General features: G+C 49.0%; 5 protein-coding genes, 2 long non-coding RNA genes and 2 other non-coding genes across 16 annotated transcripts; 3 read left to right on the forward strand and 6 right to left on the reverse strand.

The window, feature by feature from the left end:
* The first annotated feature begins 3,147 nt into the window (after positions 1 to 3,147).
* LOC131815220 (uncharacterized) lies at positions 3,148 to 8,076 on the forward strand. Its single transcript, XR_009347609.1, has 2 exons — positions 3,148 to 3,784; positions 4,526 to 8,076. It is a non-coding gene; the product is annotated as an uncharacterized LOC131815220 (long non-coding RNA).
* Positions 5,566 to 37,248, reverse strand: DAP3 (death associated protein 3). Of its 4 annotated transcripts, none has more exons than XM_059146912.1 (14): positions 37,092 to 37,213; positions 20,011 to 20,119; positions 19,776 to 19,907; positions 16,394 to 16,516; positions 15,062 to 15,163; positions 12,717 to 12,825; positions 12,505 to 12,597; positions 11,569 to 11,699; positions 10,602 to 10,682; positions 10,359 to 10,517; positions 9,798 to 9,857; positions 9,193 to 9,282; positions 6,605 to 6,722; positions 5,566 to 5,864 (listed from the first exon to the last, which is right to left on the reverse strand). In XM_059146912.1, the coding sequence occupies exons 3-14, from the start codon at positions 19,815 to 19,817 to the stop codon at positions 5,779 to 5,781; spliced, it is 1,194 nt and encodes a 397-aa protein (XP_059002895.1). In that variant the 5' UTR covers positions 19,818 to 19,907; positions 20,011 to 20,119; positions 37,092 to 37,213; the 3' UTR covers positions 5,566 to 5,778. The 4 variants fall into 4 exon arrangements, with proteins under 4 accessions (XP_059002895.1, XP_059002893.1, XP_059002892.1 ...); XM_059146910.1 differs by having other exon boundaries at positions 20,011 to 20,146; XM_059146909.1 differs by lacking the exon at positions 20,011 to 20,119 and having other exon boundaries at positions 37,092 to 37,248.
* Positions 37,088 to 39,190, reverse strand: LOC131814488 (basic proline-rich protein-like). Its single transcript, XM_059145413.1, has one exon. The coding sequence runs from the start codon at positions 39,188 to 39,190 to the stop codon at positions 37,088 to 37,090; it is 2,103 nt and encodes a 700-aa protein (XP_059001396.1).
* A 6,020-nt stretch (positions 39,191 to 45,210) lies between these two features.
* LOC131815221 (uncharacterized) lies at positions 45,211 to 48,098 on the reverse strand. The gene is made up of 3 exons (XR_009347610.1): positions 47,464 to 48,098; positions 45,886 to 46,066; positions 45,211 to 45,374 (listed from the first exon to the last, which is right to left on the reverse strand). It is a non-coding gene; the product is annotated as an uncharacterized LOC131815221 (long non-coding RNA).
* Positions 48,099 to 50,026: 1,928 nt separating this feature from the next.
* ASH1L (ASH1 like histone lysine methyltransferase) lies at positions 50,027 to 218,710 on the forward strand. Its single transcript, XM_059146914.1, has 28 exons — positions 50,027 to 51,162; positions 67,031 to 67,554; positions 105,262 to 109,831; positions 124,553 to 124,654; positions 131,677 to 132,415; positions 143,267 to 143,446; positions 163,570 to 163,664; positions 183,386 to 183,459; positions 184,994 to 185,039; positions 185,156 to 185,264; positions 191,592 to 191,798; positions 191,927 to 192,073; positions 199,039 to 199,147; positions 199,547 to 199,711; positions 199,882 to 199,976; positions 202,075 to 202,232; positions 203,385 to 203,537; positions 206,865 to 206,919; positions 207,001 to 207,133; positions 208,820 to 209,068; positions 209,658 to 209,744; positions 210,525 to 210,615; positions 211,605 to 211,743; positions 211,851 to 212,023; positions 212,954 to 213,120; positions 214,834 to 214,874; positions 215,698 to 215,975; positions 216,330 to 218,710. The coding sequence occupies exons 2-28, from the start codon at positions 67,132 to 67,134 to the stop codon at positions 216,419 to 216,421; spliced, it is 8,877 nt and encodes a 2,958-aa protein (XP_059002897.1). The 5' UTR covers positions 50,027 to 51,162; positions 67,031 to 67,131; the 3' UTR covers positions 216,422 to 218,710.
* On the forward strand, positions 85,556 to 85,662 carry LOC131815376 (U6 spliceosomal RNA). Its single transcript, XR_009347692.1, has one exon. It is a non-coding gene; the product is annotated as a U6 spliceosomal RNA (small nuclear RNA).
* Positions 194,031 to 194,137, reverse strand: LOC131815445 (U6 spliceosomal RNA). The gene has a single exon (XR_009347747.1). It is a non-coding gene; the product is annotated as a U6 spliceosomal RNA (small nuclear RNA).
* Positions 218,711 to 223,759: 5,049 nt separating the features above from the next.
* On the reverse strand, positions 223,760 to 231,307 carry RUSC1 (RUN and SH3 domain containing 1). Of its 2 annotated transcripts, XM_059145593.1 has the most exons (11): positions 231,183 to 231,307; positions 229,109 to 230,528; positions 228,486 to 228,884; positions 227,707 to 227,805; positions 227,490 to 227,566; positions 227,222 to 227,396; positions 227,026 to 227,131; positions 226,816 to 226,862; positions 225,786 to 226,335; positions 225,379 to 225,507; positions 223,760 to 224,457 (listed from the first exon to the last, which is right to left on the reverse strand). In XM_059145593.1, the coding sequence occupies exons 2-11, from the start codon at positions 230,442 to 230,444 to the stop codon at positions 224,289 to 224,291; spliced, it is 3,087 nt and encodes a 1,028-aa protein (XP_059001576.1). In that variant the 5' UTR covers positions 230,445 to 230,528; positions 231,183 to 231,307; the 3' UTR covers positions 223,760 to 224,288. The 2 variants fall into 2 exon arrangements, with proteins under 2 accessions (XP_059001576.1, XP_059001577.1); XM_059145594.1 differs by lacking the exon at positions 228,486 to 228,884.
* A 191-nt stretch (positions 231,308 to 231,498) lies between these two features.
* On the reverse strand, positions 231,499 to 239,502 carry FDPS (farnesyl diphosphate synthase). Of its 4 annotated transcripts, XM_059145596.1 has the most exons (11): positions 239,366 to 239,467; positions 238,398 to 238,720; positions 238,155 to 238,317; positions 236,578 to 236,718; positions 233,709 to 233,789; positions 233,491 to 233,613; positions 233,193 to 233,281; positions 233,040 to 233,112; positions 232,373 to 232,450; positions 232,155 to 232,289; positions 231,499 to 231,763 (listed from the first exon to the last, which is right to left on the reverse strand). In XM_059145596.1, the coding sequence occupies exons 2-11, from the start codon at positions 238,577 to 238,579 to the stop codon at positions 231,563 to 231,565; spliced, it is 1,266 nt and encodes a 421-aa protein (XP_059001579.1). In that variant the 5' UTR covers positions 238,580 to 238,720; positions 239,366 to 239,467; the 3' UTR covers positions 231,499 to 231,562. The 4 variants fall into 4 exon arrangements, with proteins under 4 accessions (XP_059001579.1, XP_059001582.1, XP_059001578.1 ...); XM_059145599.1 differs by lacking the exon at positions 238,398 to 238,720 and having other exon boundaries at positions 239,366 to 239,502; XM_059145595.1 differs by lacking the exon at positions 239,366 to 239,467 and having other exon boundaries at positions 238,398 to 239,356.
* Positions 239,503 to 243,613: the final 4,111 nt, after the last annotated feature.

Below are 243,613 nucleotides of genomic sequence, written 5' to 3' on the forward strand. Positions count from 1 at the left end.
TTTGATTTTTTTTCTTTAAATATTGTATTTACTTGAGAGAATGAGAGCGAGAGAGAGAGTGCACAAGGTGGGTAAGGGGTAGAGGGAGAAGCAGACGACTCACTGAGCACGGAGTCTGATACGGAGTTTGGTCTTGGGACTCTGGGATCAGGACCTGAGCTGAAGGCAGACACTTAATCAACTGAGCCACCCAGGAGCCACCATAGTTTGATTTTGCATACAATCTTTTCTTGTATTCCTGGAATAAACCTTGACTCATTTGACTTCAAATGTTGGATGGATCTGATTTGAGATTTTTGTATCCATATTTATGAATGAGATTGGCTTATGACTCTCCTTTTCTGTAATATTTTTGTCAGGTTTTAATATCAGCATAATATTGGCCTCAAAAACCAAGCTTTTTTGAGGCCAATACTAAAAAGAAGTGACCTGTCAAATAAATAAATTAAATCTTTAAAAAGTACCTTTCTTTTTTGTTTTCCTCTAGAGTTTGTATGAGATTGGCATTATTTCTTCTTTATGTGTTTGGTAGAATTTACTGGTGGAGTCATATGGGCCTGAGTTCTTTTTAAGGAAGTTTTCGACTATGGATTCTGTAGTAGTTCTCTCTTGCGCCACAGTCGGTAAGTTGTATTTTTCTTTATCTTTATTTTTTTTTTTTTAAGATTTTATTTATTTGACAGAAATCACAAGTAGGCAGAGAGGCAGGCAGAGAGAGAGAGGAGGAAGCAGGCTCCCTGCGGAGCGGAGAGCCCGATGCGGGGCTCGATCCCAGGACCCTGAGATCATGACCTGAGCCGAAGGCAGAGGCTTTAACCCACTGAGCCACCCAGGCGCTCCCCTCTTTATTTTTTTAAAGATTTATTTATTTATTTGACGGGGGCCGGGGGGGACAAAAGTTGGGGAGTGGGAGAAGGAGAAGCAGGCTTCCTGCCGAGCAGGGAGCCTGATTTGGGGCTCGATTCCAGGTCCCTGGGACCATGACCTGAGCCAAAGGCAGGCGCTTCAGTGACGGAGCCTCCCAGGCGCCCCTAATTTTAATATTTTCGGAGAACTAGATTTTTAAGTTTTGTGTTCAGTATTTTCTTAATCATTTAGTTTGAATTACCTTCTCATTTCCATTTTGATTTTTTTCTCAGAAGAGTCTTTTTTTTTTTTTTAAGATTTTATTTATTAATTTGACAGAGAGATCACAAGTAGGCGGAGAGGCAGGCAGAGAGAGGGGGGGAAGCAGGCTCCCTGCTGAGCAGAGAGCCCGATGCGGGACTCGATCCCAGGACCCTGATACCATGACCTAAGCTGAAGGCAGAGGCTTAACCCACTGAGCCCCCCAGACGCCCCTCAGAAGAGTACCTTAATTTCCAAAGAAGGGGTTTTCTGTGCTTGTGTTTGGTATTCAGTTTTCACTTAAGCCGCACTGGGGTCAGAGAACGCCATTCATATGACTTAAGTTCTTTGAAATCTGTTGATACGGCCCAGTGGTTGTGAACTTCTGAACAGGCGTAGGTGTGCTTAAAAGGAATGTGTATCCGGAAATGTCTTGGTTTAATTTTAAAAAACCTTTCACGAGACAGGTTTCTTAATTATGCTACTTGATTATGCGTTCTCGGCGACCCTTGGCTATCAGTGACTGAGGTATGTTAATTCTCCACCACAGGCTGTCTTTCCTTCTGTTTCATCGGCTTTTATTTTCTGAGGTTGTATAGTCAGGGCATACTATTTTATTTTTTTATCTTTCTCTTTTTGTTATTAACATGCAGGGTGTTGTCCGAGGCGTACGGGTCTGGGAATCAGGCTGACACACTTCACAGGCCTCACGCAGCACACGGCCTCCCCAGTGCCCGTCACCCCACGGCCCAGCCTTCCCACCCCCGCCCCCGGCAACCCTCCGTTCTTTTCCTGAGACTAAAGGTCTCTTAGGGTTTGGTTCCCTCTCTGGTTTCGTAGGACGTACCATTTCGGGATAGTTTTATCTTTCTGATGAGTGGAACCTTCTTCCATTTTAAAACGCCCGTCTTCCTCTAAAAACGCTGTTTTATCTCGATGTCTGCTTTGCTTGGTACTGAGACAGATGAACCAGCTTCCTTTGGTGTTTTTTGACTTTTTACTTGCAGGTAGGATTTGTCTCTTGAAGACCACACACCGACACCCGTGCGAGCGCCTCCTCGGGGAAATGCCTGCGAGGGCCACCGCGAGGGCCCCGGGGCCCTGGGGGCGCTGGGCGGGGGACTGGGGGCGAGGAGGAAGCGGGAGGCGGCGCCCGCAGACCTTCCCATCCTCCGGGTCTCCGGCGGGGCTGCGGCCCATCCCCTTCCTGCCGCTGCGGCAACCGCCCACCTGCCCCTCCGGGATGGACTCCGGCTCTCTGGTGGGATGCGTTCTGCGGGGGGTCTCTTGTGCCGGGGTCTGAGGGGGCTGGAGGCACCCGGGCGGCAGCGTCTGTCTGGGTGACCCGCTCGGGTGATTGCGGAGCTGCACCCGCGGGAGGTGCCCGGGGCCAGAACCGGCCCCTGCTGCTCCTGCTCTAAGGTTTTGAGAAACCAGGAATCTCTTTCCTAAAGTGGACACGAGTTAGAAATTTTGTATTTCTGTCGTTTATTTCCACTGGCAAAGTGTGAGGGTTCCTGTCTCCCCACGCCCTCCCCAACTTGCGCTTTGGCCGCCCCGGGGCTGGGCCGTGGCCTCTCACCCCGCTTGGGATCTCGTGGTCCCCAACGTGGGGGACGCAGAGCTGCGCGCAGACTGTCCGAAACGTCCACTCAGTTCGTTCACCGACTTGTACACTCTGTTCTCTCACCGACGAGGGATAGTTGTTTATTCTGATAGATGAATTACAGATCTATTCTCCCAGCCTGTAGCATTTTCTCATTTTCTCAAGAATATCTTTTGAAGAATAAAAATTTTAGATTTTGATTGCTCTATCACATTTTCTTGTATGGACCACCTCTTTGACATTACATAGAAGAAATTTTTGTCTAATGAAATGTCATGAAGATTTTGTAGTCATTTATAATCTGTTTCTTTCTTTTTTTAAATGTACGCTGTGCACCCAAGGTGGGGCTCAAACTCATGACCCTGAGATCAAGAGTTCAAGGCCATACTGAGCCAGGCAAGTACCCCAATTTTGTTTTTAGGAATTTACTGATTTGAGAGAGCGCGAGCAAGTGGTGTGTGTGAGCAGGGGGAGTACCAGAGGTGGGGGGGAGCATCTCAAGCAGAATCCTTGCTGGGTGCAGAGTCCGAAGCAGGGCTCGATCTTATGAACCTGAAGTCATGACTGAGTTGAAACCGAGTCAGTCGCGTAACCAGCTGAGCCCCCCAGACACCCCTTTTGTTCTTCTAAATGTTTTATAGTTCGTACGCTTGGCTCCATGCTCCGTTTTGAGTGTCTGATGTGAAGCAGTGGCCCAAATTCATCTTTTCGGGTGTCCATTATTACCAACTGTCTTAGCATGGTTTGTTGAGGATTTTTTCCCCAATAAATTGTCCTGACATCTTGGTTGGAAAGCAGCCGACCTTAAATACACGGTTCGTATCTGGATTCACCATGTGGTTTCACAGACTGACCTCACGCGTCCCCGTATGCCAGTACCACCCTGTCTTGGTCACTGTAGCTTTGTATGATACTTTGTAAAAAGGGAGAGTAAGTCTTCCCAGTTTGCTTATTTAAAAATCATTTGAACTATTCTAGGTTTTGTTTGTTTCTGGATGAACTTCAGGGTCAGTTGCCAATTTTTGCAAAGCGGTTGGCTGCAGTCGTGACTCCGATTGAATGGTCTGTAAGGTCCGTCTGGGGTCAATGGACATCGTGCACTACTGTCAGATTCTCTTCCTGTGGATTTAGAACCTCTTTAATTTCCCTTAGTAGTGTTTTATCGGTTTTGGTGTGTAATTTTGGAGTTCTTCCATTAAAACAGCTACATACTTTATTTCCTGCTATTTTGAATAGAATTACTTCCATGACTTCCATTTTGCCTATTTCACTGCTAGAATGAGAAATGAGGTTGGCTTTTGTGTTGTTGTGACCTTGACGACCTTAGTTCTAGCTCTGGGAGATGTTTTTGATACTTCTTAAGTTTTTCTTTTCTTTCTTTTTTTTTTTTTTTTGAAGATTTTATTTATTTGACAGAGATCACAAATAGGCAGGGAGACAGGCAGAGAGAGAGAGAGATGAGGAGAAGCAGGCTCCCTGCTGAGCAGAGAGCCCGATGTGGGACTCGATCCCAGGACTCAGATCATGACCTGAGCCGAAGGCAGTGGCTTAACCCACTGAGCCACCCAGGCGCCCCTGTATTTTCCTTTTTTAAAAGATTTTGGGGCGCCTGGGTGGCTCAGTGGGTTGAGCCTCTGCCTTCGGCTCAGGTCAGGATCTCAGGGTCCTGGGATCGAGCCCCGCGTCGGGTTCTCTACTCAGTGGGGAGCCTGCGTCCCCCCCCTCTCTGCCTGCCTCTCTGCCTACTTGTGATCTCTCTCTCTGTCCAATGAATAGGTGAAATCTTATTTATGTGTGGACTTTCCTCTCTAGATTTTGGTAACGGAAGTTGCTTCTAGAAGAGGAGGAGGAAGGAAAGGAGGCGATGCCCATGACACGCGCTTCTCTGTGGTCTGAACGTGGCTGAGCGGCAGGAACGAAGGCGCAGGGAAGCCGCCCAGCGAGCAGCTGCAGGCAGCTCGGGTCAGTGGCCCTGTGCAGGGGGTCGAGGGGGGAGGCAGGGGTGTGGGTAGGCAGGAGACGGGCAAATGCAGGGAGGAGCTCGAACCCGAGGTGGTGGGTGTGACGGCAGCCTGTGAGGACAGAGAGAATGAAGGGACTTGACCTTGGGACCATGAAGCTGAAGACCCGACCGGTCACGGTTGGCGAGGTTGGGGGGGTGGGGCGTGTCGTGGTTCGGAATGAGCCTCCCGCCTTCCGGGGCCGAGGGTGACCAGCCGACCTCACGGAGGACTGGGTCAGGGCAAGGGTCGGGTTCTGAGGGAGCCGTGCGGGCGGCCTCGCGTGGGGGAAGCGCACTGTGCGGGGCACGTGCTGATGCACGTCCACGGACCATCCCCGTCGTGGCCGCTCCCCAGCTAAAGCGCTACAGCATCAGGTCCTGCGGGGTAGCGGCCGCCCACACGTGAGGCGCTTTACACCCACCATGGGGGTCAGTGCTCACCAAGGCCCGGACCTTCCAGGGCAGAGGACACCAGCGGGCTGGGGGCTGCGGGGCCTGGAGGCGGCCGGTGAGCGGACGTAGGGGCGCGGACGCGAGTCCTCCCACGGGGCTGGGTCCGGGAACGCAGGGCCACAGCTGACCGGAGTCACCGTTGCCTCAAATCCCCGCCGGCCGGCGCACACGAGCGTGGGCAGGACGGCATCCCTCCTGCCCTCCGTCTGCGCGGCGCCAGGTCCTTGGAGGGAGAATGTCAGGGCGGATCTCAGTCTCCTGACCTGTCGGTCTGGAAGGTAGAACTAGTGGACGTTTCTGCAGTCCGGCCGCTGCGGACCCCTCACAAGCAGAACACTGGAGAGACTCGATTTGGCCGACTGAAGGCTCTTTCCGCCTTACAAATCTCACACGACACTTTAAGAAAGACACTTTATTGAACGGAAAGACCGTAATTACTTACAATCTGAGAACCCCACCTAATAAACTGGTTTCAGGAACAAGAGGACACTGCAGGGCACTAATGTCCGGCTTCACTGGAGGCCGGAGCGGACTCGTCCCAGCAGCGTCGGGTCTGGCGGCGTCGGGGACGGGCAGCATCCCCCGTCCTCCGTGCGGGCTGGGACGCGGCTTAAAGGTAGGCGCAGAGCCGCTCCAGCTGCCCGGGGTTGGCGTCACTCAGGAACAGCAGCTCCTTTTTCCCTTCTTCTGTATGAGCTAGAGCGGGGGAGACAGCGGGGGAGACACCCAGCTGGCAGTGCTGTCGGCAGCGCCGTGCGCCCCGGAAGATTCTGTGCGCAGAGGCTACGTGCTCCAGACGGTGCTGGTATGTGACGACCGCTCCCGGAGACCCCGCTTCTAGATCCTTTCTCTCAGCAAGTGACTATTCTGTCCGTCTCTGTTCCTCTGCACTCCAGCACGTCTCCCTCTGCTCCAAGAACCTCACCCGGCCTTTCAGACTTTGTCGCACGCCGACCCCCTCAGAAATCTCCGCGCCGCGGCCCCCGGCCCACCGATGCTGCAGCTGCCCTTCCCTCCAGTCCCTGGTGATGTCCTCCACGGCTGCTGGCTCGCTCTCGCCCAGGGACAGGACCACCACGGCCTCTGCTCCGCTTGCCTGTGCCTGGGCCGGGGTCAAGGCTGCGGTGTGCGGCCGAAGGCGCCGTGTCCACAGAGCGGGATGGGCGGAGCGTGGGTCTGGCCTGGCGCCGGCGGGCCTGGCTCACATCCAGGGCTGGGCTTCGAGCCCGAGCCTCTTATTCTAGACCCATGTGAGGTGGTGGGAAGAAATGCACCGTCTAGTAACGGCCCCCCCCCCCCCCACCGCCACCTTTCTTGCCGTCTGATAGGCCAGAGAGAAGTCGAGAAAAAGGGAGAAAGACCACGCAGGCCGCTGCCGTGGGAAGACATCAAGGCTCTGACTTGAGGGCTCCGTGAGCAGAAACTCGAGAACCAACCTTTCTCATGCTGCAGCCAGCTGTTCTCCAGGTAGTACTGAATGCAGCGCTCAAACTCCTCTGGGCTGTAGTTGGAGACCAGGACGGGAACAAAGGGGTCCAAGGCATCAAATCCTTCCTGGAGAAGGAAGAACCGTTCAGTGACGAGTCATCAGAGTGACCTGACCTTAGCGCGACCAAGGTGCCCGCTTTCCTTCTCTGCTCCTTGCTCTCGGGCCACCCCGTGGCACACAGGCGCCACGCACGGCAGCTGGCCGCTGTCGCCCGTGGCCTCCTGCATGGTCCTTGTGCCAGGGTGATGATGCCCACGGGGGAGCTGCCACCTGCTGTGCAGACATAGTGACAACTCCTTTGTTTACAGTTCTGCCTTCAGTAGTCAAGCCACTTAGTTCACAAACAAAACAAGGGCAGTGATAAGCCACTAAACGGCCCCCACTGAAACCAGTCCGGCCCCCACTGAAACCAGTCCGTCACCAAACCGCAGTGCAGCTTGCAAACACAACAACGAAGGGACCAGGGACCGAGCTCACTCCTGAGCAGAGCACCTGGACCAACGACCCCGCCCAGGACGACAAAAGCCCGGAGCTCGGGCTGCGCCCCACGGCCAGGCCGAAACCAGAGAGGTGATGGCCGAGCCGGGACGCGGCTCACGCACGCAGAATGGGGCAGAGGGGAGGCTGCGCTGTGGGTGGTATCACCCGAACTCAAGGGTGTTTCACAGGAATCAGGGAATGTAGAGACGTGTGTGGGTGTGCATGTGAGGACGCGTGCCTAGAGCATGCGCGTGCGTGTGTGAAGGCGGGAATCCTGTGTCCTGGGTTCTCACACTGCCCTGGGGGCCTCGAGGAGGGGACAGCCCAGACGTAGGAAGCACACAGCACTCGGGTCTTGGAGTCTAAATCCAGCCCATGCTCAAGACAGTGGGGGGGAATTCAGTTCTACCTCCTGAAGAAGGCAGCCTATTTTATTTTTTCTAAGACTTAACTTATTTGATAGAGAAAAAGATCACAAGCAGGCAGGTGGGGGGGGGGGGAAGCAGGCTCCCTGCCGATGTGGGGCTCGATCCCAGGACCCCGAAATCATGACCTGAGCCGAAGACCTTAACCCACTAAGCAACCCAGGTGCCCTAAAGGGGCCCTATTTTAAACATTTTGTTTTAAAGTATGATATCGGGCTCCCTGCTCAGCAGAGAGCCCGCTTCCCCCTCTCCCTGCTGCTCTGCCTACTTTTGCTCTGTATCTCTCTGTCAAATAAATAAAATCTTTTCAAAAATATAAAAAATAAAAGTAGCCTCCAGGGGTGCCTGGGTGGTTCAGTCGGTGAAGCGTCTACCTTTGGCTCAAGTCATGATCCCGGGGTCCCTGCTGGCCACAGTCCGCCTGATGGGCCCCGCCCTCCTAGTCTGTGCGTGCTCTGTCAATTAAATACATAAAATCTTTAAATAAATTAAATAAATGAATAAAGGTTCAATACCCAAGGTGTTCTAGGAGTTTGACCTCATGACCCTGAGATCAAGAGTCGCCTGTTCTGCCCCCCAGCACCCCCGGCCCCGGGACCTGGTGTCCACATACCGCTGTCCTCTACAACGAACCAGGGCTGCCTGAGCAGTGGCTGGTTCTGGGCCTGGGTGTGGAAAGTACCGGGTGAGTGTGGAACGCCCACGCTCCTCGCCCACAAGTAAAGCCAGGGGTCGAGAAGGATGGGGGTGTGGGAAAAGCACACTGAAGCCAGTCCGAAGGGGTGTCTGCTGGCCAAATCTGCCGTCGCTTAAGCGCCAGAACGGAGAACAACAGTGGAAGAGGCGTCTGCGTGGCCACGTCTGAGACAAGTAAGCGTGGGAAGGTCAGGAAAGTTCTTACAGGTAATGGAAAGCCAACCCACGTGTGGGAGAAACGTGGGAGCTGGGAACTATCTGCCAGCACCACCGCTGGGTTTCGGACGGACGGACGTCCAAGCTGTCAGGAGTGCAAGGGGTAGCCAGGGAGCAAGATGGCAACCACAGCGTCTTCACCGAGGACAAAGCAGGACAAAGCAGATGCGCGGCCCCGAACCAAGTGTTCAGGGTTCACTGTGGCGGCTGCTGAGAGACGCCATCCGGGGTCAGCGGTGGACGAGCCACAGAATCCCCTGGGACTGGCAGGTGCTGTCCCAGATTGAGAGAGACCAACAGACCAGGACAGTCGAGGGGACGCATGGACCACGACTGTTTCTGTGTGTGACACTGGGGGAACGGGCAAGACCACAGGACGTCCTAAAGACCAGGTGCCGGAACTTATCGGTGCCAGATCCGTGATTTTAATCATTGTGCCGTAGATTCTAGATCTGGAATGTCTGATTTCAGGCAATCATTAGAAGCTTGCAGCATGTCTCAGGTCAGTGTCACAGAACTCGGGGAGAAAAGCAGATGGAGGAGAATAAAGCCAACATGGAAAAGCGTTACCACTTCAGGAATCTGGGCGAAGTCAGAAACGAATACGGTTTTTCTCCAAGTCTATAATTACGTTTAAAAAAAAAACCAACCCCCCAAAACAAAAGGCTCATCAGACAGACCGACTATCTAGGGGAACCTGATGTTCTGGTGACCGGACCTTGCCCAGCAGCTCCTGTGGGAGATAGGCCATCCGCGGCGTGAAGAGAGACCCGGTCTGGCTCAGCGCCAACACCACGGCGCCTCCGTGCTGCAAGAGAGGCCGAGAGGCCGGGGGAGAAGAAGGGGGCGAACAGGAAAATGCGTTGTCGTCATCTGGATTTTTAGGACAGGCAAATGGCAACTGAGCAGGTCCCTGGTTCTGGGCCCGGCTCTGAGCACGTGCGGCCGTGCGAGCTCCCGGGGAGCGGCGAGCTTCCCAGGGCCGGGCAGGTGCGGAGGTGCTCTCCGATACACACAAACAAGGCCCGTTCCCAAGCCAGTGGGGAGATTGCCAACCAAATACACAGAGTTAATTTATTTTTAAAGATTTTATTTACTTATTTGAGAAAAAGAGGTACCACGAGAGGGGGAAGCAGACTCCCCGCCGAGCAGGGAGCCCAATGCAGGGCTCGATCCCAGGACCCTGAGATCATGACCTGACCCAAAGGCAGATCCTTAAGGACTGAGCCCCCCCAGGCGCCCCTAAACACAGAGACTTTAAATGAGGAACTGTCTGTCCCCGAACTCAGAGACTGACAAGCAGCAGGTGGCCTGGACACTCACCCAGTCGTTTCGCACCATCTTCCTCAGGCTGTGCACAAGCGCCAGCTCCTCGGGGGCCATCTGCATGCCGCCAGCAGGCGGGGAGGGGACAGAGGTCAGGCCAAGCTTTGCAAACGACTGGCCACAACTAGAGCTTCCCGCACAGCTACATAAGCTCAGTGGCTGGTGGCTGCCAGCCTCGGCCCCCCGCACCCCCTGCCCGGTTTCTGATGAAAACCAGCCACGGGGGGAGAGCACCGCCCCTTCCCCACGCCGCTGCTGTCGCGTGCTCCGAGGCTAGGTGCTCCGGCCGCCACGCTATGGAAACCGAGTCACTTAGCCTCGTTCTGAAAGCACAGCGCCAAGAGCAATGGCCAAAACCCAGCTCCCGGGGCGGGGGTTCATTTGCAACCACCCCCCGTCCCTGAGTTTGCACGCCCCCCGCCCCCCGGTGCCATTTTCATGCCGTGTTTTAATTCACATGCTCCCAAGGCGAGCAAACGTGCACGGGCTACAAGGCCTCGCCCCGGCGCACGCACGGCGGCACCCGCGGTCAGTGACAGAGAAATGCTGGTGTCCTACCAGGCTCTTATCTTCTCTCTTCAGCGTGGTCTTTCCCCAGAGAGCATTGACTCCATCCACCGCCACCAGGAGACGGAAAGCACCCGAGCAGCTCTGACTCTTGAGTTCTTTGAGAACGATGCCAACGGCATCCGTGGCATTCTTCACCCGCGTCAGGCCCTACAGGGGAGAGAGGCGGGGGCTTGGGGCCCAGGAGAGGCCTCCGCCAGGACGACACGGGACCCACCCCTGTCTACTCTGTACCTGCTCAACCACTTCTCCCAGAGGCCGGCCTTTCTCGGTGCTTTCTCGCTTATTCCACATGTATGTCTCCTGAATTTTTATCTAAAAACAACATGAAAACCAGAGAAAGGCTATTTAGCCGAAGATAAGCCCATCCGTAGCGCGTAGGTAGGAGGGTCAGGCTGTAAGGAGTGAGTTTTAATCTGTTTTTCTTTTTTTTTTTTTTAAAGATTTTATTTATTTATTTGACAGAGAGAAATCACAAGTACATTGAGAGGCAGGCAGAGAGAGAGAGAAGGAAGCAGGCTCCCCGCTGAGCAGAGAGCCCGATGCGGGACTCGATCCCAGGACCCTGAGATCATGACCCGAGCCGAAGGCAGCGGCTTAACCCACTGAGCCACCCAGGCGCCCCTTAATCTGTTTTTCAAGCCCCGTGAGCAACTCCGGGAGAGAGGTGACCGCTTTCTAGGTGACCTTTTCTACCTAGAGCGTTAAGAACGGAAGTCACTGGGCTCCTGACTACAGACGCCGGGACGAGGCCTTGGCAGCCTGACACCGGCACAAGCTCCCAGGTGACCCTGACTTGTGTCCAGAGTCGAAACTCGCAGCCTAGAGACTGTATCGAAGAATCACCAGAGCAGAGAATGATGCCACCAGTACATTTCTGGTTCCAAAGAAGACCTTGATCAGAAGAAAACGCTGTGGCTGGAAATGGGCTTTAGAGGGTCTGCGGCGGTAGCCTGGGACAAGTCGGGGAATCTGTGTGGCCTTGACTTTGCCTGGGGGGAAAAGCTCTCACTTTCTCGGGGACGGCGTGTCCGGTCCCACGGACGCGACGCCAGCTTGTGCCTCCACGCCGAACGCGGCGGGGACAGGCGGACCTGGCGGTCCCACCACAGCACCCGCTCTCCAGGGCCACCCGAGCTCAAGGCACCAGGATCACGTCTACGTGCGCAGCGGCCACGCCGGGCTTCTGGAGGCTCCTCACCTGACTCAGGAAACGCTCGTTGGCCGTTTTGAAGCTCTTCAGCCAGCTGGACGCCTCCACGGGCTGGTCGAAGCGCTGCCTGTTGTAGGCCGACCGCAGGAGGCCCCGGCAGCTCTTCACCCACAGGTGAGCTGCGGAGACAGACGCACAGACGCGGGAGGAAGCCAGGCAGTGACCGATCCGCTCTGGACGCCCCCGCCTCGCGTCCTGGAGACGCCGGGCCCCCTCGCGCGGCCGCCCCCACCCCCGCGCTAGAGAGGCCGCCGGGGACCTCGGACCCTGGCACGGACTACGACAACCTCCCGCGGGCTGGGGCCTTCCTGCGAGCCGGGCCGGCGGGCGAGGGGAAGCGCTGGGACCGGAGGACGAGAGGGAAGGGAAGACCCACTCGCGGCGTCACTGTGCGACGCTGTGCAAGGGGACGGGCAAGTGTACATCGTGCGTCCGGGCGTCAGCCGTGTGTTCCTTAACGCCCTCTGGCCTCAGAGGCCATGCTGGTCCCGCTGAGGTCACCAGCACTGCAGTCTGTGCCCGAGGCACGCCACAGGGTGACAGATCACCAGATTCCCAGCAGTTTTTATTTTTACTTTAACAGAGAGAGAGAGCGAGCGAGCACGGCCAGGGGGAGCGGGAGAGGGAAAAAGCAAACTTCCTGCTGAGCAGGGAGCCCGATGCGGGGCTCGATCCCAGAGCCCTGAGACCACGACTGGGGCCATAACCAAGACCGGGACACTCAGCCGACGGAGCCACCCAGGTGGCCCCCAAACACTCCATTCTTATTGTCAAGCGGCTCTCGGGAGGTGTTCGCCACACTTCTCTTGCCACATGCAACCGGCCTGGGCTGACCGCGACGTCAGGCTGGGCGAGCTCCACCGGCCGCTCCCCGAGCCGCAGCCCAGCGCCCGCCCCCCAGCAGGGAGGAGAGAGCCTCCTTACCGTCGGGAACGTGCACAACCAGCCAGTCCCGTTTTGCACAGAAATGAATCACATGGCAGAGACTGAGGGTTTTTCCTGTCCCCTTCTCCCCATCTAAAGCACCTGCGGTCAAGGAAAACCTCACCACAAGGTCTCCGGCCTGTCAGCAGAGGGCCGCTGCCCGCCCCTCTCCCGTCATCAGTGAGGACACTCCGGCAGGCGGCAAAGGATACAGAGCACGTACCGCACGGCCGGGTGAGCGAAATTGGTGCCGTCCAGGTACCGCAGGAGCTCCAGGGCCGGCCTCCTCACCATCAGGCAGGCTTCGTGGAAGGTCTTCACCTGGCAGACCCGGGAAGCAGGGCGGGCTGGGGCGAGGGGCGCGGAGCAGACCCGGCAGCCAGAGGGCGCTGCTGCACGCCCAGCCCCTGTCCTTCAGCGAGGCTGGGCCACGGGGTCCAAGGTGCACCCCAGGCTCCAGCTGACCTGCTGACACAGCAGTCCCCGTCTGCAGATTTGTTAACGACATGGAAATCTACAGGCGACCGCGGGCACCTTGTCACACGCTCCGCAAACCACCCAGGACTAACTCACTGAAAGAAGGTAAAACGCTTCACGAGGTATCTGACACATGCTAAGTGCTGAATGAATGTTAATTCGTTTAAATCTATTTTTAGCTAATTCTTAGGAGTATTTGGACTTTTCTCTAGAAACACATATGTGACAGCTCAGGAGCAGGTGTGACCAGGGACCCCACAAGCCACCCTGGATGCCAGAGAACGGACACAAAAGTTTCAGTCCCTTTTTGTCACCAGGAATACTCTGGCGGAAAAATCTGGGACGTGCTGATGCATGTGACGGTAACTGGCAGATAAAGGATTTCATGATGTTTCTTTTTTTCTTTCTCTTTTTTTTTTTTTTTTAAAGATTTTATTTATTTATTTGACAGACAGAGATCACAAGTAGGCAGAAAGGCAGGCAGAGAAAAAGGGGGAAGCAGGCTCCCGCTGAGCAGAGAGCCCGATGCGGGGCTTGATCCGAAGACCCGGAGAGCATGACCTGAGCCGAAGGCAGAGGCTTAACCCACTGAGCCACGTTCATGATGAAGGCGCCCCTTCATGATGTTTCTTAGTAAGATCAAATACCTAACAAGCACTATCTACAAGTAAATAAGGATTAAGCTTGTGTTGCTATCTTCTTTTTTTAACGATTTACTTGACAGAGCGAGCAGGCGCAAGTTGGGGACGGGCAGAGGGAGAAGCAGACTCTCCGCTGAGCGCTGAGCCCAGCATGGGGGCTCGATCCCACGACCCTGAGATCATGACCTGAGCCAAAACCAAGAGTCGAAGCCACCAGGCGCCCCAATAGTGTTGATATTTTTAAAGAAATCCTAACCGTACAGCTGAATTGAAGGACTTGACAGGCAAATTCAAACTTAATTGAAAGTGAAACCTCCGTAAATGTGACAGAGATATTAAAACAGAAATGCCATATTAGGCAACATGACAGCGCTAAAATACACAAACAGTGGGGAGGGAGCTGGCCTTCATGTAAAAGGAAATTATGGAAGGAATGTATGAGTAATTCCCTCCACAGCCCTGGTGGTCAGGCCAGCCGGGAAGCGACTGGAGACGGTCACGGGGCCAGAGCAGGACGGGGGCCGCCAGCATCCACGGCTGAAGCGCCCCGACACCGGATTCTCCCGGCTGTGTCCCGTTTCCAAATTCCAGGCCCTCCGCCCCAGTTCTGCGGTGCTGACAAGGCTCCTCGTGGTCTGCGCCCCCTTGCTGGTGTCTCACCGAATTTTTGAACTAAAGGACGCGGACGGGATGGCGCCCTCTGCCTCTGAAGCCGAAGTCACACGCGCGATCCAGTCTGCCCTTTCGCTGAGAAGGGGGTCTCCGAGGCTGAGAGCAGAGCAGCAGGAGGGGTCAGAAGCCAACTGGGCCAACAAACCAGGCTGGCAGGGCGCCTGGGGGGTTAAGGCCTTAACCTGCCTTCGGCTCAGGTCACGATCCCGGGGTCCTGGGGTTGAGCCCCACATCGGACTCCCTGTTCTGCCTTCTCCGTCTCCCACTCCCCCTGCTGGTCTTCCCTCTCTCCCTGACTGTCAAATGAGTGAAAGAAAAATCTTAAAAAAACACCCAAGAAAACGACAGCAAAACAGCCCCAGGCCTGCAGTTCATCAGGCATTTCCAGCGGCTACAAAGCAACCCAAGAGTACGTGTTTGGGTGGAAGTTTCCTGAAAATCCAGGACAATAAAGGACATTAAAGCCTCTAATCCAGATCCCACTTCTGTCTGGCTCAGGAGAGATGATGATTTCGTGCCCCACAGCTCACTTTCTGATGACGTTTTGCTAAGGCCAGCCTGAGACCCACCTGTGAACGATTATTTGAGCAACAAACGTCCTGGAAAGCTGCGGGTGGGTAACACGGGGACCGAGCAGGGTTCTGGCCATGGGCCAATACTCCACCCGCCCCGCGCCGCCAGGGATCGCCCCACGCGCAGACTCCGGCTCCTCCAGTCCGCACGGCCCCGGCCCTCGCCTCCCCCCCGCGCTCCCCACCGGCGAGCACCTGCAGGCCGAAGCGACGGGGCAGGCCGTGGGGGAAGACGGTCGGCAGGTCCTGCAGGGGGATGCGGTAGTGGCGGCCCTCGCGCTGCTCGCCGGCCCCAGCCTGGGAAACAAGAGACGCCACAGCTGCTACGGGCCGCGCCTGCGACACGTCACAGCGGTGGGAAGGGCCCACGACCGCATCGAGGACACTTCACACCTCAGGGCGGGAAAAGAGGTCGTCTGCTCGTCAGGCCGGGCCCGGAGGGGCTGGCGGTCGGCCGCCCTGAGACACCGGCTGCTCGGCAGCGTGAGCCCCGCGTGCGGGAGTGGGCATGGTGGCACGCGGCAGGGACACGACTCCCGCCATCTGGGATCTTCTGTGCGGGGCGTGGAGAGGCTCCGGGCACACGACAGATCCGCAGTCGACAGATCTGCAGGCCGCTGTGTCCATGGACACCTGAGGAACCCGCCACAGGGGGGCTCCCCTGCCACGGGAAGCTGAGCGGTGCCTCAGTGACTTCCCTGTTCAACTCAGAGAAGCTTCTGGAAGCAGGGGGTGCCGTGCCGCCATCCTGGCTCCAGAGGCCCGCTCCCCTCCCGTGGCCCTGTGCGGGATGAGGGGGCCCGGGCCCCGCGTCCCCCGCCCCTTCACACGTTCACCCCGACCCACGGCCCCGTGAGGGCGGCCTTCGTGGAGCCCGGGAAGGCGAAACCGCGACCCCGGGCCCCGCAGAGCCTGGCCGCGGACAGACCCCCGACACGGCCCCTCCGGACAGCGGGAGGCGCTGCCAGGGCAGCGGGCAGCGGGCGGACAGGCCAGCGGCAGGACCGGGCCCTCTGGCGCCAGCCCTGCGACCCGGGCGCACGGACTCCCCGCGATCGACGCCGGTGGCCCCGTTTCTGTGGCTTCCCTCTGTCTTGCGTCTTCACTTACTGTTCCGCTTACACTTATTACAGATTCTACTTACTGTTCCACTTATACTCACTTACAGATTCTTATTTTGTAAAGCCCCCGCCGCCTGCTTGTGGCAGTAAAGCAGCTTTGCTCCTGTCGGGTCACTCAGGGGCCACGTCCGGCCACACCGCACTGGGAGACCAGAAACTCCCCCGCGGAGCTCCAAAGGGCTGGGCGCGCCCCCTGCCCGACAGAACCCAGCAACACGGGGGCCTGCAGCGGCAGGGGGTCAATCCCGTGTGGACTGGCCTGCCCGAGGGGCCCATCCGGACTCCCCATCTGTCCTGGGGGCGCAGACCGCAGGCAGACCTGGCTGCTGGGTCTCCTGATACATAAAATGACGGCAACGCGACCTGCAAGACCGGAAATAAATCCGCATGCTCACGAGCGACTCACCGGGTCGTCCTCGCTGGGGCGGGAACCGGCTCTGGGGGTCTCATCCGGAACCCGGTCATCCAGGTGAACCGCAAGGCCTTGGGGGCCCTGGGGTCCCCCGTGCAAAAAACGTCCAGGGTCCAACTATAAAAGAAACCATGGTAATGTTTCGGAATTAGCAGGCTTTTTTCTTCTTTTTTTTTAAAGACGTATTTACTTATTTGAGATGAGCATGACGAGTGTAGGGAAGATGCGGAGGGGGAGGCAGAAGCAGGCTCCCAGCCAAGCAGGGAGGCCGACGCGGGACTTGATCCCAGGACCCCGAGATCATGACCTGATCCAAAGGTAGAGGCTTAACGCACTGAGCCACCCAGGTGCCCTGGGATTTGCAGGCTTTTTATGCTACCAAAGGGAGGTTTCGAGCCCCATCTGCGACAGGGAAATCCACTAATGCACAGTTTAGCGTTACGTGCAAGGAACCTTTATTCGTCCAATTCTCTACATACAATCACGTGGTCCACCCTCTGAATCTGCTGTGTTGCTGGGGCTGGGCTCCGTCCCCCACGGACGCAAAGCCATCTGCTAGAGAAGGCTCCGGAGCCAGGCACGGCTGCTGGCAGCCTGGAACAGGTGGCACGCTCCTGCACTCTGGCTCACGGCGCCCGGCGGCCGGGCAGTGATCGCGGCCACCTCTGTTCTCACGGGGCCCATGCGGGGCTCCCACGAAACAGGTATCAGGACACGCTCGCAGTCCTTGTCCTGCTGGTGGGGCCTGGAATAAAGACTCTGACTGAGGACGCCTCCAGCTAAGTGGGAGGAAGCCGCCCCTGAACCACTGGTTGGGCTATGGATTTCGGGCTGAGAAACCACTGCCCGGAGAACCCCCAAATTGAGCTGAAGGATAACGGGCCTCAGGCAGAAGGAGACGCCAGGTCTGTATGGCTGGGAACCCGAGTTTACACACAACCCGAAAGGCAGGTGAGGTCGGCACCGTGGCCTTGGTTCTCATGCCGAGTCTGAGACCTGACAGCGGCAGGGATGAGCCATGCTTTCTTTTTCTTTTTATGTTCCTTTATTTTAGGTCATCTCTACAGCCCAAACGTGGGGCTCGAACCCCCGACCCTGAGATCAAGAGTCACATACTCTCCCAACCGACTGGCCAGGCGCCCCTTGGCCGTGCTGTCTGATTAGCTGGCGGGTAAACATGTTATTAGGGAGGATAAATCTCTGGGACTAGGAAAGACGAAGAGTCAAGATTTAGAGGAGAAAATACCGGTTAGAAAGTTGTTAAAGAACTTAAATGAGTGTAATTTTTCTGAGCAAAAGAATCGTTTAAACCTTAGCATCAATGTGCTGACTCGGCACCCCACCTGCATCCCAAACCATCTCGGAAACGCGGCAAGAGCAAGAGCGACACTGAGTGTCTGCGACATCCGGGCCGCCGGGGCGCTCGCTGGGCGAAGCGTCTGCCTTCGGCTCAGGTCATGGTCCCAGGGCCCTGGAATCGAGCCCGCATCAGGCTCCCTGCTCGGTGAGGAGTCTGCGGCCCCCTCTGCCTGCTATTCTCTCTCTGATGAATAAATAAAAATCTTAAAAAAAGAAAACAGACAAAAAAAACCCCAAGCCAGAACAGCCGCAGCAGCCGCAGCAGCCGCAGCAGCCGCAGCAGCCGCAGCACCCGCGGCCACCCTGGCTGTGCAGAGCTGATGAGTGCCCAGGGCATGGGAACGGGGGTCTGACCGCCACGCCCCGAGCGGCTGCACCCCGGTGGGCTCCCTGCTACAGGAGACAAAACCCCAGGGCTTTGTAAAAAAAAATAAAAGTAACAGAAAATTACAGATATTCAAGGGCCACAAGGTGGTGGTATTTCTACACAAATCCTCTGATTTTTCTTTTAGTTAAATGCTTTTTGCAGCAAATTACACCCTAGCAAAATGGATACCTTACTCCTTACAATGTTACATATGGCCTCGCCCAGACAGTCTTGCGTCTCCGGGGAGACCGCCCGCGTGCCATTGCCTCCGCACAGCTCCGGAACGAAAACCAGACAGTTCCCGAAAGAGCGGCACCCGCGACCTCGGCAAGGTGACTTTAAATCAATCTACGAAAAGCACAAAATTCTCAGCCTGCCGGCTGCCGCGGACTCAGGTTGTTCTCGTCTGCCATCAGGAACAGATTTTAGCCTTTCAGTGCCAATAGTCGGAGGCCCGAATTTATCGCTGATCCTTGTTTGTTTTTCTATTTCCTAATAATGGGTTATTTCACATCTACAAGCTTTATCACGAACCCCTGGGAAAAAGAGTTCTATGGAGGGAAGGGCCCATCCTCTAGACGGTCTCACGGGTGGCAAAGGCCGAGACAGAAGGGATGGAGCCCTCCTGGGGCTCTCACCCTTTGGGACGCGAGTTTTGGGGTGCTCTCTGCAGGCCCCACAAACTCGGGGAACCCTGACTCTGTCTCTGGCTTCTGATATCCAGGAGAACCGTGACCATAAAAGGGCCAGAAGGACAGCGCTTGAGGCCACAGGCCTTGTGATGAAAGCCTGGGCTCCACAGCGCTCCCGGGATGTCGCTGCGGGCGGTTGGCCCAGCCTGGCTACTGCTCACTTTCTGTCTCTGTGTAACGAAGATGTTTCCTGCTGGCCCCTGCCCCGTCACGGAGACGCAACGAGACGAAGCACTTAGCACTGTGCCGGGCACGTACCACGGCCCAGCGAATCGCACCCGCGGATGCGCAATGAGCTGTCTGAGTCCCGAAGGTACTGAGGAAACAGCTGCTCAGTGAACGAAGCAGAGCAATGCAAGGGCAGTTTTTATATGGGATTTTACTATTTTATTCAGCTGTCAGATGCCAAAAGTCTAAGGAAGCAACTTATTTTTCTTTCAAATACTTCATTAAGGGGGATAATCATCAATCCAATGAGATGTTAACAACAGTTAATAAAGGTAACTGCAGTCGAGCTTATTCAGCTATTCCTTTTTTTTTTTTTAAGATTTTATTTACTTATTTGACAGACAGAGATCACAAGTAGGCGGAGAGGCAGGCAGAGAGAGAGGAAGAGAAGTAGGCCTCCCACTGAGTGGAGAGCCTGATGGAGGGCTTGATCCCAGGAGCCTGGGATCATGACCTGAACCGAAGGCAGAGGCTTTATTAACCTACTGAGCTACCCAGGCGCCCCTCAGCTGTTTCTTTTTTAAGTGTCAATTCTCCAACGAGGCTATTTACAAGGCCAGACTCCGGGAGCAGAGGCTCGGAGTGGCCCCTCGAGAGCAGAAGTCAACGGAAGGCCTAGGCAGCAGCCACCCTCCAGAGCACGTCACTCTGGACTGGGAGAATCCATCTAGAATCTACAGTTCCACCTAGAGACAATGTGCACGGAGCAGCGAGGTCAGCCGGGACTCACCTGCCGGGCCCTGGGGACAAGCCTTGTCACCCTGTTCAGCATCGTGGCTGCGAGCTCAGGCAAACTGAAGTGGTGGGCCGCACCTGGGCAGCAGACGGCGCACGGATGTCGCCCAGAGCACACACGGAGCGCCTGAAGACAGACCAAGAAAGGAGCAGAAAACACAAGTGAGACATTTCACAGAACCTGAAACAAATGGCTAGTAAACCCATGAAAAGATTTTCATTCTCATTACAAGTCAGGGAATGATGAGACACCACTCAGACACAGTGCTGGGGAAAGCGGCCAAGACAACAGGAACCGTGCCAGAAGCTGTGCAGCACGGCGGGGGCACCGATGGGACACTGTTGGGGGGTGGGGGCACAATCATCCTAGAAAACACATCTGGTGTTACCTTATAAAGTTGAAAATGTACAGGTCTATGACCCATGTGTTCTTCTCCTGGGTACTGACTCCAGAAGAACACGTACGCGTGCACTGGGAACTACGTGTAACGCTGGTCACCGTACAGAGCCCAAGCACCCGCGGACAGGAGCGGATTAACAGAAGCGGCCACGGTGAGACCCCACACGGCAGTGAGAGTCGCGACCGCGGTTACACGCGGCACACTGAGGCATCTTGGAAAACCGGCTGTGTGAGCGCACGCGTCTACACGTCCTGTCACGGCGTACCGTTGGGAACCGCACGCCCTCATTCATCGCCTGGGCACATGCGCGACGGAGCGAGACCCAAGGACAGAGGTGAAGGACAGCCCGGGCAGAGCAGAGGCGGCGGAGGCGAGGCTGGGCGTGCAGTTCCAGCGCTGGGTTCCGGGTACGGGAGCTTATCGTACTAACTTTATTTTATTATTCATTTATTTATTTATTTCCCCATCCACAACCGCTACCTGCCACGCCCATCCTAACCCTCCACATCGGCGGCTCGCTAGCCCCGAGCCCTTCACTCAGCCTCCACTTTCTCGACTCCAAACTTAGGACCCCAGTGTGACTCCAGCAACGTCTGGCCCGCCCAACCCTGCTGCCCCAGTGCACCCCAGTACAGACAGCTGTGGGCAGTAGCTTTGACGGGGGCATGGGTCCCGGAGAGAAAAGAGCAGATGACATGGTCCTAAGGTCCACTCTTCCCACAGGTGCCCCTGTGGCCGCTGGGGTCATGACCCTGGCCGGCTTTTAGACAGTATGAGAAATGCTGGTCAGGAAAATGGCATCAGCTCCACCCCTGGACACTAGCCCCTGTGCCCACACGGCGGAGTCGGTCTGCGGGCGCCCAGCCGTGAGCTTCTCCGATCCATTCTTTCCACCGAAGTCTTGCTTCGGATCCTTCAGTAGCTCCCACTGCTTTCTAAAGGGAAAGGACATGCACGCGCACACACACGCGCGCACACACGCGCGCACACAGGTAACAGAAGTTACTTCAGGGGCGCCTGGTGGCTCCGCGGCCAAGCACCTGACTCGGTTTGGGCTCAGGTCGTGACCCGCGGTGCCGACGCCGACCCCGTGTCTGCGGAGGGGTCTCTCGTCCTGTCCCTCTGCCCCGCCTGCGTGCGCACATGTTCGTGCCCTCTGTCTCTCAGATACAAAAATACGGAAAGAATGAATGGAAGTTTCTCTAAAAGCAAGGGGGGAAGGTGGAGAGTTTTCAGAGGCTGATCTCCCAGCAAACAACCTGCGCGAAACCATGTTTTCCTTGTCTTTCAGAAGACGCGTTCGCAGAGCGGCTCCTACAGCCGCGGGGAAGCAGAGGCGGCCTGGCCGGGCCCGCTTCCGGGCACGTCCAGGTCAGGGCAGCGCGGGGCAGAGGCTCCCGGCGCCACTGCTCGAACACTCCGGGGATTGAGTGTCCTTTCAGGTCTCCAGGGTCGCTCGCAGGTGCGCAGGGCAGGCGCGCGGCTCACCACTGGCCGCTGGGGCTGGGCCCGAGCCCGGGCCCCGAGGGGAACAGACCGGTGTGCGAGACAATTCTGGGGACGGATGGTGGTGCCGGTCGCACGGGAAGGCGGGTGTGACCTCGTGGACCCGCACGCTGGAAATGACGGTAAATCTGACGTTCTGCATATTGCACCACAAACGCCACAAAGGAGTGATGGAAAAATCCAAGCTAAATTGCCCAGTTCTCTTCCAAGACAGAAGAGTCCTCTGTCTGACCCCAGGCGTTGCTTTAAATGCGGGACACAGAGACCCCGGAGACGAGTCACTTTTTGAGTCCGAAGCCTTTCCCAGGGTGCCGGGCAGGGGTCGCCGCTCCCCACCGTATGTCAGGTTTTGCTGCTGCCCTGATGAAAGACGCGCTGATGCCCCCTCTCTCTCGGGTGCAAGTCCCCTCACAGGAAGCTCCGATGCACGCGGACAGGGACTCGGGAAGGGCCCGAACCCGGAGCCCTCTGCTGACTCGGACGTCAGCGGTCGCAGAAATCAGTCTGTTTTGCAAACTGAACTTGTTCTGTTGAGGTCACTGTAGAGCCGCCTGCAGCTGAAGGTCGCCCGAAGAGCTCGTGTGCGGGACGTTTCCTCCCATTATCGCCTCTGAGTCCCCCCCCACCGGACCCCTGACCACTAGTCAGTCCCCTGCTCTCCACTCCTGGGACCGCGTCACTTCGGAGACATCCTATGAAGGACACATACGGGACGCTGCCTTTGATACCGGCTTTTTTCACTCATCCTGACTTCCCAGGCACCCCCAGGCTGTGTGTCGTAGGCACCAAGAGTTGTTCCTTCGACCCTGTGCCATGGTAAGGAGGCGTCTAACCAGTCATCCAGTGAAGACCTGGGGGCTGTCACTCGCCTCTGCCGTGAGGGCAAAACTCCTATGGAGCGGCCTTCGTGGAGAGAGAAGCCGAGAGTCTACAGGTTACGACGATTTAGCTCAGGAACTGGACTCTTCAGAACTAGTGCAGAACTGAATTAGTGCTACCTTGATTTTAACAATAATCACTATTTTTTTTTAAAGATTTATTTATTTGACAGAGAGACAGCGAGAGAGGGAACACAAGCAGGGGGAGCCGGAGAGAGAGAAGCAGGCTACTCGTGGAGCAGGGAGCCCGATGTGGGGCTCGATCCCAGGACCCTGGGATCATGACCTGAGCCGAAGGCGGATGCGTAACGACTGAGCCTCCCAGGCGCCCCTAATCACTATTTTCTAGAAGTAAGTTCTATACTGAGCCATGTACAGGCATTATGTCCCAACAACTATCAGGGAGACATTATTATACCCAGGCGAGAAGGGGGATGGAGCGCCCTGGTCACCTGCTAAGAGCGGCAGCTTGTCCCGTCAGTTACTGTGTGTCCTGCCGTGTCCGTCATTGAGCACCTGAACACGTCCGGGGAACTCGAAGGCAGGCTACAGAGTTTTCAGACAGCTTTTCTGGAAAATTCTTTCACAATCTGAGCTGAAATGTCTCAGCAGCTTCCATTCACTGTCCCAGTCCTTCTCTTAGGTTTTACAAGCCACTTCCCACATGATGAACTGAGTGTAGTTCTGTGCTGTTTTTTCTTTTCTTGGCTAAAGAAAAGTTTTTAGTTTTTTAAAGCAATTATTACCCAGTACAAGTTCCTTCCCCACTTATCAATGCTCTTTTGGTATGACCTATCGTTTTATTTATTTATTTATTATTTTTTTAAAAAGATTTTATTTATTTATTTGACAGTCAGAGATCACAAGTAAGCAGAGAGACAAGCAGAGAGAGAGGAGGAAGCAGGCTCCCCGCCGAGCAGAGAGCCTGATGCGGGGCTCGATCCCAGGACCCTGGGACCATGTCCTGAGCCGAAAGCAGAGGCTTTAACCGACTGAGCCACCCAGGCGCCCCTGACCTATTGTTTTTAGATTTTATATTTTAAGAGTGACTTTTTTGTTAAAATTTTATTTACTTGACAGAGACACTGAGAGAGCGAGACAGAGCACAGTAGGGGAGGAGCAGAGACAGCAGGAGAAACAGACTCCCCAGCAGAGCAGGGAGCCCGATGAGGGGCTCAATCCCAGGACACTGAGATCATGACCTGAGCCAAAGGCACATGTTTAATGGACTAAGCCACCCAGGCACCCCAAGAGTGACTTTTTTTTTTTTTTTTTAATTTATTTGACAGACAGAGATCACAAGCAGGCAGAGAGAGAGGGGGAAGGCAGGTTCCCTGCTGAGCAGAGAGCCCGACGCGGGGCCCGATCCCAGGACCCTGAGATCATGACCTGAGCTGATGGCAGAGGCTTTAACCCATTGAGCCACCGAGGTGCCCCTCAGTTCTCTTTTTTATAAAAAATACCATTACTTATCAAAATCCCAGCAACATTTTTTATGGCAATTGTCAAGCTGATCTCAAAATTCAAATGGAAATGCAATGGACCCATAAAAGCATAAATAACCTTGAAAAAAAAGGGAACAAAGTTGGAGGGCTCCCGTTTCCTGATTTCAAAACTTACTACAAAGCCACAGTAACGAAGAGAGTGTGCCATCAGCTTATGTCGACAGATGACATGTGTCTGACCCACCACATCCATGAGTTAGTGGGGTGTAGCTGTGAGCTCAGGAAGAGTCTTACATCACAATCAGCTGATTCTCAACACATACGCCAAGACGACTCAATGGGGGAAAGAAGAATGTTTTCAACAAACGGTGCTAAGACGGCCAGACATCCAGAGGCAAAATAATTATACTGAAGTGGGTATTTACCCAAAGAATATAAAAACACTACTTCAAAAAGATACATGCTTCCTTATGTTTCCTGCTGTATTACTTACAGTGGCCAAGTTAAGGAAGCAGCCCACATGCCCAGTGATGGAGGGGGTGTGTGTGTGTGTGCGTGTGCACGCACGTGTGTGTGTTTGTGCGTGCGAGAGATGGGCTATTACTCATTCATAAAAAAGGATGAGGGCGGGTCATCTGCAACCATATGGACGGACCTAGAGTGTATTACACTAACTGAGTATGTCAGAGAAGAACAAATATCATATGATTTACTTATATGTGGAATCTTAAAAACAAAATAAACGAATGAACAAACAAGCAGAAATGAACCGATGGAGAACAAACTGATGATTGCTGGAGAGGGGTCAAGGGATGAGCAAAACAGGTAAAGGGGAGGGAGAGAAGCAGGCTTCCGGTTATGGGATAAGTCAGTCACAGGACTAAAACGTACAGCGCAGAGAGATATAGTCAGTGACAGTAATAGCGTTGTGTGGTAACAGATGGTAACTACACTGTGGTGAGCCCAGAGCAATGTATAAACTTGTTGGGATCGGCTCAGTCAGTCAAGTATCCGACTCGAGATTTCAGCTCAGGTCATGACCTCAGCGTGGTGGGACGGAGCCTGGCCCGGGCTCCGCACTCAGCGTGGAGTCTGCTGGAGAGTCTCTCTCTCCACCCGCTTGTGCTCACTCGCCCTCTCTCTCTAAAATGAATTAAATCTCAAAAACAAACAAAAAACCCCCTTGTTGAAATATTATGTTGTACATTATGTTGTACACCCGAAACTAAAGCAACTGTGTCAACTATATTTCAACTTAAAAGAAAGAAAGAAAGAAAAATCAGTTAAGGACAAAACTAAAAACCAAAGCCTGATTCTCTCTAAGGATTTTATCTTTCAGAGAATCAGTATTATTCGTTTTCTGAATGAGCCAGGAATCAAACAGTCACTTTTGAAACCCTCCTTTTCCTTTGACTTAAAAACAAATTAAACTGGACCCCTACCTCACATCATACACAGAAAGTAATGCAAAGAGAATACAGACCTGAATGGAAGTGCCAAAATAATAAAACTCTTTAAAAGAATACATAAGAGTAAATCTTACGTATTAAATACAAGTGACCTTGTATCAGACAAGGGTTTTGTAGTGATACCAAAACTCAAGTGAGAAAAACAGATACTTGGGACTTTATCAAAATTAAGAATTTCTGTTTCAAAGGATACCATGAAGAAAGTGAAAGACTAGAATGGGAGAAAATACGCACAAATCATATCTGATAAAGGACTTGTACTCATAATACATAAAGAACTCTTTACAGCTCAACAATAAAAAGGCAACCAACTCAAAAATGGGCCTAGAATTTAAAAAAGACATTTCTCCAAATAGGACATATAAAGGCCAGGGATGTGTGGGTGGCTCAGTTGGTTGGACAACTGCTTTCGGCTCGGGTCATGATCCCAGAGTCCTGGGATGGAGTCCTGCATCGGGCTCCCAGCTCCGCGGGGAGTCTGCTTCTCCCTCTGATCTTCTCGCTCATGCTCTCTCTCACTGCCTCTCTCTCAAATAAATAAAATCTTAAAAAAAAAAAAAAAGATACATAATGGCCAATAAGCACAAGAAAAGATGTTCAGTGCCATAAGTCATTAGGAAAATGCAAATCAAAATCATAACATGAAGGGTGCCTGGGTGGCTCAGTGGATTAAAGCCTCTGCCTTCGGCTCGGGTCATGGTCCCAGGGTCCTGGGATCGAGCCCCGCTTCCCCCCCTCTCACTCTGCCTTCTTGTGATCTCTGTCAAATAAATAAATAAAATCTTAAAAAAAAAAAAAAGAAATAAAAACTAACATTATATCCTTATGCTCACAAGGATAGCTAAAACCAAAAGAACTTACAGTAACAAGTGCTGGGGAGAATGAGGAAAAACTGGAATCTTCATACACTGCTGCTGGGGCCGTAAAATGTGCAGTTACTTTGGAAAACAGGTTCGCAGTTCCTCAAAAGATTAAACACATAGTTTCCAAATGACCCAGCAATTCTACTATAGATCCGTTCATATACCCAAAGAAATGAAAAACCGTGTGCCCACAAAAACTTGTTCACAGATGCTCACAGCAGCAATATTCCCAAGAGCCACAATGTGGAAAGAACGCTAACGTCCATCGCCGATGAATGGACAGAGCAGGTCGGTGCAGCCGTACCACGGGGCATTATCTAGTCCTAACGCCAGGCGAAGCTCTGATACATGCTGCAACATGGGTGAATCTTCACATGAAGAAAAAGGCTGTCAGAAAAGACCACCTATAGGAGAATTCTAATGATCCGAAATGTGCACCATAGGTAAATCTGTCAAGACAATAAATTAGATTAGTGGTTGGGAGAGGGGAGAATGGATTTCTCTTTGGGGTCACTAGAATGTTCTAACATTAGGTAGCGATAGTGATTATGCAGCTCTGTGAATGTACTAAAAACCCACTGAATTATATACTTCAAAAATACTGAATTTTATGGTTTGTGAATCTTAATAAAGCCATTAGTAAAAAATGTGCCATGTAGCCATATTAAAACAACAGTGACAGCAGAGACTGCCATGATGAGTTTGGTCCTGATTACTATACGAGCTGTAGACATCACATGCTTTGGGTCATCTTCTCATCACAGCGTTGTCTGGAAGCACTGTGCCAGCTGTCGCTGTGAAACAGGCCACCCCAAAACTCAGCAGCTTCAAACAATATCTTGTTGTTAGTGCTCACGAGTCTGCAGCTCCGGGCTGGTTAGTTCTGTTCTGGATCAGGTCGGGCTGTCTCATGTTGGCAAGGTCAGCCTTAGCCGGTAGGACAGACTCGACTCCACACGGTCTCTCATCCCGTGGCAGCGTGGCCTGACATGTCACAGCGGAGGCAAAGGTCCTGGAGAGCTAAAGCACTGAAGACCTCGTCAAACCTGGCTAAGATCCAGCAGGGGTTACGTCCCACTGCAGCCCATTAGCCCATCATAGTGTCAGGGGTGGGGAAGAAGCCGACTTGACCTCTCTATGGAAGGAGCTAGAAAATAAAAAATTTTCTGACCCATGGAAACCACTGTGACTGCTGTGCATAAACATGGTCGTTGAACTCGAGAGCCTACAGCCTTATGATACTCTGTCCTTCGTCACTGATCTGTGCGGCTATTTGTGATGCTGACCGTAACAAAGTGTTAAAATCCATTTTATTAATGTTGAACCTTACTTTAGTTTGTAGGTGTCTTCTTTCACGTAATGAAAGTGTTTGTAAGTACACAGTTTTTAACATTTAGTTATACAGTTAACCAGTGAGAACTAGAAGTTGTTTTGATAAAATTCTAAATCAGAAATTACGGAACATTTGGGGCGCCTGGGTGGCTCAGTGGGTTAAGCCTCTGCCTTCGGCTCAGGTCATGATCTCAGGGTCCTGGGATCGAGTCCCGCATCTGGCTCTCTGCTCAGTGGGAAAGCCTGCTTCCCCCTCTCTCTCTGCCTGCCTCTCTGCCTACTGGTGATCTCTGTCAAATAAATAAATAAAATCTTAAAAAAAAAGAATTATGGAACATTTTCTCACATCATACACAAAAAATAAACTCAAAATGGATTAAAGACCTAAATGTGACACCTGAAACCTAGAAATTCTAGAAGGAAGCACAGGCGGTAAGGTCTCTGACTTGGGCCATAGCAACATATTTCTAGATTTGTCTCCTAAGGCAAGAAAAACAAAAGCAAAAATAAACTGTTGGGACGATACCCAAATAAACAGCTTCTGCCCAGCAGAGGAAACAATCAACAAAACTAAAAGACAACCTACTAAATTGAAGATATTTGCAAATAACATATCCAATAAAAGATTGGAAAGATTCAGATTTCGGGATCTGAAATATATAAGGTTCTATAGCTGAACACAAACAAAAAACCCAATCTATCAAAAATAGGCAGAAGACACGAACAGACATTTCTCTAGAGAAGACCTCCAGGTGGCCAACAGACACATGAAAACACGCTCAGCATCGCTCCGCATCCGGGAAACGCAAATCAGAACCACAAGGACCGGCCACCTCACACCTGCCGGCATGGCCAAAACCAAAACCAAAACCAAAACCGCACGGACCAGCGACCAGCAAGCGCTGGCGAGGCCGCGGGCAGAGGGAGCCCCGTGCACTGCCGCTGGGAAGGCCGGCGAGCGCAGCTACACGAATAAAAATGCGGAGCGCGGGAAGGGAACTCAGCCCTCAGAACGACCAAAGCTTGCCATTTGCAATGACTTGGATGGATCTAGAAAGTATGATGCTAAGGGAAATAAATCAGAGAAAGACAAAGACCACATGATCTCATTCGTATGTGGAATTTAAGAAACAAACAAACGAACAAAGAAAAGGAAGAGACAAATGAAAAAAACTGACTCTTCACTCCAGGGAACACACTGCGGGTCACGAGGGGATGCGGGGACACACGCGGAGGGGACGGAGAGTCCGCTCACGTGACGAGCACTGACGACCTTACGGAAGTTAACTCTGCTAGAGTCCGAAAACAACTATGACACCTAGTTGCAGTTTCTTAACAGTTTCAGCATCGAATGAAATTTAGCTTTTACTTTGTGCACACAATATTACAAATCTTGAGCCACACAAATAGTTGCAAGTGGTAACCTTCTGTAGCACTTTTAATTTCTTTTTTTTTTTTTTTTTAATGATTTTTTTTTTTTTTTTTTTAAAGATTTTATTTATTTATTTGTCAGAGAGAGAGAGGGAGAGAGAGCGAGTACAGGCGGACAGAATGGTAGGCAGAGGGAGAAGCAGGCTCCCTGCTGAGCAAGGAGCCCGATGCGGGACTCGATCCCAGGACGCTGGGATCATGACCTGAGCCGAAGGCAGCTGCTTAACCAACTGAGCCACCCAGGCGTCCCGCACTTTTAATTTCTATCTTAAAAAGACTTCAGTAGACCAGCAGGAGGACTGCAAAGGTGCCCCGGCTGTGAGCAACCGTGTGTGGACCGGGGTCTTTGTTCCGGGCAGGTCTCGGCAGTGGAGCTCAGACATTCTGTCCACCCTGCCGGGGACAGGTGTGTGGCCCTCCGGGCTCTGCAGAGCCGTTTCTCGAGCCCCGGCGGCGTGGAGTCCGCGTCATCCCGCAGGGCCCTGGGATTCCAGGAGCGGCCCCCGAGCGTCGGCTTCTGCTCACCGCCCCTAACGACACAGGCACCCTGTCCTTGGGAGCCCGCAGCCAGGCCCTGCCCTCTCCTCTCCAGCTGCGGGAGTCCTGGCTGCGCCCCCTTTCCGGGGAAGGCTGCTTCGTCCCCACGGAAAATCTGTTGGACAGTGTGGCACCTTCAGGAACTCTCTGAGCTCCGCCTTCCAGAGCACCTGCTGCTTCACCGGCCACTTCTGGGTCACGGACATGGCTTCTTTCCCGACACTGTGCTGAACCCACCCCTGCCTGCTCCAGACCAGACTTTGTCTGAAAGGGACATGGTGGCCACCAGGACACTCGGCCCAGACCCCTCCAACTCAGGACTGGACTTCGACCAAAGGGGACGTGGTGACCATTGGGACGTTCGGCCTGGACTGCTTGGACCCTGGACTGGACTTTGGCCGAAGGGGACACGGTGGCCTCGGAGACACTCAGCCCGGACCGCTCCGACGTCCCCCGCACCAGCGACGTCCAGCCAGCTTTCTCCTCGCCCCGGGCGCTCACTGGAACCGCACGCGCCGTTCCCTCCAACGGCTTCTCCTTCGCGTTCACAGCTCGGCTGACCCCTGGCGCCCGAGGCCCAGGCTCTTGGGGTGTCGGGTCTGGACACGCCTGCCTCGCCGAGCTTCACCCCTGCTCACTTCTGACTTCCAGCGTCGGACGCACAACTCTTCCTTTCGTCCGAGCACGTCGAGGCTGTCGTCAGGTTATGAACTGGCCTCGTGTCCACACCACGGCGTCTCTGGGACGAGGGAGGCCCGCGGGGAGGGAGATGGAGGAACGGCCGTGGGCGGAGCCGTCCCACGCGCGGCCGTAGGTCTGCCAGCGCGTGGGGGCAGCCTGCGGGGCCCCAGGGACGCCGGTGCCATCCACGACCGCTCGGCACAGATCCCCACGAAAATCAAACAATGAACGATTTTAGATCCTGTGAGAGTCACAGGAGCGTGACAGAGACAGGAAGAGCAGCTGCTGTCGGAACACGGGCGCCGACACACGGGGGCCCAGAACCTTCCATTTGTGAAAACCCAACAGCGGCCGCGCGCCCCGCGGCCAGCACCGCGAGGCGAGGTCCGCCCATAATTAAAACGTTTGATGCCCAGACTATTTCTCAGACTGATTAAATCACAGTCTCTTGCAGGGAGACTTAAGACACTGGCAGTTTTCAAAGTCCTCCAGCTGATTCCCATGTGCAGCTAAGAATGAGAACTTGTGCGCGATGTTGACGGTAAAGGGAATTTCAACTGAATTAACATGGAGTCTTTGGTATGATTATTCAAACAATTAAACGTTCAGGACCTACTTCCCCAAAAGGCCATAAGGAGACTATCAAATGCTTTACTTTCCTGAAGGCGCGATGAATGTCATGTCGTTATTTTGATTTACCATTCAAGGAATTCAGACAAAAAGGATGTATCAGTCTGCCGTGACTTACTCTCTACTGAAGCAAGGCTGATGTCCTGGTGATCAGCAATTCTTTTCCTTTTAAGATTTTATTTACTTACTTGAGAGTGAGAGCCAGAGCAACAGAGACAGCGGGAGAACACAAGTGGGGAGGAGAGGCAGAAGCAGGACTTGAGCCCAGGCTCCTGGATCATGACCTGAGCTGGGGGCAGACGCGGACTGACTGAACCCCCCAGGCGCCCCAGCAATTCTTTTTCCACAGCAGTCATTCTCAACTGGGGCAATTTTGCCCCCTTGGAGGACATTTAGAAATTTCTGGACATGGTTTTGGTTGTCAGACTTGGGGGAGTGGTGGTGGCGTCCAGTGAGTGGAGGCCAGAGACTGTGCTGACCGTCCCGTCATGCACACAAGAGTCTCCCACAACAAGTCGCCCAGCCTCCAACGTCAACAGTGAGTACTGAGGCTGAGAAAGAGATTGTTCTAGGAAAAACTTGATTCATGGAAACTACTCTCCTTGCTTTCATAATCTTGGTTCAAAAAACCAGAATTTGTTATGCTGCTTTCTGTAATCCTCATTATATCTACTTCCCCACGTCTGGGCTCTCGAAGTAAAGGCGTCTCCTTGAAACACACTGATGACGACACCTTGGAGCGAGCACAAACTAGGTGTCTCTGCTGCAAACCACCTGCACTCACTGTCCCAGGGCAAGGGAGTGAGTGCCGGTGCGATGGGCCGACTCTCCTAATGGAGCAGGCAGAGGGAGGGGACAGGGAGGACCCAGGATTGCGTCTGAGGCTGGGGGGACCCTAGATCCTCATCAACAAACTGAACCTGCGAAATTCCCGGACGCGAGACCAGTGAAACATCGCAGAGGCTTCTGAAGGCTTTGCAGAAGGCACGTTACATGAACACGCAGGCCCAGCCGTAACACCCCCCAGCTTCAGGGCCGGGGACACAGCTAGGTTGAGCTCAACCCAAAGGTGCATTTAGATTAGTGTTCTGAAGTGCGGATGCGTGAAAGGGATGGACAGAAAATAATCTGGTCTATGGTGGTGCTCATGTTGCTGGTAACTTTTTTTTTGACTTTGATTTGTAATGTTATTAACAATAATTACTAATATTAATATTGTTCATGTAATAAAAACATCCACACTTCAGTAAGGTGTCCATGTTAAAGTTTTTTTTTTTTTAATGAGACCTAACCAAAACCTCTTTTACAGTGACATAATGAAAACAGAGATTGTCATGAATGTCAGATTAGTCCCTGCAACATTGTTTCTGACCTTAAGATGGAAAGAATCTAAGTATCTGTCACCAGTGGGCAAGCAGCACAGCCCTATGATGCTACACCACAGCCACACCACTGCTTAACAACACAGCCTGGGAGCCCTCTGCACCTGAAGAAGGAAAACCTCCATATGCATTAGGTAGGGGAGAGACAGCACGGAACACTGTGTACAGTTAGCTATCACTCATGTAAGGGGGGGGAGGATATATATATATATAGGGGCGCCTGGGTGGCTCAGTAGGTTAAAGCCTCTGCCTTCGGCTCAGGTCGTGATCCCAGGGTCCTGGGATGGAGCCCCGAGTCGGGCTCTCTGCTCAGCAGGGATCCAGCTTCCTCCTCTCTCTCTGCCTACTTGTGATCTCTGTCAAATAAATAAATAAAATCTTAAAAAAAAAATTTTATATATATATACACACACACAACCTGTTTGTAAAAAGGTCCATATTTTGAAGGATATACAAAAACTGAGAATACTGGTTGCTTTCAGGGGAGGGAATGGGTTCCACTGGGGGCAGGAACAGGGAGGGAGGTGTGCTTTGTACTTTTTGAATCTGGATCAGGCTGCTATCGCCCAAAGAGTAAATTTTACAAACTCAAGTCAACAGACCCTTAGTGAGATCCTTTAAGCTAACACGTAATTTTCTGCAGGAATTACACTTCTGAGGATAGAAAACCCTGCTGCATCAAACTGTTAGAGATTGATGATAAGTAACTAAAAGCAGTGGGTCCTCACCCCAACGCCGCATCTAAACCCACGTCAGGACGGATGAGCCCTTTACACTGCAAGGCAAGTACCCTGCACATAGCATTTCCTACAGGAAAAGACACTGATTTTAGCTCGTACAAGTCTTTTTTTCCTTCTCTCTCAGGCCAAGTTTCCTACCTATAAAACAAGGACACTCCAGCAGGTTTTCCAGATGTTTCCCTCCTCTGGTCATCTAACTTTTACGAAGCTGAGAGCAGTGACAGCACTGACGTATAAAAGAAAGAAAAGGGCGGCGCTGGTCCACACAGAGGAAGGGCATCCGCGTTGATGTTTTCTTTCTTCCAGCGACTCAAGTGCACCGAAGAACAGCTTTGGGCTCCAACGACAGCAACAGCTAACACACCCCCAACACCTTCTGTAAGTCGGGGGCCTCTAAGTACTTTATGTGAATTAACTCACTTTACCTTTACGACAATCCTGTGATGTAGGTAACATCATTTACAGACACAACAAACAGCGGAAGTATGGCAGAACGGTCAGAAGCGCGGACTCTCCAATCCACGCGCTGAAATCCTACTTAATAGCTGTGTGATCTCGAGCCTGCTACTTCAGCTCCATGGGGCTGTTTCCTCATTTCTAAAATGGAGATAACTGTGGCACCTAAATCTACTATGTGCCACCGCCACTGAGGCTCTACCCAACTTTTCACAGCTCGGCTTCGTACCTGCGCAGTCCGGGTGTCCATTCGTGCTTCTGCAACAGGCAATCCATCACCCGAAGCGGTGGTTTAAAATCTTGGTAGGACACACACCTCCAAAATTTCGGAGTTCTTCCTTTGTTACATAGAAAATTTAGACTATTGTGCTTAGATAGCATTTCTTCACAACCTATCACATGTAAAGTCAATCATGATGATATTCTAGTTGAATTTTATCTTTAAAAATTTCTTTTAACATTTGAAGCTTTATTTTGGAGTTTGCAGGGAAGACGTTCTCCTGCACCCTGTACTGCACTGAGACAGCACCCTAGCAAGGAAGCACCATGAAAAGCGTGTCTAAGTGCTCCTGTTGGAGCAGCCGAGTCTGAAGGCAGCTTAGCTAAGACTGCTGCGGTACGGCAGGACCATGGAGCCCAGCTGTCTATTTACACCTTGAGGCCTGACGCCAGAGGCAGAGCTGCAGGAAAACGCTGGAAATCCAGGCAGCTCTAGGAACGCGGATCACTTTTCTCAGGGCAAACTTTCAGCTGAACCACAGCCTCATTTGGATCAAAGCACAGAGGCACCTGGGTGGCGCAGTTAAGTGTCATGATTTCGGCTCAGCTTGTGATCCCAGGGTTCCAGGATGAAGTCCCACATCTGGCTCCCTGGCTCTCGTGCTCAGCACGGAGCCTGCTTATCCCTCTCCCTCTACTCCACCCCACCTTGTGCTCTCTCAAATCAATCAAATCTTTTTTTTTTCTTTAAGATTTTATTTATTTATTTGAAGGAGAGAGAGACCACAAGTAGGCAGAGAGGCAGGCAGAAAGGGGGAAGCAGGCTCCCTGATGAGCAGAGAGCCTGATGCCGGGGCTCCATCCCAGAACCCTGGGACCAACCTGAGCCGAAGGCAGAGGCTTTAACCCACGGAGCCACCCAGTTGCCCCTCAAATCAATCAAATCTTAAAAACAAAACAAACTCTTGAATTAAAGCACAAAACCACAATCCAAGCCAGGTATTCTGGAGCCTACTTAGGCCTTCGCTTCCCTTTCCACAGAGTTTCCAGCGGCTGCGACAAATTACTAGAAACTTGTGGTATAAAACCACCCAGATCTGTCGCTGGCAGCTCTGTGGTTTAGAAGTCCCTCAGTAAAGTGTACACGCGCAGTCGCGTTCTTTCTGGATGCTCCACCAGAGAACCTGGTTTTCTGACTTCTGCAGATTTAGAGGCTGCTCTTTCATCTTCAAAGCCGGCAACATCCAGTCGTGACTCTTCTGCCCCATCTTCCATCTTTCCACAGTTCCTGTACCTACAGTGGGCCTACCACATAATCCAGGATAATCTCCCTATTTTAAGGTTAGCTGATTAGCAAACTTAATTCCATCTGCGTTCTCAGTTCCCTTTTGCCATGTAATACACACACAGGATCCAGGGGCTGGGCCACAGCCATCTTTGGGAGACTATGATTCTGCCTTCCATACCTTCCTTGGATCAAGGAATTCAGGTTTCATTCATTCAATGAAGTCATTTTGCTGAGTACTTAATATAGCTTGGGAGGCACTGGGGCTTATACAAAAGAACAGGGTATGATCTTGTGTATACTCAGCGGGCGAGTCCTGAAAGCAAGATGAAGGCTGAGAAAGCAACTTTCTACACAGGTGCAGGGGAATTCATTAAGTGTTTTTTCTCGTAGCACATGTACTTATGCTGGTGATGACAAATTTTTACTGTGAAGATGATGTGGGAAAGTGAAAAAGGTTTGTAGGACAAAGTAAAATCTTTTTTTTTTTTTTTACGATTTCATTTTTTTGAGAGAAAGCACACACAGAAGCGTGAGTGGGTCAGAGAGAGAGGAACGAGCAGACTCAATCCCAGGACCCTGAGATCAAGACCTGAGCCAACAGTCAGACGCTTAAAGGACTGAGCCACCCAAGCACCACACCCAACGTGAAATCTCAAGTTCCTGGACTTCTGGGAGCCTCAGGCTTCTCATCTGTAAACCGTGGATTAGGATGATCTATGCTAAAGCGTTAGTTAAGCAGGAACACGTGCTCTCCCCATGCAGCATTCCTCAAATGCTAATTCTCTTTCCCTTCTCAGATTTTAAGTACCTAAGGTTCTTTTAATATTTTCACTACGGCTATAAAAGAATATTCAAGGAGTGCTAGACCTGGTCCCTATCATCAAATTAAATATGTTGGTAGGGGGCGCCTTAGTGGCTCAGTGGGTTAAAGCCTCTCCCTTCTGCTCAGGTCATGATCCAGGGTTCTGGGATCCAGCCCGGCTTCTTCAGGGATCCAGCCGGGATCAAGCTCTCTGCTCAGCGGGGAGCCTGCTTCCCTCTCTGTCTCTGCCTTTCTGTCTACTTGTGATCTGTCTATAATAAATAAGATCTTTAAGGAAAATTAAAATGTTGATAAGGTAACACATTTGCATACAGGATACAATTAAAGAAAGATTAAAGTAAACTTAGATGGGGCCCATGTAAGAGCTGAGACTTAACACATGGTTAGGAAAACCAAATATATATGGGATCATTAAAGCTAAGTTTCTCTTTACCTTCAAAAATACAAACTACGCAAACACAACCTGACCCATGCATGGAAATGTGGAAAGGGGGTATGTCTACTTGAACTTTAGAGCTTCAGCGGGGCTTTGAGGTCAGTCTAGGACAGGGATTCTCAAGCCGCTCCTTGGATCCCTGCAAGTGCACAGAAGTGAAGGAAATGGAAACCCAAGGAGACAGATCCCTCCGGGAGCTTGACCCTTTGGGGGAAACTGAAACTGCGAGATTAGGCAGACCCTGGGCTCGGACAGCCCGGAGACCCCCGCACGGCCCCACCAAGAGAAAGTGCGCGTCGGCAGCCGCCGCGGTCGGCCAGGCCTCGGGCCGCGCGACCGTCCGGAGGGCCCGCGGCACCGCACAGCCGCGCTGCCCAGACTGCGAGCGGGAACGCGCTCCGCTCCGCGGAGCGGATCTCACCGACGCGGAGGACCCATTCGCACGTGCCCGAGTTTTACGTCCACTTTTCGGTTCCTTTTTGACACAGAACGAAGCAAGACAAGGTTCGGAAGGACGCGCCGGGCACGGAAGACCGAGGCCGGCGCGGAGCCGGGAACACGCGGCCTCCGGCCCCGGTGCCCCGAGCCGCGGGTCCCGCCGGGAGGCACGCGGGAGCGCTCCAGCGCAGCGGGCGGGCGCCCGGCCGTGAGCCCCGAGCCCCCGGGCTGGGCTGCACCGCGCAAAGCCAGAAGCGCGACCGGCGCGCGGGCTCCCGGCGGGTCCGAGTCCGCCCCGCGGGGCCCGGGAGGAAGCCCCCCCGGACAGCCGCCGGCCGCACGGCCCCGCTCCCTACCTGGTGGGCGCTCGGATCCCGCTCCCCGCCCGCGAGCGCCGGACCTTCCCCCGCGACGGTCCCGGGGCCGCGAGCCGCACGCGCCGCCGAGGGCCGGCCGCTCCCGGCGCTGCCCGCAGACGCCCGGCGAGCTCGGCCCGCTCAGCAGGAAGCGGCTCAGCGCGCAGCCGCCGCGGCGTCCACCCGCCAGCCGGGGGCGGGGGGAGCCGGGCCGCCCTCGACGCGCCCTCCGCGGCCCGGCGGCCGAGCGCGGAAGCCAGCGTCGGGGGCGCGGCGCGGCGGCCGCGGCGGTGAGTCGTCCCGGGCCCCCGCCCGCCCCTCGCCCGGGCTGCAGCCCTCACGGCGGCCCCGCCGCGGCGCCGGGCCTCCCCCGTCCCGCTCCCGCGGCGGCCGGAATGGAACGGTCCGGCGGGGGGGATTGTGGGAGGCGCACGCGCAAGGGGCGGAGGGCATGTGGGGGGGGCGGCGGCGGCGGCGGCGGCGGCCGTGGCGGCGGTTGGTGGCCGTGGGGGCGGGGAAGGGGGGGAGGCGAGAAGAGGCGGAGGCGGAGGCGGAGGAGGAGGCCGGGGCCCGCGCCGCCGAAGGTACGCGTGAGGGCCCGCGCCCGGCCGTCCTGACAGGGGCCGAGGGGGGGCGGAGGGCCGCGCGGGCGGGCGCCCCCGAGCGAGCGCCGACGGGCCGGCGGGCGCGCCGGGCGGCCGAAGGCGGGGGTCGGGGGCGAGCGAGCGGCGAGCCCGGAGCCCGTCGGGCGCGTGCGGGCGGGCGTGCGCGCTGCGCGGCCCGAGTCGGGGGCGGGGGGGCGCCGCGGGCCGGGCCTGGCGCGAGGTGGGGGGCGGCGGCGCCCTGCGCTCGCGCCCGCCCTCCCTCCCGAGCCGCCGCCGCCGCCGCCGCCGCCGCCGCCGCTCCCGCCGCCATTTTGGGTCCGCTGTGCGGAGGGGCGGCCGATCCCCGCCCGGCGTGCGGGACCGCCTCCCCTCGGTGGCCCTGCGCGGCCGCACGCCCGGCCCTGCTCCCCGCTCGCGGCTCCGCCCGTCCGCGCCCCCGCGGGCCGCCTCCTGACGAGCGGCAGGGAGCCGCCGCCGACCCGGGGCCGCCGAGGAGCCTGCCTGGCGGCCGCCCCCCTTCCCCACTTCCCTGCACTCCCCGCTCGCGCGGCCTCGGCCTCTGACACGGTGAGCAGAGCCGCCCGCGGAGGCTTCGGGCCTAAGTGCTCCGCGCGCGAGGCGAGCCCGGGCGGCCCGGGCGCCCCTGTCACCTCCCGGACCCGGACCTCCGGGAGCGCGGCGGCGAGGTGGGGGAGGGGAGCGAGGCGCGGGGATCCTGGGCGGCCCGGGAAGTCCCTCCCGGCGGGGCGGGGGGGGGAAGGGGTGTCCCTGGCGGGCGGGCTCCGGGCTGGGGGAGGGGCGGGAACGTCGGCGGGCGGAGGCGGAGCCGCCCGGGCCCCTGACAGGTTCGCTGGCGCGCGGCGGCGGCGCGGCGGGAGCATCCCCCGGCCCCGGGGGCAGCGGCGGGGTGGGGGGCGCGGGGGGGGGTCCGGGTCCGGCGCGCGCGGTGCGGCCCGGGGTGCGAGGGGAGCGGGTGTCCTGGGGAGTTCGGACGGGGACGGCGCGTGTGGCCGTGAGCTGTCGCGGTGCGGGTGCGGGCGCGCGGGCCCGGGAAGTGCTCCGGGAGAGTTGGCGGGGCTCCGAGCAAGTGTGCGGGAGTTCCCCGCGCGCCGCGCCGCGTCCCGGAGCCGGCCGCCCGCTCCGCCCCGCCGGCCGTGCCCGCGCCCTGCGCCGCCTGGGAGCGCCCGCTGCTGCCGGCGCGGGGGAGCCATGGCGGTGGCGCGGTCGGCGCGGGTCTGTGCGCGGCCGGGGACGGGGCGCTCGTCCCGGCCGGTCGTGCGGGTGGGAGCCGTCCTCGGGCGGCGGCCGGTCGGGCCAGCGCGAGCCCCGACGGGCGGGGAGGCACGGGCGGCCTTCCTGCGGCCGGGTCGGGGCCGGCGCCAGGCCGGGAGGCTGCTCGCGACGGCGCCGCTGCGGGGTGGTCCTGCGCCCGTGCGCGCGGTGCGGGGCCCGACTTCCCCCGGCGCGGAGCGGGGAGTGAAGGCCGAACGACATCCTTTCCCCAAGGTCACGCCGAGTGGGTGGCCACGCTGAGGCTGTGCCCGAGTGCGGTGCCTCCTTGTCCGGCGGTGAGTTCTCCGCACGCCCGGGCCCCGCAGGGTGTCCCGCACCGTCGGGCTTCCCGGGGAGCCGGGGGCGCGGGCGCCTGGCCGGCGCGGCTGCCGGGGCTGAGCCGTGTCGCACGTGTGCACGACCCTGGGCCGGCCCTGCAGGGTGGCCTGGAGGAAACGCGTCCACACCGGGTTAGTGTTGCTGCGGGAGGAGTCGGGCCCTGACGCTCCGCGCGTGTGGTCGCGTGTGGTGCGGGGAGCAGGTCTGCCCGGCTCCGGCCGGCCCTGCGGCCGCTGGAGGACTGCTGGCCGCCTCTCTCGGAGTCTGTGGGCGGGAGGATCTTCTCCCCTTCGTCCCACAGATGGATTTACGGAGTTTACGGAGCAGGTACTCAGCGAGTGGTCCCTGCCGTGGGGGGAGAATAATCGAAGTGACCCTGTGGACACAACCTGGGTGCCTCTGAGGGGACTTGCCGTGGCCGTGGTAGGTTAAGGCCAGCCACCAGGACGAGTCAGTGTTGGGATTGAAACTAAAACTTTCCTAAAAAGTCTGTTGAGTGTGGAGGGAATTTACTCTCCGGGGCAGGTTTACACGGAAGCATGCAAGTCTGTTTGTCCCTGGGAAAGCAGGCAGGTCTGGGGCACACGGCGCCTCCTCCTGCATCTTCTGTTGACATTTATGACTATACTGTTTTGGGGATCTGGTCATTGTTGCTGGACATTCCTGTGGATATTGGAACTTTTTGGCCGGGCTGAAGGAGTTCTCTAAAGACTGATTTTGCAGTAAGGATCCCGTCAGTGACTATGAGGGGGAAATGCTTGAAGGAAGACCGCATAACGGTGCATCTCTGGAAAACTGAGTAGTTTTGATATGCTAGATTAGTAGTTCTTAAAGTTTTTTGGGGTCACTTATCCTTCTGAGACTCTGATGACAGGTCCTCACTGATAAACGAGCTTTAACACAGTCACACAAATGATGCAGACGGTTTCAGGAACTGAAATTGGATGAAGTAGAACCTTTTCATATTTAGGTCTCATTTGAAAGCCTTTTAAAATACATGGAGCTTTGTTTGGAGATGAAGATGTTGGTATGAGTTTTAGGTGAAAAAGATTCTGTGACAGTTTTTGGTGTGCTGAGAGTGAGGAGAACTTTAAGGTCGTGTCTTTTACTCTTTTTATAAACTCGATTTTGCAACGTTAGTACAGGATTCTGAGTTAGGTGGTAAGAAAACATATTGCTCAGATATTTATGGCTTTATTCTTTTTCCTTTTTATTCTTAAACTCCTCTTTTTGGTTTTGCATTGGGATTCAAGCTTCCGAAGCTCATTTACTGGATTTGTGTTATGTGTAACAAACTTTATCGATTGAATTCTGTGCAGGAGACACACAGATGAGTAATATATGGGCTCTGTCCTTGGACAGATTCTAATCCACTTGAAGCTGAGGATTCTGTGATGGGGTTGGTTTTCAGAAGGGCAAGAAGGAGGGAAGAATATTCCTAGAAGTTGAGGTTTCATGACTTAACTGCAGAGTTTTTGCGGTTATTAATTCTTAGGAAGCTATGAAGTCTTCCCACTCTGTATGCAACTTTGTAACTATGAAATGTGTTTTGGTGTCATCTGGTGTTTTTGAAAAGGAGGCATACTTTGGTTGCCTTCCTTGTCTTGTTCTCAGTGTATTTATGTAGTGAGTTTGTAATGAAAGTTTTAATGTCTTTTTTTGGTTGAGGGGTGGTGTGCATGCATCCAAGAAACTCTTCTGGGGTAAAATGCAGCAGCTATTTGATAGACTACCCATCCATTAAGTACTGGGTATTTAAAATACTTACTGCGTTTTTGAAAGAACCAGAAATTCGGAAAGGTGTTTTGATAGCACAGATTACAGGATTCGTTAAGATAATGGAAAGATTTGAAGAAAAAATGGTGCAATTTTCTCTACTCTTTATTGTCATGGCCTCTGTGTAAGAATGTCATGGAAATTTGTGAAAAGTTTAATGTTTTCTCTAATTTTTAACTTGGATAGTAAATTTGTGGGTTTTTAACCCACTGAGCCACCCAGATGCCCCTAAATTGGTGGGTTTTTAAAATAATATGTTTTTCATATGCATGTAGTGTGTATCTGTGCATATAGATACATATTTATATAGTCTTGGTTGTATGAGATACTTGATAATTAAAAAATAATGCTTATAATAATTATAAGAAATTATTCAGAATCTAAGGATCACGGAACAAAAGCAATTTTCTTGTCATATTTTTGAGTTGTGTTCTAAAATATGGAGCATAGGAGTGCCTGGGTGGCTCACTCTTTAGATTTCTGCCTTTGGCTCAGATCATGATCCCCGGGGTCCTGGGATCGAGCCCCAGCTAGGGCTCCCTGCTCAGTGGGAAGCCTGCTTCTCTCTCTCCCGTTTTAGCTTCCCCTGCTTGTGTTCCCTCTCTCGTTATCTCTGTCAAATAAAAATAAAATCTTTAAAAAATAAAGTATGGAGCATAACTTTATTCCCCTCTATCTTGCTAGGCATTGTGTCTTTATGGCATTAGCAGTACCACTTGAGGTTTTTTTTTTGTTTTTTTTAAACATTTTTTTTTTAAAAGGTTTTATTTATTTGACAGACTGAGATCACAAGTAGGCAGAGAGGCAGGCAGAGAGATAGGAGGAAGCAGGCTCCCGGTTGAGCAGAGAGCCCGATGCGGGGCTCGATCCCAGGACCCTGGGATCATGACCTGAGCCGAAAGCAGAGGCTTTAACCCACTGAGCCACCCAGGCGCCCCACCACTTGAGGTTTTATCCTAAGTCTTCCAGGACTTACAAATAGAGAAGTGGCCACATTTAGTCCTGCCAGAATGACTGCCTGTACACAGTGGAGAAGTTTTACCATATCTGTAGGTGATGCATCTGTAGTTAAGAATTTCATATTGCTATTTGAGTCATGTGTGTTGGTCTGAGTTGTTTAAAGGTAATACATAATCTTCCTGATGTCTGCTCTGAAGTCTGCTTTGTGGTAGCCTTTCTAGAAGCCTGACCTGTCTTAAACCTGGTTGCCATAAAAGAGGGGAAGTGATAGTAATTTTTGTTTTATTTTGAGTTATTTTGCTATTTTTAAAAGTTATTATTTCTTTATTTATTTGACAGAGATCACAAGTAGGCAGAGAGGCAGGCAGAGAGAGAGAGGAGGAAGCAGGCTCCCCACTGAGCAGGGAACCCGATGCTGGGCTTGATCCCAGGACCCCAAGATCATGACTTGAGCTGAAGGCAGAGGCTTAACACACTGAGCCACCCAAGTGCCCCTAAAATTATTTTTTCTTTAAATTACCTGTAATTTTTTTGGTTTTGTTTATATTCTTTTGTACTGAGTTGTTAGATTTTCAAACTTAGGATTTGTCTTCTTAGTAAATGATAACTGTCAAGCTTACATTTCATGTTTTAGAGGTTAGTATTTTAGTGACTGCCTCCTTGGTGGTAGTCAATGGCAGCGTGATGTTGACACAACATAATAAATTACAGATTTTTTTTTAAAGATTTTATTTATTTATTTGACAGAGATCACAAGTAGGCAGAGAGGCAGGCAGAGAGAGAGGAAGGGAAGCAGGCCCCCTGCTGAGCAGAGAGCCCGATGTGGGGCTTGATCCCAGGACCCTGAGATCATGACCTGAGCCGAAGGCAGAGGCTTAAACCACTGAGCCACCCAGGTGCCCCAAAATAAATTATAGATTTAAGTGATGACAGAAATGTAATAACCTTGTTATTTTAAGAGTTTTGTTGCCTTTGTTGGACAGCTAACTTTTGTATATTTGAAGAATCTAAAATTTATTTTAGCATTGATTGGTTTTGCTTTTCATAGCTTTTCATCCTTTGCTCTCAGACATACTCAAGTCGATGACAGGATTGTGTACTTTTTCCATTTCATTTTGTTCATTTTTTAAACATGGTAAATTTCAAACATACAGAAATGAAGAGACCAGTGTAGTGAGTTCTGGATTCAGCCCCTGGCCTCAGCAGTCAGTGTCACCGGTTGCTACCCTGAGTCCCTACCTGCTGGCCTCGCGGCCACCTCGCCTCCCCTGCTTTTGCTTATTTTGAAGCAAATCTTTCAGATATTATATAATTTCATTCATAAATACTTCAGTGTATGCATTCTTTTTACACTTTAATGGAGAAATATTTCTCCATAGTTAGAGCTCTATAACTTTTTAAATTAAAGTGATGATAAGCGGAATGAAACTACTTCTAATCCATTTTACGTGTAAGGATTGCCTCTGCAAACTATAAGAAATGAACGGAATAGAATTCACCTCACTGCCTTTTAGATGTTTGCATTGAAAAATGCAAACAGTTCCTGTGTTTGCCAGAAAAGCTTATCAGCTTTTTTCTAATGTACAAGTGAGAAATAATGTGTCTCTTATAGTCTTTTTTTTTTTTAAGTGCTAGTAACAAGATGCTGAAAACATTTTTGAGTTCTTCTTGTTCTTGATTTTCTAACTGAATCTAATTACCACAGAGAAATCAGATAATACTGGAGATGTTGAACCAGAGCTGAAATTGGTTTAAATTCATCTTGGATGGTATGAAATAACATTGTTTTGAATTTTGAAAGTTTAATTGTAGACAATTGAAAGTCCGTACCATTGCGTCAGTTGTTAACTACAAACCATTCGCAATTATGATGAGGATAGAAACATTGTAGAAAAAGAAAGTACATTTCCTGTTGTTACAAAGATAAATCAAACATAGAGATTTGAAGTGATTACTAATAAAGTAGAATTTAGTCTTCTATAAAAAGATGACAGTTAAAATTATGAGTGTGAGTTCTGTCACTAGTGAAACTTTGATTAACTTATCTTTTGTTATATCTTATAGTCCCACAGTAAATAAATCATGAGTTTTTGACTTGTTTTACATTTTATGTCTTCCACACTTGGTACCAAATCACTCTTCTCTTTCTGTCCTAATTTCCTAAAACCCCAGGTGGACAGTGTCAGATTAGAAAGTAACTATATTGTTGGCTTCTTGTTACAAGGGACATTATTTAGAATATGGAGATGATATTCCTTATGATATGGTTTCTTAAATTGAGCATTGCTGAAAATGGAAGCACCAGAATTTAAATGTTTACTAATATAAGAAGCCTAATAGTGCTTAATGGAGAGAATTTAAAAGATTGTCTTTGAATGAAGAAACTGTTAACTCTGACATTTGAGGATATGGGGGACTGAATCAGTCATTTATGATAATTCCAGGGTACATATTTTATGGAATATAAAGGTCTTCAAAGAAGATTGGAGGATGTACATCTTAAGTGCAGATTACACCAAGTGAAGTGACAGCACTTGAGGAAGTTAAAGTTTAGATGCAGAAACATATCAAAGAAAAAAGAGTAATCACCTTGAAACTACAAGGAGAGATTTAATTTAACTTTGTGTGTGGAAAGAAAAAATGTTATATAAATGTAGATAAAGTCACAGTTAAATTCTGTTCAGCAAGTGTTCTTTCTGTGGCACCCAGGTGACTCGGTCTGTCGAGCATTGGACTCGCGATCTCAGCTCAGGTCTTGATCTCCATCTTGTGCCTGGAGCCTACTTTAAAAAAGACAAATAGAGGCGCCTGGGTGGCTCAATGGCTAAAGCCTCCGCCTTCGGCTCAGGTCATGATCCCCGCGTCAGGCACTCAGCTCAGCGGGGAGCCGGCTTCCCCCTCTCTCTCTGCCTGCCTCTCTGCCTGCTTGTGATCTCTCTCTGTCAAATAAATTTTTTAAAAAATCTTGAAAAATGAAAAAAGACAAATAAAAAGTATTTTTTCTATTCATCTCTCATTCAGCCGGCTGACATTTTTCTGATGCTCATCTCATTTCTATTTCTGTACTTAGGTGTTAGGAAAAGAGAAGGTTTTTTTTTTTTCCTGCCTCAGAAAGTAGTGAATCTAGTAAGAAGATCATCATGTTAACAAACGCTACAATACATAGTATAGTACATTTCTCCCAGGTAGAGAAGGGAGAAATTTATTAACTCTGTGGAGAGAACGAAAAGGTTAAGTATAGCTTCCTGCAAGGGGGAGAGCCAGGTCTTCAAGGATAAATACGAGTTACTCAGTAAGGCTTAGAGGAGACGTTCTTGATAGCAGAAGACACCTGGGAAGGCATAAAAATGAGAATGACATAGCAGGATGAGTTAGGAGCTGCAGTTCGGATCTGCACTTTCTGCCTGTTTTCCTAGGATTTCCTGTGTCCTCAGTACCATGTAAGGTTGGGTTTTGTACTTAAGAGATCCACAGAACAACAGTGGAGCTGTGTTCCACACACTCTGCCTAGACAACATCATAATACGCTGTTACTGTTAAATAAAGGTTATTTCTCACAAAGATTAAAGTCAAGAAAATAATTGTTATGTTTTAGTTATTCAAAAAACTTCTACTAGAACACTCCACCCCTTCCCCATCCTCATCGGGGCGTCATCCATTAGCATTATATGCGTCCAGCCAGTGAAGACTTGGTAGGATTGCTTTTCTGAGGAGTGAGCAGATCTCCCAGCCCACACATTGGTGCATTTCCCCCTCAGTTTGTTGAAAATCTGAAATAGTGATTAAGATCATGGACTCAGAAATCAGATTGACTAGGCTCAGGCCCCAGTTTTGCTACTTACGGTGTAATCTTCAGGCAAATACTTAAGGTCTTTGGTTTTCTTGACTGTAAGATGATGGTAATACAGCACAGGGTTGTTGAGAGATTGTACCAGGTAATATATGAGAAGTGCTTAGGTAGCGTCATGTGTGTCATGTAGCAAGTACATAATACAGATTTGCTATGACTAGTTCTCTTATTTCCTAGAAAGAGAAATTTTTTAAAGGAAAATAAATGATCTAGCATGCATATGATGCTTATAGGAAGTAAGAACATGTAAAATACATTTTAAAAGTATGTATAAACAACTTTGTTACATATATATGTATTTTTTCTAATTCTCAATTTATGTTCTCTTACTTTCCCTCACCTGTGAATTCTACTTTTGTGTTCTCTCACTTAACTCTAGACTAGGCTTTTTTTGTTTTTTAAGATTTTATGTTTAAGTAATCTCTGTGTAGACCCAACATGGAACTCGAATTTACAACCCCAAGATCAAGAATCACATGCTTTAATCAACTGAGCCAGGAGCCCTGAGACTGGGCTTTTATGTTTGGCTGCTGCTTTTTACCAAATCAAGTACTTGTCTTTAAAGTGAACAGGAATATATCTTTCAGTTTGAAGTTTTTAGGGCAGAGAACTTTGTCTTTGAACTGAATTGGGTTTAGTTAGGATGGTTTTCAATATATGTATGTATGTATTTATTTATTATTATTTTTTAAGATTCCATTCATTCACTTGACAGAGAGAGAGAGAGATCACAAGCAGGCAGAGAGGGGTGGGGAGGTAGCAGGCTCCCTACCGAGCAGAGAGCCCGACGCGGGGACCCCGAGACCACGACCTGAGCCGAAGGCAGAGGCCCAACCCACCGAGCCACCCAAGCGCCCCTGTAGTTATTTATTTTTAAAGGTTTTATTTCTTTGAGAGAGAGCACACATGCGCATGGTAGAGGGAGCGGGAGAAGCAGAGTCCCCGCTGAGCAGGAGCCCGAAGCAGGGCTCAGTCCCAGCACCCTGAAACCATGACCTGAGCTGACGACAGACGGTTTACTGACAGAATCTCCCAGGCACTCCAGCATAGTTCTGTTTTTAAATCTGATCATCTCTTTGGTTTTTAGAAGCCTGGTGTATCCTTCCAAAGCAGAACCTGTTGCTTTCACTAAACCACCTGCGTTTATTGAGTGTTTAGTATGTGCTAGACTTTAGGATACAGTAAAGAATGAACCAGACAAGGTCCTTGAGCATTTTCATTTTACTCTTCCAGAACAAGATGTTTTAGTACTGCTGCAGTGTGCTACCATCATCTACATGTGGTTCAAGCAAGGTATTGTAAAACTTTCTGAAAGAATGTCTTGGAATATGATTATTTTATACCAGAGCAAGTCAGTTCTAGGACAAAACCCTCTTCCTCTTGAGGCCCTCCATTATCTGCCTATGTTTTATCCAGGCGATCTACCGTGCAGTTCGTCCTTTGGGACATCAGTAGATTAACTCCTCTGTTCAGAGTCAAATAAAAATTAAAACTAACATTCTGTCTCCTATGCCTTCTAACAGAAGGAACATGTAGACTTTCATTCAGTAAATATTAATTGTATACTTACGTTACACCAGGTACTGTTCTAAGCCCAGGGGGTACAGCAGTGAAAAAAAAAAAACAGTCAAAAATCATTGCTTTCAGGGGCATCCGGCCGGCTCAGCTGCTAGAGCGTGCACCTCTTGATCTCGGAGTCTTCAGTTCAAGCCCCACCTTCGGTGTAGAGATTACTTAGAAAAAAATCATTGGAGCTCACTTTGAGTAAGATATTAAATAAATGGATATAATGTCATAGCATCTCTACAGCAGGTGCTGTGAAGCACATGTAAGTGAAGTGGAGCGGGGTCAGTGGTTAGGGAGGTCCTTTGAGGCAGTGGTACTGCAGTGGAGACCGGAATGCTGCCAGGCAGCGTCTGGGGCGACAGCACAGGCCCTCAGGCAGTAGTATGTTTGTGTTTAAGAAATGAGAAAGGGCTAGAACAGAGGAAACGAGGTGGGGATGAATGATAGGAGATAGGTAAAGAGGTTAGCCTGGGCTATGTAACGGAGAGACCTAGAAGACTTGACTCAGTAACTAGATCTTATTCTAGATTATTCTAGATTTGATAGGAACCTGTTGGGAGGTTTGAGCAGGGAAGTGATGTACCCTTTGAAAGGCAAGAATGAGGCAACCAGAGTGGCCAGGTAGGCCATTGTGACACTTGAGGCAAGAGAGGGTTGTGAGGAGCACTTAGGGTGGTGTCAGGGAGACCGGGTCGCCATCTGTTCTTAACGGTGGGGGGATGAGAACTTGGATTGGCTGTGGGGTGTGAGTAAAATGATGGTTTCACATTGGGTTTTGCTGAACATTTGCTGAAATTTGGAACACCGGGAGGGGCAGGTTGCAAGAGTGCAAAAATTAAGAATTTGTTTTGGATGTGTACTGACTTTCCTATTATTTCTGTTACTTCTATTTCTAATTCTATTCTGGTTGAGGTATTGAGTAGGAAGTTTGATCTATAAAATCAGGATTGGGGCAGATAGAAATTTGGTAGTTGATCAGGGTAGCGTGATCAGGTAGAGGGATTTAGAGCCATGGGACTTGATGAGATCACCAGGAGAGTGAGTGTAGACAGGAGATGAAGTTCTTGGAATGAATTGTGGAGTATTCTTTGGCATTTAGAGGTATTTAATCCGTACTGCCTCGGCTGAAAGAATAGTGTGATAATTTCACAAATAATACTTTCTTAAGAAAAGCTGGCAAGTACTAGTAAAGACAGAGACAAAAAAAAGTGGTTGAAGAGCAGATTTATTTTCTGTCAAATAGCTTTTTGATTGTTCCGAGATCAGAACACTCATTTTATGTGAAACTAAAACACAGTGCCTATTTTTACTAGATTACCCTGAAAAGATGGCCAGAATGGTCATTACCTTCCTAGATATCCATTGTGGAAGGCAACATAAACTAAAATAAAGAAATAGAAATTTATAAAATAATGAAGTTTTGGGGGGCCTGGCTGGCTCAGTTGGAGGAGCATATAACTTTTGATCCCAGGGTGGTGAGTTTGAGCCCAATGTTGGATGTAGAGATGACTTAAATAAAATGTAAAAACTAGTAATAAAATAAGGAAGTATCAGAAGACCTGAAGCTTCTTATCCATTTGCATGATAACCATTCCTGGCTTGGACAAGTTAGAGTGAGGTCAGGCTGTGTCCTGTTTTCTTCTCTGGTCTGTCACTGGGCATTGTTAAACCTTCCTTTAATGAAGCTGGTTTTTCATCTGTAGACTTGCTGAATCAACACATTAACATCTGAGAATACATTTGTAAGATCCAATTTGTGAAGGTATTAGGGACTTAATATTGTTTAGGTTTACTTGCTGCATATTTGGGGACATCTGGGCTTGGGTAGGAATTTTTTTTTTAATGTATTTGTGGTGTCCAAAATGGAAAGGAATAGAAATTACAGCCCAGATCACAGCATATAGGTTATTTTGTGGGGTTGATTTAAACCCTACCAGAAGTCCTCTTAGCTACCGCATGAAGCAGATCCTGTCTCGCTTGAGTGCATGACTTCCCGCTGGCCGGTCCCCCTCAGCCATTAGGAACGTGCAGGGCCCATCTGTTGAATTGCACTGTGCCTGAAAGGCTAGTAGTTTTGGGCTTTGTCAGTCCAGGAAGAGAAATTAATTCCATAACATTGAAGGGAAACATTTCTAATAACAACATACTCCCCCAGGGTTTACCTGACATCTTGTTGCAATTTTATAGAAATCACTGAAGAATTAAGGGTCCGTCGTGTACGAGTTCTCTTTCCCAAGTCAAAGTCCGAATCATCAGGTGTGTGCATTAGAGAGCCGTTTCTCTTCCGGGTAAATGGTGTCCTTAAGAAAACACTGCCCCAAATTTCCAGATAGTTTAGAGATGATCTTCTTAAGTAGAAACCGAGATGTGTAAGAGGGTAATATGATTTGGGATTCAGATAAGCTTCTAAAAATACTTCTAGATGAATCTATTTCACAAAAATCTGGAAACTGTTCACAGAGACTTAGATGGCTCAAAAGGGGCATCTTCTAGTTTCCTGGGTATCCATTCTGTGCCTTACCTTAGCAGCTGGCCTCAAAAACAGAGGATGATGATGATGGTAGTAGTAGTAGTGTTAGTAGTAGTAGTAATAGTACTAGTAGTAGTAATAATAGTAGCAGTAGTAGCAACAGCAGCAGCAGTTGTGATGGGCCCCATTAAGAATACAGTGAATCTTTTTATACGCTTTCCCCAAAAGCGCATATATACACATAGAAGTTCTGCTGTATGATTTTGGGGAGTTTATAGGCAATTTTTGTTGTAGGCCAACACCCCTTGTTTCTTAGTCCTCTCAGTTACGAATGCTACAGAATGGCGGCTGTGTTCTTTACCTGATGTTCAACGTGATTGCTCTTAAAAGCGGAGGCGAGGGGCGCCTGGGTGGCTCAGTCAGTTAGGCGCCTGCCTTTGGCTTATATCGTGATCCCGGGGTCCTGGGATCAAGCCCCACGTCGGACTCCCTGCTCAGCGGGGAGCCTGCTTCTCCCTCCCCCTCTGCCGTTCCCTCGCTTGTGTGCTCTTTCTCTCTCTCTCTGTCAAATAAATAAATAAAATCTTAAAAAAAAAAGCGGAGGTGAACTCACGTAAGGGCAGTGGTGGTTGTGGAGAATGGTTTGAGTAAATCTTTGCTGGACTCATCTGTCCACTACTCCCCCCCCCCCCCCCCTTCACCATTTCGGTAGTACAGTAACTTCTGGAGGATCAGTAGTTACAGCAGCACACCGGTGCTAGAGATGACGGGCTGGATGTAAGAAAAGCAGTTCTCTTCACGCCGGGTAAGATGGCAGCAAAGTGAGCATTGCTCTCTGTGCCCCACCCTGACTGGCTTCCCTAGCTACATCCCACACCCCTTTCTGAATGTGACTTCTGAATCCGAATCCCAGCGTGTCTCTTGGCATAACAGACTGCTGAGCTCCTCCTTCAGGATCCTGTCGGCCCCTTCAGCGGCGTCTCCCTGGGTCTCTTGCCCTTGTGCTGCAGCTGTTTGGAGCCGTCATCTTTCCCAAACACAGTTCGTTTATATCTCCATGACTTTCATGTTCCTCCCAGTGCCTGGCTGCCTAGAGAACACCTTCCCATCTTCTGAGACAAGGTTCAAGTTGCTGCTGTGAAGCCTTACCTGGCCATCTCCCCTCTTTTGGTGACCAGTGCGCACTCATTTCTCTTTGGCACATGCCTGGGAGTGGAGTTGCTGGGCCACAGGGTAAGCATATTTTTATGTTGAGTAAATACTGTCACACAGTTTTCCAAACTGATTGTATGACTTTGTAACTGTGCAGGAATGCATGGGGTTGCGTTTGCCACATCTGCACCAACACTTGTCATTCTCTTTCGTTTGAGCCGTTTTAGTGCGAAGTAGTATTACATTGTGGTACTGACTCGCATTTCCCTGATTATTGGTAAGGTCGAGCATCTTTCAGTGCTTGTTGCATATTTGAGTATCTTTTTTGGTAAAGTACCTGCTCTTAATACGTATTCTGAACGCATTCCTTTTCTGCAGTATGTGCCTTGCACGTGACATTATCCAATGTGTGGCCTTTTTAATCTCATGGTGGTTTCTTTTGATGAATAGAAGTTTGTATTTTTATGAAGTCCAATTAATTTTTTCCCCTGTAGAAAGGGGGAGGTGGTGCTCTAGTTTGATGAGATAGGTAGTTAGTGGGGGAAATGTAGAATTCCTTACCAGCAGGTGTGAAGTTTCAGTCAAGCAGGATGAGTAAGTGGGAGGTATGCTGGACGACGATGTACCTGTGGTCAACAGTACTGAATTGCACACGTAAAAATTTGTAAAGAGGGTAAATCTCACGGCAAATCTTCTTACCACAATAAAATAATAATAATTTTTTTAAAAAAGTGTGTAATGCGCAGCTGTCTATTGAATGGAAAAGAACAGGAGAGGAATGTTTTAAGGAAGTAGCTAGTCAGTGGCAGAATATTGGAGTTAGAAAGTGGTCCACTGTTAATTGTGTTACTTTGCTCAATTTCATGTAGATGTGAACACAACAGTAAGACTTCGAGAGGTACGGACATGGTAGCTCTGTGTATCTTAGATCTTATAAAAATGTGTTTTTATTGAATTTTGGCCTAATTATGGAACTAATACAAATTCTGTAATATGTCAAGAAAAATACACATAATTTTATTTCCAAACCTTTACCCCTAAAATAACCAGTGCTTTTAGCTGGTGTGTGTATAATCATTTGTACTTAATTCCATATGCATATAAATACACGTGGTTGGTTTTCTTCCTATTCCCTGCACGTGTAACATGACGCTTGCTCTTTTCCTGAAAAAAGGTAGACGTGGTTCTGTATTTGTGTGCGTGTGAATATATATGTGTGTGTGTGTGTGTGTGTGTATATATTTAAATTTTTTCTGTGGCCACATTATGCAGTGCTGTAATAAGCATTTATTGGTGCTTTTGTTTTTCTATGATAAGAGTATTTAAAGTTGCTATTGAAGTCTAGAGTATGAAAAATTGTCCTAGATGCTGTAAGAATTGCTTTCCAGAACACATGTGGAGGCCGCTAGTATTTATTTTCCTGTATACTTTGCTGTTTTTGCTTGTATCAGTGTTTTAAACTTCTACCAAACTGATGAGTGAAAACTGTCTTGTTGTAGCTCATACCTCCCTCACTACTAACGATGTGGCGCTTCTTTCTGTGTTTCTGTTTATTTCCATTTCTTCTGTGACATCTCTGTGCACATCTCTCGTATTACATAATTTCTTATCAGTTTATAAAATGACTCTTAACCATACTGATTTACTTTTTAAAAAAGATTTTATTTATTTATTTATTTACTTACTTATTTATTAATATATTTAAAAATTTTTATTTATTTATTTGACATATCACAAGTAGGCAGAGGCAGGCAGAGAGGGAGGAGGAAGCAGGCTCCCTGCTGAGCAGAGAGCCTGAGTGAGGAACTTGATCCCAGGACCCTGGGATGATGACCTGAGCAGAAGGCAGAGGCTTAACCCTCTGAGCCACCCAGGCGCCCCAAAGATTTTATTTATTTATCTGACAGTGAGAGAAGGAATACAACAGGGGGAGTGGGAGAGGGAAAGGCGGACTCCCCACCGAGCAGGTGCCTGACATGGGGCGATCCCAGGACCCCGGGATTGTGACCTGAGCTGAGGGCAGATGCTTAACGACTGAGCCACCCAGGCGCCCCTGTAATGTTTTTATATAATCAAATCTCTCAGTATTCTCCTGTATGGCTTCTAGTTTCTTGATTTGATTAGGAAGGTTTCTATACAGTAGGCTATAGAAATAGTGACAAAAATCCTTCAGATACTTTCATTTTTGCATCTAGCTCTTAAATCCATGAGGAAGTTACTTTTGAGTATAACGGAAAGAATGGATCTAACTTTGTTTTCTCTAAGTGAACAGCCAGTTAGGGAATATGTAGCAGCGTATGTCAAATAAGTCATCTTGTTGCCATGTTGAAAGCTATTAACTGAAAAAGTTTTTACAAGATTATCATTAGCCCCTATTTTGTTTTTATGCAAGGGAGAGAACCCTTTCCACAAGGTACCTTGTGTTGATCTGTCAGAAATTTTTAAATGGCTTCATTGAGATTTGTTTTGTGTCCTCTATAATTTACTGATTTAAAGTGTACAATTCTGGGCGCTTGGGTGGCTCAGTTGGTGGGGCTACTGCCTTCGGCTCAGGTCATGATCCTGGAGTCCTGGGATCAAGTTCCGCATCGGGCTCCCTGCTTGGCAGGGAGTCTGCTTCTCCCTCTGACCCTCACCCTTCTCAAACTCTCTCTCTCTCAAATAAATAAATAAAGTGTACAATTTAGTGTTCTTGGTATAGTCACATAGTTATACAACCATCCCCACTACCTAATACTAGAACATCCGATCGTGTAGTAGCTAGGACTCACTCCATTCTCCTTTTCCCCTATGCCTAGATAACCATGAATCTACTTTCTTTCTCTGTGGATTTTCCTTTTATGGACATATGATTTGTTGTTATATAATCTGTTGTATTTTGGAATAGGCATTTTTATTTAGCATAATGTTTAGGGTACATCTGCACTGTCGTATGTACCAGTACTCCATCCTTCCTCTCTCCCTCCCTCCTGCCAAGATTTATTTACTTGGGGGGAAGGGCAGAGGGAGAGAGTCTCAATCAGACTCCACTCTGAGGGCAAACCCCAGCACAGGCTCCATCTCAGGAGTCTGAGATCATGACGTGAGCTGAAGTCCAGAGGTAGACACCTAACCCACTGAGCCACCTGGTGGGCCTGGATGTCATTCTTCTTTACTGATGATTGACATTCCATTGTATGGATAATGTTGCTGTGAACATTTGTGTGCAAGTTTTTGGGATCCACATGTTTCCATTTTCCTGGGTATGTACCTAGCAGTGAACTTGCTGGGCTCTCTGGTGGCTCTGTTTAACCTTTTGAGGAGCTGCTAAACTGTTTTCCAAAGTGTCTGCACCATTTTACATTCCTATCCATTTCTCTACATAAAATCTTTATAAAAAACAAGTGTAAGATATTTACAGTGTGAATGGTGCCCTTTTGAAGTGGCTCTTCTGTTTAATATGAAACTACGTGCGTTGGCCTGGAGTCACAGCCTCTAACCCTTGTCAGAATGCAGTAACTCATTTATGGGGAAAATGTGATCTAACTTTTACTTCCCTCTTGTTGCCATTTTAGAATTCCCTGGGGATGGAAGTCGGCATCTCTCTTCCTTGCAACAGCAGCAGCCCATCCCCCCCCCCCTTTTTAATTTAAATAAAAACAGTTAAGTCTCTACATCTGAGCTTTGTTAACTTTACTTCTCAGGAAGAGCCCCGTAAGGTTTGATTAGATTATCCATGAGACAGTGAGTGTGACTTTTCCCGAGGGCTTAGCTTCGGGAATGCTTTCTGTCTGCCTTTCCCCCATGGCTCCCTTGTGGCAATACCGTCTCCTCCTATGCTTTCTTGTTTTGACTTTCAGAATTAGTTTGTTGGTATAATATAGTATTTCCTTGGTCTTGAGACACATTCTTTTCTCTCAGTTTTATGTTTCTGAAATTAGGAAATCACACAATTGATAATGTATTTAATATGGTAAAATTTTAATATTTAATGTGGTAAAATTTTTTTCTCCTGAAAATGTGGTCAGTGATCCATGAAGCCTTTTTATTTATTTATTTTTTAAAAAAGATTTTATTTATTTGTTTGAAAGAGCAAGAGCCACAAGCAGGCAGAGCAGCAGAGGGAGAGGGAGAAGTAGGCTCCCCACCAAGCAGGGAGCCCGATGTAGAGCTCCATCCCAGGACCCTGGGGTCACCACCTGGGCGGAGGACAGTTGCTTAACCCACTGAGCCACCCAGACACACCATCATGAAGACTTTTCTTTAAAAATCACTGGCAGGGCACCTGGGTGGCTCAATGGATTATGCCTCTGCCTTCGGCTTGGGTCCTGATCTCAGGGTCCCGGGATCAAGTCCCATATCAGGCTCTCCTTTCAGCAGGGAGCCTGCTTCCTCCTCTTTCTCCACCTGCCTCTCTGCCTACTTATGATCTCACTCTGTCAAAGAAATAAATAAAATCTTAAAAAAAAATCAGTGGCGTCTTGGAATTTAAGAAATATATACTATACGCAGGTATGAAAATAGCTAGATTGACTGGTGATTAGTAGTTTGAAAGTTAGGAGTTATTGGTGGTTGTCACTCTCTTTTTTTTTTTTTTTTTAAGATTTTATTTATTTCTTTGACAAAGATCACAAGTAGGTAGAGAGGCAGGCAGAGAGAGAGACGAGGAAGCATGCTCCCCGCTGAGCAGAGAGCCCAATGCGGGACTCCATTTCAGGACCCTGGGATCATGACCCGAGCTGAAGGCAGAGGCTTAACCCACTGAGCCACCCAGGTGCCCTGTCATTCTCTTTTTTAAATGAAATGATGTTCTCTAGTTGAGTCAAAAAGCTTTGTCCAGGGCACCTGGGGGGCTCAGTTGAGTGTCCAGCTCTTGATTTCAGCTCAGGTCATGATCTCAGGGTTGTGAGATTGAGCCCCACTTTGGGCTCTGTGCTCAGCGGGGAGTCTGCTTGAGATGCTCTCTCCCCTCCCGGTGGTCACCCGCCCACTCCTTCTCTCTCTCAAATGAGTAAATCTTTAAAAAAAAAAAAAGCAGCTTTGTCCAACTCTGTAAGTATAGTTTATGTTATATAAATTATTTAGAAACATGGGTCAAGTTTTCTTGTTATCTTTATGAATATATTCTAGCTTTTTCTGATTTCAGTGAGTAGTAGATCAGTGGCACAATATAAAACATCTTCAGGTTTAGCAGACTGCTTACCCTTTTACTTTTGAAGAGCAAATTACATGGTGATATATACATAGTGCCTATTTTTTTAAAAATTGTAATAGTATAAGATATGATATTTAAAGAAAAATGTCAATCCTTTAATATTTTTATTTTCATTGTATTCTCTTAGTTTTTGTCTACATATGTAATTTAAAATACAGCAGTGTATGTTTGCTAATTCAGCTAGTAGATATTTATCGAATACCTTTTATGTTCGGGGACTTTGCTAAGGAGATTGCAGTGAATAAGGCAATGAGGATTCTTATTCTCATGGAACAAATGCTGTAGTGGAAAATATGAGTGTTAAGCGTATAATTTACCCAGAAAAAGCATATAACTTACTAGGATGATGAGCGTTAAGAGACTTACAGAATGCTGCATGAGCACTTAACAGGAAGATGTCCCTTGGTCGAGCAGGGAAATGACACAGATTATTTAAAAATCATATTTCTAGCTGCATCTCAGAGCAGGGACTGGAGGAGAACAAGGTGGATATGCAGAGTTAGAAAGCTGCTATATTCTGTTAAGATCTGTTGTTGTTTCGGATAGAATGGCAGTGGACTTATAACTCAGTGTAAATAGAAATTATGTGGAATTCACAAGTTTTGGTGTTAGGGTCACGTTGGGAACGGGGTGGGGGTGAGAGAGGACGCAAGGGTGGCTGCCAGGTTTCCGACTTGAGCAAGTGGCAGTACTGCGTTCACTTGGCTAGTGTGATGGGTCCCAGGAAACGCGATGTAGGACTGGACAGTGTAAAAGCTGCGGTAAACTAATGTGCTGTGATTTTTTAAAAGATCTTACACAGTTAATTTGTATGTTTTTTACTGTTGAGAAATAGAACAATGATTACCGTCTCTGACGATGTTTGATAAAGACCACAGAGAAGACCAAAATTTATCACAGATGAGACAAGCTAGACTTATTTTAAGCTAAAAATCTGCTGACATTGTTTAGTCTGTAATGTGATAATTCAGGTAAGTGTACTTATCCAGAAAGAGAGAAAAGTTGTTCTTGCATAGTAAAGAGAGTTCAGATAAATTATCTTTCTTACCAAGTTGGAAAACCATTCTAAGACTCTGTTATATATTCATATGTTGTCGTCATACTGCCTCCCTGTGTGGGTGTCTTGTGCGTGTGCTCCCTGCTGCCAGCTTGACCTTGTACTTAATGTTTCACGGCCGTCTAAGATTTAACGTTCAGCTGAACTCTCAGTCTCCTCTCCTGTCTGTCTCATCTGAGCAGACAGCTTTTATAGTGTCAGCCCCATGAGGGCGGGGACTTTCCTGTTTTTGCGCTGCTTTGTCCCCAGTTGCTGTCATGCAATGGGCATCGGTAAGTACTTTGTTGTCGGGATGTCTGAGTGGTACCACCGAACCGTTCACCAGTTGCTTAAGTCTTTGCTTCTCTTCCTCCTTTCTGTATCTTGCTGACAAATCAAATCTGTTATTCCTTAGAAGTATCTCTTAATTCATCCGTTTTTTAAATTTTCAGTACTACTTTGCTAATCTGTGAATTTTATAACTAGTATTCCAGAATCAGCTTTGCTTTTTTTTTTTTTTTTTTTAAAGACTTCATAATTTTGGACATGGAGAGTTCGAGTAGGGGAAGGGGACAACAGGAGAGGGAGACAGAATCTCAAGCAGACTCCCTGCTGAGTCTAGGTACATGGGGCTTGATCTCATGACCCTGAGATCATGACTTGAGCTGCCGTTTAACCAACTGAGACACCCATGTGCTGCCCCAAGTTTTGCTGTCTTTCTAATCATTCTTCCACAGCAGCCAGGGAGGTTTTTTAAAGTATAAGCTGTTGGGGCTCCTGGGTGGCTCAGTCTGTTAAGCTGCTGCCTTTGGCTCAGGTCATGATCCCAGGGTCCTGAGATCCAGTCGGGCTCCATGCTCAGTGGAGCCTGCTTCTCTCTCCACCCCTGTCTGCCACTCTGCCTGCATGTGAGCGTGCTCGCTCACGCTCTCTGACAAATAAATAAATAAAAATTTAAAAAAAAAACAAAAACAAAAAACACAACAACCCATAAGTTGTATCTTACTACTCTTCTGCTCAGAACTAATTTTGGATTCCAAATCCTTAAGGTAGCCCAACAGGCTCTTAATCTATTTTTTTTGTTTTTAAGATTCAGTTTATTTGTCAGAGAGTGTGTAAGCACAAGCAGGGGGAGCAACCCACAGAGGGAGAAGCAGGCTCCCCACTGAGCCAGGAGCCCAATGTGGGACTCTGTCCTGGGACCCTGGTATCATGTCCCAAGCCAAAGGCAGACACCTAACTGACCCAGCCACCCAGCTGTCCTGAAAGCTCTTTTCATATAGCTTTCCAGTTTTGTTTTGTGTTGTCCCCACTTTGGTGAATCTACTGTTAATCTTTACAGTTTCAGGGACTTTTTACACATACTATTCTCTGTTTGGGGAACATACTTAACTCGACATTTTGCCTGGCTATTTCCTACTTAGACTGCGTCTCAGCTTAAAGTTAACTGTTTTTCCAAGGTATATTCCCTGTTCCTCCAAATTTCCTTGATATACAACTTCATATATTCAATACCTTCACATTTATTATGTTCTAACCACATTTTTAAATAGTCATTTATCTGCCTCCCTATCTCAAATATACAGTTTGTAAGACCTGGGACCATATTGTATTATTTACAACCATTTGTACAGTGGTTCTCAAGACATATTTGAGGCTCTCAAAATGTCCACTGAATGAAGGAATAGATTAAGGATGATGAATGCATAAAGGAAATGATATAATGGTTGCAGAAGACAAGCAAGTGTCATCACAGAAGACAAGCATGAGTTCCAAACAGCAGGTCTGCGAGGTGTCCTGCGAGGTGTCACAGAGGGGAGGACTGAGACCAGGAATAAACATGTTTGGGAGGCAGTGGAACACCGTATTCGAGAAGAGCCAGACAGACCTGGGCTCAAGCATTTTTTTGGTTATTAGCTTATTTTTTCATCTCTGAAAATGGAATCGTAATAGTAACTGAGATCATCTGTGTAATACTAGCATAGAGCTTTGCACATATTAAGAACTCAGCAAATTTTTAGGTTTTTGTTGTTGTTTTGTTTGGTTTTTGTTTTTGTTTTTACTTAACTAATGCATCTCCTGGAAGGACTCAGTTTTGTAGTATTTAATGAATACAGAGTTGATTTTATATTGCTTTGCTAAGTAGTGTTTTATCAAAGTATGCCTATTCCCTTCCAACCTCCAGTGATAGACTAGGTGTCTATACAGAATGGTCTCCAGACTTAGTTGAATTGTTTTCCATAATGGTTTGGTATCTCACAGAACAGAGCCTGTGTTAACTCTGAATTTGTCTATTTTTATCCGATGCATTGTTTGTTACTTGAATGTGAGATTCGTATGGGAGAGGCGGGTGGGCACTAGTCATCACTTTGGAGAGGGCGTAGGGCATGAAGGCAAAAACAAATCTGAGCGATTCCTGATCAAGAATTTGGTATTTGTCTTGGTTTGCCCAGGTTTTGTCACGTTGCAGTTCACGGCGGGCCAGCAGTAGGGCATTCATAGATCACTATGAAATGTGATTTACTTGTCTATTTGTAGGTAGTATCTAATATGCTGTTAGATTATCATGCTTTGGGGTTCCTGGGTGGCTCAGTTGGCTAAGCGTCTGCCTTCGGCTCAGGTCATGACCCAGGGTCCTGGGATCCAGTTCTGCATCGGCTCCCTGCTCAGCAGGAAGTTGGCTTCTCCCTCTGCCACTGCCTGCTGCTGCCCCTGCTCATGCTCTCTTCCTCCCCACCATGAATAAATAGAATCTTTAAAAAAAAAAAAAGGTAATCATGCCTTGTGTTGATATAATGTATATATCCTATTAATACAATTAGTAACTTTCTTTATTTTTAAGATCTCATTTGTTTATTTGAAAGATGGAGACATCTTGCGCATGCACACAGGAGTTGGTGGGGGAGGGGCAAGAGGGAGAGGGACAAGCAGACTCCCCGCTGAGTGCGGACCCACTCAGGCGCCTCGGTGCTGAGTAATTTTCTAAACAGTTTGTTCACAGCTAAAATGATCTCAGTGAAAGGGCTTCAGGCTATAGATTTAGTATCAGTTTCCTTTGGATTTGGACTAGACTGTTCTGGATGATTTCAGTGATTTGAGGACATCCTATAAATCCCAAAGTTGCGAGTGAGATGAATGTCGAATTTGTTGCTTAGAGCAAAGAGATTCTAGCAGTCTTAGTTCTGTGTTTCTCCTTGGAACTGTATTCTGACGTGGATATCGTCGTAGGAGCCAGATCACGTTGTGTGGCAGCACGTGTCCTTGCCCCTGGGTGGAAGAGCTAGTGTGCAGATGGAAGAGTGTCATTCACCGAGAACGCTGCTTTCAGGTTCAGAATCAGCATTCTGGCAGCTGGTGTAGGGACTGGTTTACAAGCAGTTTAAATTTAGCAGATAAAAAGCATTCTTTGTTGTGAAGTATCTTCAGAATTTGGGTTTATCTTTACTAGAAACACTTGAATTTGGTATGTACGGTTTGCCAGTCATGCTTTTCCAGTCTCACTGCCTAGATGGATTCACAAAATAGGCCCCTAGGCTCACTATCCTTTCTCCTCTTTGATGAAGTTAGGGAGACATAGAATTTCTCTATTCTTACCTATGTTTCTGGGGTAGTGATCAGTGTTTTCAAATTAGTTCTTTTTTAGTTTATTGATATTCTACTATTTGTATAATAATTTGTGTCACTCAGATTCAGTTTTTCCATTTTAAAATGAAGAGAATCATGCTCTCCAAACCCTTCTTTGGAATGTGTTAAAAGTGAGTAAGTGCTGGTAAAAATGCTTTTGAGTTCTTTGGAGGAAATACTGAAATTCTGGTTCACATTTATACATATATATGCTAATGCGTTCTGGAATTCCTTCATTATGAAAAGAATTGTAGGGAAATTTAAAAATGTATGTACTTGTGAGTACTGGATATAAAAGCGATTGTTTCTGTGTAAATTATTTGTTTTTGTTCTAGAACAGGTTTGTTTTCATGAGCGACCGGAAGGGTATACGCAGGTATGTCAGTGCACTAGTCACTTGAAACCCAGGATGGGCATCAAAAATTAAGGAACATGCAGCGCCTGGGTGGCTCAGTTGATTGTGTCCAATTGTTTGTTTTTTTTTTTTTTTAAATTTAAGATTTATTCAGTTATTTTAGAGAGAGAGAGGCAGAGAACAGGGAGGGGGCAGAGAAAGGGAGAGAATGTATAGCCGCTGAGCCTGGAACTAGACTTGAGGCTCAATCTCATGGCGCTGAGATCCTGACCTGAGCTGAAATCACGAGTTGGAGGCTTAACATACCAAGCCACTGGGTGTTCCAAGAGTCCAACTCTTGGTCTCAGCTCATGTTTTGATCTCAGGGTCGTGAGTTCAAGACCTATGCTGGAGTCTACCCTGGGCGTGGAGCCTATTTTAAAATAGGTAAATAAATAAGAAAGGAGGGGCGCCTGGGTGGCTCAGTGGGTTAAACCTCTGCCTTTGGCTCAGGTCATGGTCTCAGGTTCCTGGATCAAGCCCTCCATCAGGCTCTCTGCTCTGCGAGGAGCCTGCTTCCCTGCTCTATGCCTGCCTCTCTGCCTACTTGTGATCTCTTTCTCTGTCAAATAAAGAAATAGAATCTTAAAAAAAAAAAAAAAAATTACAAAATAAAAAGAAGAAACATGGGAGAAAAGAAATAGAAAAGGAACAAAATAAAGCCAGTAAGATATGTCCCACAAAAAAACATGCAATTAATTCAAATAATTATTGAACACCTGCTATATGCCAGGTGTAGTTTTAGGTGCTAGGATGTTACATTGAACTAAACTGACAAAAAACCCAGCTCCTGGAGGCACTTTTATATCCCAGTGGGAAGGTATCAACAGTAAATAAATGCGTCGTTCGCCAGATTGTGAGAAGCGCCATGGAGGAAAAGAAAACAGGATCGAGTGTTGGAAGAAGATGGTGACATGAGTAGTTTAAAGTTTTATAAAGGATTGTCAGGGATTGCCTGTTCCAGGAGGTTACATTTAGGCAAAGGTGAAGGACATGAAAGAGCAAATCATGCAATTATCTGAGGAAAGAATGTTCTAGTCAGAATAATAATTGCAAAGGTCCTGTGGTAGGAGTATTTTACTTTGATGAAGAGGAGACGGCTTCTGACCCCCTTCTGGGAAGTAAGTGGGGAGTTTGGTAGGAGACGGAGGAGAAGCAGAGGGGACTGTAGGGCAGAGTAAATAAAGCCTTTAGACCCTCGGAAGGACTTTGACTCCCACTTGGAGTGGGATGGGAAAGGGTGGACAGGGTGTGGAGCAGAGCAAGGACACGATCGACAAGCTCTAAGGGTCACCTGGCTGCTGAGTTGAGGAGATTAAGGAGATACGGAGGGCCCAAGCTGCGGCCGAAGCTGCGGGCGGGCGGCCAGTGGAGGGACGACTCCTGGGTGGTCCAGGTGCTGGACGAGCACGTGGCTCTGAGCGGCAGCTGTCAGGTGAGCGAGAGCCGCAGGGTGCGCTGCTCCGAAGGCAGAGCCGTCGGCTGACAATGGGCGTGTGAGTCACGGGGGAGAAAGGAGTTCAAGGAGCTTAGGAAGTTTCAGCCCAACTATTTCCAGCAGGAGTTGCATTCATACGCGGAGATGAGGAAGCCCGTGGGAAGAACGGACCGGGACGGGGACGGGGTAGAAGAGGACTTGATTTGAAGCAGACGAAGCGTGTGGTGTCTAACCAGTAGACATCTAGGCAGTGTGTTGGGCAGGCAGTTCGATACAGGGTTCTGGGGTTCTAGGAAGAGGTCCCAGCTGGCCTCTATCTAGTGATAGAAACTTGTAAATCAACAATGTTGGGTGGAATTTGTACAAGGCCGAAAGATTGGATTCGTTCATTTAGCAATAAGCGTAGATGGGGAAGGAAGAGTGTGCCCTCGGGTGCTCCGGTGTTTGATGTGGGGGGAAGGGGAGCCTGGTAAAGGAGACTGAGGGTGACTAGACAGTAAGGCAGAAGAATCCAGAATGGACGCCTAGAAGTCAGTGTGGAGATGATGGGGCTGTTCCGCTGTGTCATGTTCTGTGACAAGGTCCGGTAGAGGACTGAGAACTGACCGGTGTGCTTAGTAGTATAGAGTATGTCAGTGTCCTTGGCCAGCATTTTATTTGGAGAGGTGGTGGTGAAACTATGATTGGTGCGTTTCAAAGAAAAAAGGTGAGGATTTAGCGATGGCAAGAGTGGACTGCTCTTTGAAGAAGCTTTGTTTTGAGAGGGGGCAGAGAAATGTGAAGCTGGTAGAAGATAGAGGGTCAAGAGGAGTTTTCTTAGATGAGAAATACTGTAGTATGTTTTCATGCTGACTGGTATTATCCAGAGGAAAAAGGAGAAGCGGATGGTGCAAGGGAGATAGGATAGTTGTCCTAGTAAAGCTCTTGAGAAGGCAAGGAGAGGGTAGGCCTAGTGCTTGAGGGGAGGGGTTAGAAGTATATGTATTTTTAAATTATTGTTATCTTCTTTTTTTTTTAAGCTTTTATTTATTTATTTGATAGGCAGAGATCACAAGTAGGCAGAGAGGCAGGCAGAGAGAGAGGACGAAGCAAGCTCCCTGCCGAGCAGAGAGCCCGATGCGGGGCTCGATCCCAGGACCCTGAGATCATGACCTGAGCTAAAGGCAGAGGCTTAACCCACTGAGCCACCCAGGTGTCCCTATTGTTATCTTCTTAAGTAGGCTCCAAGCTGGGCCTGGACTCCCAACGTGAGATCCCAGCCTGAGCTCAAAACCTGAGCCGAGACGGAGAGTGGGATGCTTAAGGGGCTGAGCCGCCCAGGCGGGCCAGTATTTGAGGACCACAGGGAAGGCAGAATCTGCAGGAACACACACAGCAGGTGGGTAGGTGTCAATATGGTGGAGCCTGTGGCAGTTTCCTTTTGATTGTTCCTGCTGCCGTCGTCAGGTTGGAAGCAGAGTCAGTGAGGCTGGAGATGACTTCAAGTTGTTGTGTAGGAGAGTGATTGAGACAGGTTTTAGCACGAAGGGTCCAGTCGGGGTTAGCGTTCAGGAATGTAAAATGAGTTCAGTGAACATGATTGTTTTTCTTAGACCAGCTTTGACGGTACAGAGACAGGAAGGAGGAGGTATAAGATACAATTTTGAAGCTGTTGCTAGGGGGATTAAGATACCGTAGTAGGCTTACAGAAAACGCCTCTGTGAAAGACATACAGTGAACATTTGAGATAAAACTTGTGCATGGGACTCTTACAGCGCAGGGTGACGTCACATGAGAAAGGAGAGGAGAACCATTTCTGCACGCCAGACGCTACGTTAGAAGCCATCGGGGCCTTAAAATTCATTCATTCAGCTATTGAGTGGGCACTACTGTATGTGCTGTTCACTGTTCTGGGTGCTGGGAAATAGCTGTGAACAAACCAGAAGAGGTCCCTACCCCAATGAAGCTTAACACTGTCATTATAGCCTTTGGGGGGGGGGGGGATAGTTACAGTCTTCTTTTGAGATGTAGATGACAAATATGGAAGAAGGGGAAAAAAGCTGATTACTCAAATTGTAGTCCTGTATGGATAAAGGTACTCAGGGAAGGATCAGGTCAGTGCAAGCTTAAATGTAAGTATTAAGACATAAGTCCACAAAGCACTATGCAAAAGTTTGGGTTTTGCTTTTAGAAAGATAGTGTAGGTTGGGTTACTTCCACCCAAGCTGGTGGTGGTTAGAGCAGAGCTCTTTCATCAAGCACAGCAATATTTTTGCATTGAAATGTAGGACTGTTTTCAAAAACTTGTAATTAAGACCAAAACGGATCCCAATCAGGTCTGTCACTCAGGTTTTGTCACTAGTGAGTAATGAAAAAGCTTGTGGTTCTCAGTGTTTTAAATTCCAGGATTGTGAACCCATTGCGGACAAAGTAGGACTTTGTACTTTTATTTTTAATTTATTTTTAAATTTTACTTTTTTTTTTTAAAGATTTTATTTATTTGACAGAGATTACAAGTAGGCAGAGAGGCAGTCAGAGAGAGGAGGAAGCAGGCTCCCTTCCCAGCAGAGAGCCTGATGTCGGGCTTGATCCCAGGACCCTGGGATCATGACCTGAGCCAAAGGCAGAGGCTTTAACCCACTGAGCCACCCAGGTGCCCCTACTTTTAATTTTTTAAAATTAATTTATTAGATACAGAGTGAGAAAGAAAGCGGCGGGGCAGGGAAGTGGGCGGGGCGGCAGAGGGAGAGGAAGAAGCAGACTCCCCGCAGAGGAGGGAGCCTGACAGGGTTCTTGATCCCAGGATCCCAGGGTCATGACCTACCCCAGAAGGCAGTCACTTAACCAACTGAGCCACCCAGGTGCCCCCAGACTTTGTACTTTGAGAGGGAAAGAGAACACATGGCACAGAAGCAGAAATGAACGTGATTTGTCAGGGACAGTAAGGAGACCGAATTGGCGACGGTATAGGGGATGTGTGTTGGGAAGTAAGGACAAGCAAGTTTGCATACTTTCCAGCCGAATTATGAACAGCCTCGAAAATTTCTATGCAGCGTTAGCAAGAATTATCAGAGTGAGCTGATGGAAAGGTTACCCCCGCGACTGTTCTTGTGGATGAACAGAGTGCGAACAGACTTGGGAGCTTAGTCAGTCAGCCGGCATTTACTGAACACTTAATGTGCTGCTGCTATCGTTAGTTATGATAATTGATCATTGGTGCTTTCTCTTAAAGCCTTACTGTGTTGCCAGGTGTTGGACTATGTATTTTACTTACATTCCTATACAAGGTGTGAAGTAGCTATATGATCTTTGTCCTTGAGAATCTTACAGTCTCGTTGGAAAGAAGTCTTAAGGCACAGAGTTTAAACTATGAAATTCTCTGCTTCATAAAGGGAATGTTCTAAGGAATAGGATGGTCTTTTTTCAGATACTTGTCCTGGATCTTTATTGGATATATGCTTAGAGTAAAGGCTAGTCTGTCAGTCTTCAAGAGTAGTGAATTATTTTGGTTCTGTATTCGTTCGTCAGTCAGCCTTGTGATTATCTGGTAATCTGGTTTCCTGAAGGTCTTTCTCTGTGACAAGGGAGGTTGCCCGGGTACTTTATTTATATTTGCAAGTTAGGTACACATCTCATAATAATTTGCTTGTTTATATTTTATGAATTTGGAAAAATATTTATGGATTTGGTGGATTAAAGCATGCCAACTGACTACTTACTATTAGGAAAACTTGTAAAATTTCTGGTTTTCAAAGATTTTATAACAAGTGTTATAAATCATTTATCTAACAATTTTTTAATGTTTGTTTTTCTTACTAGAGTATAAGTTTCGTAAATTTAGGAACTGGGTCTATTTTGTTGAGTACTGTGTTTTCAGGTTATTGCACAATACCCGGCATATGATAGGAGATCGGAAATATTTTTGAATGAATGAATGAGTGAATGAATTCAGAATTTAATTGTACACCAGGAGTGGAGATGATTCCATCCTGAGTCCTGGCCTGAAAAGCTCAAAACCTCTTATAAAAGGTGGAGCACTAACAGTCCATAACATGTATTACTACAACTTGTTTATGATATCTGTAGAATAAGCTTATTCTAAAATTTTAAATTTATTTATAACTAAATTAATTTAAATTCATTTTGTACTGTATTTCGGTTCATTTTAACTGGGATTTGGGGTTCTTCCTGACCTCCTTGTCCCTCTCCCTTTGTGCCCATTTTTTCATATTAATCAATAGTTGCTTTCTGTTCTCATGAGTTTTGTTATGGTTTATTCTGCAGAGAAAGAGATGCTGGATGCAAGTTTTGAAGATCCCTGCTTTTTATGGAACGCAGTTCTGTAAAATTTTCGTAAGCTTCTTCGGCAATAACAGATACTTGTGATGGACCCTAGGAGTACTGCTATGTTAGGATTGGGTTCTGACTCCGAAGGGTTTTCAAGGAGGAGTCCCTCTGCCGCCGGCGCCGGCACAGCGGGGAGCGCGAGAGAAGCGGAGCTCCAGAGCCCCGGCGGCCGAGGCGAGGAGGACCTCCGCCAGTGGCCCCGGGCACGGGGCGGCGAGGCCGGCCCGGAGGACGGTTTGAGCGGCGCACAGCAGCAGTTTTCAGTGAAAGAAACAAACTTCTCAGAAGGAAACTTAAAGTTGAAAATTGGCCTTCAGGCTAAGAGAACTAAAAAGCCTCCAAAGAACTTGGAGAACTATGTGTGTCGGCCTGCCATAAAAACAAGCAGCAAGCACCCGAGGAAAGCACTTAAGAGCGGGAAGATGACGGGCGAGAAGAGCGAGCGCTGCCCTTCCAAACGGGTGAGTCGGGGGAGTCGGCCTGCTGGCCGGCGGCGCGGGCTGCGGCCCGCAGTGCCCTGTCTGCTGCCCGCTCTCCTCCCGGGCAGTCCGGTCGCGAGCTCCGTGTTCCGAGTCTGTGTGTGACACGGCGGGAGGCTGCGAGGCTGGCCGGGCACGGGCAGGGCAGCGAGGGCGCTTGTGTTCGTGGGGCGGGTGTGCGAGGCGGGGACCGGCTCGTGCGGGCTGCGTGTGCAGGGCAAGCCGCCCGTCTCCTCCCGTGGTGGGCAGTCGGACGGGGAAGAAATTGAGGCTCAAAGATGTTGAACGGTCATGAAACCGCTTACCTTTGAAGGTGGCGGTAAGGATCCAGTTCGCTACCATGTTGAAAGCTTTTGTGGGTTTTTGGGTTTGGTTTGGTTTGGTTTTTGGTTCTGGTCTTGTTTTGTTTTGTTTTGTTTTGTTTTTAGGAGAAGGAGGGAGAGAGTGTGAGGGGTAGGGGAGAGGCAGAGGGTGAGGGAGAGAGAGAATCTTAAGCGGGGCTTGATCTCACAACCCTGAGGTCATCACCTGAACCGAAATGAAGAGTCACACACTTAACTAACTGAGCCACCCAGGCGCCGCATATGTTGAAAGCTTTTGTAAAATGAATTGTTTAATACAAGGATTAATTCCTGTCACTCAAAGCAAGTTGATACATTAAAAATTGTCCCCTCTTTTTTTCTCTGATTTATTTCTTTTTATTTTTTATTTTTTTGTTCCCTCTTTCTCATAGGCTATCCAAATACAGGAACTAATTTTTCAGGGTGCCTGCATGGCTCAGTCGGTTCAGCTGACTGTGTTTGGCTCGGGTCGTGATCCTGGGATCCTGCGATTGAATCCTGCGTTGGGCTCTCTGCTCAGCGGGGAACGTGCTTCTCTCCCTCTGCTGCTCACCATGTTTGTACTCCCACTGTCTCTCTCTCTCTTTCTCTCAAATAAATAAATAAATCTTCAAAAAAAATACACTAATTTTTCTTAACCCTATTTATTCTCTGCTGTAAAGATTCTAGATTTGTTTTAGGTTATGTGTTGATCACAAGTTTTAGTCTTTTTTCTTTCTTTTTTTTTTTTTTAGGTTTTTTGTATTAATTAGAGATCGTGAGAGCGAGCCCAAGCAGGGAGTGGGGTGGGGAGAAAAGCGAGAAGCAGGCTCTGAGCTGAGTAAGGAGCCTGACACGGGGCTCAGTCCCATGACCCTGGGATCATGACCTGACCCGAAGTCAGCTAGATGCTTAACCAACTGAGCCACCCAGGCTCCTCTAGCCATTTCATACAATATTTAATTTTAGGCGATGGGCACCATATGTGCCCACTTGCATATTTAAATTATTTGTAAATATAAGTAAAACAATGAATCGAGGTAGAAACACTTGGCTTTACATTTTGGCTAAAATTTTGAAATATTGCTACATAAAATCACTCGATTTTTACTGATTACTTAACATCAAATTCATGTGCTTTCTTCATGTTAGCAGAAACCATAATGATGCAGGCTTTTTGTTCTTCAAATTGCTGTGGCATCCAGAAATTTTTAATAGTTGCTATTCTTCAAAGATCATAGGCATATAAAGTAGCTTGGGGTGTTTTGTTGATAAAATGAACTGTGAGTGAGTTAGATGAGAAGCCAGGGAAGAAATGGGTGTTCTACCAATATTTGCAAAAATGAACTCAATGAATCTTCGCTAACCTGGGTAACCTCCCCTGAGCCTTATTTTCCTCATGAACTCAAGGATTTCCTGCTGAACTCAAGGATTTTCATAAGGTTGATTGAAAAAGATTTTTATCTGGCTTTTTTCCTTGAAACAATGTTAGAGCTTATCTTCTACAGCTGGTTTGTAAAAGTCTCCAGTATGATGGTCTTTTGTAATGTTTCTGCAGTCGTGTTTTTTTTTTTTTTTAAATAGTTCACACTGATGACGAGGTCTTGTACTCAGTGGATTTTACCTGCAGCACACACTCACTCTCGGCATGGGGTGGTTGCGATCGTGTATCTTGTTACGAGTAGTCCCAGTAGTCCGTGGTTTCCGAGGCCGGTAACAGAACTGCTAGTCATAAGGTGATGTTTATTTTTCAGGCAGCTACTTTAGCACAGGATGTTGGGTGTGTTAGTAAACTTTGCATTAGTGCTTCAGGAGTGGAAAGGGCATGCACGGGCTATGCAGTCAGAACCCAGTTGAAATCCTGGCTTAACAACCACACATAAGCAGCTTGCTTTCTCTCACTCACACGTGGTCTTCTCATTCATAGTGCGGGAGTAGGGATGCCCTTCCTCAGTGGCTGTATGCAGAATTAGATTTATATGAAGCGTCTGGCATGCGATAGGTTCCTGTGAATGTTTTCTTTCCCTTGTTACAGCCTGAGGTAGGGCTTTATGTAACGTGCGGTCCCTGCGCTGTCTTTGCGACGGGGCGGTCCGCTCCGGATCCAGGTTTGTGTTTTTGCGTAGCTCTGACCAGCTTCTCAGAGGAGTTCATGACTCGAAAAAGACTAAGCATCTTTGGCTAAGGAAGGAAAGAGGGACTATTACGAGGCATGTTGTAGTCTCTAAAACAGGCCTTTACCAAATGCACCTGGAACATTTACCCCCAATTCTTTAAAAGCAGTTGGGTTTTTGTCAGTGTTGCTTTTAAAGCAGATCTTACACAGTGCCTGTGTGGCTCAGTCAGTTGTGTCCAACTCTTGGTTTCAGCTCAGATCGTGGTCTCTGGGTTGTGAGATCGAGCCCCGTGTTTGGCTCTGTGCTGAGCATGGAGCCTGCTTAGGATTTTCTGTCTCCTTCTCTCCTTCCCTAAAAAAATAAAATAAAAAATAAAGCAAATATTAGGCCTTACATTTCTATTTTTTTTTTTTTTAAAGATTTTATGTATTTATTTGACAGAGAGAGATCACAAGTAGGCAGAGAGGCAGGCAGAGAGAGAAGAGGAAGCAGGCTCCCTGCTGAGCAGAGAGCCCGATGTGGGGCTTGATCCCAGGACCCTGAGATCATGACCTGAGCCGAAGGCAGAGGCTTAACCCACTGAGCCACCCAGGCGCCCCAGGCCTTACATTTCTAATGAAAACATAGATCATATATTTTATCTCTCCATTTATTTTCTGTTTTGGCAGTATTCAGAAAGCAAACACAAGACCCTCTAGAAAAAAATAAAGTATTTGCTGTTATGATTAGTATTGAATGATTGGTAACTGTATATGTAATTTTTTAAACTGTTTATGTAATTTTAAAAAGCAAAACCCAAGTTTAGTTCCATGAGTGAAATTTTTCCTTTTCTTGAATTATGTGACATACTGTTAAATTTATAGTAGTTTACTCATTAGCTCTGTGATTTTTTTTCAAGATTTTATTTATTTATTTGATAGAGATCACAAGCAGGCAGAGAGAGAGGGGAAAGCAGGCTCCCCAATGAGCAGAGAGCCCGATGCGGACTCGATCCCAGGACCCTGAGATCATGACCTGAGCTGAAGGCAGAGGCTTAACCCACTGAGTCACCCAGGCGCCTCTGAACTCTGTTATTTAGAGGGATTCAGATACATCAACTAATTTACGAAAAATTTCAATTCATTGTTTAGGATCTGGCACATTAATAATTGGAGTTTGAAGTTTAGTTCATTCTTTTGATAAAATATTAGAGGATGATGCTCTTAATGTCTTTTATTTAAAGTTATATTAAAGATTTTAAGGGTCCTAATTCTGTTTTTATTTAAAGTATTTGTAATGTATTTTTTAGTATGTTTTTTAACTTGTTTTTATAGATAAAACGGACTTACGCTGTGTACTCGGCGTGAAGGTATGGTTGGTTTATGTTTCAGTAATTTTGAGGCTTTTCTGTATTTAAGTTTTGGCAAAACTGAAAATTTTCATATTAATGATAATAATAATAATAATAATAATAATAATAATTGAGTGTTGGCAGGAATCTGGGGAAACAAGCCCTCTCGTCCACAGCCGGTGTTGAGTAAATTGGTATGGAACTTTTTGAATTGTGCTGTTTTTTATTGGTGAGTTTTCAGGGTTCTTTATACACTCTGCGTGCAGGACTTGCTAATGTGAACTCCCCCGTGAGGGTTGTCTTCTCACCCTCTTGACCGTGTGCTCTGATGCACGAGCACTTTCAGTGTTGATGAACTCCTGCTTATCTGTCTTTTCTTCTGTTGCCTGTGCTTCTGGAGTCCTATCTGAGAAATCACTGTCAAATCCCGTTTATTGAAGATTTTTCTTTATGTTTTTTTCAGGGTTTTATCATTCTTGCTCTGTGAATTCAGGAACTAATTCAGACTGCAAGAGATACTTCGGACGTGGGAAGCTATTATTAAAAACAATGTCATGTGTAGAGGCGCCTGGGTGAGTCCGTGAATTAAGCCTCGGACTCTTGATTTTAGCTCAGGTCATGGTCTGTGGGTGGAGAGACTGACCCTGACCGCCCCCCCCCCCATCAAGCTTCATACTGTGTGTGGAGCCTGCTTACAGTTCTCCGTCTCCTTTTCCTTCTGTGCCTCTCCCACGACAAATAAAATCATGTGTAAGAGTATGGATATTGGACCAGAAGATGCTATTTGATTAGGTAATAAACTCCTATGATTCAGAATTTAAGAGATAAAAAAGGAAAAAACGAAATACTGTTACCGTTGTTACCCTTCTCCTCGCTGAGTAAATCTATTTTGGAATCGCCTTTTAGACAATCTCATGATAACCCCTAACCAACTGTGATAACGATTAAGCAGAACAACCATTTCTCAATCAAAATGAGAAAACTGATGTGTATACTGAATGCATTTTCAGGTTTACATTTACATTTGGAAAATAATACTTCATTAAGAATTAGTTGTGTATGGGGCGCCTGGGTGGCTCAGTGGGTTAAAGCCTCTGCTTTCGGCTCAGGTCATGATCCCAGGGTCCTGGGATCGAGCCCTGCATCGGGCTCTCTGCTCAGCAGGAAGCCTGTTTCCTCCTCTCTCTCTGCCTGCCTCTCTGCCTACTTGTGATCTCTGTCTGTCAAATAAATAAATAAAATATTAAAAAAAAAAATTAGTTGTGTATTTTAAGTTTTTAAAATTTTATTTATTTTTTAAAAGATGTTATCTATTCAACAGAGAGAGACAGAGAAGGAACACAAGCAGAGGCGTGGGAGGAGAAGCAGGCCCCCCACTGAGCAGGGAGCCGGGTGCATCAGGGCTCGATCCCAGCACCCTGGGATCCTGATGTGAGCTGAAGGCAGACAGCTAATGACGAGGCACCCAGGCACCCCTGTTTGTTTCTTTTTAGAGATTTTATTTATTTATTGGACAGAGAGCACAAGCCAGGGGAGAGGCAGGCAGAAGGAGAGGAAGAAGCCACCCGGGTGCCCCAAGAACTAGTTGTTTTGGAGCCAAAATTGGTGCAAAGAATCTTCCAGGAAAATCACTCCCAACATTTGAGTCTGTAACGTCTCCCACAAAGACATTAGGTATATACAGGTCAATGCGTGTGTCTCCCTCCTCCTGCAGTAACAGTTGGGGCGCCTCCATGCCTCAGTCGGCTCAGCGTCCAAGTCTGCTCCGGCTCAGGTCATGGTTCCGAGTTCCTGAGATTGAGCCTCACACTGAGCTCTCTGGGGAGTCAGCTACTCCCCTTCCCTGAACCCCTTCCCCCACCGTGCGGGTGCGTGCTCGCTTGCTTGCACGCGCGTTCTCTTTCTCTCTGTCTCAGGTAAAGAAATAAATACAGTCTTTTTAAAAAACATTTCCTGTAAGGGGCGCCTGGGCGGCTCAGTCAGCTCAGTGGCTGCCTTCAGCTCAGGTCGCGATCTCAGGGTCCTGGGATCTTTGAGTCCTGCATCAGGCTCCCTGCTCAGCGGGGAGCCTGCTCCCCCCCACCCCACCCCATCTCTCGTTCCCCCTGCTCATGCTTGGTCTCTGTCTTTGTCAAATAAACAAATAAAATCTTTGAAAAACAACTTTTTGGGATGCCTGGGTGGCTCAGTTGGTTAAGCGGCTGCCTTCGGCTCAGGTCATGATCCCAGCATCCTGGGATCGAGTCCCACATTGGGCTCCTTGCTCAGCAGGGAGCCTGCTTCTCCCTCTGCCTCTGCCTGCCTCTCTATCTGCCTGTGCTCGCGCTCTCTGACAAATAAATAAATAAAATCTTAAAAAAATAATAAAAATAAAAAAACAACTTCTTGTGCAAATTGGGTTTTGTTGTCTTGCCACTTCATGTGGTGTCTTTCGTTTCGGAAGTTGTCCGAGTGGTCTCTCCACTCTTCTGCAGCAGCATTTCAGCAAGCGAGGATAGAGGTGGAAGCCCTAGTATCTCCTACATGCCTTATGCCCAAACGTAGACGGAGGCGGTGCTGGTGCCTTCCTCTCTGGCGTGTAAGCAGCAGTGCAGTGTCACAGTCGCGCAGCATCTGTACTTAACGTGTCACCCTGGTTTGCTCAGGCGACTCTGCCCAAACAGGCACTTTCGAGACAGATGAAGAGTAACCAAAATGTGTTTTCCTGCGGCCGGTGATTAAAACTGAAACTTGTTTGAGGTTAATGGGATTGGGGTCTGTTTCAGTGCCAGTGTACCCTGATAACAGTTTAGGTCACAGAGTGTTGAGCCTCTAGTGCTGTGCTGACTGACATTTTGCCAGTGAATAGTTTCTTTGGTGTCATTTTAGCCTAGTTGAGTGGCTTTAATGAGCACAATGGATTATAAATAAAATTTACAGCGCTAATTATAATTTTCCTCCAAAAGATAGTTTTCTGTTTGGGAAAGAAATGTCTGCACTGACGTAATAGATTCTTTAGGAAACAGCTCATTGAAGAGGTAATTTTGAATTTGAGTCAAGTGATTTTTATGGAGAGGTATTAAAACCCACATGAATCCAAGTATTCTATAATTAAGCCCTTTCGGTCTGAGATTTTATTTAATTACAGAACTGATGGATTAATGTTTCTTTAATAAGAAAACATACGGATAATAATAATAGTATCTCAGCCCTTGCTTAGTACAGCTCATTTGCCGAGCAGTTTTTAAATTGCTGCACACAAATCCCAATTGTTTCGAAATGAAATGTTGAGGGAAAAAATGGGTTAGATACTATCTAGGTTTTGGCTTTTCTTTCTTTCCTACTTTTTTCCTCCCCAGAGAGAGAGAGAAAGAGTGCACATGAGCCAGGGTCAGAGGTGTGGGGCAGAGGGAGAGGAGGGGAAGAGAGACTCGTAAGCAGGCTCCATGCCCGGTGCAGAGTGTGATGTGGGCCTGGATCTCATGACCTACGCCGAAATCAAGAGTCTGAGGCTTAGCTGGCTGAGCCACCCAGGCGCCCGTGTCTGTTACACTTCAGCTAACTGGTCAGGGGATTAATCGTTTACTTGTATTACTTAAATTTACTGGTATGACTTCTGTTATTAATGATTGTACTTTTCACAACGGAAGGTCAGGATTTGGGTCACTTAATTTTAAACAATCTCTAGCCTCACAGTATTCTTTGATTTATCTGTTTCTCCATAAAATACTGAAGTGCCATCCTGGGCAGTACACAGGTTGTTACTGTGTGGTAGCTTCCATAATAAAAACACATGCAGAGTGTTGAGGAGTTCACAGTGTCATTGGGAGGAGGTGGGTGGAGTGTATGCTGGGCAGATTTGCAGAGGGGTTCGTGTTCAGAATTCGGTATTGGCATCTTGGCTAGAACTGCTAGAAAGAAAGAGGCTTTGGGGGCCAAAGTAAATATAAGGGCGCAGAGGCACAGCTAGCGTGTTGCACAGACATTTATCAGTTGTGATGACAGGACAAGAATTTGAAGCCCTTTAGTGTAGGCGAGTGCTGAGAAAATACACTGTGGAGGACTAGTTGGGGGGGCTTACATGTTCTGCTTTCTTGTGTCATACTCAGAACTTAGGGAAACTGCATTTTTTGTCTACATTTTCTTCTTAAGAAATCTTGGGTGAAAGTTTCTTCTCTGTTTTGACTTAAAAAGTTTTTAAATTTTTGAACCATGTAGTGTTGCTTCTAACATAAAATTTTTAAAAAATTGTATGACCATTCCCATTTGTTTTTTTTTTTTTTTTTAAGGTTTTATTTATTTATTTGACCGAGAGAGAGATCACAAATAGGCAGAGAGACAGACAGAGAGATGAGGAGAAGCAGGCTCCCTGCTGAGCAGAGAGCCCTATGCGGGACTCCATCCCAGGCCCCTGGGATCATGACCTGAGCCAAAGGCAGAGGCTTAACCCACTGAGCCACCCAGGCGCCCCTCCCATTTGTTTTTAAGGATTTTTTTCCTTTGTTTTTAAAGTTCTGACATTTTGTGGCTGTACTTTATATTAGAAAGAGGAAACATTGAAGTTAAAATTGATTTTTTGGAAAGTTTTTTTTTCTTTTTTTAGAGAAATTTGGAATTATTTTTAGTTGTAGTTAGTAGGAGCCGTGTCCTTTTTAGCTGAAATGTTAAATCTTACCGAGCTACAGTACCCGCATCTTACTTTGATCTGTTAGTACTGAAGGGCCTCTGGGCGGGCTGGTGCTGCTTGTGGAGCGCACAGAGCTGCACCAGCAGGTGGCGATGGAGAGCCGGGTCAAGCATGGGTTGCAGGGATTTAACTCTAAAAGGGGAAAGGGAATTGAGGTGTATTAGGGGTTTAGGATACAGCTGGCGAAGCTCAATGTGACTGTTCGTGGTGTTGGTTTGTTTAAAGATTTAAAAAAAAAAAAAAACTTTATTTGACAGAGAGATCACAAGCAGGCAGAGAGAGAGAGAGAGAGACAGAGGGAAGCATGCTCCCTGCAGAGCAGAGAGCCCGATGCGGGGCTTGATTCCAGGACCCTGGGATCATGACCTGAGCTGAAGGCAGAGGCTTTACCCACTGAGCCACCCAGGTGCCCCTAAAGCCAATCTTAATGTAGTTCTGTTTCATAGAATTAAGAATTCTTTTTCCAGAAGAAAAGGAAACTTGTTGTATGTTTAATTCCCCCTTCTGCCCTTACAACTAAAAGGTGGGAAAATATGAGGACATAATCCAAGATCTGAATAATGACCTCATCTTTTTGTTAAAGATGAGGACACTTGGTCCCAGCGAGTACCTAATGTCAGGAGTTAAACAGAAGTATGTAGGACTGGAGGGAGACCTCCCAATGAAGGGAGTGGGTCATTGTTTGCGTGTTAACTGTGATGTCCTTGGGACCCTTTTTATAGATATGGGTCTTCGAACTGGATGTATGGTGTTCCTAAGGCTTTTGTTTATCTGGAGTCTATTATCTAAATTGCGATTATACAGATTAGCAAAAAAAAAAAAAAAATCATACGAGCAAAGATGGCAGAAATGGCAGTGTTGGTAAAGTGAGATAGTAACCACTACTCACGCTTCAAACAAAATAGGTTCTGAGCTATTAAATTTGGTCTTTTTCTACCTTCATGTTGTAACAGTCAAGTTTTTGTCTACTGTGTGTATATTACCATTAGTTTTAGAAAACATCTCAACGTCAAAACACGTTAGTAGTAAAGAGTTCTGCTACTGTGTTAGGAAGTCAGAGTTTAGGAGATGGGCAAAGGCATTCTGACACAGACGCACAGATGGTAGATAGGTACACTAGAATATTTTAGGTATTTTTTTTTTTTTAAAGATTTTATTTAAAATAAAAGAGCAAGCGAGAGCGAGCACAGGCAGACAGAGTAGAAGGCAGAGTCAGAGGGAGAAGCAGGCTCCCCGCAGAGCAAGGAGCCTGATGTGGGACTCGATCCCAGGACGCTGGGATCATGACCTGAGCCGAAGGCAGCTGCTTAACCAACTGAGCCACCCAGGCGTCCCTATTTTAGGTATTTTTAGCCAAGCTACATGGGATTAGTAACACCTCAGAATATATGTGAAAGGAGAAAGATGATCCTAACACTTGCAGAATTCAGTGGTAACTTTCACAGTAACAACAATGAAGTAAGGTAGACCCTGCTTCTGAACCCCACCTTTTTATTTTGCACCGAAATTGCTGAGTGTGATTATCCCGTAGTTCCTTGTCTAGTCCCTCATTGCACGGGTAGGAACTACAAAGACTGCTGAGGAAGTCACAGACAGATGCTGATGGCTAGAAGCCAGAGCAAAAGGATGCTTGGTCACTTTTTGTTAAGCTGCTTATTGATTGTGACGCTAGGAATTATCAGACAACTGGAAATTGTCCTGCACGCACTTGATGACACATTTTTCTGTTGCAATCTCAAGAAGTAAATTAGCTAATATCAAAATGAAAAATTAGAAAGATGAATTTGTTACTAAGTTCTTAAATAAAAAGCAAAGAGAAAAAAGTTTCATTTGAAATAGAGAAAGGAGGGCCGATGGGACAGTAGAAAGCCTCAGCCCGCCTGTCGCCCAGTGCTGGGGAAGGGCCCCTGAGCTGTAACCTCGCCGCTTCCACTGCGCATGGTTCCATTGTCTAACATGTCACCTTGTAGTGCAGTTCGTGGTTTTTCTTTTGTTTACTAGTGAATGAATGCTCCTTGAATGTTAGGGCAATCATTTTAGTTTTTGCATTTAAGGATCAAAACTCTACTTAAAAAATAGGTCATTAAGGGCTCCTGGGGGGCTCAGATGGTTAAGGGTCTGCCTTTGGCTCAGGTCAGGATCCCGGGGTGCTGGGATCAGCCCCGCAGCATTGGGCTCCCTGCTCAGCGGGAAGCCTGCTTCTGCCTCTCCCTTGCCCCTGCTTGCATTCCCTTCCTCACTGTCTCTCTTTCTCTGTTAAATAAATAAATAAAATCTTAACAAAAATAGGTCATTGAGATTATGGACTGTGTGTCAAGATCTGCAGGCATTAAAAACAGCAACAGCACAAACAAAACCAGCCCCAGCACCAGAACTACGCACCTTAACATTCATCTAGCTCAAGAACAGAGGATTGGTTTCTGTAGCCCTGAGATGGTGCTTTTGCGTAAATTTCCCCAACTGAAATACTCATATTTTCTCCTTTCAGTTACTAAAAGTGTGTATTAAAACTTTTAGGTCTATTTAAAACAATCTATAGTTTGCTGCTTTTAAGAAATTAGCGTTATTATCTGTGGCTGTTTCATGAATTTCCTGGTGAATCACAACTTTGACAACCCTTAGAAAAGCCGTTTATCTTGCAGTAGGTCAGACGAAGCCAGATGTGTGGGTCTCCACATCGCGGAGAGATAAACCAAGCTGTCTGCAGTGTCTCCATTCGGAAACAGCCCCGCATTAGGTTCTTAGTTTAGGAAAACATTTTTGGATGTCAGGTACCTTTTCAAAGCATTTAACACATCTTAGTGACTCAATCACTAACAGAAGATACAAATGAGCCCTAGTGACACTTTTATCATCACTGCTGTTGATGCTGTTTATCCCAGGGCCTTTTTTTCCATTTTTGACCAGTTTTTTTTGTGTTTAGGCTCCTTAGCTCTATCCAGGAAGTAAGGGGTCCCATTCTCTCATCTAACCGCACCTTGTGAGTTGTGTCCTCTGTGGGAGCAGTCTTCCTTGTACCGGCTTAGGAGCAGGTCCAGAATAGAAGACTGCATCATCCGCTGCTGCTTTTCCGCTCCCGGGTTCTTGTTGGCAAAAGTTACTGGAGCTGGAAGACCTGATGGTGTACAGGTCCTGCTTTCAGTAGGCTTCTGTTGTCTTCCCTTCATACGGACTGTTTGTTTTGGAAGCTGCTTGCGCTGCTTACTTTGTAGTGGAAAAGAGGAGAGAGGTTGGCTTGGGGCCCAGCTTCTGCACGGCAGCGGCTGTTATGCAAATTATGGTGGATCTCACATTTCTGTAAAGGCTTCTTTTCTTCCTTTACATACACAAACAGCTAAGGGGTCTTAAGCCTTGGAGACAAAACAAGATGCCACTCTTCCCAAAATACCTTTCATTATGGCAGCTTCTGCTGCCGTAAATGGAGGGGAAAGCAGATCTCTTCTGCTGCACTGTGAACACGGCTATAAATGTACCAGGAAGAGTCAAACTCTCATAGTCAGTTCCAGCAGGTTCATCCTCATTTCTTGCATTTTGTAATAGAATCTTCTCTAATTAGTGCTGCATTTGGCTGATAGGGCAGTTCACTTTCTCTTAAAGTGTTGGATGTTAATGATATCTGCTTGAGTCTGTATCATGGTTTGTTTGAATGGTGTACAAAATGAGGTACAGCAAATGTGAATATTTCTCATTTATTTGTTGATCTTGCTAATGGAAAAAGTCATTATTGAACCACATTGAAAGACGGCATAGCTTTCTTTAAGTCCCAGGGAATTAAGCCTGAACATAATCACAGTGACTTGCTAATTCACATGCTGCTTTTTATTGTTGCCTATTCATATCTTTTATTTCATTTTAATGACCTTAAATCACTACAGAGATGCTCACATACAGACTGCTCTGTAAGTGCACATTGCTAATTAATTTTGAGATATAGCTGCACAGAAGCAAATGAAAACTTTTGGGGAGACATCAGAATTAAAGGCCTTACATGATGAGATAACAAAACCTAGGGATTTTATGAAACTGACTGAGCCAGCCCCTGTGTTTCTAATTTCTAACATAGTTTTATGAGTAACTTAATGTTTCTTACTATTTGGGGAAAATTTTGTCCATAAACCTTTTCCTTTACATTTTTTAGTGGTTGTACTAGAGTTGGCAATACACAGTTACACCTAAGCCAAGTTCACTTTCAGATAACACTATCATTTCAAGGGTACATTGTAATAACAAAATCACCCAAATTCCTCCCTACCCTCCTTTGTATCATCACCATTGTTCATTTCACTTATATATAAGGATATCGGGCCTTTTCATACATTGTTGCTATTATTTTAAACAGACTTACCTGTTATATCAACTAATAATAAGAAAAATAAAAGCTTCTATGTCACCTTCAGTTTTTCCTTCCTCAGTGGTATTCCTTTCTTTTTCTAGATCCGAGTTTCTGAACCATCATTTTCCTTCTCTCTAAAGAACTTTGAACATCTTAAAAAGCAGGTCTGCTGGATTAGAGTCCCTCAATTTTTGTCAGTGAAAGTCTTTATTTCTTCTTCATTTTCATTTTTATTTATTTTTTTAAGATTTTATTTATTTGACAGAGAGATCACAAGTAGGCAGAGAGAGAGGGGGAAGCAGGCTCCCTGCCAAGCAAAGAGCTCGATGTGGGGCTCAATCGCAGGACCCTGGGATCATGACCTAAGCTGAAGGCAGAGGCTTAACCCACTGAGCCCCCCAGACTTCCCTCTTCTTCATTTTTAAAGGGTAGTTTCACAGAATACTGAATTTCAGGTTGGTGATTTTTTTTTTTTTTTTTTTTTTTACACTTAAATTTCAGTCTGCTGTTCTTGCTTGCATGGTTCCAAGAAGACGTTAGATATAATTCCTACCTTTGCTTTTCTGTAGGAAAGGTGTTTTTCCCATCTTCTTTCAGGGTTTTTTCCCCCCTTTTTTCTTTCTTTTTAAAAAAGTTTTGTTTGTTTGAAGAGAACAAGGGCAAGCGGCAGAGGGGCAGAGAGAAGCCTGATGTCCTGCTCTGGCCGAGGACCTGGCATCATGACCAGAGCACAAGGCAGACACTTAACCGACTGAGCCACCCAGGCGCCCCTTTATCTATGACTTCTGTGGTTTGAAAGTGATGTGTGTAGGTTTGTTTTGTTTGCATTTTTCCTGCTTATTGTTCGTTGAGCTTTCCGGACTTTCGGGCTCCCTTGCCGTGTTCCCGTGGCGCCGGCGCCGTGCCGTTGCCGGTTCTTCATCTCCTGGCCTGTCTTTTCCTAGTCTTTTTTTCTGCTCAGTTTTGGAGGTTTCTATCGAGACAGCCTTCAACTCGGAGATTCCTTCTTTCCTGAGCCGTGCTGAGTCCGCTAAGGAGCGCGTGCGGGCCGTTCGGCGTTTCTCAGTGTTCCCGTTCCCGCCGGTGTGCCCGGCCCGGCGGCGCGTCCGCCGCGCTCTTCCTAGTCGCTGCGCCTGCCTCTGCGGTCGCGCTCCAGCCCGATTTCGGAGTTGGCGGTGCTGGAGCACGTGCGGGGACGCACCGTCGGACAGCCCCGAGCCGCGGCCGCGCGGGGAGCGGGAGCCGCAGCCGCGGGGCCACCCGCCGAGCCGCGGGGCCGCTTTCCCCGGCGGCCGCGGCGCTCGTCGCCCGTCCCGCGGCTCCCGGGGTGGCGCGCCGCTGCCCCCGGACTTCGAGCGCCGCGGGGCGGGCTCGGCTCCCGCGCTCAGCCTCGGTGGCGGGAGCGCGATCCGCCGGCCGCACGGGCGCTTCTCGGTCCGCCGCGGGAGCGCGCGTTTCCTCCCGCGGAGCGTGTGGGCTCGACCCGCCGCGACAGGCCGGGCCGTGCTGAGGAGCGTCGCCGGAGGCCTCCGACGTACCCCGCGGGGTCCCTTCCCGTCCCCCGGCGGTGCTCCTCCCTGTGAGGACCCGGGGCGGACGCCGGGCTGGAAGCCGGCTCCGGCCCCGGCCGTCGTGCTGCGGCGTCGGGCGCCCAGCCTGTCCCGGGCCGCCGGTCAGCGTCCGGCGCGTCCCCGCACCCAGGCGGCCGCGGGAGTCTGCCCTGCCCCGGCCTCCCGTCCGCCGCGGCCCCGGGAGCGCGCTGGCTGCGGCGTGTGCAGCCGCGTTCCCCGCGTCCGACTTCCCGGCGGCGCCGCGCCTGCGCACGCGGTCGCCGAGGCTGCGGGGCCGCTGACTGGGCCGCGCGTCTGCGTTTCCGGCCGCGTCCGCGCGCGCGCCGGGGCGTCCCAGCTTCCGTGTGGCCGCGGACGGCGGCGGCCGCGCGCGCTCCCGCCCGGGGCCCGCGTGCCACACGCGCGCGCGGCCGTCCGGGAGTCCCGGTGCACGGCGGGGAGCGCTCCGCACCTCCGCGGCCGTCGGGCGGTGAGTTCCGGGGTCTCGGGCGCAGCCGCTGCTGGACCGCGGCTCCGGTTCTGCGGACGTGGCCCTGGAGCACGTGCCCAGAACACCGCTCTCCAACGGCGTTGCTTATTCATTGCCCCGCGACACCGCCCGCGCGGGCCGAGGGGCCGAGCTGCGGAGCCGGATGCAGGGCTCGATCCGGGGCTCCGGGGTCGCGACCTCGCCCGGAGTCCGGCGCGTCTGTTCCGCTGTCCGCATTCACGAAACGACCAGGAACCGTCAATCTGTCCGCGACTGTCCGTCCTGCACGTCCGTTTGGCCCGGCGCGCGCCGTGGGGCAGCCGGAGCTGCCGCTGTCGGGCGGCGGACGCGGGGCGGCGCTGACCTCGGGCTGCGGGGCGCTCGGGCGGCGGCGTGTGCGGCGCGGGGCGCGAGCTGGCCCGGGCTGGCCGCGGTGGCGCGCAGGGGGTGTAGGAGCGCTGCTCGGGGGCGTGTGGGCAGAGCGCAAGGAGCGCTGCGGCCGCTGGGCCGTGGTCACTCGGCGGCGCGAGACGTGTTTCTGTGCGGAGGGCCCCGCTGTTGCACGCGTGTCCGTGTGCTCTGACGGCCCCGACTGCTTAGAGACTTTTCTCTAGGCCTGGAGCAGAGGCGGGGGGCGAGCTCGCTCTGCGGCTGCTCGCGGGAACCTTTGAGCCGCGTGGAAACGCTGTGATTTCGTGTGCGCGAACCATGAAGGAGTGCCCAAGAGCGATTTCTCTTGAAAGCTCCAAGGATGAGAGTAAGACGTTTCACCTAAAAGTCACTGTTACGTGTTCCTTCGCCCAGTGCAGGAAGATGCTAGGAAGGCGAGGATGACGGTAAGAACGGGAGTCTGTGGCCCGGTCTTTTATGATTCCTTACATTCCATCAGCGTCCGGACTTAACCTGTTTGCGTCGACTTAGATGACCTGTTTATACTGTCAGTCCCCTCGTTTGACTGTTTGGTAGTCGTTGAGACAGAGAGAGAACATGACAAGGAAGAAGGTCAGAGGGAGACGCACACTGACTCCCCACCGCGTGGGGAGCCCGATGGGGGCTCGATCCCGGCGCTCCAGGATCGTGGCCCGAGCCGAAGGGTGTTGCGGAACCAGCTGAGCCCCAGGCGCGCTGTGTGATGGTTCTTTTAGCAACTAACAGCTTTTGTGATTATATATATTTCAGCATTTCGGTTTTACAATAATACATGTACCTCTGCTTATTTAACGTTAACACATGATGCCCATAAGGAAGTTCTTCATGTTTCAGATAGAATTCGTTAAAGTGAATATTCGGGGCGCCTGGGAAGCTCAGTGGGCTAGAGCCTCTGCCTTCGGCTCAGGGTCCTGGGATCGAGCCCCGAGTTGGGTTCTCTGCTCGGCAGGGAGCCTGCTTCCCCCCCTGCCTGCCTGCCTCTCTGCCTGCTTGTGATCTCTCTGTCACATAAATAAATAAAATCTTAGAAAAATAAATAAAGTGAATATTCAAATAATACCACAGATCCAAGTGTGATGCCTTATTTGTATTACTGACAGAGTTAGAAAAATTGGTAGTAATCTGTTATGTTGATTACTTCTAAGTTTTGAATACCAAAAATAACATGAATGTAAGCATTTAGTTGTTTGGCTTTCTTGCTTTCTTTCTTTCTTTCTTTCTTTTTTTCTTTTTAAGACTTTATTTATTTATTTGTCAGAGGGAGAGAGAGAGCACGCACATGGGCGCACACAAGCAGACAGAGTGGCAGGCAGAGGCGGAGAGGGAAGCAGGCCCCCCGCCAAGCAAGGAGCCCGATATGGGACTCCATCCCGGGACCCTGGGATCATGACCTGAGCCAAAGGCAGTGGCTTAACCCACTGAACCACCCAGGAGTCCCAGTTGTTTGGCTTTCTTGAGACTGAAGCCAAACTTGGTAAAAATCTGCCTTGAAGTATAAATTGATAATATCTTTTAGAAGGAGATATTTTAAAATATTTCTGTAATTTTTACTATTCTCCTATCTTCCTCCTATAACTTGCCCTTTCTTTAGATTCTGTGACTGTGTTTCACAAGGTCTCATTTTCTTTATTCTCCTTCACTTTTTTGGTAGTCACTCATAGTAATGACAAAATATAAAAGCCCTATCTTGTAGCATTTATTTCTTCCATTATTCTGTTGAGTTTGAACATGTTTTCTTGTTCTGCTATGTAATTCTTTGCTTTGTTCATATCTTTGTTCTTTTTAAAATACAGTTTCTCGGGCACCTGGGTGGCTCAGTGGGTGAAGCCGCTGCCTTCGGCTCAGGTCATGATCTCAGGGTCCTGGGATCGAGCCCCGTATCGGGCTCTCTGCTCAGCGGGGAGCCTGCTTCCTCCTCTCTCTCTGCCTGCCTCTCTGCCTGCTTGTGATCTCTCTCTCTGTCAAACGAATAAATAAAATATTTTTTAAAAAATTTTTAAATACAGTTTCTCATTGTTGTTATTTTTTAAAAAGCTGTATCCCAGTGGGGAGCCAGGGTGGCTCAGTTGGGTTAAGTGTCTGACTCTTGGATTCAGCTCGGGTCATGATATTGGGGTCTTGAGATAGAGTCCTGCGCTGGGGTACCTGCTGAGCAGAGTCTGCTTCTTTTCCTTCCCCCTCAGCCTGCCCAGCCTCTGCTTGTGCTTGCTCGTGCTCTTTCTTCCAAATAAATAAATAAATCTTTAAAAAAAAAGGTAATATCTCAGTGGTTTCCTTTACATATATTTTTGTTACCTTCCTCCCAGAAAAATATACTCCTGTCTAGAGAAGAATTTAAAATTAACCGGGAAGGAAAAAATGAAACAAGATGGGATCAGGAGGGAGACAAACCATAAAAGACTCTTAATCTCACAAAACAAATTGAGTATTGCTGGGGGGAGGCGAGGAGGGAGAAGGTGGTGGGATTATGGATATTGAGGAGGGTATCTGCTGTGGTGAATGCTGTGAAGTGTGTAAGCCTGACAATTCACAGACCTGTACCCCTGGGACAAATAATACATTATATCTTAATAAAAATAATTAATAAATAGCATGCACACACACACACACACACACATAATTGGGGGCGGGGAGATGAAGGTAACCAGGCAGATTTTCAAAAGAAGCCAATGAAATATATTTTCTGGATATGAACAGTTTATTTTTATGATGAAAAAAGTAGAGTCATTTACATTTAAAGACTCAGTCGTACTTGTTTTGACAGTACATGTGCTAAAATTAGAATGATACAGGGAAGATTAGCATGGCCCCTGGGCTAGGAAGACAGACAAATTTTTGAAGGTTCCTAAAGAAATAAATAAAGGCTCAGTGAATAATAGTTTAGCTTTCAATTTAGACACTGCTGTGGATAGAATAGTTAACTGGAAAACAGTATTGAGAAAATTACCTGGAAAACAGTATTGAGAAAATTACCTAGAATGTAGCACAGCCAGAGATGTCAAATAGGGTAAAAAGAATTACAGTAGATAAAGGATGATTGTGAGTCTAATATGTCCCAGTTGGAGTCCTGAAGAATAATTGAGGAAACCTAATTGAAGGGTAATAGTCCCAAATTGAATATTCATGATGGACACGTTCTAAGAAGGGCCGATAAAGCTATGTCTATATTAAGGCACATTAAGTGAATTTCTAGACTATCGAAGACAAAAATATATATAAAACAATGAGAATTAGAGGAGCAACAGTTAAATATCCGCCTCCAACCATCAATTAAAGAAAGGTTAGGGAACAAAAGAGTTATGTCTTTGAATGCTGAGAATAAATAATTGTCGGTTCTGAACAGGGCTTCCCCTGCTGACAAGTTTTAGCAGACTGGATTGCAGATGTAGCAAGGATATTGTTTCCAAATACTTTGCTGGGAATTGTAAAAAAAACAGTCACTTTTGTAAAAACAATGAAGGATAAAACGGTTTCAAGAACACAGGAGACATATGAGGCATTTGAAGGCGTACAAAGACAAATAGAAGAAAAAAATTATAGAAAAGTGCAGTTAGAAGCAGCACATGTGAAAACAGTGGGGAAGAAGGAACAAGATGGAAATGAACAAAGTTCAAAAGGATGGGCAATGTGTGATAGAATGGGAAGAGGGAAGAAGTAAAAGTATGCGTGATTGGCATCTTCAAATAGAAAGGCCGAACTTTTTATTAGCTGAATGTAAAGACATTGTTAAAATGATAAAAAATTTCTGGGTCCCTGGGTGGCTCAGTTGTTTAGACATCTGCCTTTGGCTCAGGTCATGATCCCAGAGTCCTGGGATGGAGCCTCACATCAGGCTCTCTGCTCGATGGGGAGTTTGCTTCTCCCCTCTCTCTCGGCCCCTTCCTCCTGCGCCTGCTTGTGTCTGTCTTACACTTGTGTGTTCTCTCTCTCTCTCTCTCAAATAAAGAAAATCTTTTTAAAAGATAAAAATAAATTTAAAAATAATAGAAAATTTCAATAAATAGATTGAGAGGGCTTGTTAGATCTCATTTAATATTGTTATAGATTATGTGTCATGGAAACAACTGCAGTGTTAGACTTGATCAGTGAACCTTATAATCTCCTTTGTGATCCAGGTCAAAGGATCAAGTTACCTCTGGGAGGATAAACTTCAGCGTGTTCTTGTCAAAATTCAGAACCAAAATAGCAATTTTCTTAATGCCCTCAAGTCGGACAGCTCATCTGTATTAAAAGGACCAACTTTTTTGAACACTTGAATTTGGAGTATATTATGTTCATTCTTCAGCAAACTGTGGAAGACAACCTTCATTCTTTCTGTTAGCCAACCAGGAGAAGAATGGGAAGGCTAAAGCAAATATTATAGTAAGGGTTGGAAAATGTCATTTAAAGGTGATACAGTGGATAAAGATGTAATACAGTGAAAACAGTCAGCAGTCCTATAAGTGAGTGATGAGGCAAGAGCAGGGAGAGTGTGCTAATCTAATCGCTACTGATAGAAAGCAAGTATCGAAAACTACGTGATCGGTTTTTGAATTTCGAGAAGTATACATTTTCTAGAATTTTAAATTTAACTGATAAAATAAGTATATTCCACACAGTGTAAAAAAAAAGTTTAGGCTATGAAAAGTCCCAAGTGAAACAAAAATGTTCCTGTGTGTCAGGCTACTAGGGTTGCCGTAACAACAAATCATAGACCAGATGGGTTAAAAACCATCTCTGTTCTGGAGTTTAGAAGTCCAAGATCATTTTGTTGTCAGGGTGGGTTTCTGGTGAAGACTCTCTTCCTGGCTTAGACATAGTCATTTTCTTGATGTGTCCTCTTGTGACCTCTTCTCTGTGAATGCAGAAGAAGGAGAGCTCTGGGCTCTCTTCCTCTGACAGGGACCCCATTTTCCTAGATTTGGGCCTCACCTTTCTAACTTCCTTTATGCTGAAGTAGAGGTCTCCTTCAAGGGCCTGTCTCCAGACTCAACCACGTTTAGGGGGTGAGGGTTAGGGCTTTAGCATTCGAATTTTGGGGCACATACTTCAGTCCGTAACAGATGGAGTTTCACAAAAATGGAACTTGCAGTAAACTACCATAAAGAATAAAAACAAACCGTATTCTCTGGTCAGGATGGAGAAAGACTAGAAATTAATAAAAGCAGACAACAAAAAGACCTAATGGTTTGGAAATGAAACGGAAGGTTTTATGTAGCAAGTGTAGCCCGGAAGCAGACAGAAGGGAGGGAAGACAGATAAATAGAATAAGTAGTGCTAAAGGACAGATCATTCCAAATACAGGAGAAGTTAAAAGAAAGTTGGAATAATTCGGTTTTTTGCTTAATTATATGCAAATAAGGGGCTCCTGTCTGGCTCAATTAGTGGAGCTTAGGGCAGTTAGTTCAAACCCCCTCACATTGGGTGTGGAGATTACTTAAAAATAAAATCTTAATAAATGTGAAAACATGGGTAAGCATAATTTTTTTTTTTTTTTTAAAGTTAATTTACTGGGACGCCTGGGTGGCTCAGTAGGTTAAGCCTCTGCCTTTGGCTCAGGTCATGATCTCAGGGTCCTGGGATCTAGCCCCGGGCTCTCTGCTCAGCGGGGAGCCTGTTTCCCCCTCGCTGCCTGCCTCTCTGCCTGCTTGTGATCTCTATCTCTGTCAAATAAATAAATAAAATCTTTTAAAAAATAAAAATAAAAAGATAAAGATAATTTACTAAATCTGATTCCAGAAATCACAGAAAATTTTAGCTTTATGATCATTGAAAATTAATAATAGAGAATTCTCTCGAAGTTAATACTATTGCCCAGAAATCCTGTTCCTGGCTCTGGTTTCATTCTGTAAATCCTTGAGGAAACCAATAATTCCAAAATTATTGAGACATTTGCGGAGCCTAAGAATGAGAAGAAAGCAAGCATAGTATTCTGAAGCCTTACAAAGATACACAGAAAGGGAGACAACACGATAATCTTCCCTGAGCTCGTGCTCAGCTGCTTCTGAGTATGGGCAAGTTTTGCTTCAGCTTACTTTTGAATATGTGCACAAAGAGGACTACACACACTCCTGTTAGGTTTGTTGAATTCAAGGTATATTACTGTGTTATTTCCACTGTTCAAGAATGAAAATCTGTAATTTTTAATGATTAAAATGTATCCTTTGTAATAAATAGCCATATAGTTCTGTAAGGGCTTCATTTTAGTTTCAGGGTTACAAGTCAGTCCTTGAAAGTATTGAGTCTTTAAATGTCAAAGCAAAGGTTGTTTATTTTTTGTTTTTTGTTTTTTTACCTATTTTGACAAAAATATGCTTATTTCAACGTAATTTGGCAAGATAGAAATAGATTTGCTTTATATTTCATGGAAACAAGTTTATAGGTATCTTTTATTTTTATAGAATGGTGTGGTAGCCCTGTGCTTAAGGCATTTATGGCATTAACAATTGGTAGCCAAGGCTGGCAGTCTTTAACTGCAGTTACAATTTTCTTAGTTAAAAAATATGAAGCTGTGCGGTATAAGGGGACAGCACAGTGATCCTTTCGGTGATGGGAGCATTCTGTATCTTGACTGTAGTGGTAATACATGCACCTGCACAGGTGATAAAATGCTATAGAAGTGAACACATATACATACACACACACACACACACACACACACACACACACGAATACATGTAGAACTGGGAAAATCTGAATAAGGTCAGTGGATTATGTTAATATCAATATCCTGGTTGTGGTAACTATACTTTGGAAAGGTGTTATTGGGGGGACTTGGGTAAAGGGTATACCGGATCTCTGTTATTTCTCACAACTGCAGGTGAACCTACAATTATCTCAAAATGTTTATTTAAAGGAGGGACGCCTAGGTGGCTCAGTTAAGCATTTGCCTTCAGCTCAGGTCGTGGTCCTGGGGTCTTGGGACTGAGCCCAGTGTCAGGCTGCCTGCTCAGTGGGGAGTCTGCTTTTCCCTCTCCCTGTGCCCCTAGCCCCGACTCATGATCGTGCCCACGTACACAAACACACACACACACTCTTTCTCTCTTTCTCTCTCAAATAAATAAAATCTTTTTCAAAAGTTGTTTATTTAAAGGAAAAAAGGCACTATGTATGGTTGGTTGTTTTTTCCTAGAAATGTGAGGGAGTATAATAACATCAGTAGCTAAAAAAACAGAAAAACTGATACTCCCTCGATGAGTAAAGTGAGTATGTAGAAGTGTGGAATACGTGTAGACGTGTAAATGAGCACATGGAGTTGTGTTTGCGCGTGTGCGGCTAGATAAGGAGCAGCCAGAGCGCTCTCGCTGCGGTGGAGATGAAGCAGGTGGGCTCTGTCGTGTGTTAATGTTACTGGGGGACATGAGGGAATAAACTTGGAAAGGAGAAACTAGAAGGATAAAAATAGGAAAAGTTATTAAGATTATTGTTATTTGTAAGTGATGCTGCATACATTGATCATCAGAATCAGTGAGAAGGCTTATCGGAGAGTTCAGTGAGGTGATTGCCAGTAGAGTAATAAATGAGAAGTGAGTAGCACCTAGAAAGAAGCAACGCGCGGGGCTTGACGTGTGTGAGGAAAGCTGCAACATGCCGCTGAGTCTTGAACCAGTGGAAGTGTGTTTGAGTAGGATCATCGTGAAGAGGTCAGTTCTCCCAGAATTCATCTGTGAGTTGTTAATATGGTAAAATATGCATAACGTCAGATTGACCTTTTAAACCAGTTTTGCATAAGCAGTTCTATGGCAGTAAGTACGTCCCATTGCCATGAAGCCTTCGTCACCGTCTATCTCCAGAACATTTTCGTCCCCCCCCCCCCGCCCCCCGCCGAGATTCTGTCCTCCATTAGTGAAAACCTTTCCCTGCGGCCCACGGCAACTGCTTTCTACTCTGGTCTCTAATTTTACTCCTCCAGGTGCTGCAGAAATGGAATCGTACAGTGTCTTTCTTTCTTTCTTTCTTTCTTTTTTTTTTTTTTAAAGATTTTATTTATTTATTTGACAGAGAGAGATCACAAGTAGGTAGAGAGGCAGGCAGAGAGAGAGAAAGGGAAACAGGCTCCCTGCTGAGCAGAGAGCCCGATGCGGGACTCGATCCCAGGACCCTGAGATCATGACCTGAGCCGAAGGCAGCGGCTTCACCCACTGAGCCACCCAGGCACCCCATACAGTGTCTTTCTGCGACTGGCTTATGATTTCCTTTGAGCTTAATGTCGTCATGGTTCATCCATGTTGTATAGCATATGTCAAAATTTCCTTCCATGTAAGGCTGAACAATTGTATGATACGCCACAATTTCTTTATCATTCACCTGCCAGTGGACATCGATGGAATGGCTGCCACCTTTTGGCTCTTTGTGTATAGTAGAGCTGTGAACATCAGTGTAGAAATATTTATCTGCACAAGCCCCTCCCTTTATTCCTTCGGGGTATTCGTAAATTCAACCGTGAAAATTAAAGTTTTTTACATATATGTGTATATATATGTTTTATATATATATATGCACACACATGTACTAGATAAGTTGCTTGTAACGTTTATGTGGCAAAATAAGAGTAGCAGTGACGTTTCTGAAAGGAACAGTAACAGCAATCAGTCTTCTTTTTTATTTTAAGATTTTTATTTATTTATTTGACAGAGAGAGATCACAAGTAGGCAGAGAGAGAGGAGGAAGCAGGCTTCCTGCTGAGCAGAGAGCCCAATGCGGGCCTCGATCCCAGGACCCTGAGATCATGACCCGAGCCAAAGGCAGAGGCTTAACCCACTGAGCCACCCAGGCGCCCCAAGCAATCAGTCTTATTAGAAAATAAAACAAAGTTAAAATTATTAGAGCATTATGGTAGTGGTGAATGTAGAGACAGAAATTCAGTGACACAGAACGAAAGCTCTAGCAACAGACCCGTGTATATACAAGAATTTAATGTATGAAAAATGTAGCATTTCTTGTCACAGGACAAATGACAAAATGATTCAGTAAATTCTTTTGGAACTGGGTAGTTGTCTAGGAGATTTTATACATACACAGGTACACATCTATATTAAACTTCAGGAGTGTGTGGTCTTTCATCTTTTTCTCACTGATACTTTACCTTTTTTATTTTTAAACTCTTTAGAGTTATTTATTTTTAATTATTTATTTTTTTAAAAAGATTATATTTATTTATTTGACAGAGAGAGATCACAAGTAGGCAGAGGCATGCAGAGAGAGAGGAGGAAGCATTCTCCCTGCTGAGCAGAGAGCCCGATGTGGGGCTTGATCCCAGGACCCTGGGATCATGACCTGAGCCGAAGGCAGAGGCTTTAACACACTGAGCCACCCAGGCGCCCTGTGTTTATTTCTTTTTGAGAGAGAGAGAGCACACAAGCACAAGCAGGCTCCCCTCTGAGCCAGGAGCCCGACGTCACACTCGATCTCAGGACCCCATGATCATGACCTGAGCTGAAGGAAGACGCTTAGCCAACTGAGCCACCCAGGGCCCCCTGAAGATTTATTTATTTGTATTTGAGAGAGAGAGTGGGGAAAGGGCAGCAGGAGAGGGAAGGAAGAGAATCCCAATCAGATTCCCCAATCAGTGAGGAACCCAACTCAGGACTCGATCTCCTGACCCTGAGATTATGACCTGAGCTAAAACCAGGAGTTGGATGCTTAATCGACTAAGATCCCCCTGAAATCCCTCTCTGCTGTATTTCCTTGGAGAATAGAAAGTTGTCGTTTTTAACATTTGAAAACAATAAAGCTTCTTTGATTCTACGTTGTCTTCTAGCTCTGACTCCCATTTCTCTCTTTCCCTGTGTTTCTTCACGTGGTCTTACATTTTTCTTCTTAGATTCTCTTGAGCTTTTAAGCCCATCCCAACGGGGTTTTTGCTCTCACTTTACAGAGTGCTGTTGCGGGGTTCCTGGCAACCTCCCCCCCCACCCCACCCCCCCGTGCCACCTCCCGCTGATCCACCCATGCCCTTGGTTCTGTTTGCTCGGTCAGCAGCGGTTGGCAGTTGGCTCTTACAAAGATGGGTTCCTCACCCCACGTCCCCGTTATTACCTTCTGGCTCCTTAGTCTTTGCTGGCTCTTCCTTATTTCATGATGTGGCCCTGCCCCCGTGTTTGTTGGAGTCCTCCTCTCTGCCTTTCCATCCCCCTCCCTCGGCTGTGTCAGCCAGCCTCAAGGCTTTAAATGTCTGTGTGCTGTTGTCTTTGAGATTTTGAAACTTCACGCTCACACTTCTCTGTTTGATGTTCAGAAGGCTTTTCAGTCACACCATGTCCAAAACAGAGCACAAGTTGGGCGTGGGGGTGGGGCAGAGAGAGAAGCAGACTTCTTGCTGAGCAGGGAGCCCAATATCTGGCTCTCTCCCAGGACCCCAGGATCATGGCCGGAGCCCAAGGCAGACACTTAACCGACAGAGCCAGCCAGGTATCCAGATCTGTGGTTTTCCTTATTGTCTTTTTCGTCTATTAAAATACAAGCCATGCAAAAGCAGGAATTTTTTTTTTTTAAGATTTTATTTATTTATTTATTTGTGAGAGAGAGCGAGCGAGCGGGCATGCAAGCGCACAAGCAGAGGTGGAGAGAGAAGCAGGCTCCCTGCCGAGCAAGGAGCCCACTGCGGTACTCGATCCCAGGACCCTGGAATCATGATCTGAGCCGAAGGCAGCGGCTTAACCACTGAGCCACCCAGGTGTCCCAAGCAGGAATTATTTTTATTAACATATAATGTATTATTTTCCCCAGGGGTACAGGTCTGTGGATCACCAGTCTTACACATTTCTCAGCACTCACCATAGCACACACCCTCCCCAATGTCCGTCACCCCGCATTCGCTCCCACCTCCCTCGTCTCCAGCAACCCTCAGTTGGTTTCCCGAGGTTAAGAGTCTCTTATGGTTTGTCTCCCTCCCAGGTCCCATCTTGGTTCATTTTCCCCCCCCTTCCCCTCCCTACCCCCCACAGCCCCCCACTCTGCCTTTCAGAGGAATTTTTGTGTTTATTCTTTGCTATATCTCCAATGCTGAGTAGGAACTCCATGTATATTTGTTGAAAGAAGAATCAGGTCACATACCTCTTTGCATAAGACCTTCCAATGGCTTCCCATCTTTTGGACTAACAAAAATGTGTCCAGTCTGCCTCTCTAGCTCCTGCCCGGCCTCACTTCCTTGATTACACCAGAGGAGGTCTTGCCTCGGGGCCTTTGCTCTCACTGTTTCTTCTTTGGGATAATATTCTTTTCTCAGGTGTCTGTACATTCCTCCTTCACCTCCTTTGCGTTGGGTTTCTGTGCCGATGTGGTCTTCTCAGTCAGGACGTCCCTAACAACCTTTGTTAACACTGTGAATGCGCTCCAGCCATAGTTTCTCCTCCTCTCCCACACTCTGCAGCTTGTGCGTAGCACATCTCGCTTTCGAGATGTGCAATAGTTGACTCACCTTTGTACTGTCTCTACCCTGTTGGCGTATTAGAGTGAATGCTCCATGGTAAAAGGGATTTTGTCACTGCTGTTGTTCTTTGTGCTTAAACAGTAGGTACTTACTACTTTCTGAAAAAATAAGTTCTTGATTAAGCAAGAATTCAAGACTGTAAAGTAAGTAAAATCAGTGTTCGTGACTATCATCAGTGTAGAGTTAGAAAATCTAACAGGGGCGCCTGGGTGGCTCAGTGGGTTAAAGCCTCTGCCTTCAGCTCAGGTCATGATCTCAGGGTCCTGGGATCAAGCCCCACATCGGGCTCTCTCCTCATTGGGGAGCCTGCTTCTCCTCTCTCTCTCTGCCTACCCGTCATCTTTGTCTGTCAAATAAATAAATAAAATCTTTAAAACAAAAAAGAAAGAAAAGAAAATCTAACAAAAAATTGATTCATGAGGGGCACCTGGGTGCCTCAGTGGGTTAAGCCTCTGCCTTTGGCTCAGGTCATGATCCCAGGGTCCTGGGATCAAGCCCCACATTGGGCTCTGCTCAGTGGGAAGCCTGCTTCCCCCCTCTCTCTGCTTACCTCTCTGCCTACTTGTGATCTGTCTCTGTGTCAAATAAATAAATAGATAAAATCTTAAAAAGAAAAAACAAACAAACCAAATTTATTCATGAAAGCAATGTTATTTGTGAAATATTTAGAACTAAACTTGAGAGCAACTGTTTGGGGTCTATTTTGAATAAAATTATAAATATCTGGTAACACCAGAAAATTTTACTAAATTAATTCGATTCATTATTATGGTATTAATGTTGGTGTTTAGATTTTTTTCCCCCTACTGTAATATACAAAATTAAAGTCATTTGGACATTCTTGAAATTTCAAATGCATCTCAAGACCACCTGGAAGTTTACCTAATGCAGAACTAATCAGGAGTCCTTATACAGATGTTCTAAAGGTAGTGGTTTGGGATATACAAGTCTGTGAATATACTAAAAACCATTGAATTTGTGCTTTAAAAGAGGAAATTTTAGGTATAACTGAATTATACCTCAATAATGTTATAAATAAAATAGCCAAGGAATTTCTGCAGGAGTACAAAGAAAAATCAGTCTTTCCAAGTATTAAAACTTGGTATGAAGTTATAGGATCAGTCTGTTGTATTAGTGGCTCAGTAGTAAACATAACTGTGAGTGACACAAAATGGAGAGCTTAAAGGAAGATTCAAATATGAGTAAATTAGATGCTGAATGTATTTCAAGTAAAGGAACATGAAGTGAGTAATGGAAAAACTCCTTTTGAGATAAAAAGCTGACCTACTCACAGATTATTTTCACAATCTAAAGTAGATCAATAATTTAAAAAGAAAAAAACAATTCATGGAAAATGTGGTGAAGATTGTTGTCTTCAGGAGGGTTTGACCTTTGCAGGCGCGCCGTGGGAGCAGCTGGAGAGCTGGAGAGACTGTTCTGTTGGCGGGAAGGGTTGAGAGCTCTGACCGGAGTGAGACTGGGTTTGAGCCCGTCAGTCGCCTACTGGCGGGGACCGTGGGCTGGCAGCGCCTCGACGTCTCAGTTAATCTAATATTATATCATGATTTGGAAGAAAAACCGAATTATCTATGTATGTCTTTGTTGTTTTTCTTCCTTTTTTTAAAGTTTATACAGCTTTTTTTTTTTTTTTTTTTTAGCATATAATGTTTGTTTCAGGGGTACAGGTCTGTGATTCATCAGTCTTATACAATACACAGCACTGACCATAGCACGTACCTTCCCCAGTTTCCACCACCCAGCCACTGCATCCCTCCCAGCGCCACCACTCCAGCAACCCTCAGTTTATTTCCTGAGATTCGGAGCCTCTTATGGTTTGTCTCCCTCTCTGGTTTCTCTTGTTTCGTTTTTCCCTCCCTGCCCCTGTGATCCTCTGCCTTGTTTCTCAGATTCCTCAAATCAGGGAGATCATATGATAATTGTCTTTCTCTGATTGACTTTTTCACTTAGCAGAATACCATCTAGTTCCATCCACGTCATTGCAAATGGCAAGATTTCTTTTCCTTTTTTTTTGTGGCTGCATAATATTCCATTATCTATATAATGGAATATTACATATATGTATATCACATCTTCATTATCCATTCATCTGTCAGTGGACGTCTGGACTCTTTCCGTAGTTTGGCTATTGTAGACATTGCTGCTATAAACATTGGGGGGTGCGGGTGCCCCTTCAGATCTCTACATTTGTATCTTTAGGGTAAATGCCCAGTACTGCAGTTGCTGGGTTGTATGGTGGCTCTATTTTTAACTTTTTGAGGAACCTCTGTCCTGTTTTCCAGAGTGGCTGCACCAGTTTGCATTCCCAGCATCAGTGTAGGAGGGTTCCCCTTTCTCCGCATCCTCGCCAACATTTGTCATTTCCCGACTTACTAATTTTAGCTATTCTGACTGATGTGAGGTGGTATCTCATTACAGTTTTGATTTGTATTTACCTAATGTCAAGGGATGTGGAGCGCTTTTTCATGTGTCTGTTGGCCATTTGGATGTCTTTGCGGAAATGTCTGTTCATGTCTTCTGCCCATTTCATGATTGGATTATTTTGTTTCTTGGGTGTTAAATTTGGTAAGTTCTCTTTAGATTTTGGATACTAGCACTTTATCTGGTATGTCATTGCTTCTCCCATTCTGCCAGTTGTCTTTTGGTTTTATTGACTGTTTCCTTTGCTGTGCAGAATCTTCGTATGTTGATCAAGTTCCAATAGTTCATTCTTCCCCTTGCTTCCCTTGCCTTTGGTGGTGTGTCTAAGAAGGTGGCTGTGGCTGAGGTCGAAGAGGTTATTGAGGCTGAGGTCAAAGAGGTTGCTGCCTGTGTTCTCACGGATTTTGATGGATTCCTGTCTCACATTGAGGTCTTTCATCATTTTGAGTCTGTGTTTGTATGTGGTGTAAGGAAATGCTCCAGTTTCATTCTTCTGCATGTGGCTGTCCAATTTTCAAAGAGACTGTCTTTTTTTTCCATTGGATAGTCTTTCCTGCTTTGTCAAAGATTAGCCGACCATAGAGTTGAGGGTCCATTTCTGAGTGCTCTGTTCTGTTTCATTGATCTATGTGTCTGTTTTTAGTACCATACTGTGTTCATAATTACAGCTTTGTAATAGAGCTCGAAGTCTATTGAATTGTGATGCCACCAGCTTTGCTTTTCTTTTTCAACATTCCTCTGGCTGTTCGGGGTCTTTACTGGTTCCATACAAATTCTGGGATTATTTGTTCCATTTCTGTGAAAAACATTGATGGTATTTTGATAGGAATTGCATTAAATGTGTAGGTTGCTTTAGGTAGCATAGACATCTTAGCAATATTTATTCCTGCAATCTGTGAGCATGAAATGTTTTTCCATTTCTTTATGTCTTCCTCAATTTCTTTCAAAGGTACTTTATAGTTTTCTTTATATATTTATATATAAATATACTTTATATATTTGCCTCTTTGGTTAGATTTATTCCTAGGTATCTTTTGGTTTTGGTTGCAATTTTAAGTGGAATTGACTCCTTAATTTCTCTTTATTCTGTCTTGTTGTTGGTGTATAGAAATGAAACTGATTTCTGAGCATTGATTTTATATCCTGAATTCCTGTTCTAGCAGTTTTGGCCTGGAGTCTTTTGGGTTTTCCACATAAAGTGTTAAATCATCTGCAAAGAGTGAAAGTTTGACTTCTTCTCTCCCAATTCTGATGTCTTTTATTTCTTTTTGTTTTCTGATTGCTGAGGCTAGGACTTCTAGTACTATGTTGAACAGCAGTGGTGATAATGGACATCCCTGCTGTGCTCCTGACCTTAGGGGGAAAGCTCTCAGTTGTTCCCCATTGAGAATGATATTTGCTGTGGGTTTTTCATAGATGGCTTTGATGATATTGAGGTATGTATCCTCTGTTCCTACACTCTGAAGAGTTTTTTGATCAAGAAAGGATGCTGTACTTTGTCAAATGCTTTTTCAGCATCTTTTGAGAGGATCATATGGTTCTTGTTCTTTCTTTTATTAGTGTATTGTATCACATTAATTGATTTGCAAGTGTTGAACCAACCTTGCAGCCCAGGAGTAAATCTACCCCTTATTCGTGGTGAATAATCCTTTTAATGTATTTTTGGATCCTATTGGCTAGATTTTGGTGAGTTTTTGCATCCATGTTCATCGGGGATATTGGTCTGTAATTCTCCTTTTTGATGGGGTCTTTGTCTACTTTGGGGATCAGGATAATGCTTGCCTCATAAAATGAGTTTGGGAGTTTTTCTTCCATTTCTATTTTTTGGAACAGTTTCAGAAGAATAGGTATTAATTCTTCCTTAAGTGTTTGGTAGAATTCCCCGGGAAAGCCGTCTGTCCCTGGGCTCTTGTTTGTTGGGAGTTTTTGTTTTTGTTTTTGTTTTTTGTTTTTTAAGATTTTTTAATTTATTGATTTGACAGAGAGAGATGACAAGCAGGCAGAGAGGCAGGCAGAGAGAGAGGAGGAAGCAGGCTCCCCGCTGAGCAGAGAGCCCGATACGGGGCTCGATCCCAAGACCCTGAGATCATGACCCGAGCCGAAGGCAGCGGCCCAACCCACTGAGCCACCCAGGCGCCCCTGTTGGGAGATTTTTGATGACGGCTTCAATTTCCTTGCTGGTTATGGGTCTGCTCACGATTTCTATTTCTTCCTGGTACAGTTTGGATAGTTTATACGTCTCAGAACCGCATCCATTTCTTCCAGATTGTCTTATTTGTTGACATATAGTTGCTCATAATCCTTTTTTTTTTTTGCTCATAATTCTTTCTTATAATTGTTTGCATTTTTTCAGTGGTGGATGTGATCTGCCCTTTTTCATTCATGATTTTATTTATTTGGGTCCTTTCTCTTTTCCTTTTGATAAGTCTGGCCAGGGGTTTATCATCTTATTAATTCTTTCAAAGAACCATCTCCTAGTTTTGTTGATCTGTTCTGTTGTTCTTTTGGTTTTTATTTCATTTATTTCTGCTCTGATCCTTATTATTTCTCTTCTGCTGGGTTTAGGCTTTATTTGCTATTCTTTCTCCAGCTCCTTTGGGTGTATGGTTAGGTTCTGTATTTGAGATCTTTCTTGTTTCTTGAGAAAGACTTGTATTCCTATATCCTTCCCTCCTAGGACCACCTTTGCTGCATCCCAGGGATTTTGAACAGTTGTGTTTTCATTTTCATTTGTTTCCATGAATTTTTAAATTCTTCTTTAATTTCCTGGTTGACCCATTCATTCTTTAGTAGGATGCTTTTTAGCCTTCATGTATTTGAATTCTTTTCCAACTTTCCTCTAGTGATCGAGTTCTAGCTACAGAGCTTTGTGGTTTGAAGATATTCAGGGAATGATTCCAGTCTTTTGGTACCGGTTGAGACCTGATTTGTGCCCAGGATGTGATCTATTCTGGAGAATGTTCCATGTGCACCAGAGAAGAATGTGTATTCTCTTGCTTGGGTGGAATGTTCTGAATATATCAGTGATGTCCATCTAGTCCAGTGTGTCATTTAATGCCCTTATTTCCTTGTTAATTTTTTTCCTTAGATGATCGGTCCAGGGGTGCCTGGGTGGCTCAGTCAGTGAAGCATCTACCTTCAGTTCAGATCATGATCCCAGAGTCCCGGGATCGAGGCCCATATTGGGCTCCCTGCTCAGCAAGGAGTCTGCTTCTCCCTCTACCCCTTCCCCTGCTCATGCTTTCTCTCTCTCTCTCTCAGATAACTAAATAAAATCTTAAAAAAGAAAAAAAGATGATTGGTTCATTTCAGTGAGGGGGTGTTCCGTCCCATGCTATTATTGTGCATGTGTTTCTTTGATTTTGTTATTAATTGGCTTATATAATTGGCTATTCCTATGTTAGGAGCATAAATATTTACTATTGTTAGGTCTTCTTGTTGGACAGACCCTTTAAGTATGATAGAGTGTCCTTCCTCATCTCTTATTGAGTCTTTGGTTTAAAATCCAATTTATCTGATACAAGGATTGGCACCCCACCTTTCTTTTGCATGTCCATTAGCATGGTAAATGATTTTCCACCCCTTCAGTTTAAATCTGGAGTTGTCTTTAGGTATGAAATGAGTCTCTTGCGGACAGCATTATCGATGAGTCTTGCTTTTTTTAAATCCAGTCTGATACCCTGTCTCTTTTGATTGGGACATTTAACCCATTTACATTCAGGGTAACTATTGGAAGATATTAATTTAGTGCCAATGTATTGCCTGTAAGGTGACTTTTTCTGTATATTGTCTCTGTTTCTTGCTGGTCTGTTTTGCTTTTGGACTCTCTCTTTACTTAAAGTATTCCTTTCAGTATTTCTTGTAGGGGTTTTGGTGATGGCAAATTCTTTTAGTTTGTTTGCCCTGAATTTATTCTTCTCTGTAATCATTGACCATTTACTGTGGCATCCTGCCTTAGGCTGATCTTCGTTAATTGGATATATATACACACACACACATACATTTATATATGGGTAGATATATATAGATATTTTAGATATACATAGATCTTATATATGTAAATACATATATATATTTTGGACAGAGATGAAAATCCAGCTTCAATTCCAGTCCTACAGCAGCTTATGGGAGCTGTATATATCTCTATTTTTAGGCAGAATTAAAAAAAACAAACAAACAAAAAAAAAAAACTTGTAAGTGGGGCACCTGGGTGGCTCAGTGGGTTAAGCCTCTGCCTTCAGCTCAGGTCATGATCCCAGGGTCCTGGGATTGAGCCCCGCATCGGGCTCTCTGCTCAGCAGGGAGCCTGCTTTCCCCTCTCTCTGCCTGCCTCTCTGCCTCCTTGTGATCTCTCTCTGTGAAGTGAATAAATAAAATCTTTTAAAAAAATTTATTGAAGTATAACTACATTTAATTCATAAGTGTGACAGCTCAGTGAATCTTCACAAACCCAGACACCCCATTTAGCCATTATTCAGGTTAAAAGAGAGTAACTGCCAGCACCCATTAAGCCCTCCTCATGCTCCTTCTCTTTTACTCCTAGGACATACCTTACTACCTCATACTGGGGGAGACCGTTTTCCTGACTTGTAATAGTGTAACTAGTGATGCTGTTTGTGAACCTGATTTGAGTGGGACTGTATAGTACATAGTGGCTTCCTTCCTTCACTACTGTTAATAAGCTTATCCATGTTATTGCACATAGTTTATACAAGACAGATTTAGGTCAGTTATAAAATTGGAAATGCTGCAGTTTTCAGATACAAATGTATTTTAAAATACTAAGAATAATGAAACCTCTTTATTTTTAAGTTTTGAAAAGTAACTGTGAAAGTACAGAATGAGTATATTGATTCTTAATAGAATGGGGGAAAAATGTAAGAGGCTTCTTTAATTACAAGTTTAACATAAGTTGTACAGGAGACTGTCAAAGAAGTCTGTTTCCTCTTGAGCAAAACTAGGAGTCTAATCCAAAACCAGTGATTACATTCCCTTAATTCTGATTTTATCAGCTGTTGGCGGTGGTATGTTCTGCCGTAGTTTCCACAATGTAAAGAGTATTGAGAAACAAACTCAGCCTTCAGGAAATGGCCAGAAGAGATGTGAGACTGCTCAGGGGCAGGTTGAATATGCTGACTGAGATCAGATGGGTGAAAAGCTTTGGGAACTAGAGCAGTTAGACTTACTGTATATAGTTTGGGAAGGAAAGACTCAGATCAGTGAATGCAAGTTACAGAAAAGCAGATCTTACTTTACTCTTAGGAAGACCCCTATTTTGTTCAAATGGCCTATAAACAGTGAAATTCCAGTAGCAGTGAACACCTCTAACACTCAAGACTGTGGTCTCTTTGTGCTATTTCCCATTAAAATGAACCAGAGTTCCTTGTGGAACAGAGTGTTTCCAAGTACCAGATCGGAAATGTACAAGGTGATCCCGGTGCTGGACGTGTATCTCTTCACTTGTACTAGCCACTCTACTTTTCTTTTTTCTTTTCTTTTTTTTTTTTTTTTTAAAGATTTTATTTATTTACTTGAGAGAGAGACAGTGAGAGCGAGCATGAGCGAGGAGAAGGTCAGAGAGAGAAGCAGACTCCCCATGGAGCCGGGAGCCCGATGCGGGACTCGATCCCGGGACTCCAGGATCATGACCTGAGCCAAAGGCAGTCGTCCAACCAACTGAGCCACCCAGGCGTCCCAACCACTCTACTTTTTAATTTGAAATCTACTGTAACGAAGTGCTTTTATAATCTCAGGGTTGTGGGATTGAACCTCGTGTGGGGCTCTGAGCTTAGTTAGTGAAAAGTCTACTTGTCTCTCTGTCCCGCTGCCCTTCCCTCTACTCATGCTTGTACACTCTTTCTCTTGTCTCTAAAATAAATACATAAATATTTTAAAAGGTAATTCAAAATAATTGCCTTCCATGTAGCTATGTGGTTAATTTGGTAGATGTATTTGTTTACGTTGTTTTTAATATTTAGAGATTTGGAATATTTTTCTATATGATATAATTTTGTTTCTTAAATATTTAAAACTAATTACTATAAGCAAATGCAGAGAGCTCTAACTTCTAGGTTTCTTTGCTCCCTCATACATCACCATTTTCATTCATCTTTGCTCTTTTTCTCCCATGTTTAATATAATCAGGCATATGTTCGGACTCCTCTATCCTGCTTTTCTTGTTTAACAATATATTCTTGAAGGGAATCACAGCACTGTGTTCCATCGTGCTCCGTTCTGCAGATACACTTTGGTTTATTCAGCCACTAGCCTGTAGATAATCATTTTAGGGATTTGCTATTAAAAGAGTGGTCGGGGCACCTGTCTGGCTCATTCAGAGGGAGCATGTGACTCTTGGTCTCAGGGTTGTGAGTTCAAGCCCCACATAGGATATAGAGATAGCATAAGTAAATAAACTAACTAACTAACTTTAAACAAAAAAACATTTTTCACAAACCACATTTTTAAGATAAAATCTTAAAACATAGTGTACATTTTATTACTTTCTGTATCCATTATATTTCTGCCTGTGTGTCTTGGAACAATAATCCCACAGTGGGATTCCAGAGATCTAGTTAATGTAGGTTGTAGTTTCCCAGTTCTTACCAATCTCCCTGCTATAGGAGTCATACCATGTTACATAGAGTTCGTGTCTGGGTACTTGAATTTGTGTTTTGTTGCTCTGCCCTGTTCCACTGGGTCTTCTGTCTTTTCATGTGTCAGTGCCATACTGGTTTCATGATAGAAGCTTTAAAAAGTACTTTAACAGGGGCGCCTGGGGGGCTCAGTGGGTTAAGCCTGTGCCGTCAGCATAGGTCATGATCTCAGGGTCCTGGGATGGAGCCCCGCATCGGGCTCTCTGCTCAACGGGGAGCCTGCTTCCTCCTCTCTCTCTGCCTGCCTCTCTGCCTACTTGTGATCTCTCTCTCTGTCAAATAAATAAAATCTTTAAAAAAAATACTTTAATATTTGGTATAGTTATCCCCTTGCTTTTCTTCTTTTCATGTTTGGGTTGGGGGGGCAGGGGGAGAGAGCGTCTTGAGTAGGCTACACGGATGCTGGGCTCTGTACCGCTCTGAAGTCACAATCTGAGCCGGTATCGAAGGGCAGACACTGAGCCAGCTCAGCCTCTCGGGCGCCCTCGCTTGGCTTCTTTTTAGATCTTGCTATTCCTGCTTGCCTATTTTTCCAACCAATGTGATCATTTTTCTTATTCCTGAAAGAAATCTTGGTATTATTCTTATTGGGATAGTATTAAATTTATAAATTTGTTGAGGGACAAATTGTCATCTATGTTGTCTTTTCATGAACGCAGTATGTTTCTCCATTTGCTCAAGTCTTTATTTGCTCTTTCATGGCTAAAAAGAACTCGTTCTGTCAATCATACTTCAGTTGTTTAAAAAAAAAACCTATTCTGAAGGAAAAAAGAGGAATTGGAAAGAAGATAACTTTTTTTTTTAAGATTTAATGTATTTATTTGACAGAGCAAGAGAAGGGGAGAGCATGAGTAGAGGAAGCAGTAGGCAGAGGGAGAGGGAGAAGCTGGCTCCCCCTGAACGAGGAGCCTGATGCAGGGTTCAGTCCCAGGTCATGGCTCCAGCGGAAGGCAGACCCTTAGCCAGCTGAGCCACCCAGGCGCCCCAGGAGACAATTCTTTAATTGTTATCCAAAAGTAAAACAGATGGGTGTGTGAAGTCATGAATTTGCCTCTAAAGTATACGGTGAGGATTCATGAACTGGATAGCAATTTATTTTAATGACTTAAAGTTATTTCTAGCCCTAAAATGTCATATAAAACTATATTCTAAAGAAAGTACAAATGTGGGGTGCCTGGGTGGCTCAGTGGGTTAAAGCCTCTGCCTTCAGCTCCCATCATGATCCCAGGGTCCTGGGATCGAGCCCCGCATCCGGCTCTCTGCTCAATGGGGAGCCTGCTTCCCCCTCTCTCTCTGCCTGCCTCTCTGCCTACTTGTGATCTCTGTCCAATAAATAAAATCTTAGAAAAAAAAAAAAGAAAGTACGAATGTATTTCATTGTCCTTTTTACTCCTTTCACTGAAGAGGGACCTGGAGTGACCATTCAGGACCGTGAGCGAGCGTGAGCTGAAGGAATGGCAGTGGGGGGGGGGGGGTGGTCATACGGCACTAGTTAGGGAACTTGGAAGACGATGAAGGAGGTAGGCTGTGAGCAATTATTTTAACAAAAGGAGCATGGGATATTGTGACCAACAGTACTTCTCTTTTCAAAAACAGTGCATTTGTAGGCTAATGTCTGTTTACTCAGTTTAAAGAAAAGTAAGAGTAGACTGGTAATCTGCCTTTTTAGAACAATGTCAGAAAATAATAGGGGTTTCTCTAAATGCTGAGTAATATATATAGGTTTGTATGGAAGGTTGGAATTCAGCAAAGATAGAACACTTTGCTGGCCTCTGACAGCAGCAGAGGAACTCTCTTCCTGTGGCACAGTGTAACACCCGCCAGGCTTTTTTCAAATAGCGCAATTGCCTACCTTTGATCTGATATGTGATCAGTCGGTTTGTTCACTTGTAATGCTGACCTGAAGTGATAGGTTTATTCTCTCTGAAACCTTTTTCTTGTTCAAATTTTAGGACCCTTCCAAGTTGTACAAGAAAACAGGTGATGTCGCAGCCATTGAATGCCAGTCTGAAGAGAGCGTGCGTCTTCATTCACAGGGAGCACACAGTCCTCTGTCCAAGAAGCTTTCTCCGGTGCACTCAGAAATGACAGATTACATTAACGCGGCATCCTCGACTCTTGTTGGTAGCCGGGATCCTGATTTAAAGGACAGAGCATTACTTAATGGAGGAACGAGTGTAACAGAGAAGTTGGCACAGCTCATTGCAACTTGTCCTCCCTCTAAGTCTTCCAAGACTAAACCGAAGAAGTTAGGAACTGGCACTGCTGCGGGCTTGGTTAGCAAGGATTTGATCAGGAAAGCAGGCGTTGGCTCTGTAGCGGGAATAATACATAAGGACTTAATAAAAAAACCAGCTATCAGCACAGCAGTTGGATTGGTAACTAAAGATCCTGGGAAAAAGCCGGTGTTGAACGCAGCGGTAGGATTGGTCAACAAGGACTCCGTGAGAAGACTCGGGGCTGGCAGTGCGGCCGTGTTCATTAATAAAGACCTGGGCCGGAAGCCAGGGACTGTCGCTACAGTAGGGCTGCTGAGCAAGGATTCAGGAAAGAAGCTAGGGATTGGTATTGTTCCAGGTTTAGTGAATAAGGAATCTGGAAAGAAATTAGGACTCGGCACTGTGGTCGGACTGGTTAATAAAGACTTGGGCAAGAAGTTAAGTTCCACCGTCGGCCTGGTGGCCAAGGACTGTGCAAAGAAGATCGTAGCCAGTTCCGCAATGGGATTGGTGACTAAGGACGTGGGAAGGAAACTGGTGACTTGTTCTGTGGCGGGACTGGTCAGTCAGGACGCCATAAACCTTAAGGCCGAAGCACTGCTCCCCACTCAGGAACCACTTAAGGCTTCTTGTAGTACAAACGTCAGTAGTCACGAAAGCCAGGGAATTCCGGAATCCCTGAAAGATGGTACCACCAGCAAAACTTTTGAGAAGAATGTTATACGGCAGAGTAAAGAAAGCATATTGGAGAAGTTCTCAGTTCGAAAAGAAATCATTAATTTGGAGAAGGAAATGTTTAGTGAGGGAACATGCATTCAGCAGGACAGTTTCTCAGCCAGTGACCGGGGGCCATACGAAACCTCGAAGCACGAAAAGCAAGCTCCCGTGTACTGCACTTCTCCAGACTTCCAGGCGGGAGCTGCTTCTGACGTGTCCACAGCAAAGTCCCCTTTCAGCGCGGCGGGGGAGGGCAGCCTCCCTTCCCCGTCACCTACTTCATCGGTTAACCCCTTAACCAGAAGTCCCCCTGAAACGTCTTCACAGTTGGCCCCTCATCCGTTACTTCTAAGTCCTCCCACGGAATTGCTGGAGGACATTTCCGGATCTGCTGGCAAGAAGCAGTTTCCTACAGAAAGTGCCCACCTGAACGTCGGGCACAGGTCTGTGGGTCACAGCGTGAACATGGAATGTAAAGGAATCGATAAAGAGCTAGCTGATTCAAAAGCCACACACATAGATATTCCAAGAATAAGCTCTTCCCTGGGAAAAAAGCCACCTTTGACTTCGGAGTCCAGTATTCACGCCATCACGCCCTCCGTTGTTAACTTCACTAGTCTGTTTAGTAACAAGCCCTTTCTGAAGCTCGGGGCGGTGAGCGCGTCTGACAGGCACTGCCAGGCTGCCGAAAGCCTGAGCTCCAGCTTGCAGTCCAAACCGCTAAAGAAAAGGAAAGGGAGAAAACCTCGGTGGACTAAAGTGGTGGCAAGAAGCACATGCCGGTCTCCAAAAGGGCTAGAATTAGAAAGATCAGAGCTTTTCAAAAACGTTTCATGCAGTTCACTATCCGGCGGTAATGCCGAGCCGGCCAAGTTCATGAAGAACATCGGCCCGTCTTCATTTGTCGACCATGACTTCCTCAAACGTCGGTTGCCAAAGTTGAGCAAGTCCGCAGCGCCATCTCTCGCTCTCCTAGCTGAGAGTGAAAAGACATCGCCCAAGGCTTTCGCTGCTCACAAGCTGCCCTCCAGCATGTGCGTCTCTAGTGACCTCCTGTCCGGTATCTATAAGCCCAAAAGAGGACGACCTAAAGTGAAGGAGATGCCGCAGCTGGAAGGCCCTCCTAAGAGGACTTTGAAAATCCCTGCCTCCAAAGTTCTCTCTCTGCAGTCTAAGGAAGAACAGGAACCCCCAATTTTGCAGCCCGAAATTGAAATTCCTTCCTTCAAACAAAGTCTTTCTGTGTCTCCTTTTCCGAAAAAACGAGGCCGACCTAAGAGGCAGATGAGGTCACCGGTCAAGATGAAGCCTCCTGTTCTCTCCGTGGCCCCGTTCGTTGCCACTGAGAGTCCCAGCAAGCTGGAGTCGGAAAGTGACAACCATCGAAGTGGCAGTGACTTCTTTGAGAGTGAGGACCAGCTTCAGGACCCAGACGATCTGGATGACAGTCACAGGCCCGCCGTCTGCAGCATGAGTGACCTTGAGATGGAGCCAGATAAAAAAATTACCAAGAGAAACAATGGACAGTTAATGAAAACAATTATCCGCAAAATAAATAAAATGAAGACTTTGAAGAGGAAGAAACTGTTAAATCAGATCCTTTCAAGCTCCGTAGAATCCAGTAATAAGGGGAAAGTGCAATCCAAGCTCCATAACACAGTGTCGAGTCTCGCCGCCACCTTCGGCTCTAAGTTGGGGCAGCAGATAAATGTCAGCAAGAAAGGAACCATTTACATAGGGAAGAGAAGGGGTCGGAAACCCAAAACTGTCTTAAATGGCATCCTTTCCGGCAGCCCCAGCAGCCTCGCGGTCCTTGAGCAAACCGCGCAGCAGGCGGCCGGTTCCACGCTGGGACAGATACTCCCCCCTCTGCTGCCGTCGCCCGCCAGCGGTTCTGAGATCCTGCCGTCGCCCGTCTGCTCTCAGTCTTCCGGGACCAGCGGCGGCCAGAGCCCCGTGAGCAGCGACGCGGGCTTCGTGGAGCCCAGCTCGGCGCCCTACTTGCATTTACACTCCAGCCGGGGCAGCATGATTCAGACTCTGGCCATGAAGAAGGCCGCCAAGGGGAGGAGGCGACTCTCTCCCCCGACTCTGTTGCCCAATTCTCCCTCGCACTTGAGTGAGCTCACCTCCCTGAAGGAAGCAACTCCTTCTCCCATCAGCGAGTCTCATAGCGATGAGACCATCCCCAGCGACAGTGGCATCGGGACAGATAATAACAGCACGTCAGACAGAGCAGAGAAGTTCTGTGGGCAGAAGAAGAGGAGGCATTCTTTTGAACACGTGTCTCTGATTCCCCCTGAAACCTCCACAGTCCTGAGCGGCCTGAAAGAAAAACACAAGCATAAGTGCAAGCGCAGGAACCACGATTACCTCAGCTACGACAAGATGAAAAGGCAGAAGCGAAAACGGAAAAAGAAATACCCCCAGCTCCGAAGCAGACAGGACCCAGACTTCATCGCGGACCTGGAGGAGCTGATAAGTCGTCTGAGCGAGATTCGAATCACCCACCGAAGTCACCACTTCATCCCGCGAGACCTGCTGCCCACTATTTTTCGAATCAATTTTAACAGTTTCTATGCGCACCCCTCCTTCCCCTTAGACCCTTTGCACTACATTCGGAAGCCTGATCTGAAAAAGAAGAGAGGGAGGCCTCCCAAGATGAGGGAGGCGATGGCCGAGATGCCCTTCATGCACAGCCTTAGCTTTCCTCTTTCCAGTACCGGCTTCTACCCCTCCTACGGCATGCCCTATTCTCCCTCGCCCCTGGCGGCCACGCCCCTGGGCCTGGGCTACTACGGAAGGTACCCGCCCGCGCTCTATCCCCCTCCTCCTTCTCCTTCTTTCACGCCCCCCCTGCCGCCCCCTTCCTACATGCATGCCGGCCACCTACTGCTCAATCCCACCAAATACCATAAGAAGAAACACAAGCTGCTTCGACAGGAGGCCTTCCTCACAACCAGCAGGACGCCCCTCCTTTCCATGAGCACCTACCCCAGCGTCCCTCCCGAGATGGCCTACGGGTGGATGGTCGAGCACAAGCACAGGCACCGTCACAAGCACAGGGAACACCGCTCTTCCGAGCAGCCCCAGGTTTCCATGGACGCGGGCTCTTCCAGGTCTGTTTTGGAGTCTTTGAAGCGCTATCGATTTGGAAAGGAAACTGTTGGAGAGCGATACAAACACAAGGAGAAGCACCGATGTCATATGTCCTGCCCCCATCTCTCTCCTTCCAAAAGCTTAATAAATAGAGAAGAGCAGTGGGTCCACCGGGAGCCTTCAGAGTCTAGCCCACTGGCCCTGGGACTCCAGACGCCTTTACAGATTGACTGTTCAGAAAGTTCTCCAAGTTTATCCCTTGGAGGATTCACTCCCAACTCTGATCCGGCCAGCAGTGATGAACATACGAACCTTTTCACAAGTGCAATAGTGCAAGGCAGCTGCAGAGTTTCGAACCCTAACTCCAGTGGCCGGAAGAAAGTAACGGACAGCCCTGGACTGTTTTCCGCACAGGACACTTCGCTAGCTCGGCCTCACAGGAAGGAGCCACTGCCTTCTGGCGAAAGGGTAGTGCAGACCATGACAGGTAAGCGGGTTATTGTTTCCTTGTCATTTGTATGGGAAAAGAAGGACATTCTGCCTACAGGTTGCCTGATACATGTATGTGGACCTTTAATAGAGCTCCTGGTTTTTGGTTTGTGTTTCTATAGATAAATGTGAAATGTTGTCTTCAAAGTTCTCATTTTCAGTAGATGTGAGAAATAAGGTAAGGTATGTCTTTGCAAGAATTTTGAGAAGAGATACCATTATAAAAACAAGTAACGCTCAGCTTTTGGAAACCAGGAAAAATGATTCTTTCTTATGCAGAAAGACCATTACACACAGTTTCTTCAGTGAAAAATGGCTCATAGATATCTGTTAGGAGCTGTGCAGGACTTTCAAGACACATGCTAATCTAATCATCACAAGTGATGTTATGTTATAGGAAGGAAAGTTGGTGACCCTATGTGCCTCATAACAAAAATCTAGGCATTCAGAATCACCAGCTTCACAAAAGGTGACAGTGTTCAGAGGGACATCATTCTGCAGAGTTCTCTCTAGGCATCTTCATAAAAGCTGCTTCAGTTGCATACAAAAATGACATGAAGCAAATCTAGATAATAAATACATTTGTAACATCTGCAAAGTGTCTGAAGAATTGAAAAAAAAAATTGAAACAAAGATAGAAAGTGAGATGCAGGAAACATTGCCTGACCCTGCAGAAGGCATCTGTGATCAGAAGTTCTTTATCAGAGATCTCAGCCTTGGGGGCTTGTAACTTAACCCTAGGGAGTCCGTAGAGCCTCTCTCGTTATCAATAAAATGAGTGTATGTAGCTTGTGTGTGCTTCTCTGGAGAAAATCCATACATTTCATCAGATTTTCTAAATTCTCTAAGCCTCTGGATCCGTTCCTGTGAAATGGTAATAAGGCAATCAGGCCAAGTAATGAGATCACAGTGTGCAGGGAAGGGGTTTGCCCATAGGAAGTGCACACATGTTAGTTGGTGGTGTTCGTCCCCTAGAGGCGGAAAGCTCCTGCGTGAGAGGAAACGACAAACCCTCAGAAGTTTTTGCTCCTGATGTTCATTATTCATGAACTTTTGAGAACTGAAAGCCATTTTGGTTGAGACACTTGAGCATTCTTTAGTTTTTAACAATGTAATAAAGAAAAAAAATTCCTAAACTTATAATTAGATTCATTCAGCAAATACTTGATAAGTAATTAATCAGCAGCCGTTACTGGTGTCTGTCTGCCAGGCTTTCTCCTTTGCAGCCCGACCGACACCGTAGGGAGCAGGCAGGCGAGTGCATCGTTTTCATGCACCTTACGATGGGGGGGGGGGGGTGATAAAAACATTTACACATTAAATGTCATTAAAAATTGATAAGGGGGTATTAAAAAGGAAAGAAAGAAAAAGAACAGGGTCCATGAGCGTTTGGAACCAGGGCCTAACCCTGCAAACCACCCCTGAGAAAGTGACTCCAGGCTGTTCGTTCCCCGGGGGAGGAGCGGCGGCCGGCAGGGAGATGCCGCTGCACTTCAGCCTTCACTCACTCACCCACTCCTTCCCTTGTTTACTAAAGGCTGAGGCCTGTGGTGTTCCTCTAGTCACTGGCATCTAGTAAAGACAGGACGGCGGCCTCATGAGCGCTTTGCCCTAGCGAGGGAGGACCCCCAGGAGCGCAGCCGGCACCCGGATGAAGGCATGATGGGAACACGCCGTCAAGTTCCTATAGCAGTGTGGGCACGGATCATTAGGGGAGGGGGACACGTAATTAGATAAAGTTACTAGTTATGGCTTCAGGACAAAATGTTGAAGGACGAGAAGCCACTGGCTTCCCAAGCTGGGGTTTGAGTAAAGAGCACATTTGAAGTCCTAGACGAAGAGCTTGGAGTTAGACTCTGCGGCAGGTCACCTGTGGCCGGAGGGACACAAAGCACGGTGCCAGAGTTGTGAGTAAAGACAGCAGACCGTGTCCAGAGAGTTGAGGTCTTATGCTAGGTCCAGGCAAGGGACAGAGGGATGTTGATTTTAGATTTGTGTTTTCAGAAGATCATTCTGGCTCATGTGTGAACACTGAACTGTAGTGGGGAAAAATAGCTACAGGGGGACCAGTTTGTTGGTGGCATGGGGGTCCGTCTGGAGGAAACGGTGGCACTTAAGCGAGCGTGCTGGCCAGCCGGTGCTGGCACATTGGAGAGTCTGGCGCTTGTGCTCGCTTCGGCAGCACATATACTAAAATTGGAGAGTCTGGCGCCAGCCGGAGGAAGCGGACATTTCAGGAGAGCAGTTTGCTCTTTTAATCTCTGTCAGCTTTGGGATGCCTTTAGAACATTCACGTGGAGGTACTGAGCAGGCAGTTGGAGATCTAGTTCTGGAGCTCAATAAAGAGGTTTTGGCTGGAGATCGGAGCATTCCACTATGAGCTTTTGGGAAACTGTCAGTATCATTCACTGAAAACAAAAGGGCTTCTGGAAAAGATAAAGCCGGGAGCAGATTCACCAGAAGTATGCGACTCTGTAACCAGAGCACCAAGAAAAATCGTACTAGAAAATGCCAGCAGCAGTTAAGAAGACAAGTTAAGTTGTTTAATAAATAAAGAAATACTCCGGTAAGCATAGGCTTTAACACTTTTTGGAAAAGGAAAAGGTAACTTGATCGAAGGGACTCTAGAAGGGTTGAAGCCGCCCAGGCAGATCCCCACACTGTGTGGGGCAGATGAATGGCGCCATGTAGAGCTGGTTCTGCACGGAGGTCGGGGAACCCACAGGATAGGCACTTGTCGACCAGGCTCTGGCCAGTTGGAGCCGAGAAGAGGAACATGGGATGGTTTTCCCCGTTTCATTTGTGTGAATGTATTCTCTCCCTTGGTGAGAGAACTTGGTGCTTCAGAACATTCATGTGCTTTGAAAAATCATGCGTGGCCTCGCGCAGTTTCCATATCATCCTGGTGTTCTCTTTACGGTCATATGTGAGCCAGTCCCCTGTACTGTAGAAGCAAAAGCAGGTGACACATTTATGAACCGTCTGTGTGTCCGCCATCGTGTGATGGACGGTTCCTGTCAGGACGGCGTGCAGAGGAGAAGGGGGCCTGGGGCAGCCCCGAGGACCTGCAGTTCTGAAGGTAGTAACTGACAGCCATCAGCCTCTGGTTTATCTGCGACCGTTCGTGATCTCTTCTGTTTTTAAAAAATTTATTGCTTAAGTGTAAAAATCTGGAGATTTCATATAGGAGTTCAGAAGTCTGCTGTTCTTCCGAAGAAAAGTCAGAACATCTGTCAACAGTCAATCCACATTTCCGGGATGACATCCGTGGCTGTGTGTCCCTTGGCGGGAGCAGTCCCCCCAGCCCCGCCACCACCTTGGTTGGGATATGCATTCTTCAGCTGCCGTCAGTCCCCAGTTTCCTGTCGTGTGCTGCACCTGGCCTGGGTCATGTGTTCAAGCAGGGCATCGGTCTCTACGGAACATTTTAGTTTGCGGCCTCTAAGGGTTGTGAAAAGGAGCGTATAAGAGGTGGGGGATGCGCCGAAGGTGAGCGAGAAGACGGTCGAGGTGGTCAAGTGCGTTGTCTGTGTAAACGTTAGAGCCGCCCGAGAGACCGCTTACAGGACGTGGGCTTGGAAGGATAAATGCGGCCTGGTGTCAGGGTCCGCGAGAGACGAGGTGATCTGATTCGGGAACATGCCTACTTTAAGAAGAAGAACTTGTGGGGCGCCTGGGTGGCTCAGTGGATTAAGCCTCTGCCTTCGGCTCAGGTCATGATCTCAGGGTCCTGGGATGGAGCCCCACGTTGGGCTCTCTGCTCAGCAGGGAGCCTGCTTCCCCCTCTCTCTGTCTGTCTCTCTGTCTACCTGTGATCTCTCCCTTTCAATCTGTGTCAAAAAAATAAAAAAAGAATAAGAACTTGTCTTCCTCCCCTTTAAAAAATAACAAAACCATTAAGATCTCTCTGAAGTCACTGTTCTGACACGAATTTTCTGTCATAACTGGAGTCCTCCACAGACTCAGCCCCTCTACTGTGCGGGACAAGTCTCCATGCCCCTGTCCACCCACACTCTTGTCTGTCCTGCTACGGATTTGGAGTCCCCACAGGCTCTTAGCTTTGATACTTTGTAGAACGACTCAGAACTTAGTGAAACCACTGTATGTAGGGTTACAGTTTTGTTATAAAGGATGCAGGTCAGGAATTGAGATTCATGGGGCCACGTCTGGAGTGGAGAAGGAGACAGTCCACTACTGTGCCCTCTTTTTGTGGCATCTGGGTGTGTCAGCCTCCTGGCACAGCACCGGGTTCACCAATTAAGGTGCAACACTGGGCCTGCGGGGCTAGAGTTTTGGTTGGGCTTAACTGCATCCACATGGTTGATTAAATCACTGGCTGTATAATGGAACCCCGTCACTCGCCCCCTACACTCACTGTAGATTGGGCTGGCCCAAAATCTCAGTCCCTTACTCCTGCGATTGGTCTTTCTAGTGAGCCGCCCCATCAGTGAGGGGATCTTGGGGCCCACCTAAAGTCCCTTCTTTGGCGTAACAAAGACACTTCTGTCGCTCAGGAAATTCCAAGGGGTTTTGAAGCTCTTTGCCAGGAATCTGAGAAAAAGAACAGATACATTCTTTATTATATCAAAAGTCTGAATTCTTCTGTTAGCTTGTATCTTGAAGCCTCTCTATCTCCTTCACAATCACTCTTTTGATAAGTGGATAGAAAGGTGTCTTAATTTTTTGTTTTAGTTTTAGTTTTTATTTGAGAAAGAGAGAGAGAGAGAGAGAGAGAGAGAGACCACAAGAGGGGGAGGGGCAGAGGGAGAAGTAGGCTATCTGCTGAGTGGAGAGCCTGGCGTGGGTCTCTATCCCAGGACCCTGAGATCATGACCTGAGCCCAGGACAGATGCTTAACTGACTGAGCCACCAGGGCGTTTCCAACCACCGCCCCCTACCCTGCCCATTCATAGTTAGTGTCTGATGTTTGCCAGGAGCAGGGAGTGCATGAATAAAATGTAATTTCCTGCCATCAGGAATTTACAGTTCAGCAGAGGACATAGACGTGTATACAGATAATTATCGATAGCCCCAGAGGCAGCTGGCTACCCCAGTCAGTTGAGCCTGTGACTTTTAATCTCCAGGTTGTGAGTTCGAGCCCCATATTAGGTGTACAGATTACTTAAAATCTTAAAAAACAATTCCTGATAACTCCTTAAAATGGAGGTATTCACAGCATATTTTGGGGACTGAGAAGAGAGGGACTCAGGAAGAGCTAGAAAGGTGTGTTGAGTTTAGTGTGCAAAGAATAAAGGGTGGACACTTGCCTTGCCTGTTTGGCTTTTCAGGGTCTCGGAGATCTGATAGTGCTAGTGCACTTAGGTAAGTGTAAGCAGTCCGCTGTGGGACGCGGGAGGGGAGGCTGGAAAGACAGGCAGGAGACGGATCTTAAAACCTCTGTTTATCTAAGATACCGAGGAGTTTAACGGAGTTTAACGGAGTTTACCGTATGGGCAGTGGGAAGTTAAAGGTTTTATTTATTTATTTATTTATTTGTTTGTTTATTTTTAATTTATTCATTTGAGAGCATGAGCAGGGGGAGAGGCAGAGGGGAGGCTGACTCCCTGCTGAACAGGGAGCCCAACAGACGTTCATCTGACCAAGCTACACAGGCACCCTGGAAGTTAAAGGTTTTAAAGAAGAAGAACGCTTTGCCGAAGTTACATGGAAAGTACTCTGGTAGGTAGACTGGACAGATCAGATGCGTCAGTTTGGGAATTGTCCAGCAGAATATTATGGGGGCCTGAGCTAAGGTTGTGATGGAGAAGGCATAGAAGTCGATTTTACAAAGAGGTGAGGAGGGGCGCCTGGCTGGCTCAGTCATTAAGCATCTGCCCTGGGCTCAGGGCGTGACCCAGGGTCCTGGGATCAAGCCCCGCGTCGGGCTCCCTGCACGGAGGAGAGCCTGCTTCTCCCCTCTGCCGCCATCCATCTGCCCCACTTGTGTCCGCCCCCCCTTTCCTTGTCAAACAAATAAATAAAATCTTTTTAAAGACCTAAAAAAACAAAAGTGAGGCATGGGGGAGATTTTAGAGAGTCGGCAAGATCCCTGTCCTCGGGGATTGGTGGGACCGTCCTGTGGCCTGGGAGGGGGCAGGGCAAGCTTGGGTTCGCTGCTGGCCGGTGGCATATGGAGGTTCGTAGCTCAGCCTGAAGGTCAGCCTGTTTGAGCCATGATTGTGGAAGCCATGAAAGGGACGCCACCACCCCAAGGACCGTGCCCGGATCCGAGGGGTTTGCAGTCTGTGTCGGGTGCCGCAGAGGCCGCCTGAGGACAGAGGGCAGACAGTTCGGTGTCCCGCGCTATCTTTGTGATCTCAGTGCTCTGTAAGGTGGTGAATGTTAGATTTCTGAGGAAGTGCACGCAGTTAAAATTCTTACAGCTTTATGGGTGCCTGGGTGGCTCAGTGGGTTAAAGCTTCTGCCTTCAGCTCAGGTCATGATCTCAAGCATCCTGGGATCGAGTCCCGCATCGGGCTCTCTGCTCAGCAGGGAGCCTGCTTCCCACCCCCCCGCCTGCCTCTCTGCCTACTTGTGATCTCTGTCTGTCAAATAAATAAATAAAAATCTTTAAAAAAAAAATAATCTTACAGCTTTAAACTTCGTAGTAGTTCTGTCTGGTTTACCATTTACTCGTAATTGCACATTCTGTCAAGAAAATATTTGCATCTTGTCAGTGAGGTGATCGTTTCCAGTGTCACGTAATTGTTCTTAATGTGAAAAGAGTGTAACTAAACGTTGTAGTTTTAAGATTTTTTTTAAAGATTTATGTATTTTGGGGAGAGAGAGCATTCCAAACAGGCTTCCCACTGAGACAACTCTGAGATCAAACCTGAACCAAAACCAAGAGTGGGACACTCAGCCGGCTGAGCCATCCAGGTGCCCCTAAAATTTGTTATTTTAAGTTGACCTTAGTCTTCAGCTCATATTTTTTCTAGACATAATTTGGAGATAGATTCATTGTCCATTAGTTGGTATCCTGTTAAAATATCCAAAAACCTGCTTATTATACCATATATTACAAAATTGCCAGTTACCTTCTGGACATTATCCTGAAACAGCTTCCAGTGGCCAAAGCAGGAACAGTGTCAGTAACAAAATTAGTAATGACAGTATTAGATTATAATGTCAAGAATATGGTAAATACCCACTAGCCCATGTTGGTATAAATACATACGTACCGGGCGCCCGGCCGGCTCAGGTGGGAGAGCTTGCAGCCCTTGATGTTGGGGCTGTGAGTGCAAGCCCCACGCTGGGTGTAGAGCTACTTGGGGGAGAAGGTAGGAGCGCTAGATGAAATGGATCGGGGGGGGGGGGGGAATCCTCCTTACAGAGAATTCCAGATGGTATATGTAGACGGTCCTCTTCAAGGGGCTGGAGCTTCATTCCCACTTCTTAAGTACAGACTGAACTCAGTGACTCAAGGCCGCACAGCGGAGTACAGAGAGGGTAAAACAGTAACTCCATAATGGAGAGGCCGAGCAGACAGCACCCGAACCGGGAGCGAGCTCAGCTGGACCAGTGATACGTCGTCATGGGACGTTGCCGTCCGATACAACGTGGTATTCTCTCCGGAAACTCACATCCCCAGAGCTCTTCAAAAACACAAACCCAGCCTAAAAATACTGAAACAAGCCCAGGAAAGAGATGTTGTACAAAGTACATGACCAGTACAGTAACAGAAAAGTATTAAGGGCCCGACAAACCAAGGAGAGATTGAGACACTGTCTTAGAAGAAATTTAAAAATTAAAATAAATAAATAAGGTGACGGGTCTGATTAGTGTATGGATGATGTTGATGTGGTGGGTAGCTTATTTGAACTTACGTGCTGTCCTGTAGCAACTCCCGTGCAGACGAGCGCTCTAAGCCCCCGCTGGACGTGTGAGCTTGTCGCAATCCGTCTCTCCGCTGGCCGGGCTTCTGGCTTCTTCTGGTCCCTACAGCCGATTCAGGACAGTTCAGTGTTTGTTTACGTTACGTAGACATCAGAGAGGCCTACCGGGAAATAGTTTCTCACCTGGAGAATCACATACTCCATCCCTGGTTTCAGCATGTTCAGCTCTCGGCTGTACCTTTCAGACCCTGAGACTTGATTTCAGAAAAGGGGAGACTGGGTAGCCTGGGGCATCTCCCGCTCGCAGCTTCCGAATCACAGAACGGATGAATACATATTCACATACATACACACCCGTGTGCGCATACATATACGCATAATGGGTTTTGATAATTATTTTGTCCCCCAAAAATAAACTAGAGCTAAAATTTTTTTGTTTGAAAAAAGTATATTCACTGTAAAACCATAAGAGTTGAAGTATACTGGTTTTTTTTCCTTATTAACTGAAGATTGTGTGCATTGATTAGAATTTTCTAATTTATGACCATTTCATTAGCATGATGTATAAAGATACACTCGAGTGAAATGTGAGGGGCTCCTGAGTGGCCCAGTGGGTTAAGCCTCTGCTTTCAGCTCAGGTCATGATCTCAGGGTCCTGGGATGGAGCCCTGCATCAGGCTCTCTGCTCGTCGGACAGCCTGCTTCCCCCTCCCTCTCTCTCTCTCTGCCTGCCTCTCTGCCTACTTGTGATCTCTCTCTCTGTGTCAAATAAATTAAAAAATAAAAATAAAAATATCTTTTTTAAAAAAAGTGAATTGTGAACATGTGGAGATGAGGTCAGAAAATTGTGGGGCTTTGTGCAGTTTTGGGGATTTCCAGAGGAATTCCATTTCAGTGAATGTTCTGATTTGGGCATTATGAGAAATAGCCTAATTAGAGGGAAAAAACAGACTTTTTAGGTTAAAAATCACCAGCATAAGCTCTGAATCATTCTCTTGCACTGCATTTAATTGGCGGGTCCGATGGAATGTATTGCTCTCAGTAACTGTGTTTCCCACAGTTGGAAACAGCTGTTTTTATCATGGCCCGAGCTTTCATCTCCTTGCTCAGCTTATTCAAGAGAAGCTTCCAGGGCTCCTGAGCTGTGAACCATAGCAAAGGATGCAGAACTTGAATCTGGAAACAAAAACCTGATCAGAACTTCCAAATTATTTGGTATTTTATGTTCAGATTCTTTTACTGTGATACTCATTTGTATTATAACAGTTTTGATTCATTCACTGATCAACAAACACTGCCAGCAGCCTTGACTTGTAAATGATAATTAAAGCTTCTTTCTTCAAATTAAAATTGTATAACGTGAATTAGTTTTGGTGGGCAGGAATGATTTAAATCTTGGAAACTAGTTTTAAATATGTGATTTTTAAAAAGATATTTATTTATTTGACAGAGAGACACACAGCAAGAGAGGGAACACAAGCTGGGGGAGTTGGAGACGGAGAAGCAGGCTTCCCGCTGAGCAGGGAACCAATCTGGGGCTCAGTCCCGGGACCCAGAGTTCATGACCTGAGCCGAACGCAAACACCTAACAACTGAGCCACCCAGGCACCCCGAAATATGTAATTTTGAAATAAATGTATATCATCTATAAACTTAATCTGTTCTTCCATAGCTGACCCAGAGACATCTCCAGCGTTGGACACCTCAAACGCAGGTGCCTGGCTGGCTCAGTTGGAGAAGCCAGGGTCATGAATTCCAGCCCCACATTTGGTGTAGATTACTTAAGAATAAACTCTTTAGGGACCCCTGGGTGGCTTAGTTGGTTAAGGGGCTGCCTTTGGCTGAGGTCATGGATGGAGCCCGGCATCAGGCTTCCTGCTCAGCGGGGAGCCTGCTTCTCTTCCCCTCTGCCTGCCTCTCTGCCTGCTTGTGCGCTCGCTCGCGCTCTCTGTCTCTCTCACTGTCAAATAAAAAAATAAAATCTTTAAAAATATTTTTTTAATTTAAAAAAATAACTCTTTAAAAAAATAAAAAGGAAAGGAAGGGAAGAAAGAACGAAAGAACCCTCAAACAATCTGTTCACCCAAATCATTCCCTAATTTCTTGGGTCTTCAGTACTGAACTCTTAACAGGGCATGACCAGAATTCATAACTGTAAATTATGAAAATTTTCATAGTGGATTTACGTTAAAGATATATACGTTTTATCCAACCAGCTGTTGGTTTCATTCATTGTGTTTTTTTGTTAATTTACATTTCGAAATTCCTCATTTTTAGCCCCGGATGCTCCAGGCTTCACTGGAGTAGTTCGGCTGAATTATTATTCCAGTTTTTTCCTCTGTGATGCCTTCACTCCCCCCCCCCCCCCAGCTGCTATCAGTGGGAGTTCTCTCTCTCTCTGCTGGTGTTTCTGCCCGTGTGACTGTGCCTGCACACCAGGCGTCTGTAAGCGTCGTCTCTCTCTTTCTCCTAGACTGGTCTCCGTTCCTCCTGCAGAGCCATCAAGCAGGATCCCTAGAGACAGATCTCCTTCAGAGGGGTGTCTTGGTTTCCACCCATTTTTGTTTTGAATGGAAAGATTCCAGATTCTTGTCTCTTAAAATCCAGTTATGTTCTTTTTTTTGTTTTCTCAACTTTCTGTCTTTTTTATCCATGGTTTCATCTTACGGTTTTGCTGTATAAGTGCCATCTTTCCCCCTTTCTGTCTAATTTGTCTAAGATGTCTAAGATTCCCGCCCCCCGCCCCCACCCAAAATCTGTCTTTAATGTTTAAAAGCTCACTGAACAGTGGCCGGGTAAAACCCGGAGACGGTGTCGTCACAACGACTTGCGGGGCTGCCTCACATGTCTGAGTGTGCTCAACTCCTTACTTCCCTCATTTTGTTCCCGATTTATTGGGAGTTTATTTTCAGTTTCCCTCCGGACTGATAGTCTGCCTCTGTTTTACACGAAGTCCTCTGTTTTTCCAGCTGAAGGAAAGGAGCGCACGTGTAGTAACCAGCTTATGTGTGTGCTGAAGGGCAGTGTTTTTTGGGTACTTCTTTGGTGACTTTTCTGTCATTTCTACTTCATTTATGTGTGTGGCATTTCTAAACATGTTTCCGAAGCTGCCAGATACCCAAGTAATGAGACTCTCAGTAGTGTTTCTACCCAATAGTTTTGTGAGTTGAAGAATCCCATTTATAGTCTGTTTGCTTCTGAAATATTTCAAGATTTGGCTTTATGCCGTGTTGAGATGAGAAATGAGAACTCTTCGGTAAGTACAAGTGTGTGGATTCTCCGCGCATCTTTGTTGAGGGTAGCACCGGAGTGTCTAGAACCGGAAACCATACAAGCCTCTTGTCCTAAAGGAGTGGAGAGACTATCCCCGCCCCCCCCCCCCCATAGATCTGAAGTGACCCCTGAGGAGATGGGAACAGACCCGCGTCGTGAGCCGTCGCCACCCCGAGGCGGCCGCCGTGCAGGAGACTTGAAGGGCGAGCAGGGGACGCAGGCAGCCGCGCTCCCCGGAACCGAGCTCAGCGAGTCCTCGTGCCTCCTGCGGCCCCCGTGGGCAGGACGGATGGCGTGCGGAGCATCACCTGGCCCCGGAGAAGCTGCGCGCAGGGGCCAGTGGGCTCAAGATGCCCTTCGGGGAGGCTTTCTCCCTCCTCGTGCGAGGCGCCGCCTTCCTCCTGCTTCCCATCAGGTGTACCTCGTGTGCCGCCTCTTCTGCACGCTTGCCAGGGACGCTTCACAATCTCCGCCAGTTCCGTTTCCGAATTGGGCGTGAGTCCTGCCCTTCTCCTGTTGTTACCTTCTTGTCGAATAGTTGCCCGCACGTGCCAGGGGCGTTATTAAGTCATCAGGCCAGTAAATTTGCTGTGAACCTGAAGAGCCCGTGTATGGATGCTAGTGCGACTTTTATGGAAACGCTTTCCATTTTTTACATGACTTCACTTTGGAATTCACACGAGCCTTCTTGGGACTTGGAGTGCTTTACGAAACCAACCTCCAAGTGCGTTTGCCTGCCTCCGTCCTAAAGTCAGAGCCAGGGCTCAGACCCGGCCTCGGCCCTTGCTGACGTGCTTAACCACCCACCGCGCCGCTCGGCCCAGCGCTGTGCTGCCGCTCGGGAAACGTGCGTCTCGGGGGCTCTCGGAACAGACATGTTGTTGTCTCTCGTGTCCTGTTGCTCTTCCCCGGCCACGCAGCCGCACAGTACATTGGTGGCGGTGTCGGAGGAGACGTCCGCAGATCTCATCTGATTTCTGCTGTTGGGCCAGTTTGAGCATCTTTAGCAGGTTGCTACCTCGTGTGTCTAAGCTCTGATCCTCATTTTCCAGTCTTGATCTTGGTCGCGTGTTACATCATTAGGTCAAGTTGTTCAGGAATTCTCATCGTCTTACTGTCCTGTAAGCACCGATTTTCAATGAAATACAGGTCTAAAGCTGATGATGACCGAACCCTAGAGATCTGTGTCTCAGGGACACATCCTTATTCCCCTGAAATATGGAACACTGTTAAGAACATCTCTGCTTTTCATGAAAAGGGAATTCAAATAGACTTTTAAAGTGAAAAAACGAAAACTTTCCTGTGTGAAGTTTTATTCCAATCTCCTGTTAAATCCTCAGAATAGGCTGCTGGCCTCCCTTACTTCCAGGAAATGAAAAGTGGCTCAGAAGCTAAGTGAGCTAAGCCCTGTCTCTCTCAATTGTTTCAGTTTCTCAGGAATTGCTGTACAATGCTGCCAGTAACGGTCTCCGGGGGTCCGACCCCCATTCACCTCCCACTGCCTCCTCTGCAGCTCCAGATGCCGCCAAAAGAACAAGCTTTGAAGAAAGTGCCTGTACCCTCTTTTACCCTGAGGTGGGTGAGGCCAGGCAGGGTGATTCTCAGGACACCCTGATGATCAAAGGTACAGTTGAAGCCTTCACAAGACTTTCTTGAAGATGACCAAGAAATGTGGGAACGTTGTCCAGTAGCCTAGAAACTGAAGACGGGAGCTCAAGCACGGACGGTGCGCGCCGTCTGACCCGCCGTGCACGATGACGTTCAAGACCCCAGATCTGCCCCTTGAGGGCAGAGACCCGTACACTGTTTTCATCCACCCCCACCCCCGTGTCTACCAGAGGACTGAGCGTATAAAGGGGCCTCAGCAAGTGTTAGTCTGTGACCGAAAGAGAGAAAGCTTTACCAAAGTCCTCTCCAGCCTCTCCTTTCCGTCGTAGGGAACCTGAGATTGTTGGCTCTTCTTCCCCAGAGTAGTGACAGAGCTCGCTGATGTCTCAAGCTTCTTGGCCACTGCTGTCTTCTGTCTTGGCCGTGTGTCTGAGTCGGAAATATTTTATCTGTCCAGTGTATGAAGTTTACAGTATTAATACTTACAAAGTTAGGTCTTCACTGATGCCTAGGCTTTTACCTCTCAGATATTTTTATTGTGGTATTTAGCTTTTTAATGAAAATCTTATCTGGACCACAATCTCGGGGAGGGGGTTATTGTACTGTTGGTTTTTAAAATTCCTTTTGTATTTATTTTTCAGATTCAGCAGTAAACAGTCTTGCTTCTTGATTAGATCTCCTGTTAGTCGTCACTGTGTTTGAGAAATAGGATGTACTATCACCAGCTCAGTTCCCAGAACCTAACGCGTTGCTCTTGAACGGCAGCACGCAGCCCTGTCCTCACCCGAGCAGCGCTCGCGGGCTGTGAAGGAGGTGTGCAGTGGTGTGACTTCAGACGCTGCGTAAATAGGACAGCTCGGGGTTTGTTCCGTCTCTCAGGGAAAGGGGCGCGCTGGAAATGTAGCTCCTTTCAGTTCCTCTGTCCTCAGTGGTTCTCCATTCGTTTAGTCACGTCTTCTTTCAGGAGTTAACGCTCGTTTAGAGGGGCAGCTTAAAAATCTCATCTTCAAGTATTTGATTTCTTATACCTTTTGTGGTTCTAGTTATATGCAAGGCTTTTAATTTGTAATTTCCTTTCTAGTTAAAAGTGAACATTTCACAGTACTGCTGGGTTTTTTGACAGACAGGGGATGGACATTCATTATTCTCAACAACTGGCTTTTCTGGTTACGAGAATACAGTATCAGAACCAAGTATGTTTTATCCAGAAAAATAATCCTTCTTGAACAACATACTTTTCTCTCAAGTCAGAAATGTATTAAATTATGCTGCATTGATTTCAGGTTTTGGCAAAAAGTATTTGACTTTTTGAAAGGAAATTGTTTCTTTGTCTTTATGAGCTTCTATGTACATAAACCAAGGAACCTTACATGTACAGTTTTAAAGTAGGTTTGCTGTATCCATAGATAAATCAGTCACCAGTTCTCCCCGAATATGCTGTGGAGGAAACACACAGACTAGGAAAGTGACTTTTGTGGAGTAAATAGGACGTACGGGTGTGAAGCCTGACTCTGATTCTCACCTCTGATTCTGGTAAATGAAATAAATGCTCAGAGTGGACCTACTTTCTCACATTAAGTTGTTCCTAATTAATTGCATTATAAATGTTCTTTGTCAGTTCATATGATGAACTTGAGTTGATAATCGGGGACAGATGTGATTAGAATATTGCTAATGACCTTTATCAATAAATGTCTTCATATGTTTCATAGTGGTGTTACATAAAAACTAAATCGTGTCCTCTGCCCATTCTTCCACTAAAACTAGTTTTCCGCTCTGTTAAGGAACAGGGAAACTCATGCATATGAGATGGTGAAACCGTGTCGAGAGCGCAGGTGGCTTGTCCTCTGCGTGCTCTCCGCTTATCGCCAGCTCAGAGTCCCGTTACTGCAGGGAATGGCCGTGACAACGACTAAAATATGACCGTTCTGACCCAGAATGGTTTGACTTCAGTTTTAGACTTGAATTTTCCTGTGGTTTCTGTCTTTTCCCTCTCTCTCTAGGTTCACAGCCGACGTCAGAGAAGTCTTCCCAGCGGCCGTCAGAGAGCACAAACTGCAGCCCTGCCCGAAAGCGGTCGTCATCTGAGAGTACTTCTTCAACAGGCAAGTACTGTTTGTTCGATCAGACTTTAACTGACTTTCCCGTCTGTTACTTGTGAACAGACTTACAGTATGATACTGTGGACTTTTACAACGTAAATTATAATCTGTGCTTACGTACAATGTTGTAGAAAAAAGCAGAAGTGGTCACGGATGTGTGAATGAGCAGAGTGTGCTGGACCGCAGTCCCGCTCCCCCCTCGTGCTGCTTCCGCGCACGTGGGCTCATGCTCGCGGGTGCTGTGGCTGGGGACACAGTTCTAAATGACTGGGACAAGAGTAGGCAGACACAGAAATAGAGGTTTTAGAAGTTGGGTTGAGGTACAAGAGTGTGCAGTGCTATAGGGCATGTGGATTGGAACTCTTTAATAAACTTGGCTGTGTGCATAAAATGGCCTTAGTAAAGCCGTATAGTTTGCAAAGTAGCATTTACAGATCTCTGAGATACACAAAACAATTCATGGGGTTGTAAGAAGAATCTCTGTTGATCTTTATTTCTAACCTCAACTTTTAAAATGTGTAATGTTCACATATTTTAAGTATGTATAACCTCTTGATACAGTGTATCATACTCGTGTAATTCATACTTGGTTTTTTTTTTTTTTTTTTTAAGATTTTGTTCAATTTATTTATTTGACGGACAGAGATCACAAGTAGGCAGAGAGGCAGGCAGAGAGACAGGGGAAGCAGGCTCCCCGCTGAGCAGAGAGCCCAATGCGGGGCTCCATCCCAGGACCCTGAGATCATGACCTGAGGCAGAGGCTTTAACCCACTGAGCCACCCAGGCGCCCGCTCATGCACAGATTTGGATGGTGCTCTCAGTTTTTCCTTTATACTGATGGTGTGTTTATAAAAACAAAAACAAAACTAGAGGGCTGTATCTATATGTAAAAATTACAGGTATGTGGACAGCTATCTTGTGTGTAAGATATACAAATATCTTATAGTTGTCTGTCCTCTGAGGGGAGCGAGTCCTTCTCATCCGTCAGCGTCATCAGGAGAGGTGGGCAGTGACAGGGTCATTCTGGGCAGTGGCGGTAACACGTGGAAAGGGGGACAATAGTGAGTCGAAGAAACTAAATAAACGAGCCCGTACGGTTAGGGTAAAGGGACTGAAGGTGAGGCTGGGAAGGCCAGTGGGGAACCTGGATAATAACAGGAGCCGCTGAAAATTGTAGACAAGGAAGTGCATACTATTTCTTGGCTTTCCGTCCTGTATTTTGATTGGTAGATCACTTTGACTCATGGTCAGAAAGTTGAATTCCTTCATCAGGTCAAGGCCACCCTGTCAGTTGCTTGTACATTGAAGAGGTACATTGAAGTTGGGCATCCGTGAGGACTTTGCCTCTCAGGATGCTGTCTTCATACTGTTTCAGGCAGAGTCTTAGACGGGGAGTGGCTGCTTTTGATGGTGTGGACCTAAACCAGGGTTTAGCAGACTGCGGCCTATGGACCAGATGAGATGAGATTCAAGGCTTCCTTTAGTGCAGCCCTCAGCTAAAAATCTTTTTTACTTTCTTTCTTTTTTTTTTTTTTTTTTTTTTTTTTTTTTTTTTTAAGATTTTATCTATTTAGAGAGAGAGCCCTAGCAGGGAGAGGGGAGTGGGAAAGGGAGAGAATGTCCAGCGGCTCCCCACTAAGCCAGAGCCTGATACGGGGCTCGATTCCACAACCCTGAGATCATGACCTGAGCCAAAAACTGAGAGTTGGACACTTAACTGACTGAGCCACCCAGATGTCCCTATTTCTGGTTTTTGTTTGTTTGTTTTTTTTAAGATTTTATTTATTTGTCAGAGAGAGGGAGAGAGAGCGAGCACAGGTAGACAGAATGGCAGGCAGAGGCAGAGGGAGAAGCAGGCTCCCCGCCGAGCAAGGAGCCCGATGCGGGACTCGATGCCAGGACACTGGGATCATGACCCGAGCCAAAGGCAGCTGCCCAATCAACTGAGCCACCCAAGATTTTATTTATTTATTTGACAGACAGAGATCACAAGTAGGCAGAGAGACAGGCAGAGAGAGAGGGAGAGCAGGCTCCCCGCCGAGCAGAGAGCCCAATGTGGGGCTTGATCCTAGGACCCTGGGATCCTGACCTGAGCCGAAGGCAGAGGCTTTATCCCACTGAGCCACCCAGGCGCCCCCCTATTTCTGGTATTTTCTAAAGGATCGCTTAAAAAGATAAAGGTAGAAAGAAAAAGTGTTATGTGAGACATTATATGTGTCCTCGAAAACCTAAAATATTTACCATTGAGATTTTTACAGAAACAGTTCGCCAACACCTGAAAAGAAAGAATAAGATTTCAAGGAGATATCCACAAAGAAAATCACCAAAATATTTTACTTTAGTAAATAAAAGAAATAATACCCAGGTCCATGAAGTTACTCTTACCGTAAGACCATTTTATTCATTCAAATAAATATTTTTTGAGAGTAACTGAATACTGAGCATCAGAGGTACACACACGAATAAGATAAGGCTCCTGCCCTCAAGGATGCAGACAGAGTCACCAGAGAAGGGCGTGTGGCGTTCTCCAGCGGACCAGTGCGCCGGGTATGGCGGCACAGAGGAGCTCCAGTGCCTGACGTGTGCGTGACTCAGGAAGACGTCCCGGAAGGTGTGACACATGAACTCCTGTCGTTTGGTCGACACGTGGGACCGAGCGAAGGGTGGGCGTGTGTTAACGCGAAGAAAGGCACAGAACAGAGAATGCTGGTTCGGGAGAGCAGGGCGTCGTGTGGTGTTCCCGGCGTGTGAGGGAGATGATGTGACGGCGGCGGAGAGCGAGGCTTCGGAGGTCGCAGACGGCCCCTCTAGGGCGCAGGCGATTTTGTTGGTTGGTTGGTTGGTTGTTTCACTTGAAGGCCTTGAGTCTTCGCTGTAGAGGCAGTTGGGCGCCACTGAAGGATTTTGAACAGGAAAGATAAAAACTCTTCAATATATTGTATAATCCAGTATTGGATAGACTTTGCAGTGCTGAAAAAGGCCCAGAATTTCAGGGACTGGAGACAACGAAGTCTTCCTTTCTTCCTACGCTGTGACCAGTGCGGGTCCTCTGGGTATTGTCTTCCTTCCAGGCCCCCGCCCGCCCGGCAGAGCCCTGGGTGCAGTGTTGCTGGTCTTGTGAGCGGGGCTGAGGGGTGTGGGAAAGCCTGAGCAGCTCTTACAGTTGCTGCCCACGTTTCAGTGCCATAGCAGGGGGCGAGAGTAAGTCTTCTGCGGAGGAGGAGTGGGGGGGCGGGGCGATGTTACGGAAGCCGGGGCGGCAAGGGCTGGCCCCAGCAGCACAGTCTCCCGCACACCCATTTTGGAAAAGCGCTAGAGCCTTCCAGCGTGGAGAGCGGGACGGAACGAGACGCGCGCGAAGGAGTGCACTGGTGATGGCCTGGGTTTGCACGTGTGCACTTCGAGCAGCGTTTGGGCTGTTGACGTGAAGGTGTTGGTTAGCCATTTGGAAGTGGCGGCTTGTAGTTTGAGGGCGATCTGGAGGAGATGCGGACCTAGCAGCATGCGCTAGGAAGTTGAATCTGGCAGTGAGGGAGCTAACCCAGAGAGCGTGGCAAGAACGCAGATCTAAGGACCATTTACATTGGAGGGAAAGATTGAGTGATGACATAAAAGTTTTAAATAGATTTTTATATAGAAAAAAGGTATGAGAAGCCTCTTAATGTCAGATGTCACAAAGAGGCCAAGAAAAATTAGGACAGAAAAGTGTTAATAATTGGGAAAATGATTTTTATAGAACTAGTTTGCAAGTGGAGAGTTAGAGCAGTTTGGCTCCTTGAGAGGAGACTGCTAGAATTCAGGTGGCCTTGGTCTAAATTCGAGCTCTTCATTTCCAGCCACGAGGTAAATGAGATGTACTGAGCAAACAAATTTCTTGCTACCTAAAACTAAAAATGCGAGATAAAATTCGGAAAACGTTTCTTAAAACATTGCTGAACTTTGAAATCAGTAGGAAACCAGAAGTTTGTAGAAGGCTTGACTCAGCAGAACTGAATTGAAGAGTGTTCAAACCCCTTGCGGTCGGCCTGGCTCCTGGCGGCAGATAGCCTGAGCGGCCCAGAAGGTCAGGGCCGGTTTCCCTGCGTAAATGGGGCGTGTACCAGGGTCAGAGCAAACGGAAAGAAACCCGTCACAGAGGAAGGCGGCTCCTCGTTCAGTTGGGCTTTGGGCGGAGCAGGAGAGGAGCTTCCCTCCACAGCTCGTTCCCATCTCCTGTCTCACGGGCACTTCTTTTTTTTTTAAAGATTTCATTTATTTATTTGACAGAGAGTGAGAGAAAGCACGAGCTGGGGAGGGGCAGAGGGGGAGGGCGAGGGAGAAGCAGACTCCCCACTGAGCAAGGAGCGCGACTTGGGGCTTGATCCTGGAATCCGACAGGCCGAAGGCGGCTGCTTCCCACCTCCCACCTCCCTGCGGGAGCTGCCCAGGCGCGTCTCACATGCGACTGCCTGTGGGACGCAGGAGAAAACTAACGAAAATGTGTTGGTGGTGGTAGTGCCCTGAGTTCCTTCCAGAGCCAAAGGAAGGTTTAATTCCTATGTAGTATGAACCGGAGTGTTTTCAGTGAGTATATCCTCCGTCTCGGCTGACCCAGCGTTCTTGTTTCTCCAGCGGCACAAGAGTGACAGCCTTTATTTTGCATTCAGAAGGCAGATCCCTGAATCAGAACTCTGTCCTAACCTTCGAGTTGTAGACAAAGAAATGAAAATGTGTAGACACCATCTGTTTAGTAATTGAGATATATAAACGACTGAATAAATACAATTTTGTACAAGACATCTTATGGTCCATCCTTGAACTAATCCAAAGGGGTAAATACACTAAAGGACTAATACGTAAAAATATTATTTCACTGACGGCGGCAGTCATCGTTATGAAAGCTGTTGTCTGTGACCCTTAGCAGAGTCCATTGGGAAACATGACAGTAGCCCACCTAGACTGACGGACGGTGTGGGCGCTGGGAGCCAAGGGCAAACGTTGTCAGAGAGAGCCAGGTGGCATGTGTCCTGCCTTTTCAGCCCAAACTTGGAAATCAGCATGTTCATTCTTCCATGGGATTCTTTTTGCTAGAAGCAACTCACTGAGGGCAGCTCCTGTTCAAGACGAGGAAAATTAGATCTACCACCTGGTGGGAGAGAAAGCAGAAGACTCGGGTGCAGGTTGTAATAGCTCCGCACGCAGTCGGACTGCTGCTTCCGGACTGGGAGATGAGGTTGGCTTAGCGGCAAGTGGCTGTGGTGGCGCGACAGGAGGCGGATCGGTTCAGGTGCCGGACGCACGCGAAACCACATTTTCTGGTGTGTGGGGAGGGAGGCGGAGGAATAGTAGGTGAGGTGGCCTCAGGGTGGCTGGCAGAACTGCTGCCGTTGGGTTGGTGGCGCGGGTGTATGATGTTGGGGAAGCGACTTTACGGTAGGTATCACCCACTGAGTTCAGTAGTCTGGAGGAGCAAGGTTGAAGGAGAAGGTAATGACTTGGGTTGTGACTGAGAGTTTGAGAAATCGGTGAAACATGCAAAAGTAGATAAGTAGAAAAACAAGCTTTATTCGGAAGGTTGAACTTGGGGCATGGTCAGAATGTAGGTGGCAGGTGAATGAATTGCCAGGAAGTGTGGAGAGTTCAACAAGAAACGCACCTGTAACAGACAGAGTGAGGAAATGCTCACGGGTGCCAGCTAGTGTCGGAAGGAGGCGGTTCTCATGTGGTCAGCTTCAGATAAAATGGAAGATCGGGACATGTACTCAGATCATTGAAACTGCGAGAATCAACATGGGGCCGGGAGGAAGTAAGTATGAAAGGTAAAGACAGTGCTGGGGCTTAGGGACCTCTGCAGTTAAATCATATAGAGTTGCAAGTAATCGGAAGATAATCCAAGTGTATTCTCAGAGAAACCGTGGAGGCCAGATTTTAAGAAGTGGTGATATTTAATGGCTGTGAGAATTTGAAATTTGAAAAATCCTGAATTTTAACAAGACTACTGGATATTATCTGAAGGGAGTTACTGGTAATTTGAGAAAAATTCCAGTGTGGTCTGATAAGATCAAATCTAGAATACACAGGGCTTAAGGGGTACCTAGAATAGTACCACATTTTAAACGCACATAGGCAGGAAGTGCATGGATGAGCTTTGGAAAAAAGTATGACCTGTGTTCATTAGGAGTAACTGACTGGGCATCTTAGGAAATGGCCCAAGTACGATCTGATGTTTACAAATATTGCAGAACTAAGACAGTTTACCAGTTTACCCACATTCTGTGTAGTCATAAAAAAGTGAGGAATGGTATTTGAAGAACAAAGATCTCCCAGTCATTGGGCCACTAAGATAACAAGGTTCACTGAAGACCACTTATTTTCCCGTCTTTGGTCAACAGGTATTCTTTCTAAACTAGTTTAGACATACGTTTAGTGTTGTAGTTTTAAAGCTTTTCCAAAGAAGTTTCACTTATATCCTTTGTACTCACAGCATTGTTAGAAAGAGCGCTGAACCAGGAGTATCACCAGCATCTAACTGGCAAGGCTCCAAATGTAAATGGACCATCAGCTCCGAAGAAATAAGCCATTTCTTTGTGGTTGTGGCTCCTTAGCTCACGTATTGTTAGGAAAGCAGGCCAACTTTGAATTTTTTTTTTTTTTAAGATTTTATTTATTTATTTGACAGACAGAGATCACAAGTAGGCAGAGAAGCAGGCAGAGGGTGGGGGGGAAGCAGGCTCCCCGCAGAGCAGAGAGCCCGATGCGGGGCTCGATCCCAGGACCCTTGGGACCATGACCTGAGCCGAAGGCAGAGGCTTTAACCCACTGAGCCACCCAGGTGCCCCAACTTTGAATTTATTATGATTACTTTAATATGCCTTATTCAGGAAAATAAACGATCACCTTGCTTGGGAGAGGCAGATGCATATGGTGTTAGGATGTTTAATCGTGTTAAGAAAAATGGAGCAGTATTCCTTTTCTTTGGTATAAGAAGTTACTTAAATGCCAAGCTGTGTTCAGTTCGTATCTGTGTGATTTGTCGTCTTCTTTAGTAAACGGAGTTCCCTCTCGAAGTCCGAGACTGCTTGCTTCTGGGGACGACTCTGTGGGGAGTCTGCTGCAGCGGGTGGTCCAGCACGAGGACCAGGAGCCCCTGGAGAAGAACATCGAGGCCGGGATCGCGTCTGCCCCAGGGCCCCCGTCCTCCAGCCCAGGACACAGCCACAGCAAGGAGCGGGCCCTGGGGAAGCCGGACAGCCTTCTGGTGCCCGCGGCCCCCACTGACACTTGCGGTGGTGGCATCTCGCTCCTGTCGGAGAAGCTGCCGAGCAGCTGCTCGCCCCACCACGTCAAGAGAAGTGTCGTGGAAGCCATGCAGCGCCAAGCTCGGAAAATGTGCAATTATGACAAAATCTTGGCCACGAAGAAAAACCTGGACCATGTCAATAAAATATTAAAAGCCAAAAAACTTCAAAGACAGGCCAGGACGGGGAATAACTTTGTGAAGCGCAGACCGGGTCGACCTCGGAAATGCCCCCTCCAGGCGGTGGTGTCCATGCAAGCATTCCAGGCTGCCCGCTTGGTCAGCCCCGACTCGACCGAGGGCGAGGAGAGTGCGGCCCTGCCGCTCCGCGCCGACACGGTGACGGACGCCATCGAGGCTGTGGTGCAGAGCGTCACCCTGAGTCCGGAACACAAGAAGGGGCTGAAGCGGAAGAGCTGGCTGTTGGAGGAGCAGGCCAAGAAGAAGCAGAAGCCGTTCCCAGAGGACGAGCAGGAGCGCTGTACGAGGTAATTATCTGTGTCCACGGCTTGTCTGAGCGGAGTGGAGTAGCAGCTTATAGACGTGATGTCGGGGTGCAGCGAGTTCGCGGGTCACCCCCTCACCTCTCCTGATGTAAAACCTGCGCTCCCCCGGGTCTTTGTTTCAGCGCGTTCTTATTCATGGCTGCCCCAAATTTTAAAATAATTAAGAAGCACGTGGGACGTAGCAGTCCAGTCTGAACCCCCAGTTTGCAGAAGAGGAAATGAAGGCCCAGCGAGGTTCCGTTGTGCCCAGCACGGGGCCGCGCGCCCGCGGTTATTTTTTTAGGCTCGCACTGTCTTCTCCGGTTTCCATCCTGTCACCACGCACACTTTCTGCGTGTTACGTTTCTTTTCTTCACAGTCTCCTTGTTATGTCCTTTCTTTTTTCTAAAAGAGCGCACAGAGCCAAAAATCACTCCCCAAAAAGAGCTCTTAATCCTTTTGTTGTATCCAACCAGGTTTTTCCCCTAAAGGTATGTTTGGTAGTTTTAACTGAGTTAATACAATACTCCCTATTTTCAAAGGACCTTTCCGTTAGAAACACAGCAGGCTCAGTCATAATCACGTGGCAGTCCCGTTCACAATTAGACAAATACAAATTAAAACTGCAAGACACGTTGTAAGCCTCTTAACATTTATTTTCAAACTGCTCTCTTGAAAACCACACCTGTTAATAGTTCTACTAACATCCAATAATTGTCATCCACTATTTATCCCTACTCTTATCTACCCGGGAAATTAGCTTTCTAAAAATCTTTATAAAAATGTCTTCATCATTTTGATATAGGTGAAATATACTTCATAAATGTTGGTTCATACTTATTTTAATTTGCACTAAATTGCATATTAGGACGTTAGTATTTGTTGATGTACCTTACCTGTTTTTTAAGTACTCATTATATACAGTCAGAATAATAACCCTTAATGGTTTTTGTATGACATTTGATTTTTTTTTTTTTTTTTTTTTTTTTTGGCCAAACAACAATGGAACAGTTAGAGTTTATTAGTCTTTTTCTCTACCATCTGTCTGAACAAATCCTATAGAGAGAGGTTTTTGGTTTTGTTTTTTCAAGGTTTTATTGATTTGACACAGAGCACAGGTGGGCAGAGCAGCAGGCAGAGAGGGAGGGAGGAGCAGGGAGCCCGATGCGGGGCTCCGTCCCCGGGCCCTGACATCACCACCCGAGCCGAAGGCAGCTGCCTGACCGACTGAGCCACCCAGGCGCCCAAGAGAGAGGTTTTTCATATCTCTCTAATGCATACATTTAGGAAAACTGCTTTTTTCCCTACAGAATATGTGGGGTTGAAATTTCTTTCATGAGTACGTACTTGTACTACTTTCAGTGAAACGAAAAGCTTACTGATTGAAAAGTTAAGTCTCTTTTCACATGATGTCATTTCCTCTCCGATCCTGTTCTCCTCAAGAGCACGACTGTGAACCGCGCACCACAGAGGGGCACCCAGCCGGCCCAGTCAGGGGAGTGTGTGATTCTTGACCTTAGGACCATGAGTTCAAACCCCACTCTGGGGATAGAGATGACTTCTTACATCTGTACAGAGGTGTGCATCCGCAGAGCTTGTGTCTCGTGTAAGTGGTGGCACCCTATAGTTTTCAGCTCTTTTTTCTTCATGTGTCTCAGAGATCTTGTCCTTAGGGCATGACGAATTACCCTACTCCGTGCTCAGAATACAGCATAATTTATTTAACTGTTCTCCTTCAGTGGAGTCCACATTACCTTTACTTCTTTTTTTTTTTTTTTTAAGATTTTTATGTATTTATTTAAGAGAGAGCGGGCAGGAGGGGCGGAGGAAGAGTGAGAAGCAGCCCCCCAGCTGAGCAGGGAGTCCACTGTGGAACTCGATCCAGGATCCCGGGATCATGACCCAAGCCGAAGGCAGACGCTCCACTAACGAAGCCACCCCAGCACCCTCCCGCCCGGTCACCTTTAGCACACAGCTGTTTGATCAGCTGGAACTTTAAACTTTTTAAACGTTTTATGTTGTTGGGTCCCAGGGTCCGTTGTTACTGTTTCAGGGCCCGTCAGACTATTTTAGAACCAGTGTTTGTTCATCTTAATCACTGAGGCTTTACAGTACTGAAAAGAGGACGCCTGGGTGATTCAGTCTGTGAGGTGTCTGCCCTCAGCTCTGGTCTTGATCGTGGGGTCCGGGGATCAAGCCCCATGTTGGGCTCCCTGCTCAGCAGGAGGTCTGCTTTCTCCTCTCTGCCCCTCCTCCTTGCCTGATCTCTTTCTCTCTCTCAAATAAATAAATAATCTTTTAAAAAAATACTGAAAAGAGAATGATTCCTGCCTTCAGGGTAGTAAGAAAGTGACAGTTCATGACAATTTGACCATTCATTTTAGGGGAACGGTCACCTTGAAAATGTGCTTGGGAGAAGAGGGTTTATTCCAGAAAAGCCTTTCTAGTATCATAGCCACCAACATTAAACACTTTAATTTTCCACAAAATTACAGTTTAGAATTTGAAGAAATTACGAAGAGGAAGATGCAGTTTCTACCCTCAGGAGGAGAGGGATGTATCACAAGAGGACACCCCACAGGAGTTTCCCAGACACAGCAACAGCTCTTCACCTTTTTCTAAGTAGAACCTGCTATGCTACTTGTTACATAGCAGGGGGTTGTTCATTTACTTATTTAATAACATTTGTTGCAAAATTATTTATCCAGCGTGCTAAGGGTAGGTAACAATGGTAAGCAAATTTGGATAATTCCCTGCCCTGGGGGATCACACAGTCGGAGTTCCAGCATGAGGGGTTATTGAATGTTACGAGAATATATTGTTGAGGTGATTGACCTCGGTTTCTTGTGGAAGTAACGATGAAATTAAAACCTGGAGAATAGGGACGCCTGGGTGGCTCAGTTGGTTAAGCAGCTGCCTTCGGCTCAGGTCATGATCCCAGGGTCCTGGGATCGAGTCCCACATCGGGCTCCTTGCTCGGTGGGGAGCCTGCTTCTCCCTCTGCCTCTGCCTGCCTCTTTGTCTGCCTGTGCTCGCTTGCTCTCTCTCCCTCTGTCTCTTACAAATAAATAAATAAAATCTTTAAAAATAAATAAATAACCTGGAGAATAGACTTCATCTGTTACTTGAAGGATCAAGGCTAGAACGAACATTACAGGCTGAGTATGAAAAGGCATGGCAGGTTCAAGGAGGTGAAAGAAAGTTTCTGTTGCCAAAACACAGAGCTAGTTGGAGTCCTGTGGTCTAGGGCCTGGGGCATGAGTCTGAAGAAGGTTGTAGGAACCGGATCATGCAGAGAGCTTTGTTTGCCAAGCTAGAGAGTTTGGACACTATTTGTTGATGAATAACAAGGCAGATTGCAAACGGATAATATAGTGGTTATAAGCTGGGCTGTAGAATCAGAAACGGGTTCAAATCCTGGTTCTAAAAGGAAAAAAGGTAAATTGTAAAAACTAGGTAAGAAATAAAATCATAGGGCGCCTGGGTGGCTCAGTGGGTTGAGCCGCTGCCTTCGGCTTGGGTCATGATCTCAGGTCCTGGGATGGAGTCCCGCATTGGGCTCTCTGCACAGCGGGGAGCCTGCTTCCCTCTCTCTGCCTGCCTCTCTGACTACTTGTGATTTCTCCCTGTCAAATAAATTAAAAAATCAAAATCAAAAAAAAAAATCATAACATGGGGTGCCTGGGTGGCTCAGTCATTAAGCCTCTGCCTTTCGCTGAGGTCATGATCCCAGGGTCCCTGGATCGAGCCCCACATCAGGCTTTCTGCTCAGCGGGGAGCCTGCTTCTCCCTCTCCCACTCCCCCAGCCTGTGCTCCCTCTCTTGCTATGTCTCTCTCTGTCAAATAAATAAAATCTTTCAAAAAAAATAAAATCATAATAAAAATATTAAAAATACTTAGAACTGAATAATTGCTCCGCTGCATGTTAAAACTTACGGGATGTATCTGAAGAAATGCCTAGAGAGAGACTCAACAGCCTTTAAGGCTTGCATTATTATTTTTTTTTAATGCTGAAACTTCATGAACTAAGAGGCCAGTTAAGAAATGAGAAAAGAGGGATGCCTGGGTGGCTCAGTGGGTTAAGCCGCTGCCTTCGGCTCAGGTCCTGATCCCTGGGTCCTGGGTTCGAGTCCCGCATCAGGCTTCTTGCTCAGCAGGGAGCCTGTCTCTCTCTCTGCCTCTGCCCACCTCTCTGCCTGCTTGTGTGCTTTTTCTCTCTCTCTTTCTGACAAGTAAATAATAAAGTCTTTAAAAAAAAGAAAGAAAGAAAGAAATGAGAAAAGCAAGAGAATAAGCCCCAAAATGGTAAATGAGGCCGTGGAAACACACACATTAAGTTAGCAAAGCACCTGTGTTGGTACATGTCGCTGTTGTTGCCTCCTTTATACTATTGTACACTCATCCATTGTCTGCGTACAGTACAGTTTTGTCATTTTACTGTTGAGTTATTTCCACATTGAGGTTGTTATCCAAAAATGTTGCTCTTAATATTCCTTTAATGTCCACTGGTGGATATGGGCACTCATTGCTTTAGGGTACATTCCAAGGAATGGAATTAATGAATAAACTAAAAGTTTTGTCCCAAGATTTAATTTTAGGCTATGGTTATTAAGCTAGTGTGGAGGAGGTGAGAGAAACAGATCCTTCTATGTACGTAGTCTTGCTGAGTGACAGAGGTAACACTGTGTATCAGAAGAGACAGAAACACTGTTTAATGGATTGTTCCGTAAACGTTGATGTCACAGCAGTAATGGAAATGAAATTGGTTTCTGTCTTTTTTGTGTTTTTTAAGATTTATTTATTTATTTGACAGAGATCACAAGTAGGCAGAGATGCAGGCAGAGAGAGAGGAGGAAGCAGGCTCCCCGCTGAGCAGAGAGCCCGATGTGGGGCTCGATCCCAGGACGCTGAGATCATGACCCGAGCCGAAGGCAGAGGCTTAACCCACTGAGCCACCCAGGCGCCCCTGTCTTTTTATTTTTTATTTTTTTAAGAAGAGTGAGCAAGAGCATGAGAGAGCGTGGGAGGGCAGTGGTAGCAGAAGGAGAGCACGGGACTCTGGGATCACAGCCTGAGCCAAAGGCAGGCACTCGTCCCTCAGAACCACCCAGGTGCCCCAAAATTGGTTTCTGTCTTATCCTGTATACAAAAGTTAAATCCCAGTTGAGTAAATCTGTGTTAAAAGCAAAATTTTAAACTTTCAAAGGCTAATAGATGGAAAGAGATAAATTTCACAACCTTGTCAGGAAGGCTTTCATAAACAAGATACCGAAAGCAGTAACCATACAGGTAAAGACTGGTATCTTAGAATGTATTACAACTAAGAATTTCTGGGGTGCCTGGGTGGCTCAGTGGGTTAAGCCTCTGCCTTCGGCTCAGGTCATGATCTCAGGGTCCTGGGATCAAGCCCCGAGTCGGGCTCTCTGCTCAGCGGGGAGCCTCCCTCCACACACACACTTTCTCTGCCTACTTGTGATCTCTCTCTCTCTCTCTGCCAAATAAATAAATTAATTAAATTAAATTAAAAAAACGAAGAACTCCTACTCATCAAACATCATCGTGACAAATACATAAAGACTTGCTACAACGTGGGAAATTTATAACACTTGTAATGTGTATAGTTTGGGCATCCAGAATATATAACAACAGCAGCAACAAAAATGTACTATCAACAAACCCTATATAATCTAGAAATTCCCCTTTAGAAAAACTCTTGCCCAACAATCACCAGAAAACACTTTTTGGTAAAGTAGTAGCAAGATTGGCTATAATGTGTAGAAAATGGAAATATCCAAGATTACCATGAAATGGAATAAGTATATTGTAGGCTTTCACACAATGGAATATGATATGGTAATAAAAATAATGAATTACAGCTGACATGTAATATTGATGGATAAGCCTTAGAAACATTAAATTTTTAAAAAAAAAAAGCAAGCCCCTAAAAATAGCATTTTTTTTACAAAGAAAGAAAAAGAAAACAATGGTGGATACCGAACAAAATACTGTATTGATGTAGATCAGTATATCATAAAACCATATTTTGTCTTGTTTATTCATTTATTTATTTTAGAGAGACAGCATACACACCAGTGGATGTGGGTAGATGGTAGAGGTGCAGAGGGAGAGAGAGAATCTTAAGCAGGTTCCATGCCCAGCATAGAGCCCCACGAGGGGCTTGATCTCATGACCCTAAGGTCATGACCTGAGCCAAAATCAAGAGTCTGGCACTTAACTGACTGAGCCACTCAGGCTACCCATAAAACCATATATATTTTTTTTTCTTTTCTTCTTTAGAGGGAGAGAGACTGCGTGCTTGCGGGAGAGGGGCAAAGGGAGAGGGAGACTCTTTTTTTTTTTTAAGATTTTACTTCTTTATTTGACAGACAGAGATCACAAGCAGGTAGAGAGGCAGGCAGAGAGAGAGGGGAGAAGCAGGCTCCCTGCTGAGCAGAGAGCCCGACGTTGGGCTCGATCCCAGGACTCTGAGATCATGACCTGATCCGAAGGCAGAGGCTTTAACCCACTGAGCCGCCCCGGCGCCCCTAGAAAGGGAGACTCTTAAGCAGACTCCCTGCCGAGTACAGAACCCAACTTGGGACTCAGTCTCATGACTCTGAGATCAGGACCTGAGCCAAAACCAAGAGTCGGGTGCTCACCCTACCTGAGCCACCCAGGTGCCCCTTGAAATATTCAGTCTGAAAGCCATTAGTCATGGGTGTCCAGATGGGGCATGGAGACCGTGGTGGCCCTGAGCTTGATGTTAGAGACCAAATGGAGTGAGGAGTTGGGCCCTGGGAAAGGGGGTGAGGGCGAGCATCAGCGCAGCCTGGAGTGTCAGAGCCTGAGTCGAATGAGATGCACGCTCTGTAGAGGGAGGGGACAGGGGGACAGGGGGACAGGGGTGGCCTTGTTGCTTAAGCGTCTGGCTCTTGATTTTGGCTCAGGTTATGATCTCAGGATCGTTGGATGCAGCCCCGTGTCAGGCTGCATGCTCCGCAGGGAGTCTGCTTCTCTCTCTCTCTCCCCCACTGCCCCTGCCCCCACTCACACACGCTCTCTCGTTCTCTCTGTCTAATAAATAAATAAATCTTTAAAAAAGAGTGAGTGAGTGCCTGGTGTTGGATATAGATAGCAGCAAGGTTAGGAAGTGGTCCATCCCAGACTTCATTAATAAGAATTTTTAAAATTCTGTGGTTCGGCATTTGCATTTCTTGTAAGCTGTTGTGGTAATTCTGCTGTGTGTGGTCTCGGGACAGCACCTGGGGAAGCATAGCACTGGGAGGATTTCTACATGTCGGTGATGAGCACGAAAGCAGAAAACATTTTTTATTGCAGAAGAAAGAAATAAGATAAAGAAAAAAGGTAAAGACAGAAGTAGAAATGAATTTGCCTGGAAAGGAGAAGAGTAAAAAATAAATATTAAATGATTAAATACATAAGAACAGGTTAAAAAAGGTAAATAATAAATTGACTGGTTAGATGAATGGATGGGTAAGATAGATCCTACAAGTATGATGCATCCCAGTTATGCAAGACTTGGCAGACTGTCAGAAGTCAGGTCACGTTATTCAGCACATCAAAAGGCTAAAGAGGAAAAATCACACAAATACCAATAAAAGAAGAAACATAATTTCACAGACTCTAACACGTGTTTGCGATAGAAACTCCCAGCGGTCCGTGAGGAGAAAGAGCTACCTCAGCGTGATAAAGACCATGAACCAAAACCCAGAGCAGACAGCCTGGCATGAGAGGCTGAGCGCTTTTCCCCTGAGGCCAGTGACAGGAGCAGGTGCCCACCTGTGCCGCTTCAGGTCAGCTTAGCTTTAAAATTCCCAGCCAGACCTGTCAGGCAAGAAAAAGAAATAAAAGTAAAAAATGTTTTGCAAAGTATAACATTGTAAAGATAAAAATAAAATTAGCTCTGTTCACGGATGCCATGATCTTACATGCTGGAAATCTCGACGGTCTCTCACAAGAACTGGTAGAGCTCGGAACACATTCAGTAAGTTGAGAACACAGAATCCACACCCACAGTCATCTGTGTTTTTGTGAACCAGCGATTTTTCCCAAAAAGAAGTTAAGAAGACTATTCTTCTCATAATAGCGTCAAGAATAGAATAGGGGGGGGCGCCTGGGTGGCTCAGTGGTTAAGCCGCTGCCTTCGGCTCAGGTCATGATCTCAGGGTCCTGGGATCGAGTCCCGCATCGGGCTCTCTGCTCGGCAGGGAGCCTGCTTCCTCCTCTCTCTCTCTGCCTGCCTCTCTACCTACTTGTGATTTCTCTCTGTCAAATAAATAAATAAAATCTTTAAAAAAAAAAAAAAAGAATAGAATAGGGGGCGCCTGGGTGGCTCAGGTTAAGCCTCTGCCTTCGGCTCAGGTCATGATCTCAGGGTCCTGGGATCGAGTCCCGCATCGGGCTCTCTGCTCAGCAGGGAGCCTGCTTCCTCCTCTCTCTCTGCCTGTTTCTCTGCCTGCTTGTGATCTCTGTCTGTCAAATAAATAAATTAAATCTTAAAAAAAAGAAGAAGAAGAAGAAATAGTTAAGAATAAATTTAGAAAGGCAAAACTTGTATGTTGAAAACTACAGAACAGGGCTCCCAGGTGTCTCGGCTAAGCGTAGGCCTTTGGCTCAGGTCATGATGCCAGGGGCCTGGGATCAGGTTCCACGTCAGGCTTCCCTGCTCCTCCTTTGCTTGTCATCCCCCTCTATCTCTCTCTCTAAAATAAGTAAAATCTTTAAAAAAAAAAAAAAAAAAAGGAAGGAAGGAAGAAAAGAAATTTCTACAAAGCATAGTTCAGGGGAAGCTATGAACACACAGAAAGACAGCATGTACTCAAGGCCTAGAAGACCTGATGCTGAGATACCCAAACTACCCAAAGCGATCTACAGGTTTAGTGCAAAATCCCAGTGATGTTTTCTGTGAAATAGAAAAACCCATCCTAAAATTCATCAGGAATCTCAAGGAATCCCAAACAGCCAAAACAGTCTTGAAAAAGAATGAAATTAGAGAATTGACTCTTCAAGACTTTTTTCTTTTTCTCACCTTTTTGCACTGGCTAGAGCTTTCTTTGATACTGAATATATGATGAGAGCAGACAATTTCCTTGTCCTATACTAGGGAAACTGTATTTCTTTGGCTCATACTCAGTAGTCAAAGACTATGGAGGAAATCCCCTGCCATGTCGTAGCTGCGGTTGCAGGGTCCCTAGCCAATCTGTTTGCTTATGTTTGTTTTGTATGTAACTTCTAGTGTTTTTCGTTTACTCAGTGGATGGATGAGTAGCAGTATCCGTTCCATCTTTGCCTGGAACTGGAATTGACTTATTTATTTTATTTTTTTTTTTTAGATTTTATTTACTTGAGAGAGAGAGCACGCATGTCAGCGGGCAAGTGGGTGAGGGGCCGAGGAAGTGGGAGCCGCAGACTCGTTGCTGAGCCCAGCCTGGGCCCACAGATAGCAACGCACTGGGCCGCCCAGGTGCCCCAGAAATCAACTTAATTTTTAAAGGCGTTTCTGATTGACGTAGAATTCTGTTTGAATGGGCTTTCTCCTCCTTCCCCTCTCCCTCCTCCTCCGGCACTTACAGATGTTTTATCGTTGCCTTATGGCTCGCCTGGCTTCAGACGCGACGTCTGCACTCGTTCTTATTTTTGTCGTCTTGTATGGGTTGTATTTTGTCCTCTCGCTTTTTAAATTTTCTTCAGTAATTTTTAGCAATTTACTATGATATACCTTGTTTTTTTGTGTGTGTTTTTTGTTTTTGTTTTTTAGTTTATATTTTTTATGGTTTGTTTAGCTTCTTGGAATTTTGACTTTATACTTTTTATCAAATTTGGAAAATACTTGGCCGTTCACATTTGGGTTTTTTTCACTGTGAATTTCTTTACGTTGTAAATGTCGCATCATCTTGTGTCGGACTTACTGTTCTTTTCCAGATGCTCAGGGGCTCTGGTAGACAGTTCAGGTACTTGTGGTTCGGCTGATTCCTTTGAAGATTGTTTTTAAGCTTCTTTGGCGCTGGTCTTTATTCTGAGGGTAGTTGAGCTGTGTGGAAGTGGGCGACTCTACTCTCCGGGGGGTGTGGGATGTCCTAGTACCGGGCAGTGTCCTCCCACGGTGCCTCATGGAGGCTCCTGCCGCCATGTGTGAGCTCTGCGGGTTGTTGAGGTTACGGACAGGACGCCGCTCACTCTTTGTCCAGCCTTGCCGAACTTGACCCCGCATTCGCACAACCTCGTAAGTGTACTGCGGGAGGCCCATACGGATTTCTAGAGTTGCTTTCTTCTGTGGCTTTCTCCACTCCAGGACTCCGCCCCAGCAAGCCCCGTGTCCTCAACCTCTCTGAGCTCTGTTCCATTCTTCACACTGGCTCTTCTCTGGGGGCTCTACTCCCTCTGCTGTCTTCCTCCCTGTAAAGGCAAACTGGTTATAGGACTCTTCCATTTTTTCTTTTTTTCTTCTGTAAGTCGGCTCCGCACCCAGGGCGGAGCCCAGCACAGGGCCCAGACCCACAACTCTGAGATCAAGACCTGAGCCGAGATCAAGAGTTGAACTCAACTGATTGAGCCACCCAGGAACCCCCATATTGTTTTTTCTTTCTCTTTCAATTTTCTCTGGGATCACAGTACGGTGCTATTGTCCAGTGTCTGCTAAGTGTTTCATAAACCTTCTCCAGGATTTATGGTAGTAGTAGTTTCCTAGATTTCTAATAGGGTGTCTCAGGAGGACAAGTCTGCTATCTGTTACTCCATCACAGCCTGAGGAAGTCTCGTACCTCGTGTTTTACTTGCTGTTGTGTTCTTTAAAGAGTCAATAGTAAAAGTTTCCTTTAAACTTGTCTTTCTAGCTTTACTGCAGCAGCAGTTGAGATTCCCAGTCCTCCTGAAACCCCAGCCAAGCCTCCTGAACCTGAAAATACCCTGCAGCCTGTGCTTTCTCTCATCCCAAGGGAAAAGAAGGCCCCACGTCCCCCAAAGAAGAAGTATCAGAAAGCAGGGCTGTATTCTGACGTTTACAAAACTGCAGAGTAAGTAGTATTACCTGTCAGCTGACAAGCTTTAAAGACCTGTTACTTTCCCACGTTCGAAAACACACTTTTGGCGGTCAGAAAACACAGTGCAGACGTAATGTACACAAGTGTGACCCTCCGCACAGACACCTAAGTGTTCACTTTCCTTGTGATACTGCTCTGGTGTTGGGGACCAGTTATTTTCTCAGATCTTTTTCTGGGGTGCTTGGTTTTTGTTTGTTTTGATTTTTTTTTTTTTAATTAAAGATTTTTTTTTTTTTTGACAGATCACAAGCAGGCAGAGAGGCAGGCAGAGAGAGAGGGAGGAACAGGCTCCCTGCTGAACAGAGAGCCCGATGCGGGGCTTGATCTCAGGACCCTGAGACCATGACCTGAGCTGAAGGCAGAGGCTTAACCCACTGAGCCACCCAGGCACCCCAGTTTCAACTTTTTCATTTAAATTCTAGTTAGTTACCGTATAGTGTAATACTAATTTCAGTATCTTCCCTCATCTAATCTTTAATCTGCCTTTCTAGATTATATATCTGTAATTTGGATTCTAGGGGTGCCTTTTTCTTTTTTTTTTTTTTTTTTTTTTTTTTTTAATTTTATTTATTTATCAGAGAGAGAGAGGGGGAGAGAGCGAGCACAGGCAGACAGAATGGCAGGCAGAGGCAGAGGGAGAAGCAGGCTCCCCGCTGAGCTAGGAGCCCGACGTGGGACTCGATCCCAGGACGCTGGGATCATGACCTGAGCCGAAGGCAGCTGCTTAACCAACTGAGCCACCCAGGCGTCCCTAGGGGTGCCTTTTTCTTAATTAAAAATAAGAAAAATGGCACTGTGTGTGCATCTCTAGTGATCTTGATGATTTTCTACGTTTATTCCTCACTGACTGAATGCTTTCTGAGTTTCCAAACACTTAGTTGCATGAGGAGAATACACTCCTTGTGAGAACGTCCTCTGCCCTTGGTAAGGACAGCTGAGGAAGCGCTCTGATGAGGCAGCTCTCAGGAGTTAGAGGTATCTCACAGAACACAGTTGATTAGGTTCTGGAAGTTCAGTACTAGTTTGCAGGGTAGAAAAGTTATTCCAGGATAGCTTGTCCCAAGCACATAGTGGGATGCAAGGATTTTTCAGTGCTTCTGAAATGTGGTGGTGGTGTGGAAAACAAGCATTGCGTGATAGAAACCACAAAACCATGGTCCTAAGGGACTCTACGATATTTACCTAGTTAAGCTAAAGGAAATGAAAAGTGCAAGTATATGTTACAAGATGAACTGTAGCTGCAGAGCGGAAAATGAATGGGGGCAACTAATGGCAGAAACACACGATGTCCCTCAGAAGGTTGAAAGGGTCTAAATTTTGGGAAGAAATAGGGAAATTGAAAGAGGAAAGATTAGATGTTAGAGCTATATATCATACTTGTGGTTAAAGTGATGTCTGTGTAAACACAGCACCTTATTCTGCATTGAAAAGATTTTTTTTAGGTATTTCTAAAACATATTTATTTATTTCACCAAGAGAGTGCACACAAGCAAAGGGAACAGGAGAGGAAGAAGCAGGCTCCCTGCTGAGCAGAGAGCCCAATGTGGGGCTCGATCTCAGGACTCTCAGATCATGATCTGAGCTGAAGGTAGAGGCTTAATCCACTGAGCCACCCAGGCGCCCCTGAAAAGATTTTCTGTTGGAACACCTGGGTGGCTCAGTTGGTTAAGCGTCCAGAGAGCCTGCTTCTGCCTCTGTCTCCTGCTCCCCTAGTTGTGCAGTCTCCTCTCTCTCTCTGACAAATAAATACATAAAATCTCTTTTTAAAATATTTTATGTATTTATTTGACAAAGACACAGAGAGAGACGGAACACAAGCAGGGGGAGTGGGAGAGGGAGAAGCAGGCTTCCCACTGAGCAGAGCCTGACTCGGGGCTCGATCCCAGGACCCTGGGATCATGACCTGACTTGAAGGCAGACCCTTAACAACTGAGCCACCCAGGGGCCCCTAAATAAATAAAATCTTAAAAAAATAATAATAATAAGATTTTTCTATTAATTTGCCCCTGAAGTAGATGCCACAGAAGCTCTTTGTACCTGATCCCTACCTTTTGGATCATGAAAATGTTTGATTCATGAAGCTTCCTAGTTTCAGCTCCCAATAATAAGAAACTCTCTCAAATATTCAAGGCCTTAAGAAGGGAGACACTCATTTTCCTTTAACGTAGAAACTGTTACGAAGGACACTTCAGGGTTACTGCGGGAATGTCGCAGTATCCTCGGGAACCTGGAGCCCCTTCTGCTCTTCCACCTCCGCATTTAGCTTCCACTTCTGTGGTCACCTGTTGTTCCAGTGCAGCTGCCTGAGTTCAGTCGGAAGGTCTTCCTTTAGAAAGCAGAAAAGAAGGGAGTATAAACAGCACACACCTTCTTTGTGAGGAAGCACTACGGAGTGACTGTGCCTTCCCGTTCGCCATGCCCGAATTCATAATTCGAATCCCTAATCCCTGACGTGATGGTGTTTGGAGGTGGAACTTTAGGGAGGCAATTAGGTCATGATAGGGTGGCCCTTGTGAGTAGGGTGAGTGGCCTTAGAAGAAGCCCTTAGAGAGAGAGATGTGCTCCCTCCACTGGGTTCGGAGCAGCGGGAGTGGCATCGCAGGCCAGGAAGAGGGTCTCCCTGGAGCTCAACCCTGATCTTGGACTTCCAGCCTGCGGGAGAGTAAGCAATAAAGATGTGTGGTCTCAGCCGCCTGGGGATGTGCCACAGCAGCCCAGACCGACTCAGGAAGGACGCTTGCAAAACCTCCTTCATAGAGCCCGGCTAGAATGTAATCAGCCGCAGGTCAGGCGGGGAAGTCATGGTTAATACTTCAGACGGTGGTGGCTAAAAATAAGAATTAGCGTTCTGTCACTGTAAATGAGAAAATGAAATATCTTTTGGAAAGAGCTATTTCAGTTATAATTTTAAGCAATGTTTTTGCTGAATAGAGAAGACAAATCTATTTCTCCATTTTCTGCTAAGAAAATTTAAGTTCCAGTTTTGCTTTGTTTGTACTAATGTACTTTTTCTGGATTAAATCCCTAAAAAAGATGAATAATAAAGTCAGACTGTGAATCAGAAGATCAATATCTTTAGCCCTATCGGTGTTTTAAAATGTCTCTCGTCAGGGGCGCCTGGGTAGCTCAGTGGATTAGCGTCTGAGTCTTGATTTTGGCTCAGGTCGTGATCTCAGGATCGAGAGATCGAGCCCTACATTGGGCTCTGATCTGGGTGTGGAGTCTGCTTGAGAGTCTCCCTCTGCTCCGCCCCCCAAATTTAAAAATAATGATAATAAGTTACTTAAATGTCTCTGGTCAGACAGAAGTCTTGCACTCTCCGAATGGACCGAGAGAACCAGCTTGTTTGTTAAGCACAAGCTACTCGCGTCTTAGAGACGAGGGCAGCAGTGGGTGTGTTGGGGGCACTGTGAAGAAATCGGTCAGACGATACATGTGTGCCTTCTTCCAGACTGTGAAGTGGCCTATTTTTGTGGACTCGTGGTGGTGGTTTGTAGCAATTTGGGTTTTTTTCTTTGTTTTTGATTTCTCACTAGTAAACAATTACTTAGAGCAGTTTTAGGTTAACGGCAGAATTGATACCAAGTGCAGAGAGTCTGCCTGCACAGCCTCTCCTCCTTTCAAGGTCCTGCACCACCGTGTTAGATCTGTTCTGATCCGAGATCGTGCACCGGGACACACTATTGTCCCCCGGAGGCCGTAGCTGACATTAGAGTTTGCTTGTGGTGTTGCACGTTCTATGTGTTTCCATACATGCATAATGACATGCGTCCCCCACTGTAATGTCACACAGCACGGTTTCCCCGCCCCCAGGTGCTCCATGCTCTGTCACTTTGTTTTCTGGGCCACAGAATGGTACAAAGAAATTATAAAGTTACTCTTTTTTTTTTTTTTTTTAAAGATTTTATTTATTTATTTGACAGAGAGAGATCACAGTAGGAGAGAGGCAGGGAAGAGATCACAGAGAGAGAGGAAGGGAAGCAGGCCCCCTGCTGAGCAGAGAGCCGGATGTGGGACTCGATCCCAGGACCCTGAGATCATGACCTGAGCTGAAGGCAGCGGCTTAACCCACTGAGCCACCCAGGCGCCCCAAAGTTACTCTTTTGTGTATAAATCATCGTAGGTTTTAAAAAGTTATGAGGGGATATGATTTCACTTGTATGGAGAACTTAAGAAGTGAAACAAAACAAACCCTAACCCTAAGGAAAAGAAATGAGACGAGCCAAGAAACAGACTCTTCTGCTCTAGAGAACACAGCGACGGTCACCAGAGGGGAGGTGGGCCGAGCGGCAGGGGAGACCGGCGGGGGGAGAGGGAGGGGTGCACCCGTCAAGCTGAGCAGTAGGTGGTCCGTGGACATGTTGAATCACTGTATTCTACACCTGAAACTAATATTACACTGTATGTTAGCTATACTGGAATTAAAATTTAAAAATTTAAAACAAAACAAAAAAAAGAGTGATAAGAGGAAAGCGTATGACTCAGTCAAACTTGGGTGGAGATAAAACCAGTACGGGAGGTGTGACTTACATGGGGAGGTGCTAGAAGATAAAAGGCTGTTAGGGAGCAGGACACCTTTGTGGTTTTCCAGGACAGGAGTCACAGCCTGAAATACGGCGATGACAGTGCAGGGTGTTGGAAAGGGTGGGCTCTTGAGAACATGGATGTTAAAATTGAAAGGGATTCCAGATTGGACAGATGGTATGAATTCAAGGACAGGGCGAGAGTCAGTGATGATCCCAGGGTTTTATTTTGTATTCCTGGTTGGATAATGATGTCATCAGCGAAAATACCAGAAATAAATGTTCTAGACCGTACACCTTGGTTTAGGAAAACCTGCATTATCAGTGTTCCCTTATTTAGGTACAGAGAGTGTCTAGTAATGCGGTCAGCGGGTCCCCAGCAGAGCGTAGCCCGCCAACCCGGTTAGTGTCCTGGGCCCTCTGTGGCACGTTACTCAAGCTGCTTGAAGCCACACAGATCTATTAGCTTACAGTTCCTGGGGCGGGAAGTTCAGACCGAGTCTGTCCAGGCTAACGTCAAGGTGCCGGTGAGGCTGCACTCCCTCTGGAGGCTCTGGAATGTCGAATTGGCAAGGCTCTAAACTTAAATGGACCATCAGTTTCAAAGAAATAAACTATTTTTCTGGTCCTTATCTCAGAGAGGGAGAATTGTTGTTACTTTTTTTTTTTTTTAAAGATTTTATTTATTTATTTGACAGAGATACAAGTAGGCAGAGAGGCAGGCAGAGAGAGGGGGAAGCAGGCTCCCCACGGAGCGGAGAGCCCGATGCGGGACTCGATCCCAGGACCCCGAGATCATGACCTGAGCCGAAGGCAGAGGCTTGAACCCTCTGAGCCACCCAGGCGCCCTGTTGTTGCTTTTAAACTCACATATTAACTCACAAAATATTATATTTACAATTTATTACTGAAATTTCTTATGGTGGTAAAATATCAGAATTTGCCATTTTCACCATTTCCGAGGATACAGTTCATGGCATTCACCATGTCATGCAGTCACTACACCATCTATTTCCAACATTTTTCTTTTCTTTCTTTCTTCCTTTAAAGATTTTATTTCTGGGGTACCTGGGTGGCTCAGTCATTAAGCGTCTGCCTTCGGATCAAGTCATGATCCTGGGGTCCTGGGATTGAGACCCACATCAGGCTCCCTGCTCAGGGCGAGCCTGCTTCTCCCTCTGCCTGCTGCTGCCCCTGCTGTGCTTGTGCACACGCTCTTTCTGTCAAATAAATAGATAAAATCTTTCTTAAAAAAGTGATTTAAAAATAAAGATTTTGTTTGTGAGAGAGAAAACAGAAGTGGGAAGAAGGAGAGGGAAAAACAGGGCGCCTGAGAGGAGGTTCAGTCCCAGGACCCTGGGATCATGACCTGAGACAAAGGCAGATGCTTGACCAACTGAGCCACCCAGGCGCCCTCCAGCATTTTTCTTCCTTTCTTTTTCTTTCTTTTTTAAAAAATATTTTATTTATTTATTTATTTGTTTGGCAGGCAGAGAGGCAGGCAGAGAGAGGGAGAAGCAGGCTCCCTGCCAAGCAGAGAGCCGGACCTGGGGCTCGATCCCAGGACCCCGATCCTAGGACCATGAGACCATGACCCAAGCTGAAGGCAGAGGCCCAACCCACTGAGCCCCCCAGGCGCCCTGAGCATTTTTCATTCCCCTAAACAGAAACTAACCAGGGGTGCGCCTGGGTGGCTCAGTGGGTTATGCATCCCCCTTCAGCTCAGGTCATGATCCCTGGGTCCTGGGATCGAGCCCCACATCGGACTCCCTGCTCCTGCCTCTCCCACTGCCCCTGCTTCTGTTCCCTCTCTCGCTGTGTCTTTCTCTGTGTCAAATTAATAAATAAAACCTTTTAAAAAAGAAAGAAAAGAAAAAGAAACTAACCATTAAGCAGTAACTCCCCACACCTCAGCCTGTAATGGCTAATGTGCTTTCAGTTTCTGTCGGTTTGCCTGTTGTAGCTGCCCCACGTCAGTAGAACCACACAGTGTTTGTGCTTTTTCTGTCCGGGTTCGTTAGGTGTGTCTTCAGTGTTCGTGCGTGCTCTGGCACGTGTGTGTGGCGTGTGTGGCCGTGTCGCATTCCGTTGTGTGCACGTGCCGCACTTTACGTGCTCACTGGCTGGCGAGCCCTTGGGCTGTGTCTGCCCTTTGGTCCCGTGACCCGTGCTGTTGTGAACCCCGGCGTGGGCGCGGGCGCTCAGGTCCCTGCTTTCATCCCCTTGTGGATGTACTTAGGAGTAGAATTTCTAGATCCTTGTATGTTCAGAGTTTTAAAGAACCACCAGATTTTTCCCCAGGAGCTACGCCACTGTCTGTGGATTCTGCAGTCACTGATTTGAGATCTTGTCTTTGAACGCGTGTGTGTTTTACTTATAAATTTCTTCTGTTGCTTATACCTTATGAGATAAATTTTGGTTGTTTGTATTTTCATTCTTATTAATTTCAAAATATTTTCTAATTTCTCCTTTGATTTCTTTCTTTTTTTTTCTTTTTTTTTAAGATTTAATTTATTTAATTATTTGAGAGAGAGAGAGCACAAGCGGGGGAGTGGAAGAGGGAGAAGTAGTCTCCCCACTGAGCAGGGAGTCTGATGCCGGGCTCAGTCCCAGGACCCCAGGATCATGACCTGAGCCGAAGGCAGAAGCTTAATGCGCCCCTTCGGTCTTTAAATCTGTTAAGACTTACTTTGTGGCTTCATGTCTTACCTGTCTTGCAGAATTTTCTGTGGTCATTTGAGAAAACTTTGTATCTGCTGTTGTTGCCTGGAGTGTTCTGTGTATTTCTGTTAGATCTAATTGTTAAGTCCATGCTGATGCGTGTGGTTGTAACCATCACTGAACTTGGTTGGCGTCTCCAGCTGTTCCTGTACAGCTGTTTCCTCTCTTCAGTCTTCGAATGCTATGTTCCTTTGATGTTTGCTGAGTTTGATTGTTGCCTCTAAGTGAGCTGACTCTTGTCAATATTTGATGTCCTCCTGTGTCTCTTATAACAGTCTTTGACTGCAGGTCTCTGTCTGATACTGTAGTATAGTTAGTGATTCCGCTCTCTCTTGGTTACTGTTTGACCGGAATGTCTTTTTTCCGTCCTTTTCTTGCTTATGTCCTGATCTACAGTGAGTCTCTTGGGGGTTCTGGGGGGCTCGATCGGTTGACTCTTGATTTCAGCTCAGGTCGTGATCTCAGGGTCATGAGCTCGAGCCCCATGTCTGGGTTCTCTCTTTCCCTCTGCCCCTCTCCCTGCTCTCACCTGCAAGGGTGCTTTCTCTCTCTCTAAAATACATAAAGAAAATCTTAAAAAAAAAATAAAGTGAGTCTCTTGTGGACACTGTATAGTTAAATCGTGTTTTTTATCCATTTCGTTTCTCTCTGCCTTTTGTTTGGAGAGTTTAATCTACTTACATTTAACATAATTACCAAGAAGGAAGGACTTACACTTGCCATTTTATTTCCTGTTTGTCTGTAGGTCAGTAATGTAGGACATGAGGTTCAAACCTCATGTGCTTAGTTTCTTTTGTGCTTAGTTGATCTTGTAGTGACATGTTTTGATTCCCTTCAGTCCCTTCTGGGTGTATTCTATAGCTGTTTTCTCCGTGATTACCATGGAAATAACATAGAACTTCCCAAAGATACAACTATGTAATTTGAATTGATACCAAGTTAATTTCAATTATATACAAAATCTGCACTCCCGTAAAGCTCCTATCCCCCTTTTATGTTATTGATGTTACAAATAACATCTTTATTTTTGTGTGCCCAGCCCAGAAACATACATTTATGAGTACTTCTTATACATTTATCTTCTAAATCCTGTTTCCTGTTCTTTTTTCTGTAGTCTATCGTCATGATTGAAGTATAACAGGGTTTTTTGCCTCTTTCTTTCCTAGAAGAAAATGTAAAACATTTTTAAAATAATAAATGATACTTGTAACACCTACATTTGGAAGTTACTTGTTTTTATAAAAGAAGCAAATAAGAAGGCATTAGCAGAGATGATTGAAGAACTCTCCATATGTGATTTGGCCTCTAACGTGGAGTAAAGCCATCAGGCCATCCCTGTGTGTATTTGCGGGAATTATAACTCATGATCTGTTGAAGCTCAGTCTTCCACTTAGGAATGGAGACGGGTTAGGAGGGAGTCCACAGTCCCGTTGACATTTCTGCTCGCTGTCATGGAAGCTTCACTCTGTCCCCTGTCCATGGCCAGGAGAAGTGTGTTTGCTGCGGGCCGCAGCAGGCCGCAGCTGTATTGCTCTGTTCCCCTCTAGTGGTAGTAAAGTGACTTCATTAACAGCTGCTATTTCTGACGAGTGTTCCTTAGTATAGTCCTGACAGGGGTGCCTGGGTGGCTCAGTGGGTTAAGCATCTGCCTTCAGCTCAGTTCCTGATTCCAGGCTGCTGGGATCCAGTCCACATCGGGCTCCTTGCTCAGCAGGGAGCCTGCTTCTCCCTCTGCCTCTCTGCTGCGTGTTTCTGCTCTCTCCCTGACAACTAAGTAAACTAAAAAAAAAAAAAAAAACCTTTATATACAGACCTGACAGGCTTAACAGATAACAAGATTTAATATACTTTAATAAATAGCAAGATCTAAGATGCTTCAAAAAATTATATTCGGGGGGCACCTGGGTGGCTTCATCAGTGAAACATCTGCCTTTGGCTCAGGTTATGATCTCAGAGTCCTGGGATCAAATCCCTTGGCCAGCAACCTGCTCAGCAGGAGAGTCTGCTTCTCCCTCTCCCCGTGTTTGTACTTTCTCACTCTCTCTCTCTCTCTCAAATAAGTAAATTCTTTAAAAAAAAAAATACTGAAAAAATTATATTCTGGAGTATTATTTACCTTAAAAAGGAAGGAAATTTGTAAAGCTTCTATAAAACATAAATATTGCACAAACCCGTGTGTAATAATATTCTGTTACTGTGTAACAAAATTACCACAGTCTTAGCAGTTTAAAACATCACAGACTTATTATCTCACAGATAATTTCCCCAGAATTCCAAGAGTCTGGGCGCTTCAGCCCTGTGTCTCACGGGACTCGAATCAAGATGTCAGCTGAGTCTGCGCTCTCCTCCGACACTCAGCGCTCTCCTCCACACTCGTTAATTTTCCGGTAGTGGCAGAGCTTCCCAAATAACGTTCCGTTGGATATACCGCATAACCCCATTTCATTTGGTCATTTGTCAGTTGGAGAACATTTGAGTTACTTGTACTGTTTTTTAAAAGATTTTGTTTATTTGACAGAGAGTGTACATAAGCAGGGACTCCAAGCTCGCTCCTAGGACCGTGGGCCCATGACCTGGGCCGAAGGCAGATGTTCAACCCACTGAGCCCCCCCAGACGCCCCAGGAGTTCTTTGTACTTTTTTGCTGCCATGATTAATGCTGTTGTAAATATTTTTATACACCCAGACTACGGTTTTATAGCTTCATAATAACTGAGTATGTAGCTGTGGCACAGTTTATCCAATCATGCTGCCCGGAAAAGGACATTTCAGTTGTTCCTAATGGTTCCTGCTATAGATCATGTCAGCCGCGCCTGGGTGGCTGGGTTGAGCGTCTGCCTTCTGCTCAGGTCATGACCCTGAGTCCCAGGATCGAGTCCCGCATCGGGCTCCCTGCTCACTGCAGAGTTTGCTTCTCCCTGTCCCTCAGCCCCTACCTTCCCACCCCCTGTTCCTACTCCCCCACCCCTGCTTGTGCTCTCTCTTGCTCTCTCTCTCTCTCTCCCTCAAATAAAATCTTTTTAAAAAGAGAGAGCAGTAACACGCAGTGAATGACTGTGTCCCCGTGCTGTTTGATGCTCTGGAGATCTGTCCTGGGGTAAGTTCAGAGAAGCAGAATTACCGAATTCAACAGTGAGCCTACATACAATTCTGTAAACATTGACTAATTGTGCTCCCGGTGCAGCTGTGCCCTTCTGCAGTCTTCCTGGACCACAGCCCTAATTATGTTGTCACACTTGTACATTTTTACCCATGAGACAGGTGTGAAATGTTATCTCCAGTGGGTTCTGATTTGCATTTTTCTCATACGTGAAATTGTCGAGTATCTTTTCGTATATGTTCAAGTCTTGATCTTTTTCTATGAATTGTGTATGCTTTTTTTCCCCATTTTTCTCTCAGCTTACTAGTCTTTTCTTTTTCCCCCTTGAAAGGCCCTTGTATGTTAAGGAAATTTGCCCTTTACAAATATGCTTGTCAGTTTGCCATCTGTCTTTTGTGCTTGCCGGTCACACATCTGTGACCATCCCAGTAGCATGTTGTGTTGAACACTGTCGCTTGTGGTAGACTCAGATCAGGAAGTGTGACATCTCTAACCTTCGCTGTTCTGGTTTATCCCAACTTTGGCTAATTCTGGATCCCTTGATATTTTCAGGATCATTTTGTCGATTTCTGCAAATAAGTCAGTGGGGCTTCTGAAAAAATGTATATCAATTGGGGGGTTTTACAGTCCTAACAGTATTAAGTGGTTTTGTTTTTGTTTTTGTTTTTTTAACAAAAGGAGAGAGCGCATGAGTGGTGGTGGGGGTTAGGAGAGGGAGAGAGAGAATCTTTTTTTTTTTTTTTTTTTTTTTAAGATTTTATTTATTTATTTGACAGAAAGGGACAGCAAAAGAGGGAGCACAAGCAGGGGGAGCGGGAGAGAGAGAGAGAGAAGCAGGCTCCCTGCTGAGCGGAGAGCCTGATACGGGGCTCGACCCCAGGACCCTGGGATCATGACCTGAGCCGAAGGCAGACGCTTAACCACTGAGCCACTCAGGGGCCCCAGTATTAAGTATTCTTAACATGTGAATTTTTTCTAGTTATTTAATCATTTGAAATCTCTTTCAACAATGTTTTTAGTTTTCAGTGTTCACTTAAGCACTTTTTCTATTAAGCATTTCCTAATCGTTTCATTCTTTCGAGGCTTGTAAATGGAATTTTTTTTTTAAGATTTGATTTATTTGAGAGAGAGAGCATGAGCCAGGGAGAGAAGCAGAAGGAGAGGGAGAAGAAGACTCCCTACTGAGCAGGGAGCCCGATTCAGGGCTCAACCCCAGGACACCGAGATCACCACCCAAGCCGAAGGCAGACGCTTAACTGACTGAGCTACCCAGGACCCCATTAATGGAATTTTTTTTTCATTTTTGGATACTTACTGCTAGTGAATAGAAATATACAATCGAGTTTTGTATATTGGTCGTATCCTACAATCTTGGAACCTTACTTAACTCAATTATTAATCCTAAGAGCATTTTAGTGGATTCTGTCATTTGTGGACTTTGCTTATAATGATTGTTTTTATTCACACGAAGTTTATAATGCTTTGTGTTTTAATTTTCTGTTTTTATCATGTTTCTAGATTTTTTTTTAAATTTTGTTTGTTTGTTTAAGTAAACTCTGTACCCGACATGAAGGTCAAACTCATGACCTAGAGGTCAAGGCTTGTGCGCCTCTCTGACTGAGCCCGCCAGGTGCCTTATGTTTCTGGGGTTTTGAGTCAAACTTGAATGAGCTTTCCCACGTCCTGGTTTTAAAGAAGTTAAGAAATTTAACTTTTTTTTTCTTCTAATAATTTTTTTCTCTTTAAGTATGCTCTGCACCCAGTGTGGGCCTCGAGCGTGTGACCCAGAGATGAGGGTCACGCGCTCTTGGGGCTCACCCTGCCAGGCTCCCCGCTCAGGTTGATTGTTTGATGTTGGTTTGCACATCTGGTGCCCTGGTCTGTACAGTCCGGTCAGGTCTGTCAAATCCAGCGAGGCTGTGTCATCCCTGGCTAACCCAAAGAAGGAAGTTAGTAGTTCCTGATGCGGGCTGTGTCAGTTACCGTGCTGAGCACGTTCCGTGTGTTACCATACTTCATCCGGTCCACTGTGCTCGATTAAATACTTAAGTACATTTGATTGTAAAATACAGTTGACTTGTCTGGAACATGTGATTAATTCCTATTTAAATGGAATGCTTGTTCCCGATAAACATGTATATTTTGACATTATGTATTTCATGAGATAAAACATTAGGGCTGGTCAAGTTTACGTAGTAACCTGAGAATGGGATCTTTTTTATTTTGTTTGCAAATGTGTCGTGCTCCTCGGTGCTCTTAAGTTTCAAGGTAAGATGGTTTTAACAGGAAGGTTAGAGACCGAGGGCACAACAGAGGGTAGGAACGCTGCCCTGCTGCTGTGCGTGACAGGGCCTCTCGGGGCTTCATTCATGCCCCTGCTGTCCTCAGGCTTTGTGCAGAAATATTTTAGCCGGGTACAATTGTAGTTCACCTTTGAATAGGTAATGGGATTTTCCTTGGACTGAGATTCCGGAAGTCTCCCTGTGGGTAGCTGTGCTGTAAAATCATGTAAATTCACGTTAATCTAAACAAAATAAAATCCGTAAGATAACAGTTAGAGAAAGTAGTATTTGCTGGTCGAGTGTGTTGAGAGAAATGTTCACATCGTCAGCAAAGTTGTTTACGAAATGAGTATTCTCAAAAATTTAACTGCATGAGGCATACAGAGTAGATCGTATGGGGAGAAAGAGGCTAGAGTCACACGGTTCTTAAATCCGGTGAAGGATGTACAGGAAGCTGTGGTACGAGAACTCGTCCCAAATCCCAGTTCCGCCACTGACTGGGTGTGTGCATTCGGGCCTGTTCCGGAGCCTGGGTCCTCAGGGTCCTCAGCGAAACAGGGGCGCTGATGAAGACACCTGTTTCGTAGCGCGGTAGAGGATTACTTGGTTGACAGATAGGAAGTAAGCCATGCGTTTTTACGATGCCTTATTCCATTGTCACTAAGTGTGGCCTCAGATGAAATTAACTGCACCAAGACGCTCGCGCCCTCCTGCAGACAGCGATCGGCGCTGGTCTGGGCTGTCGTTCCCCCACCGAGATATCTTCTCAGACACTTACTTCCTGCATCCCATCCAGAAGACCCTCTGCGGCCTCGTGTGACCTGTTTTCTTGTCTTTCCGCCAGTTACACTGCACTGGAGAGAGCCGGGGAGGGGGCGGAGGCGGAGGGGAGGCAGAGGGAACGGATCTCAAACAGGCGCCCCTGCTGAGCGCTGAGCGGACCGGGACGTGGGGCTCCATCCCGTCACCCTGCGGTCACCCTGCGATCCGGCCTGAGCTGAAACCAGGAGTCAGACGCTTAACCCACTGAGGCACCAGGCGCTCCTTATTAAACTCCTTAATCTGTTCGTTCCTCTGACCCACAACATCCGATTATTTCCCCCAAATTCTCTGTCCTTTTCTCTCAGCACTTGGCCTAGGTGTTTGCCCTACGTGGTAAAAGCTACTTTCCTCCTTCCCATATACGTGACAGATCCCACTCATTCTTTCAGATCTTATTCAAAGTCTGAAATGTTTTCTCATTAGGTAAAAGTATCCTTAATTCTCCTCTAGTTGAAATTAGTTTTACTTCTCTTTTTCCACTAGTAAAGCTTAGTATAAGCACCTTATGAGCTATGAGTTTAATTGCGTTCTGAGAGGTAACCTGGGCATGTTTGCTTCCATAAACTTCTTTAGGCCATGAGTTCACTTTGTTTGTCTTAGAGAAATCTTTTAGAACCTACTGGTTTCTAAAATATATTTTAAAAGAAAAGGAATAGAACTAAGTGCCTGAATTCCTAAAATATAATACATAGGACTTAAAATCTTAGAAAAATTTTAAAGTCTTAGAGTAGTATCTGCCCTTTTACTTGGCAAAAAATGTGTAAGTAAATTATTTCAGTTTGTGCTTTTTCAATTCACCAAAGAAATACATTCCAAAATGTAGTAAATGCAAAATTTTGCTCAAAAGTTTGTGTTGTGGATGTGTGTAAAAAAAAAAAAAAAGAACCAGTTTCTGTGAACTATTATTACAATTTGTGTGCCTCCCTTTACATTTACAGAGAACTTTTAAGTAAATTGTCATTTAGATCAATTATATTTAAATTCGTTTGTCATTGTCCTAAACTCCTGGAGGTTTGAAGCAAAGCAGTCATTCAAATATGTTCTCTTACGTTTTCTACGAGAACAGTCTTTTGATCTAACTCAATACAGTTTTTCGTTACCTTTTGCCATGGTTTTGGTCCTATCTTTCCTGTAGTTATTTGGTGTTAAAAAAGTTTATTTAAGGGCGCCTGGGTGGCTCAGTGGGTTAAGCCGCTGCCTTCGGCTCAGGTCATGATCTCAGGGTCCTGGGATCGAGTCCCACATCGGGCTCTCTGCTCAGCAGGAGGCCTGCTTCCCTTCCTCTCTCTCTGCCTGCCTCTCTGCCTACTTGTGATCTCTCTCTGTCAAATAAATAAATAAAATCTTTAAAAAAAAAAAAAAAAGTTTATTTAAGGGCGCCTGGGTGGCTTTGTTGTTAAGCGTCTGCCTTCGGCTCAGGTCATGACTCCAGGGTCCCGGGATCCAGCCCCGCATGTGGCTCCCTGCTCGGCGGGAAGCCTGCTTCTCCGGCTCCCACTCCCCCTGCTTGTGTTCCTTCTCACTATCTCTGCTTCTGTCAAATAAATAAAATATTATTTTTTAGTCTCTTTTTTTTTAAGATTTTATTTATTTACTTGACAGAGATCACAAGTAGGCAGAGCAGCAGGTGTAGGGGGGCGCGGAGGCAGCTCCTCACCCAGCAGAAAGCCCGATGCGGGGCTCAATCCCAGGACCCTGGGATCATGACCTGAGCCGAAGGCAGAGGCTTTAACCCACTGAGCCACCAGGTGCCCCAATAAATAAAATCTTTTTTTTAAAAAAGTTTATTTAAACACTTACCTCAATAAATTCTATTACCTGAGTAAATTAGATTGTTGTACAAAAATTAGGATTTTCCCTACATCATGTACTTATTCCCTATTTTTATGGATAGTCTGTGTTACCTTCGTAGATGATCACAGGATTGTACAGAAACACTGTGGCCCTCCCATCCAGACGCTCGGGGGGTCATAATCCGCCACTTCTCTGCTTCCCTCCCCTCACGTGTGTCTCTGTCACGCACACCCACACCTTCTCCTCTGTGCTCGGTGGTAAGTCACACATTCTGACAACGTTACTCGTAAATATTTCCTTCCGTGTTTCCTAAGACCAAAAGACATTTTCTCGTATAAAGAGGATAACAGATTCTAAATTCAGGATCGTCAACGTCGCTGCTGTACTTTCCCCAGCGCACAGCTCCTCCCCAGCCGGGCCCAGCGCTCGGCGCCGTCATGGCGCAGCCAGCGGCTTCGGGCGGCCGTGCGCAGTCCGGGGACACCCTGTGCGGGCTCGCTCGTTCTTGCACTTGGGACCGTGCTTCTGCCTGTCTTTGTCCTTCATCAGACTGGCGCCTTTGAAGGGGACAGAAGAGTTGTTTCCTAAGAGGTCCTTAAGTTTGAGTTTTCCTGATGTTTCTTTACGAATAGATGAGGTTTGTGCAGCCGGAGTGCCACCAGCACCGTGACGGGTCCTTCTCCGCGAAGCAGGAAGCGTCGAGTGTCGCTGTGCCGCGCCGCTGCTCGTTGCACGTGCGTTCTCTGACGTTTGCAGAGATGCCTCAAAAGTATGTGCTGGTACTTTCACACTTTCTCCCAGCCATCTTAGCGTCTCTATCTGATTTCTGGACTGTACGTTCTTTTTCTAGATCGAAACATAATTGACATGTAAAATGCTGGTTTCAGGTGTATAATGCCTTGATTCGGCTTGTGTAAATACTGTGAATCCGTCGCCACAGTTAGCCCCGCCACCACACATTCCAACACTTTGTCTCTTGCGGTAAGAACTTCTAAGACCCGCAGCACCGCTTGCTGCGGCCGCACTGGGCGCCACGTCCCCGGGAATGGCCAGTCTCAGGCCCGGAGGCTTGTTCCTCCTGCATTTCCACTGTCCTGCGTCTCACCCAGGCCGCAGTTCCCGCTCTGGCGACCACTAGTCTGTTGTTTGTATCCGTGAGCTTGGGATTTTGTTGTTCTCGAAGTTGCCACGTAGGCAGTGGGCCGTAGGGTGTTTGTCCTTCGCTCTCCTTTCCTGCCACGTGACGCTCCCATCCGTGCCCTCACGCGTGGCGGGACAGCTTGGTTTGTGCGGACGCACTGCAGGGACAGAGAAGGGGAGAGGCTTTTTCTTTTTTTAAAGATTTATTTGGGGAAAAGAACTATTTATTCGAGAGGATAAGGGAAAGGAGCAGAGGGAGAGAGGGACAGAGAGTCTCAAGCACACTCCATGACCCTGAGGTCACAGCCTGAGCGGAAACCAGATCCGGTCAGTCGCTCAGCCGACTGCGCCAGTCCAGCGGGCCAGGACGTCCTTTGGTTTATGACTCAATAGCCTTCTTGTGTGTGCGCGCGTGTGTGCGCGCGTGTGTGCGCGCGTACACGCGTCCCCTTCATGCTCTCAGCCGCCGGCACACGCCGCGCTGTTCCCACGTTTGCGCCGCCGCAGGGAGCGGTCCAGCAGCCGCGGGCGCCGCCGGCGGCTCGTGCTGCCTTGGGGTCTCGACAGCACCCGGAGCCGGGACTGCTGGGTCCCGCGCGGCCCTTGGAGGAACCCCCACGCCGTGCTTCATCAGGCACGCGCCGGTTTGCCCCCGGCACAGCACAAGCGTCTGCTCTTCTCCACATCGTCCAGACACTTCTTGGTTTTCGGCGTAGCCTGTCTAGCAAGCACGAGATGCTCCCTCGTTTTGATTGGCATTTCCGTCATAATTCTGGCTGTTGAGCCCCCGTTTTCCACGGCGGAGGCCGTTTGTGTGCCGTCTTTGACACTCGGACACGGTGCCCAGTTTTCAGTTGGATCGTTGGTTTTATTGAGCCAACGTCAATAAAGAGAGTCGGCTTGAGACTCTCTGTCCCTCTCCCCCTACTGGGTACTCTCTCTCTCTCTGATTGATTGATTGATTGATTGATAAGATAGATAAATAAATCTTTTTTAAAATTTCACAGCTGTGTTCACAGTTATTTGGTTTTGTTTTGTTTTGTTTTTAATGAGAAAAGTGGTTTGTGGATATGAAGAGAGCGACCTCTCATCTTTCCTTTTCTTCTTTGAAGCTGTTCCCAAGCTCTTTGCCAGTGTTGCAACCACTCGGCATGACCGCATTGACCGCATCCACATTCTTGGCCTCGTCTGTACCCCTTCAGCCTCCTTTGATTCCTCCTCCTTCGCGGTCCCATTCCGGTGTGACCGGCTCCCAGACTTCCCCCCTGCCTGGTCGTCCCGTTTCCTCGTTCCTGTCCCTGCCAAGGCCCGGGGACACTTAACACTGAGCTGAACATCACTTCCTCAGAAGAGCCGCTGTTACTCTCTGTTCAGAGAGAGTAATTATTTTAATTATTTTAATAAATTATTTTAATTATAGGCCTACCATTTTCCATTTTCTGAATTTTTTCCTATTTTCTTAGTTTTTCTTACCTACGTATTGTCTTTGCACCTAAGAACAGTGTAAACTGTCTTATCCGTTACCGTCTTAGCACGCAGAACAGGACTTGAGGTGCACCTGGGTGGCTCAGCTGGCAAAGCATCTGTCTTTGCTCAGGTCCTGAGCGCAGAGCTGGGATCGAGCCCCTTGCCAGTCTCCCTGTCCGCGGAGAGCCTGCTTCTCCCTTTCTCCCCCTCCACCCCGCCCCGCTTATGCACGCACACACTCGCGCTCTCGCTCAAATAAATAAAATCTTCTTTAAGATTTTAAAATGTTTTCTAAGGTTTTATTTATTTATTTGACAGAGACAGAGAGAGATCACAAGTGGGCAGAGAGACAGGCAGAGGAGGAAGTAGACTCCCCGCTGAGCAGAGAGCCAGGTGCGGGGCTCGATCCCAGGACCTTGACACCGTGACCTGAGCTGAAGGCGGAGGCTTAACCCACTGAGCCACCCAGGCGCCCCAAATAAATAAAATCTTTAAAAAAAAAAAAAAAAAAAAAAGACAGGACCCGGACTTAGTGAGTGCTCAGTAATTGTTGAACAAATAAATGAATGATCTAGTAGAAGGAACCAGTGTTCAAATTTAAGAACTTCAGGTTCTACAAATAACTTACTTTTGGGAGCCTCAGTTTTCTTACCTACAAAATATGTATTACTAGAGCTGCTTGTAACAAGATAGACTTGTTTTTAAAAAAGCAGTATGGGGGCGCCTGGGTGACTCAGTGGGTTAAAGCCTCTGCCTTCAGCTCAGGTCATGATCCCAGGGTCCTGGGATCCAGCCCCGCATCGGGCTCTTTGCTCAGCGGGGAGCCTGCTTCCTCCTCTCTCTCTCTGCCTGCCTCTCTGCCTACTTATGATTTCTCCCTCTCTGTCAAATAAAAAAAAAAATCTGAGACAGCAGTATGTTGTGATTCACAGGGGAAAGAAATACATCAGCCTTATTTGTTGGAACTTAAAGGCAAAATAAAATCCGAGTAGACTAAGTGAGGCTCTTCGGCAACGCTTTTTTCTTTTTCTTCGTTTCCTTTTTATTTCTTTTTCTTTTTCCCCTTTTATGTATTTGTGAAATGTCTCACGACTAATGTCATACCAAATATCAGAAGCACAGACCAGTCAGACAGACAAGTCGGAGACGTGCGTCTGTGGAGATGTTGCAGAGTAGAAAAAAAGAACAGTGAGGAGGAGCCGCGCAGGAAACTGGGGTTTTCGCCTTAAATCTCCTTCGTAGCTACTAAAATGACGGCAAGTCATTTGAGCTCATAGAGCATCTGTTTTCAGATCTGTAAACTAGAGCTAACATCTCTTCTTACCTACTTCATAGGATTGATATAAATGATCATGTGTGAAAGTACTGCCTAAACTATAAGTCTTCAGGCGGCCTGGCTGGCTCAGTTGACGGAGCTTGCAACTCTTGATCCCAGGGTTGTAGGTTCAAGCCCCACATTGGGTATTGAGCTTACTTAAAAAATTTTAAAAAAAAAAAAACAAAAAAAAAAAAATAGAGACACCTCGGTGGCTCAGTTGGTTAAATGTCCAACTCTTGATTTCAGCTCAGGTCGTGATCTTGGGTCATATGATCAACCCGAGAGTCAGGCTCTGCACTCGGTGGGGAGTCTGCTTGTCCCTCTCCCTGTGCTCCCCCCTCCCCTGGCTCATGTGCTCTCTCTCTCTCTCAAATGAATAAATGAGTAAAATCTTAGAAAAATAAAAAATTTTGAAAATAATACATACATACGTGCCATAATTATGGGCCAAGTGTAAGGTCATTATTACGATCAGATCTGAAACTTCGATGCCTCTTGCAAAACTGCTGGAAATGCTAACAGGGCTCTTTTTTATGTGTAATTCCTAAAAGACAAGTTCAAAAATATAGATTCTAAAAATACGTGAATGTATTTTATATCGCTCCCCCCCAAAAATATGCATTTAAAATTTAAGCCACTGTTAAAACAAATACTTTTTAAGATTGTATTTATTTATTTGACGAGAGAGAGCACAAACAGGGGGAGCAGGAGAGGTAGGGGGAGAAGGCAGACTCCCCATCGAGCTAGGAGCCTAGTGCAGGACTCAATCCTAGGACCCGGGGATAATGACTAAGCTGAAGGCAGCGGCTTAAGCGACTGAGCCACCGGGAGTCACAAAACAAAAACTCTTGATGGGGGTCTGTTTTCTTTGTTTGGCCACAGGAGGAGATTCCATCGCCTCTGATAACTTCCATTCTTTTCCTGTCACAGCCCAAAGAGCCGGTTGATCCAGTTAAAGAAAGAGAAGCTGGAATACTGTCCTGGCGAGCACGAGTACGGACTGTTCCCAGCCCCCATTCATGTCGGTGAGTGCTCCGGAGAGACCATACGGTGCTCGGAAGAAATGGCATTTCTTGAGTTGGGATGAAGTGTTTCCATGTTCCTATTATTTCTGCATCTCCGGTGGGGTTGAGCTCTTTCTTTACCGTTTAATTTATCCTCACTCTGAAGAATTCTGCAAATTCTTTGTTCTCTGGGAGTCACAATGACATACATCTTTCTTACTCAAGTTTCAGTAATAAAAAACACTACTTTGTCTGTAGCATTTGATCCCGAGGATGTCACCTGGGAAAGCGCAGCTGTTCACTGCTTCAGTCTCAGAGGTTTCCATGTTCAGAAAGACGTGATCATGGATACGTAATAATCATCGGAAGAGATCCCACCACTTTCCTAATCATTTATCTGCCTGCAAGTTGAGCAGGGTTTATCCTTCTGTTCATTTTGGGGGGGAAATCTCAAGGCTTTGTTTAGCATCGGGGTAACAGTACCTCCTGAGATCTGCCGTTGGGCTTACCAGATCAGTAACCAGTACCTGGAAGTCATCCTGGGTCCCTCCCGCTCTCCCAGAGCTGCATCCAGTCCGCACCCCCAAGTTCGGCTGTTGCCGTCCGGGCAGTTCGTCCCGCTTGTCTACAGGTCCTGTTGTCACTCTCAGGTGCGTCCCGCACGTGACTTCGGCTCCGACTACCGCAGCGGCCTTCTGACACCTGTGTCGGTTCCATTCCTGCTCCTTCCACTTCGCTCCCCACACAGTAAGAAAAGAAATCTTACAACTGAAACTAGGTTATACTTAAAACCTTGCAGTGTCTTACTGTTAAACAGTAACTTCCTTACTATAGCTTTTAAGAGTAACCTTGTCCCAGGGGTGCCTGGGTGGCTCAGTTGGTTAAACATCTGACTCATGATTTTGGCTCAGATCATGATCTCAGGGGCCTGGGATCAAGCCCCTCATCAGGCTCTATACTCAGCGGGGAATCTGCTTTAGAATTCTCTCTCCTTCTGTCCCTACCCCCCAATAAATAAACAAATATTTTAAAGGCAAAAAAAAAAAAAAGATGACTTGGTGCCTACAAACCCACCCCTCCCCGTCACCCCTGTCCCTCTGTTCCCGTTTCTCCCTAAGCTGCCATGTGCGGTCTTGCTGGTTTCTCTCAGGTCCTGGAACAGACTAAGGCCTTCCCCACCAGCGTGCCAGTATATGCTTGTTACTCGCACTGTCTGAAAACTGTTCTACTCTCCCGTGGTTGGCTTCTTGTCCTTCAAGGACGAGTTTAATGTCCGTATCCACGAGATGTCATTTTCTTTAAAATTGTTCTCCTGATTGTCACTCCACAGAGGGCCCCTCCCTTTACTCTGTATCGCAGCCTCCTGTCCATTCCTTTCTGTAGCCCGTGATTGCTCTGTTTCCCGTTCGTTGTCTGTCTCCCTCATTAGATTGTAAGCTCCAAGTGCAGGATCATTTGACTCCCTTACTCTCCTTCTATTTCCTAGTGCCTGGTTCATAATAGAAGTTTACCCAGTGCACGTACAAATGAAAGAGGCGGAGGAGAACCCAGGATGACCTGTTGAATAGGCCGTGACGGGGTCCGCCTCCTTACGCAGAGGATGTGGACCCTGTACGCTGCGGCGTCCTCTTACACTACGACTCCCGGTGCTTGTGACTGTGGGACTCCTCTGTGCTGGGGTGATCAGATCCCCTGTTTCTCCCCAGAGGACCCAGCACCAGCAGTGTATTTAAAGGAGCGAGCATAGACGACACATTCTGCAGTAAGGATTAGTTTGCTTTAATTATTCTGTACTGGGGGGAAGGAGAGTGGTTTAACTCCAACATGAAGTTCCAAGGGTTAGTTCTCTTACCTTAATGAGGGTAAGAGTAAGTTCCACATTCTCTGGGATTACTGCCAAGGCTCTTCTGAACGAGCGTTCTGTTACGTGATGTCATAGCCCGGAAGCAGAGTCTCGGCAGATTTAGCAGTTTTCTTGAATCTGATGATGATAAACAGGCTTAGAAAAGAAGTCATTTAAAAGACCCACTTAAAGGAAGACATGATCATTTTGGTCTTCCTGGTTTTGTCCTGGCTGGGTTCTACCCTGAGTCTTGGACGGAAGCTGCCCGAGGGGATGGGAGTGGCGGCCCGCGCCAGGGAGGACAGGAATGGTGACGGCCGGGTCCTCCCCGCCCCGGTACAGCTAGAGGTGAAGAGGTGCGGACTAGGAATCCCTGGATTTAAGATAAAAATTTTATCTCCACATCCCCATTTTAATGTCACACTAAGACTGATTCGTACTCCGTGGTCTTCAAAGTGAGTAAATAATGGAAAAACCTATCCAAGTCTAGGGGATCTTTTTCCCTCTGAAATAGGGTTTAAAATCAGGCTGCTGGAGGACAGATTTTTTTTTTCCTGGACAGTGCTATTTGGTTGTTCAAATAATATTTTATGATTAGGCTAGAAGTGAGCCGCTCAGTTATTCTGAACTGGTCCTTTCCATTATCATGTAAGTAATGAGTCAGGCGGACCTGGGTTTGTCTGTGTCTTCGCTGTGTGAGTTACGTGAGTAAAGTGGTCGTATAAAAAAAAACAATAATGCATCTTACCACTGATAAGAGTCAGAATCAACAGGGGCGCCTGGGTGGCTCAGTGGGTTAAGCCGCTGCCTTTGGCTCAGGTCATGATCTCAGGGTCCTGGGATCGAGTCCTGCATCGAGCCCCATATCGGGCTCTCTGCTCGGCAGGGAGCCTGTTTCCCCCTCTCTCTCTCTCTGCCTGCCTCTCTGCCTACTTGTGATCTCTGTCAAATAAATAAATAAAATCTTTAAAAAAAAAAAAAAAGAGTCAGAATCAACAAACAAAATCATATTTATTCTTAAACATTTAACTAAGGGAATCAAGGTTCTTTATCATTAGAGAAGTACATTTCAAGTAAAATTTTACTTTTCATAATACTTATCAAAATGTATATTGTACCCTTAAATTTATAGTCAATTGATTTTTGATGAGAGTGCCGTGACAGTCGAATGAGGAGCCCATGATGTTTCTAGTAGGTAGTTCTTTGGTAACTGGATATACACATACAAAAGGTTGCAGTTGGACCCTTGCCTCACACCATATAAAAAAATGTACTCAAAATGGATCATCAGCCTTGGGGCACCTGGGTGGCCCAGTGGGTTAAGGCCTCTGCCTTCAGCTCAGGTCATGATCCCAAGGTCCTGGGATCAAGCTCCGCATCGGGCTCTCTGCTCAGCGGGGAGCCTGCTTCCCCCTCTCTCTCTCTGCCTCCCTTTCTGCCTATTTGTGATCTCTGTCAAATAAATAAATAAAATCTTTAAAAAAAAAATGGATCATCAGCCTAAATATAACAGCTAAACCTATAAAACTCTTGAAGAAAACATAGGAGGAAATCTTCATGACCTTGGATCGGGCAATAATTTCTTAGCTATAACACCAAAATCCTATGCAACAAAAGAAAAAGACAAATTGAACTTGGTCAATATTTAAAATTTCTGTGCTTCAAAAAACACCCTCAGGAAAATAAAAAAACAATGCACAGAATGGAGAAATGTTTGCAAATTGTGTATCAAGAGACTTGTATCCAGAAACCCAGACTTATAAGGAACTGTTGAGACTCATTAGTTTAAAGCCAAATAACACAATTTAAGTGGGTAAATTATTTGAATAGACATTTCTCCGAAAGAGTTACACCCATGACCGGTACACACGTGACAAAATGCTCAGCGTCATTAGTCATTGTGGAAGTGGCATCAAAACAGCAATGAGAGACCCTCGCACACCCGCTAGGGTGGCTTTAATTAAAGGATTGATGCACAATGTGAAGAAATTCGAAACCTCAGACATTGTTGTTGAGAATGTGAAGTGGTATAACCCTCTTTGGAAAACATTTTGGCAGTTCCTCAAGAAGTTACCATATGACCCAGCAGTTGTGCTGGTAAGCATCTGCCCAGTAGAACGGAACACATCATGTCCCACAAGAACTTAGAGATGTTCGTAACAGCAGCATTCGTAGTAGCCGACAGGTGGAAGCGAGTTTCCCACAGTGGATAATGGATTAACAGAATGTGGTCTGTGCTCACCATGGGGTGCTCTTGGGCAGTACCCAGAAATGAGGTACTGAGGGTCACCAGGGGGCTCAGTCTGTTAAACGGCTGCCTTTGGCTCAGGTCATGACCCCAAGGTCTTGGGATTGAGCCCCACGTCGAACTCTCTGCTCAGTGGGCAGTGTACTTCCCCTGCTTGTACTCTCTCTCTCTCCCTGTCAAATAAATAAAACCTTAAATTTAAAAAGAAATAAAGAAGTGAGGTACGGAGATAGGTACCAAAATGGGCAAAGTGAAAACATTACTCTGGGTAAGAGAGGGTAATCACGGGGCGCCTGGGTGGCTCAGTGGGTTAAAGCCTCTGCCTTCGGCTCAGGTCATGGTCCCAGGGTCCTGGGATCGAGCCCCGCATCGGGCTCTTTGCCCGGCAGGGAGCCTGCTTCCTCCTCTCTCTCTGCCTAATCTCCTCTGCCTACTTGTAATCTCTGTCTGTCAAATAAATAAATAAAAATCTTTAAAAATATATATTTTTTTAAAAAAGAGAGTAATCACAAAATGTCATGTGCTTTATGATTCCTTTTTTCTTTTCTTTTTAAGATTTATTTTTTAAGTAATCTCTATACCTAGTTCAGGGCTCAAACTCATGACCCTGAGATCAAGAGTCATACGCTCCATCGACTGAGCCAGCCAGGTGCCCCCAAATCTGGATTTCTTTTTTTTAACTATGTTCCCACCTTTCTCATTTTAATAGAGAGGGTTTGGGTTTGTTTTGTTTTAAGATTTTATTTATTTGATAGAGAGTGGATGAGCACAAGCAGGGGAGCAGCAGGCAGAGGGAGCGCAAGAAGCAGGCTCCCCGCTGAGCAGAGAGCCCAACAAGGGGCTTGATCCCAGGACCCTGAGACCATGACCTGAGCTGAAGACAGACGCTTAATGATTGAGTTACCCAGGTGCCCTGAGAAGGGGTTTCTTTAAAAATAGATTTCACTTGTGACAACATTTTACTTGATGTATAATTTTTTAAGTAAGCTCTATGCCCAGTGTGAGGCTTGAACTCAAGACCCTGAGATCAAGAGTTAAAACCCTGTACTGACTGCCAGCAGGGGACTCCTCTGGAGATTTATTTTAAGGTTGCCATTCACACCGTCTTGGCAACTGGCACGTCCAAACTCTACAGGGCGGGCTGGAAGCATGGAGACCAGGGGAGGGTCAAGGAGTGGGAGGTCAGTCTGTTTTCTTACTAAGGCCTTCAGCTGTTTGGATGATCCCACCCACATTATGGAGGGTGATCTGCTTGACTCACAATTTAGTAATTTAAATGTTAATTTCATCTAAGAGTTAACCTTTACAGACACCAGCCCTATGTGTACTGTAATTGAGCCAAGTTGATACAGAAAATTGATCATCACCAGAGCTCCATGTACTAAAACCCAAAAAAGAATGTACTTTTTGGTATGTAAATTATGCCTCAGAAAGTGTTATCTTGAAAGTGTAGTTACATTGTTTTAATCAGGCATATGTTAATCAAAATTATAGTGATTACCCAATGCAAAAGAAAAATTCTGGTGCTGATGCCTTGAGTCTTACACTGAAAGGTATTTTTTCTTATTTAAATTCAGTTAATTAACGTGTAATGTATCATTACTTTCAGTGGTAGAGGTCAGTGATACATCAGTCTTACTGTCATACCCAGCGCTCATTACATCGCCCGCCTGCCTTCTGGCCCATCACCCAGCTTCCCCGCCCCTCACTGGTACTTTTAAATATGAATTGAAACACTTATGTGTGGATTAAGGGCATAGGTTCAATGAAAGAATTTAAGCATGAAAACATACGTAATATTGAGACAAAACCCTCAAAACCTTGGGCACTGAATCTGTAATGACCGTTCTTGGTAGACATTTCATATCTCTTGTCCCAGTGTATTGCCAAGGCAAGGGAGAATTTGTACAAGCTTATGCCTCATTTCCTCCGTTTTGCCCAGTGCGCTTTTCCCCTTTACTACGTCTGCTTTGTATCCTTTGGCTGTTGAATGAAATGCAGCTGTTAGCCAGCAACCCTGAAGGTGGCCTTGGGGGCCTGCACACCCCTGCGAGTCGGACTCCACGGCTTGCTCCCCACCCCCATCTTCCAGCCGGGCGACCTGAGCTGCGTCTCTGCGTCTCCACGTGCCTGGGCTGTGAGGATCAAGGAACATTGGCGTTGCACTTGACACGGAGCGAATACCCTTTCCCCTTGATTTGCTGTAAGTGACAGTGAGAAGGGCAAAGCCATCCCACTCATTTCTAGAAAGCAGGTATCTGTAGAAAGACGGAAATCATAAAGAGTGGAAGTCGATAATATACTGAACAGACAGTAAGGAAACAAGTTCAAAAAGTGCGACAGAATCGAAGCTCTGGAAGCAGCAAACGGCAGCAGGTAAGAGGCCACGCGAACCATCAGGTTGGTCCTGTCGGTCCTGACGGTCCTGCGGTTGTAAAGGGGCTGGTACGGAGATGTTAGGAATAACTTCATGCCAGTTCACTTAGCAATGTATATGAAATGGGTAAATCCCTTAAAATATATAGCTTAACTAATTCAAAAAGAAATAGAATTTCAGAATGTCTGAATAGCCTGTATCATTTAAGGAAATTTAGTTCTTTATCAAATCCTACACGTAAAAAATGGCAGAACGAAATGGCTTCCATTGTGAGCTGTTCCATCACTGAGAAAAAACAACGCCAGCCTTACACGAAAGCTTCCAGAAAGTAGAGGACACTTCCCCAGCTTACTCTGTGAGGCTAACATAATCCTGGTAAAGAACCTGACAAAAACTCGATGGGAAGAAACAGCTACAGAAGGAAGTTGAGCATAGACTGTGTAGACATGCAGGCAGGAACTCTTGGGGGTAGAAGGGCATTTCCCCGGTCGCACAGAAGGCATCGCAAGGGAGCATTACAGCTACTGGTGAAGTACGCAGTGTGTCCTCCTGAAATCGGAAAGAAGGTCAAAACGGCCATCCTCGCTGCTTCTGTCTGCGTTACTCGGGATACTCCAGCCGGCGCAGTAAGGCAGGAGATGAATAGGAGTCATAAAGTTTGGGAAGGAAGAAGTGAAACTGTTCTGCTCACACATTACGTGATGATTAAATCCAGAGAAGTACCCCACAGCCTGTTACTGCCTTTTAGCACAGTTACTGGAAACAAAAATCCGTATCTAAGAATCCACTCGTATTCTCACAAAATAGCCTGCCCTTACCGTACCGGCCGGCGAGGCTGGTCCTTGGTGATTACCCAGAGAAGCTGAGAACTGTCTGTGTGATCAGCTGCGCCCGTGCATTGCACAGCCACTTTGCTCGTGGCTCCCTAAACTCAGAAGCTACCGAGCTGTCCTTGTCGGCGAGCAGTGAACCAGCACAGCCAGGCGATGGGATGTCACCCACACTAATACGAGATGAGCTGTCAAGCCCTGAAAAGACACTGAGAGACGTTGAAATCATCGTGCTGAGTGGAAGAAACCAGTGTGGAAAGGCTACATAGTGTATGGTTCCACTGTGTGATGTTCTGGAAAAGCCAGAACCATGGAGACATTGATAATATCAGCGGCTGAGGGTAAAGTAAGGATGGGTCCACAGAGCAGAGATTTTTAGGTCAGTGACGCTCTTCTGTATGACACAGTAGTGGTTGGATACCTGTCATTACTACATGTCTCCCAGCCATAGCATGAACAAGAGTGAGCCCTCACGTAAACTGTGACTCCGTGAGAATGACGCGTCTGTGTGGTTCAGTAGCTGTTAACCAGTGTGCCGCTCTGGTCAGGGCTGTCGGCGACGGGCTAAGCTGCGGTGTGTGGGGGCAGTGTGTATTTTGGAAATCCCTGTCTGTTGCTCAATACTGCTTTGAACCTAAAACTGCTCTAAAATATAAAGTCTATTTTTTAAAAATAGTGTAATAAAACTGAAGTAATTAGAAATAAATTTATCCAAAAATAGGCAAAAACTTTATACTGAAAATTAAAACATTTATCAGCGAGATTAAATTAGACCTAAGTACATGGAGAAATACGCCACATTTAGAAACGTCGTTACATTCCATGCAGGGTAGCTTGTGACCAGCAGGCTCTTCTGTAAAAACGGATGAGCTGATTTTTCTGAAATTTATACGGAGAGGCGAAGAACCCAGAACATGCGAAGTGATCTTTTAGAAATGTCTTCTTGTTGCCCCAAGACTTGCATTATTGGCCAGAGTAATTATAGAGCAAGTTTAAACTTTAAATTAGCTTTAGAAGGGCATAGGTAGAGCACACAACTTTTGATCTCAGGGTCATGAGTTCAAGCCCCATATTGGCATAGAGCCCTCTAAAAAAAACAGTAATAATACTTTTTTTTTAATAAATAGGGGTCCTTGGGAGGCTCTTTTGGTTGGGCATCTGACTCTTGGTTTCAGCTCGGGTCATGAACTTGGGGTCTTGAAATTCAGGCTCTGTGCTGAGTGGAGTCTGCTTGGGATTCTCTCTCACCCTCCCTTCCCTCCACCCCCTCCGCCCCCTGCTCACGCGCTAAGATAATAAAGTGACGTGCCAGTAGAACTGGTCTGTGGGACAGAGTAGATAGCCCAGAAGGAGACCCACATGTTGTGGTCGTTGCATTTGCGTGCAGGCACCAGAGCCACCGAGCAGGATGTGCTGCGGCCCGTGCGGCCCGGGTGATGTCCGGTGCCAGCGGCTCAGCTCTGACACTGGCCTGGCAGCAGGGCCAGGCTCGGCCTGGCGCGGGTCGCAGGCTGAAATGTAAATGCCAGAATTACGAAGTTTCTAGAAGAAAGCATAGGATATCTCCACAACCTGCGTGTAAAATTCTCATCCACCATAACTCATCAAAGAACTGCAAACGAAAGCTATCATGAGTTGGCATAGCCACAGTGTTTACAGACAACTGTGGGAGAGTAAAATGGCACCACTTTTTTTTTAAAAAGCCCTGGCAGGGGCGCCTGGAGGGCTCAGTGGGTTAAGCCTCTGCCTTCAGCTCAGGTCATGATCTCAGGGTCCTGGGATCGAGCCCCGAGTCCAGCTCTCTGCTCAGTAGAAAGTCTACTTCTTCCTCTCCCTCTGCCCTCCCCTGCTCATGTTCTTTCTCTCAAATAAGTAAGTAAAATCTTTAAAAGAAAACTAAAGCTCTGGCAGCTTTTATATAAGAGTAAACAAACCTACCAGAGAGAAATCAGGACATACGTCTGTAAGAATGTTCATGACACCGTCATTCGTTATGGCATAAACTAGAGATAGTCCAGATGTCCGTCAGCACAGCGGACACACAGACAGTGCGTTCCTGTACGGACTATGAGCAGCAGCTAACAGGGAAAAAGATTAGGATTGACATGCTTTCACCTCCTGGAAAATGAAGTAGGTATACTTTTCCCTGTTCTGTTAAATATGAGTAAAAATGTCTTATTATAATGTCATGTTCTCCATATCCTATATAAAAAGGAGTCTCTAGGGCCACCTGGGGCTCAGCGGGTTAAAGCCTCTGCCTTCGGCTCAGGTCATGATCCCAGGGTCCTGGGATGGAGTCCCGCATCGGGCTCTCTGCTCAGCGGGGAACCTGCTTCCTCCCTTCTCTCTGCCTGCCTCTCTGCCTACCTGTGATCTCTCTCTCTCTCTGTCAAATAAATAAAATCTTTAAAAAAAAAAAAAAAGGAGACTCTAAAAAGTGGAGAGGAGGAGGCAGACCAACTAGGACTGAGGGTTCAAGTCCTTGGAGTTGTCTCGCCTCGTCATACTGAGGTAAAACCTTGAGGAGCCACCTGGAAATGCTGCTGGGCGCAAAAAACGCCCGTGAAGAAAGGCCTGCTTTCTGCAGCGAGGAGTAGGGAAGAGTCAGCCTCGCAAGATGGGAAACTTTTAGACCATGTCCTCCGTCCTCCGGTCAGACACGGCAGAAAAACTGTTCCCTCCCCACAGGTGCCCGTGGAGAGCCTCAGCTTCCCTTCCCAGTCGGAGGTAATGGGTGTCCTACCGTGGTCCACCAGCCTGTCTGATGACAGGGGAAGGCCACAGGATTCGGGACTTCAACCATCCTCCAGTAATAACCCGGCCCCTCCCACCATCCCCCAGCAGTACTGACCTACCAGCACTTGGGTCTCAGTGGAGGTCAAGTGGGGGCCTCCGAACTGGTAGTCTGGACATCTGACTCCCTTCTCTTGCTGGAGCGGTTTTGGGAAAGGCCAGCCAAAATAGAAGGTTTATGTAAAATTCAGAACCTGGTAACATGATAAATGTCTAGGTTTAAAGTGAAAATCGTATGTCATACTAAGAACCAGGGAGATCTTAAACTGTTTAGTTTTTTATTAAGATTTTATTAATTTGAGAGAACAAACCAAAGAAAGAGCACAGACATGAGCAGAGGCAGAGGGAGAGAGAAAAGCAGACTCCCCAAGGCGGGGCTCGATCCCAGGACCCCGGGACCGTGACCTGAGCCAAAGGCAGACACTCAACTCACGGAGCCACCAGGTGCCCCTTAAACTGAACTTTAAAAGGCAATCGGGGGCGCCTGGGTGGCTCAGTGGGTTAAGCCGCTGCCTTCGGCTCAGGTCATGATCTCAGAGTCCTGGGATCGAGTCCCGCATCGGGCTCTCTGCTCAGCAGGGAGCCTGCTTCCCTCTCTCTCTCTCTGCCAGCCTCTCTACCTACCTGTGATCTCTCTCTGTCAAATAAAATAAAATAAAAAAATAAATCTTTAAAAAAAAAAAAAAAAAGGCAATCGGTACATGCCAACATCAGGAGGTTAGAACCACCCAAAAAAGACCTTAAAGCATTTAGATTTCTTTTGTAAAAACTATGCCCCCCCCAACACACACACACTCCAGCAAGCAGTAATGAATACGCATGAAGCGCAGAAGCAACAGAAAGCCTCAGCACGGAGAGGGAAGGAAGGGCCAAGTCGGAATCCTAGAGCTGGAGGATGCAGCCAAGGCTTAGGGGCGCTCTTGGCAGCGAGATGAAGGAGGAGGAAGAACCCAGGACCGTCTGAGCGGGAGAGAGCGCGGACCTGAGAAGACAAGAGCCTGAGCCGTCCCGGCCACGGGCGGGCCTGTCCTCCGCGTCCCGAAGGAGGAGGGAGCACAGAGATGAACACGACTCGGGTGGGTAATGGCTGGAGACTTCGCAGGTTCGGCAACGGACAGGAAGCTCCATGGAAGTCGACGACGGAGCCCAGCAGGACACACCTGAGGAGACCCCTGTGCGGCGCACAGCCTTGTCGGAGCTCAGCCCGCCGCAGACCCGGCCACTGTGAGTCGCAGAGAAGTGGACCCCTGCCCGTCAGCGGAGGGCGGTTCAGACGGTAGGGGAGTGCTGGCCTGCGTCCAGGGAGATGGCAAAACGTTTTCCAAGTGCCGAAAGAGGACGTGTCTAGCCCGGCGAAAGAATCCTTCAGGATTGAAATGGGAGTCACGGCCTTCCTAGAGGAAGGAGAATGTCTAAAGAAGTGTTGCCAGTAGACCTCCCCTGGGTAAGGAAGGTCTAAACAGGAAAGAAATACCAGAAGGAACAGTAAGTACATTTATGGGCATATGTGGTAGGCTTTCCTTCTCCTTGGGAATCTCCCAAGTAACTCTTTAATAAATGAAGCACAAAATTTTAACACTGCTGTATTTTTTTAAAATGCACTGAGGCATAATTCACATATCCTACAGGTCACCCATTTAAAGCATACAGTGGGTTTTGGTGCATTATGTCATTAATATTTTTAACTCGTCGTAAGATATGCGTAACTTAGAATTTGCATTTTCCATTGAGCACGTTCACATTATTGTGTGGCCATGACCCCATTCCTCTCCAGAATTTTTTCATCATCCCAGAGCAGAACTCGGTGCCCATTAAATGATAATTGCCCATTGCCCCAGCCTCTGGTAACTGCTGTTCTTTTTATCCCTGTGAATTTGACTATTTAGGTGTCTCGTATGGTGGAGTCATTACAATATTGTCCTTTGGGGTCTACCGTATTTCACTTAGCATAATGCCCTCGGGGTTCTTCTGTGTTGTAGCTCGTGTGAAGCGTTCGCCCTTCGTAAAGTTGCGTAGTCTCCCCGGTACCCACGCTCTGTATTTTGTTTATCCCTTCATCTGCCGACGGATGTCTCTCTGGTTTCCTCCTTTTTCCAGCTGTGAATAATGCTGCTGTGAACCTTGGTTTACCATTCTCTGTTGAGGATCCCGCGTTCAGTTCTTTTGTGTGTGTGCCCAGCGGTGGGGCTGCTGGCTCCTCCGGTGCGTCTCCGCTTGATTTCGGGAATGGCTGTGCTGTTCGCACAGCGGCTGCTCCACCTTCACTGCCGCCAGCCAGTCTTGAGAGCTGTGTCCACACGTCCTCAGTAATGCTCGTCACTTTGTGTGACTTTTCCTAGTAGCCATCCCGGTGGGCGTGCAGCGGTGTCCCCTGTGGTTCTGATTTGCATTTCCCTAATAGTGACGCTGAGCAGCTCTTCACGCGCTCTCGGCCATTCGTCTATCTGCAGTGACGTGTGCTCGGGGCTTGTCCACTTTTGAATTGAGTCATCTGTTCCTTGTTGAGCCTCAGGAGTTCCACACGGATCCTGGGTATCAGTCGCTTATCGGATATATGATAAATAGACTGTATGACATGGACAGAGAAGAGCACAGAATGTACAAACGTGGAAGCAAAGGGGACACATTTCATTACACCAACTACCGTGCAGAACGGAGCCGCTCTAGTAATCAGGGTCGAATGTGGTTGTGGACGAAGCTGTGTTAAAGTTACAGACTTTTCAAGTGGGGTTTAAAGTGAGGCAGGTGGGGGGCGCCCGGCTGGCTCAGTCAGTAGGGCATGCGACTCTTGATCTTGGGGTCACGAGTTTGAGCCCCATGTTGGATATAGACCTTACTTGAATAAATAAAACTTAAAAAGACAACTGAGGCAATGGTATAAGTCGGTTGAGAGAATTCGGTTTCAGCTGAGAGAAGCGGCGCGCGGGGACGTGAGAGCATGAGGAGCCGGTTGTACTTAAGGAACTGTTGGTCTGGCCCTTACGGAAAATGTATGGAGGATCCTCAGAAAATGAAAAATAGAGTGATCATGTGGTCCGGCAGCGCCACTTCCGGGACCGTATCCGAAGGAAACGCAAACACTCGCTCTGACGTCTGCCCCGTGCCCGCAGCCGCGTCGTCTGCGGTCGGCAGCCATGCAAGCCGCCGGACAGATAGAGAAGAGGCAGCTCTCCTGGGCTTTGTTTGAAAAGAGGGGAAGAGAGAAAAAAGAGAAAGAGTCTTGCCATTTGTGACAACATGGATGGACCTCGAGGGCATCATGTTCGGTGAAATAAGCCAAAGACAAATAGTTCATAGTCTCCCGCGCATGTGGAATCGGAAAAGCAAACTCAGAGGGGGGCACCTGGGCCGGGCGCCTGGCTGGCCTGGTCGGAGAGCACGCGAGCCTCGCTCTGGGGGTTGTGGGTTCGAACACCATGGTGATGTAGAGTTGACTTGAAAATACAATAATAACAAAGCAAAAATCTGTTGTAAAAGGGGGGGCTGGTGATCAGCTTTGTGGTTACCAGAAGCAAGGGGCATGAGGAGGGGTGACGGGAGAAAGACGGGCCGCAGTTGGAAGCCGCACGCCAGGCCCGCGCAGAGGCTGTGGGGCACAGCACGGTGACCGCGGTGAACCCCGCTGCGGCCCCGTCGCCCTGCGCACCGTAGGCGAGCCCCGTCCCGGGTGCACGGACATCGCAGTGAGTCGGAGGGGAGATGAGTTAGCTGGTGTGCTGGGGAGAAAGGCAGGAAGGGGAGATTGTGCGTAGGAAGAACTTAATTCCAGAAACAGTGGAGGCAGCAGGACTTGAGGGAGCACTTGTCCTGAAACAAACCCGCAGGAAAGGGTGATCTGCTGCTTCACAGGGTTGAGAGAAAACAGTGGGGACACACCGCTGGCTCTGTCCCCAGGAGCAGGTGACGTGATCTCAGGGTTGTGAGTTGGAGCTCCACGTTAAGTGTAGAGCTTACTAAAAATTTTTTTTTAAGTTTTTTGAAGATTTTATTTGTTTACTTGACAGATCACAAGCAGGCAGAGAGGCAGGCAGAGAGAGAGGGGGAAGCAGGCTCCCTGTTGAGCAGAGAGCCCGATGTGGGGCTCGATCCCAGGACCCTGAGATCATGACCCAAGCCAAAGGCAGAGGTAAAACCCACTGAGCCACCCAGGTGCCCCAAAAATGTTTAAAATCTTAAGTAAATGAATAAATAAATGAGAACAGTTGGGGTACATGTAGGGTACATGTTTGCGCTCATTCATTCGGAAAATACTTGTTCGATACCTGCTTTTTGATCACTCAGTTTTCTAGAGGTTTGGGACACACCAGTAAGCAGAACAGATGAATATCCTTGCTTCCCTGGGGCTGACAGTTTTCCACTGGGAAGAAAAATCCCACTGTCCATGTCCACTGGGTCGCACCTATGTTCCCTCAGGCTGACAAAACCAGAAGCTCAAATTCTACTTGTGATTTGTTCAGTGAAACTTAAACAGTTTCCTATAAGTATCCTTGGTCATTATTTATAACCTCCTTAATGGCACACATTTCACTGATACACTATTCCTTTCAGTGAAATAGTGCTACAGGTTTTTTAGGGGAGATCCCGGGACACTTTACACAGAACAGGGAAGACAGCCTGAGTAATTGCTGTCATCGAACGATACTCCAAGCCAGTGCTCAAGTCGTGTGTAGTTTACAGGTGAGCTTTAGCTGAAGTCAGTCACTTTATTCTTGGTTTTAAAAAAGAAAAAAAAGCCAATAGGGACGCCTGGGTGGCTCAGTCGGTTAAGCCTTCGGCTCGGGTCGGGTCATGATCCCAGGGTCCTGGGTCCGAGTCCTGCGTCATCGGGCTCCCTGCTGGGTGGGGAGCCTGCATCTCCCTCTGCCTCTGCCCGCCGCTCCTCCTGCTTGTGTGCTTTCTCGCTCGCTCTCTGATGAATAAGTAAGTAAAATCTTTTAAAAAAAAAAAAAAAAAGGCCAAGTTTTTGTCAAATTTTAAGATCTCTTCTAGAAAAGGACATTGTTACTTTTCTCCTTTCGGTTGGGAACTGCCCTCACCTTCGCGACGCACTCTGCCCGGTGCCCTCACAACGGACTGCGCCGTGATGTTCCGCCTCGGGGTCCGCTGTCACTTCCTCCTGTCGGGCTTGACTTCGTGAAAGAAAATCTTCGTGACTTCCCCCTTTCAGATTGCAAGGTCAGCACAGGCTTCTGAGCTTCCGTAGTGTCTGTCCTCTTGAAAATGACTTCGTTGCACAAATTCAGTTTTCTTTTCTTTTTTTTTTTTTTTTTTTTAAGATTTTATTTATTTGAGAGAGAGAGAATGAGAGAGCATGAGAGGGGAAGGGCAGAGGGAGAAGCAGACCCCCCGCTGAGCAGGGAGCCTGATGCGGGACTCGATCTCACAACTCCAGGATCACGACCTGAGCTGAAGGCAGTACCTCAACCAACTGAGCCAGCCAGGCACCCCTATTAATTTATTTTAGAGAAAAAGAGAAACCAGGGGAAGGGGCAGAGGGAAAGAGTATCCAAGCCAACTCCCACTTCCAAATCGGGGCACCACGTCACAACCCATGAGACTGTCATCTGAGCAGAAACCAAGAGTCAGATGCTAAACTGACTGAGCCACCCAGACACCCCAAGAAAGTATTCTTTTTTTTTTTTTTTAAGATTTTATTATTTTTTTTAAGATTTTATTTTATTTATTTATTTTTTTTAAGATTTTATTTTTTTATTTGACAGAGATCACAAGTAGGCAGAGACGCAGTCTGAGAGGGAGGGGGAAGCAGGCTCCCTGCTGAACAGGGAGCCCGATGCGGGGCTCGATCCCAGGACCCCAAGATTATAACCTGAGCTGAAAGCAGAGGCTTAACCCACTGAGCCACCCAGGCACCTCGAAAGTATTCTTTTTTAAAAATTTTTAAGATTTTTATTTTTTTATTTGAGAGATCGGGGGGGCAGAAGGAGAGTGAGAAGCAGACTCCCCATGGAGCAGGAAGCCCAGTGTGGGGCTCAGTCCCAAGACCCTAGGATTTGACCTGAGCCAAAGGCAGACGCTTAACCGACCAACCCACCCAGGTACCCCATTGAGAAAGTATTCTTTTTAAAAATTTATAACGTTAAATTTAAATCTTTTTTAAAATTTATAGCGTTAAATTCTCTAAAAATTATAAAGTTATAATTTAAAGAATTATAACTTCGGGGGGCACGTGGGTGGTTCAGTGAGCTAAGCCTCTGCCTTCAGCTCAGGTCGTGATCTCAGGGCCCTGGGATGGAGCCCTGTGTCAGGCTCTCTGCTCAGCAAGTGGCCTGCTTCTCCCCTCTCTCTCTCTGCCTGCCTCTCTTGACTACTTGTGATCTCTGCCAAATAAATAAATAAAATCTTCAAAAAAAAATTTATAACTTACTGGCTTCTCCCTCACTGTTTTATACCTTCTACAGAAAACACATTAGATACTGCTGGCAAAAAAAAGGGATGCCTGGGTGGCTCAGTTGGTTAAGCAGCTGCCTTCAGCTCAGGTCATGATCCCAGCGTCCCGAGATCGAGTCCCACATCGGGCTCCTTGCTCAGCAGGGAGCCTGCTTCTCCCTCTGACTCTGCCTGCCTCTCTGTCTGCCTGTGCTTGCTCTTGCTCACTCTCTCTCTGACAAATAAATAAATAAAATCTTTAAAAAAAAAAAAGAGTCAATTCTTTACATTAAGGGGTTTATCATATCTGCTGAAGATCAATTTTGTCTTTTTAAAAAATTGTATTTATATTGTTAAGAAACAATATATACTTGCAAAGCAATTTGTAGAGAAGGGTATGAATTATAGATAAATCTCCCCCTACCAGAGATACAATAACTTAGTATATACCCTCTCAAACTTTTTCCTTTATAAATATGTCTTCCAATAATTTACTGTAAAATTTTTTCAGTAAACAAAGGCCTCTGGGGCGCCTGGATGGCTCAGTCAGTTCAGCAGTCTACTTTTGGCTCCGGCTCCGGTCTTGATCTCAGCGTCCTGGGTACAAGCCCTGGGTTGGCCTCCACGCCGGGTGTAGAACCTATTTAAAAAACTTTAAAAATTAAACAATAAGCAAAAAATTGAAAATACTCTGTAGTGAATGTGCAGTATCCCATCACTAAATTCTGTCATTAGCATTTGACTTGGATTTATGTATCCGTCCGTTAGTCCACCTGAATTTGGGGGGCACGCCGCAGTAAATCGCAGACAATGATACACTTCCCTTAAATATTTCAGCACTCATGTCAGAACCAAGGTCTCAGGGGCAGAGGGGTAAGGAGGCGTCTCAAGCCTGGTGCAGGGCTCCATCCATGACCCCAAGTTCGTGACCTAAACCAAAACCAAGAGTTGGCTGCCCAACCGACTGAGCCACCAGGCCCCCAATTTTTTTTTTTTTAAGATTTATTTATTCATTTGAAAGAGAGATTGAGCACGAGCATGGGGAGGGCCAGAGAGAGGGTAGAGAACCTCAAGAAGATCCCGTGGGGCCAGTGAGAGACTCGTGACCGCACACCCCGCTGAGCCACCGAGGCCCCCCACGAATAGCTCTTAAATGTTTCAAAATGTCTTTTTCTTAATGAGTTCATGCCCTATTTTTTCTTTTTTTGCAACTTGGAGAATGTTTCCATTTGAGTAAATGTGTATCTCATTTTATCTCTCCAGTTGCGTATTCTTACCTGAATGTACCAGAGTTTGCTGACCTTTGACTTCACATTGTTTCCGCTTCCTCACGGCAGACTCTGCAGTCATGCGTTCCGCTTTGCTTCCCTGCGCAGGAGACTCTGGTCTGCTCCCAGGCGCAGACCTTGTCTTGTGTTACTCTAACTCCACAAGTTACTTCTCCACAATATACCTGTAATCCATGCTCATGTGTCTTCAGATTTGTCAGATAAACTCATTACACATTATGTGTTAACACAAATAGCATATTTTTATGAGAAATAACTTTTCCAAAGAAATATTCCATGCAGAAAGTGACTTTATTTTCTATTTTTGCAAATTTCATTGTTGTCTAGTTTAATATAAGTCAACTGAATTTTCTGATCCATTTTGGCAGTCTCTTATGATGTTACTTTGGCTTAAGTACGTGAAGAAATCTGTCTCCGTGTAGGTAATAAGTATGTTATAAAGGATAGGATAGGAGTATTTAATAATTCAGATAATTCTTCTTTGACACTCTAGCAAAATATGAGTGTAATAGTTCCTTAGAGGTGAGTTGCATCATAGACTATGAAATCGGTTAACTTTTTGTTTTCTGTTCCATTGAAGTCCATTGGTCTCTCTTGGCATTTAAATGGATTCTCTACCCAGGTGTGGTGTTCCCACTTCACGTGTTGGTCTTTAAGAAGTTCCGGTTCCCTGAACTGTGTTGCTCTTGCGTTCCCTGCGTGCGTCCACAACCGTTCGCACCGGTCAGTCCTCCCGCTTGCTTTAGGAGGAAAATTTAAAGAAAACTAAAGATTCTCGTGGTTGGACACACGTTTTCCAGATCTCCCGTATTCACTTCAAACTCCGTTTTATCACTGGAAACAGAAACGTTCCGTTGTTTCTTGAAGTAACAAGCTCACTTCGCTCATCCTCATGCTCTGAGTCCGAATGACCGGAGTCGCTCGGCTGTGCTTTCACGGACACGGAGCGCGTTCCGGGGAAGAAGCTCGTCCAGCTCGCGTGTGCGCAGGCACGTGCTGGACTCCGCCGCCCAGGGAGCGGCCCGGGTGCTGGCTGCATCCTTCCGTGCGCCTTGCAGAGTAGCCGCGCTTTTGGCTTGTGGGTCAAGACTTAACACATGAACTTTTGAGACACTGGCATGGTTCATGTCCATCAGTTCCGTTCTTCTAGTACAGCGTTCCGCTTGCCTTGATTCCTACTGAGATGCCAGTGGTCTTACTCACCATTGCTTTTACAGCATTGGGACAAACGTCCGCGTGGTAAAGATGGCATGTAACGCCTCAGTGATACCAGTATAGCAGTAGCCGCATGGTACTTAGTGGTAAGACGGTCTTTGCCCCTTGGGTCCCCCGCATTCACAGAACATTGAGAACTGCTCGGCTGGAGTCGGTCAGTGATGGGGTGAATACCCAGGTAACAAGGAGGTTAGCTTCCTGCGAGAAGCAAGTTTACTAAAGGGCAGAAAGGTCAGAGAGTGAGGAAGCCGCAGCGTCCTCTTCAACGTAGAAAGGGGCTTTTGACTTTTACGAGCAGTACTTCTTGGGGGGGTTAACATCATAAATTTGAATGTAGATACTCTTGAGTTATTTAAATTCAGGGACTCCTATCTTAGAAAATCTTACTTCCCGTTTTTACAGACAGTCTCATAGTATGTATAATAATGTTGGAGAACAGCTGCCAGATGCTGTAGTTAATAATTTTAATACTCCAACAATTGTTAGTTTTAGTTGGCTTCATAATGACCGGTGTATTTTTTGGTAGTAAGTTTGCCGTGTTCATTGCTCTATGTAGGCTGCTCTCAAAACATCCCCTCAGCCTTTACCACCTGGAGCACAATGGAATAGAGAGTAGCTAAAATGAAAAATTGGTGACAGAAAAGTTCCTAAAATTAAAAATTAAATGTTTATTTTTTCTAGTCAATGCGTATTAGATCTTGTGGCTGTTTGACCCTTTGTATAAATAGATCCTGAAATTGATAGTATTTCTTTGTTTCAGGAAAGTATCTGAGGCAAAAGAGAATTGACTTCCAGCTCCCCTATGACATCCTTTGGCAGTGGAAGCACAACCAGGTACCGGGCCGGCCTCCTCTCTCAGGTTTCCTTCTCCAGGGCGGGCGGGGGGGAGTGCGAGCCTCGGTCCGCCTCCGTGTTATGCTCTGTGCCCTGTGCTCTCATCTTAGGAAGTATCAAGACTGTCCCTGTGAAGGTTAGAGACGAAGAAAAATGAATTTGCATCCATATCTAATGTGGCCTCTTTGCCTTTACTCATACTTCAGAATAGCAGTGAGTGTCTGCTTTCCTGGGCAACTTCTGTTTCTGGTCTGCACTTCCTCTGTGGTAGCAGAGCTCCGTGCTGTGAGGCTCCTGTTGGATGCACATCCCAGGAGGGTTGTGACGCGCTGCCGGCAGCACTAAGAAATGTCAGGCTTTATTTGTGTTGGCTCCTTCCCATCGTTTGGAATTTATTTTTCACATACAAAAGAGACTCTCCTACCAAAGGAAACAGGAAAAATGTTTAACACGCATACGCTTTTAAAATATCTTTATGTTGGGAACTAAAAATGGGAAGGCGCTGTTTTTCTCTGCTTCTTCCCTAATGGAAAAGTTTCCCCTGGCAATTTTTGTAGTTAGCCGTAGGCCAGGCCTCATGTTGAGAACAAGCATCAGGAAATAGAAGTTGTCATACAAAGGAGGTGAACAGCTCCTGACCTTTGCCAAAATTCCACCAAAGTTAATTTTGGAAAGCCAGAAGCAGTGGACATTCCCCTCTGCATTCTCTTCTCTTGGTGGCCTCTCTTGAATTCTAAGAGGATCAGTTTGTTAGATACCTGTCTCCGAGTTCATGACCGTGAAGGAGACCGTGCTCCAACGGTCCTGCTGAGAAACGGAGGTAGACTGCTTTGCACGGGTCAGTCCGTCCTCTTCGAGGCTACAGTGCCGCTGTCGTTGTCCTGCCTCTTACTGGACAGCACTGGACAGCTGATCACCCCTGTCTCATACCTTCCTTTTTTCCTTGTTGTTGTTTTTTCCCCCTGAATGCCTTCTTAATTGCAATGAGACTTCCCTTTCCTGCCTTCCCTCTCCCCTGTATTCACTAAATTAATTGCCTTAATTAAAATGTGAAAAGTGTTTTTCTGGAATACCCACACTGAAAAGGCCATGGTACTCCTCTTTTTAACTTCATGTGCTAGCCAGACCATCTCAGCAAGCCCTCTGAGTGTTTTCCTTTCTTTTCATAGAGGCAAAGTGAGTCTTAATGTATCGAAAAGAGTAGCCTCGTCCTGCAGGGTGGTTTCCCCGCAGGGTGGTTTGCGTGTGCGCCCGACCACAGCGCGCACATATTCCCGGGAAGCTCTTCCACGTTCGTTCTCTTATTGAATCTGTTTCTCTCGTCCTGATCCAGTAAGTCACTTCTTATTTCAGGGTAAAAAGTGATAGCACCAAGAATTTCCCTCAAGTGTATCCAACCCAGAAAGTCTTTCTTAAAAATATTCCCATACAAGCAGAGCATGTGAATAATTTCTTATATTTTTAGTGATTGATGCTGCTGTCTGGTATTCGAAGTTAAATGCTATATCTAGATTTTTCTTTTTTTTTCTTCTAGCTGTACAAAAAGCCAGATGTCCCACTATATAAAAAAATCCGTTCAAGTGAGTAACTTGAGAGCTATTTTTTTCTGCCTTTATATCATCAGTGTTGTTCTTAGCCTGGCACTTAAAAAATTTCCTCTATGTTCACAAATTACTCTTTGCTGTCTTCTCTCGAGATGTCTACGTTGACGTCAAGCCCCTTTCTGGTTACGAGGCCACCACATGTAACTGTAAGAAGCCAGAGGATGACTCCGGGAAGGGCTGTGTGGACGACTGCCTCAACAGGTACTGTACTGAAGTGACTTCTCTGAAAGCATGGGCTTCAGGGTAGATGACACTTCATTTGGAGGGAAAAGTTAAGCTCTTTTATTTCCTCTCTTGAAGTTGCACAAAGCTATATAAAACCTAATTGACGTGTCTTGGGCTGGTTCGGCAAAGTACCATAGACCTGGTGGCTTAAACAGCAGAAATTTGTTTCTCACAGTTCTGGAGACTGGGAAGTCCAAGGTCAAGATGCAAGTATTTGATGTCTGATGAGGACCCACATCCTGGCTTACAGACAGCCACTTTCTCCTTGTATGTTCACATGGCCTTGCCTGAGCGCATACTTATGGAGATAGAGCTTTCTGTTCCTCTTCCTGTAGGGACACTGATTCCTGCGTGCAGTTCCTGTCCTCATACCCTCAGACAAGCCAGCTGCCCTCCCAAAGGCTCTGCCTGCAAATCACCATTACACCAGGGGCCAGGGCTTAGCTGTTCATTCTGGGGAGACACAAGCATTCAGCCCACGACATAAAGTATTCAGGAAATTTTAGAAAATTTCCTAGATCTCCGTACGTGGTAGCCATAACCAGGGAGCGAGGTAGGATGGTGACGGTGAGGAGGAAGAAAGCCGTGATGTACTCCGAGGGAAGACCAGGCTGGTGAGCCACTCGCGTACGCTCACAGGTGCACAGGCGCTGACTGGGCCAGTGGCTCTGATGAAAGGTGTCCATGCTGTCGCCAGAGGGCGGGTCTGGGTCTGGCTAGTTTGGTGATCAAAACTGTGATTTTACTTTGGCGCCATTGAATTCTAAATGACATGGAGATTTCAAAATGGAAATGTCTGATGGAGACCCAAGAATGGAGATCGAATTTGTTGGGTTTTAGTTATATATGCAAATTTATAGTAAAAAAGAACCAGTGAACTTGACATCAATAATTCCTCTTCTGGATAGTTTTCCTGGCCAAAGACAACTGCTTCCCCAGCGTCTGGTCAGTTGTCCTGAGGTCTGCGGGAATCTGTGTTTTAAGGCCTCCTGTGACCGCGCGCCAGCTGGAGCGTCCTGCTCACCACGCCGTCGGCCCGTCACCGTCTTGCACACGCACGCGCAGTTGCCGGGTCACAGCTGCCGGCCTGGTCTGTGCTGTGCGCAAATTGTTCTTTACTCACAGACCTTTTATATGTATGCTTTTTTTCTTTTTCGATCTTTTTTTCTCTTTTTATATATATACACACTTTATGTGTATATGTGTATTATGTGTGTCGGTGCAGTCCACAAGCTCACCGTTGTTAGTTCTCTTACCTTCCGCAGGTTGACATGCCCAGTTCGCGGCCCCTGCGCCTCGCCATTCCGGTTATTCCCAATGTTTTCTATTCAAAATTGCGCTACTGTGAAACTGTGTGGATTCCTCTTTTTATTTTTAACCCTTAAGGTGTATCCTGAGATGAGTTATCTGTACAGACTACATGAACGTCTGTGCCATTCTTACTGCATCTCGTACTGACTGTACACGGTGTACTGACTGTGCCCAGCAGCTCTCATGACTTAGTGCAGTAATGTGCGGGATCACCACCGGGTGTGGATATACTCACGTCCCTGTAGTTCCCTCCTTTAGGCAGTCACATCTAACTTCATTTTTGGTGCTTTAATAGTTCATTGGTTTAATGTTTGGGACTATATGTCTTTAAAATTGCCTAATATTTGCATTCCTTTCTATGCTAACATTACTGTTTTTTAATATGATATTGTATTGTCTACGAAATTGCCGTGGTATAGCTGCCATCACATTGGTGAGTTCCTCTCTTTTTCCCAGTAGTCTAATGAGATAGGTAATAGTTTTATATTTTATAAATGAAGGATTTTAGAGTTTGGATAGTAAGTTGCCCATATTATATACGGCACTTTACTGATAAACAGAATTTGAACCCACGTGTGTTTGATTCAAAACTCATGTTCTTTCCAATGTATATACTGTTTATTGCATAAGTCATTAGTCTTTTAACAACATAAAACTGAAATCTGAATGTCTGCATTTCCATAATTATGTTGGTCATCTTACGTCATTTTTTATATAAAGAGTTTTATTTATTTATTTGACAGAAATCACAAGGAGGCAGAGAGTAAGAGGGAAGCAGGTTCCCTGCTGAGCAGGGAGCCCAATGCAGGGCTCGATCCCAGGACCCTGAGACCATGACCTGAGCTAAAAGCAGAGGCTTTACCTGTGGAGCCACCCAGGCACCCCTGTGTTGCCTTTCTTTAAAAAAAAAAAAAGTCAAATATGGTGCTGCCAACTTTGTGAGACTAGAAACCCTACATCCCTACAGACTCATGCATCTAATGAAAGAAGGGGAATGCACAAATACCTAAGAAAAATGAAAATATATTATTCAGTGGATGCTTCCATATATATTTAAAAGTAACCCACACAAAAATTTAGTTAAATGAAAGACCTGAAATGTCTTTCCTGTCTTAGTAGTCAAGGCATTGTAAATATTTGTGGGGAAAACTCAAAGGTCTGTTAAGATTCAGGTTTATGTCTATGTAAGGCTCATGTAGCCCAAAGGAAACTGAATTCAGGATGGTCTTAAAAACAAGTAATGGGTTTTTATAAAATATTTTTAGAACATGGCCTCCTCTCTTCTAAACACTTAGGAATCATCAGCATTGTTTATAAATTCTGTAAGACCTTTCCTGCTTAATACTTGTGTCTGTAGGGGCGCCTGGGTGGCTCAGTAGGTTAAAGCCTCTGCCTTCGGCTCGGTCATCTCAGTGTCCTGGGATCAAGCCCCCCATCGGGCTCTCGGCTCGGCAGGGAGCCTGCTTCCCCCTCTATCTCTCTGCCTGCCTCTCTGCCTACTTGTGATGTCTCTGTGTCAAATAAATAGATAAAATCTTTAAAAAGAAAAAAAAAAAAACCTTGTGTCTGTACACCATCCATATTGAACCCATTACTGCTCCAGAACATTCCACGTTCCCTAGAGCAGAGTCTCATAATTCATTTCAAGCTGCTTTTCAACCCCGTGTCCATTTGTTCACAACACGTAGAGAGCCCACCCTCTCAGCGCTCACAACAACAAACATGTTGTATAACAAAGCCAAATACTTAAGGGGAGATAAAGCGGTATTGCCCAGGAAGCCTTGTAATGCCACTGGAAGTGCTGACTCCTGAGTTTACAAGACACAGACTGAACCTCAGGGTCCCTGGCTAACCTGTGGGGGCCCTGTGTGAGCGCCTTTGCGGAGTACAGTTTACTTCCGCTTGTCCCCACAGGGAGCATCTCCAGGACCCTTCACCTTTTGCTACAGAAGAGCAGGAGGCCTTCAAGTTCTTGGTCTCCAAAAGCAGGGAGGGTCCTCTCCCATGCGTCCAAGGCCCACTCCTTCCTGACCTGGCACGATTTCTAGCAGGACGATTTTTCATGTGAAAACCAGTCTCTACTCAATGGGAGATGGTCTGACCTCCGTAGCTATTAAGTCAGTCTCACTAGTACACTTGCTAGTGACTCTTAAACATTAAATCTCACCAGGTGAGGGAAAGAGCTTTCTAATCTAGGTCTGCATCGGGAAGGAGAATTCTCTCGTCTTACAGTGAACGGCATTCTGTAGCTAAAGTGAATGGCATTGTAGTAGCCGGCCGGCTAGCTCTGGGCTCGAGCCTGCCGCTGCTGAAGTTAACGGCAGCTTGTGCTGGAATCAGCGCCGACGGGTCATGGTCTGCAGCACGTGCTTTCACATTGTGATCCGTTTGCAGTTTTGTTTTCCAGACACGATAACTAGAATATGTTCTATTTTTTACATAAAGGGCTTATCTTTTTTTTGTTTTTGTGGGGTTTTTTTGAAGATTTTGTTTGTTTGAGAGAGACAGAGATAGCGAGAGAGAACACAAGTTGGGACAAGAGAGGGAAGCAGGCTCCTTGAGGGAGCCCGATGCGGGGCTCCATCCCAAGACCCTGGGATCATGACCTGGGGCTAAAGCTGCTGCTTAACTGACTGAGCCACCCAGGCGCCCCCAAGGGCTTATCTTGATAATTGAAACAAATGGAATATGTTTCAGTGCCTTCAATGGAAACCACAAATTTTCAACAACCTCTAAAATGAGTGTTCTCCAAAAGAAATTTTTAAAAATTGATTTTAAAATCTCTTTCATCTCAGCACTCTGTTACATTGTAGTTCTTTTATCCACATAAAGCTTATTGTTTTGTGTGTTTTAAGGTGTGATGAAAATTCAGGTGGGGTATTGTGAAGAGGGGGTTACAGTTGAAACTATGAGCATGAACAAGCCTTCCTCTTTTTTTTGTATTTAAATCCAATTAATTAAATGTAGTGTCTTACTAGTTTCAGAGGCAGAGTTCAGTGACTCGTCGGCTGCATGTCACACCCGGTGCCCATGACGTCTTTCATGGCCGTCACCCAGTTACCCCAGCCCCCCATCCTCTGCGAATGAGCCTTCTAAAGATAGGAGGAGCAGGAATGTGCCATGGGAGGGAGACGGGGAAAAAGGATTTCTGGAATTTTTCCAAAAAAAAGAATTCGTTATTGGAAAGGTGGGAAATCCGTTATCACAGAAGATGGAGGAGGAAAGCATTTTGAGGCTCAGTGGTTGTCAGTCGCGTTCATGGAGCAAAGAATTCACTCGAAGAATGAAAAAAGGTAGCGAATTTGGCCGTAATGTAGTGTCTTTCTCACAAGTTCAGCTTAGAGTCTTGAATTAAATAGTCTGGTGGTCGGAGTTTTCTCTGCTTCACTGCTTATATATGTGATTTCACACTGTTTCCTGACCTTTAGAAAAGGATAATGTTTATTTGAAGAATGGCTATGAAAGTACTTTATATTATAAAATGTTCAATGCTTTCTCAACACGATGTGGATGTGTGTGTGTTACATGAACTATCATGTGATACTCTGATCTGCCACCTCATTCTTGATCTCCTTTGTTTTAATCATGTTCAGCAGCCTTACTATGATTCCAAACCAAACACCAAAACTAAATGGCTTCTCTGAAAGATTGAGAAATACAAAAAAAGGAAAGCAGTTAGAAGACGTGTGCATACCAACTTTTCTCTCCTCTATTGAGAGGTTTTTGCTTGTTAATTTGCTAGAGGTTGTAAGTTCAGCTAGTACAGAGATTGGAAATGTTTCCAGTATGGAGATGTCATTTACACTAATGAAATGTAAATTTTTTTTTTTTTAAGATTTTATTTATTTATTTGACAGAGACACAGCAAGAGAGGGAACACAAGCAGGGGGAGTGGGAGAGGGAGAAGCAGGCTTCCCGAGCAGAGCAGGGAGCCCGTTGCAGGACTTGATCCCAGGACCCTGGGATCATGATCTGAGCTAAAGGCAGACGCTTAATGACTGAGCCACCCAGGCACCCCCATGAAATTTAAAATTCTTATAAAACAACAACAGTGCAGGGGCACCTGGATGGCTTACTTAGGCTAAGTATCTGCCTTCAGCTCGGGTCACGATCCTAGGATTCTGGGATGGAGTCCCACATCGGGCTCCCTGCTCAGCAGAGGGTCTGCTGCTCCCTCTGCTCCTCCTGTCCTCCACTCATGCTCTCTCTCTCAAGTAAATAAAATAAAATTGTTAATATTTTGAGAGAGCAAGAAAGAGAAAGAAAGCACAAGCAGGGGGAGTGGCAGAGGCAGAGGGAGAAGCAGGCTCCCCACTGAGCACCACGCCTGATGCAGGACTCAATCCTAGGACCCCGGGATCATGACCTGAGCCGAAGACAGATGCTTAACCAACAGAGACACCCAGGTACCCCTCAAATAAATAAAATCTTCAAAAAAAAAAAAAAAAGTAGGGGCGCCTGGGTGGCTCAGCGGGTTAAAACCTCTGCTTCAGCTCAGGTCGTGATCTCAGGGTCCTGGGATTGAGCCCCGCATCGGGCTCTCTGCTCAGCGGGGAGCCTGCTTCCCCCCACCACCTGCCTCTGCCTATTTGTGATCTCAGTCAAATAAATAAAATCTTCTTTTAAAAATGTACTAAAATGTATACTTAAAAAAGTATTAATTCCTCTGTGGGTTATAGTTTTATTTTTAGCACAGAGCTAAATAGGATAGTGTTTACCCAGGATGCTTAGTGGGCAGTTAGCTTAATAATGTATTCAGCACTTGGAAATTTTCAGTATTATTCAGTAATATTCAGTATAATTTCACTTGGAAATGTTCAGTATTACAAAGTTTTGAAGTTGTGTACTCTTCGCCCTTGTGAACTTTGTTAACCCATCCAACCTTGATAAAATAAAAATTTAATGTATTTTAAAAGTTCCTATAAAACAAAAATGGGTTCATGAAGGCATATATAATATTAATTGGCATACAATTATCTCTTTTCTTTCTAGAATGATCTTTGCCGAGTGTTCCCCCAACACTTGCCCCTGTGGTGAGCAGTGCTGTAACCAGAGGATACAGAGGCATGAGTGGGTGCAGTGTCTAGAACGATTTCGAGCTGAGGAAAAAGGTTGGGGAATAAGAACCAAAGAACCCCTGAAAGCTGGGCAGTTCATCATCGAATACCTAGGGGAGGTTGTCAGCGAACAGGAGTTCAGGTACAGTGATGAATGATGATACTGCAGTAAAACGGCAAAGGTACCAGATTGGAGTATAAAGTGGAAGGTTTCAAGTTTCCTTTGAACTTAATCATTAATTGACTTTCACTTCTTCCTCTCCTCTTTAGGAACAGGATGATCGAGCAGTATCATAATCACAGTGACCACTACTGCCTGAACCTGGATAGTGGGATGGTGATCGACAGCTACCGGATGGGCAATGAGGCCCGGTTCATCAACCACAGCTGCGACCCAAACTGTGAAATGCAGAAATGGTAAGGAAGCAGGGGAAGGTGAAGTCACAAATCCTAAGAGAGCAGAAGGCATTGAGGGTATCAAGAGATGAGTCTGCCTTCAGGGTGAGTCCGCTTTCACAGCACCTCAGGTGACTCCCCCCAGGCAGAGTTGGCTGCTACTCTTTCTTCTCTTCATCTTAACTCCTCCCAGAAGAACATAGCAGCATATATGATGTTATAATAACAGTAATACCTCAGACTTAGCAACTGCTCACTGTGTGCCCGGCTCTGTGTTACATGTTCATCTCCTGTGAGGTCACTCAGCATATTTATTACATGCCCACTGGCTTTGTCACAGTGAGAGACAATAATAAGTAAAATAGATAAGAGTCTAACTGAAAAGCAAAAAATTACATCTAAAAAAAATTGAAAAGGGGCATCTGGGTGGCTCAGTGGGATAAGGCCTCTGCCTTTGGCTCAGGTCATGATCTCAGGGTCCTGGGATCGAGCCCCACATTGGGCTCTCTGCTCAACGGGGAGCCTGCTTCCCTCTCTCCCTCTGTCTTCCTCTATGCCTACTTGTGAGCTCTGTCAAATAAATAAAATCTTAAAAATATAAAAACTAAAAGCAGTTGAAAAAAGATAATAGAAGATTCTGGAAAGATGGTGGAGTAGGAAGCATCAGGAGTCTTATCTCCCCTTAGATATTTACACTGGCAGAATCTGGCTGATGGAACAATTTTGGAGTCTGTTGAAGGCTTGCAACCACTGGGGTTGGGGTTGGGGTTCCTTTTAGTCAGTTCAGTCAACTTCAACTGTTAGAACAGTAGCAACTCCCATGCCTACCCCCAGCCACATGGACGGTAGCTCTGCATGCATTCCAGCAGCTTGCACACAGATTGCAGATGCTAGGATGGCTAAGGAAGACCCTGTCCTCCAAAAACGGTGAGTCTGGGCTCTGATTGCTGCTTCTGATCACAGAGGTGCGGACAAAGATGAGCAACCATTGTGGTGGCCCCTCCCACCGTTGTAGAAAGCTCCTCTCCTGCCACATGAAGTGACTTCCAGGAGACTTGAAGAGCCAGGGCCCTATTTTCTCCCCTTCATTTTTCACTTTTTTTTTTCCTTTTGGGGGCCAGATATTAAAGATTAGGGCATGTGAGCCTTGGGGAAGTTGGGAGAACCTTATTTCTAGACATACCACATTATTAGGTCCAAATTTGCAGTATTCAAGAAAAAGTCACATGGAATACAAAGAAACAGAAAACTGTGGCCCATTCAAAAAAATACAATCCAAAACAATCTGTCCCTAAAAAAAGACTCAGTGGCAAATACATTAGACAAAGATTTTATAAAACACAAATCTCCAAAGGTGCTCAAAGAACTAAGGGACAGTATGGAGAAATTCATGACAATAATGTGTGAGCAAAATGGAAATATCAGTAAAGAGATAGAGAGCAGAAGGCATTGATAGTCTAAAAAATACCATAATTGAAATGAAAAGTTCACAAGAGGGAATCAGAGGCAGATTTGAGCAGACTGAAGAAAGAAGCCATGAACTTCATGATAAGACAATGGAAATCCTCAAGTCTGAGGAAAGGAAAGAAAAACCTTGAAGGAAAGGGAACTGACCCTAAGGGACCTCTGGGACACCATCCAGCAGACCAACATACGCATCGTTGGTGTCTGAGAAGGACCAAAGAGAAAGAGGCAGAGTGTTTGAAGAAATATTGGTTGAAAACTTCCTCAGCTTGATGGAAGCGGTGAACATGAATAAGCACGAAGCTCACTGAACTCCAAGCGAGGTGAACTCAGAGACACACAGCAGGAAACACAATCAGACTTCCCAGTGATAAAGAGCAGATCTTGAAAGCGGCATTAGACAAGCAAGTCATCACATACAGTAACATTACGTGCAGATTTCTTAACCAGAAATTTTGGAGGCCTGGGGTGCCTGGCTGGTTCAGTCAGTGGAGCCTGTGACTCTTTTTTTTTTTTTAATATGGAACGCTTCACAAATTTGCATGTCATCCTTGCGCAGGGGCCATGCTAATCTTCTCTGTATCGTTCCAATTTTAGTATATGTGCTGCGGAAGCGAGCACGGAGCCTGTGACTCTTGATCTCGGGCTTATGGATTCAAGCTCCATGTGGGATACACGGATTACTTAAAAGTAAAATCTTGAGGGTGCCTGCATGGCTCAGATGGTTAATAAAGGAAGAGGCATTTCACTCCCTGATTTCAAACTGTATTACGAAACTAATAATCAAAACAGTATAGTGTTGGCCTAAAAATGATATGAATTGAACAGAGAGCTCAGAAATAAACACATGCTTGTATAATCATTTAATTCACATCAAAGGAGCCACGAATATATCATACAGAACAAGAAGTCTACTCAATAAATTGTGTTGGGAAAATGGACCCCTGTCTACACCATACACAAAAATCAAGCCAAGATGTATCAAGGACTTAAAAGTAGCACCTGAAATCATAAAATTCCTAGAAGAAACCATAGGGGTAAGCTCCTTGACATCATTCTTGGTGAAGACTTTCCGGGGTTGACACCAGAAGCAAAGGGCAACAAAAGCGGAACTAAGCAGGTAGGATGACATCAGACTATAAAGTTCCTGTGCAGCAAAGGAAAATATCAACAAAATAAGGCAACCCACAGAACGGGAGAAAATATTTGCAATTCATATATCTGATAAGGGGTGATACATGAAATAAAGAATTCCTGCAATTCATAGCAGCAAAGCACATCACAACCGAGTCTACAGTAATACTGAAGATTTTTTTTTTTAAGATTTTATTTATTTATTTGACGAGAGAGAGAGATCACAAGTAGGCAGAGAGGCAGGCAGAGAAAGAGAGAGGGAAGCAGGCTCCCCACCAAGCAGAGAGCCCAATGTGGGGCTCAATCCCAGGACCCTGATATCAGAAATAAATTCAGCAGTTACAGGGTACAAAAAGTCAACACACAAAAATCAGTTGCCTTTCCATACACAGGGAACAGAAGGAAATTACAAAACCATTTCCATTTACAGCGGTACTCAAAAGAACAAGATACTCAGAAATCAACCAATGAGGTGAGAGAATTGTACCATGAAAACTACAAAACGTTGCTGAGGGAAAGTTAAAGAAGGGACACCTGGGTGGCTTAGTTCAGTGCCTTCAGATCAGGTCATGCTCTCAGGGTCCTGGGATCAAGTCCCGCATCGGGCTCCCTGCTCAGCGGGGAGCTGCTTCTCCCTCTCTCTCTCCCCCTGCTCTTTCTCTTTTTCTCTCTCTATGAAATAAAATCTTTTTTAAAAAAGATAATCAGATTGAACAGCTTTCTATTTTTGTAAATTTTTTAACTTTAAGTATTACATAAAGACACAGATTTTAAGTGTCAGTTACCATCCGTTTTTACAAATGTACACACCCATACAGCCCACATCCTACCAACATAAAGAACACTTCCATTGTTTCAGGCTTAGAATCTTGCCACCTCAAAGGCAAGCAGTGATGTGGTTTCTGTCACCAGATCTGTTTTCCTGTTGCAGAGCAGCATGTCTGTGTAATCTGCTGTCTGGCTTCTTTCACGTAGCAGGTTCTTACAGTTTATCTGTGTTGTTGATTTGTTGATGTTTTTTCTGGACTAATGTTCCTTTGTATAAATTCACCACAGTTTGTCCGTTTTCTTGAACTTCTTTTTGGAGAGTTAAATAAAATGAACAAATTCCTTGAGAAAGCACAACTTACAAAATGGCACAAGGAGAGAGAAAAAGTCTGAATGTCTGCCAGTCAAGCTGAATGTATAATTAACAGCTTCTGACAAAAGAAGCTCCATGCTCAGATATCTTCACTGATAATTCTTCTGTATACTTAAAGAAGAAATAATGGCTATACTACCAATATCACATAAACTCTTCCATTTTTTTTTTAAGATTTCATTTATTTATCTTGACAGACAGAAATCACAAGTAGGCAGAGAGGCAAGCACAGAGAGATGGGGAGGCAGGCTCCCCACCAAGCAGAGAGCCTGGGATCACGACCTGAGCCGAAGGCAGAGGCTTTAACCCACTCAGCCGCCAGGTGCCCCAAACTCTTCCATTTCTTAAGGCTAGTATAACCTTCGTCAGAAACCTAACAGCATCGTTAAGAGAAATAAGAAATCCGGGTGAAGATCTCCCATGAACATAGACATAGAAATCCTGATTAAAATATTAGCAAATGGGGCGCCTGGGTGACTCAATGGGTTAAATAAGCCTCTGCCTTCGGCTCAGGTCATGGTCTCAGGGTCCTGGGATCAAGCCCCACATCAGGCTCTCTGCTCAGTGGGGAACCTGCTTCCTCCTCTCTCTCTGCCTGCCTCTCTGCCTACTTGTGATCTCTGCCAAATAAATAAAATCTTAGGAAAAAAAAAATTAGCAAATCAGCTCTAGCAATATGTAGGATTAATACATCATGACCACATGGGGTTTACTCCAGGAATGGTTGGTTGGTTTAACATTCATAATCAATGTAACTTACTGCATTAATGGAATAAAGACAAAAAATCATTTATCATCTCAGTGGGGGTAATAGAAAATAGAAAAAGCATTTGATAAAATTCAGTAGTGTTTACAGGGGTACGTGGCTGGCTCAGTGTACTGTTGGAGCACACAACCCTTGATCTTGGGGTTGAACTTTTTTTTTTTCTTTTAAGATTTTATTTATTTATTTATTTATTTAGAGCAAGCACGTGAACAGGGAAGAACAGAAGAGAGACAAGCAGACTCCCTGCTGAGCACAGAGCCCAACATGGGGGCTAACCCCCCCCCCCAAGAAAGTAGCACTGGCTGTAAAGGAACGATAATATTAAAAATTTCATGAAAAGATAGTATTATGAGAGTTAAAAAGCTAAGCCATACGCTGGGGAGAAGATATTTACAATATTTATCTGACAAAGAACTTTATAAATCCAGAATCTACAAATAAATAGGAAAGCCCAATTTTTAAAATAGTTCAAAGAATAGGCACAGTGAAAAGACTGAACAGTGTTCAGACCAGAGAGAACTGGATGGCTCAGTTAAGTGTTGGACTTTAGCTCAGGTCATGATCTCAGGATCGAGTCCCGTGACCATCTCTGTCCTCAGTGGGGAGCCTGGCTCACCCTTTCCCTCTCCCTCTATCACTCCTGCTCCCTCCCTCTCGAATAAAATCCTTTTAAAAAACAGTCAATACACATAAAATAGGTGTTTAATATCTTTAACCATCCAAGAGAAATACTAACTTGTGTTGGAACACGACATGTTCCGCCACAATGGCTACAGAGACAGAGATTGCCGAGCACGCAGTCTGACACGAGTGCTTGTAGGTGCTGGTGGGCGTGTGTGCGGGTGTAGAACCACGGCCGGAGAAAGCTTGCCCATACCTGTCTTGGCTAAACATGGCCCGTAGCTCCATGGCCACACTCCCGAGTATGTCCCCAGCAGAAGTGAGCATTCACCTTCAAAGGCGTGTGCAGGAACACCCACAGAAACATCTTCATAACAGCTGAGAACTACGGGCGGTCCGGATACTTACCCGTAAGACAGGAGTCCAAGTGGTGCTGTTCACACAGAGTAGGCTGATCGCAGCCATAGTAACACCGAGTGGGGGAACAAAGCTTGTGGTTGTGTCTCCTCCAGTGAATTACTCTGTATGATTCCGCTCATGTGATGTCCCACCGACGCCAGACTAGTCAGTGGCGACAGAGTCACAGCACATCCTGTGTGGGGAACACACTAGCTGGGAGAGAAAGGTTTCTGGGAGGTTGCACAGGTGTAAAAACAACTAGAAGTCGGCAAGCGAACTGTACATCTAGGAGTTGTGTGTTCTACGCCATGTAAGACCCCCCAGGGGCACCTGGACAGCTCATTTGGTTACGTTCCTGATTCTTGATTTCTGGCCCAGGGCATGATCTCAGGGTTGTAAGATCAAGGCCTGTTTCGGGCTCTGCGCTGCACGGAGTCGGCTTGGGAGCCTGCACCTCTCCCTCTGTCCTCCTCCGGTCTCCTCCCGCCTCTCCTCTGCCCTCCCCTCCCATTCTCTCCTCCTCTCTTCCCCTCTCTGAAAACAAATAAGAATCCACAAACATTTTTTTAAGTTAATTTATTTCATTTAGTAATCTCTACACCCAACATGGGACTTGAACTTACAGCCTCGAGATCAGGTGCAACATGCTCTTCCGACTAAGCCAGCCGGGCGTCCCACCAGTCCCCCCAGGTTTTTAAAACAGTACAGTGTATAATCACATTTGTAATGTCATGGTGTAGACCAAGGGTCCGCAGACTTTTGGGGTGTGCCGGTAAAAATTTACAAAGACGTGGGTGGGGTTTGCTGTAGTTTGCCAACCACTAGCGTAGACTAAAAATGCTTTCTGAGTGGGCGGGGGGAACCTGAATATATTAGAGAAATTTCCATTTCATAAGGATAGGATCCAAGCTAAACCTTAGTGTTTCCGACAGTGGCAGGGAGGCAGCAGTGAAGCAAGAGAAGAAAATCTGTGGCATCAGACAGCCCGCATTTGAGTCCCCTGGTTTGAATGCAGCTTCCTTGCTGTGTGACTGAATAAACTGTCTAAGCCACAAATACTTCCTGTATAAAATAGGGATCAAAGTACCCGTCTCATCGGCATAGAAGACAGACACTGAAAGTACAGACACTGGCCAGGAAACCCCCAAGTAATTGGACAGATAAGCAAAGGCACATTTGAAATCAGCATACCATTTCAGGCAGGGTATTCCTGAACTCTGCCTTTGGGGCGCCTGGAGGGCTCAGCTGGCTAAGCAGCTGCCTTCGGCTCAGGTCATGATCCCTTGGTCCTGGGATGGAGCCCCAAGTTTGGTTCCCTGCTCAGCATGGAGTCTGCTTCTCCCTCTCCCACTGCCCCTGCCACCTGCTCATGCACACACCCTCTGTCTTTCAAATAAATAATAAAATCTTAAAAAAAAAAAAAAAAAGAATCTCTGCCTTTAACCCCCTCCTGCTCCGTAGGTCTGTCAATGGCGTGTACCGGATCGGACTGTATGCTCTGAAAGACGTGCCAGCTGGTACCGAGCTCACTTATGATTACAACTTCCATTCCTTTAATGTGGAAAAACAGGTAAGCATAAGCCGTTCGGGAGGGAGCTGGGACTTTGCCACCGCACCAGGCACACCACAGGCCTTCTTGAACGTTACTGTGTACAGCCGATGAGAAGTACGCTGGAGAAGGCGGGTTCCAGCCCACTTTCCTAGGGCGCCGGCTCAGAACTCTGTAGAAAGAGACTCTCTGTAGTGTTGGGTTTTGGTCAGTTCTTAGCCGGCCTAGTGAAGAAGTTTTCCCAAAGTTGAATCTTCCCTTTCCATGGAAACACATTTATATTTATTTTACTCTCAGTCACTTTACCTCTGCCTAAAAACTTCTTGACTGAAACTGTCAGGCGTCCAGACGCTCGGGCGCGCTGTTGGAACTCGGCAGTGAGGCTGCAGGCTGAAAGCACGACTCTCTTTCCTTTCAAAGCAACTGTGTAAGTGTGGCTTCGAGAAATGTCGGGGAATCATCGGGGGCAAGAGTCAGCGCGTGAACGGACTCACCAGCAGTAAAAGCAGCCAGCCCGTGGCTACGCATAAGAAGTCCGGACGGTCGAAAGAGAAGAGGAAGTCAAAGCACAAGCTGAAGAAGAGGGTGAGTAACAGCCTCATTCCTGGCTTTCCCGGCACTGCCGCCCGGGCACTGCTGCCCGGGTGCAGAGAGAAGGCGGCCCTGGAGGCTGGTCTTAAAGCCGTCCCAGTGCCCTTCAAGGGGGTTCCCGATTGATCCTTTCTTTCCTGCAATCCGGTCCCTGTGTTTTCCAGAGAGGCCACCTCTCCGAAGCACCCAGTGAAAACATGAACACTCCAGCGAGCTCGGCCCCGCAGATTCAGATGAAGCCGATGTCTAATCGCGAGAGGTAAAAAGGAGGTTTTCTTGCCTTTGTAAGATTTGCTCGTCACTTAAAATCATTAAACATCCGTAAGGTTGAGTCGTTTCTCAGGAGGTCATTAGCCAGGAATCGGGATATGTAAATCTGGATGGGGGGTGGATACGTGTTTGTTTTCCCCAATTTCTAACTGAAATTTAGCATTTCCTTCAAATATGATCATAGGCAAAAGGAGTGTGTGTGTGTGTGTATGTGTGTAGTATTTGCAGTTTCCATGATTTTATCACCAATGTTCACAAAATATCACGTGATTTCTACCTTGAAATTACTGTTGTTAAACCTACCACTAGCCACTAGAACATGTCATGTGTTAAAAAAAATCAGTGTTTACTTCTGTGTCACAATTTTGGGGTTTTTTTAATCTTGTGAAAACAATTTCAGTGTATTGGATTTCCTTTTAACCCTGTGTATTAAAAATTAAAATTTTTAGGGGCGCCTGGGTGGCTCAGTGGGTTAAGCCGCTGCCTTCAGCTCAGGTCATGATCTCAGGGTCCTGGGATCGAGTCCCGCATCGGGTTCTCTGCTCAGCGGGGAGCCTGCTTCCTTCTCTCTCTCTCTGCCTGCCTCTCAGTGTACTTGTAATTTCTCTCTGTCAAATAAATAAATAAAATCTTTAAAAAAAAAAAAATTAAAATTTTTAAATTTAAATTTTTTTTAATACTTTAAAACTTGGTTCAGGGAAGGATGACACAGGCTTCATCAGACTGCCAGATTCCCTGCTTTGTTGGTAAATTATTAGAGCAGTAAACAGGGTCTGTAGTGACCATATTCGCTCTTCCCTGTACTCGGGTAAGATTCGTCCTTGTCAGGAGTGAGCGAAGTAAATATGCATGTGCTGAGCTCCCGGGTCCTAGGACACACCCTCCATCTTCCCTGGCCTGCTCCAGTATCTTAGAAAGTTCGTCAGCATTTGTAACTTCACTGTGATCTTGGCCCCTTTTGTCCCATATCACTTGAGTCATAGAAGTTTTAAACTGGAGGAAAACAGAGATGATCTAGTCCAGCGGGTTCTGCTCCGGCTGCGTATTCGCCGGGAGCGGTCAGCGCCTCCCGCCGGCCAGGCTGCTCCGCACATCTCTGACCTGGAACTTTCAGAGGTGGGACCGAAGCTTTAGTAGTCTATAAAGCTCCCCTGATGATTTCAGTGTGACCAGGTCAGGAACTATAAAATTGGTCGAAGTTTAGTGAAGCCACGGTTTGAGACTTACCCAGTGTCCCATCTGTCTATGTGTGCACTGGAGTGGGGATCAAATTGTGGAGTCACCACATTGTGTGGGGTCCTTGAAGACAGACGTAACTTACCATAAGCTCACAGGTCTGCGTGGGGCACTGCATTACACAGGGTTTGCCCACGCCATACCTGTCTCACATGTCTCGGCCTTGATCTGCCAGTCCGGTCCTCCTTCTTACAGCTAGTCCTGAGCCCGCGCTTCGTCTGGGCGACTTCAGTGAGAATTCGTGTACGTACTCGATAAATCGCAGCCTTCGAGTCAGGCTGTTTCACTTGCTAGAGTTTCTGAGGCTTTTAAGTGGTATTTGCCAGATGCTTACAGATAGTGCAGGGGAGTCTTTATGTTATATGGAGAAAAAAAAAATGCAAAACTGAATTGTTTTCCCATATATAATATATAATTATTTTATAATAGGTGGATTAACTGATAATTATTGATTTATATCATCGTAACAGTGGTTCTGGGGCACCTGACTGGCTCAGCCAGTAGAGTGTGCAACTCTTGATCTCTGGGTTGTAATTGCAAGCCCCACATTGGGTGTTGAGATGACTTAAAAATAAAATCTTCAGGGCGCCTGGGTGGCTCAGTCAGTCAAGCCTCTGCCTTCAGCTCAGGTCATGATCCCAGAGTCCTGGGATCGAGCCCCATGTTGGGTTCTTTGCTCAGAGGGGCATCTGCTTCTCCCTTTGCCTGCCGCTCCCACTGCTTGTACACACGTTCGTGCGCGCGTTCTCTCTCTCTCTCAAGTAAAATCTTTTTTAAAAAGTGGTTTATATAGAGTGGGCATATAATAAATACTATTGAATTAATGAATAAAAGACCTTCCTTCCTTCTAGGAACTTTGTGTTAAAGCATCATGTATTCTTGGTCCGAAACTGGGAGAAGATTCGGCAGAAACAAGAGGAAGTCAAGCACACCAGCGACAACCTCCACTCTGCGTCGCTCTACAGCCGCTGGAACGGCATCTGCCGAGATGACGGGAACATCAAGTCCGGTACGGCTGGAAACAAGTACACCTGTTGGTTCCGTAGTATTGTCTCCCACTGGTTATTTTAGTTGCTTTCATTCTATTCAAGGATTTTTTTTACTCTGGACCAAAAAAGCTAAGATCTCAGCATACAGGCATCATTCAGCTGCTCAGTTTCCTAGTCAGTGCTCGAGGGAGTAGGAAGAATCCCCTTCACCAGCTTTCCAAACACCACCTGTAGCCCGAAGCGTCCATTCACGCGATCGGTAGTGGGCCCCCCGCGCCCCTTCCTACCTGGACTGTGACTTGCATATGGCTAAATCGTGACGCTGCACGCGGAAGAAAATGACAGCAGCGTAAATTTGAAGACTTCTTTCCCCCCACGTTCAGATGAGCACCGTGCGCACAGACCTCCAGATTGCTGTTCTCTGAGCTTCTTGAGTGAATAATGTAACCGCTTTCCTGAGTTCAGATCTGTTGTCCACTGGCCTGTCCAAGCGTCTTTTCTAAGCCAATAGAGTTCAAGAGTGCTCGCTCCTCGTTGAGCCTTTCCTCCCCCTCACGAAGTAGAAGCGTTGTGCGTGGTGTATGAGGGGAGCTGCTTGCTCTGTGCGAACTTGGTCAATGGGGAAATTTGCCTCCAGTCCTGTCAGTAACTTGACTGGCACGAAGTCTCCGAACTTACACCCCAGTTAGGTCCAGTCTCCTGTAATAACAGGTACTTCCGGAGTCTGGTACAGGTCCTGGTACAGGGCTTGCGCTCAATGCATGACAAACAGTCCCTCGTTTAATCTGCACGATACCTCCTGAGGGGAGCACTACCGTTATTTCCCCTTTGCAGCCCAGAAGCTGAGACAGAGAGCCTGAGGAACTTGCCCGAGATCACGAGCTAGGAAGTAGCGAAGCCAGAATTCAAACACAGACTCATTTTGGGGCGCAGGCTGGCAGCCGCTGTACTGCCCAGCGTTGGGTCAGAGATCGGGCGCCTCGAACGTGCAGCTTCAGTCTCTGTGGTAAACTCCAGTGTTTCCACAGATTTCTTGAAAGAGGAGAGAGAGAACTCCACCACTAATGTGCTTCATCACTTCAGGGAGAATAGAGCAATGGCAAGAACCCGTGGGGGAGAAGGCCATGTGGCGCTCTCTTTTCCTAGAACTGATTCTCACTGTGTCCTTGCAGACGTCTTCATGACCCAGTTCTCGGCCCTACAGACAGCACGGTCGGTTCGCACAAGGCGGCTGGCAGCGGCGGAGGAAAACATTGAGGTGGCGCGGGCAGCACGCCTCGCCCAAATCTTCAAAGAGATCTGTGATGGCATCATCTCCTACAAAGGTGACCCCGCTCACCCCAGAGGCTTTCTCCTCAGCTTTTCTGTAAAAATCCTGCCACTCACCCTCACCTGAGACCCCCAAGACCAAGAACAACGGACTGACCGTTCAGGGCGAGGGGTTTAGGAGGCTTTTCTCGGTCTTTCTTTTGTCCGCATAGAATGCATAGGACTGGTTTTACTCTTGGGGAAGTGTTGATAGAATCTAAATCCTTTGGGGGCACCTGGGGTGCTCAGTAGATTAAGCCTCTGCCTTCCGCTCAGATCGTGGTCTCAGGGTCCTGGGATCGAGCCCCACCTGGGGCTCTGCTCAGCAGGGAGCCTGCTTCCCCCTCTCTCTCTGCCTGCCTCTCCGCCTGCTTGTGATCTCTCCCTCTGTCACATAAATAAATAAAATCTTCAAAAAAAAATCTAAATCCTTTGATCTTCTATGTCAGTTTTCGATATTTATTAGAATTTTATCAAAGTTAAGTACTGTATTTAGAAATCACGTTTTTTAGCTATAGGATAGAACAGGTCTCTGTCTTGAATGTCATTTTCCTGAATGAGGCAGTAAATTAGCAATTTAAGGAAAAGGTGTTATGAACATGTGATTTCAGTGTTTCTTAACCTTTTATTTTTTTAAGTTTTTTGTTCATTTGCTTTTGTTTTAAGTAATCTCTACACCCAGTGTGGGGCTTGAACTTAAAACCCTGAGATCAAGAGTCACATGCCCTACCGACTGAGCTTTTAAAGCATTTTCATGCAAACACCATTACCTCTCCTTTCCTCTTTCAAGACGTCTTTAGAGGATGTGATGGGGGTGATGGTGGGGAAGGAGAGTTTTCAATCTGGGGGAGGTAGTGTGGTAGTTTGTGACTTTCTGACCAGGAAATTTGGAGATGTTTAAAATGAGAGCTTTTAACAAATAACTGTAGCTTTTTGCCCTCAACTTTGCTTGCTCTCCCTCCCTCTCCCTCGATTCTGAATAATTTGGTTTCCCTTCCCTGTTCCTTTTCTGGCTACTACTTATCTCTGTATCTCAGTGGCTCTTTGCAGTTCGGTAACCTAAGGAGATAGAGAAGAAAGGGGAACCAGCCTGTCCTAACGTGGAAAGGCTTGTGGCACCTGTTCTCTTTCTATTCCAAAAAAAGTCACCCTGCCCATGGCCAGCCGGGCCCGTGTGATTTACTGTGAAGCTGCAGCCGGTCCATCGACATGTCCCCACATTCTGGGCATGAAGTAATGGGCTTTTTCCCTCACTGTTGTTAGAAAGTAAAGTAGCCTGTGAAGGTTCCCCAAAACGTTAAAGACGGAAGGTCATGATCCCAGTCCTCGACAGACCCCCTGCTCAGCTGGGATCCGGCTTCTCCCTCTGCCTCCTGTGCTCCCCCTGCTTGCGCATTCACTCTGTCCCTGACAAATTTTTTTTTTTTTTTTAAATCAAAGATGGGCACCTGAGTGGCCTAGTCAGTTGAGTGTCCAGCTCTCGACTCCAGCTCACGTGGTAACATTTTGATCTCCGACTTGTGAAATCAAGCTCTGAGTCAGCCGCGTGCTCAGCACAGAGTCCCCTGGGGGTTCTCTCTCCCTCCGTCCTGCCCCCGCCCTGACCCACCTTCGTACTGACTTCCCTCTCTCTCGGATAAATAATACATCTTTTTTTTTTTAAGATTTTATTTATTTTTTTGACTGGGAAAGCATAAGCAGAGGGAGGGGCAGAGAGAGAAGGAGAAGCAGGCTCCCCACTGAGCAGGGAACCCAAGGTGGGGCTTGATCCCAGGCCCCCGGGATCATGACCTGAGCCGAAGCCACACACTCGACTGACCGAGTCACCCAGGCGCCCCAATAAATAAATCTTAGGAAGGAAGGAAACAAAAGTAAAAAATAAATAGAAACACCATACGACTCAGTAATCACATTACTGGGTATTTGCCCAAAGGAAATGAAAGTACTAATTGAAAAACATACGTGCACCCCTGTGGTTTTCACAGCATTATTTAGAATAGGCAAGAAGTAGCTTCCGTGTCCATCTGTAAATGAACAGATAAAGCAGAGGTGGTATGTGTGCAATGGAATGTTTCTTGGCCACGAAAAGGAAGGAAATCTGTCTAACATGGATAGACCCTCAGGGCATTATGTTTTGTGAAATAAGTCAGACAGGTACCATGTGATTTCACTCGTATGTGAAAATTCTTAAATACAGAGAACTGGTCGTTGCTGGAGGGGAGGGGTGAAATAAAGGGGATTAAGCAGAGACTTGCAGTCACAAAATCAGTCAGTCACAGAACGGAGTACGGCGTAGGGAGTGCAGTCCGTCATACTGGAACAGCTTCGTGTGGCGACAGACGGGGACTGCACTCCCCGTGGTGCGCGTCGAGTCCCACACACGGTTGTCAGATCGTGAGGTGGTGTACCCGAAGCTAACACTGTATGTCAACTATACTTCAGTAATAAAATAGAATGTTTTGAAAGATTTTGTTTATTTTAGTGAGCGCTCGCGAGCAGGGGGAGGAGCAGGGAGCGAGAGCGCCCGGCGGGCTGCGCTGAGCTGGGGCTCATCTCCCGACCCTGAGATCCCAAGCGGAGCTGGAAGCTAGAGTCAGAGGCTTAACTGACTGAGCCACAAAGGTGCCCCAGGAAATAGAATTTTTAACAAAGAAAGTAGGTAAGGTAGCAATAGCCTCAGTTGTGGATTGTTCACATAATATAAAGTAACTGTTACAGAAGATGGATTCCAGCAAGGATTTCCAGTTCTAAATCATTCATTACCTGGAATTTATTTATTTATTTTTTTTAAAGATTTTATTTATTTATCTGACACACAGAGATCACAAGTAGGCAGAGAGGCAGGCAGAGAGAGAGGCGGAAGCAGGCTCCCTGCTGAGCAGAGAGCCCGATGTGGGGCTCGATCCCAGGACCCTGGGATCATGACCCCAGCCAAGGGCAGAGGCTTTAACCCACTGAGCCACCCAGGTGCCCCCATTACCTGGAATTTAATGGAACCCAAACCAACAGAATAATAGTGTGGCCGACGGTCCACGAGCAAGAACTAGAAAACTCTGGAGAAGACGTTCTCGGCTTCAGTAACGGTTGCGGAGCGGGGCGTCGCCCTCCGTCCTTCAGTCCCTCCTTGTCCCTCGCTGTTCCTGTCCCGGGTCGTCCTGAAAGCCCTCCCCTGCCTCCAAGAGCCCACGTTTCTGAAAAGTCCTGTACTTTTCATGGTTGCGCCTCAAAAAAAGCTTGGATTTTCCCCGCAAACTTCCTACGTGAGGGCTTCTGCGTTCTCCGAGAGAGTGCGCGCCGGCCTCTCCCGGTCACACCGGCCTTCTGACCCCCGCCTTCTTTTGCAGATTCTTCCCGACAAGCTCTGGCCGCCCCCCTCTTGAACCTCCCTCCAAAGAAAAAGTAAGTTCAGCAGCGTAGGAACCCGGGAGGTTTCAGTCTGCGCTCGGCCTGCCGGGTTGACACGCTGGCTTTCGGCTGCAGGAACGCGGATTACTATGAGAAGATCCCAGAGCCGCTGGACCTGGCCACTATCGAGCGGCAGATCCTCACCGGCCATTACAAGACCGTGGAGGCCTTTGATGCTGACATGCTCAAGGTGTTCCGCAACGCTGAGGTACCTACACTGACTTCAGACGTGGATTTAAGACGTTTATTTTGAAGGAGAGGTGGGCGGGGGACGGACTAGCTGGGGGGCGGGCGCGAGGGGGTGGACATGAAGGAAAGCCCTTGCCGTGATGAGCCCGGGGGAGAGGCGTGCGCGACGAAGCCCTGAGTGCCCCAGAAACCGGCATCACAGTATAGGTTAGGGAACTAGAATTTCAATCAAAACTTGAGGAAAGGGTGCAGTCCGTGGAGCGTCCGCCGTCGCTCAGGTCGTGATCCTGAGGTCCTGAGGTGGAGCCCTGCGTCGGGCTCGCTGCTCAGCGGGGAGCCTGCTTCTCCCTCTGCCCGCTGCTCCCTCCTGCTTATGCTGTCTCCGTCGCAAATAAATAAAATATTTTTTAGAAGTAATAACTTCTTTAGAAAATTTTTTTTCTAGAGGCTTAAGATTTTTACCTTCTGTCAGCCTTTATATTTCTGGCAAAGGAAGGCAACAATTTTTTTTTTTAAGATTTTTAGTTTTAAAAAGAAAGGATTTTATGTCTTTATTTGAGAGAGAGAGAGAGCAAGCGTTAACAGGGGCGCGGCAGGCAGAAGGAGCAGCAGGCTCTCCGCTGAGTGGGGGGCCCCGTACGGGAGTCCATCCCGGGACTCGGGAATCATGACCTGAACTGAAGGCAGAAGCTTTAACTGGCCGAACCACCCAAGCGTCCCAAAAGACAGCAATTTTTACTGAGTGCCCTTGTGTAAAGTTTAGGTTTGCTAAATATTGTGGAGTCTTTATATATAGTAAAGACATTGATATCACTAGAAGGAAAGACTAAATTATACTCCCCAAAATGACATTTTCATAAAAACCTAATTTAGGGGTGCCTGGGTGGCACAGTCAGTTCAGCATCTGACTCTGGTTTCATCTCAGGTTGTGATCTCAGGGTCCCCAGGCCCACCTTGGGGCCCGTGCGTGGGCGCGCACCCACATTCTCTCACTCTCTCTAGTTGAATAGATAAATCTGGGGGGGGAACAACCTAATTTAGTTTTGAATCTTTCACACACTTAAGTCATAGCTGTAGTTTCTGTCCTCAAGGCAGTAAAAAGACGCAGAATTGTGTAGAGTAAGAAGAAATAAATCTGAAGGATGGAACTGGGGTTTAGGCTAATGGGTGGTAGATTACACTGGTGAGAAGGTGACCTTGAACCTAAAAGAGGAGATAGAATATTGTATGGAACATGGAGAAGATGTTGATTTTCAGTGATTTTGAAATCGTTGGAGAGGAATGAGACTAAAGGGGCTACAAGATAACAGAAGAATTGAGGTGAGGACCTGGGGACAGAAACAAGCAGAGTGGACAAGTAGGAGAACTCGGTGGGTGCTAGGCGCCAGCACGCTTTCTGCCCACCGCGCTTCCGTGTGCACAGCCTGCGGCTGCGGGACAGTGAGCGCTCACGCCGCCGGCTCCGATCGGGGTCTGCGGGGTGTGCAGGGTGTGCGGGGTGTGCGGGCCCAGGACGGTGGACAGCCGCAGAGGAGACCGGAAACGCACGCTGGGGTCCCCGTGCCTCCTGCGGGCTGTGCGGGCGGGCGGCGGGGCCCGTCGCTCTGACCTGAGACCCGCGCCCCGAGATCGGGAGCCGCAGCCACACACACTGAGCGTCCCCCGCCCCAGAAGACCCACCAGGCTCTCCCCTGCTCTCCCGCAGAAGTACTACGGGCGCAAGTCGCCCATCGGGAGGGACGTGTGCCGCCTGCGGAAGACCTACTACAACGCCCGGCACGAGGCGGCGGCGCAGATCGACGAGATCGTGGGGGAGACGGCGAGCGAGGCCGACAGCAGCGAGACGTCGGTGTCGGAGAAGGAGAGCGCACACGAGAAGGATGACGACGTGATCCGCTGCGTGTGCGGCCTCCACAAGGACGAAGGCCTCATGATCCAGTGCGACAAGTGCATGGTGAGCCCGCGCCGGCCGGGCCTGCAGACTGGGGAGGCGCCGCTGCGCTCGCCTCCAGGTGCACCGGGGGCCGATCCCCTCCGCGCCCCACACTTTCCCTCGCTGCGCGCCCACGTGCCCTCTCGGCCCGCGGGGCACCGCACGTCTGTGCAGGACGGGGCTTCCCGCGGAGCCGCCTCCCTCGGGAGCCGAGTGGACGGGGCTTCGACGACGGAGGAGCATCCTCGCTGCAATGCCCGGTTGGGGAGTGGAGCCAGGAGGGGCAGGGGCGCGCGGGGCAGTCCCGGGGCTGCAGCCTGGAGAGCATGGGGGGGCGGGGACTCACCCCTTCTGGCACCCGGTCCCTGGGCGTCCGCGGGGCTGTGGTGCTCCGCGCTTCTCCACACGTGCCCACACGTGCCGGGCGGACCAGGCAGGTACTTGGTTCAGGCGAGCTCCCCCTTCCCCAGTCTTAAACCATTTCTGACTTCGCACTTACCTACTTCTCCCTTAGTTCCTGGTGGACCTCACCCTGTCCTGCTGCTGAATTTTTTTGTTACTTTATTCTTAGCCGCAGAGCCCCCTCCCACCCGCACTCTTCTTCCCACAGGTGTGGCAGCACTGTGACTGCATGGGGGTGACCTCGGACGTGGAGCACTACCTGTGCGAGCAGTGTGACCCGAGGCCTGTGGACAGAGTAAGCTCCGTCACCTGCCCTGCTCCTGGGGCACCGCATTTCCCCCAATAAACCACTCAGCCTCTCTGGGCCTTAGTTTCTTACACTCTACACTAGGGTAATAATGCTGCCCTTCCTTTTCCCAAGCATGTGGTCAGAGGGGAAGTACATTACGTAGAGGCCTCTGGAAGGACTGGTGCCGAGCTCACTGTCAGCTCCCCACGCGAGTACACAGGCCGGTCTTAGGCCCACGGGCCAGGAGAGACAGTGGGTTGGGTGACTTGTCCAAGTTGCTAAGCGGGTTTTATCCTGGGTCTGCTGTGTCTATGTGTGTGGTCTCGGGCAGGTGTTCGCTGTGAAGGGAAGCCTTTGGGGCAGCGCTCCGGGACAGCGGTGTTGGCATTCCGAGCAGACGTTTCTGTGCTCTGAGGGATGCGCTGTGCAAAGTCCGGCGTCCCTGGCCTCCGGGCACTAAATGCTGGTGGCTTCCGTGAGTCCTTGTGACAGTCACTGTCCCGGCTCACACGTGGTCGTGCTCTGCAGGGGTGCAGGAGCAGCCGTACGGTCAGTTTCCTCCTGCTCCTCGGGGCACTTGGCCTGTTGGTCTCGTTCTCTGCCTTCACTTTCCTAGTCCCGCCCCCGCGGCTTCCGTCTGGGTTCATGTGTGTTGTGTTGGCCTGACTGAACAGTAAGTCTCCAGTGGTTGCAAGTTCTAGGTTTGAGTTCTTTTCCTCCTGAATGGAGATCAGTAGGCGGGTGTAGTAGTCCCGGCCCTCACCTCCGGCTTTCTGTTCTCACCAGGAGGTACCCATGATTCCTCGGCCCCACTATGCCCAGCCGGGCTGTGTCTACTTCATCTGTTTGCTCCGAGATGACTTGCTACTTCGTCAAGGTGGGTGCCCACGAGCTGACCCTGCTCCGAGCAGCGGGAGCGTCTGCTCTCTGTGTAGAAGTTACGGTCCCTGCATGACCACTCGTAGCAGTTAAATACAGGTGACCCTTGACCATGCAGGGTTCAGGGGTACCGAGCCCCCCCCCCCCGCCCCACCCTGGATGCAGTCAGAAATCCACATACAACTTTTGACTCTCCAAAAACTCAACTGCTAATAGCCTAATGTTGACCAGAGCCTTGCTGGCATTATAAATAGTCGATTTTCACATATTCTGTATGTTACATGTATTGATATATTGGATGCTTATGACGGAGTAAGCTAGAGAAAAGGAAGTATTAAGAAAATCATAAGGTGGGGCGCCTGGGTGGCTCAGTGGTTGAGCTGCTGCCTTCGGCTCAGGTCATGATCTCAGGGTCCTGGGATCGAGTCCCGCATCGGGCTCTCTGCTCGGCAGGGAGCCTGCTTCCTCCTCTCTCTCTCTGCCTGCCTCTCTACCTACTTGTGATTTCTCTCTGTCAAATAAATAAATAAAATCTTTAAAACAAAAAAAAAAAACCAAAAAAAAAAAAAAAAAAGAAAATCATAAGGTTTTTTACATTACACCCACAGTGCTGTGCTGCACTCATTAAAAAAAAAGTGCATGTAACTTGAGCCGTGCAGCTCAAACCCACGTCATTCAAGGCTTGGCAGTATTGGTCTGCTATCCTTCAGTCCTTGGGCTTCACACGTTTTCCCCTCCCCCACATAAAACTAATTCAGAGAGACCAGGGTGTCAATAAGCTAAGTTTAGGACTGAGAAAAACTTTTGCAGGATTCCAGGAGATGGAGGACCTCCCTCATGCCCTCCCCATAGTCCAAAACTGACGAGCATCGCCCTTACACCGCCCGTGGTAGCGTAGCTCTCTGTGTCTGTCGTTTTAGACCTTAAGCCCTTCCCTGTAGATTGAGTTCACGCAGGCATCATTTAACGTGTCCTGTGCCTCCCTAGGCGACTGCGTGTACCTGATGCGGGACAGCCGGCGCACACCTGATGGCCACCCAGTCCGCCAGTCCTACCGACTGTTGTCGCACATTAACCGAGACAAACTGGACATCTTCCGCATTGAGAAGCTTTGGAAGAATGAAAAGTACGTGTTGAGGTCCTCTCTCTTCCCCCAGCTCTGCCCTGCCAGCGCCGAGCCGAGTATGGCCGAGGATCTCGCCAGTCAACTAAACCTCTCTCTTTCTTCCTTAGAGAGGAACGGTTTGCCTTTGGGCACCACTACTTCCGCCCCCACGAGACCCACCACTCTCCGTCCCGCCGCTTCTATCACAACGAGCTATTCCGGGTGCCACTCTACGAGATCATTCCTTTGGAGGCTGTGGTGGGGACCTGCTGTGTCCTGGACCTTTATACTTACTGTAAAGGTAGGTAACCTGAGCTGCTAGAGAAATGATCTCCTGCCCCCTATCCCTTCCATCTGCTCCCGTCTTATGTCTCTGATAAGAGATTGTCCCAGGCTAGCCGTGAAGCTTCAAAGAGCTATGTTTTCTCTTTCTTTTAGCTAGCACTTGGTGCTCATTTAATAAAGGTTTTCTTTTTCTTTTTTTTTTCTTGATACTCAATAAACATTAATTTCCCTTTGTTTTTAACTTAGTTCACATTTCTTAATAACGTCTGCTCCGCGTCCTAGTAGCGTCGTCACAAGGCACGCTCTTCCAGCAGCCCATTCCAGAACCCCAAAGGCCGTCATCAACTCTGGACATGAAACAAACCCAAAAAGCACACTAGCTTTTTAAGCTCCGTGGTCATTGGCGTAGGCTGTGGAGTGCATCTGTTCTCAGACTCCAGCCCCACCACTTTTTACCGGTGTCCCTGGGCCGCTGGCAGGAGCGATTGGTGCCTATCATGGTGAGAAGCAGCTCACCTTCTCTGTTGTAGCACATGGTCCAGAAGGATACGTACTCCATTCAAGCATCAGCCACCTGGGGCTCCATCATCCTGGGGACTCCATCCCTTGGTTATAAAGTCCTCGTTTCCAGATGTGCCCCCTCATTCGTCCTGCCTTTGCTCTCTCCTGGCGTCCGCACGCTGTGCTCTGTGTCCCTCAGATTGCTGCAGCACTGGGGTGAGCTGCCTGTCTGGTCCCCCCCGCGGCCCACCCTTACACTCAGAGATACACACACCACTGCTCGCCTCCACTTCTAGCACTGCTGTCTGAGGACTCTGCTTTCTTCTGCAGTCACCACATGCCTCTCCGCGTCCCTCCCAGTGGTGCAGACTCCCCTCTGGGCAGCTCAGGCTTAAGGTGAAGGAGGGAGGGCAGGAGGGTTCTCTAACAGTATTTGAACTCCTAGGGAGACCCAAAGGAGTGAAGGAGCAAGACGTGTACATCTGTGACTACCGGCTGGACAAGTCCGCGCACCTGTTCTACAAGATCCACCGGAATCGCTACCCTGTCTGCACCAAGCCCTATGCCTTCGACCACTTCCCCAAGAAGCTCACTCCCAAAAGAGATTTCTCCGTAAGTCTCGTCCTCCTACCTGTCGTACAAGGGCAATATCGTTCCCACGGGGAATTCCTAGGGTTGGAACCTTCAGGCTCTCCGCTACTTCATCCTGTTAGTCCATCCCGAACTGTAGGAATCGGTCTCTAGTTACTAGGATTTTTTTCTTTGTCTTTCTCTCTCTCTTTTTTTTTAAGTAGGCTCCATGCCTAGCATGGAGCCCGACACAGGCCTTGAACTGGTGACCCAGAGATCAAAGACCTGAGCTGAGATCGAGAGTCAGACGCCCAACTGACTCGTCCACCAAGTGCCCCTGTTTGGGATTTTTAAACAGCAAACATACATTTATTCTGCATTTCCCGGCACGTACATACGCTTGCTCGGCGTCTCTCGGCGCGCCCACACATCTGTTCGGCATTTTCTGACGCGCGCACACACCTGTTCTGCACTCCCCGGCACGGGCTGATTCTCAGCGAGTCGTCAGTGTCCGCATTATCGCCAGGATTTCTTCGCTCGTCTCTCCCCGCTTCACTGGCTTGGCCCTTAAGCTCATGTAGTTTTTAAAGATGTTATTTATTTATTTGACAGAGAGACACAGCGAGAGAGGGAGCACACGTAGGGGGAGCAGGAGAGGGAGAAGCAGGCTCCCCACAGAGCAGGGACCCTGGATCATGACCCAAGCCAAAGGCAGACACGTAACGACGGAGCCACCAGGCGCCCCTTAGTGTAGTATTTTGTTGAGTTTTCATATCCATAATTTTAAGCAAGCGAGCCGAGAGAATAGCAAGAACCCTGAGAAAACTTTGGTGAAAATAGTTCAGGGCTTTTCCCATGTATCTCTGCACTTAAAATGTACGACACCATCTTTATATAAAATGTGAAAAGTACAGAGGCATTAAGAAAAAATTGTATGTCATCCCACGACACAGAACACAGCCGCTGGTATGTCATCCCACTACACAGAACACAGCCGCTGGTATGTCACCCCACTACACAGAACACAGCCGCTGGAATGTCATCCCACTACACAGAACACAACCACTGTTAACATTTTCATTTCTTGCCTTTTTCATATGCTTTCTCTTTAAATTGTTGTGAACATAGTGCTCCAGTCCTGTGCCATTCATCGGTCCGCAAAGGCTTTGGACGTCCGTCCATCCATCAGTGCATCTGCTGTCCTGAAACTCTGGACTGAGCTACTCGTCCTTGACTCTGCTTTTTGTGGGCGTCTCAAAACTTGGGGCCGTCTTGCACTCTGTTCTTAACGTGTTAAGAATGTTAAGAACCCTAGAATGTTAAGAAACCATCTAACCGGAAAGAAACTCTATGTCCATTTCCCCCTATTGTTTTTGGATTTCTCTAAACAGTACTTACGGCATGTTCTCCCCACCCACCACCAAGCCCTGCCTCTCCTCTGGACTCCTTTGGTCTCGCTCAGGCAACAGCTCTCAGGTCAGCCTCGAAGCCCCAGCCTGAACTACTCGGGCGTTAGGATGGGGCGGACGGGACTGGGAGCCCGTCCCCCTCACCATGGTCACAGGCGGGCAAGACACCGCACCCACTGTGGCCTTACGGACTGACAGAAGGACTGACCTTCCGCCCTTAAAACACAGCCACCCAGCTCGGAAGGGCTCTGCCCTGTGTTTGCTTTCCTTCGTCCCCTCCCTGTCCTGTTCCCAGCCCGCCTGAGCCGGCCCCGCAGCAAACTCAACGCTTTCCCTTTCTTTGCAGCCTCATTACGTCCCAGACAACTACAAGAGGAACGGAGGGCGGTGAGTGCGCGGGGGGGCGCGGGGAGAGCCCTTATGGGGGGGGGGGGCGGCGACTTGAGTGTTGCAAGAGCAGCAGCACGGACCACCCGGCCCCCCGAGAACTGGGGACTCTGACAGTGGCCTGTCGAGCCGGCAGCGGCTCGGAAGCCCTGGGTGTCGGAGGCCTGGGCCGTGACGGAGCTTGAGTCGGGCGTGGGGAGGGAGACTCACAGGGAGCAGGAGGAGGACATGAACGCTCTGGAACGGAACTCTAGACCGGTGCAGAGCAGTCTCCTTCTCGAAGGTTTCTGTAAGCTTGTCCCATCACCTCGAGGCGTGTCTGTTCTTGGGGCCTCCGTCGAGGACCTGCTGTCCTGTAGCTGCTCAGGGCAGAGCGTTCGCCGAGCGTGGTGGCCGCGGAGCTTCCACTTGTGCTGGTTTTGACCGGAGAGTCTTGTTCTCAGAGAAGGAGAGTGAAGGCTTCCCTTCGATTTCGTTCGTTTCCTCTGCTTCCTTCCGCGGTGGGTGGGGCCATGAGGACAGTCGGGAAAGGCGGACGCCCCATGCGGATGGTCCCTGTGGTGGGACTGCAGGCGTCACAGGGTCGCGTCGTACTTCTCTGCCAGCTGGCGGCTTGACCAGCTCCGCGGTGGTGCATGCTTCCCTGAAGGATGGAAAATGGACTTTTATAATTAGAAAGTACATTTCAGAAAAAGGTCGTGACTTTTGCATAATGATGGCCAGAGCCAAGGCTTCTAAGAGCTCGCTCGGGATCTCGAGCCAGCCGGAGGCCCCTCCCCTCCCCTGCACGGCCTTCGTCAAAATTCCCACATCCCTCTGGCAGGTCGTCCTGGAAGTCCGAGCGCCCAAAGGCCCCCCTGAAAGACCTGGGCCAGGAGGACGATGCTCTGCCCTTGATCGAAGAGGTTCTGGCCAGCCAGGAGCAAGCCGCCAACGAGATGCCCAGCCTGGAGGAGCCAGAGCGGGAGGGGGCCAAGAAGCCAGAGGAGAGGGGCCGGGACCCCCCGCCCGCATGTGCCCCTGAGGAACGAAGGCACAGCCAGCGGGAGCGGCTCAACCAGATCTTACTCAATCTCCTTGAAAAAATCCCCGGGAAAAACGGTAAGACCGAATCGGGCTCGCGTCCGGGTGTAATTGAAAGGGGAGATTAGGAAGGAAGGAAGGAAAAAGAACAAGTTGCCACCCCTCGCCCAGGATGGCGAGTGTTCTGCGAAAACGTCCCGGTTCTCTGGTGGGCCCCGCGCCCGGTTCTCCCGGGAGGGGGACTGAGTGGCGGGAGCTCAACCCCCCACCCACCCCCGCTCCCCGGAGCCGTCTCTCCTGAGGCTGGAGGCAGGCCCCAGGTGCCCAGAGGTCGGAACAGGCGTCACCGGACTCCTGTGACCTCCTTAGAGCTCAGACCCGGAGCGAGGAGCGGGAGGGGTGGTCGCTGAGCCTCCCTGGTTCCGTTCGCAGCCATCGACGTGACCTACTTGCTGGAGGAAGGGTCGGGCCGGAAGCTGCGGAGACGCACTTTGTTCATCCCGGAAAACAGCTTTCGGAAGTGAGCGGCGCAGCGGCTGAGCGTCCGCCGCCGGTGGAGCGCCCAGTCCTGCCTCTGGGCCTCGGAGCGCGGCCGGGGCGGGCGGGGCCGCGTGGCGGCGTCGCTGGCGTTAGGTACTTCACACACCGTGGAGCTACACACACCGTGGAGCTAGCGGAGAGGAAGGGGGTCTGTCTAAGCAGCGCGCTCCGACTCGGGCTCCTCTCCACCGCTTCCCCCAGCGGGTTTGTGACGGGCCGAGGACCGGGCACACGGGGGTGACCGGAGCCTCGTGGAACTTGACAACACTCGCTCCTGCCCCCAGGCTGGGTCTTTCCGTGTCACCGAGCTGCTTCCTCTGCCCAGGGGTCCCGCCCCGTCCAGCGGGAGGGGACCCCTCCCTTCTCGGGGGGCTCCAGGAGCTACCCCCAGAGACCTCAGACAGAAGCGGCAGCTGGGGCCTCTTTCCAGACAGATCCTCGCCCGGGAGAGTCTCTCCTTTCTTGCCCAGTCAGGTCAGAGTAAAACACGAACCGCCGAGTCCAAGCACTTGCGCCCTCCGCGCTTCTCCCTGCCTCTCCCCCCGGAATGTGATCGTGGGTCAGGGAAGGCCCCCATGGGGTCAGAGGGCACAGGACTTGCGGTCGTGGTTTTTGTTTTAACCTTCATAACCTGCCAGACCTGGTTTTTTCTAACAAGAAGGCCAGGCCCCTGCGGTACCCGGCTGCACCCGTGCTGTGGCCGCGTGTGTCTGCCGGGCCCCAGGGACGGAGACGCGTCTCAGAACAGACTCAGTGTAGAGCCTCCGTAGAAGCGACCCCCAGCCTCCCCCGAGTCAGTCCACAGACGCCGACAGTGTTCGCCGGTCAGAGTGTCTGTCGTGAGTGCGCAGCATCAGCTCAAAACACTACTCTCGCTTCCTCCGTCACACGGTTTCCAGTGTCCCGCTCTTAGAGACAGGGCTCGCCCCGCACGTCCCATGTCCTCCACCCCCTGGTGACGGCAGCAGGAGGGACATCATGATGTCTCCTTCCTTCCCCTTCTCTTGGCCAGAAGTTACCAGACAATACTGTCTCTTTAAAAATAAAATTTAAAAAGCTTTGCTTTGTTGTCTTCTCAGACATACATATGCATATACGTTTTAGATGTTCTTATAAGAGAAAAGATGGATTTTTAAATGTGCCAAGTTGTGTGTGTATATATGTCCGTACGGATGTGTGTGTGTGTGTGTCTGCTGCGCGACTCGGGAGCAGTAGAGCAGGACGCACGGCCCCACCGTTCTCGAAACCCGGACCAATGCTGTCCTCACTGTACATTTCCCCGTGATGCCGACGCTCTGACTTGTTTAGGTAGAAACACAGACACCTTCCATTCCATTGAATCTTTGTTTCTTTTTCTCCTTTCTGTGTCGATCTTGAGGGAAGAAAAACAAACAAAAGAGACAGGGGATGCCAAAGATCCCCTCGAGCAGAGAAAAAACAGAATAAATATTTTATTAAAGAAAAAAGAGAATTAAGAAAATAGTTTGGAGTATTTTCTTACTGTAGAGAAGCACTGTACATTACGACAAGACCTGGGTATGAGATACGCACGTGTGGAGCCGGACCGTCGCATGCCACGCCACGCCACGCCACGCCACGCAACGTTTAAGTGGTTTCCTTTGGTTTTCATCGCAGGGAGCTGGGGGAGGGAGGTGGGAGATAGGGCACTTTGGGGGTCTCCTTTTAGTCAAAAAGCAGGAAAATGACAAGAAAGAGATTAAAATTCAATGTTTCCTTGAATAGTGTTAAACACTAAAATTTTAAAAAAGACAAAAAAAGAAAAAAACTTTGTAAAATGTGAGAACAGAAGCAAAAGACACTACGCTCTGTCATTTTATCTTTCTTTTGTTGAAAGACTAAAAACTGAAATGTTTTTTAGACAATCAAATGTTAGGTAAGTGCAAAAACTTGTTTTTTCTTACTGGTGTAGAAATTAATGCCTTTTTTTATTTTTCGGTTATTTTATAATAATGAAATAAAAAGAACCCCCCAGCTGCCGGGTGGGTTTCGGTGTTTGCAACACGGGGCAAGGCACTACACCACTGCGAATAGATACAGTTAGTCTGCATGTCTGTAGGCTGTGTGATTGCGGAAAACATAAATGCTGCTAATATATTTCCTTTTTACAAAAGCATATCTAAATAGATGATTGTTTTGATGTTAATCTTTGTAAATTATGTATTACCGATTTTAACATTGGATGTGATTGCATAAAAAGCTTGCATCTCAATCCTTGAAAGTCTAGTATTAAATGGAAACACTTTTCCTAACAACAGAGTGGTGAGCCTGCTGGTTTTTTACCCCCTCCCTGTCCTCCACGTCTCTTCCGGGGTCTCCTTCCTCCGTCCTGTTTCCAGACTGGTCTTTTCACCACCGCGCCGCCAGCGTCAGCCCTAAGCCAACCGCCCCGCAGACTATCACCGCGCACGGACGCGCGCACACGCACCCGCTGGTACTCATGAGCCAGCCCCAGGCTTGGGGACAGTTACTGCAGGCCGCTGTGTCCCACCGTTGCCATAGTAAGCAGCTTCCATAAATGCTCATCCACTCACATTCACAGCAGCCCTTTCAGGAAGGTACCGAAACCCGACTCTTTCATAAGATTTTATTTATTTACTTGACAGAGAAATCACAAGTAGGTGAGGGGAGGGGGGAGGAAGCAGGCTCCCCGCCGAGCAGAGGGCCCAACGCGGGGCTCCATCCCAGGACCCTGAGATCAGGACCCGAGCTGAAGGCAGAGGCTTAACCCACGGAGCCACCCAGGCGGCCCCAAACCCGATCTGCAGCAACCCAGGTGACGTCGCTTGCCCGGGCCTCCAGCTCGTTAGATCACCTCGGGATAGCCCCGCGGTTACTACTTCCATTTCGTAGAAATGAAAACAGTGTCAGCGACTTCCCAGAGGTCACCCAGTAACCAGTGCTGGACTCAGAATTCCAAAACCTTCATGTTCATCTGCAAACAGAAAAGTGTCAGAAATAGCCCATGTGGCCCTCCTAAGGAAGACAGACTCAATCCTGCCAGCAAGTGCAGGGCCCAGCGGGCTCAGCCCAGGCCGCGCGGTGGTTTGGGATCTGCAAACCAGTCCGCGCGTCACCTCACATCAGTGAGAGAAGGACCACAGCGTTTCGGCGCAACGAACATTCGACAACGTACAACGTTCTTTTATCCCCGATAAAAACCCTTCGAACAAAGCACGCTGCCAGGGAACACACCTCAGCATGACTGAGGCCACGTACAAGAACCGCAGCTGCCACAACACCCGCTGGTGGAAAGGTGAGCGGCTTCCCCCGAGCTCAGGAACGGGACGGGGGTGTCGCTCTCCCCGCTTTGATCTGACGCAGTCCTGGAAGCCCCCAGCCGGGAGCCATCAGGGAAAAGCAGCGCCTGCCGCCGAACGCCGCGCGAATTGCAAAGGCAGACGTGAGACGTGCCGCACCTCCGGATGGCACAATGCTGCACACACGACACCCCAGCGGCCGCCAGGAAACTGCAGAAGCGACGGGTGATCTCGGGGGCGCTGCAGGACGCAGGACGTCCGGAAACCGCAGCATTGCTACCGGCCGGCGACGAAGCCTCGGGTAGAGAAATTAAGAACCCCCCCCCCATCCCGTGCACCAGAAACAATCACACACCCAGGAATGAACTTGACAAAGGAGGCGAAGGACCCGTACCCGAAAACGGTACTGACGGCGGACAGTGCAGACGGCGCCCACAAACGGAAGACGACCCGGGGCTCGTGGACCGAGGACGACTGCGGCGAAAATGTCCGAACTCGGGGCGTCTGGGGGGCGCCGCCCGTCAAGCGTCCAGCCCTCGGCTTCGGCCCAGGCCATGATCTCCAGGTCGTGAGACGGAGCCCTGCGCCAGGCTCTCTCCGGCCACCGCCCCCTGTGCCCACTCTCTCCCGCAAGTCAACGCAAGCTCACATAAAAACTTAAAACCGTCCGCACTGCCCAAAGCCAACCATGGATTCAATGCCATCCCTGTCAAAATGCCAACAACGTTTTTCACAGAACGAAATCCTAAAACCTGTGGGGAAGCGCAGAAGACCGAGGACCCAGAGCAATCTTGGAAAAGATAGTCAAGATCGGAAGTTGCGACAACTCCGGATTCCAGGTCCTACCGGAGCTGCGGCTGTCCCAACAGTGGTTGGCACAGGACAGAGTAGAGAGCCCGGAGCTGGACCTACAACCAACGGCTATTATTCTGGGGCTCAGGAGGCGAGAACGCGCAGCGGGAACACACAAGCCTCCCCGGGCGGCGAGCGAAACCGGCCGCCGAGCGCAGCCCAAGTCGGAGCGCGCTGGGCCCCCGCAGCGGGAGACGCGGGAACTGAAGCCGGAAACATCCGAGAAAAGAGCGCCAGGCTCTGTCGCCAGCCACGGCGACGTCTTCCCGGTCTCCTGAGGCAAGAGAAACAAAAGCAAAACTAAACTCTTGTTACTGCATCAAAATAAGCTTCTGGGGCGCCTGGGTGGCTCGGGGTTAAGCCTCTGCCTTCAGCTCAGATCATCATCTCGGAGTCCTGGGATCAAGCCCCACGTTGGGCTCTCTGCTCAGCGGGGAGCCTGCTTCCCCCCTCTCTGCCTGCTTGTGATCTCTGTCAAACAAATAAAAAAATCTTTAAAAAGGGGTGCCTGGGTGGCTCAGTGGGTTAAGCCGCTGCCTTGGGCTCAGGTCATGATCTCAGGGTCCTGGGATCAAGCCCCACGTTGGGCTCTGCTCAGCAGGGAGCCTACTTCCCCCCTCTCTGCCTGCCTCTCTGCCTGCTTGTGATCTCTGTCTGTCAAACAAAAAAAATTAAAAAAAAAAAATTAAAAGTCAACTGACAGAATAGAAGGTATTTGCAAATGACACATCCAATAAAGGGTTAGTATCCAAAATACATAAAGAACACCAAAAGATAATAATTAAAGCTAGTAGAGGACACAAACAGACATTTCAAAGAAGACCTCCCAGTGGCCAACGTGAAAACACGCTCAGGATCGCCCCACTCCACATCCGGGAAACGCAAATCAAAAACCACAAGGACCGGCTGCCTCACAGCTGCCGGCATGGCCAAAACCAAAACCACATGGACCAGCAAGTGCTGGTGAGGACGCGGGGAGCAGCCCCTGGGCGCTGCTGTTGGGAACGCGGCGAGCACAGCTACTGAGGAAAATAGCGTGGAGGTTCCTCAAAAACTCAAAACTAGAATTACCATCGGATCCAGGAATGCCACTATCGGAGACTTACCCAAAGGACGGGGAACACTCATTCGAAAAGATGCGCACACCCCTGTGTGTTTTATTCTTTTAAGATGTTCTCACGCGTGCTGCACCGACCGGGCCCCCGGCGCCCTCGTGCGCACCTGTGACCGCACTCGCAGCAGCTGCACCCAGAGAGCAGGCAAGTGTCCCTGGTCAGATGAACGACACACACGACAGAACCCTACTCCTGCAAAACCTGAATGAACTCTGGCCGCGTGCAACAGCATGGCCAGAACCGGAGGGTATGATGGTAAGAGACATACGTCAGAGAGAAATGCCGTGATTTTGCCCACATGCGAATTTAAGAAATGAAGGAAATTTAAAAGGAGAGAAACCCCAAAACAGACCCTTGTGTTACAAGGGGGGTGGGGAGCGATGGGGGTAAGAGGTGGAGCAGAGTAATGTGCAGAGTTAACGAACCACTGCACCGCACGGCAGAAACTAACAAAGCTCTGTATGTTACCTTTGCCGGAATTTCCATTTTTAATCTAGTTTTTAAAAAATAGAGTTGCCTGGGGCTTCTGGGAGGCTCGATGGGTTAAGCATCTGCCTTCGGCTCAGGTCATGATCCTGGGATCATGCTCCCTGGGATCTAGCCCCACATCGGGCTCCTTGCTCAGTGGGGAGCCTGCTTCCCCCTCGGCCTGCTGGCCCCCACTTGTGCTCTCTCTCTGACAAAATCATTTTTTTCTAAGATTTTATTTATTTGACAGAGAAAGCAAGAGAGCACAAGCAGGCAGCGCAACAGAGGGAGAAGAAGAAGCAGGCTCCCCACTGAGCAGGGAGCCCGATGTGGGGCTCCATCCCCAAAACCCAGGATCACAACCTGAGCCAACTGAGCCACCCAGGCACCCCCAAATAAAATCTTTAAACAGAAAAAAATCACAGTTGGCTGCAAGAGCCAGATGTCTGTCGGGCAGGCGGTGCCACGGGCGCAGAAACAGCACACGGCCCTGCTTCCTGAGCTCTTCAGCCTTGATCACGTAAGCACTGCTCCCACTACGGCTGTTCCAGACAACACGGGCGAGTGACAGCACAGAGCGGGCGCACTCACATCTGCGCCACTTCCTGACGCTCCGCAAAGCCTGTGCGGCTCACTGCGTGTGCAAGCCTGAGTGAGACCGGCAGCCGTGATGACAAAACACTGCCGGGTCCCAGCAACACTCCAGCACAACTGTTCCGAGTTACCAGGGGGACCCTCTCCCCATCAGAGCCAGCGTATGGGGACAGGAGTCAGGCAGGGCAGAACCGGGTCCTGGAAACCGGACGCTGTGACAGCCCCCACAGGAATCACTAGTCCCTGTGCACGTCCTACTGTGAGAAACACTGCTCCCCACATCAAAGTCATGTTCGCTGTTTTATAATTTCATGAGAAAAATAGAAAAAGAAGAAAGAAAAAGAAAATAGAGAGGCTGCGTGACCTTGAGTGCTCCGACTCCTAAGGCTGCAGCTGGCGGCTCCGGGGGCCGAGTGCGACAGGACAGCCGTCTTGCCAAAGTGCCCTGAGGAGTCAGGTCTCCCGAGACGGCCAGAGAGGAGCCCAGCTGGGGAAGGGGTAGGGGCAGCAAGAGGCGGCGCCTGAGGACGGCTCCCTGTCCTTCTGTCGCCAGCCTCTTATCACCTTGACCCAAGCTCCCACCGCTGGAGGAAACTGTCCAGGGTCCTTCCCCCGTGTCCCCTGCCTGGTTCTGTCTCCCAGGCCTCCCGGGAGCTCTCCTGCAGGCAGTCAGGGCCAGCACCCCCGGCCCCTCGAGCTCTGCCCGCTGTCCCCACCGGACTGAGACGCAGCTGCTTCCACCTGAGCACCGCAGGCCCCTTAGTGTGCCTTCGGAAGCTGCGTCGCTGCACAGTAGAGACATCAGAAAGATCATTTCTGTTACCCTTTAATCCCTCCCAGTGCCTCTGATAGGGTTCTTGGGAGCAGAGGGGCAAGGCCTGCACCTCCCCGCACCCCCTACTTCCTCCAGCTCCCGCCAAACAAGGCAAGGGAGCAGCAAGGCAGGAGGCAGGCTAGGAAGCGGGCCTCTCCCCCTCCTGCAGTCCCTGTCCCAACAGCCAGTGACACACACATGTTCTTCTCCCACACTTTATTGGGACAAAGGAGGGGGCAGACCAACACCACAGCCCCGGCCACCGTGGGGGGGGCCGCACTTCAGCACCTGGCACAGCTGAAGCACATGATAAATACAGGCGAGGTGGGCGGCGCATGGGGGGGATCCGCACGCAGGAAGGACACTCGAGAACCTTCCTGTCTGGGGCGGAGGCGCAGGTGGCACTGGCGCAGTCCACTCGCAGAGGAACGGGGCAGGGGCGCGGTTTCCACGGTGCAGGCGGGCAGGGAGACATTTCCTTGTGCAGGAGGGAAGGAGGAGAGAGACGCAGAGAAACTCCTTCTCACGTGTCCAGGAGAGCAGAGTTCACTCACACGTGGCACGAGAGGGACAGGGAGACTGATGTCGCCCCCGCAGAGCTGGCCGTGGGAGGGGGGGGCTCATTCCGCTGCCACCGGGGTGCACAGGTCCGGGGTGCACAGGTCCGTGGGCCGCGAGCGGTCGGTTCCCGGGGCGCAGGAAGGAGAGGCGGTCGGGCCAGGGGCTCGGCCTAGAGGACGAGAGACGTGTACCCCACGGGCACCAGCCCCTCGGCGCCGTCCCGCCCGCAGCGGAGCCAGTCCTCGTCCACCGTGGCCACCACTCGCAGCACCTCCCCGCGCCGGAAGCTGAGCTGGTCCGGTCCCGCGGCCGCGTGGTCACAGAGCGCGCGCACCGCCCTGCGGGGAGCCAGAGGGGCACCAGCTGTCCCGGGGCGCCTGCCCCACTGCCGGGGCCCACGCATCAGCAGGGGGAGGGGGGGGGGCCGCGGCCACTTATCTGACGCCACCCACACTCCCTGGGGCTTCAAATCCATCCCCAGCAAACCAGGCGCCTTATCGGAACTGCCCAGGCAGGCCTCCTGGGGGCCCCTGAGGGGGGGGGGGGCAAACACAGCAGCTCCCCCAGGGGCTGCCGGCAGCCCGCGCGGCGCCCCACCACTCCGCCCACCCTCCTCTCCCCTCCCAGGGCCGCATGCTCTCTCTCCGGACCCCAGCCCCGGCTCTGGCCCCCGCCCCAGGCCCGCTGCCCACCATGCGCCCCGAGACCCTCCGGAGACACAGGCCCGCGCCGCTTCACCCGGCCCTCCGAGGCCTCCAGCCGCCGCCGCCTGCACACCCCACGGGACCAGGGCACAGTTCCTCACCCGCCACACCGGCCACACCCGCCCCCGCCCCCGCACCAGGCCTTCCCCAGCCCCGAGACCCGGCGCCGGCGCCGGAGCACTCAGTCCTCCCTGCCTCGCGCAGCGGCCACACAGCAACTGTGATGCGCCCGCCGGAACCCCCCGAGGGGCCACCGGCTCCAGGACACCCCAGGCTCCGGCCAGGCACGCGGTACTTTCCCCCGCCGTCCGACGAGGGAAAAACCCAGAAAGCCCACTCGGTGACTGAGAGCGGCCCCCGGAAGCCAGAGCCAAAGCAGGGGCCGCAGCCCGCTCCCCCGGGGACAAGCCGCGTGTCTGCTCCCGGGGGGACACGCGGCCCGGCGCGCCACCAGCAGAGCCTCCATCCCGCTTGCTTCAGCTCCGGCCCCCCGCGTCCGCAGAGCAGGGCCCAGGGGCGGGGACAAGAGCGTCACGGCCCCCGCCCTCCCCCCACCTGTGGGTCTGCACGACGCTGGCGGCCGAGGCCTCGAGCTCCTCGGGAGGCGACAGCGGCTCGGGAGGGGCGCCCCGCTTCACCAGAGCCAACACGCTCACGGTCGGGGGCAGCCAGCTGGACGGTCTCCTGGGGGCGAGGACACGGGGTGGCAGAGGTCACCGGCCTTCAGCAAAGGCCCCAAGAACCCAGGACTTCGAAGGTGGGGAGAGGTCGGGAGGGCCCCTTTGGAGTTCTTAGGGAGGGGACAAGCTCAGACACCAGGAGGGCCGGAGCGCAGGTCACGCGCGGTTCTCAGAAAGGCTCTCGGCTTTGAGGGCTGAGCAGGGAGCGGGAAGCCGACGCCCGCGGAGCTCCCAGCGGGCCAAGGGGAGACCCAGGCTCTGAGGGGACCCCCACCCCAGTACCTGGACTTCACGGGTCCTCCGTCCGTTTCCGCCAGGCTCCCAGGCACGCCGAACAGCCTTCCCAGCCACAGGCCTCGGCCGGGCGCCGCGTCCTCCGTGGGCACTGGCCTCGCCTGCGGGCCTCCGGCCGCCGGCCCGGGACGCCACGACCTCCACCGGGGCAGAGGGAAGCCCTCGCTGCCCCCCGAGGCATAGACGCGAGAGGCCTGGGTCAGCTGCTCCCACCAGCTGCCTGATGTGGGGGCGCTGGCGGGAGCCCGAGGGCCGGGAGGTGTCTCCCCCGAGGCCCCCCGAAGGCTCTGGGCCAGCCGTCCCCCCCAGTGCAGCATGGCGTGCACCGTCTGCTGCAGGGCCGGGGGCGAGCCCGGCGCCTCCGCGGCTGGGGGCGGGCCCAGGGGCAGGTGGTGGTGGTGCTCGAAGAGCAGGTCCAGGTGGAAGGTGAGCACCGAGAGCGGCTGCAGCAGGAGCAGCAGCTCCGTGGACAGGGCGGGGCAGCCTCCCCGAGCCAAGGACAAGAATCCGGTGGGCAGGTACAGGAGGGACAGCAGGCCTGGGGACGAGCAGGCCGCCGTCAGCCCCCCAGCCTCCGTCTATGCTGGGAGCTGCGGGGCGGAGCCCGAGACCCGCAGAACCAGGGGTGACACTGCATGTGAAAAGTCAGGGACCCCAGAGCAACGGTGGGGGTGCACTGGCCTGCAGCCTCACCCAACAAGGCCCCAAGGCTGAGCCAGCGTGCCGGAGGGGTGGGGGGAGGACAGCCCAAGGAGACCCTGGAGCAGGCGGGCAGGTGAGGCAGGGGCGGGAGGCAGGGGAAGGAGGAAGCGGCGGGTGGATGGCCTCTGGGCTCGGGAAGTTCCCGGGAGGATCTGGGTCTTCCCCCCCGCGGTGGGGCCGGGGGACGCACTGGACGTGGGAGGCACCGAGGAACAGAGGTGGAGCCGGGGACCAGGGTCATCACTGGGACTCGCAGCAGAGCCAGCCCCCTGGCCCCTCCCCGCCTGCCACCCCGCCCTGCCCGCAGGCGTCTGACCTGCATCTTCCTGGAGGCTGGAAAACCACAGCTCCAACTGCTTAGTGCTGGGGACGAAAGACAGCAAGGGCTCAGCGCGGCGCCCCTGCCCCTCTGCGTGGGGGATGAGGAGCTTCGAAGAGCGACAAGGCCCCAGCGCCACGGCCCTCCCGTCGGGGACACCCGTGTAGCCTGGGCCGTGGCAGGGGCGCCAGGAAAGCGGCCACTCACTTGAGGAGGCCCAGGATGAAGGCGTGAAAGCGGCTGCGGCTGCTGCTCAGCGGGGCCAGGCGGCTGACCTGGCTGTACAGGGTCCCCAGCGCGCGGCTGCTGGCGCCTGCGGACACCGCGCCGTGAGCCGGGCCCAGCTCCGCCCCGGCCCGCCGGCCCCGGCCCCGGCCCCCCCCCACCGCACCCCCGCGCCCACCTGGCTTCATCGACGCCTCCACCACGCTCCAGGGGCTGCTCCTGCGCTGCCCGGTGATGAGGTCCTTCCGGAAGGGCTTCAGCCCGTCGGCCACCAGGGCGTGCAGGGCCGGACAGAGGGTGGTCAGCACCAGGTGACCCACGTCCGGGCTCAGCCGGCTATCCCCCAACTGGGCCTGGAGGCGGCACAACCGACACGTCCCGGGTGGCTGCGGCCCCCTCCCCGCCGCCCGTGCGTGCGGCCGCAGGGCCTCCCACGGGCCCCTCACCTTCTGAACCAAGTTCCGGGCCGCCCCGAAGTGCGAGATGATCTTGTCCACCGAGGCGCTCACGGCTATCAGAAGCCCTGCGAGGGACGGGCAGGGAGCGCGCGTCTGTGCGGCGCCCGCGCCCGCCCCAGGCCCTCGCAGGCCGACCCGGGGGGCGGAGGACGCGGACCCGCCGCAGCGGCCCCGGAAACCGGGGTCAGGGGTCCGGGCGTCCTACCTTTCTTCTGCTCCTGCAGCTGGCCAGTCCCGCTCTGGGCTTCTGCCATCCACCGTCGCTGGGCCCCGGGGGCGCCGGCGAACGACCAGGAACTCCGGGCTGGCGTGAAGGAAGAACGCGGCGACGCTTACGAGGGTGACCCCAGGACGCCGGGCTGGCGCACCGGTCGCCCTACGGCTCACAGCGCCCCGGGCCGGAAGCGAGCTGGGGCCGGGGATGGGCGGGGCGCCTCGCGCTCGCCGTCCCCTCCCCCTCCCGGGCCGCAGGCCACCTCCGCCCGGTCGGCCCCGGGCCGGACGGCGCGCGCCCCGCCCGCTGGGCGGGTGGAGGGAGAGCAGCCCGGGGAGCACGTGGGGGACCGGGACCAATGGGCAGACAGGCCGGCCGCCGAGAATGGGAGGAGACACGGAGGGAGAGGCGACCCCGGGGTCGGGAGGCTGGGAGGCGCGGGCGTGGGCACACCCGGGTCCGGCGCCCGCTTCTCCCCCACCCTCCCGAGCGAGGCGGGGGCCGAGCCCCCCGCGTCCCCCGCGCCCCCGGCACCGCACAGGCCCCGGACCGTGCACTCGCTGGCACCCCCTCAGCCCGTGCCCCCCCACGCCCGGGCCTCGAGGTCCAAGGCGCTGCCCCACGGCGGATGGCGGGGGCCGGATGCCCGCCCCCGAACCCGCTGGCGGGCGGGGCCGCGCCGCCTTCCCCGAGGACGCTGGGGCCGGAGGTCCGGCGCGGGGGGGGGGGGGGCGGAGCGACCCCCGCGGGCGAGCCCGGGTCCGTCTTACGTAGCCTGGGCGGAGGCGGCGGGCTCCTGGTCCGGCGGGGGGCCTTCGGCGGGCGCGGCGGCGCTGGCAGCGGGGGGGCGGGCACCTGGCAGGGCGGGGGGGCCACGGCGGGGAAGGTGCTGCTTCTGGGAAAGAGCGGGGACAGCAGCAGTGCCAGCTCGGGGCTGGCCAGGCAGGGCAGGGCCCCCCGAGCCGGAGGCGAGTGGGCGCCCACGGGGGACAGGCGGACGGGCAGCAGCTGCTTCTGCGGGGGCCTCGGCGCGCCCAGCAGACGCAGCTCCGCGCGGGGCGGGCCGGCGGGAAGCGCCGGGAGCTGGGTCCCCGCCGCGCCCGCGCCCTCCAGCAGGGGGCGCGCGGCGGCCGCGGACCGCGGGGCGGGGGGCGGCGGGGGGAGGCCGGCTGCAGCGGGGATTGGGGGGCGGCGGGGGCGGGGCGGCAGCCAGGCGGGGCGGGCGGAGAAAGAGGGAGCAGAGAGTTAGTGCCGCAGCCCGGCCGCTCCCCCCAGGGCGTCCCTCCCGGAGCGCTCGCTGCCGGCGGCCTGGGGGGGGGGGGGCGGCGTAGACGGAGGGGGCGGGGCCGCAGCCCGGCCCCTCCCCGCCCCGCCGTTCCCCGCGGCCGCTTACCCGCACGGCCGGCCTGCGCGCCCGGCTCCTCCGGCTCCCGGGCGGCGGGGGCCTCCTGGCCAGCCGCGGGGCTTCCCGCCCTGCCCTCCTCGGGCGGCCGCTCGGCGATGGGCTGCAGCCCCGGACGGTTCTTCCTCCTCCGCGGCGGCACGGGCGGGGGCGGGGGCCGGGGCGGCACCAAGGCCCAGCCGGCCGGGGGGTCCCGGGGCGGCACCGGCGGGGGCGGGGCCCGGCTGCGGGAGCGGAGCTCCTTGAAGGTGGTGACTTCCCGGGGCGGCGCGGGGCAGCCGCCGAGCGAGCCGCTGGGGGGCAGCTCGCTGTCGGGCGAGAAGACGATGAGCCAGTCGCTGCGGTCCTTCTTGACCTGCGGCGCCAGGGGCAGCCCCGGGCCTCGCCTGCGCTTCTGGGCCAGCTCGTGGAAGGACGTGATTGTCCGGTGGGCCGCCGGCTCCTCGCTGACGTCACTCCGCCACCCCGCGTCGGTCCTGGAGCTGCCATCAGTCACGGCCGTGCGGCCTGCCCACCCCGAGTCGAGTTGTGCGGGTCGCGAGTCCCCAGCGATGCTGCAGCCGGAGTCACTGCTCTCCGCGGCTTTCCAGCCCGCGCCCGGCGCCTCCGTGTCGATCTTCCAAATGGGGTTGATCTTCCAGCTGGGCTCGGTTTTCCCAGCGTCGGCTTTCCCGTCATCATCCGCCTCCGGGAGCTCGGAGGCAGGGAGGTCCAGCTCCCCACCGTCGTCCTCCTCCTCCGGGCCTGGGGAAGGGGGCTCCTGGCAGGTGGTCAGGGCGTTGCAGTTGGAGTCCAAGCCGGGGCCGGGTGGGGAGGAAGCTCCCGAGCAGGAATCGGGCGAGCAGCAGAAGCTGTCCGGAGAGCAGGCTCCGGGGCCGACGGAGCCCAGCGGGGAGCCCTGCTCCAGGGGGACGATGCTGGGCTGAGGGTGGACATCCTCGTCGCCCGGGAGGCCCCGCGAGTACACCGAGATGGGGGACTCGTCGGGACTAAGATCTGAGCAGGAGCTGAGAGAGGAGGAGCAGCCCGGGTCCGAGGGGGAGGCGGCCCCCTCTTCCTCCCGGGCTGGGTCCTGCCGGTTTTCTAAGCCCGGCCCGTGCTCCTGGCAGCATCGGCAGGGCACCGCGGGGCTGTTGGAATTGGCGTCCACCAGGGCCCCGCTGCAGGGCCCCCGGCTCTCCTTGCCCCCGGTGTCCCCGGGGGGAGGGGGTGTGCTCAAGGGCCCCTCCCGCAGCTCCGGACGGCGGGACAGGTGCAGGCCCAGGGAGACGTGCTGGAGGTGGATGTGGTTGAGGTTGCAGAGTAAAGCCCTCTGAGGGGACAGCATCGTGCCGGCGGCGACGGGGCGGCCTCTGGAGAATCCGGGAAGTCGGGCCTCTCACCCGCCTACCTGGCAACCGCAGATGCAGACCTGGAGGACGGAGAGTGATGCCCAGCCGGAGAGGACGCGGGCCGCCAGAAGGACACCGAGGGGACGGCCCGCTGCAGCAGGCGTGAACGGCGCCGGCCGCTTTGGACAGTGTTTCAATGAGACGCAAACGTCCACACTGCAGTATTTGCAGGTGGAGCCGGAGGGAGCCCCCCGGGACTGGGGCGGGTCAGAGAATGCGGCTGCGCTCTGGATCTCCGTGGAGGAGCGGGGGCTTGGAAAAGGATGGGGCCCAGAATGGAGCCCCGGATCCTCTCTGCGGCAGTCTGGCCCTGCACCGGCCCCCCCCCCCCCATTTCCCCACCCTGCCCTTCACTCCCAGGGGAAGGGGCCGAGGCAGGCGCCGCCCAGATGCCCGTTAACGGGGTGGGGGGAGGCGCGGCTGGCTGGCTAATGCGGGCAAGGGGCGGGCGTGGGGACAGAGACCGAGTCCGCTGCGCGGAGAGGTGGGCCCGCCGACCCCCGCGGCCTCGGTGCCGCTCTGCTCGGACCCCGCGCCTGCCCGTTCTCTCCGCGCCCGTCTCCGTCCCCCGGGCGCCGCCCCACTCCTCCTCCGTGCAGTGCTCCCGCTCCCGTCTCCCGCACCCCCGCGGGCCCCGAGGCTCCATCCACACCCACCGCCGAGCCCCCCCTCACCAGGGTCCTCCGCAGCCGCCGCAGCTGGGCTCCTCCACCACTCCCAAGGTCCCCGCCAGACCGCACCGACTGGAAAGGGGGCGCTAGGACAACCCGCCGGCGCCGCGCAGCCGCGCCCCTTCACGCAGAGGCGGGGCGGGGCCTGGGCCCAGCCCCCATCGCCTGACGTCGTGCGCGTGTCCCCCACCTAGGCCGGCGCGCGGCGTCGAGGCCTGACGCTTCCGCTGCTGACGGGCCCGCGAGGCCAGCCCCCGAGGGTCCCGGCCGCCCCCCACCCCTGCCGGGGCTGCCAGAAGCAGGCGCAGAAGAACCACAAGAAGCTTCGATCATTTATTGAGAGCCGCCCCGCCCCGCCCCGCCCCGCCCGCGCAGCGTCCAGGTCACTTCGTCCTCTTGTAGATCTTGCGCGCCAGCCCCAGGAAGATGGTCCGCGGCAGGGTCGACGCGTACCGCTCGATGAGGCCCATGAGGCGGGCATAGCTGTCCTCCTCGTAGTGCGCGAACACGGCGGGCAGGTCCAGCTCCTCGTACAGCGCCTTCACCCAGGCCACCTTCTCGGCCTCCTTCCGCCCGTAGTTCTCCTGGAAGGGGCGGGAGGCGGGGAAAGGGCTTAGCACCCCCGCAAGGCCCCTCAACCACACATTCCAGCCTCCGCCGTCCAGGGCTCTGGAGCGCCTGCGGTCTTGTCCTTTGCGGCCGGCAAACCCTCAGAGAGCAGCTCGGGCCTGTTTCCTCCACCGCGGCACCACCAGGGCCCGGGCTGCCTCCAAACGCTGGGGGCTGCTGTGTGCAAGGGGAAGGGGGTGCTGTCTGGGGCCTTATCTGGCCTCTACCCACTGAAGATGCCCACAGCACAGGACAGAGAACGTGTGCTGATGTCGCGTCCCCTGGGCTGCACAGTCACCACCACCCCCTGGAGAATCCTTGCTCTGTCCCTTCCTGGGAGCTCTGGGGTCGCGGCCGCACAGGAACCTGCAGCAGCCGGCGCTGTTCCGGGGACGCCCGCTGCAGACACTGAACCACCAGCCAGCTGCATTTGTTGTCCTGGATGTCCGTGCCGACCTTGCCCGTCACAGCGGGGTCCCCAAAGAGGTCGAGGTAATCGTCCTGGGCAGGGGGCAGAGGAGGACATGTGAAGAGGCCCCACGCAGGGCGCCGGAGCCACTGCCGCCCAGCCCCGGCCTTCCCACCTGGATCTGGAAGAACTCGCCCATCTGCAGCAGGATCTCCTTGGCGTCCGCGTGCTGCTTCTCACCATCGATGCCCGCCTACGGCGAAAACGGAACCAGTAAGCCACGCACCGGGGGCCTCCGCTTTCCTTGCGGCATCTCCCGGGGCCCCCAATACGGGCCCCCACCTCCCCTCCCCTCTCTGTTCAGACGGCCCTGGCTTCGGCCGGAGGACCTCTTGGTGCTCCGACCTCTAGGGCGCCTCTTCCAGCGAGGCCCTCCGGTGTGTGCCCTCAGTCGGGAGGCTGGCGCCTGCCCAGCCCAACTCAGTCTCTTCCTGCTCCTGCCTGGACCGAATGGGAACTTGGAGAAGAGAGGCCGCGGCGAGCAGGCCGTCCGGCCACCGGCCTTTGCACCCGGTCTTCTTCGGCTCAGTGTGAAACCTCCCCCATCCTGACCAGATGGAGGGCGTCGTGCTCCCCCAAGGCGGGCGGACCCCTCGCATATCCCGGCCTCCGCTGGCCTTCACAAAAATCTTGAGGGGACTCCATCATCGCACAGACCCCTTCAGACCTTCGGTGACTTGCCCGGGGTCACAGGCCAGACAGCAGATTGCCCGAAGTCGTCTGCTTTGTGCCGTCTGTCCAAAAGCCCCATCGGTGGGCAGCAAGGGGTGAGGCTCACTCACCATGTACATGGCGGCAGCCACAGGGAGGTAGAACGAGTAGAAAGCGGTCTTATACTTGACAATAGATTTGTACCTGAGTAGGGGGAGAAGGTCAAGTCCTCAGAAGGAAAGCGCGCGGCACAGCCTCCCTCACCGCCCAGTCCCCTCCCTCACCTCTTCTCGGTGAATCTGCCAAGATCCACGTTGCCCTGGGGGGCTGTGATGAGGTCCAGAGTCTGTCCGATCTCAGTCTGATAGGAACTCTGAGGAGGAGGGAGATGGCCCCTGAGCTGGGCTTTCTCTGGGGCCGGAAACCCTGAAAGGCAGGGCCCCCAGCCCACGCCACAGGCCGAGACAGCGCTGCCCAGCTCTGTTCCCTTCCAGGCGAACCCGGTGACACCCCCGACCCTGAAACCCCCGAGGCCGTGCCAGCTGCGGACAGCCTGGCCCAGAGCCCGGGCCTGCGCCGCACCTGGAGGAAAAGTTCCAGCAGGTTCAGGTAATAGGGCTGCTGCCGGCAGCAGAGCTTGAGCAGGCGGTAGACACACGCCTCCAGGAGCAGGGCGTCGTTGATGGCGTCCAAACCGATGCCCGGCTGGCGGGGACACGGAGGCAAACAAGCCGTGAGTCCCTGGCCATGCGGAACAGCTCCACGTGCGGTGATGCCCCCCGAGGCCTGGCCCGCTCTACCTTCTGATACCAGCAGATCTGCCCGCGCCGGGTGAGGGACGAATCCATGATGTCGTCGCACACCAGCAAGAAGGCCTGCAGCTGCAGAAGGCACACGGGACTCAGCCGCGGGGCTCCTCCCGGCACCCCTCCGACCCGCCGCGGGGCTGTCGCCGCTGCCCAGCGCTGAGCGAGGAAGGGTGGGCGGGCCGAGGAGAGCGAGGCCCGCTGTGCTGTGCTGTGGGGCCCAGGGAGATTCTAGGACCTCCCTGTTCAGGCTTCCCAGCGACGACTCGGGAGATGCCGGCGGGTCTCACCCATCACCTCGTGAGCAGCCCTGGTCACGGGAGGCCCAGGCGTCGCATCCTGCGGGCTTCTCTCGCCAAGAACCCGAGCGAGTGCTTATGCCCCCTCCCCGTGGTGCCTTCCACGGACTTCTGCAAGGAAAGGAGGCCCGACGCATGTCGTCCCCAGGCCCTCCGCTCACACAGGACAAAGCCACACTTCCGGGGACCGACAGGCCAGAGCCGCAGCCTCCCTCGGCCGCGTTTGTCTGCGGGTCTCCGACGTGTAACCTCGCCAGCGGCAGCCAAGAGCCTCTCCTCTGGGCACCGGCCGGCCTCGGAGGCCCAGGACGAGCTGGTTTTCCTAGCAGGTTGTTTGGTCCCTGGAGGCCGGACGTGTGCCCTCCTGGGGGCCGAGCACGGCGCTCGCCCCAGAGCCAGTGTGTCCTAAACACCTAACGAATGCGACACTCACGTACCCCAGACATCCCGTGTTCAGGCTACACCTTCCAAGCCTTTCAAAACAGCTTCTCAGGACGTGGTTTTAAACCTTGGCTCCGTCCTGCTGTGTGGGCCTGTGGGTCTGCCTCGCTCGGATTCCCTGACACTGCCCGTGGCCTCCAGCACGCTCAGTGTGCCGCGTCCTGCGGCGGCCACGGCTCTTGCCCCAGGTGACTCCTTGAGGAAGGAGGCGCCAATCTGCGCCCGTATTTCTGGCCGCACTCGGGCTTTCCACGCGGGAGGCATGTGTATTTATGGGGCTCTGACTTGGGGCCCCTGAGGCCACAGGCCCCTGCCTCCCCCACCTGCTTTCAACCAAGATGTTCTCTAAAGGGATCACTGCACAGCCTCCCTCATGCCCCTCTGCCCCACAGCAGTGGTTCTTAACCCAAATGCACTTCCTCTTTATTAGGGGACCAGCGGTCAATTAAGAGAGAAATCGATCCGCAGTATCAGTTGCGGTGAAGGGCCTGTTCCGAAGATTAAAGCCTGAAGAACCGACAACCGCCCAACACGGTACCCTTGATACGATCTTAGATGCTTACAAACGAAACAGAAAAACCTAGAACAGACATTCTGGGGAGAGTCAGGAATATGTAAATACGGACTATGCACTAGACACTATCACTGTTACTGGGATCTGAACGTGTCCCCCCGATGCACACGCTGAAACCCTAACCATCAGAGACGAGCTGCCCAGCCCCTTCCCCACAAGAGGCTGCGGCGGGCAGGGGCTGCTGAGCCAGGAGGGGGCCCGCCAACCACAACGGGGCCTTGGTCTTTGACTTCCAGCTTCCAGAAGTCGACAAAATAAAGCTCTGTTCTTTCTATGCTACCCGGTGTGCAGTCTTTCGTTGGGGTGACCCGAGTGAACTGAGACAGATGTGACCAGGGCACGGTGCTGAGGGGGGCAAATGTCCTCACTCCTAGGAAGTGACGGCTGAAACAGACTGGAGGACACGAGGCAGGAGGAGAAGATCAAAGCGGAAATTGTCACAGAAGTCCCCCAAGCGAAAACAACGGCGTCCTGGCAGGTGCCGGCCTTGGTCGCGTGTCACCCCATTCCCCGCCCCCCCGCTACTCCCCGGGGAGCAGCTTGTGCTCAGCTCTGACTCAGCCGTGTCCTCTACCAGGTGACCCGCCCTGACCCCACAGCTCTGCTCCTCTGTTCTGCCCAGACCCGCCCAGCCTCCCTGCCTTGCCCCGCAGTGTGTACAGGCTCCTTGGTCCCCAGCACCCAGTCCCACAGTGACGCCACAGTCCCTTTCCCTCCTTGGAGGCAGATCCCTCCTCCCCAACCCCATCTCAGTTCCAGGCTCCACGGCTCTGACAGTTCCACCCGCGCTGCCTCGGCGGAGGAGGCGGTGTGGTTGGCCCCAAGCACATCACAGCCCCCCCGACGTAGCTGCTCCTTTCCACACGCCAGGTCCTGAGTGCCTTCCCTTCCGACCCCACTGCCGCCCTCCTCGGGGCTCCTGGCCATTAATGAAGCTCTCAGGCTGGCAAGGAAACCGTACCCCTCCTCAGGGGCAAACGAGCTGGGTACAGGAGACAAGGACACACGGGGACTGGAGCCAACCGGACAGCGAGCCACACGGGCGCATGTGCCCGCCGGCCGGGCTGGGCTTCACCACCAGCCACTGATGCCGCGAGGGACCCTGGACGCAAATGTAGAAATTTTCCAAGCGATGCTAGAAATCTGGGTGTTTATGCGCCTCTCCTTAAGTGTAGAGCACTTTGCTTCAGGAAACAGCCGGCGGGCTGCAAGCCTTCCGTCTCTGCTTCAGAATTGCCCCTGGAAGAACTATGTCCCGCTGACGGCTGTCCTTGCTCAGAGGGAAGAACGGACACCTTTATGCCCGGTTCCAAGGCCCCGGCCCACAGCGGGCTCAGTCTGTAGATGAAAAGCGCTCCCACGGGCAAAGGGGTCCCCGCGTTTGTTAACCCTTAGAGTGAATCATGGCTAAATCTGACTACTAATGCCCAGAAACACATGGAGAAATTCATCTCAAACTCATCCCTCCCCTTCCCCCCAAGGACAGCTCCCACCCTGGCAAGCCCCCCCCCCCCCCCCCCCCGCGTCTCCTGCCGTCCCCGCCCCTTACCAGCTCCACACACCAGCCCACGGTCAGGGCCCGCCCAAGGCTCTCGGCGTCCTGCTTGCTGGGCTCCACCAGCTCCCGAAATGCTATCAGCACCGTCAAGCCCCGATGGTACTTGCCCCCAGTCGCATTGTACTCCAAGACCTGGGGGCGAAGGCAGAGGGACAAGACAGCAGGTTCCGCAGGGCGCCCCCTCTTAAGACGTCTCCCAGCCCTCTCCCACTTCCAACCCAGACTGGATTTTAACCTCCTCAGGCCCCATTCCTCCTCCAGAGCCTCTGGAATTGTGCCTTGGCTGCCATCTCCAAATCCCGGAGCACAGCTGGAAGGGTCCCCCTCATGCCTGGGCTCTCTTTGCCTGATCTTCCTCAGGACATTTGTTTCCTTTTAAGAAGGCTCCACACTCAACACGGGGCTTGAACTCACGACCCTGAGATCAAGAGTCACACGCTCGACTGATTAAGCCAACCTGGCACCCCGTTCCTCAGTAAGTGGTAAGGCTCCATGCTGCACAGTAGAATCTGCTCCCGAGCCCACAACAGGGCTCGAACGCAGGGAAACCTCTATACATGCCATTACAATGGCTGGTACGTTCCAGTCTCTGCTTCCCAGCTTCCAGCCCCATCCCCACCTCTCCTAGACTTCCCTGCCACCCCCCACTCCCCACTGTTCAAGCCATCAGCAAACGAAAGCCTATCTCACTGGAGGAAAGATCAGGCTCCCAAGGTTGGCCGGAAGTGCGCTCAGGAGGGGGAGGGGCCCCAGGCCTATTGCCTCCTGCTGGGAGCTCTCTTTTTGCCTTGGCTGCCCCGCTGCGCCCCCCACCCCGCTCCAGTGGGAAAACCTCCCTTCTAACCCTCATCCCCGTGTCGGCCAACCTTCTTCTTGGTTCTCCTCAAACAAATGAGACAGTATTTATAAAAAGAATTACTAGATACCCTAAAAGAATAAAAACAATTAGGCAGCTCAGATATACCAGCCGAACTTCCTGCCCCAGAGTAGAGGTTTCATCTCGTTTCTTCTCTTTTTTTGATTACTTATTTACTTTAGTGGGAGGAACAGAGGAAGGAGACAAAGTCTTATGCAGACTCCACAGAGTGCAGAGCTCGACACAGGGCCTGATCTCATAACCCATGAGTTCGTGACCTGACCAGAAAATAAGAGTCGGAAGCTTATCTGACTGAGCCACCCAGGCGCCCCGGAGGAGGGTTTCTGGTGATGCCCAGCTTCCCCGGAAGCTCCTCGAGCTGCCTTCTTTCCAGGTCCCGGACAAGTGGCACCTGAGAACTCCTGGACCCCTAATTCCCTTTCTCAACAAAACCCAAGACTTAGCAGGCACCCCAGGGGCCTCCACCGCAGAGAACGCAGTCTGGATGGCTCACCTGAACCACGAGCAGGGCGGACGGGCGGCGTGAGGGTCCCTGCTCCCGCCCTGCCCCCTCCAGAAGAGACCCAGAGTCACTCAGGTAAAAGCCGCCCCTCCTCTCACCCAGGGCCCAAGATCCCCCAAGAGCCACAGCTAGATCCCACACATCTACAGAGCGAACCCCAGATTGTCTCTGAAGTCACCAATCCTTCACCTCCTTGAGCCGGGCAATGGCATCTCCCGTCTCTGGGTGGCCCACGCCATCCTCGGTCAGCACCCTGACAATCTCGGCGAAGTGCTGGATGAAGTCCTGCTTTGCCTGGGCGTAAGGGTCCGATTTCTGGTCTCCGTTCATTGTGAGGGAGGAGTAAAGTGCTCTGTGGAGAGAGGAAAGCCAAGTCAGACACCTGAGCAGCTGCTTCCCTCCCCGAGGCCCCTCACCCCCCACCACACTCACCGAGGCTCCTCTGTCCACGCTTGGCACCAGCAGCGGGCACCATGCCAGGCCCCCAGGACTGGGCACCCGCGCACCAGGGAGGGACGCCGAAGGGGACCCAGCCACCTCTCCCGGGGCACCCAGCAGGGGGCTGGCAGCAAGAAGACGCCCACAGATCTCAGCCAGCGGGACAGGGGCATCATGGGAGTGGCATAGGGAGGAGGCACCGAGCACTCCCTGCAGGGCAAGCACCAAAAGCAGATGCACGGCCGCGGCTCCTCAGGTCATCCCCACCACTCTTTTACCTCTGGGCCCAGAACGCCGCGCTCTCTGCTGAGCTGGGCCTGAGGGCATTTCCAGAGAGAAGGAAATGCAAGGAGCAAAAGGCATCCGGTGACCGACAGTCAGCGGGTCGCACTTCACCCAGCGCGCACGTGAAGCAACTCGGTGCCACCTAACCGTCCCCTCCAGCGCCGACCCCTGCAGCGAGCCTCCGGAATCGCCCCCTCTCGGCTTCCTCCCCCAAGCCCTGGGGCACAGCCGGAGCAGTCCGCACTAGAGCTCCGGAGGACGAGGGCCGCGAGCGCCCGGGCAGCGCCCTGCTTGACTGGGGCCAGCTGAGGCTCCAGCACGCGGGCAGCGGCGCCAAGTCTAGAACCCGGGTCCCCCCGCTAGGCGGGGAAAGGGCTGTGCAGGCTCGGGGACACCCCAAGAGGAGGAGAACTGCGCCGGAAGCGGGGGACCACGGACACGAGGTCCCGGGCTCGGGGACTGGGCGCCCCGAGCCGCACAGGCAGCGCTGGGACCGCTCGGCCAGCCTCGGAGCAACACGGGGCGGCCGGGGAGGCTGAGGCCGCACACAGCCGGAACACCGGCAGGTCGGGCCACCGGCCGCCGACACGGGGGACCTCCTGGCCCCGCGGTCGGGCCACGGAAGCGGGGCTGAGGCTCCCACCGCCGCCCCAGTCGCAGCCGCAGACCTCTCTCACCTGCTCCTGGATGCCGCCTTTGGGTCCAGTCCTAGCCGGGAACTCGGGAAAGCCGCTCGGCTCGGCGCGCGGCCCTCTGGGTCCGGTAGTTCCCGAGCTCCCTTCCCTCCGGACGGAAAAGCCTCACCAGACTACAATTCCCGGAATGCCGCGGGAGGGACAGGACCACACGATCTCTCGCGGGCCGACTGGGCGGAGACGAGCCGCGCTGATTGGCTGCTTCCCCTCGTGTGAGCATGGGGCCCTGGGAAGGACAGCCAATGGCAGGGCTGCGTCCCGGGCGGGTGGGGCCGGCCGCGGAGGCTGGAGCGGGGGTGCGGGTCGGACTGCGGCCGCCGCCCCCTGCGCGCAGTAGTGGTCGTTGTCTCCGCGCGCGGCCGGGCGGCGGGCAGGGCTGCGGCGGGACCGGCTGCGCCGCGGGCGGACCGCTCGCTGTCTCCGGCCCTCCGCGGACTGTCCCCGCCTGCTCCACGAGGGCAGCGCCCGGGACCGGCTGCTCCGAGCGCTCGCGGGGCCCGAGAAGCGGGGCCGGGGCCGGGGCCCGCAGCCTCACCGGCTCCCGCGCAGACGCGGGACGCCACCGCCTGAGAAGGGGCCCCGGACCGCAAACCACCCGAGTCGTGGACGGGAGCAGAAGTGCTGTGCGGGGTGTCCGCGCGCCCGCCGCTCCGCCGCAGCCCCGCGCAGGTGCGGTCGGCGCTGCGGGGCCGGATTGACGCCCGCAGCCCGCAGCCCACTTCGGAGCGGCTGGGGCCGCAGCTACGGAACATCCGCGGGGACGACCGGCGCCGACCGCGCAGCAGGTGCCGAGCACAGCCCCGACGGGCCGAACCCAGCGACGGGCAGCCTCGGGGGGGGGGGGGGGGGACGAAGAAAGCGCTGCGAGCGGCCGCCGCGTCTGAAACGGCGGGACACGGCGCCTGCCTTCCGCCCAGCTCGCGGCCTCAGGGCCCTGGGAGCGAGCCCCGCGTCGGGCTCTCTGCTCAGCCGCTCTGCCTGCCTCTCTGCCTGCTTGTGGTCTCTGTCAAATAAGTAAATAAAATCTATAAATAAGTAAATACTTAAGAACAAAAGTTAACCAATTTATGCATTGAAAACTACAAAACACTGCTGACAAAGACTAAAGAACACCGAAACAAATGGAAAACAGCCGTATTCCTGGAGCAAAGACTTAATATTGTTAAGATGTCACGCAAAGCAATCTACAGATTCAACACAATCCCTGTCAAAATTCCAACGGATTCTTCTGCAGCTATGGAAAGACAATCTGCCAATGCGTAGGCGGTTAGAAAGGGACCCTGGATGGCTAAAATAATCTGGATAGGGGCGCCTGGGTGGCTCAGTGGGTTAGGGCCTCTGCCTTCAGCACAGGTCATGATCCCAGGTTCCTAGGATCGAGCCCCACATCGGGCTCTCTGCTCAGCGGGGAGCCTGCTACCTCCTCTCTCTCTGCTTGCCTCTCTGCCCACTTTTGATCTGTCTGTCAAATAAATAAATAGAATCTTTAAAAAATAATAAAATAAAATAAATAAAAAATAATAAATATAATAATCTGGATAAACTCACACTTCCCAGTTTCAACATGTACTACACGATTATGATAATCAAAACAATGTGGTCCTGGCATAAGGACAGACCTACTGACCAAGGAAACAGAATTGAGAGTCCAGAAATAAACATCTGTGACCAGTAGGTAGGTTGGTTTGTTTTAGGATTTTATTTATTCATTTGAGAGAGAGATGGAGCACACAAGCAGGGGGAGAGGCAGAGGGAGAGGGAGAAGCAGACTCCCCGCTGAGCCAGCCGGAAGCCTGATGTGGGCTGGGTCCCAGGCCCTGGAGACCATGACAGGAGCCAGAGGCAGATGCCCACCCCTGTGGGCCACCCAGGCGCCGCCACCAACAGGTTTCTTGCAGAGGCACCAAGTCCACTAAATGAGGAAAGGACAGTCTCTTCAAAAACGGCACCAGGTAAACCCAACTGTCTTTCCTCAGGCAAAAGAATGAAGTTGGACTCCTACCTCACACCATATGCAAAAATTAACTCAGAATGGATTAAAATCTATATAAAGAAGCTAAAACCATAAAAAAAATCTTAGAAGAAAACATAGAGATAAGCCTTCAGACCTTGTCTTGAATGGTGGGTTTTTTGAAGATTTTTTAAAAAGATTTTATTTATTTATTGGACAGACAAGAGATCACAAGTAGGCAGAGAAGCAGGCAGAGAGAGAGGAGGAAGCAGGCTCCCCGCTGAGCAGAGAGCCTGATGTGGGATCTGGTCACCAGGATCGTGACCAGAACCGAAGGCAGTGGCTTAACCCACTGAGCCACCCAGGTGCCCAAGAATTACTATTTTTTTAAGATTTTATTTATTTATTTGACAGAGAGAGAGAGTACAGCAGGGGGAGTAGCAGCCAGAGAAACAGGGAGAAGTAGGCTCACTGAGCAGGGAGCCAGAGGAGGGGCCCCATCCCCAATCCCAGGACCCTGGGATCATGACCTGAGCCAAAGGCAGACACTTAACCGACTGAGCCACCCAGGCACCCCCCAAGGAATTCTTAATCCACTCTCTTTGAAAACTCCAGCTTCAGGAAATGGGGGGAGGGAATCAAGAGAGGGGGAGGCCATGTGTCTCAGAACTAAAGCACCCTCACTTCCTCATTCCCAGCCTGGGACCTCCTAGAACTGACCTTCGCTATGGGACACAATGAGTCTGGGATGGTCTGGACCCAGCCTGGCTAGGATGAGAGCCCCTGGGCTCTTCTACACCAGAACTAATCCTCAGTGGGATACACTGGGCAGTACATTAGGCCGCGGCCTCCTACACACCCAGGTCCCCGACGGCTCAGAGCCATCCCCTCTCCTGGTCAGGAGAAGCCTCCATCACTTAGGGGAAGAATGCACCTTTGCGGGCAAACAATCGTGGGTTCAAACTCTGGTTGAACTCCTTATTGGCTGTGTAGTTGGGGTTCATTACCTAAACTCCTTGAACATCATTTTTCTCCTCCCTAGAACGGAGATGGTGTGTATCTTGGGTTGGTGCTGGGTGTTCTTCCTCAAATGGTGGAAGCCGCACTCCAGCGAGAATGCACCAGGCCAGCTCTTGGCCATGTCCCCAGACCATTAGGCCGCGGTCTGCTTGGAGCGGTTGTGTTTTGTGATCTCTTGATACAGAGGCCAGACAAGTCATCCTCTAGGAGTGCCCCCCTCACTGGGTCAGGCGACCCTTTCCAGCTCCCTGTGGCTTCCAAGCTTGCCCCAGTCACACCCTGATCACGGAACACCGGCGGGGTCCGAGCCCTCACCTGGCTTCTCCATCCCCTGGAGCTTCTCGAGGACAGGAGCACAGCTTTGTCGTGGCCTTTGTCGTGGCCAGAGGAAAGCACACGGTCTGCCCCCAAAAGAAACCTAGATGGAATTTATCTTGATAAGTAGAGAAATATTCTCTCTTTCTTAAAGGTTTATTTATCTTCGAGAGAGGAGGAGAGAGAGCACGAGCCAGAGGAGGGGCAGAGGCAGAGGGAGGGAGTGCCCGCCGACTCGCCAGGAGCCCTCGGGCTTCGCCCTGTGACAGCGAGATCGCAACCTGAGCACACGCCAAGTCTGGACGTCCCGCTGATGGGGCCGCCCAGGCACCCCAAGGAGAGAACGATTCTCATGAACACGCCCAGAACTGTCCCCCCCGCGCTGGTGCAGAGGCAGCACTGGGCGCCACCGTCCCATTCTGTCACACGACCCTGCTTTCCCCCAAAGCAGCCGCACACTCCGCCTCGGCAGGGAGGGCTTCCGTGAAGCCTCCACAGGCAATACCACAGACACTTCAGGACACATCTCTAGTGGACAAGGAATTTTTTTAAACACAAGGCACAAAATTAACAGTAATTCCTTAATAGGAATCACACGCTTAATAGCATGTAATAGCCAACCTGCATTCAGATTTCCTGGATGGGGTTAAAAATGCATTTTGCGATTGGCTTGTTCAGATCAGAATCTAATTCGGGGCCTCACGCTGCACTCGGTCGGTCGACTGTGTCTTAAACCGTTTTTAAACAAACAGTTGCTCCTTCCCCCCTGTTTTCATGCTGTTTCATTGTTGATTAACTGGGTCTTTTGCTGCTAGAACTGCCCGAGTCCTGGGTCTGGCTGGGGCGTCCGCATGTGGTGAACTGATTCCTCTACTCCCTGTGCTTCCTGCGGACGGGCCCGCTGGGCGGCGCCAAGAGCTCCGGCATCTGTCCCGGTGCGCTTC

Source organism: Mustela lutreola, chromosome 14, assembly GCF_030435805.1.
Source record: "Mustela lutreola isolate mMusLut2 chromosome 14, mMusLut2.pri, whole genome shotgun sequence".
Classification (NCBI taxonomy): Eukaryota; Metazoa; Chordata; class Mammalia; order Carnivora; family Mustelidae; genus Mustela; species Mustela lutreola.

What these genes read in the sequence shown, in the direction of transcription:
- DAP3 (XM_059146909.1), bottom strand. Translation starts at nt 19,817, where the DNA reads ATGCTGAACAGGGTGACAAGGCTTGTCCCCAGGGCCCGGCAG. An exon ending in GCCCCAGCGAGGACGACCCG is followed by an intron (nt 15,164 to 16,393) that starts GTGAGTCGCTCG and finishes CTTGTTTCCCAG; the next exon opens with GCTGGGGCCGGCGAGCAGCG. An exon ending in CTGGCTGCAGCATGAGAAAG is followed by an intron (nt 5,865 to 6,604) that starts GTTGGTTCTCGA and finishes CCCCCGCTCTAG; the next exon opens with CTCATACAGAAGAAGGGAAA.
- LOC131814488 (XM_059145413.1), bottom strand. Translation starts at nt 39,190, where the DNA reads ATGTCGTTCGGCCTTCACTCCCCGCTCCGCGCCGGGGGAAGTCGGGCC.
- ASH1L (XM_059146914.1), top strand. Translation starts at nt 67,132, where the DNA reads ATGGACCCTAGGAGTACTGCTATGTTAGGATTGGGTTCTGACTCCGAA. An exon ending in AACTGTGAAATGCAGAAATG is followed by an intron (nt 192,074 to 199,038) that starts GTAAGGAAGCAG and finishes CCTGCTCCGTAG; the next exon opens with GTCTGTCAATGGCGTGTACC. An exon ending in AAAAATCCCCGGGAAAAACG is followed by an intron (nt 215,976 to 216,329) that starts GTAAGACCGAAT and finishes TTCCGTTCGCAG; the next exon opens with CCATCGACGTGACCTACTTG.
- RUSC1 (XM_059145593.1), bottom strand. Translation starts at nt 230,444, where the DNA reads ATGCTGTCCCCTCAGAGGGCTTTACTCTGCAACCTCAACCACATCCAC. An exon ending in CCCGGAACTTGGTTCAGAAG is followed by an intron (nt 227,397 to 227,489) that starts GTGAGGGGCCCG and finishes TGCCGCCTCCAG; the next exon opens with GCCCAGTTGGGGGATAGCCG. An exon ending in GGAGGCGTCGATGAAGCCAG is followed by an intron (nt 227,132 to 227,221) that starts GTGGGCGCGGGG and finishes CGGTGTCCGCAG; the next exon opens with GCGCCAGCAGCCGCGCGCTG.
- FDPS (XM_059145596.1), bottom strand. Translation starts at nt 238,579, where the DNA reads ATGATGCCCCTGTCCCGCTGGCTGAGATCTGTGGGCGTCTTCTTGCTG. An exon ending in GCGTGGACAGAGGAGCCTCG is followed by an intron (nt 238,318 to 238,397) that starts GTGAGTGTGGTG and finishes CTCTCTCCACAG; the next exon opens with AGCACTTTACTCCTCCCTCA. An exon ending in AGATCTGCTGGTATCAGAAG is followed by an intron (nt 233,614 to 233,708) that starts GTAGAGCGGGCC and finishes TGTCCCCGCCAG; the next exon opens with CCGGGCATCGGTTTGGACGC.